Genomic DNA, 288,358 nt, shown 5'->3' on the forward strand with positions numbered 1-288,358 from the left:
ACATCATGGTGCAGACGGAGTGAAATATAGATTATGAAAATAAAGAAGATAACGTTGCAGTGCCTTAGTGATTTTTTAAAACATAAACTTACACAGATCGATGAGCTGTACGCATAAATAATTGGGTGTTAGAAGGACTCTGCAACAATAAATTCACAAAGAGCATGTTTCCATTGGCAGTATTTATTGCAATAAACCATACGAATGTTGTCCAAAAAAAAATCACGAGTTTTAAACTCCTTTTTTAACAGTTACTGTTATTTTACAGATTGTCCCTGTTTTGTTAAATTACAGGTAAAAACTAGTAAAATCACATAATCAAGGATATTAATTTACACGTTACCCATGTGACATGGTTAAAACCTTTAATAATGTCCACATCATGTATCGTTGCAGACAGCAATTCTTTCTTTAGCAACGTTTGACAGAAAAATTGCACTATTTCTTACTGTATTTCAATCTGCAAAAAATGTAATCATTTTACAGATATTTGCCATTATTTGAAATTGAAAAAAATGATTTAAAATAAATAAATAAATAAATAAATAAATAAATAAATAAATAAATAAATAAATAAATATATATATATATATATATATATATATATATATATATATATATATATATATATATATATATATGACATATTGAAGGATTGTAAATATTTTTAAATGTTTTTCTTTTACAGATTTTACCTGATTTATTAAATTATAGATAATAACTTGTGAAATCACAAAAATAAAGTTGTGAATTACATGTTGACTGCCAAAGCTGTAAATAATGTCCACATCAAAAATCCACAATTTACAAATAGCAATTAATTATTTCACTATATGTTTCTATAAAATGACACAATTTATTGTATTTAAATCAGCTAAAATATAATTATTTTACAGATATTTGCCTTATTGTTCCTGTTTTTACTTTTTTTTACATTACAGTATTCTGCCATTTAAAAAAACATTTTTTTAACCATTGCTTTTATTTATTTTTTTAGATGTTTTTTACATATTTTTTTTTACCCAACCAAAGGTATAATAATTTACCATCTTATTGTGAAGTTTGTCTCTCGTGCAGCAGAGGGAAAAGAGCCAAGTGTCTGTCTCTCCTGGTTTTGTCTAACTGTTCCACTAACAAGATGCTCCAGAGTCTCCACACAATTATTTGCACCACCTTCAGGAGACAAATAACACCTCCTCTGCACTCCAAGGCCTCAGGGTAAAGCTGGTCTCCTTAGCACAAACCAGAGTGGATGGAAACAAATCTTCACATGAACTAGCACACAATCAATATATGAAATATGCAAAAGATGAGCATGTCAAGTGTCCACAGTAAAATGAAGCAAAACCAGTAAAATATAGGATTGTCTTTATCTGAATCTTATTCACTCCTCCTCATCCCACCATGTTGGTCCCATTTTCCTCGGCGACCTTTATTTCAAGGTGAACACATATTACTACACATGGAGAAACACACGCCATGCTTTTGTTGCCCAGAAATACACTTACTTACACTCCATACATATTAAACTAAAACCGAATGTTCGACAGTTGGACGGTTTCAGCATAGTAATATCTTACCCAAAAAAAAGAAGTATGAAGAAGAATGTCATAAAATAATAACAACAAGACTGACCCACCTGAATCATTAATGTTGGTTAGACAGAGAAAAGACAAAGCAGCTAGAAGGGCAAGTATTTTATTTCTTACCTCCTACGTGCTATACTCAAGGTTAAGCACCAGGTAATCATTAATACACTAAGTTTCTGGAGCAGGTAAGACATTAAGCACGCTTTCTCACCTTTCTTTTCAGTATAACGTGTTAAACCAACACATGCATATTCAAGCACATGCACACGCATTCAGAGAAACCAAACACATGCCTTAACACCCACATCTGTGACTTTCTGTAAAAGAGACTTAGGAGAAAATGTCTGACATTAATTTTTTGATCATACTTTTGTTGAGGTCGTACCAGGATAATTTTGATTTAAGATTTTTCTAGGATCTGGATTTGGAACTTCTGTAGTCCTCTGGCCATACAAAGGTAAGCAGTCCATACAGTAAAGTACTTCTACTGAAAACACTAATTGCAGCGTCTATTCAAATTGTATGTTTTGCTATAAAGCAAGACTTCTACAATAATCTTGGACAGATTGTGTCTCAGCATGCACACAAGGTTCACTGTATTTTGTTGGTGACATGGATAATGTGGTAACTCCTTTCAACACAGCCCATGATTAACAAGGTAATTGTGTTCTATGAATTATGGTACTAATAAAACACTGACTGATTCATACTGGCACTCAGTGCACTGGGAACCTGTGGAGTACATTACTGTGAAACAAAACTGATGTTTAGGGAAAACGGTGTTAACAACCTTGCTATTGTGTAATTAAAAAGGAAAAGGGGAGAAACAGCCGCATATTCCATCACAGACCACATAACTTATTCTTGCCGAATGGCATAAAACACACGTTGCAGTTTCACTCATTAACAGATGCTATTGTTGTGTGCGAGATAGATACAAAAGAGAGAGAATCAGCTCTGTTTACAGTACAAAAATTTATTGTCATGTCTTTTACTTCACTGTTTGATCTGTAAAATGGACAAGGCGAGAAATGGGACATTCCTCTGGGCTTGTTTATCCAGCACTGTAGCAGGTCATACTAGGTAAAAAAAAAAAAAAACCCAAACTGGAATAGAAAAAAAAGCATACCTTTCTCAATACCTTGCAGGCATTTTGTCAGTATTTGAGCAGAACCAACTATGTCAGAAAATGAAATAATGTAAGAATAAAGCATATTGATGTAGGTGGATGAAAGTTCATTTTGAAATGTTTAATGAGGAACCAGTAAGGTATGTGGCTATAATATAAGCATGTTTCCACAACAAATTTCAGTTTATTATACAGTACAGTGACCAAAAGATTAACAAAACTATGGAATTTACATTCTATTAGTGCCTGATTCATACAATAAAGTCACACCGTTTGTCTGAGGCTGCATTACCAACTTCAAATGCTACCAGTAATGTTTATAACAAGGGACCATACTACTATATTTTTGTTGGTAAATGTATCATATTATTATTATTTACTTCAACATTCCTAAGCTGAAAGGATTTAGACAAATCAGTAGCACAGAAACAGCTTTAACCAGGACACCAATTTCCTCCATATGTCACCTGACTGTCGATTGTCCTCGTTGATCTAAGTGCCGTGTTCACCACAGTAGAACACTTTCTTTAACTGCCTTGAATGCTGGGTTGTCTGAAATTGTTTTCTCTTAATTTGCTTCCATTCTTTTTGTGCGATCAAGTGTTTTCTGTTGTCTTTGGTAATGCCTGCTATGTATCATCATCTCTTAATGCAAGTTTAGCTTTTAGGCCCACTGCCTTTTTCAGTTCACTTGCTCCCCTGCAGCATAGAGCACTTTTCCTTTGCCATACTAATGATATACACACATCTATCTTGATGTCTGACATTCACAGCTGGATTTGTCAGTTTTACCACAAGTTGGAGATTTTCATTTGATCTTCTTTAAGGTAAACTGGTCCTCCAAGATTCACTAAAAAGCTGACCCATTGTCTCCTGCTAATCCTTCAGCTAAAACTTTAGATGACTCAAGGGTGACATTTAGTGGGCGGGTAATAACAACTGTTGTCTTGTTTTTGTCAGCTTAGGAATGTTTCAAAAGGGATGCCCTTTTGGTTCAGCATTATTGCCTGCAGCACAACTTGTGATCAGGAATAACCTTTGCAGCCAGGGCCCATAATTGACTGGATCGGTGTTTGCTTTGAAATTTGTTTAAAAATCATTTTAAAATTAAAAAAACAACAAAAAAAGCTTTCATTAGGTCATACTTTAGTTATACTTTTATATGCTTAAGTGCATTTTGTGACTGACATTTCTTTTACTCTTGTATTGTAATTATAAGACTTTCTATGCCAAAAATAACATCTGTTAACTGTAATTAAAATTACTTCTAATTTTAATGCCTTATTAAAAGCTTGTTTAAAGAGAAGAAAAGCAAAAGTTGATAGTAATATAGGTCTAGAAGTGATTTCAATAGATTTAAGCGCTACCCCTAATCTTGTGTTTTAATCATTTTAACTACTAGCTTGAAATGACCAAACTGCATGAATAAATACTGGAACAGTATGAGCTGTGCTACTCTAATCACTGTCCATAGTTAACATCTGAGCCTCAGGTCCCAACAGCTCACACTCTGTCTGCAGGCTGTAGCTTGTCAAACAAGTACACACCTCAGCCAGTTTTTTCAGCATTCAAGTATCTTAGGTACTCATTCAGCCATAAGCAGCAAACTGAGGATACACTGCACAGGATAGTCAGCGTGATAGCACACACACACTGTGAGTAATCTCATACGTTTTAAGTGCTTTTTGTGGACATTTGTGTACAACCAATGCAAGCTACTTTATAGCTGAAATGTAGTCGTGCTCAGTATGGCCTGGCATACTCACTGCAGGTCAGAGGAATTTGGGGGGAATACTAAAGGGGCGGCTCCGTCTCACGTATGTTGTCTGTTACATTGAACTTACAGCAGTTTAGAGGAGAAAAAAGGAGAGAGCCGAGAGTTTCGTGTGAGCACAAGGCAATGTTTTTGACAAAGAGAAAGAGAAGGAAAAAGAGGGCGCTGTAGGTTTACTCATCAGTCAACTGAGGAACTAGTAAGTCTGGCATTTACTCTCTCATTTGCATGTACGTCTTTAGAGGACTGGTTTTAACTTGAGTTTGTCGGATAAACAAAAAAACACATGGAGGTTGTGTGAGCCAGTATTATGCAGTGCACGCCAGTGAGTAAAACAGAAGAGAAAAATTTGAAAAGGATCTCAAAACAGGGTCTGGTTTGAATTAAAAAGTTCTTCCTGTGTTTCTCCTTCTTACAGCTGTGAGGGTTTCAGAAAACTTTGACATGCAAAGGGCCAGAATGAGGGCAGTTTTTCTGCACAAGAACACAGCTGCATAATACACTATGTGAAAAGTTGCAGCCACACAACAACTCCTCGTGTCTGAAACAAACACCAGCAAGAAGGTTGCCAGCACACACTTCAGAGGTGCTGGGCTGTTTTTTATATGTTATTATAGAAACCTGTTGGGCCAGCTGGTGGACGAGTGTTTACATTTCTCTGTATTGGAGCCATTAAACCTGCATCTTGCAAAGGGTTTAGGAAAGCATATAATAATCACTTATGAATTAACATGGGTGGCAGCATTTAAATATCATCTTCTCCTCTCTCAGTCTCTTACAGTTCCTCTCTCATTAACTCAATCATCCACTCAAAAAGAAGAAGGCAATTGAAGGAAATCAACGTTACAATGGTTTAGATTCTGTGAAATGGAAAATTACATTAAATTGGACTCAAGCTGGATTGTATAAATTTGATTGTGAAATCACAATGGGTTTGTCACAGGGCTTCAGGCTGGCATGACTTATACCGGACCATGCTGCAGAAGCATGCCAAAGGGAATAACTGAATCAAACCCATTTCCTATGTCTACATACTCTATTTGTGTGTATGATAGTTTCCTCGTGATGGTTACACAGTGCCTAATAAATGTATTTAACCTCCTTGGAAGGTTTCCCCTTTTATTGCTTTTCAAGATTAAATTATTGTCAATTTGATTTGGCATTTTGACAAGAATCTACAAAATGATTCTTTCATGTCAAAGTGAAACAGATTTCTATAAAGTAATGTAAATTAATTTAAAATTTAGTAGATGCACGTTTGATCTACAATTACTGCAATTTTACCTCATTCTCATTCTCAACACTACTCAAGCTCTGTAAGGTTAAACAAGGATCATGAGTGAACGGCTTTTTCAAGTGCAGCCACAAATTCTCAATTCGATTGAGGTCTGTGGTCTGACTCGGTCATTCCAGAACATTCATCTTGTTGCCTTTAAAGTTTTTCCGTGCGGCTTTGGCTGCATGCTTCAAGGTCATTGTCTTGCTGGAAAACAAATAGTTTCCAAAGCTGCAGTTCTCTTGCTGACAAGACTTGACTGGCAACTGGTTATCACTTGGGCAATCACTTGTTTTATATTTCAAATTTTTAATTATTTGACATTACTATTTTCACTTTGACACGAAAGAGTCTTTTTTTGTAAACTCAAATTAAATTCACCATGATTCAGTGTTGAAAAGCAATTAAATCTGAACGTTCCCAAGAGGGGTAAATGCTTTTCATTGGCACTGTAAGTTCCAATACTTGCAAGTAAAAATGCAACATATTCTTGATGTATTCCTTTGTACAAATCTTTCCCTCAGGTGTTCTCACAGTCAGGATGGCCACCTCTGACGTCGATGGGACCAACCAAACTAATCGCTCCTTCTACTGTGAATTTAATGAAGATTTTAAGTTCATTCTCCTTCCTGTCAGCTACGCCCTGGTCTTTGTGATTGGCCTGGCGCTGAATGCCACAGCACTATACGTGATTGTGTTCCGCACAAAACGCTGGAAGCCGTCCACGATCTATATGTTCAACCTGACGATGTGTGACACACTCTACATCTTCACTCTGCCCTTCCTCATCTACTACTACGCCGATGAGAATGACTGGCCATTCAGTGAACCCTTCTGCAAGGTCATACGCTTCCTGTTTTACGCCAACTTATATGGTACAGTTTTGGCCTTCTACAGAACCACACAACACTGTACAGCAGCTGAGTTTGGTACACATATGACAGGGAGATACAATGCAGAGCAGTGTGTTATGATACATTAGAGGGGGATACAATAAAATGAAATACGTTATATGTGAAGACAATATGCAGTATGGCACAAATTACAATGAACAGTTACGTAATACATACAGTACTCTGTAGCATGACATGGTACAATAATATGTAGTGCAATAAGAAAATATTATAATATGCCATGGTATAAAATAATAAGATGTGAAGTGACAGTGCAGTCAAGATGATGTCACATCATCCACATTTTCACCACAGTATCAAAAACAATCATGAATCTGCTTTAAATGATTTAGGTATAAATAATGCTGATTATAGTATGAAAAAGTGCATTGAATATTTATCATTCTGATAGGTTCCATTCTGTTCCTGTGCTGTATCAGTCTCCATCGGTTCGTTGGCATCTGTTATCCAGTTCGCTCCCTCAAATGGTTCAGTGCTCGTCGTGCCAGGCTGGTGTCTGTGGCAGTGTGGGCCTGTGTTTTATTCTGCCAGGCACCTGTGCTCTACTTTTCAAGAACTAGGTGATTTGAATTCATATGGATCTCCTTCCTTTTCTCTTTATCACTCTTCATTTCTACATCTGTTTATTGAAAGTGCCTCTAATTGTGTTTAACTGTGGACAGTTGATTTTTGTGACACGCCAGTTTTGCCTTATCTTATGGTGCTTTGATGGGATGGGGTGCCAACTAACACATTTACATTTTATGCTGCTTCTTTGCTCCCTCCTGTCTCATTTACTAAAGATAATGACACCTTTTAAAAATCCCAGGCAACTACAATCTGTTCTCTCCTTTACCAGAGACGTGGACACTGAGCGGCTCTGCTACGACACCACCAGCCCGGAGCTTTTCGATGACTTCCTGGTGTACAGCTCAGTGGTGTCAGTGCTCATGTTCGTGCTGCCCTTCATGGTGGTGATGGTGTGCTACGGCCTCATGGTGAAAAAGCTCCTCGAGCCTTCCTGGAGCTCTGAAGGGAGAGCAGCAGGCGATAGGAGAGGCCCAGCAACGTCCAAGCAGAAGTCTGTGAAGATGATCATCATTGTGTTGGCAGCCTTCATGCTCTGTTTCCTCCCTTTCCACCTCACCAGGAGCCTTTACTACTCCTTTAGGTACCTGAGGCAAGTCGATCCGGCACAGGTGAGGACAAACACTTGACAAACACACTGATGTTAAATGTGCTGTGATGACTTTAAAAGCTCAGTGGATGACATGTTTTGTATGTTCAACAGATTAGCTGTAGCTTGTTGGAGGCCTCCAGTGTGGCCTACAAGGTGACGCGACCTTTGGCCAGCGCTAACAGCTGTGTGGATCCCATCCTTTACTTCCTGGCTGGGCAGGATGCCCGCAGTAATCTTACCAGGAAGTGCAAACTGTCTTCACCGAAACCAAGAAGTGTGAGCCACTGCTTGACAACACAACTCTGATCTGTTAGCTGAAACTATCTCAGTGGAAAAGCAAGCTTTGGGGATACATAATGCCTCAAGAGTGAACTCTTCAATCCTAAATATTCGCCAGCTGTCTGTTGAGCAAACACAGGACTTCTGTTTGAAGAAGCACATGTGCTTTCCTGAAAGAATTATACTTTACATATTGTTCCTCGTGTTTTTATCAAATGTGTTGGAATAGACAGATGCTGCATCATTATATGGCGTATTTACAAATTTCACTGAGACCCAATTAAAAGGAAATATTTTGGAACTTTCTTAATATCATGTAAGGCCTTCCAAAGTGCACTCGTGATGATGAAGGTTATAAATAAACTTCTAAATCATGCTGACTTGAGGCCTTTAAATCATTAATGGACATGTAAGATTGTGTTTTTATGTTTGAAAAGAAAACCTGTATTGTATTGACAACACTAAACTACTTCGTGCTTCACAGCTGTGTGTTATTTTCTATTTTTTGCTATAATTTTACTGGACAACTCCTACAAGTGATGTTTGTGTATCTGGAACAAATGGCTTTTCCTCAGCTCACCGTCCTCTGAGCTACATATTGGAAAAACATGTCTGTGTTCCCTTCAGGGTTCAACCACACTGTGGTTTTTAAAGACTCCTGGAATAGTGTGGGTGTCACTTTGAGCAACAAAATGTGAAGGAAGTTAAAATGATGCTATAATAAACTAATTTTGACAGTATGGTTGTGGTGATACTTTCCTTTGCGTCACGTGAAGCATTCTTAGATGCCTCAATAAAAACAGGAACTTGCGACAGTTCGGCCTCATAGAAGTTGTATTTTAAAAAAGAGACATTTGTTCGGAGTTTGTGATGAATTAACTGTAATTTGTGGAATTTGTAACCTTAGTTGGAGTGTAGCTGAGTTGAAATGCTGTGTAACCAGTGGTCCTTTTATCTAGTAACCACCACTAGGGGGTGATAGTGTCCAACAAACATGACAGACTTTCGCTTTAAGAGTCAAAACCCAGGTTTTCTGACTTTTTGTAGCTCATCAGAGGCTCTCTCACATACACCAATTATGTCAGCAACAGGCAGCATTTAAAATACACCGCTTCTTTATTTCAAGAGTAAAAACATCATACAGAAAAAAATGTAATATATAAATGCAAGCTACAAAGCTGATGAGATGAATGTTTGTGTCCTTCCTTCCAACTGACAACACTTCAGCTTGAAAACATTTAATAATAACTCTAATAATACTAAGAGTAGAACTAAAAACAGATCAAATGAAAACATGTAACTGTAACTTCAGCCAATAAAAATCCTGTCTTCCAGACATGTTGTCATATTCCTCACAACAACATAAGAAAATATGAAAATGAGTAGTTAAAAAAACCCTCTATGATTATAGTACACGCTTGAAAACCAATGAGGATGTAAACTAAAGCCAACTAAGCTGCTTGACTTTGAGGCATTGCGACCACTAATTCTCTGCAGCCACTGGTTGGTTTATTTAATTAAGCTATAAAGAAATTAATGTGTTTATTTATATGGAAGTGGTTTCTTACAGTTATGGCGATTGCATAACTGGAGTCTGGCTTTGTGTACTGAGTGTGTGTGATTGTGTCGGTTTTAAAGGTTTAAATGGAAAACTAACAGTTGCAAATGAAGGAAAACACTGAAATGCTGCACCTAAATGGTGGAAAACGACAAGCTTGATGTTAACTTTAATCAGTAATTGAGCTTTTATGCACAATGCTGTGGCATAGTTTACTGGTACTTGATTGATGGACTCGCTAGTGCAGTTGTTTCTTTCCCATAACAGAGGATCTAATGTGTCACCTCATGCTTAATGTTTGTTAAAGTTACAAAAGCCAAGTGTAGTGTATTTTTCTACACTCATCCATATTTACATATGTACATTCATTTACATATTTTCTTCTACAAAAAGTGAGATCTACCTACACATCTACGTTTTCACCTTAGGACCCAAATGACAGTTGCACCCTGTAATGATCCACTGGACGGCAGTGGCATTCAAAAACACTGTGATAAAGTATAAGGAGCCCATCTAAAGTGAAATTTGGCCCCTGATCACCTACTTGAATCTAGCCTATGAACTTAATAGTTAGAAAAGCTGTTAATTCTGACTTTGGGTGGGTTGCTGAGTGAATGTTTAATCATGTTTAATAAGTGAATGTAGTGCGTTAAGACTACATTCAACATCGTCATGGTCTGAAAAACACAGCTCACTTGCAGTTTCCGTGCTAAATTATATTGAATTCAATACTTATTGCAGTAATCAAGTGTCATATGATCCAAAATCATATAGGTCATATAGACAAGCCAACAAGGTGATGAAAACATTCATGTTCGTGTGCGCGTTCATGTGGCACTTGGTTGCAGACAACTTGGCGAGATGTTTCCCTCTTTTTGAAGCTTATAAATGAGTATTCTGTGCGTGTGTGTGTGTGTGTGTGTGTGTGTGGGGTGGGGTTGTCAGCAAAGTACACACAGAGAAGACTAGGGTTGTGATTTGATGTTTAACCATTAGTGAGTGTATACAGATTAGTCATTCTACATGTGCTTTATGAGTTGTACTCCTGTGTTGTATTCTTTGCAAATGGAAGCACAAATAATAGGGCTGAGAGTGCATTTGTTTTTCATCCAAACTTCCCTCCTCCTTATAATTTCAGGTATTAATACAAAGCTTTACCGTCCACTCATGTCTCCGACAGGCTTGTCAAAACTGTTCGCACTGAGACAATAAAGCAGCAGTAATTTAGGCTGCGCTTCTCTTCTCAAAGTACAAGATTTTTTTCTTAATTTTATAATAAATATAAGTTATTTTCCTCTAATTGCATAACTAGAAACAACTTCTTCCAGCAGGAGGTGGTTCCGGTTTCTTGGAGTATAAAAAAAATTCCTTCCATGCCAGCGATAAAGTTGTCACCAGATGATGAGGTCATCTTCAGCGAGGTAGCATTATCGTACAGCGATTCTGAGTCTCTTCACCTGGAGAGAACAAGTCAAAAGGTGAATGAGGAGGCAAATAAGTGAAAACCACTGATATCATTAACTAAAAAGCAATGACATTTAACTAATTTCAGAACACACTGGTGTCATTATTCCTCCCTTTGGCTGATTTTGAAGCGTTATTTTCCACTTTAGAGATTTACTTGAAGTGTAGGACTTGATGAAACAAATGATTTCTGACAGTGGGGAAGCCCAGATGATTACCGTAATAAAGCTGACTGAGCTCTGACTAACCACAGAGAGGACTGGCACATGTTCATAACCGGTCAGCTGGAAACAGAAGAGGATCATTTCCCAAATCGTTTTAGAGACACTCCTCAGCTAAACTGATCATCCTGCGTATAGTTTCCTCTTCCGGTGAAATATAATTCAGTCTTGGCTGGAGCTATCTCCAAACCACTTTACAGCACTTTAAGCGTTTAAAAATTTGGCATCGTGCAGTGAGGAAGAAATAGAAAGACACAAGGAGGGACAGAGGTAGCTACAAAAAAACTGAAAAGTTGAAGTATGGAAGGATTATTAGCAGTTAAATAGTAGAAGAGAGAGTGTTTAATTGTACGTTTTGAAGATTTTACCTCCTGATGCCAGATGATGAAGAGCAGAAGTGTTTCCCACCAAAAAGGGAGTTTCTTTGCTCCTGGGATGATGTCTTGGTTTCCATGGTGACAGGCTTCTGCTCTGGGATCTGAGCAACTTGAAATCTGTGAATCGAGTTAAAGATATAAACATTATTACATTAACATAATCACTGCATCAGGAGTCCCAATGTCACACAGATGTGCTTACAGAGTCTGTGAGGCCTAAACACTCATTTGATTGTGTTTAATTAGGTTTTTTTGCTAATTTTTTGAGGGGATCATTGAGAATCAGGCCATTTTACTATTGTGCGGTCCATCACAAACCTTCCACAGAAAAAATCAGATCTGATAATGGTGTTTTTCTTACCAACAAATCAGTAGCTTTTTTACTGTGAGTGTATCAGCAGTGGAAAAAGTAATCAAATCCATTACTTAAGAAAAAAGGCAACATTAGAGTGTAGAAATATTCCATAAAATAAAAGTCTGCCATTCAAAAAAAAAGCAAAAGTATAGAAGTACAATCAGAAGATTGCATTTCAAGTGTGAGTGCATGTAAAGTGAAAGTTCTTATATTCATATACAGCTGATATAACTGACTAAACTTAAATGTGGAGGGAGGAATAGAAAAGTTTCACTTTACTGTAATCTACAACAATGCCGCATATTTTTTTGAAAGTGACCACTTGTTTTTGATGTGAAACCTTAATCCGCAAAGTAAATAACACCTGAATTTCATATAAATGTTTGGGGAAAAAAGTAGAATATTTAAGGAGGTTAGAAGCAGAGTGGTATAACGCACAAAAAATCCAGACTGAGTTTTATAAAATTTCTGTAATAGTTTATCGTCTAGATTTGAGTGGCAAAGTGGTCTAACCCACAACCCAAATATAGTGTTACAGTGGCACTTCAGATGTTAGACCATTCTTGAAAACGCAAAACTCTGAACCCATTTTTCTCAAAAACTACAGAAAGTGCTGCTTCCAAACTATTCATTTGCCTCGAAAATGCAGAACATGCACAAATACTGTCAGAAAATGAAAGTCCTCATATAAAGTAGAAGTATCTTAATACTGTAATATGCAATACATGACCAAAAGTACCTTATTTAAATCACAAATAGACAACTTTTACTGTCCAACTCTTCACTGATATAAACAGCATAAAGTAGACTCACCTCCCCACAGACAGCACAGTGAGCTCGCCCTCCTTCTTCTCCCTCACTTCGCTTCCTTCCACTTTATCCTGTACAGTTTTTGGCACGACAGCTTGTGTACGGTGTGTGTCGACACACACTCCCCCCAGCAGGGGGTTCTTCTGCTGGTCTGTAGAAGGGTCCAGGGAGGGCAGGATGAGGGACGGTGGGGGCTTCAGTGGATCTTTGAGAGTATCCAGGGGAGGAATGAGAACAGGAGGCCACTTTCTCTGGGCGCAGCGGGTGCAGCGGTAGCCGTGTTTGGGGGCCAAACCGGAGAGACCGGAGATGGTGTGGAGGTGGGACTGATGGGAGCAGAGCCTGGGCAGGGAGCGGAACGGAGACAAGGGAGACAGCATCGGGAACCTGAGAGGAAAAGAGCAGGACATGATTAACATTAATAGTCGTTTACATACAGTTTTAGTTTAGTAAACCTTTGTGATGCAAACAGTGCAAAATTTTAACGTAACCCTCTGAACCCCAAACAGTTTCTGGGAGTGGGGTCATTTTTCACTGCAATATAAAGTCCTGAATCAAAACAGCGGCAAGAAGTAGAAAAACTCAGGAATATGTTTTGTACTGTATTATAAATCACTAAAAAGAACAAAACTGAAAATTTAGTTCTTGATTATTACATTACAAAATGAAAAAGACCTGCAATCAACATGTACAACATTTTTTCCAAGTTGTCACAGGTGTTACCAATAGTGGAAAAACAACGATGAACGATTGAGTCTAAGTTCCTAAAATTTTTGCCATATGACTCTCAGTCACAGCTGACTCACTAATGACTTCCTGGTTGCAGTGAGGTGAGGAAAGCAGATTTATTTATTTTTTTATGCAATCTGGTTCTCACAAACTGTTTATTTTTGGTGAAACTGATGAGATTAGATTTGGATCATTTTCCCGATGGACTAGCACGTCACAGAAGTAGTAAACAGGTTCATCAGAAAGTTGAAAATCCCACAATTCTCTCCATTTTTAAAAAATTACACACCTTAACAAAATGCAGACAAAGCTCCAAATACGCCCAATCGCAGCTTTTACTTATGTTAAATTAATTCTGACAACTGAAATGTTCAATTTTTTCTGTTAATTTTCTGACAATGAATGTTTTTTTTAGTTTGACTTTTTCTATTGTTTTGTGCAGAGAAAGGCAGAGCTAAAAAGATGAAAGTAGCTCATGTTATAATAGCTAATCGGTGACCTGCAGTGGCCCCAGAAACCCCCCTGCAAAACCTCCCAGCACACACACATGAAGGATCTGAAAGCTTTCCAGAACTGCGTGTGCATGTCATGTGTGTGCATGTGCGTGTCCGAATGTTCTCGAACATAAAGCTCCCATGTTACAGCCCCATTGAGCAGCAGCAGCACACTGCCACAGGCCTCAGGGACCTCTCCCTATTGTACATGTGGTGCACATACTGAAACAAACTGGATCCAGTTCCCATCATATAACACTGTGATAACCTGAACCTTTGTGATTGTGCAGGAGAAGCTAGGTCAAAGCAAACAATAGAGCACAGTCTGGAGAAAACAGAGTTTAAAGGTGGCAAATTATCACAGTTCAGGTGTAAGTAGAACACATATCCAACCATAAGTCAAAGTGCGGTGGTGCAGACTGTGGCGAGCAGTAGCATGTTGTTCGGCTTGTTAGATTAAATTCTGACTACTTGAGCAATTTCAGTGTCGTAACTTACAGCCCAAGTTCCAACCACAGCCGCTCTTGGTCATGTAAATTGTGTGACTTGGAGCTATGTGACAGCCAGCGAGCTCAGCAACAGACTGGCTGTTAAAGCCTCATGACTAGACAGCTGTCCTGACTGTGTGAGGCGCTCACTGCAAACCTGTGGGAGTGAGTCACTGCCAAGAATCAGCCTCCGCCAGAGCTCCACCGAGGAAATGGAGCCCACAATACATTGTTTTTACATTTTACTATCCTTTTGTTTCTGTTAAAAACATACAAAAACAATAAATCGCAGATGGCATTGTTGTTAAAATGTGTCAGAGTTGGACAACCAGTGGAGGCGCAATATGGAATTTATAATCCTACAAACACAGCCTGTTTTTTATTATATGGTTAAGGTATGCATCCTCGTTGCAAGGTATATTTTTGCTCTTTCTGCAGGGAGGAGGAAAAGTTTCACACAAACACACACATATACACTCTCAAGCACACTTTTTTTTTATTAGAGCCTCTTGGCAAGAGAGTCAGAGCCTGCCTCCAAATTGTTTCTCCGTAACTTTCCTTGCCTCCTTGTTAAATGTGTCCTTGAGCAGCGTGACTCTGCAGAAGCATACAGCGATTTGTGGGTGTGTGTGTGTCTGCGTGGGCTCATACTTGATTGACGAGCCTTTGCTCAGGGCCAACTGTTTGGTCTCGTACTCCAGCAGCAGCTCCTCCAGGGCAGCAGCATTTTCTGAAACAATACCCAAACATTTAGATGAGACCGAGCTATACGGTCAATGATTTTGTTTTCGTCACAGAGAAAACTATAAATTAGAATAATCAAACTCTTTGGAAAGTTCCTGAATGAGGGAGGTGTAGTTGATTCCCAGCAGGAAACTTACAGCAATAACAAAAATGTGATATATGAACACCAATTACAAACATTTATCAGCTTTTGGAAATGCTGAAACTCTCATTTGCTGATTATAACAGTAAATGTTCAGTCTAGGAGATTAGATTAGCTGCTATTTGTTAAATCAGCTTTTCACAAACAATTAAACAAACATGTATTTAAAAAGTCAAAGGTTATCAAGAGCTGATTAGCTGGCTTAATCCTCTGAGCTCCAAAACCCAGCAGCCACGTTGCGAAAACAGAAAGAATCATCGTGTTTTCAGCTTTCCAATCATCTCTGAATTAATTGTGATTGATGTGTAACTCTGTCAGGGAAAGCTTAAAATTGTGATGTTTCATTAAAATCACTATATTCTACACATCTCATTTAAAAACACGCCAAAAATGTATCGTTTGTATTAACCAGGTTCTGTAAAAAACACAAACGTCTGTGGTCTTCAGCACAACCACAAGAACACTGCTGAATCAGCTGTGAATAACAGTCATGAGACAAAAAATGAGGTACTTTTTGGCTGAACTGGTTGACCTGTGTTGTGGAAACACATTAAAACTCTAAGTAGTAAAAAATTTAATAGCATGCAGAGCCCCCATTTGTTTTTTCCAGTCCTAGTAACACTTCTGGGTACTTGGAAAAATATGGTACACATAGTTTTGTAAATTTTTCGTAAAATAAATATTCAAATTCAAGATTAGTTGTTCTACTTAAATATCATAAAACGTTTATATTATAATTTTGTGACACCGGACAAGAGGCATTATAAGTTCTCTCTCCTAGTCATGGTTGTTCTGTTTCTGTACAGCTACGGGACCTAAGATTGTCGTGAAACATGAGTCCACAGCGAATAAAAGGCAGCAGAAAATGCTCAGAAGCTGCTTGGGATTCAGAGGGTTAATAAAAACACGTCCACGTCTCTGGCGTTGACAGATGTGACTATAGACACAGCCCTCCCCAAGTTTAACCCATCAATCTGGGATGGAAAAAAAAGAGCTGCTGAGTCGGCCACACCAGAGACGTGTCTTTAGTTGTGTGCGACTTGCTGTGATGACACTGTGGTCTCGTGTTCCCCTCTAAAGCCACCAGAGATGAAATGACTCTGACCACTAGCTCACGTGTGACGTCGCTGCTCGTATTTGCTGAGCACCTACCTTTTTTCTCAGTAATGAGGCGAACCAGAACGCTGATGGTATCTTCGTTCAGGTCATCAGAAATGTAGGGACAACTGTTACCTGAATCGAGGAAACAAAAAACAAACAAACAAAAAAAAACGCCCATCATTAACAGAGAATGATTGTCTTAGTGGAATTGTATAGCATTTATTTACACATTTTATCATTTTAATATGCATTAAAAAAAGACACACATAAGGAGAAATAGTGTTTTCCATGTCGTGTGATGTATCGAAATGGCAGAAAATGTCATTAAGTCCTTCTTCAATCACTGATTAAACTCATTAAAACTCATCACGGTGTACTAAAGTTACATATTTAGAAGTTTGTTTCTTGAAAATGAGTTTAAGCCTTCAAAGTACTTAACTCTACACCATGTTTCCTCTTGAATCTATGAAGTCTCAGCCTCCACCTGCACCATTGCTCATCTATGACTCTGCTCAAACACTATAAATCTACTTTATACTACACAATGGCAAGTTGGAATATTGGAGCAGTTCAGCTGTAGATGTTTGAGCTGATTCTAAAAAAGAGTAATGATACAGAAATCCCAATCCTGCAAGTAGACAGGTTCGGTTCATTAAGTTAATTGGCTGTCTGAATTCAATGTCAATTTATTTATATAGCACCAGTATTACTAATATTATAGTCTTAACTGTTAAACAGGACACACTGTCTAACTTTCAGCAGCAGCGCAGTTCACACGGTGCATGCCGCTGCTGGGATATATCGTGCCCCTGTACATGATGGCACTGATAAGGCTGGATGTGGATGACTGAGCAACAAAGAATAGAGATGCCTCCATAGCAACCATCCCATAAAAGCACAGCACAGTGAGGCAGCTGAGAGGAGAGCGATGAGGGCACGGGAGGTCCAGAATAGCTCGCTCAGCAACTACGTTCTGTTCTGTACTGCTGAAACACACAGAGCTCGGTGTGTGTGTGTGTGTGTGTGTGTGTGTGTGTGTGTGTGTGTGTGTGTGTGTGTGTGTGTGTGTGTGTGTGTGTGTGTGTGGTGTGATGTAGCAGAGCCCCAGTACCAGGTGACTCTGTATCTGTATACTACAGAGCAAAATGACACTATATAGATTGCAAGTGTGGCTCCAGTATGTGTGTGCATTTCTGTCTTTCTTGCATAAGCAGCATTAGGCTGTTGTTAGGCCATAACAATAGCTCTGTCTCCACAGTGGCTGTTGCTATGTGAGGATAACAGCATCAGTTTCACAGAGTGGCACTCATTCTCTTTCTATTTATTCCTGCAACAAAGTCACATGCATGCATTCAGTTTGTCACTGTCAGCCACAACGAGGCACCAGACAGGCTCCTTTTCAGATGAGTTTCAGTTTGTTCAGTTTGACATGTGAGCTTTAGAATCTAAAAATCAGCTCCGATCCCCAAATTGACAGCGAAAGCAGCAGCCTTGTGACTGAATCTGAAAACTGCAGCAGTGCCTGAGCATTCTGCACAATCGCACAGTTGAAAATTTGACTCCCTCGCAAAACGTTTCTTGTGATATCAACCCCACATTTGCCCTTTCTGTCTGCCTCCTTCAACTTTCCTGTCACTGCGTTCTCCATCAGGTCTGCAGCCTCTGCGTAGTCAGAGGTAACACTGCAGAGTCTGATTTTAGCCCAGCCGAGCTAAGCTTGGCCTCGCTATAATTCATCCCCACGGGCGTTCCCCCTGAGTGGAGATGATGAGAAAAGTGCTGGAGTAAGAAGTTCCTCTAACCTTAGCCCAGTCAGGACTACAGCGGGCAGACAGCGCACTGCAACAAGGATTGTTACATAATACAAACGGGTAAGGGGAGAGAGATAAAGCTTTCCTATGCAGCAATAAAAATCTGTCCTCTAATCATTGCTTTATTTCTCTTGCTGCTTTTTGCTTCCTTACTTTCCCAACTTCTGCCTTCTATACCAACTGTATCTGGCACTGTTTGTGCTCTCCTCTCTTGTCCTTTATCTGTCTCACTTATGCAAAAGCACTTGCTTAGTTTATCTCTGCACCACTGCATCATCTGTCCTTAAAGCTGTGCAGAAACTGACAGTGAGAGGAGGTGTGAATGAAGGGGGAGATAACATGTTCCTAAATCCAACTAACCTGCTGTTCTTACATAAAGATTGGATCTGTTCCTTCAGCTTATTAAAAGTGACCGAAAGACTTTATAAATGCCCTATTTATACAATATTTTTTACAGTGACCTAATAATACTAATAATATTATGTTTTTAATGCTATAAGCTTTCTCCTCTGTATTTTAATGTTTAATGTGCTAATTACTGAAACCATTTCAAAATCATAAATTCAACATCCAAATCAAGTTCAAATAAATTCAAATCAATATTAACTTTGCCTCTCAGAAACTTGCCCTTAGGCCTGACATCAAAGTTTTCATGTAAAGTTAAGGAGGTGTCGTATACAGCACTTGCTGGATCTTAAACAGCACAGTCAAGTGCAATGAAAAGAGGACAGAGAGCGATCCGGAGTGAACCAAAGGGAGAAAGACGAAAGAAAGACAAGACATAAACAATGAGGCGAGGGCCCGAGTGAATTATTGATCCGACTGGGAAAGGAGAGATGGATGGATCGTGTCATGTTCACATGAGAAGGGAGGAGGGTGTCAGAGAGTCAGGAAACTGGATGAATGGAGGATAGAAGGAGTGATAAAAGAGCTGCAGGTGGGTGGGGGTTCAGGGAGTTTCCCTCGAGGCGCAAGAGCGGCTTGAGTTTCACAACAAAGCGATCAGAGAGCGAGGCACTAAAACAAAATGCTGAGATCATTGACAAAGACTGTTGCTTTGACCTCTGCCTTTTCTCAGGGATGCATGAAACCCTTCATCCTTAACCTTATACAAGCTGTTTTATACTATATTTGCTACTCTTAGATCACTCTGGCCTCCACTAAATCCACAATACAGGCTCAGCTATGTGTGCTGTTGGACTTTTAGGCACAATAAATAAGCTCCTTCTTGCCTTATGCATGAGGAGACATAAAAGCTGCAAACTGCTTTCATATTTGTGGCTGAATTGTTGGGAAAGGAAGCTAAACATCTGGCGGGAAGGAAGAAAATGATCAGTCCTCTCCTTGTAATCAACTGCAATGAACTACCAATTTACTACAGAGACTCTCAATCAGTTCATTGAACCAATAAACCTCTAACTGTGAGGATGTTTAACTGCATGACGAAGCAGAGCGACACAGCAGCAAGTTCAGTCAGGTACATAAAGATAAACTGAAGCCCTACTTTACAGAGTTTGTAGATAACAGATAGGTTTATTGGGCCATTTGCAGCACCGTTCAAATAAGTTGATGCTTTTTAATGTCCTGAGCAGCATTATCTAAACTATTTGTGAGGGCACATGAAGGCTAATTTGATGCTTGCAGCTACGTCATTCAACTTTTCTTTTAAGTTTAATGACTGACACACCAAGTTTTCCAAAGCAACAGCTGCTGGTGCACCAGTTTTTTGACGTGCCACAAAGTCTGAGCTGAAGTCGCAGCTGTGCTCTGACGCCCACTGATGCCTCGCAGTACGTAAGGCTTTGCAGCACAGCTTTCCTTTGAGCTTTGCACCATCAGGTGAGTGAAGGAAAAGCCAGCTTAGCCTTTAAATCTGTTTATGCTTGGCGCTAAATGACAGCAACTGCGAGTCATGTGTGCCGTCTAACAGCAAAGCAAAGTGAAGTGAAACTGATATGCACTGACCTGCTGGATAAATTGTGCAACAGTGGAGTGCAGTACATTGTTCAAACTGCAAGTACAAGCATTTGAACTCTCTGGGCTACAGCTGACTGTGTGCTCAGTGTCAGAAAGTACATATTCTTTGACATTCTTTGGCTGTTTCACCCACGTCCACTTTTTATATGAGGCAATTTTGTGACAATTGCACATTTGCACCGTTAATTAAATTACATAAACCCTCTTTGACTTAAATGTTTGTGTAACTGTAAATCTTTATAGCGTCCAACAACAAAAAAAACCCCACACTTCACTATGCGTCCTGTCCCACAGCTGAATGAAAGCTGCTATTTGACTGGAGGGTTCTACCTGTTATACAAGTCTGAGAACTAAACAGGTAAAGAGCATCAAGTACAATAGAAGCATAATAAAGGAAAAAATGGGTGTATTTCCCACACTGCATGCACAGCAGTGTAGTTAAATACAGAAAGACATGAAGAAAGATGTAACGAACAAGATCAGTCACATGTTAAGATGAGCTGTCACCTCATCAGAGCAAATTTTAGTGTTGACATATTTTTTTCATGCTAAGAGTGAAAAAAACAGTTTAAAAAATCTGTATAAGGAGTTCTTCAGCCAGAGTAATAAAACTGGCTTTACACCCCCTGAATTATTCTATTATTGTGTTGTGTCTTCTATTTTATTGTATTTTATTGTGTTTAAATTCAGATTTGTCTTTCTACAGTACTTTGGTTTAACTCCTGTTGTTGTAAATGTGCTTTACAAATAAATCCGACTTGACTTTACTTGACTACACTGTAAAAAAAATTGTAAACTACATAGAACAGGTGTGGTAACCCAACATTTGTTTTCCTGCTTGATCTTGACTGCTTGCCTTGTTTCTCAATCGTTTTCCCTGCAAATTGTCTTTAATACCCCACTGACTGACATCTACCCCTCTTTTGATTAATATCTGCCACCCCCACTATGCGCTCGTTTCCTCTTGCACTCTCCCCTTCTCTTATAATACCTCTCTCTGTGTTTATCTAAGTCAGTTTCTCTTTGACGTCAGCGGGCGAGTGAGTTGATGGGAATGCTTACTTTTCCCCTTTTCAAATAGGAAAATTACAAAAATAACAGTGCATGCTTAGTAAAACACAGCATGCGTGACATGTAATGACCTCCAGCAGGTCAAAGTTCAGAACAGCTCAGATAAAAAGCCTCCCATAGTGGCTTTCGTGCAGCTACATCACAGAGATACAGGGACCGTGACCACACACAAAGAGCCTTCTGGGCTTGGTCTGGCTTTGCACTGACTCCTGACAACACTTGACCACATCGTGTGCATGCGCGTGTGCTAATTTTGCATTTTTATGAGCAAACGTGACAACAAACTGAACATAAATGCTGTTTCCAATAGTCGCTCCTCTGCTCTCTTTTCTACATTTTTTTTCCTTTTTCCTCGCCCCTCTCTTACCTTCTTTCTGTGGTGTGGCCGTCTCTTCGTCTCCTCCCTCCTTCTCAGCAGTGCAGCGGTATCCCTTCTTCTTCAGGATGTTGCAGATGAGGATGCCCAGCAGGCCCATCACGCAGAAGATGGGCACCAGGGCGAACACAGCGTACTCTGCCGTCTTCTCCTCAGCGCTGCGCACCACAGTGCTGTTGGCCGGTCCTCCTGCTCCGTTGGACGGACCTTTGCCAACAGTACGGACTGTCCTCACAAGTAGATCTCCTGAGAGAAAGAAAAGAAAGACAAAACAAATTAAAGAGAGGCAGGAGGCTGCAGAGGCATGACCTTATCTTGGCAAGTGCAAATTATGAGACTGTAAGCTGCAGAAGCATGCTTACTTTTCACACAGGGACTTTGGGTGGAAACTTGCCCTGTGGCAGGGGAATGAAACCTGCACACGGACGAGAAAGAATAGAAAAGTGCATAATTAGAGAGACGGAGAAGAAGAAATGTGAGGGGGTGCTTTACAACGAAAGAATGAATCAGTTTTATCCTGCTGGCATGTGATGACCAGTGCTGACTGCCCATTGTGGTGAATGACATACTGTACTGGTGTGTGTGTCTGTGTGTGGGGGTGTTTTCTTGTTTTCTAGAGACAGAGATAATAACAGGACTTAATTTAGAACAAATAAAAGTTTACGAGCTACGATGTTGAACTCTTTGGCTGTCAGGCTTACGGTTGGATTGAAGGGTGAGTGGATCCAGGTAGGGACATTTCTTACCCGGTCAGGCAGTCACCACAGATGGCATCCGAGGCTGCGGTACCGGAAGTTGCAATCTTTCGGCCGAGGGTCTTGCAGGAGGTGTGTGGACGGCAAAGTTCAGAGTCCAGAGTGTCTGAGAAGCTTCCAGTTGGGCACAACTGACATTGCACTTCCTCTGCTGGACTCTGGATCTGCCCACAAGCCTGGCAAAGAAGAAAACATGTTTAAATTCATGCAAAAGAGGCTGAAAAAGCAGCAGAGGATACTAAACTGTCCTGTTTCTCATTCTCTTTATACTTTTACATAATCAGCTTTATACTAAAGCCTGAATAGCATTAGTAACTGTACATGAGCTAATACAATTTCATAAACACAACCTGGAACAAAAGAGAGACATGACGCCAAAGCATTGTCGTACAGGTTTGCTATTATTTATAGATTCATGGGAGCAGTAGCATTTTCTTTTCTGTTGACTGTGGTGGCCAAACATATAAAGTATAAGATAAGAGAGGAGTTGAAATGGTTATTTAAAAATACACTCTCGGTTTCTGACCCGAGCGTTTATTGGGAATGACCTTTTGTTACTGCAAATAAAAGAAATCATAGTGTTCTTTCAGTGCTCGGTTCAACCTTTGGTTGCAGCTAATTATGTCACACGTCATTTGTACTCTGTCCTGTACTTCTTCAAGCTCTGCAGAGCACAGCACAGAGAAATACTACATAGTGAAATTTCAGCATGTGGGGTGAAAATTAGTTCGTGTGAAAGAGGACAAAAATCAGTCAGAGACGTTGTTGTTAATCATTTTATTTGAGATAGTTGTCTCACCTTGGAAGGTTCCTGGCCTGCAGGGCATTGCAGACACACACATCCGTCCCCCCACCGACACTTCACTGCTGCAGTCCCACCACAGCCAAACACCTGAAACACACCCAGGAGTCAGTGGAGGTGCACAAACACATGAATGCACGCTGTTTTTGTTGCATAAATACACACATAAACACTCATATGCACATATTTACCGCGAGAAGGACAAGAGCTGAGCAGCAAAGGTGGTTCCTCATCTTCTTCAATGTATTCTTCTATGTACATATGATCTGCATGAGGGACAGAAAAGGGAAATGGGTTTATCACATTTGAACACATGATGAAGTTTACATTTAGAAATGGATGCAGCCGGCTAACAAATATCAGCCTCGTCACCTCCGTCAGTCTACAAACTCTTTCTAGTCAGAGAGGAAAGGAACACATCACGACATATTACAACACAACACAATTAATGTTATAACAGACACACACATGCACGCATATTCAGACTAAACCACACGCTCTCATGTGGCAAAAAAACACCTGAGTCATTTTTGCGATTTATCTGAAGCACAGTGACTCTGGCAGCAGGGAGGTAAGCAGCAGTTGTAAATGCCGTAAATAACATTTACCATGAATCAGCACCTTTTTTACAAACAGCAGTGAATGAATGAGGGATTTTCTGAGGCTATTTCTGGGTCGCCTGTACTCATATACACGTTTCAAGCAATGATTCATTCTGCAACATGTTCATTTGCCCACACATGCTGACTTTCTCAAAGCTCGACATTAGCTGCCACTGACATGAGTCTTCCTTCGCGTTTAGGTGAGTTAGAAAAACAATGTATTTTTATGGAATAATGACATCAAATTAAAGAGGCACATCATGATGGGGGAGTGTTATTTTGAAGATTTGTAAGAACTCAACCAGAGCAATCTTTAAGTCTACACAAATGGGTCATGTGTTTAAATCCATAGGCCACAGGCTGCTGCAGTGTTACAGCAAAACAATGGTGTCATCTCTAAAGATAGATATCTACAGCTGGAAAATATTTGACAAGAGCTTATTTAAAATAGCATCAACCCCTACAGTGCACTTAAATACATATTTATATGCAGTCAAACGTGCGGTTGGGAAGGAGGTCACGGACAAAGATGAAATCTAACCTGAGGTCACTTAACTCTTAAAGCTCTTGTCTATTGTCACCGTCTTAGTTTTTCAGCTAAATTTATAACATCGTGGCACGTTTTCTCAACTGATTTGAGTTCTTACTGTGTAACGTATCATACTGAAATTGTCACACCAAATAAAATATACTGCCACCTTAAAAAGACAGCAAAGGAGTCAGCATTGTGGTCAAACTCTGGTCCTTTTTATTCTCTAGACCTTCAGATTTGTTGGACTCGTTTCAGTTAGTTCATGATAACAGGACTTACGTGTGATACATCAATTGCACCTCAAAATAAATTAGACCATTTTCAAGATTGGCCATGCATGCACTTTTAAAAATGTTAAACTGCTATAAGAGCACAGAGATTAAAAAAATAAATTAAAAAATCGCTGCATTCACTAATTCTAATGAGAAAGTTTGCAGCACAAAATGTCCTGAATGTTTTGCTCCCATTTGTGGCCACAATGACAGGACTGTGAACTCACACAGCGCCAGTATTATCAGGGGAGACCTCAGTCTGGCTGGGTCCTATTAGTGGTGGAGATGAATGACAGATTCACACAGCATAAAAATCCTTCACACTGCATTTTACACCATTTCCGTCCAACTGAATATGAAAACATCAGATGCTCATGTGACGAGGGAGACGGCGAAATGTGCTAAAGACTGAGAGCACAGCATTCCTAATGGCTTTTCCTTTTGTCTCTGTGCTTTTCTAACTGACAGACTTGCTGTCCCTAAATAAGCTCGTAAAAAACGACTAAGTAAAAACGTGAGAGGTATTTGGAAAATTTCAAACAACCAAAGGATAAAAAAATGAATATATTTGCAGAAGGAAGGCAAGAAAGGGACATAAGAGAAGATGAGAAATTAGTCAATGTGGTCTGACAGCAGAAAGTAAAGGAGAAAGAGACAAAATAGACAAAAATATTTTGGCTAAGATAGTTTTTTTTAAAAAAAAGAGAAAATGGGAAAGACAGAGCAGCATACTTACCCCAGACTTGCAGCTGACTGACACAGTTGCCGTGGCAACTAGGCGAGGATGCTGTGCGTACTGCTACAAATGCTGAGTCAGGACTAAACTGAAATATACTCTAACTTTGTTTTAACTGTCAAAAACACTTGCACAAACACTTGATTAAACCCTGCACTTGATTAAACTTTGAAAAGAACTCAGAAAAGATGAAATGGAAAATACAAAAATCTATAAATATCTATCTGAGAGACGGAGTTAACATGAAGACGAGACGCAAATAAGTTACCAAAGTGACTAAAAAATTCAGAAACACACAAGTCTGTGTAGCTGAATGGAGAATTCAGAGTACCTGCCAGTGTCTTATACTGTCACTGTGACCACAGACACTCCCCTGACGTTCTTAGGACATGCCCCTTCTATCAAAGCTAAAACACTGAGTGTGTATGTGTGTGTGTGTGTGTGTGTGTGTGTGTGTGTGGTGTGTGTGTGTGCGTTATGCATGTGTGTGGGTGAGGCTGCTTCAGTGCAGCTCTTCACCTTTGACCACACAGCAAAACACAATATTTAAAACATTAGTTAGCGAGTAAATCAACACTTCTCCACTTTAACCCATTCATTCCCTGACTATGTGTGGTCAACACACACACACACACACACACACACACACACACACACACACACACACACACACACACACACACACACACACACACACCTGCACAGCACATCTGTAGAGTTGAATGTGTGCAGCAAGTGCGCCGTGATGGGATCCTTTTGTTCGACATTATCTGTGTACATTTACCCTTGTTCATGCAGGTAACACACACACACACACACACACACACACACACACACACACACACACACACGGAAACATCTGGAATGCTGTAGCATCCAGCCAACACCAAGCTGTTCCTTGTACAAACAAGAAAATAAAAAATGTAATGAGTTTATGATTTTGGTCCGGCAGGGCCATCACGCCAATGACAGGCTTCTGAGGGATAATTTTAGGGGGGAAGAGAAAGATAAAGCAAGGAAAGTAAAACCACCAGCTTGAAAAAACAACACAGGGCCGATCCAGTCATAGCGGAAGAAAAGGGAGGAAGAGAGAACGAGGGAGGGAAAGATGGAAAGAGGAGAAAGTGGCAGGGAGTGACATTGCTAAAACTCCAACCTGATAGCATGATGTATATATAGAAGCATTTGTTAAAATGCCATACAGACCAGAGCAAGAGGCTAATTACAAGTCACACACGCGCACATACATCTACACTTTCAGGCCTGCACCCCCACGGCTGAAAATGGGCAAAAAATGATCAATAAAAGACAATGATAGAGAGAGCAAAACAAAAATGGGACCTACAATTAGTACCTCTTTTTTAGAAAGTGTCAAGTAACAAATTGGATCGGCCAGGAGGGGTTGAGGAATGCTGGCTTTCAGCAAAGAACCTAACTTGACCTCTAAATGTGCAGCCACTGTAACGTCTGAACTGCAGCAGAGCAGGGTGAAACTGATTTATTGTGTGATAAATGCATATATTCCAGCTAACTCTTTATATGGCAGCACTGTGTTTTTTTAAAGTTTGGAGTAAGAATACAAAAAAAGTAAGAAGAAGGAGCCCTCGTGGAGAGATCACGTTTTCTCAATTCGAAAAAGATGCAGCTAAAAATGATCTTTCCATTATGCCATATATTTAGTCAACAGAACTAATACTTCAGTCAATGCAAAGATGTTGAAATTGAGGAAAGATCACAGTGGAAATGCAGTCCATCATTTCACCTGCTGACTCTCTACAGGTGAAGGCCAGAGTACAGCAGCAGCAACACATGCAGTGAAAATCCACTTAACATGCAAAACGATGAATCTGAAAGCGTGTCCAAAAACAATGTTTAAATTGCACCCGCTGCCTAACCACTGTCCTTACAAGTCCAAACCATTCACAGGCAGGGAATCTGAGCCAGCAATGTCTGCATGTGATGCATTTACATTTAAATCCAGTTTGTCTGAGGTTTTCCCCACAAACCCACTACAGAGGCGACCGCCACACGTGGGGCTTCCACTGGACCTACAGGCACATGACCGCCTCAGTGTCCACGCATGGCTCATCAACCATCACAATGTGCCACTCAGACTTGGGCCACTGGAGAATTGGAGAGTTCCCTGTTGTATTTTAAAGGCCTAAGTTCAACAGGCTGGGAAATACGCCTTTTGGCTTTCTTGGTGAGATGTAAATTAGAAAATAGGCAATTTCTCTGCAGCTCTCTAAAGTTACAGGTGGCAGACAGGTATGGAAGCACATGGCCTACAAGAACCTCTGAGGATCACCAGTGGTTCATTATAAGACAAGTAAAGATGAGAAAATACTTTTTTATTCCGATAACGGGGCAGTTTGCAGTGTTAAAGTGGCAAAGGGGATAGCGCAAACAAATATATACATAAGTACTGATTCTTCCATATGTGGATTGTGTAAGTAAAATCAACCATGAGCTCTTGGGTTATCATCTATTTGTTCATTTTATGAACATGTATCTTTGTTGTTGGGGAACTATTTCATGTTAGTAGAGTAACATTCATGTAGAATACCTTAATTATGGAAGAGTTACCCAAGTGGTCATAAAGGTTAAGGACTGAGGTCAACTTCCAAAGTTATGAGTACACTCTTAAAAGGTTTATGTCTTTGGAAAGTTGGACTCGGCATTTCTTACATGTACGCAAAACTGCACCATAAGGTTTAAACTTACAACCTATTTACAATGACCTAGCAGCTAATGTTCACAATAACAGTGGTCACATTTGTACTTCTTCTTTTTGGGGGGGAGTGAGAATCCTCCAGATGTTGAAAATGACAATATCACACATATCATTGGTATAGCACAGACTCTTCCATATTTGTTAAGTCTGCACTCTTTTTCCCTATAGGTTACACTTCTCTGAGGTCAGCAGTTTGTAGTACATAAGTGCACTGCATCCAGCACTGGTAGCACAATGACACTTGTTATATAAGGTAGAAGTAAAAGAGAAACTCATTAAACTTAGTAGTCAGATTGATTTCTCCCTTTAAAACCATTCACTTCTCTGACTGAAACACTAATCCCGGTCTAGTTTGCTAGAGACATATTAAGCTGTTGTGTTAAATGATGGGATGCTATTAATAAGGAGGGGAATGGAGCACATTCCTACAGCTCCTTAAACAGAATCTTCCAGCCTGAGGGATGAGATGACCCCAAGGGATCACAATTCTGGTTGTGAGACAAGAAACAGAAAAAAACGCAGAAATGTGTTTCTGGCATACATTTTAACTGACAAAGAAATCACCTTTAAGTTGCTGACCACCACAGTGTGACATTCAGTAGTCGACGTAAACTCGACTGAACTGCCCTAAAACGTTGCTTAACTTGACTTTACATAATTCTGGTCACAGCTGCTGCACTTCATTGTCATCCTTGAACCCTTGTACTTTTCCTCCACGTGCCCTTCCTGTCGTCTCTGGCCGGTCTGAGCGGTCAATCCTGTAATTGCATTTTATTGTTCGCATGTTTCCCTTTTCATAGTTTGTTTCACGGCTGTGTCAGCCATGTGCTCTGGTTTGGAGGCCGCTGTCCGATGGATGTGTGGGATGAAGGAGCAGATGAAGGGGGGGGAAATGTCCGAGAGACAAAGGGATGGAGGCAGAGGAAACAGGAGCTGGACATTAACAGCTCTCAGAATATCCCAGCGAACACAACAAAGGCACCAACATCCACAGTGCTTTCGTCATTTTATGTGAACAGACGAAAACAGCATAACAAGATTAAAATAAAAAAAAAAAAAAACACCTCAAAGGAAAGGGAGAGGAGCGTGACAACTTTTCCTAAAGTTTGTAAAATAGTAATTACCCAAAACCCTCCTTGCTGTTGTTTGACACATGCAAATAACAAGTCGTGCCGACGTCAGATGACCAGTCACATTTTGTGTTTTGTTCAGGGGGAGCTAAAAATAGCAATAATAAAGAAGTAATGGCGAAGGCATGACAAAAACATGGACATTATTCTATTCTGTGGTGGTTTTGGAGGCGAGGACCGGCCAAATGTGTTTGAGAGCTTTTTCGGGCTCCTTGATGTCATGCGGCTGCTGAGCTGAGAAATCCTACTGGATGAAGCTGTGAAGGAAGGAAGGAACCACAGAAGAGGAAACACAAGAATGAGTGGAACTCATCGCTTTTCAGTTTGAGGTGACTGAGCTGCAGGGCAGATCACGGCTAAAGCGGGGTGAAGCCACCACGTTGCTGGCTTCTGAATAATAAGATGCGTTTGTCAAGGAGGATTCTGGTTAGACACAAGGCGCTGTTTTATTTTTTAGTGTTGAGTCTAGACACGCAAAAACATATTTCAGTCATCCTGGTAGAGGTAATAAATTCAATTTGTGAGACTTAAATCAAACAAACACTGAGGCGTGTCCTGCTTCACTGATTGACATGAAGTAGAGTTTTTATTTGCACTCTTGCAATTTGAACCGTTTTCTGCCTAGAATGAGCAAAGTGGTTTCATTCAGACTATTTAGTTTAGTTTTTCAAGATAACTTTGATTAAAAAAGTCACTGAAAGAGGCTAAACAGCATTATCAAATGTATATATCAGCACCGAAATATGCAATTAATTAATTTATTTATTTTTAATAAGTGTGATATAACAAGACAGCCTTGTTTCACAGCAAATCGTTCATTTATCAATCATTTTGTCCTTTTTATAAGCCCTTGTTGCATGTCAGGATGTAAAATAATAGTATGTTGGTGGACTAAATAACAAATAAATAATCATTTCTTTTAATATCACTGGGTTTGTAGCAATTGCCGCTTCTCGTTACAGTCCCACATGTTGTTTCTTCTGGTTTTCAGGTGCAATCTTACTTTGCTTAGCCTAGATGTGAGCTATGTAATAAAACTAGACTGCATATACCAGTAAGATTTACGTCATACAGATAGAATCCCCATTTAGAAAGCATGTTGTAAATCAGGAGGTCTTCCTTTAATTGCGACATGGAAATGTGGTCCCTGCAGTTAGACCAGTATTTAATAACTAACTCACCACAACCGAGATTAACAATGTCTGTGCAGATTCTTAGTTATAATGGTCTTCCTCTGAAGTTCACATTTAGGACAGAGAAGACAGATGGTTTGAGAGAGAAGTGAAGGAATCCATCGATGTTGAATTGGAACAGCCATGTTTAAACAGAAGAGGGGGTCTTTGGCACCACTTATAATACTGTCTTGAGATCCTTTCCAGGATGCTTCATCACCATTAACATCATGAATCCTCACCGACATGGCAGGTTTACAACATTTGCACTTTGAGGCATGAGAGGCCCGGGTTGTTAATTTGCCGTTGGCCATTTTGGAGTAACAATATATATCTGGGATTCCACTTCAGCCAGAATGGAAGAAGCCTCTTGGATGAGTGGTAAAAGGTCTTCTAGAACCAAAAGAAAAAGCCCAATTGCCTTCGACTGAAGCTCTTAGGAACAGAGATTAACAACTTTTCCCACAATGGAAAGACCTGGAATCTGACGCTATAGCAGCAGCTGTATTTGCAAACCTAATATTGAATCAGTGATGCAGACGCTGACTGCTGCAGTATGTAACCGTATTGCAAAAGGTCTTCTGCAGCGTAAATACTTGGACTACGTCATCAAGGCACGTTCCCCTCATGTTTCCTTGACCTCAATCAGATAGTTTTACTTGCCTAACCTAAATCAATATGCATTTAGGAGAGCAGTCAGCCACATGGGTCAGTGAGCTGCGTTGAGAGGTTAGGATGGTTCACAGCTACAGAGTTCCCCGCCTCATACTGCTGCACTGAGCGGACTAGCATCACACTGTGTAACGGCAACCTCTGTTTGCCTGAAGTGGCATTTAGATTTTGCTTTATCGCAGGCAAAATGACAAAATTCGTGATGAAACAGTCGTCTGGGTCAGGCCTAGCAATGGATAAGGTCTGGTTACAGTTTTTTGTTTCCTTCTTGTTCTAAAATCTGCACAAAAGTGAACTTGAATTATAATATTTTTCTCATTTATTACTGAGTTTAAGTATCTACACGTCTGTCCTTTGCCCTGTAGGTGCAGTTATGCATCATTAGAGAAGATCAGGCAAGAATTACTTGCTCCTCCACATGTTTTGAAATCCTCCTTTGTCTAAGGCTCATGAAACCCTTTTTAAGACCATTAAATTACCTCAGAAACGCACAGGTGACTGAGCTTGAAAGAAGGTTGCTTTTTGAGAGTTCCTGAACAACCTCACAGCAGACATTTTGGAGATATATTATACCATAATGCTGATTTATCCTGGCTTTAGCTGTGATTCAGGGTAATGATCACGCACAAAAAAAACTTGGATTTCCCTCTAGGTTATGATGTAGAAAGGCTTGACAAAAAAAACGCCAACCTGCAGTTCCCATACAGATAATAGCTACCTATTGAGCCTGCTAGGTCATGTAGCTCGTCCCGGCCTTGGGGGAGCACCTCGTTGTGATGCACATGAGTATTATCTTACGGCCCGAGTAGCGAAATACAATAAAAAAGAACTGAGGTGGCAAAAAAAAGGTTTAAGGTAATTATACTCCATTGTTCATCAGACATTCCGTGGACTGAGAGATAATGTGCACGTGTAAGACAACGATGTGATCGGGACAACCATACCCTCTGTTTGACTCCATGGAGGTGCCCATTATTGGCAAATGAAAAGCTGATTTACGCCAACACTTTCTACGTTAGCGCTCAGACAATGTCTCATTACAGGGATCGTGTCTGACAACCGTCTCCCTCGCTTCTGTCCGTCCTCCTCCTCCGTCCTCGGGGTTGCTGCGATATCACCCGTCATGTTTTCCAGTGGAACTGTACACCGGCAGAAACTTACTGGGTTTCTCTTGCGCACTGTCTGTCAGACATCACTAAGTTGGAACAAGAGAGGTTGAACTGAGCAGAGAGAGTAGAGGAGGGTTTACAGCTCTGCGATACTGACAGAAAATACACTGCAGCAACCAGAGAGCACGGTGACGCTATACTGTCCCAGTTTCATATAGATAGAAAGCCTGAGCAAAAATGCAACAAAAAATGTATCAGATTGCAAGTATTTGGACAGATGCTGTGATCTTCAGAACAATTTTTGTGAGAAAGGTATTTTTTTTGCATTTCCTTTCCATCAAAAAAGAATGATAATATGACTTAAATACTTCATTTACAGTCACTGTGGTGGAGAACACAGACCCTAAGACATTAAATTAAATTGTGGATCCAAACTAAAAATCAAGAAACACTAGAAGCATTTAATTTTTATGCAATTTTTTTCCAATAAAGCACATTTAATATTTTGGGGTTTGAACTATTGATCAGACAGAACAACATATAAAAGATGCCAGCTTGGGACTACGGAAACTGATTTCTTTCAGCTGATTTGTTGATAAAATATTGCAGAGATTAATCACTAATGAAAATAGTTTATTAGTTTCAGCTCTAATTTCATGCTGTAATTTGCCACCAAATAGCACAAGTAAAAATGAAGAACCTCCAGTGGTTTAAAGAACCAGAAAAGCATATGTAACCTTTGACCTCGGATATTAACTAGTCCATTTTGCAGTTTTGTTAATATGTGGATTTATTGTTCAGCCCTATTAGCTACCATGAACCATGCATGCATACAAACAAGACTCTGGTGATACAGCAGAAATGCTTCCTTGCTTTTTGGTCATTGCAAACAGATGCTACAGTTTATGGGAAGTCATAAATTCCCTAATGCTTCAAGCACAATAGCGGTTTTGTTTAGTTGCATGAATTGCATTATGAAGGCCTGATTTTATCTGAATCTCAGTGGTTCTTTTTTTAGGTGTCATTTATTCCTGTTCTACATGGTTTTTAATTTACTCTGAATTTGTTTTGCATTTAATTAGATTTTACTATCTGCCTCATTGCAAACAAGCCTAAACTTGTTTTATGAAAAAGGTGGGTTTTTTGCAACAAGGACACTTTGCTATTACTTAACCCACCAGAAGCCAACCACAAACCAATTCTAACTGCAAAACAACCCTGAAAGAATCCAAGGGCTTCTTTTTTTCTTTTGTTTTCAGAGGATAATCTGAGTTGCGAAAATGTGTATCACAGCAGTTGTTTTTCAGAGTCTGCTATTTTCCTTTACGTCACCACCATCATTAACAGAGGATGTAAATCAACTCCTCATGTTCCAACACCTTAAATAATGATTCACAACTCATGTGCTCATACCATGTCTATATTAAAGTCAGGACGCATACATACTATAATAAAAGTCACTAATTTTCACACACACAAACACATGTACGCAGTGTGAAAACAACACGTCCAACATGTTATCTCCATTTGTCCAACAAATGCGAAGGATTCAGTTAATTACTGTTTTACTCACTGGAAAAAATCTGTCTCAGAGGTTGTGCTCGGGTAAGGAAAACAGGATTTTCACCCTGGCATCTGTATTTAATCATACTACTCCATCTACTCTTTGAGTCTACTGAGAAAAGATGTTTTGGAACCACAAGAAAATTGCTGCCTATCAAAGAGCTACATCTGAAGAGATAAGTCAGACATTTATTTCATTACTTGCTCAGAGTTAGACGAAAAGATCAATACAATTCTTACATCTTTACAGCAAAAATGAAACTGAGACAAATAGCAAATTAGCTTACCTCAGCATTAAGACTGAAAGAAAGACATGAGGAAACAGCACACTGTATATAAAGATAGATGGATCCTCAGAGGCATCACCTATGAATTTGTTGAACATCAGTTTTGTAGCTCAGTGTGGTGGCTTCGACAGTCACAATGTTGACGGTGCTTGACGTCGGCTAATCCAAAAATAAACAAAGAAGTGGACCATCAGCAGAGTTGAGAGGGGCCATGCAAACATCTCTGGGCCTTGGACTGTTCTGTGACAGTATCCAGCAGTCACTCAAAGCAGCTACACTCCTAATTGTGCATAACTTTAAGCCTTAATATGGTTTTAGCTGCTGAGGTATATATAAATTGATATACTGAATATATATACTATACTAAATTATATATGTGCTAAATTTGCTATAGAGGCCAAGTTGTTTTTTGTAAAACAATGTAAACATGTTTATTTCTGCTGTGAAGTTGTGCCTTTTAACATGGGGTTCTCTGGGGATTGACCCACTTTTGCAGCCAGCCTCAAGTGGCCATTCATGGAAGTGCAGCTTACAGTGTTTGCTTCATTTTCAGCCGTTGCCACTTAGAAGAAAGAGATAGTCTGGCTCTTTTTTTGCTGGAAACTAAATCTACTATTTGACAGTGGTGTCAATATTGTTACCAAACTCTTGTCAAGAAGGCAAATAAGTGAAAAAGTCAAACTACGTCGTTCATGGCAGGTCAGTGAGTCCAGAGACGGGTTTTCCCTCTTTGGAGAGGTGAAGTGGAGGAGATTTTAACCAGACCTCTGGGAATGTTAAATATGGTAAAGTGCTCTATATGTGTGTACATAAAGCATGCAGTGCTGTATATTTCTATAAATAAAAGGTGAATGAAGAAATCTGACTTATCAGCAGATATGCATCACAACAACATTTTGCAGCCCTGCAGTTTGCCCCCAACATGCAACCCAACCACACACACCCATATTTATTTATGGATCTAAATATGCTGCGTTTGGACTTGTATTCAATATCCCTATAAAAGTGCTGCTACAGAGGAGAGGTTCAATTTCCTGCTTTGTTGGCTACATTGTCATTACTCAGCGGTTGTTTTGAAACAGTGCATGTCTGTGGCACTTCTCACATGAGGGATTGTATGGATCCCCTCCAAAACATGGCACGCACGCACACACACACACACACACACACACACACACACACACACACACACACACGCACACACGCACACACACACACACAAACACTCGCTCAGTCACTCACTTGCGCCTTGTCACAAAGAGATCGACCTGGACGTGCTTCTGTGTGATTTGCTCTGGCAGCTAAAAGCCAGAAATCGGTTACTGGCGAGTGCAGATAGCAAGATTGTGGTCGCTTTCAGATTTGTCTTTCCCCTACCAGAACCGACATGCGGGGGAGCGAACGTCTGCAGTTGTTTTTTCCTCTTTTCTCGAAGGCTTATTTTTAAGACTGTGTCATTAAACAGCATACAGTAGGGAGTGACAGGGAAGATATAAGAGGCAGGGGGGAAAGGTCATCGGGGCAAGAGGGGGGAAGAAAAGCTTGGGATAAAAAAATGACTCTGCAACAGACGTGAACTTTGTAAACTACAAAGGAGCTGCAACATCCGGGAAGTGACTCTTTTCCACAGCGTGACTTTTGGAAGAGTGACTGACGGAAACCCTCTGCAGCATGACTTGCAGTTTGCTCACTAACTGTGAAATTGGATGAAGGAGCAGCACAGTGGTTCCCCCCCTGAGTAAAGCCTCATCATCTGAAGGGAAATGCAAATTTAGGCTACTTCTGCCAACTAATTCATGTTTCCCCGACTTCTAATTAAACCTGGGTGTGTATGTACATGCAGGAGTGTCAGGAGGTGAGCGTGTTTGTATGCTCATGCCAGCGTCCCTTCAGGTTTTTGTGTCTAGGTCCCCCTGTAATTATCCAACCCTCCACCGATCTGTGTGTGCGGACGCTGAGCCAGCTTGGATAGGGATCTGCGGCTGGCGCGGTGGGAATTTCTTTGGCACAGAGTCTCCTGGCTGACATTGGGCAGGCAGGCAGCTGTGGCACGGGGACGGAAGACGGTCGGGCGGCGTTCCCAACCGCTCTGGTTGGACGGCTGGACGTGCAGATGACAGGATCGATGGGTTAATTAAAGCTTAGCTAGGTCTTTGACTTCCATGTGCACTCGCTCAGAGGTGAAGCGGTGCATCGGTTATCGTCTCCAAGCTGCAACACACACACTTTTTTCTGTCTGTTTCCTGGCATCATTGCTAATGCCTCTCTCTCTCGCTCAATCTCAATCTTCTTCGGATTTCTCCATCTCTTCTTCCCTTTTCTCTACTTTCTCTCATCCTCTCTTTATCCCATCTTCCCCAGACCTTAAATACATACAGTGTACTCTAAATGTTGGGTGGGGTGGGACATAAAATGGGGGCTAAATTTGGCTCGGGATAAATCCATGCATACGCTCGTGTTGCAGGTGTGTGTATAATTACCGGTGCTAGTCTTCTTGCAGTTTACTGCTGCATAGCACACAATATGGTGGACGACACAAAATGTTACTTTCTGACCCAGAAGTTATCCATCTCCAGCTGACAATATGGCAATAATCTTGCCATCACAATTATGTGTTGCTATCAAAAGGAGGAAAACACGCGAGAGACACACAGATGTGTTTAAAGGAGGCAAAAACATGTCAAACATGTTTAAATTCCATTTGGGAAATTCTTCAGCTGCCACAAACAACCACTGGAAAGTAAAATATTCAGAAAAAAAATCATCTATTTATTTCCTAGACAGGCTTCTAACACATCTTTGTGCACTCACAAATCTGTGGAACCATGCAGGCTGACCTATGTAGTTATTTTCAAGTAAGACCAATATACTTTTGTGACTATAATGATACCACTGTGCTGTTTAAGCGTTGTTGAATAGAAGCTATAATCGAGAAAAAACACGTTTACTGGCAGAAACGTGGTCCAATGCATGGCAGACATAAACAGCTCTCTTAAAGCAGATTTTTTTTTTGTTTAGTTGCATTTTTCAGTCAATGTGAAAGACTGAGCTCTCTCTTCTCAGCCTCTAACTACAGTACATGTTAGATTAACATACTATATGTTTGCTATTTACTATTAAAACTACACAGTCATCAAACGATGGTTTAACTGAACCAAGAGAAGCTCTGAGCTGGATTTCTGCATCTGCCCACCCTCACACGTGGTCTTTCATAAAAAGTGAAAGTAGCTGTCAGGAAATAGGAAGCCCGTCTTCTCGTCACGTAAGCAGTGTCAAATACTTGTTCACTTGAGCCGTGACAAGATAATACTGATGAATCCACTGTAAAATCCCTCCTTAAAATGCCTGCATTGAGATAATAATGGGACGAGCTCGTGAGGCTGTACGTGGCCCTGGTGGAGGAGTGTGTTTGTGTATAATGGTGTGTGTGAGTGTGAGAGTGGTCGAAAGCCTCTTATTGATACAAGCGTGTAGGAATTTGGACTCAGACAATGGAAGGCGTCTGGCAAAGATGACAGTCTCGTCTTGATGCTGGTGTGTAAGTGGGGCTGTCGGCCTCAAGGCTCACTGTGGTGGGCTCGTTACGTAGCAGCACATCCTGCCAAAACCACCGTAGTACGCTGCAGCAGGACGTGATAACACTTTGGTAAGAGGGGGCAGAGCTCCTAAACACTGTGTCTAATCTCTAATTAAAACTGAGGGACAGCGAACATGCCATACAGACAGTTTGCACGGGTTCTTTCATCTCTTATGCACCAGTCTACAGGAAACTGTGGTTGTGCATGAGCTTTGGCAGCCAGAATGAAACTTAAAATGAGCAATTTCTACAGCAAACAGTGTACAGAGAGAAGCATGAGAGATCTGTTCATATCAATGCTACACATTGACAGTTTTACAACTTTCTCTTTGCTTCTCTTTGTGCAACACGTCTTTGCAGTATTTTTTATTGTGTCTAATTAAAGCATAACTAGATTAAAAACTACAAAAAATAAAATTAAAAGCAAAGCCAGGGCTTTATTCCTAAAAGAGAGGAGGATCGTACTACCATGAGGTCATCACGCAGCCCCTGACTGTGCGTCAAACAAGCACTCATTCTGTTACTAGACAAGGGAACATGAGTCTGTCAAATTAGCCAAATTACACATAGTTAGTTTACATATAAGCAGAATAATACTTTAAGCGACTAAACCCAAAAGCCTGTAAACAATCCGATAATATTGCTGTAAAATATTGCTGTATGCGAGCATCCCACCAACACCAGCAGACATTTAGATACTATATGTACCATGTAAATCTAAGTTTGTTAAAAATACAGACAGGCACAACGTTTGCTGACACACAGACCGTCGTTCACTGAAAATATCTGCTGTCTTGAGCTTGAAACAAACAGCAGCGACTGTGTTTTTACGCACAGACGTACCCAGGTATAAGTAAGTCCCATACAGCCACACAGGACAAAGCCATAAAAACACGTTACCGCCGTGCGTAAAAGTGGTCACGACTGCAGCTCAGGCTTTGCGGCGAGAGAAGCCCCACACCAGTCTGACACAAGTTAACCACCGGCTTCAGCAGCCATTCAGACTCCTACTCGTGGGATGGAAAAAAAAAAAAGTTGTCGGACTCACCGGTTTGGTGAATAAACGGAGTTGAAATCAGTATTGAGAGACGAGCATCATCGGCTGCAGAGGACGGAGTCGGCAGGTGGAATTAAAAACGCTTGAGAATGGATGAAAACCACAAAGCCGGTATAGGAGGTTCCCCCTCTGTCTCTGGCTGCTCTCTGTATGTGAAAGAGGACATAAACAGTGAGCTGGCTCAGTGAGCTCACAGTGCGTCACCGCTGCAAGCTGAAACTCCCGGCAGACTGAGTGTGTGTGTGCGTGTGTGTGTGTGCGTAAACCGCCTCTGCTGGTTGTGGTACTTCCCAGGCAGGTGTTTGTACTGTAGATCCTCTAAAGTGCAGACACTTAGAGCTTAACATTAAATAAACAGCCTAATTTAGATGAACAAAATAAGACACATAATAGTTCATGGCTTGTACGTTTTAACCCGTTCAAGCTGCTCACATGTTGAAATCTTCTTATTTAACAACGTAAACTGGAAATTCATCCTGTCTGGTGACTAGATCATTCCACCTTATATGTAGATTTACTTTTCACATTCAGCTTTTATATGGTCCTTCAAAGGGCTCTCTGGCCTTCACCATTTGAAGAACTTCTTTACTAATTAAAGGGATTGTTCTTCACTTTACTTTATGTGTATCTTTAAAGCGCTGAAAATCCTGCATTTTTATTGGAGTTAGTGAATATGGTGACAGGTAAAAGCACAGATTTACTTTTAGAGCTAACAAACCAACTGTTTTCATTATCATCAGAAATCAGTAGGAAACTCCCATCACAGCCTCCCAAATCTCAGGTTGGTCTTTTGAATTATGTCGTTTTATCTGATCAACAGTCCAGAACCTAAAATATTATATATGCTGTAATGGAAGAGACAGAAAAGCTGCACCGTATCCATCAAAGTCAAATGCATCTGGACTCCACAAGTTGGATCCACAAGTTAATTTCAGCTTTTTTGGGGTCTATGTTTCCCGTAATATAGTGACTGATTTTATGTATGTGTTACTTTGCGCTCCTCCAAAGTTGCCTTTTTAAAAAAACCCTAATCGTTTGCAATTTAATGAAGTAAAAGGGAATGTTATGAAAAGTTCAACAAATGTGTTTATGTGCTTGTTTTTCAATTTATACATATTAATTTGATCAAAATTCACAAAATCAGCCACTTAAGAATGATTTGAAAGATGTTCTTTACTGAACTGGGGGGTTCCACAAATAACTACACTGAAAATCATTCTTTGAAGAACATATTTTAGTTCTTCAGAGCCCCATTTATGTTGTCTAAAGGAACCATTTTGAGATGGTCCTTTAAAGAACCTCTTGCCAAAAGGTTCTTTTGTGAAACTAATACATGTAACTGCGAAGAACCACTTTTCAAATTTGATGACTTTCTAGAGCCCAAAACAAGGATGACCTTTGACAGCAGGCAGCTGTAAAAACTGATGGTGTGAAGATAATTGAGATGATTAAAATTATTTCAGCTTTTCCATAAACAGGGCAGCTTCGGTGTTTATAATCAGGGGCTTTCAGAAAATCTTTTGATTCCTGAGAAAAAGATCATGCGTTTGACATTTAAGAGATTAAAAAGCCGTGGCCTCTTTATAGTCTCTGAAATCAGTGAATGAAGGAAATTTCCACGTTCTTCCGCTGTCACTCCACCAGCGTCAGTCACTGACTCACAATATCAGTCAGTCATTCTGGTGAGACACAGTTAAATCTCTGTGCTGCTTCTTCCAGTTACCACACAGATCTTCACTGTTCAGTGCATTTGAATACTGTGTGTGGGTGGTGCTACTTGTATGCGTCTTAATGGGGGAAGGGCCCACATTAGTGTTTGTGTGTGTCCTCAATGGGCTGCATTCAGTTCAACTTCAGGACTATCGTATCACAATACACTGCATTGTAGGTCAGTGGGTTAAAGTTAAATGAAGAGCGGAGAGACGTGGCTAAAAAACCACAAGGTAACTTTGTGTTGTGGTCAAAGTCACGAGTCGAGGAGGGCATAGTTTAGAAAAGTTGTGTGGTTTTTATATGACTGTTGTCCTGTGAATGTGTCATGCCCTGTTTTAGACATATTTATCTGAGTCATTCATTGTTTCATATCTTGCAATGGACAGCCAATGAAAAGCAACCAACTGACTAGAAACTATTGCCAGAGATGGTGTCTCCTAAAATTAAAAGGTCAAAAATGAAGCTTGGCATTAGCTTTTTTTTGGAGCAACCAGTGGATTAAAGCTGGAAACATTGAACGTCTAACTTCAAACTAAAAATAATTCTAAGACACACTCCCTCAGCAACCTTCAGAATCTTTAACTTTTACAATTTCTGCATGTTATAAAAAATAAATGTCTCCGTGCTTTGAAGTACAATAGGAAAGGAGCCAGTATTTACAATTTTAATCTATATATTGACTTTGCATTTCACCAGTAGATTTATTCTGGCTGAGAATGACATGAACACTTTACAAAAGACTCTAAGACATTTTGTTAGAGTTGTTAATGATACATTTGTACTATTTCTATGATTTTGTCTAGGTTTTTACATTTTTATTCAAAACACCATGTCAAAAATGATTCCTACCCTTCCTCAATAGTCAACTCAAGCCTTTATTTTCCACTGCAGCTATCTAACAGTCAGTGATTAGAAGAAATATAATAACCGGCTCTCTGCATATCTCCAGTGGGATCTGGTCCAATAATGTATTCGTTGCTCTTTTGCTTTCTTGCCATCAATCTGGACTTCAGTTCCCTCCACAGATTCTTGATGGGATTTGGGTTTAAACTCCAAAATGCTGCTGTTGTTTTCTTTTAACCATTTCTTGACCTCCATGGCTGTATGTGTCAGTTCATTGTCTTGTTGGAAGGTCCAATGCTGGCAAAGTCTTAAGTTTTTCTGCAGACTGTCTGATAGTTTTCTCCAACATCTTAATGTAGTCCTCTTTTCTCATGTTGCCGTTTACTTTGACAAGTTGTTTGTTGGCTGAAAGCATTCTCAAAGCATTACATCCCACCACCATTCTTTATGGCTCTGGAACTTGGTAGAAATTACCAAGACCATTCGAAATGATACAGAAGTTTACATTTTATAAAAAAAAATAGGAATATGAGTTATATTAGACATGGCATTTTATTTGGAATGTTTAAACTTTGTTACTAACATAATTTTTTGACACAGTGTTTTCCTATCTTTGTCATTTGTTATTGTGATTTCCAGCCAGAAGTGCTGGTCAAATAAAATATCACTATGCAACCAAATTGTGCATTAATATAAATAATTTTTACCTAAACGGCATAAAATGTATTTCTTATTTCCTCTAAACTATTGATGCTTGATTCCTATAATGACATTACACAGTAGATCACAGGCTGTGAGAAAGTTTACCAAAATGTTGTAAATGTTAATAAAACTAGCACAGACTGGCACCAGTGAACTGATTTAATTACAAAGAGGAACCCACAGTGACAAAACAAGAACAGCTACATACAAGAAGTAACTCTGATAGGCCGTAACCATGACGACTGCAAGATGTCAACCAGAGATAAAAAAAGTTATGAGTGGATGGCCACGTAGAAACTCTTTTCTGTGGTTTTATTTTTTATTTTTTATTTTTTTTTGTCCTTCCTGTGAACGTTTGTAACGAGGCAAACATCAGCACGTGTTGGAGTGAACATGGCTGCCAGTGAAAACACGAAGCCATCTCTTCTTCTGTTCCAAAGATCTAAGACATTTATAATTTAAACGTGACTGACAGTGCATGCCAGAGGGGAGAGAGGGAGGGGAAATACAAACAGAAACAAACCTTACACAAATATATAAAAATATGCCATTAGATTCATATCAACAATTGAGGACTGTGGGTGCACTATTTACAGAAAAAGGCAATATGTACCAATATTTACAACAATAAAGACTCAGTTCACATATGGGCATGAGGAGGTTACAGAACGGTGGTTTCATATGATGGTGGAAATTATTAGAGCATGCTTCATTCTCTCAATTGTGGGTGAATTAGCACTGAAATAAAAATTACTTCATATTTAAGTGTTTGTGTGTGTATATGAAGAGTCAGTTCAGTTTCATTTCACTGGTTTCAAAACCAAATTGCAGCTGCTAAAAAAGGAATGATTTACACGACCACTGATGAAATGTAAAAGAATGTCCTTAAGGCAAAAGAAAATCGAATTAGATTCCAACCACAAGCAGAATCATCAAACCTAACTGTCGAACTCTGTTCAGCGCAGGAGACCATGTAATGATATTTTACCCCAGACACCCCAGAGCTCTAAAATATGCTATATAAAGGACTATTTTGCTGCCACACTCCCAGTTTTAGAAACACTGCTCCAAAAGCTGAGGCAGCTCACAGATGTTTTTCACTGTTCACAAACTCCATTCTGCAAGGAGCTCAGTCGCTCTACAGCCAGCATAGATACACAGCATGTACATGGGGAACTTGGCAACTTTTCACACAGAGAATCCACATTTCAGCTTTGTTGTGAATCACACAGAACATGGAAAACATTCATCTGCTACTTTAATGTTACAGGAAACTGGGGGAATAATTTTGGGACATAACCTTAGTCACTTTCCTGCCGACACTTAGATAAATTAACCACATACAATGATACCTATATCTTGCTGGTGTGGTGCACATGATGCAGATTAGCTTAGCTTAGCATCATGACTGGAAATGGGGTACCAGCTAGCCTGGCTCTGACATTACATTAGGTGTTAGTTTGCTTTCGGGGTCCATTTATTTTAACCTAGCTTTTTTTCCCTGTTTCTAGACTTGCATCTAAGTGAGCAGCTGCTGGCTACACGTCAACATTAAACATATGCACACAAGAACGACTTCAATCTTCTCACTTAAACTTCCCAGAAAGTCCTAAAACATTCGTCAAAACTCTTCACTGCTGTATTCATCATGGGCTACCCAAAGCTGAGTGGAATTTTGCCTCAACTTGTCGCAGAAAACGGGAAAAGAAGCTCCCTTTTAAAACATTTCATCTCAGCATTGAAGGAGGATGCACAGACACTGACCTTCAACATTTACACTTAGAGGATCACTAGCTAGTTAGCAGCTATCACAACAGCCAGCTAATCCTCTTAACTGTTAGTCCCTGTCACAGCAGGAGAGGGAACCTTAAGTGGATGCATTTGGAAGGGGGGGAAGCTGAGGTGAAGCACCCAGATGGCTGGTAAAGTGCAATGAGGTTTTCTATGCTTGGAGGGATCAAAGACAATCACTGCTTAACCCTAAAGCCTGAAGCTCACTCGGATGTTTGTGCGTGCAAGGAAGAGTCCTTCACTTGCAGACATCTGCTGTAGTACCACGGAGATCTGACTTTTCACTGTGTGTGGGAGATGGCTTAACTTTTAGCCTTCTAAAGGCACGTGCAATCTGTCAGCGTTGGTCCTTGTGACCTGCTATCACTCACTTGTCCCGCAAACTATTTGCATCTTACTCCCCAACAGCTACTTCTGAAATCTGTGAGTTTCAATTCATCTTAATGTCGTATTTCTTATACTAAAAATACCTAAACACACACAGAAGGGCTAAACAAATCTTTTTTTTTTAAACAAATCTTAGCATTTGGCACCTAAAAAGGCAACAGAGGACTGCGTTCTGTCAGTCCAAGAGCTGCTCTCAGTGAAGTGAATTTTGGGATTGATCTGACAGCGGGATCTGTTTGCAGTCTGGGACGTCTTGCAGTGAAAAAAACACTTATTCCAAATCCTCCCCTTTCTGGTCGTGCTCCTCTACTTTTAAAGAGTCACACAACTCCAAAACAAGAGCCCTGCAGTGTGCATCGTACCGAACCAAGAGTGAACTGTATCCTTATGTCCGTAGTGTGCATGTCTGTCTGCTCGAGCCAATCTTTGCCCTTCAATCTATTCTGGTGATCAAGCCAAGGCCTCCTTGTTCTTCAGTTAAAAAAAAGAAAAAGTGAAAGCTACATCTTCTATAAATTAAGTGCTGTAAAAGAAGGCGCTAAAATCAAAAACCATAAATACTGTACATTACTATCCTGTTCTGCTACCACGGCCTAGCGTCATCTTTAAAGAGTCTCTGTCCCTCGTGACAGAACACTCAACATTTCATTGCAAAAGGAATCTCTTCAGACCCCTTAATGTCTTCAACACATACAAGGCTTTGGCATAGTTGTGTTAAGGAGGAATGTCTCCAATGCATTTTTTTCCTACCAGTAGAGGGATGCTGCTTCATCTACATTTATGTCGTCTTTAACTGGCAGCAAAAATTAAATAAGAAAATTTGATAACTTTATAAAACACAAGTGTGTTTTTCACAAAGTCTTCTGACTCAGTGAGTGAAGGCTGTGCATTAATGGATGGGACTATGTGTATGTGTTTATAGTCGTCTTACTTTTGCCACATATTGCACTTAAATGATGCTCTTACCCACACTCCCTCTACGGGAGAAAAGATGATGTTAGCAGTCTTACATTTATGATCAATGATCATGGAGTTGATATTATCACATCCCTACTGGAGTCAGAAAGATCAGATCTCAGATGTGGTGGTCCACACCTCACCAATCAGGTTTAAGGCGCAAAAAACTCTGTCCTTGAAAAGCTCAGACTAATCTTGAACTCTACTTGGAAAACAAATCTATGCAAATTCACACTTCAGAATACTCATCAAAATACAGTTCATAGTTTGTTACCATTCATAGATATTCACATATTTTTCCATGAAATTTACCTCTGATCATCAGGATTTCTGTCTGACGTTCTAGGTTAAGATGAAGCGATGATGGAGTCAAGAGTTCATGTCCAAAAAAACTGAGAATTTCAAAGGAGAGGTGCATGCTATGCATCATTCATGTCAAAGTTTACTCAAATGTCCTCTTTCAGTGTCCTCTGCAACAACACTTTGCAGAATCCAAGTCCACTTCTGTGTGTTCTCAGTCTGAACATGTGTCCATCTGTGAAAGTGTAACTGTTCCCTTCTCTGTCGTCTTCTGTCTCTATCAGTTTAAACTCCAGTCTAAAGACACTTTTTTAGACAATACTTGCAGATGCCAAAAAACCAAAATACACACGCACAGACATGCACACCATCAGAAACATTAACACAAGAAAACTTGGTTTGATGTGATCATATTCATTAGTAAGTCCAGGAGGGAGTTGACAGCCATAATATGCACATAGAGACTGGTGGACCAGGCAGAAGACCAAAACAACAACACCAAAAAGTGAGGAGTCTGATGGGGTAAAACGACAGGAGCTAGTGCACCGACTGCAGCTAGAGGGAGGTTGGATCGGATATATCAGACTCTCTTCGATTGTCTCAGACCCTCCACAGCAAAAGATGGTTGGTACTGTCGTCCCGTCCAACTGTTTCACTGCTATTGGTGAGTCTGAAATCCTCATAGCCATCACCGCCAGAAATGACTAAATGGTTTGTTTTAGGAGGAATGTGGGCAGAGGCTCGGCGGCGTGCAGAGTCACGTCTTTGGAGGCCGTCTACTGCGCTGCTGCTCTGGGACTGATTGCCTGAAAAACAGATAAAGGGTTAAAGGTCAAAAGGAATCACAAGCAAAACTTGAATTTCTAAAAGTATGGCCCAGTTCAGCTTTGACATATTTCTGTAGTAAACATGGAAAGGAGTGTATACACATAAAGTGTCAATCTCAATAAATATGTAAGCATACGTGCATGACAACAATTATTTGCTGAAACAAAAATGTCTGAGAAAAGCTGCAACAACCTGTGGAGTCCGCTGTTGGAGGAGGCAAGTTCATATCAAACCCTTCTGGTAGTTCGATGGATGTCAGGAACCGAACGTGGCCTGTGTGTCCATGAGCCGAGCCCATTGGCACCAGGGGAGATTTCAGTGTCCCAGCAACAGTTCCTGAGCTCACCGCTGGGATCACCAATGTAAGAACCACACCTGTAGATGAGCATCAGCTTACAATTAGCTTTCTGTTTCAATTTAACAATCAAATAAAAATCACACAATGGTACTATGCTAAATTTCTTTTAATACTTTTGCATGTAGCATATTTCCAGTCCTATTAATTCATGCTTCTATCTGATTTAATAATACAGCGTAGAGTAAAAGCAGATCAGTTGAATCATCAGGTTCATGAATTTTAGATTTCTTAGGCTTAAACGTGTTCTTACCTGCACTGGTGCCGATCCACAGTAGATCCTTACAGGCCAGCAGGGCTGTGATTCTCAGACAGGCAGCCTTGTGCTGTCTGATGATCGCATCTGCACCTGAACAGAAAAATCACAGTAGAATGTAGGATTAAAAAGAGAAAAACAGACAGGATGGTCAGACAGTAGGAAGACGGATAAAAATGTGAAGTTTATAAATGAAGCAACATGTAAAAGAAAAACAAGTGGACAATTAAGTTACATAAAGACAGGTTCAGGGGAAAATGCATATGAGCTGTGGCTGACGTCTGGAATCAGAATAATTCCAACTGTTTTACTGTGCATGTGCTTTATCTAGGATTTTTTTTGAGCATCTGTGTGTTTGTGTAAGTGTCTTGCATGACTTCTGATATTCTCCATATGTGTTTACCTGCAAGCATCTTGTGCACAGCAGGCGCCACGTCCACCTCTGTCAGGCTCTCCCAGGTCTGAGCATGGTACAGTTTGACCTGTGCACTGCCCTGTAACGCCAACCACACACCCTGACCATACGCCACCATGCACGTCACACACCGACTGCTGTCAGTGCCCACCTGGAACCAGTGCTGAGAGGCAGGAAGGCAGAGAGTCAGTGGTAAACATTGTTCTGCTCCAGTACCTGCTGCTTGCCAGTCTGTCAACCTTGTCTATTATTCTGCTGCAGCTCTCAAGCCTGTGATTCACACCTTCACAGTCATTCCTGCCCTCCTCCACCCCTCTAAATCTTCTCTTCCACCTACCTCTTGTACCAGTGAGGTTGTGTTGATAATAAGGACTCTGTTCTGTGAGCCACACCAGAGCTTCCCTCCCACAGGAACCATTTTGGTGACAGGACTGGTGGGTGTACCCAGAACTAACGTCTGAGAGGACTGAGGGTCCCAGAAACTACCTGCAGATTGAGAAAATTAGCAGGGATTTAAAAAAGAAAAGGAGAACAAAAACAACTAATTTTCTACCAATGTGTGATATCGTTTGCATTAAAATTCAATGTGTGATCCTCACAGCATGCTGAATTGGATAGGGGTAAAAGATGTAGGGTGTAGCGTGTTCCTTTGTTACATTAACAAACGTACTGAAACATAAACTAATCTGTGAAATAATGAATATGAAATAACATTTGTAAGTACAAGGACTAAAGTTGTTTGTGTGCCGCCTCTTGGCCAGGTCGTTATTGAACATGAGAATCAGTTCTCAACTAATTAACCTGAAAAAAAACATACCATAATTTCCGGACTATTGAGCGTACCTGAATATAAGCCGCACCCACTAAATTTAAAAAGAAAAAAAATTTGTACATATACATGCTGCACTTGTCTATAAGCCGCAGGTGTCCACGTTGTAACATGAGATACTTACACGGAACTTTTAATTAAAGAAATGCTTTTTTCCGAACAGTGCCTGTAACATGGCAGTTCGTGTGCACAAACGAGCCACGCGGAAATGAGACTTGGAAATCCGCTGGAATACTCCAAGTGGCATCTGCTCCTAAACTGCAGGGGGCAGTGTGTGGCAAACACGCGTCTACCTAGTCTACTCTAGTACTAAACTAGAGTAGAAGAAGTTTGCCATTGTTTTACCGAATAGCTGAATTTCAGCAGTTAGTTTTAATTTCACGCCATGAATTGTTCATAACCTGGTTGTCACGGTGATCTCTGAATCATATAAATGCCTGTATTTTGGAACTTCTGCTGCTAGGAGCTCATTTCGTTGGTCTGATGTGACGAGGCTAAACATATTGGCGGCATGAAGCTCGCCCGTAAAGATCTATAAATTAGCCGCATCATTGTTTAAATCACAGGGTTCAAAGCGTGTGAAAAAAGTAGCTGCTTATAGTCTGGAAATTACGGTAAATAAATAAAAGCATTGCATGGCATAAACAACTTTGTTTTTTTTTTCAATCCTTCTTTACTCCCATCATCTACCACAGTTCAGCTTACCTGCTTCTCTCTGATAGACAATCACCTCTCCGTTTGCCAAGGACACAAACACTTTGTTGTCCAAATATCTGAAACAGGAAAAAAGATAGACATGAAAATGAAAAATGAAACCACAGTAAAAGCAGAATTTATATGTAAACAAACAAGATTTGGCTAATTGATACTAATACTAATTTCACACCTGCATTAAATGTTTTTCATTGTCCTCACTACTTTCCTCTCATCCTGGTAGCATTTTAAACTATGTAATAACAACCCAAAAGACACAACAGCAGCTGAGAAATGCAGACTCACAGTATACAAAGGATGGAAGCTGAGTGTTGCATCTTCATGCTGTTTTTACGGTTGCGGATGTTGTCCGAGGATTGGTACACGTGGATGCTAACAGAAACAGAGGCATAATAGAATATTAGATAATGAAAACAAGCACACCAACAAGCAAGGGAGCAGTTTACTGTGTAGGAATGGAAGAAATGTTTCATTTCAAATTTCTAACACTTTTCATTGATCATACTACATTCAAAACCAAATAACTAGTGAGTGCATGTGTTGGTATATTACACACCATCCATCCTCTGTGCCCAGCCACACTGAGCTCTGGTAGGCCTCTGGGTCAATACTGAGCAGATCCTCAAGACTTGCTCGGGTGAAAGATCCTCGAGAGGATCGGCGCATGGCACGACCATCCATGGGGCTCTCTGTGTGAGCACGACTTCCTCCACCGACCCCTAACATCCCTTGAGCTCCATAGGAGCTTGGTACCGGGAACTCCTGCTCCTCCTCGCTGCTGGTGGTCTCTGTAGCCATGTCCTTTGAGCTTGGACCTTCGTCATCTTTGGAGAAAAGCGGAAGAGAGTTTAATGGACTGGTAAAGATAGTGACAGTACAAAAGTGTGTGTGTGAAGTTTCTACTCACTGCCATAGCTGGATGATATGGTGGAGTGACTGGCCTGACTCTGCAGAGTGGACGAGGGACTGGGTGAATCTTCATCATCTGTATCATCGCTGTCAAATGGAACAAGCTCCGCTCCTGGTCCTAGAAACAATCAGTCAACTCATCAGCCAACATTAAAACATGTATAATTAAAAATTACACCACATACATACACATATAACACAAGTTAGGCCTGGGATGTTAACACAGCAATGAAAAACACACACTTCCAAAAAAATAAAAATAAATACGGATAAAAATGACAAACAGGGTTGAGGAGATGCCCAGAGCAGAGTGGAGTAGTGCACCTTGGAGGCTGGCAAAGAAGCTTCATTGACAAGGTATTATAGTCTGTTTATGATCCAGGGTTTATGATTCATTGTAGCTTGCAACTTTTACACTGAAGTGAAACTACCAAACATTCATGTACTGTTGAAGTGTCCACTATCATCTACACATAATACAAGTTGATTGAAGTTATAAAGGCTTTGTCACACTGCTACAATGCTACATTTGCATAGCAGCAACTGACCTGTAGGTTGCTCTGTCAGCTCTAGAGTTGAATGAGAGATGGATATATGAAGCTGCTGCTGGTTGTGACTCTGTGGTCCAGAGGTAGGAGCGATGGCAGGCTCTGATCCACGCTCCCTGAGAAGTCCAGAATGATTGGTTAATGGCACTTAACACAAATGGAGTCAGGAACACAGTCAGGGGCAAGTGGGGCTCTAATGCACATACACAGAAACTGAGGTTTGACACTTGAATTCCAAAAGTTGAACTCTAAAGTTAATTTCCCACTCCTATTACAGGAGATGACCTCAAATAAAAATGACAAGAATAAACTTACACACCGTCTGCTACTTTCCCAGGGATGGAACTAGTCATGCATATCATAACTGACTTAACGTTAGGTCTGGATGCCTACAAGCAAACTGAACCATTCTGTGAATAAGTTTTGGTTTACTGTAGCAGGAGAGCACAGGTTTAAGTAAAAACAACTGAATTCTGTTTAGGTGAGCCACATTCAGCATCCTGGTATTGTCAGTGTTGGTTAATTTGTATGGATTACAAGGTCAATTGATGCCAGATAATTAGGTCAGCCTTTTCTTCTGTTCATGGACTGCCTTGGATATCTTTTCCTTCAGATGAAGCTCTTAACTGGCAAAGAAACCATTTTTATCATCATGTAAAATTACTGCTGTACAGTGACTTCAAAATGTTTGAAAATCATCAGTACATAAACATCATAATCAGTCTTTTAACCGATATTCTAGAGCCATTTTCCAATCTGTATGTATTTTGTGAGACTATATGTGACAATTACTGGTTAGAAACTATTTTGAAGGCTCACATTTAAGTGGAGAATGACAAACAAGTGTAACAAATATAACTTTAAACAGGTTATAACAGCAGTTTGAAATCAGGGCTTCACAAGGCCTTTCTTCATGTGTGCACACTGACCTTCCTTTGAGTCCCGGCACTGCAGCAATACATATGATCCTCGCAGAGCAGACAGCAATACAGGCCTCCACTGTGGGCTCATCTTTGATGTTCAGCAAACAAACCTGGTGAGGAAACACCACAACAGTCAAACTGTCTGCAAACTACAAATTGTTTAATTTTCTTCCCTGGAGAAAATGGATTTATCATATATACAATGCTCTCACCTGTCCCACATATCCATCACTATTACACACCCACACTTCACAGCCGCTGTCGGGACAGCTGTGGCTGGGGGAGGCACAGGAAAACTGGAAACAAACAACAATACATGAGTGAAGAGGACTTTTGTAAAGTTTGTAAAAGCAACTTATCTACAGGTGTGAACTTGTTTGGCTTTTAATATTAGGCATGATTTTCATTTTCAGCAGGAAAAAAAAACAGAAAGCAATGTTCTGGGTGTTGCTAAAAAAGATGGCTTCCCAGTTACATATCTACACATTACACCTAGGGTATTTCTTGCTGCTCTCACCTGCATTCCACTGCGGGTCTTCATGATAGGAATGGCCTTCAGGAACTCTGGATCCCACTGGTCCTTATTCATGGCTAAACACATATGGAATGAGCTTAAGCTTAATCAATTCAAAGAAACATTTTCTTTTCCTAAGAAAACTATAATAAAAAATGTTTAGCTGTGCAAAAATATTTAATTAATCAGGCCATTCAAATGCTTTAACTCCCGTCCACTTCTGCTATCGTACTAGTAAGTTAGCATGAAAAAAATACTTTTTATCTCATTATAAAGCTTCTTCACTGACCTAACTTCTTCTTGGCATCCTCGAAGGCCTGTTCAAAGCTGGAGCGAGCATCAGGAGTAGTAAACTCGAAGACAAAGCTGCTCTCAGCGGAAGCTGTGGTAAACTCCAGCTTCGTGGGCAGGAAGGTCATACTGAAGGCCAAAGACTGCTTCTCTGACAGCTCCCTGTGCACTGACGCCATCAGATCCTTTATTACCTCGTCTAGGGACTGAGAGATAAAAAAGTGATGAAAAAGTAGAAGAACCCTTAAAACTACAAACATAATCATTGGTAGCTTTGATTAAATACACCTAGAGAGAATTAATTATGAAATGCTGCAGACAAATTTTTGAAGGCTGTGTCTTTATGATCACAAATAAATAATTTTGAGAGATGACAACAAAGAATGATGATCAAAAGCCAAAAAAAAAAGAAACTAGCTACATATTTTCTGTAAGACAAGGAGAGGCAAAGGCATAGAAGGAACATGGGTTGAAACTAAAATGTAACTGTGAAACATATCTGTGAAACTGTATTTTTTCCGCAGTACCTGGTGTGGAAAGCTGAGGGTCTCAGATAGTTTGCTGATCTGACCCAGTGTGCTGAGATCCTCATCTAACCGACTAATCATCTTCTGGATGCTCTCCTTATTTGTTGCCTGAGTAGTGTCTGCAGAAGAGAAGAATTCACAGTCAGGGAACCACAACGCCAACTCCCACATGTCAACTAATAGGTTAAAAAACTTGAAACTGAGCATTTAAATATTTGTTATACTGATGAATGAGCAAACAGTGAAGCTGTGCTAATCAACAAAAATTAATTAGCTAAAGTAGTTCTTCTCGTGGTGATTTTGATTATTTATTTTGTACATGGAAATTTGATAGAGGAGGACAAGAAATGAATGCATAATACTTGTAGTTCATTGTCGGTACCTAATTAGTGAGCATGTGTCTGCAAAACCTACTCTTTTCTAGGAATAAAATGTTGTGTTATGCTACTTGGAAGCACACACATTTATTCAGCACATGCAGGGCTATGTGTAGCAATAATTTAACTTAATAATCTTACTTTTCACCACCTCCACGTCTTCTAGAGGAAGTTTCCACAAGAATTTGTATTTACTGGAGGTATCGATCACACTTGCAGCTGAGTATCTGAGATTGACAGGGAGGGGCAGAGAGAGAAACACACAAAGAAAATGAATGATGCTGGACAGGAAAGGTAAATATGAACACTAGCATTGTCTGTATATCTGTTGCTCAACAGCAGGGGGCAGTAGTGTAGTTTACAAACTGTGATATGATATGTGTTACTTACAGGCTCATGGAGCTGCGTCTTAATGAACCAGATTTCCTCTTGAGAGTGGTGCAGATGATCAGATCGCTGAAGAGGAAGAGAGAACGGTCTTTCTTCCCACCCACTGTCTTCTACAGAGAGAGAGAGGAGAGTTCAGAAAATCTGGACTTGGATTAACAGTAGTCTAAACAGAAAAGCTCTAACACAATCTTTGCAAAAGTAAATGTTATCACTCGCTAAATGCAAAAGAAGACAGTATATAACAAACATAGTTTGCTTTTATCATATGTATAACTGATATTCCAAGATAAGACACCAGTTCAGGAAGCTTCACTACTACAAGCATTCACCAGTTTAGAAAACATTTCTTACCGCTTCCATGACTATTTCCTGCCTCAAGAACTTCCTCTGTGGATTAAGAATCTGACACAAACATGCAGAGAGAGGTGATCATTACACACTATGGAATTAACTAAACAGCAGTCATCACACTAAGTTTGAATATTTAAAAAAACAATCAAGAGAAAACAATTCTACAATTGGCTGACTGTTTACACTACTTCTGTCACAATCTTATAAGACAAGTAAACAGTAAAAGTAGACAAACATTAGCCATCTTTATAAATATACTTCACATGAATGAGTATCTTACATGTTCGACTCCCTCTATGTGCGCCTCAATCTCCTGGATGACCCTGGCTTCCCTCTCTGCCTCTTCAGCAGAGCGACGTCCCTTATTGATCTTCTCCGCCAATCGTTTGATGTCCCTCTGGGCGTCCAGTAAGAATTGATGGTCCGGGTGATCCTCTGGAGTGTGCTTCAGCAAGTCCTTGAACAAAGAACATAATCACTAATACATACATCTCTTTTTGCATGGATTCCCTCTCACAAAACACAGAGGAATTCTACTTGTAGTGTTTACAAAGAAAGTAGTTCTGTTTATAAAGAGTCACCTTAACCAGCAGTTCATATCGAGGAATCCTCTGCACCGGCTTAATCATCAGATCACCCAGTGCCTGTTTCTCCTTGTTCTCACGCATGTTTTGCTGTTGAATTGAAGGAAGGAGGAAGATAAAGAAATGGCATGGATTTAAGAACACATGACAAAATAACTAACAGGATGATTGAATCGAAAATCAGTGCTGCACTTTACATCTCCACCACAAGATGGTGAAGTGGAGCCACAGCGAATATCCAGCCTGGTATAACAGCTTATGTGGTTGTAAACAGAGAACAAGATGAGGACATCACAGGATTTTGTGGTGCCTGGTTCCACTATTGCATCTGAACTCTTCTCTGTGCAGCCAACTAGGCCCCCCCCCCCCCCCCCCCCCAATCCATTCCCGTATGGTGGCACACCACAGTATCAAAGTGTACAACAGTGGTCTACCTAATTTAACTGGACAAAATGCTGACATATCCACAGGTCTAATCATCCAGTTGAACCGCACTGCAGAGATGGCTTGTAGAACATGTCACAGACAACAATTTTTACTTTCAGTGAGGGAGTAATCCAAAGAAAAAAGAAAGGGAATAAATCTGTATTTACTAAAACATAAAATTCAGTAGTTGCTAGCACTATGAAGACATTTTAAATCACCCAACTGAATTATAATAATTTGATATAGTTGGATTTCAGCCCCTAAAAGCTGTTTTAGGAACTAAAACTGTCTATTGTGACATCCATTTATTTCATTACAAATAAGATATTGTATGAGGAGTTGCGCACACAAACCATAACCCCCTGTGAATCAATCCAACACTCACCTCCAGAAACTTGTGAAACGCTGGCTTGGCCTCCTTGGCAATCCTCACAGCATCTTTGGCGTTGAGAAAGTTGTCAATGTACGCTGAATACATATTAGCCAGAGTCTCTTTGGAGAACTGAAGAAAAGAAGAGAATGTTTAAATCACTACGTGTACACTGTTAGGTTAGAGTTAATCTGACAACATACATTTTCATCAAGAAAAATTTTAGAATCCAGATAGAAATTGGTGCTTTATATACTACCAATGGTCCAGGGTATAAAACCACAGCCCTGTCAAGAAAACAATCATTGTGTAGTAGTTTATTGAACAGTTAGCTTAATGACAACCATAAATTGGAAAAAAAAAATATTCTTTTAGTTCTTTATGAATAGTATTTGAAGATTTGCTGCTTTGCTCTAATTGCTATCATTTTTAAGTGAATGTACTTGCAGTAGGGATTTTTAAAAATATTTTTTCTTCTTTTCATGGAATAAAAATTTTTTTCAGTCAAACAAAAAATAATAAGACTATGCTGAAGGAACAAAACTAACTGAAATTAAGATTCAATAAAGGAAAATCACAGTTGGAGTCCTATTGATGTTTTCCAAACAGCAAAAACTGAATAAATTAACATTTGTTCAAATCTACACAACACAAATCCTAATACAAATGAGATCAAAGTATTGCTTCATTGCCACTTTGCTTCAAAAAAAAAGAGTTCCAAAAGAAACATTGGTGTTCCTGGCTTTCAGTTAGTTTTGGCTGGCATTAGAAAGGAATAGTCCTTCTGTTGAAGTTGTTTTTTCTCTGTCTCAAACACACATATGAATAGAAAATCACTCACAAACACACACAGTCAGATGAATCACGCTGACCTGCTTTCTTTTCACAATAGAAGGTAGAAGACTAAGAGAGCTAAAAAAAAAAACCATAGTAAGAGAGAGAGACATAAGGCACAATGTGGTGCCTTATTTCACGTCACAAAGTAACCAGCTTTCTGTCCTTTCATGACATGCAGTGACCCTTTTCTACTCCCCCCTGGCTTCCTGTTTCTCTGTTCTTATCATCCATCTACAGGAGTTCTCTCCTCTCTCTGTTCCTGCACTTCTCAGTCTTTGAGGGACAGCAAGAGGACTAATCTCTGAGCAGAATGTGAGGATTAGTCACAGCAGAGGACAGTAGCAGTGGCCGAAGACAACTTAATGTTCTTTTCCAGTAGATTTCTCTCCAAATATATTACTGACTGACCTCCTCTTAACTTTAATTAGGAAGGTGTCAACCCTTCCAACCTTCAAGATTATACAGTAGCTGCCAGAGAGCAATCCCTGTAAGAAAGTCCTGAAGACTTGTTTTACGTTTCACTTTTGAACCCAATGAAGTTTGTACTCTTAAAAATGTCAAGAAAGGCTGTCTTTTTAGGACCAATTCATGCACTGAAATATTCACTGATTACATGCTTTTGTGGTTATGTTTTACATTTTAATTTTGTGGTTGGGTCTTTTACCCTAATTCTGAACCATAATAAAATGTTACAGTGCATGGCTTTGTTGTTCATTATGTACTTTTCTATTATTTTGCTTAAGTTTTGGTTTATATAAGTATTTATTTGCTGTGTTCTTCAGTGTTGGCTGATATGATGTGTGCCGGCATTTTATGGATTCACAGAATGAACTTTGAACGTTCCACGACTTTCACTGTCATGATAAATGTTGCTGGATGTGGACAAAAGAAAAAGGTAGAGACCTTCATTGTGAAAAAGTCTCACAATGAAATGTGAGATTTTTTCTGAAAAAATCCAGGCCTAAAAACAGATTATATATGTATATATGGAAGGATATCTTTTAGTCTTGAAGCTATTTGTTATCACATATGCAACCTACTTCTCTTCTAATCATATTAAAGAGAAATTTGCTGTGTTTGAAACAAATAGGCCACTAGCACAAGCACAGAGACGGCTAACAAAGTATACAGACATGGTACAGCAAATTTGATCTAGACAAAAACTCTGCCCCGTGTGAGGCTCGAACTCACGACCTTCAGATTATGAGACTGACGCGCTGCCTACTGCGCCAACGAGGCCTGCAGCACATGCGCCGAGCTACGGTTTAAGAGCTGCAGTGGAAGAGGCTGGAGAGAAGTGTGGGGGAGGGACGCTCAGTGTGAGGGGTATGCAGGATCTGCAACAGTTTCAGCTGAACAGGAACAAAAGCCTCTACGCTCGCATTTCTTTAAGCAACTAAATCCAAATGTGCTCTTCTGTTGTTAAAGCATTCTCTACATTTAAAGGAAAATGTACCTAAAGCAACACAGTTTGTGGTTTCCTGCATTCCCAGCATTGTCTTTGTTGTAGCTTGTGAAACTTTCATTTGAGATAGTAAGTGCTGACTGTGATCGTTTACCTGTTCAGTAAAAAACAAAGCCTGTGTCCATACTACACTGTGACCTACTGAAGAATCTGACTTCCTTCCATAATTAATTTCTGTCAGCGTGTTTGCTCAATGTCTGTTCGCCTGGCTGCAAGTCGTTTACTCTTTCATTCCCAAAGAGGAAAACCTGACATGAAGCTTTACACTGAAGCTTTGGAGCACTGTGTTTTTAAAAGTCTAGGTTGAGAGCCACTCTTGGGTCGTGGGAAATTCTCAATGGGTCACCAAGCGGTCACTGGAAAAACAAAATATTAAACTAGCGTTGCCAACTATAGACGATCTCTTGAGTAAAACAGCTTCCATTCATTTTAAAGATTGTTTATTCATTCAAGCTCAACTTTACAGTAAAATAAATGCTCTATGTTGTGTTGTAGATGTGCTTCACTGCTGCACCAAAGAAGATTGTACATTTGTCTTGGAATCAAATGGTAAAGTAACCTCAAAGAACACTGAATACACATATTTTTCCAATTAAATTGCAGCTATGCCTAGACAAAACAAATTTAAATCCATAGTTTAACAAAAATTAAAATGTGTTCGCTATTAAACCTTATTAGAACACAAAGAGCATTACACATTTTGAACAGTGTTAATGGATCAAGTTTCATGTTTGCTGCTGTATAAAAAAGAGGGTGCAACTTTCAGTGATCAAAAAAAATTGTGTTCAATTCAGTTGTGTTTCAGTTTAAGACTGAGTACAAAGTAAGGTTATTGCATTGAGTAATACAGTGTTACAACAATTTTAACACTTCCTAGGTTCTGTCTCACATACTGCAGCCTTATTGTTTCCAAGGCTGTTGAGAGGAGTAAATAGATTACTGCATGATGGCGGAGGTTAACTGTCTCTCACTGTCAGCCTACATTCTGCGTACAGAAGCTAACTGTGCAGAAAACATTCCTGCAGTACAAAGAACAAATCAGCATTACTTTTGAATCGGAATCTCTTATGCTGAATTATTAAAGAATTAAAAGAAAGATGAAATCTATGTGGGACATAATACAGTTAGATTTTTCTATTCTAACTTCTTGTGACCGATAAGCAAAAACCTGGTGATAAAGCCTCTGCGGATACGTTAGTTGGGCTCTAATCAGTGAGATAACTGCTCAGTCTAAGTGTGACTTAGTAGACACCACCTGAATAGCTCATCTACTCACTGAGCATTCATAAAACAGTCTTGCAGTGGAAGAGTGGAGACACACGCACACACTGAGAAATCCTCCTGTCCTTCTGTGTTACTGTCATCCCTAACATCTTTGTTTCATATTTGTTGAAGCATGTGAGCACTTAAAAGGCCAATCCATGCTTGACAAGGCTACATGTGACGTATTTGCCAAAGTCTGCAAGTGTCTGTACGCACAACAAACACCCCAACAGTGCATATGCTAGGAAACAAATGGTGTTCAAAACTGATTTTTTGGAGAAACTGTGTGAAGAGATTCCCTCCGAGCTACACTGCTATAATTCATTATTAAAGGAGTTGTAATTTAAGCAGTCAATGGTGGACTTTGGAGATGGTTTGATTTGTAGCTACATGTTTTCAAGCAATGGTGTCCAAATGCAGCAGGAAGTTACAAGTGCCCAGAAATCCTGTGCTATGTCCTCCCACTAACACACCTCAGAAATGATCTCACTGACACTGTGCAACAACCCAATCTTTAACTAACTGCTATATCCTATAAAAAGCACAGTCCCAGCCAGCCTTTCTGAAACATTCATGAGCCCAGCGTTTTTTCTGTATTCGATATGGCAGGCAATGCAGCAGTCTGCTTTCAAAGTTTGTGCATAAGGATGTGGTAACCACAAACTGGCCTTAATTTATTGTCAACTCTACTTACTGATTGGATCAGAAGGTGTCCAACGGTCTGCCTGTCGTGCCATTGGCTGACGCAACCAGAGACTTGGTCCAGGAAGTGCTCGTGGTGCTCCAGGATCTCTGGGATCTGGTAGAACATCTCGTCCACCAGCAGAGGGTCCACAATGGAGCCGCCATCCGGCTGTTTGAGAGGACGCATGTAGCCCTGAGGAGACAGAACCACCAGTTAATGACTGAGCATTTCAGGTCATTTAAATATGTATGAAGAATCAAACTACTGTACCAAGTTAGGTACATTCTAGAGAGGGTTATAGGCAAATTATGGGCAGAGTCCTGTGTGCTTAATTTCAAGTTATAGTGTAATTTGTTGCTTGACGAACTAACTTGTTACCACACAATTAAATAAATACTTTAACCCTTTAACTTAAATATGAACTAATGGTTGGTGCCACCACTTGGCCAAATGCAGAGCATGTTTTCCTAGTTTTCAAACCTACTAAGGATTACGTTCAATGTACTACCTAATTACTTGTTTTAACTACTTTCTCTTTTACGAGATTTTAGTAAGACAAAATAATGATGACATAACTATGACCCACACAATACTTTGAACGCCAAATTATGAAATTCAGTAAAATTACATAAAATTTCATTTAAAAAATGGTTTGATTTCAAAGTAAGGTCCTTTGTAATGAACCTATAACCCTTCTATGCTATTCTTTGGGCATAGTAAACATGTCTTCGAAAAACTTTTACCATCTCTTGTAATCTAATAATTGTAACAACAATCGTAACAAAGTTTTGGCAGTTTGCATTATAATGAGGCAAGACAATACTGTTTCCAGTGTTTAAGCTCTAAGCGTTTCTGAATATTCTTGTTTAGACTATAAAATGATAACAGAAATTCTGAAATTATATGTTAACTAGTTGTCCTTTGGGTTATAATCTCTGAACTAAAACGCTCACGTATATTACCAAGTCATTTTAATGCATTATCAACATTGTTGGGGCTGCAAACACTTTTTGGCAAGTGGAAAACTACATTATATGTGTTGGTCTCCTCCTTTAAAGGAACTTCTACCGAGACTGATTAATCTAGCAGAGAGCATGTAAAATGGTGCAGACATGGGAACAGTTGCTCTCAAGGACGGCCATCTTTTATCTACTTTACATCACAACACCGAGATTAAATTTGCTCCAAAGATAATAGGAATGGTATTTTATACTCCTAACTCCATCCTTTAGGAAGTTTCTCTTATCTTGTTTTCTCGTACAAAAGTCTCCTCATACACTCATGAAGTTCTTTTTACCTTTAAATTAACTTTCAACATACAAACGTACAAAGTAACGGGTGCTAACGTTGCTAGCGAGCTAACGTTGCTAGCGAGCTAGCGCGCTAATCGCTATTAGCATCAACATCGATCCACACAGCATCTTATTTGACCTGTTCAAAGTCATACTCACAAAAGTATTTCCCTTCCCCAAGCTTTAAAATATAATTTACCCATTGCTACGCTCGGCAGCCACCATGGTAATTGGCATAACTTTGCAACGGTTTTCACCTCTCGGGTCTAGTTAGCATCTTTAGTTTCTCTGGGCAGCCGGGGTCACCTGACATCCCGCCCCAACACCTGTCTGATTGGACCCACAGCTCAGAAACAACCAATAGAAAGAAATAAACGGCAAGACGGACAGTCTGAAGCTTTTAGAGTTAGGTAGTCAACGGAAAACGCTGCTGCAACGTTTATTATGACTTAAACTATTTGAATTGTAATCAACATTATTAACAATCAACAGTAATTTCCTTATCAGTTACTGTTTATCACCTTTCAAATTTACAAACTTTATTTAAAAACTGTAAATTTATTAGTAACTGTGTATTACTGACACAATTTACTTATTGATCTTTCCCAATAAAAGGACAGTTCCTTTGTTACATTTTCAGCAAGTTTAAGGACTAAACAATCACTTACAAAGTCTTATTGACTCAAAATCCACATGCTAGATTCTTGGTGATCTTTGACAAAAAATTCCCCATCTTCATGAAGACCACGCTTAATTGTTTTTCAAAGTGTAATCAACTGTCTAGTCTAACTCACCAGATGTACAATTTGGGGATAAGAACGCCATTGGCTACATTTTGGCCTCTGGCTTATTTCTCCACTTTCACAATTTATGTGTTACTGTACTGTTACATTGGGAAACAACAACCTCAATACCTTAAGTCTTGCCAGTAAAGTGGCCCTACTACTTATTTTATTGATTTGGCCATTTTTATGACAGTGCTCACCTTCCTGCATGCAAATATTCTACCACAACAAATCTTTTTATCACTATTCTGAGAGGGGACTTCTGGTACATTCTGTGTTCAGCAAATAGATTGAATTTAAGAAATACAAACATGCAGAGTTCTTCTCCCTATAGCTTAATGATAATGAGGTGCAGTCAGACCATTCTACAAATTGCTGTGTCAGTGCTATAGAATGGTCTGATTATGTGAAACTAACAATAATCGAACTCAGAAAACATTAGTATATAAAGAAGTGGAAAGAACAAAACAAGGACGCAAAGTGCCAGAGGAGTCACTTCTGACATAAAAAATACATTTTTTTAAAAACATCTGGTAAAGGGATCATTCAAGGAAGTTTTTTTTTACATTCAATAAGAGCAACGTAACACATAGGTGGAAGGAAAGGTAAATAAAAGTATGCTTAATTGTCATGAAGGCAGTCATCTCAAGATGGAAGAATTAGTTGTGATAAGAGTTGTTCATGTATTCATAGATGGTAACTATGACTTCTGAGTCTGAAATGCAGTTAAAAGCTTACTAATAACAAAAGAAAAATCCGCAACCAGCAGCTTTAAGATCACAAACCCCATAAATGTTGTTTCCATGTGTCTTGTTTTTATCATGTTATGCCCGTGCATTGTGTGTATTATGTTTTTATAAGAAGGAGGTAGAAGCAGGAGGCTGGTGTGTTTTCTGGGAAAAGAGGAAGGGGGGATGTTTCCCTTTTCCCACCACTGCCCCTCATGCTACAAAAATGTTATTCTTGGAAAATGCCTTTAAATACTCGTATGCGCCTCTGTGAGCATCCAAACACACAATTAAATGTTTCTATCTTTGACAGTTTTACCTTAATTCCTGACAGTGACCCTACAACATGCCAGGGTTTTTGCATAAACACAATCATGCATGCACATTCTTGTTTCCAGTCATTTGTGTTTGTTATGCACGCACACCTATGATAAACCAGCAGTGACGGTCAGCTCTACAGGTGTTAGTCATAGCAGCAAGCTTTTTTTCCACCAAGTAAGAGATACTGTAGATTTCAAGATCCCTGACATCTCCAATTTGGAATTAGACTGACACCAGCATACATTTTCCCCAATAATAGCAGTCTGGACAATATGACGTGAACACAGCATTAGTCATGCTGTCATAGACGAACACCAACAAAAAGACTAAGCTGGATTTTGTCACCATATCGTTTAATCTCTCTCCAGTTTCTATCTTTTTCAGATTTCATAGCTAGATTCTCAACAGTGTCCTAACAAGGCTGACTCAGACACACACTAACTCACAGAGACACACACTGTGATTCATTAAACTTGAGAGAAATTTGGAGATCCAATTTACTCTGAAATGGACTCAGACAGATGTGACCCCGAGGCTCCAGAAGCTGTAGAGTCCAGTTAGCTGTGCGTGGCTCACTGCCCGACTTCATGGCACATTTGATGACTAATTCAATCTGCTGGTTAAAACGTCTGTATTGAAGAACGTTGGGACAAAGAGGGAGTTTTTTTTCATGCGGCACTGACTCAGCTGATGCTTCCTTCAACTATTTTTTCTCAATAACTGCCGGAAATAACTGAGTTGTAATGAGGCCTTTCCACTTCTTATTTTAATGGACCCACATTCACTACAGTTGTGAATTGTGCACCTAAATGGGAAGATTGGTATGTGACCAATCTTCCCTGGAAATAAGCGTGTATCAACGTTTATTGCTGATTATTTGTGGAAGTACTTTGCAGTACAGTTGTTGTTTTCCAGAGCAAGCATCTGGTGAGAGTGGTGAGAAAGACACTGGATAATGTGTCATTGTAGGTCACCAAGAACCACATAATGCCCTAACTGCTGCATTTCCTGATGTATCTTTGAGTAAAATGTCATGTAGACACAGACTAGCCTCACATCTGACATTGACTTATGTTTGATGATTTATCACAGGTTAAGTTGTCATGTATCTCTGGTACATATATTACACTTTGTTTCCTCCTTAATTCATTACTTTCGCTCATCTATATTCTGGAAATCCACTTGTGACAGGTTGTCAGTATTTAAACTGCTTTCTGTCTGTTTGATTTCTAGATTTGCTCTAATTGTATCCTTATGCAGTGCATTTTCCAGTTCCACTGTATATATGTTCATTTATTTCTCTCTTTGTGCCCAAGTCCATTTATGATCTACTTTAGTAGTCGTCTAAGTAATCCCACCTTAAAATATTGTGACCGCAAGAACAGAAACAAAGCATATCTAGAACATGAAATAGGAAAAGCACAGTAACTAATACAGCAATCTACTGGTCAGAGAACAGTGATGGACAAGTTACTCCAGATGTATGACTAGTTCCATTTTTATTCCCCTTAAAGGTAACAATATTACTTTACTTACTTCATATCAAAAGTAATTGGTTAGGTTAGGCTGGGCAATAAAAAGGTGGCCATATGTACTGGCAACAGACAATTCACCAATTCAGTCAGAAAATTGTGAGAAAATGCTTGATAGTTTCATTTAAATGCATCAGATTTAAACTGCCATGAAAACACAAAACCATTTCAGATGCACAAACAAATCCCAAGACTCAAAAACATCATATATAATGGTAATGGAGCCTGCTACTTTCCATCACTACCTTGTGTGCAGGTATCCCAAGGTGAGATCATCTGCGTTCACAGTCTTCCTCTGTTGGAGGCTTTGATAATCAATGGTTTCTTTGGCAAGATGGGCTTCAAAGTCTAGAAACAGCCACACTCTTGTGTTCCCCACCACCTCCACCTCAGGGACGCACTTCCAGTGGTTTGCTTAAAGGGCTGACGGACTTTATATTGACGTTATTCTAATACCTGGTTCTGGTCAGCCACTATAAAGCTTAATCTCAGCACACAAGCTTTCAGGCTTTATTTGATTTCTTTATTTTATGTGTATCATGGTGAGATCATTCCTTTAGCCTTATTTATTTTTAACTATATGTGTGAATATATTTGCTTGTGTGTGTTTTTCACACTTGTATTAGCATTAAAATAACTCCCATTGTATCTTGATAAATATGGCTATAATGGGTAAATTGAAATTAAGATTTTTTTCCCCTTCTGGTCATTATTATAAAAATAAGTAATTAAAAAAAAGATAAGTGATAATTTTTCAGCCATATCGCACACCATAAGTTATCTTACTTATGTTACTACATTACACTCTCAACCTGATCAAACAGCCAAAACATAGTTCCAGTAAAATATATTGCAAGTAAAAAGGCAGTGTGCTGGAGTTCTCACTTCTGCAACATCAATTCTGAGAAAACTTCACACTCAGAAAGCTTCTGTTGTTGTTAGCTGTGCAGATCCAATCAGTTCTGGTGGAAACAAAGTCCATCTCTCTGAGTGTGCCCTTCCAATCAAACTCCATCACCACACATTTTCTCTCAAGGTAGTCATCCAATGTCTTTCTCTGTGGCAGCTTGACATTGATCTTTGTGGTTAGTTTCTCTATAAGTGCTGAAACGAGGGTGAGTCAGCTGTGGAAACAGGTGACATCTCCTCTATGATATACTCAGTGAAGAGCACATCATGTCCACTTAAGGTCTTTCTGCCAACGTTTCCTGCTGTCACCCTGATACTTTGCTGCCGTAACAGATTCTTTAATAAAGTCAATATTGCATTTTCATATTTGAAAGCCTTTTGTTGCTGACACAAGGTTTACAACAGATGACAATGATCGTTACATGTTTGACTGTGACAAACTCATTAAAAATACAATACTTCCAGCTCTGTCTCCTCCTTATCCTTAATCCTTAATTTAGCTTTTTGGCCTATAGCTGATACGACCAGGTAATGCACTTGAATTATTAACTGCAGTACAACTACTGTTTTGGAAATAGTAATACATGACACTACTCATTATTGGGGTAAGTAATAATATTGCAGCTACTCCCCGGCATTGGGACGGACTAAAAATTACGTGTGGGATTTGAACAGACAGATGATTTTACATCTTTTTAACATGCATTGGATTTTAGTCTGTCTTGAATTCTTTTTGGATGGACTTTGATACACTTTACCTTGTCTATAATAGGTGGCTCACCAATCTAACAAAAACCCATTAAATGTATGAGTTTATTTGAATACACTGTTAAAAAAAGTTCAGATTAATGCAGCCTAAATAATGCGTCACACAAATTTGTACTGTCAGACCCTGACTGAGTTAAATGATGAAAACTGAATATATAATTCACATGAATCTTCCCTTAAACTCACAAAAACAGAAACTCCTAAGAGTCATGTGTCAACTTTGGACAGCACTGCCACAGAGCAGATTTCAGCTGCACCACATCTGACACTCTCCTTCAAGGATCCGCACTTTCACAGCAGTCACCGTGGTAACACTTTTCCCCTGTCGTCATGGGAACGCAGCCCAGGATCATTCGCTTGGCGGCCACGCGTCCACGCAGAAACATATGTATAGGCAGAAGCAAAGCCAGCGTGCATGTGGGATGTGCACGCGCAGATATAAACACAAGCAGATTGTGTAAAGATGCACACAGTGTTCGCCCACACACAGTGACAGGTTATACAACAGAGAGAGTACAGGTAGCTGAAGTGACAGTGTGTGTGTGTGTGTGTGTGTGTGTGTGTGTGTGTGTGTGTGTGTGTGTGTGTGTGTGTGTGTGTGTGTGTGTGTGTGTGTGTGTGACAGAAGGAGAGAGGAGGGGGACGTGGATCAGATTTGGGGTAAAGGTTAGTCAGCTATTAGAGCAACGATATGTGTGTGTGTGTGTGTGTGTGTGTGTGTGTGTGTGTGTGTGTGTGGGCAGATAACGCTGATGACAGATGTGATGGGGTTAGCAGATTTGCCTGACAGGATGAATGACAGTAAGTGGATTACATAACACCTTTGTTACCTACATTTGCTATTCGTGTCCTCAGCAATCCGTGATTCCACAATGGTCTTCAGTCTGTGCGTGTGTGTGTTTGCTTTTGTGTGTTAGTGTGCAGCGCTCGCAGCTCAATAAAAAAAGGTGTCAGTGAACACATCTCATTATAAAACAATCTATATGAGTTAGTTGGGATATGAGTGCATGCAGTTATGTATTCGGTCGTGTGTGCTCTACCTGAATGAGAGTGCGTAGTGACTCCACGTATGACTGCTCCGTGTCCACGAGGGTCATCATCACATGTTTCCTCATGTCCTGTGAAGAAGAAAGAAAAGATCAATCATTTGGATTCATCTTTCTCATACAAGCTCACATTTAATGACGTCTCTTGTGATGGATTTCAAACAGCCTTCTACTGTGAATACAACATAAGGAGGCAGCACACTTTTTAAATACATACCAAACATTATTAGATGCTTGACACATTGCGTGCACTATTAGATGCATATATTTCCATATCTCCAGCAACATGTCCACCTGCCCAGGGACTATAGATGGAAAATAGCTAATATAATTAATATAAAAAAACAAACTAATAAGCTATAATTCAAAAAGGACAAGCAAAAAGACTTTCTATGTAAATCTAACTTAAAAATGCTAATGAGTCTCAATATGAACCCACAGTTTGAAATACACTGTGACCTTGAAAAGACCTTTTGAAGCCTTTAAGGTTTAATTAAAAGTCTAATTTAAGCCTTACAGCTCTAAAACCTCCAGGCAGGGTTCAAAAGGTGAGTTATTTTTTTAAAATTGCCAAAACTACGCTGAGAAAAACAACCAAACCTTATCTTAAACTTGTAATATGTCATCAAAATCACTTTCATTTACATGTCTCATTTTAAAATAATTGCCAAACATACACCAGATCCTTTAAAAACAAAAAAATCTGTGATCCTTGACACAACTGTAAAGACAGCTGAGACTCTTGGTCACACCAAGAGTTACATGACAAAAATACTATAGTATGAAGAACATGTTTGTATACGTTAGTGGCAGGTTTTTGTTTTTTTTTTCAATTTTTGTAAAATAAATAGTCAAAGAAATGTAGCTTCTTCAGATTTATGACATTACAACTTTATTATATTGCACAGAAGACATGTTTTGAGTATTCCTTTACTAGTCATAGTTGTGCTGTTTCCATAGAGGTGCAGAACTTTATATTGCAGTGAAAAATTATTCCACAGTGAGTAAAAATAAGACAGCAGCGACACCGATTTTGTTACATATCTTCAGATCCATCTTTCTCTCTCCCTATATTACCGCTCTATATTTACCACTATACAAAAAAACTACTCAACAGAGTGAAAATGGAAGGAAAACAAGAGCAAGAATATGCACTTACTGCTGGAAAAACAACAATTCACCTCATAGAAGTGTGAATCTACATATGCTTGTTACTGTATGTCAGACATAAATGAGTACACATTTGTTTGTAAAATAAGAAAGAAATCAAGTAATTACAAATGTCAAGTACATAGTGGAGAAATGCACAATGAATTTCGAGGTTAAAAATCAGTTAGAGGAATATTTTATATCTCCTGAAATTCTGGTTCTCATTTTAATCCCTGTGTTAGTCCCTGCTATGAAAGTAGTCTGCTCTGACGACCCATGAACTACTGGAGCTACATCTGCTCTGCCGAATGTGCAAACACACTCCTCACAAGTGCAACAACACTGGTACAAAAAGAGCCAGCAAATATTAGTTTGTCCTAGTATTAATATGAGGATGGAGGAGGTAAATATCTTTTAATGTTGTTGACATTTACGCAGCAGACTTCCAGCAGTGAGTGCAGTAAAAGATTATCAAAGAGTGGACTGGAGTGTAAGAAAACAAGACAAATATTGCTGGAACTTGAATTTATATGGCACGTTCTCATAGCCAAAGTGAAAAAACAACTAAAACAGTACACTCAGCAGGTCTTTTGTACTTCCTTGTAATTCCTTTCTGTCATTTTAAACATTGCATTTCTACCTCTGCATGTTTTCTTATCAACATCAGTCCCACAACACTTAAATACAATGATCACCACAATCTCTGCTGTTGTCCTGTTGTATGCAAGACTTACTTCACAAACCATCCCCACAACATCATCTAATTTCCCTAATCTTCATGGTTCTAGATTAGAAAAGGTAAAACTGAGTATTCTCTGTCTTTTAGTTTAAATTCCAGGAACAATTTGACATAAATATTACATATGAAAGATAGGAGAGTTCTATTCTAATATTAAACAGCTGCACATTCAGAGGTAACACACACATACAGAGACATACACACACACTAGAGGTCACTGAGGCCAGGAAGTCCACACAAGCAAAGTGTGACTCAGCAGTTTGGTCCTAACAATGACTCATGATCTATGGATATGAGTGAATGAGCTGCTCCAACAAACCCAAAACACTCAGGCCAAGAAGGAGACAGGCAGAATTTAAGTGAAGGAGACGGACAACAGGTTTGCAAGAATTTCCGTAAAACAAATAGACATATTTACTTCCTAGTATAATTTATTCATATCCTGTTGTCGCTTCAACTGTGAAATGAACATCTTGTCGACTTTCAGCACAGTTTTCTGTCAGCTTTCTCCCAAAATTGTGAAACAATTTGCGCTACGGAGGTGAAATCCATCACTCTTTCTCCTGGTTGTAAAGTAATTAAGCCTGTTAAATGTGACAAACTATGTGTGTATGTGACAGGGAAAAACAAAGAGGTGGGAGAATAACGAGGGGAGTAAACGGTTCATGGAACGAGTCAGACATATTATCCCAGGGGAGATTCCCAAAATATTTGTGCACCAAACATGACATAAATATCAGACGGAGCCACAGGCAAAACCCTATAGTGCATAAATAACCACAAAATCTTTCTCCCCCTCTTTCAAACTTACACACACACACATACACACACACACAGGGGACATAAAAATACACAAAGGAGGGTTTTTTTCCCCTCTTCCCCTGCTCTGCTCTGCCAGCACCACTGTGCCCTATAAATAACCGAAACAATAACTTCCCAGAAAGACCATGTTTAGTGTTTGGCATCCAGAGGTCCCAGGGGCGCTGCGGGGAACCACTGCAGGGTGAAAGGTGGTGTGTGGAAGGGGGAATGTGAATCGCTGTGTGTGTTTAAGACTCAGTGATTGAGAGAGAAAAACTTGGCCTCTACAACGCGTGTGCAGAGAAGTTTATTAATGTTCTGTTTTCCTTTGTTGCAGTGAAAGTTGTGCCACCAGTGAGTCGTCTCTGCTGTCCAATAACTTCTCTTCATGATGGATTCCCAGATCTACTCACCCCTGACATAGAAAAACAAACACGAGGTTGCAGAGGGAATAACAACAGGACTAAACACGGCTAAATAGGGAGGCACACAATAACATGGTAATCATCCATTTATATTCCCTAATTACCCTCTAAGTACGAACCTATTCAGAATACTTTGTGGTTCAGTCTATGCTACAGTACGCAAAAGCACTGCTGCTGTCTTTCAAACTACATTTGCAACAAGTCAGTATTTGATTTTCATTTTTTTCATAATTGATATTGATTTAAAAAAACTCATTTTGCATTGCCTACTGAGCTTTAATTTAAAAAAAATATTTTTTTAATATCTTTCTTGGTATTATATGGATCTTGACATATATCATTCATCTTATGGTTGCTTTTATCAATTACTGTCTCTCCTTTTGTTGCAGTTTGTGGTTTTTGCTGTATATTCCGAATTTGGTGCTGGATTTTTAAAAAGAACATCGCCAAGTAATGAGCCGTGTCTGTTACAACAAAAGAGTCCGAGGTGGTTTCTATAGACTGATAGGTTTTACGGTGCAAGAGAAAAGCAGAAAATTCTGACAACTGAGAAGCTGTAACCAGCAAACATTTTATCATTTTTGCTTGACAAGCGACTCAAATTTGTTTCAGTCTTTAAAAATGGCTGTCGCTTAATTTTCCATCCCCAAGTTAAATGGGTGACTAATTGTTTTAGCACTAGAAATTCATTTGGTGCTCAATCTACAACATGGAACACTTCTTATCTTACTAACTTTATCTAACTGGGGGGGGGGGGGGGGGGGGGGGGGGGGGGGGGGACCATTTTCAACTGCGGATTAATACGTATAGCATGTTGTATAAGTGACACCATACATCAGTATGTAGGATTAACTCAAAACAGGAGAGTGCCGCTGTTCTCGGAGACGCATTAAGTGTACAAAAAGCACTTCTCTGTTTCAACAGAGCTTCATATTTCAGCGAAAACTAAGCCCACTGTGAGGAAAAATGTCAGTTTTGCAAGTTATTCCACGAGACAACTGAGAAACATTAAATTGTTTACTAGAGCTACAGCAAAGATAGACTGTACAGTACATCTAGTCAGAGCTGGATTCCCCCAGCAGCTCCAGCTGCAGCAATAGATGCTGTTTCTGTCAGGATTTCCTGACAAGATTGCACACACACAGATACACAATACGCTGCACACAAGAACACAGCTGCCTCTGCATGAATGTCTCACACAAATTAAACCTCATTTACAATGATCAAATTAACAAATGCAGATCCCCTCGGTCTTTCTCCTGACTCCTTATTTGGAATAAAATCCTGCTGCTTTCGATCAAGCGCTGGTTAAGAAATGTGTGGTTTCTCATGTGCCGCCATAGTTACGAGAGTGTTATGGGAGCTGCAGATAATATTTGTGACCAAATGACCTCACAACAAGAAGAAGACAAGAAATGACACGTGTGTGACAGTGAGATAAAAGAGAAAGGGAAGTTCCCTGAAGGCAGGATTGTTTCTCTGTGCGGTGCTAGTCGTCTTTATTAGATAACACATTGGCACATCAGAACATGGCCAAATAATGCTAGGAATGCCAGTTTCATTTTGCTAGCTGGGTTGCCATGGTAACCCCAGCTGAGAGGCTGAATGGTCACAGGACAGGCGAGTCGCTCAGCAAAGCCGACAGCAGTCCAGAGCCGAGGTCAGGACTCTCAGACTGGACTGTGTCAACCTTCAAATCAGAAAGTTCAGCTGAATCCAGTGTAACAGAACAATACATCAGACTGTGGCACCGTTTTCACATGGCATGAATCACTGCAAGCTCTGACTCTGAGGTTTCATGTCCAGCATGGAAGCTGAAGGTACACTGAAGTGCCATAAAGGGATAAAATAGCATTCTTAGATTGAATCATTGCCAAATTCATAAAAGACCATTTTGATTTATTACAAATGCGGTCTGATTTTGGAAACAACTGCATCACCAATACATAGCCAAAAAGGGGAATGAATAAACCGCATTATCTAAACCACCTCATTTGGAGGTAACGTTGCCGTTGTAAAAGTGAAAGTACCCAGCATGCACGTAATGACCCCTAATTTCACCTACAGTAAGTACAGTGAGTCAAAGTTAGACCAGGACATTGGTCTGTAGGCTATAATGGATGTTTGTAATTTACAGTTTAAACAATAGGTTAAACTGCTCACCTTTGTGTGTTGCTAATAAATATGTTTGACCAATCAGAAGATTTTTAAAAGCTTGTATAATCATCTAACTTCAGACATCTCACGCCAAGTACAATTTAGCTCAATAACGGTAAAAGCCAACGACTAATAAACTGGAATTAATCTCGAAAGAGCTAGATGTAGGAAGCAAAGCTGGCAAAGAGGTAACAGTAGTTTAACAAGCAGAGCACATCTCCACTACATAAAGCCATTCAGCTAAAATAGCTACATGAAATGCAGACACCATTAATATCAGAAATGTCATGTGTCAAGTGTGAATTAGAGCTTCTCTAACTTATAAGGAACACTGTGATGCACCAGAAGCACCTGCTAATGTGAACTATGCCTTAAAAAAAAGATCACAGAAGTCTTCCAACTACAAATTGCCGATTTGTGTGAAGTTGGAAGTCATTATGATGCAGTCTCAGAGAGTTGTATTATTCATGAGACCACATTTGATTTCAAATTGTCTATACATGGAAAAAGGTCTGTACTCTTCGCCTAGCTAAAATGATTATAAAAGCACAAAGCAGGAAGCCAAATGAAAAAGCTTCATGTAGTCTGAAGCTGCCAAAAAACCGTCACTGCTTGCCTGAAGTTTACCAAACAGAAAGAATGATATTTCCTGTTACTAGGCCTGGAGGAATTCCAAAATGGATGGACACTGGACATGTATTCAGTTCTATTTAACCTCTGATTATGCTCCCTTGGAAAGAGGCACACAGACCTCAGACACATAGTTGTTGTTATTGTACCATTTTCTAATTTGATCGGAGAATCCATTCATGCACAGCAGCTCAACATCTACATATTAAATACATGTGTACGGCTGATCTCACAGTCTAGTCGCTGCATGGACATACATTTTTTCTGGAATTCTTTTTAATATTCAACAGCTGAGTTAACTGTCAGACATCATTTTGAACAGTTCTGACTAGTCAAAATCTTTCTCCAAGATACATTAAAAAAAAAAAAAAAATCGCTATGACTACTTTGCTTCCCACTGGATTCTGGTCCAGTAAAGCATTTGAACAGTGTTAGCACACATAACGGTTGCTGTGGCGGATAAATTGTGAGAAAATGCTGTGAAATGTGAAGAACTGATCAGCCAGAAGTTTGTGGAGAATGAGAGCTTCTTTGATTTAAGACTTGTGATGAAGATTAAGTGGTAGGGTGCTCTTACATGGCAGTAAACAGCTTGCCATATGCAGTTACAGTTTCAGTGACAGTGTTTTTGAAAAGTGAGCTGCCTCTGCTTATGACTTGCCGTAGCTTCGACATAACTGCAGTCATTTCACCAAGTCAAAGCGCTAATTCAAGATATCTGTAATTACATGTGGACTAGTCAGATTCTAGTACAAGGTGTCAACAACACCATTCTGCCCGATTCACATTTAATTTAAGATGTCTTACATAGGTATATTGAATTAAGGGGAAATGAAAAAAAAATCTTGATTCAAAATTATGACCAGTCAGAATTTAACTGCAGATTTCTGACACTGGAATTACAACTAGTCATGATTTCACATTTCCACATTAGACGTTGTGGATTCCTGTAGCTTAACTGTAGTTATCTGTGAAAAGAAACCCCATACACATGAATGGTAAAGGTGATAGGAAGCATGACAACATGGACATTCAGAGGGACAGTTGTAGACGTGAGGTTGCCAAGTTCTTGCTCAAAGGGAATCTGAAGAAAAGTGGCGCATTTGCATTATATAAATACAACTGAACTGAACTGAATTGAGGAATGACATTGTGAGTGTCTGAGATGTTCTTTTTGACTGTGAAGAACTGAATTCTACATATCTGTGATACGTATTCAATCTGGCTATTAAATGTTAAAATCGTTTGGAAGAAAAAACGGGCCGCTCTTGTACACTTAGGCAGTTGACAAGATTTTCATTTGAACCCTCATATGTAAAATACCGCTGTAATGTGAGATTAGGTGTCTGCAAACACATAAATATTGTAGCTGTGTACTGTCACACACCCGAAGATGAACTGTGGCCGCCACATGAAGTAAAATTTGGGCTTCAGCCGCCCACACACAGCTCACAGCTTCTGGTTGTTTGTCACCGGTGATAACATGAATATCAACCAGAAAAAGAAAACAGCCAGAGCCCAGCCCTGACACCTGAACCTGTCTGAAAATTCATCAAGCACAGAGGCAATAAATACTGGTGATGTAAGCGCGTCCTTGCTGGCAAGAGGAACACAATGAAGCTTCAAGGCTTCGGTTCTGCTCAGCAGCTTCTGATTCATGATCAGGAGGTTGAGCAAACAAAAACTCCACCTCAGTGTGATCTGTGTGTCTCTGTGATGCAAGAGACCATCAGTGATGTTATCTCACAAACTGGCATATGATGCTGCTCTCTTGTACCGTATTTAACATTATGTTCAGATGCAGACCCGATACGTCTGTCCATAATGAAATAGGCTTTGGTAATTGTCCTCATTTGCGGAAAAGACATTTACATCTGTTTGGTTTGTGTAACAGATTATCTGTACCGAACTGAAATGTTACACAAACATCTACGCAGTTAATAATCAACAGCTTTCATAATTTATGACTCTTGAGCTGCCATGGTGCACAAACACACAAACTCCTACTCCTGTTATGGAATCAATCTCGCTTATACAAATTTTGTCTCGCTTCATTTTGGATCACAAGCTGTTGCTTAAATATCATATTTTAATGCTTTATAAAAAAGGAATACTTGTGTCAAATGCAATATCTCCTAAATTAAACATCCTGCACACACCTAATGAGTCACCTAATTTCCACGACGGAAATATTTACATCACACCTTCAAATTATTTGTAAAGAGATAACTGTGATCTTTTAAACCACCCCGGATCTCTGGAATGATGCGGCTTTAAAGAGCATCTCTGTGTAATGTGATCAACCCACAAGCTACGATCTGCTCGGGAAGACAAGTCTGTACATCACAGTCTGTTCATGTGAGATGGAATCCACAGTAATATGTAAAATGCCTGGTTTTCTTCTCTCTGTCGTGCATCCACAGTGTCAGACATTACGTTCATTGTGTAGCTGTGATGTGGGTACAGCATGTTCTCGTGTGTCCCTCTGTGAGCTCCGGTGTCTTAGTAATGATGTGGACACAGGGGGTCCATAAAGTCATTCCTCATAACTGCAGCCAAACGTTGCAGGAAATGACAACGTATGAGTTGTTTTACTTTTCATACAGAGATGTTGTAACTATGTACTGTTTTAGTGCTGCCATGATTGTCTCGTTCTGTCCACTGTTGAATTGTTCTGCTCCTGTCATAAAAATAACACTAAATAGTCCAGACTAGACAAAAGTGGAACAAAATACACTTATTTTCCTTTTTCTTTTTTACTCTGTTGTAATGGACTTCTGTGTTATTTATTTCACAGCGGTTTTGTACTGCTGCTTACTTTCTTTTTCTATAAAACTGCACAAACCCGCTCCTGTAATTTCACTCTTCCTAGTCTGAAAATGCTACAACTGGCATTTGAGTGCCGCTAAATCGGGAAAACTGAATGCCACACAAAGTGTTCAATTGCTAAATTTTATGTGTCAAGCTTTGGAAGGAGAATGACATCCCTTTTTTCCTCCCAATACTTCTCTTTAATAGATAATTTAGAATCTACAAGTGGTATTTAGCCAACAAAGGACTGAAGTACTCAATTATTCTTCCGGAGTACTACAGCTGAGATCAATTTGTGCTATCAAAATTTTGTAATGTCACTATCTTTCTCTCTGTGGTCTCTTTCATCCACGAAAAACCTCCATGCATGAATATGGGACACAGCTGGAAAGCCTGGAGCTGCATACAAGTTCTCACAAATAAATATACACCGGTAACAAGGTTATGTGTTGGCCCGGTCTACTTTAGTTTGGCAGCAAAGTGACTCCACAACAGGTAATATGTGGTTGCTAAGGTTATAAGAGCTGGGAGGAACACAAAAGTCACATAAGGCCACCAAACTCGAATGATAGCAGATGCTTAGTGCTGGACTGTATTATAACCATCTGGAGTTGAGCCCAAAAAGAAAGTGAGAAAGCGTATTTGAAATTTTGAACTATTCCTTTAAATTATCTCACAAGTATTTATTTCATTCTTCTCATAACTTCAGCTTTCACTGCAGACTTTTAAAGACGTAAAGAACATATATGCCTTGAAATTAATACAAACTGAAGAGGAATTGTGTTTTTTTTTGTGCACGTTCGACCAGATTTCTGCATATATTAATCGACATCAGCGCAGCACACAAGCTTCGTTATTACAAAAACATTGGTTTTAGTTTCCCAAAAGGAGCTCTGAGCTGAAGTTATTTCATTAAAAGCATCAATGATTGAAATGCAGCTCCTTCTTCATCTTATTGCTCTCGTCACCTCTCCCACCTCTGCCTCCTTCCTCGCCCTCCCCTCCCGGCTGCTGTCTCCCCTGGCAACAGCCGGGGCGAAATCAGCAACAGGCAGACCAAAGAGAAAACATCCTCATCACCCATCACTTCCTCTATTCATCCACACATCTCTGTAAAACACTGGGACTGATTTTCACACCTTTGAGGAGGCAGCTTCTTCAGTCTTCTGCCGTTTAGTGCAGCTTACATAATTCTGGCATGCAGATTTAAACAGCAGGGAGTTAAGAGTGTGCCCCTGTGAGCTCGCTCACTGTCATTTGCAGGCTGATCTGACCTACTCTGCACTGATCAATAGTTTTCTCTATCTTCCAGACACACGTACAAACTATTGATCCATGTCCAGTGTCCTCCGTCTCCATCATCACCTCCGTCGCTCCGCCCCAAACTCTTCTCTTCCTCTGTATAACTCTTCACTTTGGTCTCTCCTCGCATCCAGACAGTCATTTCATAAAACAGTCAGTGTTACAGTGTGTATTCGGTGTTCCACTGCTTCAACAATGTCTTTATCAACACCACAAATCAGCCCAGCAAGAGAATATGTGTATTTTGTGCTTATATTGTATTGCATATGATTAGATCTTAAACAGCAAGGCAGTCCGATAGTCAACTTTTTCAGCCAAAACATTCAATGATTTGAGATTCTCTAATGGGAATATTTGATTGCTTTCTGAACTGGATGGGTTACTAAAATCTATTTTTTGGTTTTGGATCATTGAGTCATTTGAATATGTCACTTTTGGCTGCTGTTTTGCCCTTGATCATTTTCTGAATTTAAAAAAAAATTAAAATAAAATAAATCAACATTAAAACAGCCATTACTTTCCACCCGAAGAAACTGATATGTAGTGGTGGAATGTAAAAAAGTAAATCTGTTCTCTAGTCCTACACTCAAATTTAAGGTACATGTACTTTACTGGAGACTCTTCTTTTCATCACACTTTGTACTTTTACTCTACTACATTTCAGAGTAAAATATTTACCTTTCTACTGACCTACATTTATCTGACAGCTTTAGTTAATAGTTAGTTTATAATTCATGATTTCTGCAAACAAACTATACAAATAGCTTTAAAATGTTGCTTTATTCATCATGATTTATAACTGAACTATTATTTCAGTTTAGATGAGCACAGCTGAAGTAATTGGCTGAATAATCAGGTAGTTAACTGCCAGAAAATGAATTGGCCACCATTGTGCATTTATTCTAGTAATTTTTCGTGTTTAAACTATAAATTGTCTCAGCTTCAGATGCGAAGATTTGCTGCTTTTCCTTGCAATCATTTTATTAATTCCACAGATTTTTTAAATTCATATTTGTTTGCTCATTTAGTACATTTGTAGTCATTGTGCTATTTGAATTGTTTCACACTTTGGTTCAAGTCTTGTTGATTTTAATAAATGAACTTGACTTTGACCATCTTTAATAATCTTGGGTTTTGGAGCACTGATTGGACAAAACAAGTGTCATGACTGTGTAAATTGTGACAGCATTTGTCACAGTATTCTGGACTTTTATAAATAAAAAATCAATTGACTACGGCAGAAAATAATCTGCAAATGAATTCACAATGAAAATAATCATTAGTTTTACAAAATAGCTCAATTTGAGCTTTCTATCAACCAACTACAGCAGTGAAATCCTGCTTCTGTATTAATGCATGGATCATTCCGTCACATCGGACAGTTTTCTGCATTAAGTACTTTTAAGTTAATTTTAAGTACATTTTTTAGATTATACTCAAGTATTTTTAATGAGTATTTTACAATATATTAGTACTTTTATCTTGACAAAGGATCTATAAATACTTTTTCCTTCAAATGTCAGATCTGTCAGATTATTGACTGTTAGCTTAAATTTTCATTATTTTTATGAGCTTAATATACTGAGAGAACTGTTTCCTAAATATTTCTATTGTGCAAAAGAGAAGTTCGACTGTGGCTCTACATAGAATTATTAGACACACCCACACAAATATAAAAGCGCTTCGGTCACTGGTGTGGACTAATAGACTGTGTTAAGCTCCGCAGAACTACACAGAAATATATGACTTGTACGCGAAAAGAAGAGAGACGTACTCACTCAAAAACTAACTACGAACTGTATGTAAAGATCATCTAATGACTGAACGATGAGCGAGTGGAGTCATGAAGTAGTGCAGATGGACAAACGGTGACACTACAGAGTGGTGTGAGTGTTTCTGACAGTAGGTGTTGGAGCTAATCGTGTGATTCACTCAGCTCTAATTCCATTATAGACAGTCATGAGAGAGAGACAGATGAGGATCTTAAGATTATCCAATGGAGACAAACACATTAGAACAAGGAGGGTGGTATACCAATACAGAGAAACAAGCAAAAAGAAAGGTCTAAAGAAAGCTGGATTTAGAGGGGAGAAGGAAATAAAGACAAGAAAAAGTGGATCAAAGAGGCTGGATGGAGTGAAATTCAAATTGAGTTGGACAGGCAGGTGATAGCATCCTAGATATGCAGCAAAGGTGCAACACAAACACACACACATGTTAACTGACTACAAAAGACAAACGCTGGTCTACCTCTCCGCTGGGGCTTCCAGCACAAACTCCATTCCCATTCAAATTCCCACTGGAGTTCCCATTGCTGTTTCTGAATTGATCCACTGCATCTTTGTCCACCACTTCTTCTCCTCCACCATCTTTCTCTCCTCCTCCTCCTTCGTCTCCAGTATTCTCTCCATTCTCATTCATTTCCTCCAGAGCGATGCTGAATTGGGCTAGGGTTCGAACCATCTGCAGCATACGGAACAGTCCGTGTGCCCAAACGCACACTCAGGATGGCACATAGACACGCGGACGAAGCAGCCCGACAAAGATCTCTATCTGTTTGTTTACTCACGCAAACTCGGTCTTCATGTCTGCAGAATAAGATGACAGAAAAGCACCTGAGGCTCGAAACAAATCGCCACCTTTTCCTCTCTCTCACAACATTAAATAAGCATGTTCCTGGCCGTTGTTGTTTTTTTTCTTTCCTCCCTTCTGCAGGCAGCAAATACTTTTAAATAATTCAGTCCTTGTAGAGAGCAGCCTTTCTGCAAACTGCGTGCTCCTCCAGAAAATCAGCCTTGTGTCTTCAAAGTGTGCAGGTAGGAATCAGCTACGCAGCTCGTCACAGCGAGTGTGTCTTGCAGCACACACACACCCCGAGTGAGAGGCTGAGGAGACGCACTCCAGCATGTATGCACGGGAGTCTGATCTGTTCCTACTGCATGGATGATGTAAGCAAGATGTGTGAGCGCACGGCGAGGTGTGTGGGCCACGGGGGAGACAGAAAGTGTGAGTGTGTGTGTGTGTGTGTGTGTGTGTGTGTGTGTGTGTGTGTGTGTGGGCGTGTGTGAGTGTGTCACCGCCCTCCCCCTGGGTGTGTATAATGAGAGACAGCAGGCAGGGCAGACGCTCGGCTCCGCTTCACATCAGCCAGACCCGACCAGTCCCCCCATAAATAATCGATCGAAGCACCTGAGGCATGAGAAGGGACGGAGTTTTAACCCATCCATCTCTTCCTATCAAACCATTCATCAAATGACCCCATTGCCACGGGAACATCTTCCTCATGGTACTGATTATCTGACTGTGTAAACTTCCGTTCCTCCCATTGGAGATAAACACTTGATTCAGAAATGCAGATTTGAATGTGAAATTTGGGAGACTGAGAAAAGCACTGAGCAGCAGCAGCAGCAGCCTACAGATAACCATGACAACAGTGAGTAAGATGTAATTATAAAGAACAATACTTGCGTTTTTAAATTTCCCACAAATCATATAAACTGCTCAGCGTTTGTTTATATGCAAGCTATGACTCAGGACATAGATTTAGTCCCTTCTATTGCCACTAGTTTCTATTCTATGGAAAACTGCTAAATAATCTGCACTCACATAGCACTTTTCTACTACTGTGGTACTCAGAGCACATTACTGTGTGTTTCTCATGTACACATCAGTGGCAACAGAGCTGCCATGACAAATGCTTGCCTGTTATCAGAAGCAGTATCAGGTTCAGTGTCTTGCCCAATGACACGTGGACATGTGATAGGATCAGGGATTGAACCGCCAACCTTGCAATTAGTGGATGACTCGCTCTATTATGGTCACTGCACTTTTTCTAAAGTATGTATATTCTGTTATACATTGAATATTGAGACTTCATGATTATGAAAAGTACAGTCAGATCCACCTACTGAGTTCATCAACTTAAATTCGATGTATGCTCCTGCAATAAAATGGCCAAAGCCATTGTATTTACACTTATGCACTGGAGCATCTGTACAACTCTCTGCAATTACACCACCAACACACTAGCAATGAGGTTTCTATGCTCCTCTATTGAGTTTCTTTATGTAGTTCAAACAATAGTGGGTGAAACAGAGCGGATCATGTTGGAGCTGGAGCTAATAAATGCTGAACAACAGCTACATTCACCGCTGCAGCGAGGAGAAGAGAGAAGACTGATTGAGTCAATAGATGAATTGGCAGAACTTTAACAGTGAGAAAATGGAATAACTCTACATGGGCATAAAACTGGCTCCTGCATTTGCATTATGAGCATGCCAGATGCAGTCTATAACATGTTACATTTTGTTGCGTGTAAACACAGCACATTACTACCAAGGGGACTGATCACAGTTGTTGTGATGTATAATTACATTTCTGTGGTGGAGCAAAGTGCACATACAGTGTAGATTCAACATAAATTGAGTCTAATTGTTCTAGTGTTTGTTTCCACATGCTGTAAGAGATTGAAGTTTGTTTCAGGTATAAACTTCAGAGTATCCTGAATTCAGAAATAGTCAACAGAGGCTTTAGTAAAAAGGGTAAATAGAAACATATTTTTATGCTAATTGATCCTGAATGACCTTACATGTTTTACACGTTGTTTTTAACCAGTAGGCCACCCAGACACTTCAATACAAGAGTCCTGTTCAGCCCTCACATCGAAGTGGAATAGATTTAACCTGTTGGATGAAATATCAGAATAAAATTCTAGTTTCATCAAGTGTAAAACAGTTCTAAGGATGGAGAAAGCCCAGTTCTTTTTGACTATTATTTGGCTCCTAACCTAATGTGAGAATTCATGGCCTTCATGACATCATTTATTTTTGATGACAGTTCCAATATCACCATGTTTTTCTGCTTATGCTGTTACAGTAAAGACCAATTTGCACAGTCCTTGAACACACCAAGGGGACAGCTGCAGAAAGTCGATGGTCTAAAAACATGCAGCACCATCAGTACAGTCCATCGGCAATTCATAAAGCAGGTGCATCCACATTCACACACAGCATGCAAGCAAATGCATTTGCACACACACACACAGCACACAAACGCACAGTATAATAAAAAGATGATCAAGCAATGCAATCAGAGAAGAAGGAGAGTGAACTGTAATTCTGAGAAAAGAAACAAGGCATTGTGTGCATGTATGTGTGTGCACATCAGTTAAATGGCAAATATGACCTGAAGTTTTCACCAGAGCAGAAATCTAAAATGCAGTTTTAATGGAAAAGTGACAGAAGTGGAAAGTACAGCTGAATTGGTTCTAAGTACATACAGCACAACATGCAAAATTAATATAAACAACAAATGTGAACCAGCTAAATACATGCACTTTTACAATGCAAACTTATAGTCCAACTAAGATGATGAAAAACACTGAGATTATCATGTAATCGTTGAATTTCATAAAAGACTCTGAGGTGACTTTTGTCTTCTCTTTAAGCTGGCAATAAACCCAAAGAGACTTTGGGCTTTTTCCGTCCAGCAGAGATCAGACGGTGACAACAGAGAAAGGTCACAAAAGGACATTTAAAGGTCAGGCTCGTGGCAGGAAATTGGCCTTTAATCCTCATTGCCATAGAAACAATAAGATGGTTTTGAAGGTCTGGTGACAGAGATCAGAGATGACAATCTCTAAGGCATGTTTGGAGTTGGGACTGGCAGAGAAATATTTAATACATAAGACTTTTTTACCTCAGGGTTTCTGTTTCTTTTCCAACAAACTATCTACTGTAATGCCAAACAAAGTGCACTTTAACAGCATCTCATTGGAAAATATATCAAACTAATATCTGTCCCCTGAGGTCTGATTCTTTGAATGAGTTTTTTCTTCTTTCTTTGTATCTGCTTCTCTGTTTCTGCCTTCATTCATTTATATTCAATTCACACATTCACGCAGACACCTACCGCTCTTCTTTTTCATGTCTTCATCTTTTTCTTTTAGTAGTTAACATTCAGAGTGCTTGAGATGAAGTTCCCATTCAAAACACAATTATAGAAGTGATAGCACCTCTTTACTTCTGTGAAGTCTAGAGAATTAAGTCACTATGTCTGCAATAAAGAATAATGTCTACAGGCTCAGTTACAGAAGTAATCATTTATATGAATAGGGTTAGCTAAGGATGATACTGTTTTTGATATTCAGGACACAGAGGACTGAACACAGATTAAAAATGTGAACATTAGGGGGAAAAACAACATTAGAAAAGAGTCTTTTATTAATACAGACAGAACCAGTTTCTTAAAAATAAGCTGTAGTTTTGTCTGTGCTCACAAAGAAGTCATTGTTACCTTTGTGAAAACAACAAAGCTTTCAATTTCTAACGGCAACTGCTGTTGTGGACGACTTTGGAAAGGACACACTTTTTTTTTTTTTTTTTTGTTAGTTAGACAATGAAACAGATGAGTGCATTGAGTCACTGAAGCCAGTGGAACAGAGGCGAGCTCAAGACTACCATGACTCCAACTTTCTATTCAATATTCTTTTATTGTCAAGAAATCCCATCAAAAGATCAAAACAAATAATACATATCTATGTTACTTCATACTTTCTGACTACTCTTTGCTATTTATTCGAATGGATGTTTAACCCTCTGAACTCTAAAACTTCCTTCAGCCCTTGAACTCATCATCTGTGACATGCAGTTTTGAACTTGAAATTGTTGCATTTCATCAAAATCATAGAAGATTTTGCCAAAGCTTAACTGTTTGCTCTAACAAGAATCTGTAAAAAAAAACTAACAAACAAACAAACAAAAACCCCACAAACAAACAAACAAAGATATAGCATGTGTGACTCAGCTAAAAAATTCTGGGATTTTTCTGCTCCACTGGGTTGAACTGCAGGCTGTGTTTACATAGAGCAGGTACGAGCCAAATATGGAAATTAATTACAAACGTAAGGAGTAGAACATCTAGTATGCAGAGCCAACATTTTCTATCCAATATAAGTAATACCTGGATGATTTTTACAATTAAAATGTTCTATAATTCAAGTTTTTTTCTAATTTTTGTAATATAAATAATAAAAGAAATTCTTTTTTATATTTTTTAATGATTAATGGTATTATTACTGTGGACTTTTTCCCCCTTTTTTCTCTATTTTTAGCCCTAGTTGTGCTAGATGTGTAATGTGTAAAAATGTGACATGAGCAAAGAAAAATCTAATCTAATATCATACATTTTCTGAAGCAGCTGCAGCACTGCCGGTTTATATCAAACATTGATCAAACAGGACTAAATTATGTATTTGGTGGAGGAACTATTAAAGTGAGTCCTTACAGCTGCAAGATGGTGCATCAGTATGTAGAGTTACCTTAAAACACGAGAGTGCCCATGTGCCAAAAGACATGTCACATAATGATGCACAATGATGTGTTTTTAATCATTTATTTTGGACCACAATGAAGGTCTACAGCTGAGAGAAATTAGATACATTATTGAGGCCACAAACCATGCAAGGATCAATTTGCTGTTCTTTTAGAAAAGTTAAAATATCACATCCTTTAGAAACACACAATTTACAACCACCAACCGAACCAGTTGCATCAGCATCCGTAGCATCTTGTTGCCATAACAACTCCGGGATGCTCACATCCTCAGCATTTCCTGTTTAGCCTGGGACTAATGCTGTTGCTAGGTAATGAAGTGGGGGAAAATGCCGTGTACGTACGTGTCTGTGTGTGTTTTTTTGGGCATGTGTGAGCGGCAGTCTGGGGATGGAGCGTTCTCCCTGGAAGAGTTACCAGCTCATAGCGAGATGACCCAGATTAACCGGCATTGTGCATTCACACCATTGTATGTGTACACACAGGCTATAACAGCTGAACACCGCCGCAGCCTTTTTCACAAGAAATGATTAGCATGTCATGATTATTTTCCAGTTGCACGCTGGCAGACAAGAGCTCACTCTCGGAAACCTACCAGCACGGAAACATTTGAGCTGATTTCAGATTACAAATCCAGCAGGAAAAAATAATTTCTGTGGCCTGCTAATCAGCTATTATCTAAAAACCCGCTAATTACAATGGCTCTACATCCGTGTCCACACATAGAGTACACACATTTACCAGCACCTATAAATAAACACACCAGAGACACACATGTGGCTGATCATGAGTGGGATGCATTTGCAGCCGTGGTTCAACCTCGTATTTCCTCCCCACCCTGCAAAGAAATGTGTGTGGGGTTTAATTTCTTGCTCAACTGCCTTGCCTGCCTGGCAGAGTCACTGAGAGCTACTAAGTGCTGCAAAATAACATCTGTACTCTGAGTCAATATCACTCCACAATATTAAAAAAACAAACTGAGTCAGTGTGGAGTCGGTCCACTGACAAACATGTAGCAGGACTGATGACACCTGTCAGCGCACCCACTGGTCCGCAGGTGTGTGTGTGCGTGTGTGTGTGTGTGTGCGTGTGTGTGTGTGTGTGTCCGAGACAGAGCGAGGCAGTAACCTTAGGAGAGGTGGACGCATGACTGCCCAAACAGATCAAAACAGATTTCTCCTCACACACCTGTGCAGGCGTACAGCTTGTGCCATCTGAGCCTCTTTATGTGTGTGTCAATGCCGGGTAACAGGATAATGGCAGGTGATTCCAGGAACAGCATCATTCCCACCACTGTCTACGACGTGGGAGGTCGGGGAAAAGCTCTCCGTCTGTCCAGATTCACCTCATTTCATTCATTTCTCACCATCTTCCACGTCTCTGTGCACCTCCAGGTACATCTTGCCCTTGCCTCACCCACTCTCCATCTGTCGTTGCGATTCAAGGGAAAATATGCTGGAATTCTATTTACGTAAACATTTCATGCCAGGATATATTCACAAACCTCCTCCTGCTGACACTGTTAACAGTCGGCACCTCGAGAAGAAACCTCATCTGTGCTTGTGGACGCAAATTCAGTCAGAGCAACGAGAGCAAAAGAGGAGAGTTAGACTTTAGTGCATGTTGACTGAGGAATTATGAATGGCAAAATGAAAAGAATCTAAGATTTAAAGGCACATATGAGCAAATCTTTTTTAGTGCTTACTGTAGTGTGAAAATATGCATAAACAATACCCACAAGGGGGCAGTAGTCAGAATGAAAAAATCATTACAGAGTGTATCTGCTTCTTTTCATCCTGCTGCTGGGTCATGGTAAAAATCACTGTTTAAAATGCCACAGAGGCGTTAACAAATTTCTCTGAGAAACCCTCTCAGATTAAATATAAACCCCTAATACACTTAGATGAGTTGTGACTGTATTCACTCTGTGACATTATATTAACATAATAAAATATGCAATCCCTTTTTTTCACGAAATTCAGACATTAAGCCTTTAATAAGCAAAGTAAACAACACCTGCTATCAAAACCGAGCTGTGACTGCTGCTGAAACTGTAGCGAACAAGTGCAGCAGAGAAAGGGGGAGAATTCACAGGTAACCAGATCTACTTGCTCTCCAAATACGCCCTTATGGGATGGTGTGGATTTGTGTGTGTGTGAGAGAGAGGCAGAAAGAGAGAGAGATCAGCTGAAAAGAGCCTTTGTCCCTGAGAGGTGAGGCTGAGGCAGGACAGGACTGGAGATCCAGCTAATATACACAATGTGCACAAACACACACACATAATGAAGGCAGAATATTCTCTCTGATGGACACACGCACATGAAGACACCTAAGATGATCATCTGATATCTTGTGATGAAGCTGTAAACAAAGTGGATCCTTAACAATACAGAGAAGCAGTTAAAACCTAAAGCCACAGAATGGCCTGTTTGCTGCTAAAGTCATTATTAAAGTCATATTGGAGCTTGTATAGTTACATATATATATATATATATATATATATATATATATATATATATATATATATATATATATATATATATATATATATATATATATATATATATATATATGAGCTTACATTTTTTTGCAACAGACTGAAGTGTAATTTTTAAAAAAAAATAATTTACTGGTATTTAACAGATTTTACCTGTTTGGATAAATTATACATAATAACTTAATATAAAAAAAAACATCAGGTTGCATGTTAACCAAAAAAGAGGGCCAAAACTGTAAGTAATGTTCACATCAAAATCTGTATTTTTATAAATGGTGATCCATTCTTTTGCAACGTTTGACAGTAAAATTATACTACTATAACTGCAAATTAATTTAAATGAGCAAAAATATTGTTATTTCACAGTTATTTACTGGTTATTTCAAAGAAAAATTATGTATACTATCGACTGAAAAATGGTTACTAATTTTAAACTTTTATTTTACAGATAAATGAGAGATAATATCTTGTAAAATCACAGAAAAAAGGTATTAAATTACATGTTAATTGTAAAATTTCAAAATACAAACAAAAAAAGCAGATCAAAGCTGCAAATAATGTTATTGGTTATGGTTCTTACACAATGTGTGACCATCAAATTACACTTTTTTTGTATTTAAATCAGCTAAAAATACCATTGTTTTATAGATACTTTTTTCCCCCCCACAATTCTTACAGTAATGCACTTTTTCTGCCAACCTACCAGGCAGATATCACCATTCCTTTACTAAACATTTAGCAGCAGCAGCTACTTTAAGCAGCAGAGATAGCATAAACCTACAGAAAATAGAGGATTTCTCCCAACTTTGACCACCTTGTAGCACACAATAATGAAAAAATTTAGTGAAAATGTAATAAAGTCTGAAAATGCAATAAAACTTCCATTTAACCTAATTGAAAATGTAATAAACCCTGAAAATTTAATAAAACTTGATTGAAAACGTAATAAGCCCCATTAAAGCAGTAACCTGACCAATAAAGTAATGAAACATCCCGACTGATATGGTAAAAACATTTTCATTGATTATGAAAAACCTTTCAAGTGGGTAATTTTTTATCTTAAAACTGATCATGTGAACTTTTGACGTCTAATGTAAGATTATGTTCACTTTCAGTCCAGAAAAGCTTCTGAGCAGCACTGGAGACTCCAAGTAGCCGTTCCTTAAACCTTCTTATTCACGCTCTACAAAACAGATTTCCGACAAAACAACTTTCAGTAATGCTTCATTTAAAGGGGGTCTACATAAGCATCCATTACATATATACATAAGCACTTAAACACACACAACTAGTCTTAAATGTTTGTTTAACCTGCTGATAAAAGGTTATTACAATGCAATCAATGGGAAATTGACATCATTTTGAACATTTCATTCCATTATTTTTGTTTTTATTACATTTTCAATCAGATTAAGTGCAGATTTTATAACATTTCAGTAAATTCTTACACTATTGTGTGCTACATAACTTTAAATGTAGGTTAAAACCTGTGTATTCTGCACCCCCTTTAACTGAATTATCCACGATGCACTTAAATCTTTATTTCTTTGTCTGAAATGCTTTAAGTAGCATTTGCATGTTTTCTCAGTGCTCAGGTATAAAACAGTAAATGCATTTGTACTCACAGAACTAGAATCAAAGTCATGCATTCACTCCATTACTTAATATAAAAAGGATGAACAAAGGCCTTTTGATTTACTTCCTGTTCAAGTATGATTCCTAAATAAGTACTCATGAACTCATATTGACAGGGTTAAGTGTAGAGCTGGGCAGATATATTTTAAATCCAACCACTTCCACTGTCACTAATTCAGGTGCAAATGTATGTTTTGGGGCAGATTTTCTAAAATTACATCCAGAAACTCTGAAGCATTTTCGAAGCAAACACAGATTTCGCAAAGAGGACAGAACTGACTTCCACGAAACTGCCTCATGAAGCCGTCGCGTGGATTTATGTGAGTTTACCGTCCTCGTCCTCTGCACACCAACTTTATCAGACACACCCGACTTCAAGCAGACAGCGTTACAGTGACACACCAGGAGGAGCCTTTGATCCACTCCACATCATCTCTGTCCTCGATTTCCGGTCCTACCGCGGCCTGTAATCTGACATCCCATCCGCTTCCTGTCCAGCAACCTATCCCACAATGCACTGGGCTCCAGAGATAGCCATCAGCCGCAGAAACTAGCCTTAACCCCAACACCACTCCGGAAATACCTTCTCTGTGTCTCTGTCTCTCCCACCCAGTTTGTCCTTTTTGTGACGCCCTTTGCCATCTCTTGCTCTGTTAATCTCTCAAATTCCTCTTGCACCGCAAAGAAAAAAATTAAATCTGAGAAATAAAGTCTCCATCCTGCGTCCTCATTGAGTTATTTTTAGAGATACAACTAATGCAGAGAACTTCAAGAGACTGTCAACTAGATTCCCCAGGAAGCTGCGGCTCATAAAAGATGCACCCAGTCGCTAATGTTGGCTCTTCAGCAGCGCTCTCTCCCAAATGGAGGGATATGTAGTAGAGGAAAGGGGGAGGAACAGGGGGGAAAAGACAAACAGGGTGAGGCAAAAATTGATACAAAATTAAAAAAAAAAAAAAAATCAGTAAAAACTGCAGCGAGCAGATCAGCACCTCAGCGCTGCTTCGGTTTTAAAACTGCAGCTTAGCAGAGACTAAACACTATACTGTGATTAAGCCACTTCATGCTTCTCCCCCTTTCTAGTCCCTCTTCCTCCCCCTTATCCCTCTTTCTCTCCATTTCTCCATCTTTATCCTTCTTTCCTCAACATTCCTGACCCCTCACGGCTTAAAATCCCTGCATTTACTGTGTGTGTGTGTGTGTGTGTGTGTGTGTGTGTGTGTGTGTGTGTGTGTGTGTGTGTGTGGGTAAAGCTACAATAAATGAAATGTCTTATTACATTTGTGGGGATTCAAACCTTGTGTCAGGCTTTCTACAGGGTTTATTTTACCTTTCCAGGAAAACAGGCTCGGATAAAACAGCTACGATCATAAAAATAAAATATTTAAACACCACAAACACTGGGGACTGGGGAGGATTTTCTGTTGATCTGTGCACCGCAGGCAGCAAAGAAGAAAAAAAAACCCTCAAACAATGAATGGTCAGAGAAAAACATGCACACAAACAGAGGAGTGACATAACAATGCTTCAGAACAAAGGCAGATCTCATGAGAGGGTGTCAGTATCAAAACACTGAGGAAAAAAGAAGAGAGAAATCGTTTTAGCTTTGTTAAATGCAGAAAAGACCATTTAAACATGAAGTGTAAATACTTTTGAACAACATATAATCCAGAGGGAGGAAGCAACTTTGTAGGGAAAACATTACAGAGACTAATGTGTTTTTGACTTTTGCCACTCATCAGTAAAGACACACATCTATTAGTAGTGAAGCTTCAGGCAGCACATCATTTCCTGGAGATGCTGACTGAATATGACAGATGATGTTAATTGGTTCCAGTTTTACTCAGTTGTGTTTTCATTGTAGGCATACAAAGCTACATGGGGTAAAACCTTGGGAGCTGTTTGGCTGATAGAGCAGCTTTTTAGGCGTATGACACTGCATTCACAAAACCAATCAAAATGAGTCATGATTTTATTGAGAATGGTAATTTTGAAAATTTGAAAATTCTAGTTATCTCATGACTTGAGAATCACTGAGGCACCTCAATGTGTCATTTATTCATTATATATATATATATTATCCTAAATAATTTTTGACAGTTTTTTTTACAGATAAATCACAGATATTATTAGGTAAAACCACAGAAAAAAAACATATTAAATGACGTGTTCAAAACTGTAAATAATATCCACAGAAAGACTGTGTAATTTTTAGGGATGTCCGATATTGGCTTTTTTTGTCAATACCCGATATCCCAATATCGTCCAACTCTCAGTTCCTGATTCAGATATCAACTGACACCGATATCGATATATATGGGCTTGGAAATAATTTTAAACCATAGACATATTGTTAATCGGGCACAGCAAGCTTGTTATAGCAGCCACACTTCTGTTTACACGCTTCACGATGCAGTTTGATGATGTGATCATTTGCGCGATAAAGATATTGACGGATATACATAACATACATAACATACATATACATAACACAATTCCACTGTTTTTCTTTTTCTGGCACCCATGCTGCCGGATTTTGCTGTTGTTTTTTTCCCACGCAGTTGTTTATTTTACGCTGTATATCATTTACAATGCTGTGACACATTTTATCTTTATCAAAAAAATTGCAGCTTCTGCGACTTTACTAATTGATGATTAGAAAACCCTTGTGCAGTTATTTTAGCACATGAATAAAAGTGTGAGTTTTCATGGAAAACATGAAATTGCCTGGATGACCCCAAATTTCTGAACAGTAGCTGATGAGAGTGTGGCAGATTATTTGGATCTCTTGTATCTGCTGTACATCTAGGTGAATCTGGCACCGCTAAAGGATAGAAGCCATATTTTCACTAAAGAAATGTGGGAAGTTCTCTATGTTCTGTCACTCTCCAATGAAGCTCCCAGCACTATCAGTGGTTCCTGTTTTTGATCTGAATGAGACGTCATGCAGCAAATCTTCACTCTCACACAGTCAAACACACCTTTAAGCTGCACAGCATCGTCACTCCATGAGTGGAAACAGAGCCGCACATTTCCTCGATAGTCCGTGAACTCAGCTATTTCATAAACCAGCTCCTCTTGAGCAGCAGAAGAGGAAATGCTCCGTGATGAATGGTTTGAATTCAGTAATAGGAAGTGTAAAGGCCTCTACACACGAGAAAGATGCTGGTTGCCGCCTCCATTCAGTTTTGCTGCTCGGCCCGGAGGCAGCAGCAACAGAGATGGAGGCAGTCACCGCACATGTCTACACACCACAGAAGCACAGGTTGTCACTGTTCAGTTGCTGCTGGAGTTTGACCATGTGAAACTTTTGTTAATAGCTGCTACTTCGCACAATCAGCGGCCGCACTTGTCACTTTTCCCTCTAAAAGGGTCTGAAGGATCAGTGACAGCTGACAGTGTAACAAGAAGGCTGCACAGGAACTCTTTAGAAACTCTTTCAATTTGGACAGGAAGGCAGGTGAGCTTATTGGAGAATAAACGATGGAGCGAGAGAAAAGCAGCGAGTTAAAGCTCTGTTATTGGCCGGTCAGTTGCTATGTGACGCTGGTTGCCACAGAAACATGTGAATGCAAGCATGAATGAAGAAGAAAAACCAGGCGGCGCTGAGCAGCTCACGACTAGCACCTACACACCGACAGCAACACTGCAGTGTTACGCTACAGAGGTGCTGCGGTTGCGTCACAAATTACTTAGCAACATATGGCACCACTATTGAGGCTGTGAACCACTAACACATGCAACCGGCAGCCATAAATAGACGCCTGAAAAATGTCTCTGTTCAGAATGTAGGTCAACACGGTTATGGAGCAGGAAAATGTACCAAATAAGGTCAGTAGGTTGCCAAACCAAGTTATTGTCCTAGAATTGAGTCTAGAAAAAAAACAGCAGAGTTGAACCTCCTCTCAACCCTGAAACCTGCTGGCATATTTGAAAAGCATGTTGTTTTTTTAATGCTAAAATGACACCATATAAGAAGCTGTAAAAACAGAAAGAATCATTGGATTTTCAATATTCTAATGGTCCTTAACCTTCTCGTGTGTGATGTGCTGCTCCATCAGAAAAATTAACCAAATCTGACCTTAAAATCATGGTATTTCATCAAAATCCCACTATTCTACATGTTTCATTCATTTCATTTTCCAAAAATAAACAATTTTCAGTAACTAAATTCTGTAAAAACAAAAAAGTCTGTGCTGATCAAGGAGTCACCTTTTTTCTAATATTGATAACACCTGTGGGAAAATGTACGTGTTGATTCCAAGTTTCTTCAATTTTTGAAAAACAATCAGAGGAATTTTACTTTTATGATATATAGCATGTCTGCTGTACAGAAGACATTTTTGAGTCCTCTCTGCTTCTAGCCACGGTGATATGACGCGTTATTTCCATAAAGGTCCAGGACGAGACAACAAAAACAGCGTCCACCTCGTACCTCTGTAAGGCTGGTTTAAGGCACAGCAATGCTTTGAGCTAAAGGATAGTATAGTATGCTAAGCATGTTTAGCAGGTGAAATGTTTTGCATGCTTCAAGTTTAGCCTGCTGAAATATTTGCCAGCTAGCACCAAATTCATCCAAGGCTAATAAGAGTAGTTGGCCATGTACCCAAGTATTGCATAAATTTAAACATGCCGTCATAAAATTGGTGCCAAATGAAGAGTCAAGTGATCAGCAGAGTTATTACAACTCATACAGTGGGGCTCATAAATGTGTATATGGAATTTTGAGGCAATCCAGTTAGCAGGTGTGAAGGTATTTCACCCAAAAGAACAAATATCAAGCTAATGGTGAAACTAAAGAAGAAATCAGGGCATATTTAACATTACTGTGACACAACATCTGGCTGTACTAATTCTTGAAGATCTGGAGACAAATCTATGGGCTGATGGATTGAGAGTGGCATAAACAGAGCTAATTATAGGGTTAAAACAGCTGCTTTTTAACTTCTGTCAACCAGCCAGGAAGTCAATGATAGAATATCGGTGATGTTAACGGCATATCTTGTCATTTAATGCTGCCATTTCACATGATTATTCCACATATCACGTGTCGGCTGACCAAAAACACTGGTTAGGCAGTGAATGAACTGATCTGAGTCACTTCTCTCCTCACTGATTCTTTCATTGCAACAGTTACGGTGTGTGTTAAACAAGCACAGGAGTTTACGTCAGTCTCTGAAGCTGAAAGAATGATGTCAAACGTTAGAGCTGCTTCGTGCTCGTCATCCATGTGAACTGAGGAGGACCTGATTGAGGACCACCTCCCTCCATGAGTTATCCTCCCAGAGGGACAGAACTAAAAAAGGGAAACATTTTCTTTATCTCAGCGACAGACACACATACAGAGAAACACACACACACACACACACACACACACACACACACACTCACACACACTCCAGTACCGGATACTCCCAGGAAAGCAGATCCGTTTATAACTGCACACATGAAACACTCACATTCCTCCACAGTACATAACACACACACACACACACACACACACACACACACACACACACACACACACACACACACACACACACACACACACACACACACACACACACACACACACACACACAGAGAAAACCGCAGGGGGTGCTCTCTGTCATCTTTAGTGTACTCATTAACCACCGCTGTGTCAAAATATTCACTAACAACGTCACACTAAACTTTCTGACTCCTCATAAACGCCTCAAAGCTCCAAGAGGCTTCGAACGATTTCAGGAAATTTCGAATGAAGACACACGAGGAGAAAAAGTGGCTGTTCTTGTAATGTGGTACACAGATCCAACACAACGGATCAATAATACAAACAGAAACAAGCCTTATGGAAGCGGTTTACAGGAAAACAAGACACTGATTCAACACAACTATCATGGGTTTCCCGCAAAGTCTCATATTGCCAAATATTGATATCAGCTGCGAAAATGCACAGCGAGGTTTACAACTTGTGGTTTGAGCCAAACCGCAGAAAACACTTTATGAAATGTCACATCCACATAAGGCTGCCTGCAGAGCTCAGACTGCAGGAAACTGATGCAAAGTGAAGTAACATCCTTTCTGCTAGCACTTGTTTACACTCCAGATTAAAACCGAGTTACTTCCTAATGGTCTTCCACTTCTGAGAGCCGTGTGTTTGAACTGGGCTAATATCAACGCTCTGTTTGAACAGGGGCCGCTGAGCAGTCTGATTAATGTGCACTCCTGAGTGAAGCCAGAGGAGGAAAGAAGAAAATGTTTAAATGGTAGCAAAAGCGCTTTCCAAAAACTGGGTGTGTGCCGTCTTCTGAGAGAAAGAGCGAGCGCTTCGGACTCGGGAGGAGGACAAAGTAGGAAAAAGTGCAAAGGGGGGGGATTGGATGACGAGCTGAAATGGATGAATGGGTGAAAATGACAGCATAAATATGGAGAAAGAGATGCCAGTGAACTTCGGGAGAGCAGGAGAAAGTGAAGGAAAAAGGGAGAGAAGAAAAGAAGACCCCCTGTTTCAACCCAACCCGAATCCCTCTCACTCTCTCCTTATATGGCAGTGTTGTTTGTGTGTGTGTGTGTGTGTGTGTGTGTGTGTGTGTGTGTGTGTGTGTGTGTGTGTGTGTGTGTGTGTGTGTGTGTGATACGGGTTCAGTCCCAGTGTTGCTCTCAGCGATTAGATCTGCAAGCACACGCTGACTAAATTCTAACTAAAGGCTCCTTTCCCAAACATTCGCACTCTGCTGCCCACTTTAAGCACTTTGAAATGTCTTTTGCATCCAATCTGCACTTGATAAATCTCGACTTTACATTGAAATTAAACTCATTAATATAGTTAAACTTAACTTTAAAAGACAACAGGTTTAGACTTCAGCCACTTGAGCAAAAAATGACAACTTATATTTGGTCTTGAAGCAAGAAAATTCAAGAAAAAAAAGGCAAGAAGGAAGAAAAAAAAGACAAGAGGTTACATCACAACAGCCTGTTGAAAAGGTACGGCCCCTGTGTGGAGACTAAAATAACCACTGGGATTTCTGCCTCAGAATGGAAGGAATCAGAAGAAGCTAGAAGCCTCTCATTCTTTCTGTTTCCTGTCTTTATAATGTCATGTCATCCGTCTGCTTCCCAGAATGCTTCAACCGAAGCCCAAATGACTGGAATACAGGAATCCAGGTAGCATGTCTGCATAAACACACACACACAAAACAACACATCCATCCACACTCACTGTACAAGGAGGAACATACTGCACGTCTAAACAATACAGACATAAACCTTCAGTGAAATGTGTCACCTTCAGGTCCAAAAACATTGTACGTTCCACTACTCGGACCAACAAAGAGAGAGCAAGACATTTTTTTATAAAATCTTGTATGCAACACATGCTTTGATCTTTCTTTTAGCACAACTAAAAATACAGAACTGTATTGCCCTGGCTGCACAGCTCCCATCACTGGAGGTCACATCTAAAAGAAAATCCAGCCATAGGTGCAACAAGAGACGCTCATTTAGGGCATTTATTGATTTGGCTCCAAGGTGAGCAGTAAAGCAGTGAAGGCTGAACCCTCACAGGTGCAGTTAATAGGAGGGTTTTCTGCTCTTTCAGCTCCGTCAATATATAGTCCGAGTCAGTTTTGGCCATTGAATTAAACTTTATAGGAATTGTCGAACAAGATACTGGGCTGCTTCCCTCCATCTTAAACTAACCTAAGACAGAGCAGGTGCTACAGGAAGCATTGTTTTAACCGTTAACTGGATGTAAAGATGGACAAACACTCCATGACATTACCCATAAGTTTCCTGCGGAGCCTTTAGCTGCGTATAATTTTAAGCCTTAACATAATTTAACCCTCTGAATCCCAGAATGGCACCATTTATCAGAGCAGGAAACTATACAAAAGCAGAGAATGGATTTATTTTGACCTTTCCGACGGCCCTCGAACAACTCATCTGTGACAGGTCATTTAGTCAGGAAACCAAATCTGAGCGTAAAATCATGATATTTCATACAAATCCTTTCAACCTACATGAGTCATGTAAAGACTGGCAAAAAAAATGTAACAGTTTGCTTAAACCAGGTTCTGTTAAAAGTAGAAAATTCTGTGTTCATTGGTGCAGCCATGAAGATACTAGCGACTCAGCTGCGAGCAATAGTCAAGCGGTACATTTTCAGGGACTTTTTTGGCTGAACCGTAGGCTGTGTTGTATAAAAATAAATTAGAAATGTAGGTAGTAAAATATTTATATTATGTAGAGTCACCAACGTCAAATTGTGGCCAATGTTGATTCAATTTCTGTACAATAAATATGGAAAGAAATTCAACTTTAGGTTTTTTGCTTCATTGTGATTTATTCTAACTTTGTTACACTGCACAGAACATATTTTGGAGTTTTCTCTACTTGTGTTCCCATGGAGGTGCAGGACTTCAGATGAGTGAGTTATATAAAATTCTAAACCAAGCGTGTTTATTTCTGCTGTTATGTTGGGCATCATACCATCGGGGTCTTTGGGAATTGACTCACGTCTGGAGACAGCCTTAAGTGGCCATTCAAGGAACTGTGGGTTTTGGCTCTTCCGCATTGGCTTCATTTTTTTTTTTATCCTTCAAGACTGTTGTTTGGTTCTAACATGGAAATAAATATTCCAAGGTGGTGCAAAAGTTTGAAGAAGCCAAGTGTGATCAAAAACATTGACAAAAACAGGGCTTATTTTGAGATACAGCAGAAAACTGAAAGAAAAAGAAAGATGTAGAACCACAGATGGCTGAGCAGATGCAAACAAGACAAACTTGTGTACGTGACAGTCTCAGTCAAGGCTGCATTTTAGCCACATCATATAAAATCTACTTTAATAACAGTAAAACGATCTCAGTGAGGTTTATAATTGGGTCTTTTTATCGTAGACATGTGGGGAATTCGAACTGCAAAGACAGCTGACCAAAACCTCTGACGTGTCTGGAATCCCCTCAGCCAGATTGTTGGCAGCAATTAGTCGAGGATTACAGCCTACAGTATCTGAAGCAACACACCAGATGACGAGTGACGTGACAAAGACTCAGCTCTTTTCTAAAATGACAGTATGAATATATTCACCTAATACTGGAGGCACAATTGAGAAGGCAGGAAAGACAGAAAGGAGGAGAAAACAAAGAACAAAGGTCAGTGTGACCGTTTCATGTGACGAAGTGTGTACAACCTAACAGTGAAATCTCAAGAGAAGAAAAGGGATTTAAACAAGCAACAATATCCAACAACAGTAATTTTGTTTTTCTAATTGACTCCTCCTGCTCCCTTCTTCTCTTTTGCCGTCTTATCTCATCATTTTTCTTCCCCTCCTCATCGTGTCTTTTCTATCTCACATGGAGCGGGACAGAAAGACAGGAGGGAGGGAAGAGAAGTTTGTTTTTCCAGAGAGGACAACATTCCCAGGCCTGTACCATTCCTCTTCCTATTAATAGAGCACTCAAACACAGACACACACACACACACTCAGACACACATCCAACCCAAACACCAGCTCCTCCACTACTATAGTTACTACGGAAAACACAATCCAAGTCCACTAACTTTACATTGTAGCCTGCAGATGCAAACAAATACAGTCACATTCATCTCATGGACTGAGCTGCGAGGCTTCACATCACACAGAAAGCCAGAGACTAATCAAGGCAACAGACTGGCATGAGCTTGAAACGATTTAAACTTCGTCGTCCCTGCTCTTGTCATGCACTTCCTATTAACACTGCCATCCATCAACAGTTATAACTTGGACCTTAAGCCTCGTATCTGATTTATTCTGTGCATTTGGCTCGTCCATATCGACCCTTTAACACCGACAGACAGCTCACATTAGTTCCTAACTCACCAGCACACGATGGAGGAGTCAATGTGACTCCCAGAAAGTCTGTCTATCAGTCGGCCATCCAGGACACGCCCTACTGTTAACGCAGTATTTACTTCTAGTTTTTAACTACAAGGTCTGCAGGCTACCTTAAATACGGGGCTGTCATGTAACTAGCTGTTAACTCTCTAACATGCAGTGTTTAGCTGCCACAGAGGTGAAGGATGGGAGGGTAAAAGGTCTGGAATCAACCCTGGAGGCTGCTCCACTCAGATGAGCAGAGTTTCACAGAGCTCAGTTAAGGCTGACAGATTTATGATGTACTGTGAGTCTCCACATGACAGGCGTAATGTGTTTAGAAAGGCTGGATTTCACAGGCTGACAGAGAAAGTCAAACTAATAGAGATTTTTAAAAAAAAGTAAATTAATCATGTGGCTTCAGACTGACAGCCCTAAACGACAGCAAGAGGTAATGCAAAATTTACTTAAGCAATTAGGCAACCTTTCATATGATTCTTAGAAGATAAATTCATGTTCTAGTTGAGTCACTGTGGATTTTTGTACTACAACACCCCAAAGGGAGATGCAAAAGTTTTTTGGAAGCATTTTTTTCTGGACGCATTTGTATTTTAGTCCGATGCACAACAAAGGTTTAACTGTATGTTCAATTACTGCTGTCCATTACAGAAGCCTCATACTGGAAAATTATTTCAGGAACATAAAAACCATTAGACACAGCAGCTGTCATCTGAGCATCAAACACACAGCAATCATAACTCAACCCATGTGTTCAGACAGCAACTCTCTGAACCTCAAGCAGCTTCTGGGTGTTTTTTACTCACCTTGATCTCCTGTTGTTTTACTGCAATATTAAGTTGTGCATCATGTCAAGAAGGAAAGAGAACTCAAAAATGTTTGCTGTATGGCATGACAGTAGTAACAAATTAGAAAATAGTTGGATATTTTTAATTTATATTGTACAAAATTTTGGAAACAAGACAACATTTTTCCCACAGTGCCCACAGGTGTTATTAATACTGGGATAATGGTGGCTCTCCATGCTATAAATATTTTACTTTTCGAGTTTTAATTTGTTTCCATATTTGCCTCACAGAGCCTGCAGTTCAACCCAGTTCAGCCAGAAAGAACCTAAGTTTCTAGCACAAAAGTCTTGTTCACAGCTGAGTCTTTAATGGCTTCACAGTTTTCACAGAATCTGGTTTGTTTTTGACATTTTCTTTAAATGGCATGCAGCGTCAAAATGTAGGAGTGATTTTAATGAAATATCACCATTTTATTTTTAGGTTTTGGTTGTTTTCTTCAACCGAATGGCTTGTCATAAATGACTGATTCAACAGAAGTCCGAAAACGTTCTAAATTTATACTCACATTTTAAATTTCTTTCCATTCTACATGTCTCCTATTGGCTCTGTGTAAACGCAGCCGGCAGTTCAGCCAAGCTCTGCTGAAAATTCTCACATTTTTTTGTCGTGTGACTTTTGCTTGCAACCGAGACACTAACAGTTTACCAATTGGGCAAAGGAGCGGTGAATTTTTTTGTTTTTCTCAGCCTCTTGGTAATGCAAATAATTCATTTTTGGCAAATTATAAAATAAGACATGTAGAATCAACAGATTCTAATTAAAAAAGGTTAGAGTTGGCTAATTTTCCCGACATGGTTCAACATTGTAACAGTTTCTGCTTTTTAAAAATGGTTTCATTTGGGTGTTTTTTTTTTATAGATAACATGCTTTCCAAACTCTCCAGCCGGTTTTAAGGTTCAGAGGGTTCAAATATTTGAAGAAGTTTCAGAGAAACTGCTGGTGAATGTTCATACACTACATGTGCCTGAATATGTGGTTTGGTGAAATCTTCTTTTAATCGAGTTGTGTTTATATTTAGGTCTGCCACACCAAGTACATGCACCACAGACACACACAATACAACACAACACGACACAACACACAGAGTCCAGGGAGTCTTTTATGGCTGAAGGGCTGTTCACTCTGTCAATAAGATCCAGATGTGAGCTCAGTGGGAGAGGAGGTAAAAATAGAGCGAGAAAGGTGAGACAGACAGAAAGAGAAAGACAAGGACAGGGTCAGTAAGAAAGCAGGAGAAATGGACAGAAACAATGATCTCAGTGGGTGAAGGTGGGAGGCAAATGCAGGCGAGTCGACGGACTGATGGGGGAACAGAAAGCTGTGGAAGAATTTTACTCTCTCCTTCTTCTTCTCTCAAACCGAAACACTAACCCCCCTGATGTCACCGCATTCCTACGGCAACATACACACACACCCGTCCCACACACATGGTTGCCACGGGCGACAAAGAATACACATAGGGCAACCATCATCTTTCCCGAGCTAAAAAAATGTTTAAAAAGTCCACAGCTCCTTGACTGTCTATTCTAAAGAGAGCGTTTGCTGCTTTAAAAAAAACTCTCCCGCTGTCTTTTTTGTCTTTTTTTACTCTGACAAACACATTAAAGCTGCAGGACGGTCGTGTGTGTGTGTGTGTGTGTGTGTGTGTGTGTGTGTGTGTGTGTGTGTGTGTGTGCGTGTGTGTGTGTGTGATGGTCAAAAAATGCCTCCCCCAAACCCACTTCCTGCCCTGCCCTCTCAATGAAGACAATTATGGTTCCTGCAAAAAGGACAACACAGAAGAAATAGCTCCTTAAAAGGCAGGATCCATGTTGTTTTCACCTCTGCACACATTTTTCAAATTAAAATCCAATACCGCATGTTTTTCAAATATAAAGAATATGTTTTTCAAGCCTGCATGGAGGACTGCAGAGCTGAAGCCATTTATAATCTTCATGGTGTTTTGCTTTATTAGAGAGCAGACATTGACACGCTGCTGTATAGATCACAGGTTGGATTTAAAAGGATAATAACACAGTTTTCAACTGAGGTACAATTATGTCTGTTCACATTAGTCTAAATGGCATCTTGCCTTTAATTATATTATTAGACAACTTAACTACAAAAGAACTGATTGATATGTGAGGATGTCAGATGATTGACTGATACAATGAGGCTTGTTTAAGGCTGTTAGCTGAGAAACCTCTGAGCCATGATTTTTCCAGAAAGCCATGAAAAATTGCCATAAAGGTTGTTTAGTTGAGGACAACACAGCTATACAGACTGGTGTAAGTCAGTCGGCAAATAGAGACTCTTAATATGGTGAGGTACCTTAACTTAAGTGCTCTGATAAACCTTTAACATAGCTTCTGTGTTAACAGCAGTATAGCGACAGTGCTTGTTACTAGATAGATTATGATAAAACAACAGTCCCAATCACATGACAACTTACGCTGGAAACATGCCCCTCCCATTTGAATACAGCCAAATTTCCAATAAAGCAGTTCTAATTTGCATATTGTTTTGTTTCTGTTGTCAGACAATGGAACAAGAATGATATAGCAACTGATAAAACTACAAAACTACTTGAGCTGGAGACAAAGCAAGACATTTGAGGACACGATCTTGGGCTTAAGAAAACATAAGCCAATCATCACCATTTTCTGGGTTTTTATTGACCACACAAAGAAACAATCAATCGTGAAGACACTGTACAGATCAATCAACAGTGAAAGTAATAATTTGTCACCTGCAGTCCGACTTGCACGTAAACTCCTCAACTAGAACACCCTTCTCTCAGTGTGCTTTACATCTGCCTTCACAGAGGCATAACCCCAGCTCCTCAGACTGACTACGAACTAAAAACAAATGGAAATTCATTCAGATTATCAGGTTAAATAGAGACTTCTTTAAAATGTAAAGACAATCTCAAACTAGAAAATCACAAAGAGAGCAAAGTCCTCCTCCAAGGCCAATGTCCGATGTAGCATTTTTAAAGGAAGTGATCCATAGTCGCTGCAGAATTTAATGAGTTCTTTCTTTGGCCATGTGCCAACTCTCCACTAAGTTTTATGAAATTCAGCCGAGTAATTTTTGTATACGGTTCCTGACATGCAAACTAATTTAGATTTATGTTTTAAAAAAAAAAAAAAAAAAAAAACATTCTCTATGGAGAATTAACATGGGTTGGAGAAATGGAAAGTGCAGTTAAGTGAGGTAATAGAGAAACATCTTTTTATTTTTTTTAAGTCTGATGGATACAAGAACCTTCAACTCCCTTCAGTTCCAGAGAAATAGTTTTGCAACTTAAGGTCAGATTGTGCGCTATTTTTAGGATCTTGGCATCTTCTTATCATGAACATTTTGTCTGCTCAGCCTTCATTCACAACCTTGTAGCTTCTCAGTCAATGTTGTAGCTGCACTACAATAATGAATGAGACAAAAACAATATGACAGACAAAAAAAAATAGTGCAACAAAATCACAACGACCGCAACAATGAGTGTGTTTAAGGTGTCAGGATTTGTTTCCACTCCAGCTGTGCTCATTAAACTATGGGTTTGGACCCCAAATTTTACTACAGGCATGTTTTTTACGTCCCTACATGGCCAAAACTCTGCTATTTTTATTACCCTGGAGATCAGTCACTGAGATTTAGTTGTAGCCTGACATTTTTTTGGGAAGCTAAGCTTTCCAGTGATGTTTAATGTGAATGGCATCTCTGTGGAACATTGTGTGAACCTTAGATAATTTCTCTCCTCCCTCCACAATAACATTTCAGAACCACACAACCAAAATGCCAACTGGTGAATAAAATGTTTGAAGGGGGGAAAACATTGAGGCCTCATTGAAAATAAGAAGCCTATTGAGGCACGAAGAAGGACTACATTGTTTCAGGAAAAACGGACCCGATTACCCACAACCCCCTGGCTGTCACTGGGTGATGGGAGCTTTGTGTGAACCCTTCAAACATACCTTTGGGGACACACAGACACATTCCTCCAATCTGCAGATAAATGGCAGTCATCATCATTAAACATCATCACTGCCATGGCAATTACTGATTTTATTTTATACTGTATTTGGCTAAATTTCCACTCGGCCGGATGAATGTGAGCGTAAGCCAAAGCACAGCAGGTCAGCACGCACACACACACACACACACACACACACACACACACACACACACACACACACACACACACACACACACACACACACACACACACTCGACCACTAGACTAAAACTTAATAATTCAATGAGGTTGCTAGCAAGGTTTGGCAAGACCAATACCTGGAAAAAAAGTTTGGACAAACACTCCAACCCAGATCAGTTACAAAAGCAGCGACTGCGGCTGGTATCGCTGGAAATGTTTTGATACTGTTGGTTCTGCTTCAAATATTTTAAATTAGCAACCGTACTGGTGCCAAAATTAAGTCCTGACTCATACCAGAGATGATTCCTCTCCCTCATTGTCAGCGGTGACTTTGATGGTTAAACAGGGAGGATTGATTCATTTTGGCTCTGATGCCAGACGTGGTTTTTGTGCATCCAAATTGTCTTTAAATACGCTTGCAATCAGCAAAGGTGATTGCTTCTTATAGCTGCAGCTCCCTGGAACAATGTCTGACCTCTCATCACAGGCTGCACATAAGTCTATGAGTAATGAGCAGTCAAACCACAGTAGCATTCAACTCCTAGAATGTTTTTAACAGCTTTCATGGCCATGACGATTGGAGAAAGGGTAGAGAAAACACATACTGAATTTGTGGAACAGCATTTATTTGATTTCTACCATTCTCTTACGTGATAAATATGAAGTTCATCCAGCACCTGGACAACTTAACTCAGCAAAACGACAAGTGGAGACAACTAGCCTGCTGTCCAAAGATGACAGAATTTGGGTACCAGCACTTCCAAAGGTAAGCAATTAGCACATTACATCAATTTTGTTTAATCAGCACTAAAAATTAAAAAAACAAGAGCCCAACTGATAGATCAGTTCATCGACAATGTCAGCTGATATCTGCTGTCACAGATAAAGGAGCATACATTGTCCAACACCGCTGCTTTGAAAACGTACTTTATATAAACCAGAATACAGAAAGAAAAGCTTGGGGGTAATTTAGCAATCTTGCATAACATAGTTTTTCCAGCAGAGCAGCTTCCACTAAATTATTTACAACTCACCAGCTCTCTCTGCAGCACATGTAGCAGAGCATGTATCACACCTGAGCTGATGGTCACGCAGAGTCAGGTGGCGTCTTTGCCTGACAATTTCACACCAATATCAAAACTCCAAAAATTCCTTGGCAGGTTTTGTTACCTTTGAACACAGTCTGGCTGAATGTTTCCAATCTTTATGGTCAGTAGCTGAACCTCATTATTAACAGACAGAAAGGAACGTAGCATTGATCTATTGGAGAGTATTTCCCAAATGTCAGACTATTCCTTATCTCAGAACCCCCTCTGCTTTATTCTGCACAATCTCCCTTAAACACACAGTGCTAAACTCACAAGACAGACAGATATGGACAAACCATTAAGCCTTTATCACAGTGGTTTTGTGTTTACCACATGCAAACAATACACAGCAACAGCAGAGAAATGTGGGCGACTGACATTGTGACTCATTATGAATTTTAATGGCCACTTATCACTCAAAACAAATTTTCTCAGTCCCTTAAAAACATTTTAGTTTACCTATTCTCTCTCATACACACACATAGATCCCTCCTCAAACCTTTTTTTCCCCATTTAGTTGTACAGGAACCAAATGGTACCTATATCAGTGTTTTCCTATTGGGGGTCATGGCCCCCAAGGAGGTCACAAACTAATTATTTTACTTCACAAACTATCTATATTTTGCTAAAAACTTTGCTTTTATCTCCTTGGACCTCTATAATGATTAATGATTATTAATAAAGTTACGTCTGCAACTCAATTTGCAACTGTGGCTGGAGGTAATCAGCAAACATAGCTCCGCTTGAGGGCCAAAAGTTAAACGAAATACGGAAAGAACTGACCGTTGTGAGACTGACGGATAATTCTATAATTGTATGAGATTGTTGTGGTGAACATTTAGCATTAACTACGAATGTTGTAAATCAACTGTGAGACAGAGGGCAGAGAGAGAGAGACAGACGAGGACAAAAAAAGACTAACTGAGGAGGAGCTACAAGCCTTTGCCTAAAATATTATTTGGCATCAGAGTTGTTGAAGCACGCACACACAGAGGCACACACAGAGAGACACACACGCACACACGCACACACGCACACACGCACACACGCACACACACACACACGCACACACGCACACACACACACACACACTACCCCCATGCTTCTGTTTCCGTCTCTAATTCACACTCTAACACACACGTCCATGCTTTTTTCTCGCCTGAGGCAAGGTCAACATATTTTCAGGCTGACTCACAGCTTTGTGAAAACTCATCTGGGGACTAAGTGTTTTACTTAAGTGCAAAGGTTGGCAGCGGCCAGAAAAATCAAGCGTCTCAGCGATCACCTATGAGGGGGCAGAGAAACAAGTCACCGTTTAGGAGTTTTTGGAATTTGAAAACGGATTAATTAGACTAGAAAACTCCAAAAATAGTCTGGATGTTCAGCGGTAACTGATAAATATATGGTCTTAACAAGAGGAAATGAGGGACTTGTAAACATAGTTATTATATAAATCACAAATACATACACTGCTAGAAACAATAATTAGGGCTGTCCCATGAGCACATGCCTATGAGAGTGAAGAATTATCAAGCTTATTGCCATTTACACTGATTATAAAAATTGAAAAATTCACATGCAAACATATTCAACGTAAAACAACACATATTTACAATAATTCGTTTTAGAATGTCATGTTGACAAAGACCTGAAATACACAACAAAGTAATATATGCATGAAGAGCAGAAGTGACAGACTCACTGGTATTCCAGGTAAATAAGTGAAGGTGTAGTGGAGTCCAGTGACCACAGCTGTGCAAACGCTGAGCCTAGTCCGGTTAAATGCAGTGATCAAAGCCAGTGCATCACACTACCCACAAAACACCCATTTTGCCTGCATGAAAACACCAATTTAGATTTCCCTGGTAATACGCTGCTGTTCGTAAGGTGCTGCTCTTATCTTATGCTGTTCAGGCACAGCAGCAACACCTGACTCAACAGTTTCTACCAAAGTAAACTTATTTACTGCTTCCTGAAATGTAAAATGTTGTACTTTCTGTGGAGCAGAGAAAATTTCCTACCAGACACAAGAAGTTTACTAGAACAAAGGCACAAACTTTAACAAGGCTGGTATGGGTGTATCTTTTTTGTGGATTAACCCTCGGAGGCCAAAGAAGTTTTCCTGTCACATTGTTACTCACTGTGGGCTCATTTTTCACTGCAATATAAAGTCCTGCACCTCTATGGAAACAGCACAACCATGGCTCGAAGAAGACGTGGTTCAAAAGTGCCTTCTGTGCACTATGACAGTATTGTAGTGCACCAAATCATAAAAAAAAGAAAAATGATTGTTGATTTTCTTTGATTATTCATTTTACAAAAAATGAAAAAACCTGGAATGAACATCATTCCAATGAGATCAGAGAAGTGATTTTGATAAAATATTTCAATTTTAGCCTTTGGTTTGGTTGAGTTTTTTTGACATTACAGGGCCATTAGAAGTTGAAAATGAATCTCTCTTTTTATACAGTTTCTGACTGATAAATTATGTAAGTTGGGTGATTTAAAAAAATAAATAAATAACAGCTTTTCAAATCCACCAGTGGGTTTTGGTGTTCAGAGTTTTAAAATTGTTAGAAATAAAAGCTAAAAACTTCACTCATCCCATTTGAAATTAATACTACACAAGAGTCAAATCAAGGAAAATAAAAAAGTCACTATATGAATATTCTGCTTTTGACTGGAGCAGCCTTGTATACAGTATACAGTATGGCTACAGTGACGTCATCCACTGCATGTGGGTGACGTTGTGCACAATGATAAAAAAATCCACAAAAGGCTTAGGAGAGCAACGTCACTGATGAGGTAATATGATGGCAGCAGCACAGACCTAAACTTACGAGACTCATGTAACACCGGATTACGTACACATAGTGTACTGTGTGCAGATACACATGAAACAGCCTTTATGTATAAAATACCATTTTTTAGATAATTTTTAAATTAATAACCAAAAATAACACAAACTACTGTTACATTTTTACATTTTTTGTCACTGAATACTACACTTCTACCACCCTAGCTTACATCAAGTCAAGATAAACTGTGGCTCACTGAAGATTTTGGATCCAACAAGTCTTATACTGAATCATATACTAACACACACACAGAGGACCAACACCACCTGCCTGTGAGACATCTTCGGCCTTAGCTGCTTCAGTCCCTCTTTTCCAGTCATCTTCCTCCTCTCCCTGAGCCTTAATCCGAGATCCCAGCAGCCACTCAGGAACAGCGCTGCGACACTTCCAGCGTCTCCCATTCCCGTTTTCACGAGAGTTTCTGAACTGGCAGCTAGAGCACGATCCAAACCGACGGACTGATGCCATAAGACGGGTAACGAACAGCGGCGAGAGGAAGACGAGGGCAGAAACAGAGACGAGAGGAAGAGTTTTTCTACTGTCATGTTTCTCTGGGTGACGAAAGAGAAGTGAGAGAACAGGAAAGGACGGCCGAGTCAACCCACAGTTAGACTGAGGCCTAGACCCTGTCTATGAGTGTGTGCGCCTGTGTCCGACCACGCTGTGAACTATGCTATGCTACATATTGCATGACTGACACAGTTGTACCATTGTGCGAGTCACTGAGGAAGATGCAACAGGTCTTTAAGAATCAGGCTGAGTTCATGCAGAGATATGTGCATCCACAAGCTAGTGAATGAAAACACGCATAATGACGCAGCCATAGTCTGACCACCGACTGTATGACTGAGTTGTGGCATTTGGCCAGTGTTATTTGATGAATTATTCTTTTGTGGTGATCAAAAACTGCTTTGTGCAATACAGCATTTTTTTTTCATTTCACACAACTGTGCTTACTGTATGCAGAGTTCAGCGAATGCCCTGAATAATGAGCAGTATGCCCATGAGAGTACATCTCACAGTATCCTTGTAATTATCTGTCAAAGTGAGCTTTGATAAGAAAATCATGTTTAATCCTCCAAAGCCCAAACCCACAGGCAGGTTTAAAAGGCATGACATTTATTTAATCCATCAAAATTTGACCATTTATCAGAGCAAGATCATGTAAAAACAGAAAGAATTGCAATATTTTCAGCTTTCTGATGGTTCTTAAACTACTCATCTGTGATATGCCATTCTATTGGAAAAATAAACCAAATTTAAGCTTAAAATCATGATGTTTTATCAAAATCGCTTTATTCTTCATTTTTCATTGAAAAATTTGCCTAAAATTAACTCTTTTCTGTAAAAAATAAAAGAATTCAGCACTTGTCAGTATAACTGAAGAGCCATTAGTGACCCAGCGGTGACCAACAGTCACATGACAAATGTTCAAGAACTTCGATTGAAATGCAGTCAGTGTTTACACAGAGCAGATAGGAATAAAGTATGGAAAAAAGTGTTCTAGTCAAGGTTGTGATGTTTCCATAGACGTGCAGGACTTTTTATTGCAGTGAAAATTAACCTATGGGGAGAAAACTGTGACAGCAGCAAACAACACACCAGAAACTGCTTAGAATCCAGAGAGTTAACAGATATCAACAGTTACTTTCTACATAAGAGACTCTCTGGGAACCTTGAACTGTCCACTCCTCTACCTGTAATGTAACTTGGCTACATTAGATGCTACACCATGTTAGCGCAGGTAAGCAACCATCACATTTAGCTGACTCCACCTCCCAAAGAAGCATCTCTCACTTGGCCATCCCACTGAGTCTAGGCAGCATGTCTCAGAAGTGCAATTATGGGATATTAACAGCTAGTCCTGCATAACAGACCTCAGCTGTTCACTCTATAATGAGCGACAAACCGAGGATTTCCTACTCAATTATCAGAATTTTGCCCCATCAGTAACAAATGTGGCGTCGCAGCTTGAAGAAAAACAGCAGCAAAGACGCTTAAAGTTTATGTGGCGTGCCAGTGAAGAATAACAGTAAAAGAGTTAGTTTCTCTACCTTGAATAAAACAAAGTCGTACCCATCAGACTATTATAGTAAAATGTTAACAGGTAAACTAAAGGATTGCAACCTGCAAGTTGTTATCCGCTGATTTCTGTGCATCTTGAATGGATTTTTGTGGCATGCAAGGAAGTTTTTTTGCATTTCGACAGTAGCTTTTTTCTTTTCTTTTTTGTAGAAATCAATTAGCAGCAGCTGCAGTGTTGACCTTAGGTGATTCTACCGAGGCACATGGCAGGCAGCGGTAAAGCTCCGCGTTGGGTGAATCATCAGCAAACTGAAAACTGGATTTCTCACGTGAGACATGATTGTGGCCACATGGACTGCAGATGTATGACTCAGACAGAAAACTACAGGGAAGAGAACCATATCTGGGAAATACATTTCCACAGATATGCTATAATGCATGTCTAGACCACACTCACAAACAGCCTGAAACAAATGAATCTATTTTCAAAGTGCTGTGGGAACCAGGTGAAACTGGAGTCTGTTATTTATGTCACAGATACACAAATACACACTTGAGAGTGTAGAAATCTGCCTGTACACACAAAAAAAGCTGAAATAGCAACTCTGGTAGAAAGTGCTGTTTCAGAGGAGGCTTTCCTTACATAAGCAAACTGCTCTGTAATTACACTGGGTGGATCCACACCAACTGGGAGAGGGAGAGAGTTAGAAAGAAAAAGCCAGGAGGAGAGCGACTGGGAACAAAGAGGACAAGCAGACAGAAGAAAGACCCAAAGAGCCACTGTTGACAGGTTTGAACTGTCATGAGTTTCCACTGGCAGGCTGCAGTGAATTAAAAAAAATGCACAGGGTATCCTTAAAAGGGAAAGTTAAAGATTTTCAAAGCATATTTCAACTACCTCTAACCGAGGGCAAGGACATCCAGAACTGTTTTCCCACAGACGTTTTCATTTCCTCACTGTGAGAAACCAGATGGACTCTCATGCTGGGATTTGTTTGCAGACACTTTGAGTTTATGTTTTTTTTTCTATTGCTCACAAGCATCTTAAGAAAAGAATTAAAACCTCTATGAGCACTTACAGCGCAGGATAAATATGACCTGCATTTAGTTCAAAATGATGTCAGTGGGGTTTGTTTAATCCCATTTCAAACAAGACTAGATGTTAAAGAGTAATGGTGCCAGAAAAAGTTCAAAAACCTGTTTAAAACTGTGAAAATACCCGCAAATATCTGTAAAACAATTCAGCAGATTTAGATGTAGTAAAGATGTAGTAATGTCATTTTACAGTCAGACGCCATGAAAATACAAATCATTATTTATAAAAATGCAGATATTTGAAGTTGATGTTACCAGGAAAATTAATACTTTTTTCTTTGATTTCATTGGATTCACTAATTTAACCAAATTGGGGAAATTTGTCACATAACAAATGAAAAAATATTTACCATTGTACAGTCATGAACATGCAGAATTTTTCTTTCAAATGACAACATATCGGTAAAATAATGATAGTTTTGCTAAAAGTAAAAACACAGATTTTTAAATGTGGATATTCAATATAGTTCGGCTGGTAAATTGTTCAAAAACTACAGTTTAAAACTGTTTTTAAAGAGTTATAGTGCAGCTACAGGCATATGTAGGAGCGGTATCACTGTTTTTACATGATAATAAAGTCCATAAGAGTGCTTCCCAAAGAACTACTCCTGTAAAAGAAAAATGTGCAATTCTAAAGCAAATACTAAAAATGAACAAACATATCTATCATTAGTTTTAGTCTAGATTTAGTGACTAGAAGTAGGGTTCTCTTTACTTCCAAAATTCTCTGAACTCAACTACATCCTGCAGGAAGAGAAACCATACCAACCATTAAGGAGCTATCTACATAAAATACTTGTTGATGTACTCAGTGACTAAGATCCGCCCTGAATAAATGCCATCACATTTCCAACACAGTCACATCCCCCTTGTGTCAATCTCCCTCTACAGCGATCCATCCTTTTCAGTGCAAGCTTTTAGGTTCAGTTTTAACCTCCACCCACACAAGTCAAATGTCTCCCATCAGAGGCTGCCTATGTGTCATTGACGCCACAGTCATCCTGAGCGAGGCCTTTTGATCGTCTGATTCATCCCACCTCTCGCTTCTCATCTGCCGAGTCTTTGGGACACTCAGCAAGAACAGACCAGATCCTCATCTTTTCATCTCTTCATTACCCTTTAGCTCTCTCAGCATCCCTCACTTTGCAGACTTCACTAAACCTCTGTTGACCTTCACATGTTAAAAACCAGCCTTGCACCCACACGATATCCTCTCTGTGTTTATGTAATGTGTCCTTTTACTTCACTTTTAAGTCTGCTTTCAAAAGAAAGTTGCTTATTGGATAAGCTCCTTCCTCTCCATTGATCACAGTATAAAAGGTTATTTCACAGTAGTGTTTCTGATTGCATCATAGAGCAATGCAGTTCCTGTGCAGGAACTTGTTTAGATCATCACAAATTAAAGGGCATTTTTTTCCAATAATATTCAGAAGAAAAGGCTCATATAAATCAATCAGAATAGAGTGGTGCACACTGAAAGAGATATTAAGAAATACTGCACTGATGAGATGAAACTTTGTTACTTGCAGTAGAAACTCTTTTTGTACACATTATGCATTTATAATATTTAACTTTTTTGCACATTTTTATGCATTTATAGACAACAGAAAACAACCAATTAATCCACAGCCACATGTGGCCACCAGCAGTGACTGCACTCATCTTTGTGAGCAGAAACTTGTGCGTATTTTACCCTTTTGGCTATGCTAAATATCAGCGTGATTACAATGTCTCACTGCTATTGACAGCCAATGGAAAAACCCTGCAGCAATATCACTCAGTTTAAATTATCAAGATCAGTACCGCAGCAGCTTTTGATTATTAAAGTCATCTGTGATTCAGTTAAATTGGCCTTTAAAGCAGCCACGATTTGTGATAATATGGTGTCTATTTTCCCTATGGTGTGTTTCTAACAACATCTGCAACGAACCTTTGGAGTCAAAAATGAAAATTGGCCACATTGTGGTTGTATTAGTTGTGAAATCTATCACTTACCAACTGAAATCTATTAGTCAATCAACACCTTGACATCTTTACCTTTTCCTTTACACCACGACTACATCTGGGAAGAAGGAGCAAGGCTTGAGACTAAAAGATCAGACAGAGGGAAAGTATTTGAATCGGTGTGGGTGGCCTGATAAAACAAAGTCAGTCATAAATCTAAAGTTATAAACACTGTGCTTTTAGACCTAATCCATGAAGAGCAGAGCACAAGCCCAGTTTTCTGCCTCTTTGCTCCTCTTGGACTATATCCTTTCCTCCCTCTTTCTTCCATTAGTACTGGCCTCATCAATGGGAACAGAATGGACAACGGGGTTTTAAAAAATGGCTGCATGTGACACAAAGTGGCCCTTATCGGAAATTTGCCAAATTATAAGCACCAAAAATTAGCATTCAGTGGTTGTACCAAATTCCTCAGAGAAAACTCTTTATATTGCTGCAAAGTACTGCAACCTAAATGATGCCATATTAGCATAAAGGCCACTAATGCAAGGCACACATGGACCTTCAGCTCTTTTGGGAAGTTCAAGTCTGTTATGCAACATCAGGAGAAGGGAAGATGGCTCACATTCCTGCTGCCTGCTAAAGTGCAAGATACTTGAGCGCTAAGGGAAACACGCATACGAATTCAAGAGGAATCATCCATCACACAGAGTAAAAAACAATGTCTACCTTATTTGACTTTCAACAAGCGACAGACTGTTGTTTTCAGGTAGTACTATTTGCCAGAGTCTTTCTGTTCCGCTGCTGTGGAGGAAGAGCTGTTCTGTCCCTGACAAGTGTTTATTTTACATAACAGAGCAAACTTTGGGTACCTGTTTCACACATTTAATGGACTACTTGACAAAACAGTTCAAAAAAGATAATTACAGCCAGTTCTCCTTTCTTTTTGAGGTGTTATGTTCCGGATTGGGAGCTAAAAATGAAAAGCCTGTCCCCACACAAGCTATATTTAATAAATGTTCCTCAGAATTGTTTTAAAATGTCTTGCATCAGAGTTTTAACATATAAATGAATATTAACAAGCATTGTTTCCTCATTTTGTTACAATTTGAGGAAGAAAACATTTGGGAACACATCAAATTCACTTATAATATCCACTGTTAAAGTTGCAGGACTTTGTTCCAGTGAACCATAAAAGGTAATGAAAAGTAAAGACAATACTGACCTATATATTTTAAACATTTCTGTACATTTGACCCACCTCTGGTCCAACTATAGACCAGCCTTTGCCTTTACCATCTGCTTCCATTACTGCTCATTCCCTCCCTCCCCCTGCTCCATCCCTGTTTCATTCTTCAGCTCTCTCTCAGTTCTATTTTGATCCGGCAACTTTTTTTTAGCCTCCAAGTTTCCTTCCAACCCGTTCCTTTCTTTCTTTCTTTCCTTCTCTCTACCTGACATTTGGCTCGGCTGCCTGCCTTACACCAAGACAAGCGTTATGACCTCACCTCACTGCAATGTTCCAGAGACACATAGGGGAGACAGCAAAGAGAAAAATAAGATAATATGAGGAGGAATGTTGCAGAATTAGTATAAAACAGACAAATGGGGAGGGGATCAGAGTATGTAGTGAAAATGCAACATAGTGATTCAGGATTTCAGACATGCAAATAACAGACTATGATAGGCAAATCATCTGGATGAGGAAAAGTGATGAGAAGGAGAACAGAAAAGAGAAACTGAGAAAAAAAAATGAAACTAAGGTGAAATTAACGGGAGATTTTCATTGTAAAAAATTGCTCTGTTGGTGAAATGAGCCATACTCCATGCCTCCAGAAAAGAGGAAAAAAAGCTCCTTCTCCTCCTCTCTACCACTGTCTTTCTTCCTTTTTTTAATCCCTTCTTTACTTTCAGAACTTGTCTGTGATCCATTTAGCTTGGCACAGTCCTTATTACATTCAGTCCAAATCACACAGGCAGTCACAAAGCAGCAGAGCTGCAGGGCACTGCTCTAAACGCAGTGTGCTGGCAAAAGTCTGGCTTCCAAATGTTACAACAAAGCACCGATCTATGCCAGGCAAACAACATGCACAGACTCTCACACACACACACACACACACAAAGAAAGAGGAAACCAGTTTACAAAAACACACACACACACACACACAAGCAGGTCACAAATGTGCAACAAAACGACATGCACGGACACACGCCAGCCGGTAGCGCTGGATGTCATCAAACCCTCCAGTTACCACAACAACTTCCTATTTCACTAAACCCATTTCCTACTTGGTGAGGTCACTCGGCAGCTACTGCTCGTTGCTACGGCAACAGATGGACAATGAGGAGGGAATACGACAGTCAACAACTAATGAGGAGCAGAGTAATAGATGTAAATAAATCAGAGAGCAGCAGGCAGCTTTGTGAGAGAAGTCAAAGTCAAGAAGCAAAAGCCGAAACCAGTTGTTTGTTTTCAGCAAATACAAACAATAAGGTTTGGATTACTGAAACATACACTGTGACAAATCACAAGTAACCACAGGGACCATTTGGTTTCCCTACAGAACACAGCGAGTGCATGGCTGCTGATTAGTCTCTGCAACAGCAAAGCGGTCATGATGTAATGAAACCAAAGCCCTGGATGTTGTGTCTGCAGCCTTCTGTCATGAGTTTAGATGGATGTTAATCCCTGCGTTGTTTTACTTTCTCCGTGCCTCAGAGTCACATCCATGACTGTATAATAACTTCAGGCACAGACATCCAGGACAAACAGTGTGTGTGTGGACTAGAGAGTGTTATAAGAGTAGCAGTGTATGGCAACGAGAGACACGGTTCACTGAAAGAAGGATTGTGTATATAATGCATAGAAGCACACAGTAGCTGTTGTTAACAAATTTTACACAATAAAGTCGGGCTTCTGATATCCTATAGGTGTAGATACAGTCAAATAAGAGAACTACTGGACCAACTCAAATTAATTGCTTTAACTGATGACACACAATTGAGCTAAGTTATTCTAAATTAACTTAAGTAACTTTAATGTCACTGGTTTTAGTGAGGATTTAGTTCAATTATTTGATTCCTCTTAAAATCAATAGCTTTTTTGCTGCAATTCCAACTTAACTATTTGTTAAACCCAAGTGTAAAACGCAAAACATGATTTACTCGATTGTCCTACTTGAAGAAAACAGTGGTTGAGCCATAGCACAAAAAATGATACTGCATGCACAATGCTAAAAGAGGAAAACTTATTTTTGCACTTTCACCAAAATTAGAATACCATCTTAAAGCGCAATGTTCTGTACAGTTATCCTGGCATTGTCACGGCCCTCTCAGACAACCTTTGTATTACAGTGATAGCACAAGATAGAAAATAACCTCCCTGTGTTTGAACACTAGTGAGTAAATTTTACATCAGCTCACACACACACACACACACACACACATACTGTCTGTGTCTGCATGACTGTTTATTGTATATCAACTCTATGAATCTGTAATTTTGCCAGAGAAACAATCGATACAGGATGAAACAAATAAATGAAAACACACATACACACACGCACACACACACACACACAGATACACAGAGTGGGCCTTGGTCCACTCCTTAATGCCCTTTGTCTGCGGTTTGTTTAATCAAACCAATAACATCCTCTGATGTTTGTTTAACACTGCTCAGCCTTTAATGGCTGCTGTATTGCAGCTCTGTTCACAAATGCACTCTGAAACTAACCATATGAGTCCTGAATCACAGCACCGCAGGAGAGCACAGATCCATGCATTCAATGGATGCTGTTGCAAAACCATAAGCAAATTGCACAGGACTACATGATGCACTGCCATTACAACTATTGTTCAATACTGCACAAAAAATCCAGCTTCACCCACAACTGACATATTTAAGAAAACAAGTCTCACAAGCCTCCTCTTTCTTCACAACATATGAATTCAAATTGTGTGTATTACTGGGTGTGGTGTTTGTACTGTAATAGCTTTTTTTCTGTAGTAGCAGACAAAGACACGAGTTTTGTAAAACAATCTGAAGCTGAGCTCAAAGACGTCATGCAACAGGAGAGAGAAACTAAATGTGAACTCACCACTCTGGGCTTGGTCCTCTGTGGAGCAGGTATGGATGCAGTGTCCTCTGCGCCCTTCTTCTGAGGTCCAGCTTCTGTAACTCCACTGGTGCTGGTCTCGCCGGGCCCTTCTGCACCTTGAGCTCCATCCCTGGCCACTGGAAGAGGCCCTGGGCCCTCAGTGTCTCTCTCAGAGGAGCTCAGTTCAAGAATATACTTCTGTGTCACATCCTCCAGAGATGGAGCCTCGTCTCCTGAAGGCCTAGGAGGTTCTGCAGTCGATCGGCAGTCTGCTTCCTTCAGGGGCTGGAGATGTGAAGGAGGGGATATGGGGATGAAGGTTGTGGGTTCACTGGCATGGCGAACATGCTTGGGGATGGTTTTGGCCTTGGATTGCAGACGTGGAGGAGGAAGAGGAGAAGTGAGCTTGGTTTGATTGCTACTGTCCTCCTGTCCCTCTAAACCCAGCTCTGGTGGCTCAAATGGGTCCTCATGGGGGAAAAACGCTAACCTGTTTGGACGCTTTCTGGTGGGCCGACGAATCATTCTCGGAGACAGAACCTCGGCTAGCCTGAGGTCAAAGTTAAATTTCTGCACCTCCTCCTCTTCACCTTGGTCTATCACATCATCATCCTCATCGTCGTGGATATCAGAGGGACTGGTGCAATCTGACTGGGAGCGAGACATCTTGACTTTATTGCTGCGGTTTGGATGGTGATGCAGCTGTGGCGGCAGTGTGTGTGCAGGCTTAGTCTCCGGCTCCCACAGTTCCTCTCTCTGCTCACTCAGGATTGGCTCGCTGCTGGAAGGTGGAATCTGTCCGGGCTGATCGAGCTCACTGATTGGTTGGGTGCTGCCCGTCTGACCTTTGAGCTGAGAGTCATTCTGGGACAGCAAAGGGGCATCGCTACGGCGACTGGGGTCACTGAATGACTTCTTCTTGGGGGCTTTTCCATTGCCGTGGTCATCTGTCATCAGTCTGTCCATTGCACCTGGCTCAGCTACGATGTTCCTGATCACCCCACTGTAGTCACGAATGGCATCATCCCGGAGGCCACCATCACTGCAGACTGACAAGTCACTGGCTATGCTGCCCTTGTCTTCTGACAACGTGGCCCCAGTGGAGGCCTCAGGAGCACCTCCCCCTCCTCCTTTGACAGATAGCGATCCTAACAGGTTGCTGTCTACAGAAGAAAAATTGTTCCCCTCTTCTGTCACAGAGCAGCGTCTCTGAGGCATGGGGTCACTGAGAGAGCGGTAGACTGTGGACTCCCCATTTCCTACAGCTGCTATTGTTGACTCGACATGACTGCCATTACTGGAATCAGAGCCTGTGTTATTGTTACCAGAAGGAGAGAACTTGCGCCTTCGACGGAGAGCACTTGGGGTTGCAGGGGCTTCGAACCCTCCTCCTCCCCCTCCTGCAGTAGCTGCTGACCCCTGTGACACGGCACTGTTGGTGTGGATCCCCTCACTGGCACTGTTATTGTTGTTGATACCAGTGGTGGTGCTCAGCTCCATGATAAGGCTGTCACTCTCCATACGGGCAGGAAGAGGCGAGGAGCGAGATACACTGACTTCATTCAGACGATTTGTACAACTCAAGCTGTTCTCTGTCATCTTTTCTCCCTCCTGCTTGAACCCTTCCACCTCATGGAGAGCCGACTGCTTCCATACAGTGACAGGCTGCCCGAGAACATCCCTGACTATTCTTGACCCTAAGTTAACCCCTGCTGAGCCCAGGAATAACCTCTCGGAGAGGTCACTGGGGCCTGTCTCTGGCTCTGTCACAATCCCTTCATCTGTTAAACTCGACTCGTGGCCTGAAAGTTCATCCACAGAGCGGTCGTAGAACATGCTTTCCTCCGAGTCCCCCTTCAGTAAGGCTCTCTCCAGCTCTCTGCTTTGTCTCTTTGACTTCTCCCAGTACTCTGTGCCCCTGCTGCTAAGCTTCGCCGACTGCACACTTTGTCCATCCCTCTCACTCCTCTCCCTCTCCCTGTTCTCTCTCTCCCTCGTATGTTTATCCGTGTCTTTTGTGTTCTCGAACTCAGCCGCTTGATCTGCCAATGCCTCATCCTTAGCGCTCCCTTCTGCTTTCTCCTTCTCCTCATTTGTTTCCTTTACCAGTAAACACTCAGTCCCTAAATCATCATCAGTTCTCCTCACATCTACATCATCATCATCTTCCCTCGTGCTCATCTGGCAGATATCCCGAATGACCTGCCTGGCTTCCTGCACATACCTCTCCTGCAGTGGAGTTGGCATCACTTCGTCATCATCATCAAACCCATAATCCCTCATTCTCTGTCCTCTTCCGACCCTAAAATCCCCGCCATCACTTTCTACTTCCCTGTCTGATAACACCACCCTCCCTCCACTTCTTTCTTCATCCACGTCAAGCTGCTGCTCAGAGGAGCTTCTCTTTGTGGTGCCACCTGTCAAGTAGCACCTCACGGTTGTTGTAGGTTTATCTGAATAAGTGAAGGATTTTGCACGCCGTAGGGTGGCAGTCAGGTCTTTCAGTGAAGGGCGACGGCCAGAAGATAGCAGGGTCCCGCCATGAACCCCTGAGCCCATCCTGTACACCGATGACCCCTCCACAACCCCAGACCTGTCCCCTCCACTTGTTTTCCGCACCTTGAGCTCAGACAGGTCAGATTTCAGAAAGCTTAAGAGTGTCATGGTTTCTGAGGTAATATCAGGGTTGGACATGGATATTGGGCTTTTATCCTTATCATTTACTCTGCCTCCTCCTGTTGTTTTCCTTCCTACTATGGTCTCACCACCTCTAACCCCTGCAGATACCCCACTTTTGCTGGAAAGCACAGACGGTAAGGGGGTTACTGTTGGCACAATCTTGGGGCGCACACGTACTGGGGTACGGGAGAAGTTATCCCCATGACCAAAGCTTGGGGAGCGGTACATGGTGAAATTTCCATGATAGGTTTTACTCAGCACGGACGAGGACGCGGCTCTACTAGTGCTGCCTCCTGGTCCACCCGTATTTAAAAACACATTTGCTGTACGGTTGGCAGAGGTAGACTGGTCTTCCTCTTTCAGCGTCTCAGTGCTCGAGTACCGGCTGCTGCAACGAGAATCACCAGGACTGGAAACAAACGGGGGTATGTTGACCTTTGACACTCGTGACACACCAGGAAGTGTCGTAGAGGTCACGGGTGAGGAGATGCGCTCCCATTGCTGCACCCTGGCTCTGTTACTGTGACTGCTGGATTCTCTTGCCGAGTGGCTCCGAGATACAGTCCCTCCATATTCTCCTCCTGTGTTTTGCTGGCGGTACCTCTCTAAGTGCTCCATTGTCAAGGCCGTGTCACTGTCACTGTCTTCTGATTCGCCATCATGATCATTGTAATCATCACGGCCTGTTGCTACAGCAACCCCGCTGACCTTCTTCTTCTTTCTCAGCGAGCGGCGGCGCACTGCTTCTCGGCAGTGGAGGCCTAAAGAACCAGGACTGTCCTCCTCACTGCCTGAAGACCTGCCAATGCCCTTAGCACCCCACCAGCCATTTTTACTGCGGGATAAATAGCTGCCTCCTCTCTCTGTGGCACCCCTCTCTCCTCCTCCGCTGGAGATGGAAGGACAAGGGCCGGAGGGAACACTCCAACTGCCTCCTTTTCTTCTCCTAATGTGCTCCTCCTCTTCGTCTCCAGAGCTAAACCTCCAGCGAGAGCTGAGGGGAGAAACAACTCTTGCTGGGGCTCTGACCTCAGCAGAGGGAGCTACAGTAGAGGAGGAGGTAATGGCTTTATCTGGAGCTGGAGCAGAGGAGGGGGAGGAGGAGGTGGGGGCTGGTGCTCTAGAGGAGCTATGTGAGGAATGTAAACTATCCCTGGGCAGCCCGACCCCCTGCCTATCCCTTCTCTCCCTCACTGTCGGCTGCTGAAGAGAGGAGGAGCAGGAGGAGGTGTCTAAGCTCAACGATCCACTCCAAGACAAAGTAGCAGGGGGTTGAAGGTCAGGGTTGGGGTCAGATGTCAATCCTGTCGTCCTGGGGGTCTTACGGGCTGCCTCTGCTTCAGTGCTGGGACTATGAGATCTGTATGGAGATGAGTTAATCCGACGGTAGTGGCTACCTCCAATGTGGCTACAACTGCTACTGCTGCTTTGAGAAGTATTTCTGCCAGACGCTTTGTTATTTTGACTGGGTGTCTCTATTCCTGCCTCCTCATCATTTGAGTACTGATGGTGGCCAGCTTTGAAATTAAAGTCCATACCATAGCAAAAAGTGTCTTTAGTTTCTCTGCTTTGTGCTCCAATTAAGGTACTGGCTTCATTAGCAGAGCTGCAAGGTGACAGTTTGCCACTTTTGTCAGAGAGAACAGCACTCTCACTGAGGCCGAGCTCATGTAAATGGCCTCTGCCAGCTGCTTTTAAATGCTCAGAAGCGTCAGTAGCTTTGCTTTGTCTCTCATCAAAAAGCTGCCTAATTTTGGTAACACTGGGCCACTTGTCAGAGTGCAGGGGAATAAAGTCACTGTGATGTGTGGACAGATAACTTCTGTGAGATTTACAGGGTGGAGGAAACCCTCTACTACTGACTTCTTCTTCTTCATCTGTGGTCAAAGTCTTTCTGAGATCAGAGGGACGTGCATAGATCTGTGAATAATCTCTCTTACCAGAGCTGCTGCTGCTGTCGGTGGACAAACTTGTGAGAATCCTCCTCTCACTTTTCCTCTCTGAGTCGGAGCCTGACACAGAGTCGGTGCCAGAGTGAAACTTGTGCACTTTATTCTCTGAAACAGTCTCTGCGGTTGTAGTATCACTATCCTGGAAATATCCGCCACTTTTGTCCTCGTGAAAAACTTTACAAGACGGAGACCCGTCTCTCCTGGAGCTCCGTGCCCGGGGAAGAGTGCTGCTGCCCCGTGTCACCGCCGCACAGTCTCCCGGTGAGGCTCCGTGCGTCCTGGCGGAGCCACTGCTGCTGAACTTCTCAGTAAGCTGGCGGATGGATGGAGAAATGGAGGAGAGGAGAGCGGAGGAGCCTCTCTTTAGGTCTGCGGTTGGGAGGCCGGCGGCGGTGGCAGAGATTTTGGAAACTTTTCTTGACACACTGACATTACGCGTCGCCAAAGGCTGTTCTGCTTTGCTGGGCTCCGGGGGAAGGGCGACGCCAACCGCCTCCAAATCCTCTGATTTGTGTTGCTGGTCTTCACTCCAGGACCCCAACTTTTTGAAAGAGACGCTGCGATACACAGACGCATTCTTCCTCTCTCTTTCTGCCATTGTTCATGTCTTTCTTTGTTACGGTTCACGCACACATTTTAACTCCACGGATATTAAACATCCAGGCAGCCTTTTGAGTTGTGATCCATTTTTCCACACCGCAGCCAAAACCGCGAGAAACCCCCAACAAACAATCCAGTCTTTAAAAAAAAAAAAACTTAATTCATGGCAAAGCTTCAAACTTCTCTGTTGTTAGGTGGGTGTTACGTTGAGAAAGTAGGTGAGCGTTGGCTTCTTAATAAAACTTACATGTTGTCGATCAACGAAACCGCATCCGTGCAAGGAAGGAAAAGTTTTTTTGGCCCAAAACTTTCCCCACACTCCTCACAAACACAACTTCTCCATTGTTATCCCCCTACTGTTTGTAAACTTCAGCCCATCGCCAGGTTTGCACGCCTGCACGGGGCCCAGCGCATCACTCAACTGTTAATTCCCCCAATCTGTTTGTGGATTCCTTATTTTGGCATGATATGGTTTTCCGTGACTTATGTTGTTTTTTTGCATGTTAATGCCTGAGATAGGGCAGAGAGGGTGGGCGGGACTAGGGGTATAGGGGCTGTCATAGCCCCCTCGGGGATTGAGAGGAAAAGCTTTTTCTTTTTTGATAGCAGAAGGCAGATACTGAGGACTAAATAGATGTAATTATAGCTCTTTCCCTTGCGAAAAAACACAACAGCACTGTCAGGAGTTTTACGCACAAAATCCACTTTTAAAAACTACACATTGGACCTGCAGTTTCCCCCCCCCTAAAAGCAGCATCTAACCTTTCTGAATTCCAAGATGCCTTATCAAGACTGCAATATTTCTATTTCAAAAAAGCTCCCAAAGCAAACCAGAGACACTATTTTGGCAGCTGCACATTCAGCACTATCTGCAGCACAGTGTGTTATGATGGCGTTGGTGAATTAGTGTGTCAGCATTCGGGGGAGGTGGGGGGCAAAGATAAAAGTTTTCACTCATGCACAATAACCCCTCTGTGGTGCTTCCCATGTGGCTGTCTGGTTAACAGGTCCTTTTGTTTCCAAAGGGGGAATTCTGCGTTTCATTCCTTCAGAGGAGAAGTGGATGCTGGCTGCAGCGCCCTCCACAGGCTGACCTGCAAAATGCCAGGTCACATGTGGAACATCAACCAATGCAGTGAAAATCACCGTCTGAAAGAGTGGGTTTGTGTGCTGTATTTTCATGAACTTGTCTGTGCCACTACAGATGAATCTAGTGTGAGATTTTATCCAGTTTACCTCACTGTTTCAAGTACATATTCGGAATTCAGATGAAGGTATTGGGATGGTATGAATTTTGCCCAATCTGTGTTAACCAACAGCACAAGTTAGAAACATGTAAGAAAGGTTGTGAGCAACACTCCAGAAAATAAAATGTAAGAAAGTAAAAAAAGGAAGCGACACAATCTCCCCCATCAATATTCATCCCAAAGTTCTGTTGTTTGCATGACTTTTTTAATGTACGTTTTCAGTTAGTTTTACAAGAGTCAAAACACTTTCACATGAAACTAAGAGAAGCTGCGTGGTTTTAAAAAATGACATGATTCAATATATGTAAATACAAAAATAAAATGTTAATCTAGATATTAATCTGTGTTATAGTACTTTACAAAAATAAGAATTCATCTAAATAATACTGACTGACACAAATATGCTGGCACAGTACACAGACATCTGGCTCTTGCTTAACTGACTACACACACATTTCACACAGCTGTGGAAAAAATAAATCACAAGCGTTTTACCAATCAGACACATGAACAACAAGACACTGCAGTTTTGTTTCTTTCTGCTGAGGCCAGGAGCACAACATACAGTGTATTATTACATTACTGGATATTCACTTTTTACCAGTGTACATACATCAAGAAGCTCTGAGCATTTTTAAGCACAAGACCTCATACTGTGGTCTTCCTTGCAATTAAAATACATGCAAATTACATGTTCACATTAAACTGATATTTACAACAACCTCATAGATGCAAAACTCTGACTAGTGTGTTTAGGTAGTTGAGCTCTGTTAAACTGGCCTTTAAGTGATCCAAAATCTGTTGGGAATATATCAGAAATAGTTTTAGTTTACTAATTTCAGTTAAATTTTGATGACACTGTCAAATCGGAGGTTCACGTGGCATCCTGAGCTTAAGGCTAAATTGGAAGTTGTGGATTTATTGACGCTGGATTACTTTAGTTGGCACAACTGGCATCTTTCCATCAAGCAAGAGTTCATCATCAGGCACAGATTCACAGTTTCTACACTAAAAAGACAGAAATTTCAAGAAAATTTGAAAAAAAAGCAACATTGACCATCAACATATAAGGAAAAAGAAAAAAATAATTCCACAGTTTGCCGTTTACAGCTTGTCTGAAAAAAATCTATTACAACAGACAACACATTACTATACATCTAAATGCCCATTTCAAATGCAATCTGCATTCATGTTCATTTCATGAACATTATAAATTACTAAATCATAAAATCAGTAACTCAGTTACTTGGTAGAATTCAAGAAGAAATGGCAGGACAAAGTATTAAGTTACAAATTTCCTCCATCGTATTGACTGTGCAGATTTAGACTGCATTGTATTGAAAAAGGACAAAACAGAATTTATGTACTTTGGGTAGAACATATTTCTATTCCCAAGTATTTCTTCTTTTTCTGCTCATTGCTATAACACCAGACTTCCATTAAATTGTTAGAACATTCGCACTAAATGGAGAACGAGACAGACTTAATAGAGACCCTGCTCTAAAGTAATCAGTTGCATTGTTATTCCCTTTCAGCAATCTAATGTAGGATTTTTTTCAAAGTATATTCATGTTGGTACCAACATTTAAATGGATTAGCTTTGATTGCTAGAGAACTTTAACAACATGTGGAGAAAAGAGTGGTTCTAGCATGCTGTGCACAGGATATTTAACAGTTTTTAACTACTGATTTTTCTTTGACTATAGATCCAAGCAGTACTCAACAATAATAATAACTATACTATTTTTACAGAGGCAGCATAGAAGTGCATAGTGATTAAAGCAGTGGGGTGCACACACCACCCAGTGGTACAAACATGCCACAACAACACTTTCAGCTTGGATAATGCAATGTTGAGTAAAAAAACAGAAACAAAACAGAAACCTTCATTTGAAAATACAACTCTCCACTTGTATAAAAATACTCGTACATTTTTCCTTTTCAATCTGGCTCTCTGCTTCTGCAACTGCCATGTCTTTGCAACTGTGTTTGTGAGGCATGTATCCCCTCCATTACCAGTTCATTTCCACACACAAGTACTTCATGCAGTTCTAGCATGCAATCATAAAAACTGCAACAACATATAAAATGCTTTGAGCATTTTTTGTGGCTTAGTGCCTGTGGATTTTATCCTAAAAATTATATTACTTGTTCTTTCCTTCTCTTTTTCAACTTTTACTGTACATCTCCACTTCATGTCACACATCTATAATCATGTCTATAATAAAATAATACAGAGTAATTCTGTTTTACTGTACACTTCAGTGTGAAACAAAACTAGGAAAAGCTCATTTACCAAAAAGGTGGTTCACACAGGTTCAATAAAAAAACAATATCTTTTTTTTTTTTTTTTAACAGTCCAGTGCACAGAGGAGACTGACAGTGAACATTTCACAGGTACAGGATTTTAAAAACCATGTCTGCTGACAGTATGATAAGAGTTTACAGTATACCTCAGCTACAGTAATAGTGAAATAAAGTCAACAGAGAATCAGGAATCTCAACAAGAGGTGTCCAAATGCCTGAATTCAAGATGATGCAAGCAGGCGGCCTTTAAAGTTTACCACTTATATTACAAGATTTCAACCTTTAGGTTACATTTCAGAGGGATTTGAAATACACCATTTTTAGAGCCTATTCAGAAGGAACACAGTAAGTGATTGGTAGAAGTCTAAATAACAACAGTGTCAGCAACAGAAGTATAATGAGGGCACCTGTTAAAAATCTCAAAAACCAACACATCATCCAAAGTTACACCACTGGTGCAGTAACAAGGCTTTAAGAGAGATTGTACCAGTAACTGATTTACTGGTGTCTCACACACTGGTACCTTTTTCTCTGAGGCTGGTGACTTTGAGCACAAACTTCTTGGTGCTCCTGCGGTAGCGTGGCTGAGTGAAGTAAAACAAAATAGGGTCCAGAAAGCTGTTCATGCTGGCGAACGGCCTGGTGCTCTTATAGATGATTGAAAACAAGTTTTTAGTCTCACACCGGGCACTGGTGCGCACCACCAGGTACATGGTCTTGGTGAGGTGAAACGGTAGGAAGCTGATGCAGAACACCACCGCCACAACAATGATCATCCTCACCGCCTTGTCCCGTTTCTCCCCTGTCGCCATGGAGACACCCTGGTAGGACACTGGCCGGCAGAGGATGTGGGCCATCCGGCAGTAACACACCATCACGCCAATAAAAGGCAACAAGAAGCCGAGGAACGTCAGAGCCATGCCGTAAGGATAGTAGTCTACGGAGCGCTCTGGCGTACTTAAATCATAGCACACTGTGCGGTTGCGCTGGATTCCTGTTGCAGCAAAGTGGAAAGTTGGAGCACACAGGGCGGCGACCACCAGCCACACAGCTCCACAGATACACCACGCCATCCTGCGACCGCCCTGCTTGTGCCACACCGCGAAAGGATGGCAAATGCCCACATAGCGCTGCACACTGATGCAGGTGAGAAACAAGATGCTGCCGTGCAGATTGCTAAAAAAAAAAGAAGAAAGAAAAATACTGTTAAATATTTTCATGTTGTGTTCTTTTGTTCTGTCCTGTATTGTATTGATTACATTTGTGTATTATGGTCTCAACTCATCACTAATTTAGTTGCACATTTAGACTGTATGTTAAATGAAATAATGGTCGAGGGCTGCCAGGAAGAAGACTAATATTACTATACATGAATTTAAATCTGTATATTTGAAGGTACCTCACAGTGGAAGAAGCAAAAAACTTTAAAGATTTTAACATCTGAAAGCTTCAGCATCAATATATATGACAAAATTGCACTCCAAAGATTGTTAGTATGCTTCAAAGTTGGTGTCAGATCATCTGACAGAATCTAAAACTGCTTATCCCACCTTTCTCATCACAGAATAAGGCGGACTGCATTCATCATTTTTGGAACTTTCTCTACACACAATCTCAGTATTAAGATCTGAACTTCTCTCCTAATGTCTATTTTTTTAAATTCTGAATGCATGCAACTGTTTCTGCTGCTTCTATTAAGTGCAACTCAACAAAAAGCCTTCCAAAAAACTCCAAGAAAAATTATTTGTGCCAAACCCATCTCACCTCTCTGTTCTTTTCATCTTACCTTTAAACTTAAAGTGTGAACACTTTTAGTTTTACATATCAAACTGTATGCCAGACATTGCTTATTTGAAGCATACTGGGATCATAAAGACTAAATATCCTCATTCATATTTGGAGTACTAAACATACAGCTGTATACATATATAAATAATCAATAGTCAGAGAAGAACCCACCTGTAGAACTGAAACCGGACCAGTTTACAGGCAAACTCCCCAAAGGGCCAGTAGTCATGACTGCCATAGTTGTAGATGAGCAAAGGAAGAGACATCACATACAGAAAGTCAGCTATGGCCAAGTTGAGCATGTAGATGTTGTTTTTGGACAGATTGGGCCTCGTCCCCCATATCTTCAGTATGACAGCAGCGTTGAGAGGAAGGCCGAGCAGAAAGACAATGGTATACACAGCAGGGAGTAAAATCCGCTTAAAGTCTTCCTTATAGGTGCAGCGAAGGGAAACGACACCGCTACTGTTGCTGATGTTACTGGGGATGAAGCTGTCTGCTGCGTATGGGTCTGTCGGGTGTATGCTGGTAGAGAACAAGTCCAAAGGGAAGGTTTTCGAGATGAGGGTTTCAGTAGGGAGGGAGCTGAAAGAATGTTGCATCTTCACATTCTGGGGACAGATTGAAAAGTTTATTAGAACAATAATTTAAACAAAATAAAAACAAGATGAAGATGTGCACTAATGAATGTGACTTTGCTTGTTGTCGCTGTAATTTCAGCTGCAAATTTACAGGAGATATTCCTATGCAAAACTTAAAAATCTAAATTCATATGGCTGCTAAAAGGTACAGAAGTATTACATCAGCATTACTTAAAAGTTATACTGTTTTTTTGTTTACTTTACTGCACATATAAAGCTAACAAGGGGAAGCTAATTTTCAGACCCTGTGTATGGATAGGTGGTTCAACAGAAAAACAGGTCTAGCATGTTTGCATGTATTTATATATGCATGTTTCTGAGTGTTTGTCCTGAAAAAAATTCTTCTTTAGATCTTCAATATGATGATTCAAGTGATACAAACTCTCCACCAGAGGGCACAATAGATCAGTATTTGTTTGATATTTTTTAACTTCAGAGAGACACTGTCACCTTGAGCCCTGCCAACAATGGATTTTTTGTTCAGGATATTCTTTATAAGCCAACATTTAATCGGTTGGATAATTGGGTTCAGTTAATTGCTATTTGATACTGGTGCAGCCTGAATACTTTGTGAGCTCTGAGTTTCATATTACCATTGCAGTCTACAGGCTACATTGAAGTAATTGCAGAGTAGCTGAGATGTACTAATGTAAAGTCTTAAAAAAGTATATATGTAAAAGTATAAATACCACCATAGAATAATATTTCAATATACGTCCAGTAATCATTATTTTGATGAAGTTAAAGTACATAAGCACCACCAGAAACGGCTTTGTTTAAAGGAATAACGAGGCAAAGTATCATTGGTGAGGTCCCCAATGATAATATATATCACTGCATTTCAGAACATCATAGGTCTATCAAGAAAATCCTACTAAATGTAATGGGGTAAAAATTAAAAATTTAGCATGTCTGACATGAAATGGAATAGAATAGCAATACCATCCAACTATACTTAGAACCTATTAACTTACAAGGTAGTAACTATGCATATTCTAGGAGCAGTTGTTAGGTTGCTACTAGGATGACTCCACCAATATAATGGCAATAAAATGGAAACCAGACCATTAGATGATTATAATTTTATCTCTCCATTATTTTTTAACAAGTGCAAGCTGAATGGTTGCTCAGGTTTTGAAATGAAAACCACTGCACACTGTCTGACCTCCCACTCCCATTTTAACACTGTCTGGAACAGGCTCATACACACAGAGATTAATCAACAGTTTAAATTATTGCGCTACCCCACAACATCAGTCATATCCATTTCCTTCATGGCAGCATGTGGTTGAGTAAGTGATTCGTATAAGCTGCTTCCTCCATAGGCTTGACAGACTATGACTCATGGCGTTTCACAACTAACACCCCTTCAGTAGAAAAGCCTGTGTGTATGAGTGAGTGCATGTGCGGTGTCTTGCAAAATTGATTAAAAAAACTTGTTTTTGAAAACTGTATTTGAGAGGGTTTTAAGTCAGCTCCTGTGTGTGGGTGCGAGAACAACAGTGACGCACGAGTTCATAATTCCTGGTAGAGTAGTTGAAGGAGGGGAGGAGGTGAGGGGAGCAGTGTGCCAGCAGAACATAAAACATTTCTCTACACTGAACCGATAATCATTCACAAGAATAACAAAAGTGCACTGCAGTCTGCTTTCTTTGCTGATGACTCATGTACAGTGCTATTCATATTTTTGATTTGTTGTCCATCTCAAGAAAGACCTTGAGACCACTTTCTCGGCTAACTTAAAGCACACTGATGTCAGTACACAGATGTAAATCTGGAAGCTTTTTGAAAACACTGCACTTTAGAAAATGCAGTCAATTTCATGTTGGTCAGAGAAGAAATGTCTTGTTTGTGTCTGACAGAGCCTTTTATGGCCAGCTTTTGTTCTCAGGCTTGCCTTTAGTGTGCTCGCTATGCCAAACCTCCAGGGACAAAGTGTAATGAACCACTTTTTTTATGTGAATTTGAATAAAACAGATTCACTTTCGTTTATATTGAAATGACAGCCAGGTTTTTTCATAATATTGGCATGAACATAAAGTTGAAACGCAGAGGGCGAGCAGTAACATGACACTAAACGTATTACTTACTACTTCACTAGAGTACTAAAGAGGTCACTGCCAGGTCTGCTTTGTTTTGTAGACCTGTAAGGTTTCCAACAATACAGAGATAAAAAAAAAAATAACGCACACATGCTGGATCCTGCAGGCCTTTGCAAGAAAATGACTGGTCTAAAAGCCAAGCCCAAATAAAATCTGGGAGCTTCCCACACTGAATCTGTGGTGAATTACATATTATCAGCAACAGTGGATACCGTTAATGAAAAATTAATGAACAGTTGAGTATCAGTTTATTTTTAAATCAATTAGGGAGAGGTGGGAAACAGAAATATTAAACTTCTTCTTGGTCTGTTTAACTATGTGGTAAATTATATTTTAAATAATTGCATATTGAAGAAATTTCTTTACACAGCTGTAAATAATTAGAGCAATTAGACAAGCACTTGTTCCCTTGTTTTAAATATAACTAATCAAGTCAAAATGTGTTATGAAAGGTGCAAAAAGGAAAACGATACAATTTGTAGCTGAGTCCTGACTTACAGTCAACCTGTAATGGATTCAAAAATATTTACTGGAGGAAAACGGATACACACCACAAACTCACGTTACACTTTCAGTGACAGCAGTATGTTATTTTTGCTTTCATAATGAATGAGTTTGCTTCTGCAAACTGCACTGAACAGTAAACAGAGCATAGCAGAAAAAAGAGTGTTCCTGAAACCTGAAGCAGGTATGTACACTACTGTTCAAAGTTTGGGGTCACTTAGAAATGTGTTTCTTTTTCTTTTTCTGGAAAGATATATTGCCTTTCATTTAGTAATGCGATCACCAACAACTCTGCTTTTTCATGCTGTCTTCACCTGTCTCCAACAGTCTGCAGAAATTCTCTTGCCCTCAAAGTGCCAACTGGAGGCTTCCGAAGTCAAAAAGCTTATTGGAGAATGCGGGCATCGATCCCGCTACCTCTCGCATGCTAAGCGAGCGCTCTACCATTTGAGCTAATTCCCCTGCAAGACACATGCTATAAATAACAGCAAAAGACATTGCGTTGAGAGGCACACACCCGCAGTCCAGCCCAAAGGAGTAATGTTACCAGCCAATGACAGGGGTACTCTCCGTCACTGCAGTCTGTTTACATCTCATCACATGACAAGAGAAACACACCGCTGCATGCTCTCTGCTCTGAGGTCAGCCAAAAGGGAGAGCTGAGTGCGATGCAAGATTATTTATAAACCATGACTGCAAGAATGTGACTGCAACTCTGGATAAATATGGGAGATTAACAGCTGAACTTAACAGGGTTGTAAATTAAATACCACATGATTAATGAATGATTTTTTTTTTGAACAGGTGGATTTGGGACCATCAGGACTAATGAACCTGTTAACATCCACCAGGTCATCAGCAACCCATTTCAGCTTGGATAGGGGTTAGGCTTAGATTTTTCAGAGTATTGATGTAGTTTAGATAGTGCTTTAGACACATGCATATTTATAGAAACAGTTTTTAAAGTCATATCTTAAAGGCTATGCCGAAAAGGCAAAAATGTCATGAAAAGGGGTATACTAAGAGGTGCAGCAATGAAAATAATTACTTGAGTGTGGCTAATATGCTCTTTAATTCAGATGCAGACAGACAGCAAATGGACAGAAACGTACATACTTACAAACCATAAAGCTGCATTCAAAGATGTTCTAAACCAACAGTATATTAAAGTACTATGTATAATGTAAAGGGATTATTAGTAGCAACAAAACAACCAGAACGCAGCAATTCCACTCAATGTCTGCAGCAGTAGCAGCAGGAAGCGGTTTGCACAGAAAAACTCAGATACACTCACTATATAACAGCTGCCAAGCACCAAATGACAGGCAGACAGAGATAGTGTCTGGGTGGTTAATATGGTTGAGCATTTAGCAGCCATAGAGCCAGATATTTCCTTTGGGAGTTGGCAATGTTTGTTATTAAATGGAGATAATCCTGCATGTCACTCTCGTGTAGCCCCCTTTTTCCCTGCCTACATGTTGCAAAAAAAAAAAAATCAAAATAATGCTGATTTCAATTATCTAAACACATGTTGTTCCTGGGGTGATCTGATTGACCACATATTTAATCAAATGTTCAAAAAACAGATGAATAAATAATTTAAAATGACTGGCATTCAAGGTGATGTGTTGAGCTTTAGCCTCTGCCATGGATGAAATCAAGATTGGCAAATCACTGTGCTATGAAAATGTTTAAAAAAATATCTGAAAATGTTCACATCTGATAAATTTGAATCATAGAAATGTGACATGACTGACAAAATTGTCAATCTATACAAACCAACACACCCACAAAACGCTGTAATCTGCTTTCTATAGCTGTGGCAATTACTCTGCGTCTGTCTGGTCAGCCTCACAGATGTTGCCCTCCAGGGAATCTATTCTAAAAAGGGTAGATGACTGGCAGATAAGGGCACATAAAGAATGACACTGTACTCAGAGACACTCTATCTGGGTAATTTACACAGAGCAGGAGATGTAATGAACAGAGGAGGGAGATCTAGAGTTCAGCAGAGCGAGTGGGGAACAATTCAGCTCTAATTACTTTCCCATCTTTGATCTCCACCGTTCGTCCCTGGCCACCCTAATCAATGATTCATGCCTGCCGCTCCTCCATCACTGGCCCCCATGCCACCTCCTAATTTGCAAACACACACCGCCAGCTGAGCAGTTAGGAGGATACACAAATCTACAATGGACGTTCACACGAAAACATGCTAAAGTCCAGTATTTCAGCAGGTGAACATTAGACAGACAAATACAGGGAAGTGGGCCTAAACATTCAAAACACATGCACATTTGCACACCAGCACATTAACGTAAACATCCTGTCTCCATTGATAAATCACAAACATTATTTCATGTGACCAACAAAGACAGCTGCAGCTACACCTATAACACATGCACAATTGCACGCTGAAACTGTCACTGGTCTTTGTCTGAAAGTGGAAGAAAAAAAACATTGCGCTAATCATCTACGCTAATATTGTCCAGCTAATCAACCCTGCAGCCAGGCAGTGTGGCCATTACACAGGAGGCATATTAAACTAATCTATTGCACCATAAATAGACAGAAGTGGGATGGGGAAGGCTGGTGTTTCAACATACTGCTTGCCATATGGTCAAGAAGATGATAAACCAGTTGCTGGTTGCATGAGACACATCTGCAATGTGTGCAATCAGTCTATAGTCCTAATAAACAACTTCAAACTCTCCTTAGAGAACAATCTCTCACACAGCAAACAAGCAGCACACACAGTAGGGCAAATCTTTCTTTTCTTGGTCTTTTCGGCCAAATTAAGTGTGCAGATTGTTTAATTTATGCAGAAGAACTGCAAAAGCTTTAAGTACAAATATGGGAATTGCTGCATGGCTGACCGTAAGCTGTGAGCATTACTCAGTTAATTTAATTTGCCCAGACTTGTAGACAAAAACATGCTCTTGCATGTTGCTGTTAGGATTTCATGCGGCATGTAAAGACTGATCGACGGCAGGTCACGATGTTCTCCGTAGAACTTCCCCGTGTGTCGAGCTGTTGCCACATACAGGAGGTCTGATGAAAGAAGAGAACAGAAAGGGGAATGGGCTATCGGTCACTGAAACCAAAATGTGGATACACCACATGGTTCCTTTTATCACGATCAGACTGGATTGCTTCTGTTTCACTTCATTCAATCAGCCAGATATCGTGTATGGTGGCCAATTTCCGTTTGGAGTGGGGGCAGCTGGGTTATTTTGCTGTGCCTAATCGTCAATTAACCTTTCCGCTCAATATCATTTTCAGTCGACAGTGAGCATTTGTGGTCGCATTTATTCCACGCAGGCAATGCAGTGAACCTCACAATGCAGCAGAAGTATGAAGAGTTTTTGCTTGGTTTTAAGTAACATTTTAGGATATTGTATGAACTTGATTTCAGAGCTATGAATCACCACAAATCTCAGATTTGTTCATCCATTCACTTACTGTTATGCCCACAGCTTCTCTTGGATTGAGGAAACAAAAACTAAGGGAAAAAGAAACTTAATCTATTGAGATACTGACTCACTGGCAGACAAAAAGAATGGAAAAGTTGCTCACTCAACAGTTTAGTTCAGCAAAGATCAACTTTCCAGCCTAAGATGCCATCTTAGCTACATTCATGGACAACAGTGACAGAATAATGGCTGATGAGATGGATGCAACAGTAACTTGTTTCAATTTGACTTAAAACCAGCTTTTATAATGACATATTTCTTTGATCAATATGGAAAACATCAACTTAAGTGCTGCTGGATGCACACATGAAAATAACATCAGCATTATTCTTTTACTAAGCAGTTGACACAAAACTGCTCGTTTTCCTTCAGGGATGACTTCCCTATTCTTACTCCCACAAACAAAGCTCTTTGTTTGTTTCTCTATCCGGTAACAATGACCACAAGAAAACACAACATTAAATCTAATTAGCACAACAGTCACCAGTCACTTGTTTTTGCTCTAGATTGGCAATTGTTAATTGTTATAAAAACATGTTTTTCCAAACATGTGCAGCTGCAAGTTGCTGTAAGATCTTGATATCCACCTTTAGTCAGGCAGAGAGCTTATCAAAAGCTTAGCAGAGTGGTGAGTAGCAGTTAAGTCTGTGCGCTGTGGTTGCTGTTGTCACGGGTTTGTGGTGCAGCAAGGATGAAAATGCAGCTCTGGTGAAAGCAGAGCTGGTAAAACACAAAAACAGAACAAAAACTAAAGAAATGTCTTTTCTGTCTTCATTGGCTGACTCCCCATTGCATCTCTGGCAACCTTGGAGAATTATACAGTAGGTTTTTCTAAATTTATCATAGGTTGCTATGGTTTCCAATTAAGATAAATTATTGGAATTACGTCTCTAAAACCACTCAGATCAAAGAAAGTCAGATTTATCTCAGGACATTCCCCCTAAATAACCAATTTGGAGTTTTTTTAGGATGGCTGCCAGTGGGGATTTGATTATTTACTCAGTGAGTTAATGCTGTGCACTTAACTTTGTCTTGTAAACGACTTTGGCCTTGCTCCTCCGTCTCTACTCAGCCATCACCTAACTCTGTTTCTCGAAACCAGCGTTACATTAGTCTGTTCCCAGTCAGTCAGACAAAACACCCACAGAAGCCTGACCTCGGCCTGGCTGAAAGGAATCTTTCCTAAAAACACGGCAACAATGCTGAAGTCCCATGGCCACTGTACCAGGTCTTCACGCACGACAGCACGGCTAAACGCTTCTTGGATATGATGCAACAACTTGTTTTCACAGGATTTAAGCACAGTGTTATTGGTGCTTTAAGAATTATAGGGGAAACAGCAACACATATTAGGCTGTGGGATGTGAGCTTACTGGGAAAATGTCATATCTCTGTTTTTCCAACGTCAATGGCAGAACGCATGTGTGCAATGCCTAAATGGTCAATTAACAGATTAATTGATCATTAGGAAATTAACAGGTTGTTTAATCATTTTACGAAGTCACTTTTCAAGCCATTTCACTGAAAATTCCCAATCTTTTATTAGGTAATATGCTATTTTTTTTTGTCTTGTGTGACACTAAACTGCCTATTTAGAGGTGAAATTGTCGGCCAAACAAATCAAGATATCTGAAGGTGTCACAATCGCTTTAGAAAATCATTAGCATGTATTTTGTGATGAAAGCTCCTGTGAAATCATTACAGTCTACCTTGTCTGTGTGCAAGTTGTTACATGTAAGCAAGTTTCAATGCTGTTGATTTTATCTGCCCTTTATTTTTAATGTGACTATGCTGCTGCCCTCTTGGCCAGGTATCCCTAGTAAAGGAGATCTCTAATCTCAATGGGACTAACATGATTAAATGAATATTTAAAAATAAATAAATACAAATGTCCATATTCTTTATTAGGTTTATTTACTTCTGTTATTGCTCATACCAGACAGCTATAAAACTTATGATGGAAAACAGCAGATTTATCAACGGCTGCGTAAGCTTTATCTCCCGTTTCTTTAAAATATCAGTGTGAGCCCATGGCTCTGAAACACTGTACTGGTTATTCTCCGATAGTTGATGTGGCCAGTTGTCATACAACTCAGATGATATCAGATACTCTACATCCGGCTTGCAAAGACTTGTAACAGTAAGCGTGAAAAAGAGCAAACCAAACACAAAGCATGTCTGGCCTGTTTTTAATATTTCTAACTGTAATTCTGTGGTAAAGCACGTATCCTATATAAATGTAAATATTTGTCTGTGAAGATCTGTGAATACCCCTTTCTCAAGCTAAAAAATAACTACACCAACTTCACTGGGGAAAATGGCATTTTCCCAGGATGATTTCACAGCCCCATTCTTGTGGTTTGCAATTTTGCATGACAAAAAACCCCCAAAACATTTCATTTGATTGGATGATTTGCTAATTCTCACACAATTTTCTGCACGCTTTATAGAGCTGCTGTCGCAAATATTCACACCTGGTTTGTGCTCATAATGCACATCATGCAGCATGCATTCTAATAGCACCTTGCCTTGGGGCACATTGGATCCGGTTCTGTAACTTCCCACACTTACCGAGAACACAGCTGTGCTTAGGTGTGGAATTTGGTTGAAAGCATTGGGGATAAAACAGGAAAGGAATACAACAAATTTGATGTTATCACAGCAGGCATGCTCATAAGTACTATGACAGAACAATCGCTTGTTTTCATCTGCACACAAGAGACGAATCTTCCTCTGCAAGAACACAAAGACAACTACAAGGCTTGGAGGGTTGTTTTAGTTGCTTCATTTAGCACCAGAGGCCATTTACTGTTTCATCTGTGTATTTATGCAAGTTTATATCCTTCAGTGTCTCAGTGCAATTCAGTTCAACGTATTGTATTAGTATGAATAGTAAACAATTGTTGCCAAAGCAAAACAGTGAAAAATCATATTTTTACACATTTTCAGATCATATTACATCTAATTACAGCACATCCTAATGTCACAAACAGATGAAATAGAAAGAAATGCAATCAAATTAGTGAATCATCAAAGCTCAAAGTTTGTAAACAACGAAACACAACATGAAAAGCTTTTATATAGTTTGGCCATATATATAATTTATAGGGTTGCAATTCATTATTACTGTCATTGCTAATTCATTTGTTGATTACTTTTCTCGATAAATCGATTGGTTGTTGAGGTCTGGGAACTTTAAAAGCTTCACATAGCAAACAGCAGAGGAGAAAGTGTATCATATTCTCTTTTTGTGCAACTGTGGAGAGTTTGCAATGATTTTTTAAAAACATTTCTGCAGTGACACTTTTACACACTTAAGAAAGAATAAGAAAGCTGAGGAGCACAAGGTAAGATAAGATGTGGCAACACAGGCACGGCATTAAATACCCAAGTTGTGATTAATTTGGCTGCAGTTCCTTGGAAAGACGTTTCACCTTCATTTACGACTTAGTGAGAAGAGATAGTAAAACTAGAACAACTTACCCTGAATGACAGCCAAACAAGTGCGGCGGCATCAACAACAACTTGGGGACAAATTTTCCATGGCAGAGGACTCCTAACTGCTCCTTCTTTCTCCTCTGAAGTAACAAAGAACGGCTCAACGTGGAGGGAAAATAAACAGTCCGTGAAAAAAAAACGAGTCACAAACAGTCAACTTGAGCTCAGTGGAAGCGTTTCTACTTGGAGTTTGTGAGCTTTGAACCCGCCGCTCGTCTGTCCCTGATCTACCTGCCGCAGCTCCGGTAGCTGCACTTCACGCGCTGCTGCTCCGCTTAACTATGCGCGCTGCTACATGAACGCGCAACGAGTCTGACGCGACGATAAAGGGAACGGCCTATAAAGTAGGTTAGGTTACGTGTTTTTAGCTGGTAACTTTAGTTTTACCCTTAAATATCAACATTCGCCCACAGTTACGGCAGAGTCCTGGGAGCTATATTCATGACGGGCTAGCCGGCAGGTGCACTTTAGTACGAGCTCAAAAACATAGTTCCGGTCAGCAGTTTGATCACCATTCCAAATCAAGGCGCTCGGACCGTTCGCATGCTGGAAACCATAGCAACAGTAAGTATCCTTCATTTTACCTGCTGCTAGTTTATTAGTTAAAACTGTAGAAAAAACCTGACAAAAGTCAATTTTTTAAAGTCAGTAAGTACTTTAACAGCATTTCCTTGCCTTTTTTGCTAAACGACCATTGTAGAGTGTCTATATAAAGTATTTACATCCCCCTTTTTTGGGATTTCCAGCATTGAATTTTAATTTTCCCATATTCTTTTACAAGAGTTTACAAAATAAGGATTATTTCATATCAAAGTGAAAACAGATTACTACAAAGTAATGCTAGTCAATTAAAAATCCAAAATGTACAATCAGTGACTGTACACAAGTATTCACACCCTTTAAAGTGACTCAGCTTTTTCAGCACATGCAGCTAATTGGTGCTAGAATAATTCAGATAATTAGTGAAATTAAGATCATCTGAGTGCAAAGAATGTGTCTCAGGTGGTTGTAGTATGAAGACTTCTGTAACTGGAAGGTCTGGTAAAAGGTGAATGAGTTCTCCTAATTATAAGCCACATATGATGAAAGGACACTCCAGGCAACTCTTTTAAGTAGGTTATTGAAAAGCACAAATTAAATGATGGACACAAGGAAATACCATCCTATAAAATCCCTCACAAGAATGCCACTGAATACTGTTCATCTTAATAAATTCTAAGTACTAATCTACACACCATATACTCGCCATATCCATATCTCATCTAGTGCTATTAAATCCATCATTAAAACATGGCAGGGATATTGCAAATGTCTAAATCTTCCAAAAGCAGGCCGCTCTCAAACACTGAGTGACTGTTCAAGTAAGAGACTAATGAAGGAGGCCACCAAGAAATCTATGACTCCTCTGAAGGAGTTGGAAGCTTTAGCAGCTGCAATTGGACAGACTGTGCATACAGCTGTTGCCTGTTCTTCGCCAGCCAAATCTTTATGGGAGAGGGGAGAAGGAAATGCCATTGTGAAAAAAAAACTCTATTAAATCTAGACTATGGTTCACCAGAAAAAAATTAGGAGACTCTGAAGTCAACTGGAGGAAGATTCTTTAGTCAGATGAGACCAAAATTGAGCTTTTTGACCATCAGACTAGATGTTATGTTGGTGAACACAAAACACTGGACATCAACACAAATGCACCATCCCTATTATGAAGCATGGCGGTGGTAGCACCATGATGTGGGGATCCTAGGACTTGAAAAGGGTTGTTCTCTTATTATTGTTGTGCAATCTGACAGTTCTCCAAAGAAGAATAGGGTAAAATTGCAGTGTCTAGATGTGCAAGGTTGATTGACACCTATTCACACAAACTCAAAAACACTGCATATGAACAGAGCCATAGCTTTAATTTGAGTAATTTTAAGTCAAAGTACCCCCTCATGCAATTGGCCGTAGAAGCATTTTGCCTAGATGCCGTGACTACAAAATTTAGTGTTTGCTTATGTGTATTTTATTTATCAGTTAGCTGATCAGGTAAACCTTCTGCAAAACTGACCTTACTAAGACACTCCAGTTTGTTTTCTTTCTTTAATTTGCTACTTGTGTATAGGTTTTGACTGAAGAAAAATCGAAGTTTTTGTGGCATAAACATCTGAAATACATCTTGGCCTAGCATCTTTGAGTGAGATAAATGCCTGTTTGCAGCTCAATAATATCATACGCTGGCATTTTTTGTGGTGGATGTGATCCTGCATTTCATTTCACTGAGTGTTTATGAGAATTTTATTGTAGCTACTCTTTTGGGAATTGTTAACATTGCTGTTTCCTGCTCCGCATCCGGTTTCCAACAGAACTAAAGCAATATGATGACCGCTATAGAGTTTGTCTAATTTTGGACGCATATTTGGGAAAACGTCACAAAGTACAAATTTCTGTCAGTGACGTTCATAAACAATGACAGGTTTTAACTAGTGTAAATGGTAATAATTGCGAGGCAGCTCACTGTGCCTCCCCTCTGTTCTTTATTGTCATAACTGAATTGACTTAAATGCTAGTTAGTTTATCTTTGAAATTCTCACACAAAATAGCACAGAATTTCTAGAAGATCTCCAAAATTAGAAGTATAAGTGCCACCGCGTAATGTTTAACAAATACGAAAGAATGAATAAATAAATCATGACTTCCGCCATAAGGGCCAGGACTTCAAAGAGGAAACAAAAAAGAGAGTTTATCACAGTTCAGTGCTATTAATGAAACCATGTTCTTGGATCAAATATCAAAGCTGTTCACAGATTCAATGCTCTATGGACACAAACTGTTGTTTACATTCTTGGCTCGCTGCAAATCTGCTATCGAAAAAAGGTGGAAAACATGTGAACATATTCTATTCTTGCTGAGGCAGAAGTAATTGTTGTTTTACAGGATCCTGATCTGGAGATTAAGGAACAGTTGATCTAATGCCTGCAGATTTAAAGCATCACTCAAAACACTGTGTTATGTGTTCCTGCTTTTGTCTTCAGTGTTAGTACTGCTGAGTCACGACCACACGAGTTCCTTCTGCTTGGAGGTCATGTCTACTTTCTCAGCTTGTAATGTGAAAATGAGTTTGTGTCGCCTCCTTCATTGTGTAATCAGTTATTATCGACAACCTTATCAGTGCATTGATGGGAGATGAACTCGTGTCATTCTTGATTCACTCCTCTATTTTTCATTTATGGCTTGTTGAGTGTTAATGAATGATTCGAACAGACCTCAGACGGCATTCTTCATTAGCAGTGAGATTATGTCATTTTATTGTATTGCTATAAAGCGATTTGTTGACTCTATAAACTCTGCACATTAAATCGTCAACGTTTAGCTGATTATTAAGCTAAGAGTGTGTGAAGAGACTTTGAGAAAGCCAGACACGTCAAATTTTTATTGACAAATCCTAAAAATCTGCAAGCTGACAAGACCTTTTGTCACTGTGTGTGTAAAAGAAAGCCATACAAATAATAAATTGCACTGTTTATGAGTTTGAATTTAAGCAATCTGTATTCTTCACAGGAATTTGGCATTACTGGAAAAGACGAAAACAACATGACTGATTATCACTTAGTTGCTTGTGTCGGCCCAGTAAACAATACCAGAATAGAAACTTGGCTGCTATTATCTTCGACCACACACAATGACGCAAAACTGGTTGTGCATCTGCAAAGCACGACTCTGAATTTTATAATTTGATATAATTAATAAGGCATAAAATCACCTTAACAGAATAAAGGGAAGTGATTGTTTAAGAGTTAAAATATGGAATGGTTTTAAGCCTCTATAAGACTAGCGGCAAAACCAGTGGCTGTAACAACAATAAAAGGGATAAATGTATCAATCAATCTCATTTCTATCTGTCTCTCCGCCACTGATTAAAATGAATACACGAAAGAGCGTCAAGTCACTTAGATGATTAAATTTTAAATGGACAGTGAGACTCTGACAGCTGACCAACATCCAGCAGACCTCGTTTTCTGAAAGAGCTCATTCATCATGTTGAAACTAAGACGTGTGCAGACAGAGAAGTAGAGCTTATTTCCCTTAAGAGACAAGTTGCTCAAAGCTTAATCAGCGGATTTCGAAATGATCCTGGAGTATTGTTAAAGTCCTTCTGATCCAGGCAGTCCTCTGAAGCCTCCACCCTTTTTCGCATCTTTCTTGCAGCTCAAAAAGGCCTGAACCTGACCTTGTTTTAGTGTTGAATTACTCTTATCATTTTTCATCAGTTGTACTGGGGTGCATTGTCCTAAAGTCTGTGGAAGTAACGTCCCTGCTTTCTCCCTTCTTTGGTCATGTCACACTGTTCAGGCTTGATGACACCATTAACAGATCTTTTATTTGAAATTTTATGTGGAATTGCTCACAGTCGGAGCGACCCTTGTAGCTGCAGTGACGGGTTCACAAGAATTTATCAGCCCACAGCTAACCCAGATAGTCATCATGTGTGGTTTCCCACAAAAGACTTTTCCTGGCAAATATTCAGATGACCCTACGGTTCATGTATACCACTTGAGTTAAATCTTTTTTTAAAGGCTTTATTGCCAGTTTCCTTGTGAGTGGCTATCTGCTTTCACATGCTAAAACGATTCTAATTAATGCCTCAGGATGTGAGGGAGAGACGGAATGTTTTTACAGTCTACTGCTGGTTTTTCAAGGTTGTCATTCCTGTCACTACAGATTTAAAACAACTGTCTGATGATAAAATTAATTCTTTATGGTTTAGCATGCTGTGCCGGTAATTTATCATTAAGAAATTAAAGGAATATAACATACTATATGTGTAAATCTGCCCAGAGCAGGTTGTCCCCCAAAACTGGATAACTGTGCAAGAGGGAGACCAGTGAGAGAGGCCACCAAGACACAGATGACTCGTCTGAAGGACTTACAAGCTAGTGTTCATCACCATGCTTTCCAGTGGGGATGTGCTTGGTGCCGGCCAAATGTAGCGTCTACTCTGAAAGAATCTTCTTCCAGCTGACTTCAGAGTCTCACACATGCCTTCTGGTAAACTCTGGTCTTTGAATTTTAACTTTAATATTACCTTTTTTTTTTTTCCAGCAGTGGCTCCCTCTTTTCCATTCTCCTATAAACCGTTGACTGATGAAGAACAAGCACCAGTTGCTGTTTCTCCCATCTCAGTCACTGAATCTTTGAACTCCTTCAGAGGACTCATAGCTGTCTTGGTGGCCTCACTCACTAGTCTTTAGTCCAGACTTTTTTCAACTTTCTAGGTCTATAGGTGAGTCAATAAAAAGTGACTGGATACTTATGCAATCACTTATTTTACATTTTATATTTCTAATTCATTGGCTTTGCTTGCGTTTGTAATTTTTGTCAAAGAAGCCTAATTAAATTGCCAAAAATCAATATTGAAAAGCAATAAAAGGGGAAAATTTCCACGAGGTGAATAAATTTTATAGGTACTATATGTACTTTTATGCACTATTTTATGAATGTATGTTTACGAGCCACCTGCTGCAGATGCCCTGATTTACCTTATGTCTGCTTTTATATTTTGTTAATGTGAGCTGAGTGCACAGACGACACTGAATATTCCTGCACTGACATGTACATGCTGCAACTGATTCTCACTGAAGACGAACCACAAGACAGTGTATTAAGGGAAAGGAGGATGGAAAAAGACAAACAAAGGATTTGTACATCTCAGACTGTCTGAACCTTAAGAGTGGTTTTAATCTGGAACAAAAATAATTTGACATGAAAGGTTTTCACTTTTGTGAATCACCAGGATGTGGTGCTTCTTCCTGAATAGTTTATTGTCAGACAAAAGTGAAAACCTGAGCAGGTGGCACAAGGGGTTGCCAATATTTAAATGAAGCATCAGACAGATTAAAATCGGTAGCTTTTTACTGAACATACCACTGCGCATTTCCGCTACATTCAGCGTGATTCACAAATAAATCTGTGAAAAAAAAAAAACACAACACACTTTCATTTCAAACACCAGTTAAAAGCAAACAGACTGAAAAAAAGAACAACATGGTGAGACACAGCTGGAGATACACAGAGCAGAGAACACAGAAGCACAAATGTTCCCCTTTTCAAAGTTTCTACTCGAAGACGGTTTGATCTGAGTGTGCCGAGAGGCCATGAGCTGCTCTGTGATCCGTCCGGCGAGATCCCAGCAGATGATGAAGGAAGCAACATCCGTTCTCTAAATTTACATTCTGACACTTTGGCTTTGTTCTGGGTTTTTAGTTTGTGCACTGGGGTGCCTAAATACTGTAAAATAAAGGGAAATAACTAATAAACATGGAATCATTTTCTGTGATTAAAATACATTTTCAAGCTCTGTTTTTGTGTATTTATTTGGCTTTTTAATGTTTTATAAATGATATTTACATTTGTAAAAACTATGAAATTACCCATAAAAAACAGATGATAGACAGGTTAAAACTGTATTTCACAGGGTACCAATATACACTAATGAAACATTCATTCATCCTTTTTTGGTGTTGCAAAAATATCTGTAAATATGCAAGGTATCTCTCATTTACCAAACAAATCAATGTAAAAATACAGAACCCACACTTCTTTTTCTGTCGTCATTGATTGTATCTAATTTTAGAAATATATTTACAGTACTGAACTTGAATTTATCTGTTTCAAGTATTAAATAAAAAGGAGATATCGGTGAAATTTGTCTAAACTTGCAAACGTTTTTCTCTTTTTATGTAAAAAATTTAATTTACATTTTTAAAAATGGAAATGTTATGGTTATTCAGTTCCAGGTTTTTATGGTTACTTTACAATAAACTTCAAATTCTGCATATTTTGTACTTTTACTGACACTGTGCATTTCAAAACCACAGAAAAAGTTGTACAATGAAAAGGAAAAAAACACTATACAATTGCATTTTTTTCAGTGCATTGGTAAAATGAGAAGCCTAATTTTTTATAATTTTTTTTGCTTGAAAGCCATTTCGAAATTGTTTTTTACACTGTTGAAACATTTCTTGTATGAAAAAGGTGCAGTATTAAAGTTTGTTGACTGATAAAGTCACTTGTTCAAGGTCTAATCATGAGAGGACTATGGAGAAAGAGGGAGGATGACAGTGATTTAAAGCACCAAACCAACACTATACTCATAGTTCAAGTCATCTAACCAGCTAGAAACTACAATTCAAAACATCCACCAAGGATCTTTTAGTGTGAATTGTGGCTGCTCTCCACTTACGTAAATCATGATCACCATACAGACCTATCAAGATATGAGGCTGTGTGTGTTTGGTGGGGCATTGTGCATTAAAGAGGTGTGTCAGCATTTACTCTGTACAAGTGGTACAGTTGATATTGCTCAAGCCAGTCGGATGTCTGCTGCTTGGTCCAAAGAGAAGTGAAAGAGTCAAGGGCTGTTTGCCTATCGGTCTTTATTAGCCACAAAGGAAGTGGTGCGTCAGCTTTCTTCTGTCTGTTCATAGTACTCCTGTGTGCACAGACCCACCTGTCCTTGAAAAGGAACATAGGGAAACAGACTGCAATGCCCCTGTCACCTGAAAGCTCACTTTAAAACAGAATGTATGATGCACTATTAAAACTGTTTTAAACAAGAACCCTCCGTCAGCATCTTTGTAATTTGGAGATTAAATTTGTGTTTGCGTAACACTGTGACCACACAAGTTGCACAACAGAAATGAGAACCAAGCAGCACATATTTAGATGTGCACTATACAAATTTTGTTTCAGGCCAGGATTTCGCTTTAATATAACAAATTTAGTTATTCCGATATTTTTTACTGTCCAGGCTACAAAGAGTCACACTCCTTTCGTCTACGACAGGGGTGTCGAACTCAAATAGACAGTGGGCCAGTCGCGCGCCAACATTGATATTTATTGAAAAAATCTTCCTCCAAATATAATAATGAACCTATACAATATACAGTCAGAGCGCTGGCTCTGGGGCCAGAGTTTGACATCTATGGTCTAGCTGTATTAATGATTGAGGATCTGACTTGCACTGTTGTGCTGTCACTTTGGTTTTAAAAGCACTTGAAAGAAAATGTCACTCACATTTTCACACTGATCCGTGCAGAGCTGTACACCGCATGCAGAGACATATTTTTCCTCTGTACAACTCAAATCCCAGAGAGCAACTGTTCAGTGTTTATCAGATTTACCCAAAAAGGAAACATAATTAAATTCTGAAAAAAGACCACACAAGACAATCTTCCTTTTATAGGAAAATTTTAATAGTTATTCAATGTTCTACATTTTACAGTAAATATACAATTACAAACTTGGCTTAGTTATAGTACTAAGATCACTAACTGATCTTTAAAAAAAAAAACCCTCAACAACAACGAAAATAAAACAGAAAAAAAAAATTTAAAAACAGATTTACACTTCATATCACAAGCCTGACGCAGGTCCTTCACTCCGGACCAAATAGCTAACATACAATTCACTTCTCTCAACGCTGAACAGACGTTGGGCTTCAGTTTCAAACACAACCTTACGGTAACAGATATACCATAGCATGTGCAAACTGGGTACCAAACTAAAACTTCCAAAGATGGGGTTGTTCCTAATACTCGACCCGGGAGGGATGTGAGTATGTAATTTTTTTTTTGGAAGACAAGGAATTTCCACTTTTTGCATCACATTTAGTGTCAAATTAAACTAAGAGATCTCTGACAAATTGAAATTAAAAAAGCTGCAGCAGAACATCAAAGACATTTAAGAGCCTACTATACGCTGTGATAGTAGTGTTTTAATTTATACTCGGGAAAAACTAAGACTTTGCAACTGCAAGGCAAAAAAAGAAGACGGGGGAGAGGGGAAAATGGAAGGAGAGGAAGAGAGGTGTTATGAATGCTCTTGGTCACGTTTTCACTGTCAAAGTGAAAAGGCTCAAAATTGAAATACACTGGGGGGGAAAAAACTAACAAAAAATCCTCATGAAGGTTTGGAAATGTTACGGACGACAAGATGATGGAAGAATAGTAGAAGACTCATGATTAAGATAGCTTTGCACACCACCACCCCTCCCTCTCTCTCTCTCCCCCCGAACACAACGAAGTGTTCGACCGTCCATTTTCACGTAAGTGCAAATTGAAACAAATGAGAGGCAAGGAATGGAGTGAATTGAGGAAGCAGTTTCACCCTGAAAAACAAGCCCACTCTGTAGGACTTGTTTTTACCTTCAGCTATCTCTAATGCTCTGTGGGTCTGCCTCTCTGTTGAGCCTCTATTAAAACAGAATTACAGTTTAAGAGCATTGGTCCCCAGCCCAGAGAACTCCTCCTCTAAAAACAACAAATAAGACCTTATGTGGAGTCTTGTTTTTGTTGCTGAAAATGACATTTCTGAGAATGTCTGAATAAAATGACTTCAATTTGGAAAAGACTATGACTCCCAAATATCTCAGTGCTCAAAATGCGACGTTCAATTGCAATTATGGTTGAGTGACATGGAAAAATAACTAACTTATCATGTTGGCTCAAAGCCTTGAACCACAGCGATGCCACTTCCAGACTTTGTCACTGGTGACATCTAGTGTTTAAAAAAAGGTTTGGTGGAATATAAAATACAGCAGATTACTGTAACAACACCAATTTAATGACTATCATATAGTTCAATATGACTGCTGCGTAGACGGGGTGGTGAGGGATGCAAAGGTTGGACTGAAAACACAAAAACGGCAAAAAAACAAAAACATTCCGTGTGAGAGTTAAAATAACCGATAAGAGTGGAAAAGGGAGGAAACAGTACAATATGATTGGACATCCTTTTGCATCCCTGAATGTGACAAATCTAAATGTCGGAAGGGATGCAAAACGGCTTCCAAAGGGCACAAAGTGAAAATAGGATAAACACAGAGGATACAGTAAGATAAAAGTCTGACAGGCAATATGCATCAACAACGTGAGAAACAGGACAGCAATAGGAAAACACAGATTCACAGGAAGCTAGACATAACAAGGACTCAGAATTCACCAGTTAATTAGGAGAAGAAACTAATATTTACTGAACGACAATTGGTGAAATATGGCACAGAACAAAGGGCATGGAGGCTGAGGGTTTTCAAGACATCATTCAATACATCTTTGCACCTACAGAACGGAAACGGACAAGGAAGATGGCTGTCAGAGGCGTCACGGCAGCCTTTTTCAGTCAAGGAAAAAAAATGGCATCCATTTCGGTTCTGTCGTTCATCCTCTACCTCCCTCAACGTCTGCAAATTCAGGCGACAATCATAAAAACGTGGGAAGTAGGTGACAATAAATTCCACAAGTCCTAACTGTATGTATTTACAGACCTTGTGTTAACTCCTCCCCCCTTAGTGACAGATATGTAGAGGACAGAGATGCAGAAGAAGAGGTAAGAAAAAAAAATCTTAAAAGCACAAACAGTAGCTGCCACACTGATGCAACCATGCTTAGCTAGAAATACATTACTGTACCACTTGCTGTATAAATATACTGCATGTTTTTTTTTTAAACTTAGAAATCCAATGCTATAGTGAAATACACCTGAATATTATGCATACCCAATATGCTCAATTGACCAGAGGGAGAGAAGAGAGAAATAAAATTTAATTGAAAAATACTGACAAAAGTAGTGGTTGGTTAAATAAATCCTAATGCAGAGTAACATTACTGCTGTCGCAAGAAAATCCAGTTTGCGTATTTTTTTCAGTTTTACTGGCTTAAATGTACATATACAAGATCCTTACGTGGTGGGAACCCTTTCTGACTCCTAAGCCAATAACAACCATTTGATATTGTCTAAAACACAAGAGTCATTTAAAAATAGGGTTAAAATATAGGCGGTTTTCATCCGACAGCGGCATTATGCAATATTTTCTTGAGAATTAACCTACTAGTGTACAAACATCTGGACTAAGTATACCTCAAACACTCGACCTTATTGTTTTATTTTAATTATGATATAAATTGCTTTTTCCTCCGTCTTGCACTACAAAGCCTAGGTACCTGTTACTTAGCATTAAATTATAGTAGTATAGTCAAGTTTCTTTTTTTTTTTTTGATCTTACGTTGTGCAATACTTCCTCACAATGTTATTCAATACCCAAAATTTTGATATGTTCTACTTTTCTTAGCAGTAACTGTAATAATTATTGAATGGAGGCTGCATACAGAGCCTTGAATCCATATTTAGAGATTACAACAATAAGCTATTGTTTTTAAAAAAATCAATTCAAAACGCTGATAAAATAATTACTGTATTTTAACAGTTGGAGGCATTCCCTCTTATTTTATTGCAATATCAAACCACTTCATCCACATACCCGCGCAGTAAATGCTTGTGTTATACCAATCTGTACTCTACAGATCTTGAAGTTGTGAATTCAGTCTTGTTTTTTTTGTTTTTTGTTTTTTGTAAATCCTGAAAAATGCCACAGGCCTCACCTAAATATTAAATCCCACCACCACTCTCTAGCTACCACCTCATACCCCCAATTTCTTTAGCCGAGGACCAATAAACAAAGACTCAGAATGAGCTTGATTAATATGGATCACCATACTGTGAATTTAAATGCATCTGCATATGGAAACATAATGCAACAATGAAAACATGCTCACATCATCAGAAGGTTGTAATGTGCATGACATCTAAAGAAATGGACTAGTCTGAATCCTAGCCATTCATTAGCACATTTATGTATTTAACTGGTCCGTTATTAACTGAAAACTCAATATTCTTGGTTTCTCATTGATGGGGTGTTTGGTTATCAGTCCTCTCCTGGAAAAAGGACAGAGGAGGAGACGATAATCACAGCGAGAAAAATCAACGTACAATACATACAGTGCAAAAATAGCTGTCCGTTTGTGCAGTCTCTTGCAGGTGAGCTGTCACAAACTCAAATGTCTTGTACCTTGAAGTGAAATGACAGACTGTGAATATGTCATCTCCTCCTCCTTACTTGCTGTCTGCTCTCCTCTCCTGCTGCCAACACAATCCCTTTAAACTCCTTCTCTGCTGGCTGTGTCTGCCATGCACACCCCCAGAAATCCATGTCATGTGTGTGTGTGTGTGTTTGCTCGTTTGTTTGTGTATGTGTGTGTTCATCAGTTAACTACATAACTGGAGGTACTGTACAGTAAGTGCCACTAAGTGATAGTGTGTTTTCCAACACCACAGGAGCCCCTGTGTGCATTGTGTGTGTGTGTGTGTGTGTGTTTGTAGATGAGTGAGAAAGTGTGCGTGACCACCCATGCTGTCGACACGGTTAGTATAAAGATTTTTACATTTTTCTAAATGCACTGACCTACGCTAACCACATGAAAAAGCTGACATGACCCAAACAACCCCGAAATGTTCTCTAGCTAGGTTAAGTTTTGATAGTGTTACAACATACTAGCCTGCATAGTATGTAGCATGAAGTAGGTGATGTTTTTTTAGTGTACTAGGTACAATGCTAATGCGGACAACGTGGGACGCGCAGTACGACGTGTGATGGCGAGTTAGTGCTCATAGCACTGACAAAGCACTCGCATGGAGACGTAACAATAGGGATGACGGACTGACTACTGCCGGACAGACAGCTAAGCGCTGGAAGACGACTGAGATTGAACTGAAAATGAAACAAACTGGTTAAGAAAGGATGAAGAGGAAGGAAGAACAAAGCTCTACTGGTTAAGTTAAAGTAATTCAGCTGAATGTGGTTAAAAGAAACATTCAAAAAATTTACAACAACCCGAAAAACAAAAATCCTAATTATGTTAAAACCCTGTGCTGATATCTAGTCGTTAGAAAATTTGGCAGCATAAGTCAATAAGTCTTTGTAGTGACTGATGGAGATGATAATGAAGAATAAGTGCCCAATATTTTCCAGCCAACTGAGCAGCAGCAGGCAGGACCACACACACCAGCACAACACAGAAACAGGAGCGACCGACACCCGTGATTGGTCAAGAGTCCTTCTGGAGTTCCAATGACAGACACAGCAAAAGAAAATGAAGAAATAAAATAAAATAACCATACAAAATAAGGTAATGACTGGTTGGCAAATGAACAGAGAAAAAAAAACAAAAAAATAAAAGCAGCTTTTGTAAAAACGTTAGAGAATGTCGCATAATAACATTAACAATAATAGTAAAGTGGCTGTTGCACTTTAGTTTTGTTCTTGCAGACAGGTGCCGAGTTCCCATGGTTACCAATGGGAGCCCGTGTAAGATTTGAGCAGTTGCATACGATGGTGGACTCCAGATCTGGTGGGAAAGAAGAGCAGAGGCACACATTGGAGATTGATTTAAGGCTGCCTCAGGCCTCTGAGGAAAAGAGCGAAAAAGAAATGCGAGGCAGCACAGTTTGTTCAAGTCAAGAGAGGCAACAGGGGAACAAAAAGAGGAATGAAAAGGAGGAGAGGGAGGGGGTGGAGGAAACAGATGGAAGAGAGAGAGTTGTAGTAGGCAGGAACATGTCAAAGTGGAAGAAGCAAAGCGCGAGAGGGCAGACACTCACATGATGGGTGGGCTCTACCAGTGAGGCGGTACGTAGCTGTACCCAGGTGTCCCTTGGGGCCTGTAGGTTGGCACAGTAACTGGGTGCGCTCCGATCGGGGTGTGCTGGGGCGTTGTCAGCAGAGTCCCTGCACAAAGTTAATAACCCAGTGAATGGAAAATCTATTGTTTGGGTCCAACACCTCAACAAATGGCTAAAACCGCCCATCACAAGTCCCACAGTTTAAAACCCCTTCTTATCATAGCAACAAGTACTTCAGGCATGAATAAGCAGCAAAAAAATCCTACATTACCGTCAAAAGAGCACATTCAATACGTCAGTTGTAGTCCAATATGCCATTTCTGAAAACTGAAATGAATATTTGGAGTTCATGTCATCCTACCTGCACTCATGGCCATGGTTGTCCCAGCTACCATCCCCATGGCAGCCATGCCGTTGTTGCGAGGAGTAGGTACAGGGACGGGGGCTGGGTAAAGGGCTGTGGAGGGGATGCTGTTAGGCTGCACCACGGTGGTGTGGTGGATCACATGTGGCTGAGCCGCATACACTGGTTGGGTGTAGTAGGCTCCCTGGCAAAAAAAAAAAAAAAGAAAAAAAAAAAAGCAGAAAACACTCAGCAGATCAACAAGACTTTGGAGATGGACATCTTATCTGTTTGGCATTTTAAATCTCTCCTCCTTCTACTTCACTTTTCACCTAACTACAAAAGAACAGAACGATTGTGCTGTTGTTTTCTTATGAGGTGTAACTGAACTTCAAACCCATCAACTGCTTTATAACATGTTACAATGTGCTGAAATTTACCTTTAACTCGTGATTTTGGTTTTAATTTACACGTTGGGGACTCCTAGGTCCAACAATTACTGACAAACTTGATCTTCTGGGATTAATCATATAAAGAAATAACACCAAGCAACTAGCAGCGATTGCACTTAACAGAAGACTGAGTGTGCCTTGTTTTTATAGTGCGATGGATTCCTGAGCATACAAGTCTCTTTTCATTCCTCCTCTCTTCAGGCTAAACACTGTGACAAATTCTTTATCAAAGCAGCAGCCCTGCAGTCATTACAAATCTAATGTCATTTGAAAGAGAAATTCTGCAGAACAGAAGCTATCTCACACAAAGCGAAACAAATAGATGTTCGCTTTCCCCTTGTTCACTAACATTTGTTCAAAGCTGAAACCCAAGACAAAGACAGTTGCTCAGATGACAGACCATTTGGTGTCAACGGTGAAATGGTTTCATCTATAATTGTTTTTAACGCACAGTAAAATGACATAAACCAACCGGCAACACAAATGTATTTACTAACGTGACTAAATGGTGCTGGCAGAAAACAGGTGCAACAACAGAACTGATCAACATTTTGCGGCAGCAGACGAGTAACAAATGTCTCTCCAAAGTAATGCTGTCACCTTTAATATCCTTACCTGTGCGTATATGTTCTGCTGAGGGTAGGCACTGCGGATGGGGTACATAGCTGTTGGGTATGGGGTGGGGGTTGGGGTGTAAGGAGGGGGTGCTCCATTTGACTGAGTGGGGGGCACTTTGTATGGGGTTCCTGCTGCGGTATATCCTAAAAACAGAAGAAAAAACACAGGGAAAAAGAAAGAGAATGTAGAATTACACATTACAGCAATTACTTTTATGAATTGGTAAAGGATTTGCTGTTTTCTTAAACTTTTTTTTCCAGGCTCTTTGCTGGCAGTATAACAAGTTGTACATATAACACAGGCTTTTTTTTTTTTAACATTTTGAGTCAATATGGGGTATTTTATTGGCAAATAATTGCTTGTTTATATATGTCGAGCAAACGTAATACAGCATTAGCATATATTTTGAGATATACGCCCTATGTTCATGCTTCTTTTAGCTTACCACTCAATAGTCAACTTGCTAAGGGCTGTAGGAAGTTATTACAGGCCAACAAGAACCGTCCCCTATCTAGATGAATGAATGAGAGCTACAACTCCAATGTCGGCGGTCACCTGGACATAAAAGCTGCATGTGAATAGTCAAATCTGATTAAAAACTGCTAAAAATTTCGGTGACTTTGCCATAAAATAAAGCTTAAAAAGAATTTTCCTCCACAGGTTACACTTTTCGCATCAGAGTAACAACATGATCAGCTGAAAATTTACCAGTTCAGTTGTTACAATGACTGGCTTTTTGGTTGGAGAGACATTAGTCATACAACCACCATTCTTTACATTACAGAATTCTCCCACAGATATTTGTTCAGGATGCTTTAAGCGGAGAGTCTCTCTCTTATAATTTACCTTGTTTTACTCCTCAGTTTCTGCATGGAATATTTAGCCACTTAGCTGCTAAATGTTTAACTAATACCAAATCGACAACTGCCATTTGATAACGGACAAGCACAGATTATAGAGGTTTTCTTTCCCTCACATAAAACAATTACCTGCTGTGTCTTAAAACAATGCTGATGAGAGGAGAGGGAACTAAAACGTTAAAAGTGCAGATGGTAAAGCCAAAACAATGAGCATTAAGACACTGAAACACTCTGGGGAGCTGAGGGGAACTGCAGAGTCAGGTGATAATTATCTTTGACTTTGTCACTACAAACAGCTTCTCTCGTGCACCAGTAGACATGTGATCAGCAGTTACTATAAGAGACCTATTCTAGCTGATTTAAGTTTCGACAATCCATCATGGCGCTACAGTTTGAAAAGATTGCTCTGGACCGATCATCAGTTAGATGTCATAAATTGACAAAAACCATCATCTAACTAGTTTTATGAATAATTCTACGCTCATGTAAATGAGCCCCAAACATCATAAGGACTGTGTGCAGTCAACACCACCCAAATGAGTCTAGTCATAGTAATTTAGCACTGGTCCCCATATCTTATTATTTGCATTTCCTACATAATCCACCAGATGGGGACTGGTGCTGTTTTTTGATGGGATGTGAATCTCAAAACAGTATATAGCCAAGGGTCTGTGTATCTTAAAATGCCTTGTTTAGTCAGCTCAAGCATGAGCTCTGAAGGTAGCATCTTTGCACTGTATACTATACAGAACATATACGCTGTGTAGTCTATGTTTCGCCGTACATGTAGTTTTTCAAGGATTACATTTAGTAAAGCACTAACCATCAACCACAATAGGACTTAAACATACCACACTACATGATATCCACCTTTAACTGACACTACGTCACTGTCTGAAAAGCATGAGGTCAGGGACAGTAAAGGCATCTGGTTCAGACCACTGCATGCGTGCTCTGCTCTCTGGGGTGCAGTACCTCTGAACAGCCACCTGGAGGAGCCTGAAGGTCAAACATGCTACTAGCTAGTTGCTGCTGTGTCGCTTATGAAAGCGCTTTTCTCACACAAGGACAAGGGAACAAAGAGATGCTGGAGCTGCTCTGTGTCTAAAAGTCTGTGTGTGTCTGTGTGTGCGTTCATACTCTCACACTCATTCTTTCCTCTAACATGCATGCAGGGCATTAAAGGACAATGGTGTGTGACAATTGCACAAAAGCCCTGCTGATACTAAACAAGTTTGTCTTTTCAATGGTCTTGAGAAATAATGACCAAGACAGGTTTTTAATCAGACCATAGCTGGCTTGTCTGGTGTTTTTTTTTCTTGTCTGGGACACAAAATCCAAAACATTTTAATTTCTTCCTACTGTTCTTCCACTGTTACGTGCGCAGGAAGAAATTTGCAGTCAAACAGCAACAGCTTCAATAATGAGGTTCAGGTTTCAGTTGGAACAAAGCGGGGCGAGCCAACGCATACCTGATATTTTGTTAGACTTCCAAAAGATAAAACCAAATGCTGGGAGGAGACGAGTGGAGGAGGCTTCAAAAGCAGCACAGATGAAACCTACAACCCCCTCCTGCCTTGGTAAGGTGCTCAAAATTCAAAAGAATAGGAAGCAATTAAAGTAGCTATTTGTCCACCTGCTAAGGAAATGCAATTAATACTTTTCAAAACCACATGAATGTTTTCTAAAAGATTCTTCATTCATTTTGAAGCATTCACCAGTTCTCTAAAGGCTTTGAAGGATTTTATGCAAGTTTTTATTACTGATATAAAACATAACAGCCTTCCTCTCTGTAACATCTTAGAACCGTCTTTGAAGTCAACAATGCATGTGTTCAAAGTATCAATTAAGAAAAACATCTTGTTGACAGTACAAAAATAATAACACTACTTTAACATTGACCATTCTCTTTCTTTCTTCTCCCTCATATTGCTGAAGCACATTTAATTATATGCTTTATTCAGTGTTTGCTGGTCTGATCAAAAGATGTTTATTATATTAAACTGTTGTTTAAATTGTTCATTATTGAGTCAGCCTGTCTTGGCTTTCTTCCTCTTTTGCACACATTTAGATTTTCATTGTGTTGCTGTATAATTCATTTATTGCATCGGCAATGATCACAAGATTCAGCATTTGATATTCGCAGTGTGCTGGACAATAACTAGTAAAGTCATGCTTTCAAATAACATCATAAAAATCCATTTGAGAGCGGCTTTAGGAATATTTATAGAGTAAAAATTACATGAATAATGGTCAAAGATCATCTGTAGGTCAGACGGACATCATGAAGTGTTGATTCCAAGCTAATGATTCTGTATATGCTCAAATAGCAACATTCATGGACAATTTAGAAAGTATTTACCCAATCTGAACTACATACGTCTATACAGACAGCATATCTGGAAAGCACTGAGACAACTGTACTCCCATCTGCTGTGGGGACCAGACCCTGAACCCCAGCAGAGTACATATCTGCTGCTATATAGCCACTGGCAGCTGTTACTGGCTTGCTTCCCACTCGCTCACCATTATTGCCCTTTAGGCTGATACCACCACTTAATCCATATTGCTTTGAAAGCACTAGAGCCTGTGTGGAGCTCTAAACAACGTTCTGACTGCATGAGCAATTGTAGCATTACTACAATTTTATCAGCAATGTTTGATTTACAACAAAACTGTAACCACACAGGACTCAGACAATTATTAAATATGTAGGGAAACAATATTTGCTTTAGGTTAAGTGTGCATAATAAACACATAGATTCAATGTATCACCACGCAGCGATACGGAGCAGTAGCAGTAATGGATCCTCTTGACATGAAATTAAAATTTCATCAGTGTGTAATTTATTCAACACATTAAGTGTGAGACCAGTCCCAACCTAAACACTGACTTTCATTTCACACCAACACATTACTCAACTGCTTTTCAAAGTGCAAACTGAATGATTATTCATCAGGAAGATTAACACATTTCTGAAAATTATTCAAGATGAATTGGTGGCACAGTTATAGGCTGTTAAGAGCTTGTTTGGGTTTTTCAAAAACACTCAGCTTGCAGTTTTTAAGTATCATTTCAGCATAATGGCAGCATTCACAACCACCGAACGAGGAACAGTCATCAGCTTTGGCCTCAAATCCATAACGGAGAATTTCTTCCCAAAGAAAGATCCAAAGGTCTGAAATTCAAGATCTAAAACTTTTCCTCAGAGTTTATAAAGCATGTTGAGAAATTCCTCACTGGCATGTTTTCCTTTTGAATTTCCATCTGTACCACTACAGGTTTGACCAGATGTTGTTTGCATTAATGTTGTCTATAGTTACTAGGCTCATGTATTGTGTTGCTTGCTGCTCAGTGGGAGTCGCACAATAATACACTCCCCGTTGACTTTATGTATTAATCATTCTTTATGTTCAGTCTATAAATTTTTTTATCATTGCATTTTATCTACTCAACTAAAAGCAGCCAGAATAAATCCACATATCTTGTAGCTACATGTGATAATGATTTGTCTGTGGAATCATCTGCATATACATGCGTGATATCTTCAGCAAGACTTCAAAGGATCCCATGCACACTCTTTTCTTAGAAAATGAGAAAACATCCCCCTAATTAACTCTGAAAATGAGTGTAGAGTGACAGCAATTTCTCCCAAGATATTACCTGGTTAAATACAAAGAAAGACATCAAATGATCATGTTTGTGTGTGTGTGTGTGTGTGTGTGTGTGTGTGTGTGTGTGTGTGTGTGTGTGTGTGTGTGTGTGTGTGTGTGTGTGTGTGTGTGTGTGTGTGTGTGTGTGTGTTTTAGAGCTTACCTGGTGGATACCCAGGACTGCCTGTTTGATAAAGGTTGGGTGTATAGGTTGGAGCTGTGGCAGGATACCCTCCTGGATAGCCTGCAAGACGTCACAGACGAGACAGAAAATATTAGAAACGATAGCTTAATGAGCAGAGAGGGCCACAGACACACACAACAAAGATTACCCCCCCTCCCGTGTCCCAAACCCACCCACTCAAACTCAAACACACATACACACAGGTAGGACAGTATTTGGTCTGAAGCAGGATGTGCACAGATGGCGCTCATTAAAAAAATGTCTGCACCAATAACACAGTCGGCTGAATGCGTCTTACATACACCAATTTGGCAGATGAGACACACCTGCCAATATGGTGTGGGAGGAGATAAATTCAGAAACATTAGCGATGCATGCAGACACGTGCCCGCACACACACTGCACAGACTCTTGTGCGTCACAAATTACGCGTTGCGCAAACAAAGCCAATTTGACCTGAGAAAAACCTTAGGCTGATAAAAGCCGCGGGTTCGACAGAGCGAGACAAAGGATGAGGAAAGGACGGAAAAAGCAGCAGAGTGAAGAATGTACGAGAGCGAAGTGCTGCTCACTTCTCACTGTTTGCTATTATTGGCAGACAGTCTCACAGATGATCTGTTCCGTAGCCTTGAGCCTTTGCTATATCTAGCTTTGGCTGCTGTAGGTTGTGCTACAGTCAGATGTAACAGGTCTAATAAGTATCTGCGTCTACACTGACGTACTCATCTGAGACGAGAAAAGATGTGCCTAACCTCTGTCAACACTTTGTCTTTATTATTTCCTGCCTTCCTTTGTTTAACATTCTCCATCTTATCTACACAACCTGGGTACCACAACCTGAATTTTGTAGTCTCAACTCTAAGGTACTAAGTGTTTCTTATTGAACAAGTAAGATGTTTGTTACCTACGTAAACATTCTCCTGTATTGCAGAACCCTTATATTGTTCGAGATAATAGAGGTAACAGAAAGGTTTCTCTCCTTTCTGAAACAGACTCTATTGATTCTTGAAAATTATGGACATGGCCTTGAGTCCCCTCTGGTGCCTATAATTTCCATAAGGTTTATTACTAACACAGTTCTCATGTTGTAATCTAAAATGGCACCATAGTATGTATTAAACACCTACTTTGCAAGTAAAATGATGGCAAGTTTGTTTGCTGAAAAAACTATTTTCTCTCCGACTTTAGCACAGTAGTAGAGACTTCTTAACAAATTTCATTTTGATGGAACTTTGGTGCATCAAAGGGGTTGCTAGCATAATGGTCTCTTAAGCACTTCCCTACTGTCACTCATAAGGGACACAGTCATCCTTAAGACGATGTTTACACTGGTGTAGAAGATGATGAATGTGAGTGTGCATATCGTTCTTACCTGTAAAGGCCATATTCTTGGGATTTCCATATGGGGTTCCAGGCTGAACAGGGCTGTAGACTGGATTCATAGCTGAAGATAACCTGTTCTTACTAAGAGAGAGAGAAAAGAAATAGAGAGTGTGGAAGAGGGTAGAGAGGGTTAGGAGAAGACAGAAGAAAAATGGAGGAGAAAAGAGACATAAGCCATGTAAATTGGAAAGAAAATTGTTACGATTATCAAGCACGCGCGCACACACTCATCGCACACATTAATCCCAAACTCAGATTCTTAAGGCGACATCCAGCTGAAGGATTTTGCCAGCATGCCACAAAAATCAAGCCCCGTGAATCCTCACCCTCAAGTAGGCTCAACATAAGCATGTACTTAAAAACACAGACTGTTGGAATAAAAAAAAAAAAGGCACAAGTACTGACAGGAAAGCACAAGTACGCATGGATCCATTGAAAAATAATAGTTTTGTTTCCTGTGTGGCATTAAATACTGTTAGCCAAATTTGCACATCTGCCTTGATTTCCACTACTGCACCATCAAAGGCACGGCGAGCTCCATCAGCTGGGTTTCTACAACAGGACTGAGCACAGGATAATAAACTATGGTGCTGGAAATGGTTGGGGTGAAGGTGCCATTTTCACTTCATGTCCCATAAGGTGTCTTTCTCCAAGCGCACCTCCTTCATTTCAACTTACCTTGTCATTGAGAAAGTGGGCCTGTGAAACTGTGTATGTGTTTGTGCGAGTGTGTGTGCATGCGTGCCCCGTACCTCTTGTGCGTGTCTGGTTGATACATGAAACTGAATTTGTCTGTGGGATGCCCGCTCGCCATTCTTGCTGTATGCAAATGAGGAAGGAGTGGAAGTGGATATGCAAATCTGAAATTAAAACAGCGAGAGGTCATGATTACAATGAACACAGGAAAAATAAAAAAAATAAAATAAAAATAAAAACACAGCAACAAAAGCAAGCACCAGTGCAACAGCAAATGGTTAGTGATAGCAGCAGGGGAGACAGTGATTTAGACTGTGTCTCAGTGAGTCCTTGTGATAACTACTGTGTCTTTAGTAGCCAATAAGTACATTTAATAACTGTACTGAATATAACAGTGTATGGATGAAAACCATTTAAATCTTATGAGAAATAAACAGCGCTTGTGTCTGCTTTGCGCTTACACCATTGATTTTATGTGTCCAATGCAAGCTGCTTTATCAATTTCTGTGTATGTGTAGCCTGTATGATTTGTCTAACCTACATCCAAGTGCGAGTGAAGCATGAGTATGAATTCGTATATATATATATATATATATATATGTATGTGACGTGCTGTAAAGAACAACCAATACAAGCAGCAAAGCAAACATCAATACAGCCAATGAAAAAGCACAACACACCCAGTGAGCGGGCAAGTGACAGAGCAAAACAACGGGACAGAGAACAAAATACTGCACAAAAAGGCTGAGATTTGCGCCAAGCCATGAGTAAGCATGATCCGTCACACACATGAGCCAGAACCACGAGTGTCGCACGAACACAAAGCGGAACGGTTGAGGAATAAAAAAAAAAAAGAGAGAGAGCAAAGGTGCGTGTGAGCTGTGTGATGTTTTTCACATGTATCTTGTGTTGATTTTTACTTGAGTTTCTCAGAGAAATGGGACCTGGTGTATGGTGGCAACCCTGAGGCCAGTTCTGTATCATGTTAAATTAAGCTCTGCTGTATAATATGTACAAGACAGTGTCAAATATTTTGCAGCAAGTCCTCCAAACACAGCACGTCACCCACCCATTCACCATATGCAGATTGCTGAAATACATTTTACCAATTCTGCCATCTGCAGAAGCATAAATTTGTGAGCTGGCTTGTTAAAAAAAAGAGCCAAATTTACAACTTTAATCTGAACCAATCCATCCTTAGCTTGTGCTTCACGGCCAGTTAACAAGTAACAAACACAAACCCTTTACACGATTATAGCTTCAGTGTCATGATTCCTGGGCATGCACTGTACCGTGGTGATGCCAAACGGCACCAAGTGACACTTCAAATTAGGCAAAGGAAGCATTTCAAAGCTCAGTCCAGGAGCGCTGATGCCAAAACGCCTAAAGACACTGACAAATGAATGCAAGCACAAACACGTGGGTGCGGTTGTTTTTTGAACCGTTTTGTGTGTGAATTCCTTAAAACTCCCGTCCCAAAACATGAACAAAACCTGTATGTGTGTTTGTGGGTGTGTAAAACAACGAGAGTGGTGATATGTCAGCGCTGGTTCGTTACTCAAATTTATGTCTCATAGCAAAAGAACGTCTCAGGGGAACTGATTAACTGATTGCTGAACACATCTCAAAGTACATTCCTCATTAATCTACTGCATTTTCTGTGCTTTAATTCCTTCCTCTAGCACTGCTCAGCCTCCCACCTTCACTGCTCTTCTTTGTTTAATTTATCATTAGCTTTCTCCACCTCATTTAATCAGTGTCTAAATGCAAACTAACATTTTGATTATAACAAATTTTAATGCAGAACTCTAATTATTGCAGCTGCCAAAGTAAAAAACATGATCCACAATTTTCCCAAAATGTCCTCCTCACTCACACCAAATTTAGAAGTTGATTTGCACAAAACCTCAAACACTACAAGAGACTACAGCAACACTAACATGAAGCTTTACTTAAGGACAGCTGTGGTTTGAGCTGGACGATAAATTTAGCACACTAAAAACGGTGTACAACAACAATGCTAAGTTGAGATTGAGCCAGTTAGTCAATACAATATTACTTACCATGTTCAATCCCAATTTTGTGTCCTGTTGGCATGTTAAACTTTTGTTTATTAGCACTACACATAAAGTAAAGATGATGCTGAAAGGTAACTGGAGATGAGTTTTCCAAGTGCTTGGCCACAAACATAAAATGTTGGCCATAAATGGTCTTAAGTGTGAAGTCATGGGTCGATAATATTCCAATTATTCTTGTTTTCAGGACAATTGATATGATTCAAATCTACAAATGTCTTCCTAAAAGGAAAAAGCCATTAGGGTTTATCCCCAGAGTGCCATGAATGTCTGTATAAAAACACCTTTTACCCCCACTTAGGTGAGGAAATGATATGAGCGATAACCACCCAAGCAAGTGTTAAAATTTTCGTTTTGTTTTTGGCAGGCTGCTTATCAAACAAAATCATCAAATCAAAGTTACAATCAGCGCTTTAATCAAAACACTATCTTAATCTGGTGAACTAAGTTGTAAATGCTTTGAGTGGCGGAACAAAGCCTATTAACACATGGACAGGTGGCCAAACTAACCCTGGGGTCTTATCCTCCAAACACAAACACACACATACCCAATTACAGCTGTGCATGAACAGAGTGGCAAGAGAGACGGGTGTGTTTTTAGCGCGCTTGTGCAGAAAAAGGTGATGAAAAGTGAATGGGGTGCGAACAAGAGGGGCACCAATGTCACCGTCTAATGAGGGTGTGTGTGAGAGAGAAACAGAGAACAGCAGAAATGCATGTGATGAGTAGGAGTGTTCAACCTTAACTTCCTTTGTTTTCAGGGGGCGGTGAAAAAGGTGGTCTTTACTCCTAAAAAGCCCTTTTCTAACCACAGGACCTTATGTTCAACAGACTGCTATCCATGATCGCAGAAGAGGATTTTCACCATTCAGAGACAGTGAGAGAGGTTGTAAATTTATCATTAGAACAGAGTGTAAAAGGAGCAGAGGCGAGTCTACAGATCTCCTCCGTGTTCTGGAAACATTTACAGTGCTTAAGGCATGCTTCATGGAGAAAAGAACAAAAAATGAAACCATGTTGCTGGCAGCCTGAAAATGTCAAAAACACATCCACACTGCAAACACACAAACACTAACAGCAACTGCTGCTGGGCAGAGGGTTTGGACTTTAGATGTTAATGATTGTTGTTTTTTGCTCCATGGTTATTTCTTCTGAAGGAACAACTAGACATTTCAGAAAATACACTCATACTAGAGTCAGACAGTATCAGTTCCATCGTTGAACATAATGATTTCCTTTTTTAATTAATTCAATTTTATACTGAATTAATTGAATTTGTAAAAAAAATAAACAAAACAGTTTCCTTTGTTGTGCACAAAATGTAAAAAAAATAGTGGATACTTTTACAACCATCCCAATTTCTCAGAATCCCTCCAAATGCCCTTTCCCCCCCAAATAAGAAGCAGAAGCAAATTCTAACAGCCGAGAAACTGGAACTGGGTAATGCTTGGCAGTTTTGCAAGAAAACATTCCCAAGAGATACACCCAGTATATGTTGATTACATTTCCTGTCAATGAAGTAATCAATAAATTCACAGTTCATTACAGCTCTAGATTTATCAATTTGTCAATAAATGGTTACAGTAAAGAAAAATGTTAGTCAAGTGACAGGGTTCAATATCATGGCATCAGAAAATGCATTTTTTGAAATTAATGACTTAAACCGATTAAACTATTATAATAATAATAACAAACTATTTGATCAAGAGATGAAAAAATATTAATTTTTGCTGGGATATTTTTCAAAATAACTGGCATCCAAGAAACAAGCTTCCCAAGAGCTGGTATAGTACATGTGCATGAACAAGCATTAAATTTGCCAAACTGAAGCCCGGTCATTAAAGTAACACTACTGGCAGACAGCAGAAAGCATTTACTGTGAAAGAGCTGCAAAGCTGCAAGTGCATGATGTAAATGCTGCGTTGCCAGTAGCCACCGAGGACTACCTGGTCACAGCAGTTGCTTGAATCTACTCATCTTAAATCAGCTACATTACACTTGATGCTTTTGCTATGCAGAAACTGTGCTGCTGTCTGTAGCCCTTCGTGTAGAAATTGATTTATCTGCCTTTTCACTCTTCTCTCCTTGATGCAAACACACCTGACTGTGAAGACAGCAGGGCTTGCTGCAGCGTAACATCTCTCCATCAATCAAAGGACTGCTGCTTACAAGAGACTACAGACTGTGTGGACGCTGACGAAACTGCACGTGACATGAAGCATTTTCACTTACCTGCTGACAGCTATTACACTTTTTTTGGTAGGTTGTGACAGCCAAACCAATGGCCACATTACCAGAGGTTTGGCTCAGGTTGGAACTATGCTTTTTTTCTACCTGTCTGTGACATTGGAATGATGAAAAGCATTATCAGAAAATTGAATTTGCTATGAAAACTGACACTGCTACACAACAACTCAAAGAAGCTGTACTACTGTATGATGTGTGCATTCTGATTTGACTTCTGTAGGTGGCTTACAACTGCAACACTGTCTAAATACTAAATTTAGGTAACTTGCAACATTTTTCTCACTTGTTAGGAAGCATGTTTTATTTTTAATTTTTGTTATTTTTTTATCTCAAGTGTTATACAATTATATGCATATGAAAGATAACATGAGCTACAGTTAATTTAAACACAATGAATATAGAGTAGCGCTGCAACTAATAATTATTTTCATTACCCTTTAATTTATTTATTAATATAGTTTCTCTATAAATGATCATGCCTTGTGTATGTCAGTTCAATAGACAAGCATTACTAGTTTTCGGGTACCAGAAAAAAGAAAAGCAATTAATTTATGGCTGAACAGCTAAAACTAGAGACTAGCCAGCATTTCTGCTTAAAAAAAAAGGATTGAATTACCAATTTTCCATCAATCAACAAAACAATTAAATGCTCAAGCGCTAGATACACTGAAGAATCACCAATAGAGAAGACAGCCATAGTAATGACATTAAAGTGCACTGGGAATGCTTTCTCTCTACGTCTCGCAAACAAACATACAGAGGAAGGATTCATTTACTCCTGACATTATTAAGGAGAACTTCCTGGTCCCTGGCTTAACCTGTGTTATTTTCCAGGACTTTGTTGAGCTTAAACTCTATTAGAGGGACTTCATTTAGGCTAAACTCACAAGCTACAGCCTCAAGGCCTATGTAGAAAAACATAGTTTACAGGCGTTCATTCTGACAGAGCTGGTATTTGTGTGTGCCTGTCTTTTAACATCTTTTTTGGGGGTCTTTAATCACTTAAGATTTTCAGGGTTTGTGCCTGATTATTTAATTGTGTATGTCAAAATAAATATGTGCGCATTTCAAAACAATGAAAATAATAATGTTGGTTCCACTCCATAAAGGGAGACTCTTGCAGCCTAGGGGGGACCAGAAGAGGCAATAATGAAGGAGGAGGAGGGAAGGATTGTGGAAGAATAAACCTCTCTCTCTGTCTCTCACACACACACACACACACACACACACACACACACACACACACACACACACACACACACACACACACAAAGAGCTACCATTCCTGGATAACATGTACAATACAACACAACCCCCACGCTGACTCTATCCTCCCACATAATACCTCACCAAGCATCTACTCTTTAAGCAACAAATCAAAACCGGTGGGCGTTTTCACACTTGAGCACGGGAGAGAATACATCCGAACAGCTTTTTTTTTTTTTTTTTTTTTTTTTAAATCCTCCAGAAGGAAAGCATTTCACTTGGGTCATAAGAGAAGGAAAGAGAGAAAGACAAATCTAAAGACAATAACTTGCTGAGTGTTATGTGGTGTGTCAGATTTTTTTTTAATGACAAATTTAGTATTAAATTGGGAGTTTTTTTCATACAGTATTTGGACACCTTCGTCTGGGCATATCACTTTAGTTCTGGTTAATTGTGGTCTAAAGGTGAAATGATGACGAATGCCAAAAATTCACTGGTTCCTTCTTCTCAAATATTAAGATTTTTCTTGGTTTAATAAGATAATTAATTGAACATCTATGGCTTTACGACTGTGGGTCTGACAAAGTAAGATTTACCACTGAAATCCGGGACAATGCTTTAGCTATTCTTGCTTTATCAGGACAGTTTTTAGACAAAAGGAATGATAAATTCATTGAGAAAACAACACAACCAAAGAAAGTTGATCATGGAATTAGATGCTGAATGTGAAAAGGCCCTGAAAGTATTCCTTACACCATGGAATATTCATGACTAAATACACAGTAATCAAAGTTAAAATAAATATGCGAATATTTAAATCTGTGTGTGGTTTGATAAAATTGTCTCTGCATTTTGATTAAAAATTTCCTAAAACCTGGACTACAAAAATCACCTTTTTCCAATAGAGATACACTCCCTTCAAACTCTTACAGAGCACAAAGAAAGACACAAAAACACAGAAATCTCTAATGTGAAATACCCTCAACTGTGTTTGGCATAAAGTCTTGAGTTCATGGTGGATCTCCTGTCCCTCGTAGCTTTAAAACTGATTAAGGAAACAGGTTTTCAGGGCCTTTAGTATGGCAGAAATCCGAACTACTGCATGATATCTAACAAAACACAGGCTTAAAGGTGAGGTCACACTAATAGCACCTGCTATCACAATGAGAACTAATATCCATAATCAAGTCCAAGACCAAATCCATCGTATTGCAGTATTGAAAGGCAGTGTGATGGAATCCCTGATGAAATCTCCTCTGCCTTCCACACAATCAGACCTGCCCTGCAGCAACGAGCTCCAAACAGCTCCGGGCTATTTTAGATCTAGGACAGCACTATGCACTTTGGGACAGCATCTCCCCTTTTCTCTGTGGCGGCTTCCTCCTCTTCTATTCTCTTTTCCAAAATCATCTCATCAGTCACACGCCTCATGGGTCTGCATTCCTGGATTATGTGACAATATTGTGCCATCCCACTGAAAATGGAAATGATTTTCATGCGCAAAGTGGCTATACTGCTAAATAAATACGATTCAACGTTATCCATTGATGGAGATTTTTACCGACGATGTGGTCCTCGGTTACTGTTACACATTTAGACGACCTCTGTCTACTTTAATTGTGAAAATATCAAAGGTGTTTTGAGAAGGCAAGAAAATGCTACCTTTGTGGGTTCTAAGGAGAATATCTGACTATATAAAAAGCAATCTGTCAATTAATACAATTTTCAACACACAAAAGCATACTTAATAACAAAAAAAAAAGGTTGTAAATTTTGTGCTGTGATACATCTCCGAATTAAACTGTATAATTTCATTATGGTGCAACAAAGTTAACAGCATCGCCGTCACAGGGGTTAAAAGAAATAAAGAGGGTGGTGACAAAAAATCTTTATTTAAAGGTGTTCGTTAGAAGCTTCTGCCTAACTTTCGTAAAAGGGAGCATCTAGTCATATGACTTTCAATGAGTTCTCACAGCAACCAGGGAACTACAGCATCGATAGTAGGGCTGAACAACACTTGAAACGAGTCTGAAAGTTGACAGCCATGCTAATCACGTAGTGAGGCTGTAACACTCATTACGCAGCAGACAACAAAAGTGTTGGATGGATGACAAATGGAGAGGAAAGTCTGCCAGGAGATATCTACAGATACTACAGATAATGTAATCATTCATTCTCCCCGAAAACAATCATGCAAGAAGCCTTGTGGAGGCCTGGCTTATAGCCAGTTAAAGCCCACCATGTAAATGTTTAAGGGGAACTGAAGGACTGGCAGGTTTTCTCTAAAGCAGCTTGTGTTGATAGTTAAATTCTGCCTTTGTACTCAACTACTTTAAAACATAAACAAGATTATCAATGGGATATTTTACAGATTAACATACTGTAGTGCATATCTCGTAGCAGAAATGGCAAAGGCCCAGCGACATGCATGAGTCTCTTCTTTCCCATAGTTTAGTGCAGCTGCAAATTAAGTAACTTATGCTGATTGCCTCCGTGAAAGGTGACCTATAAAAGCTACATAATTGCAAAAGACAGTCATGCTTGTATGTTGTAGAAGTGGATCCTCCACTGTAATCAGTACAGATAATAACATACAAGGATATTGGTCGATCCTCAGGGCAATACACTTCTGAAGGTTTACCACCAAATAGTTATTCTATTGTTAAGGTTTTCTGTTGTAATAAATTCAATGCACTTTGAGCTTTTCCAATGATAAAGGAAAACAGAAATTTTAATGTTTCACATGACTTTACTGCAGAATATTGAAATATTCAAAGCCAAATGAATAAAATCAACTGGAATTATCACCTCACAACTGTATGCTTTAACCAACCAGTCAATTTGCAGTTTAAGTGTGTCTGTCCTGACTTGATGACCTTTTGGATGTAAAATGCCATCACTTCATCATTGTATGCAGTCGTGTGGAACTTTGTCATAACTGTTTGTAAGAATTCTTCAGACATAGCCAAAAGCGTGTTTAAATGAGGTCACAGTGACCACTAAATTCTAATCGGTTCATCCTTGAGTCCGAATGAATGCTTGTATCATTCAAAGGATACTGCTTTCACAAGAATGGGATGGCAACCTGAATAGATAAGTCCTTGAGCTACTGCCAGTGCAAAAGCAAAGAAAAGTGGAAATAAATTAAATAAATGGAAGCATTTTGAGTAGGAATATATAATGTTGAGTTGACATTAGGTTTCTAAGAATTTGACTTGAATAAAACAAAAATGGGCCTTTACAAATAAAAATTGAATTTAATTAAACCCTTAGCTGCCATGTACAAACCAAAATACCTCATTCTTTTGGTTTAGTGTACACAGGTATAGCAGACCTGATCATCTTTTTTCCCCAAGACATGCATATTTCCTTTTCTCGTTGAAAGGTGACTGTGCTGAATATTTCATTCAGCTACTACACACAGAAGTATTTATAGGTCAACCTGGACAGTGGCGGTACAATGCGTTACCCACTTTGATCAAAACTTTTGGGAGCATATTGTGAGCTGCTTATTTGTTGGCTGACTCATAAGTATCATTGGATCTGAACCTAACAAAAACAGGAACTAATTTTTTAAAAGTCCACCGGTGGTCATCATCTTTCTCAGCTTGGCTACCTGGTGGCAACTGTTGTGCACTACAATAAATCCCGTTTACACAGCATCTGTGCCAGTTTAATAGATTACGGGGGGCATGCTTTGACAGCACTGACAATTACACCTTAAGGAATTGTAAATACTGTGGTATGTCTTAACGCGGCAACATCACCGAGCCTAACTGCAAGCATGAAGCTCAAGGATGCTCCATATTACTCACGACTTCAAACCTATTAATCAAAGTTTACTTAACCTGTTCTCACACATGCACTGCAGCCCTGAACTCTTCTAGACAGAGGAGCTGTATGTGAGAATGCAAACGTCCGAATCAGTCAAACCCGACATAAAGCAGACCTTTTCCTGGCAGCTCCTGAGCACAAAGTCGAGTGTGAGTGATGATGTGCGTCATCTACTGCCTCCTGCATGCTCTACCCAGACACCACCCCTCGCCCACACAGAACTGAGTATTTTTTAGTAGTGAGAATGCATCTGACACGTGCAAACTGGTGTAGCCTGCTACATATGTAAAGGGGCAACTCTGGACAATGACCTAATTCTCCTTACATTCATGTTTGAAAACTGCTGTACAAATATCAAGTCAATCCAGTTATCTAGTCAGGAAGTAATGAAAAAAAAATCTCAAACAGTTTAGAGTTGAACTAATTTTGGGCCGCATTTGTAACAATTGGAAAGCACTTTGGTTCAACTTCTGTTGTTTCAAATGTGCTGTATGAATAAAGGTGACTTGATTTAAATAAATACATTTTCTAATTTTGATAACTAATAACCTATTCCAACATTACTCTGGATTTTTTTTTAACACAATAGCCAATGTAAGTTAATTTTGGACCTTGCTTACCAGGTTATACTGTAATAGGCCATGGTGAAAAATGTGAGACTCCATTCCAAATGTGACAGTGTTTGTGCCACCGGACAATTATATTCTAAACTAGAAAAGCACGCAGAGAGCACAGTACTCCGCCAGGGCAGCTCAGTTGACGCATCATTTCCGACGGATGAAATCTTTAATAAAAAATGACCTTGCGCTGAGCACAGGCGTGTGTTATGTAGGTGCATATTATGTATGGATACCAAATAGCGTGTAAATTACTCTTATAAAGGTCTATTGATCAGTTCATCACTTCTGGCAAGCCTTTGTTTCGCTACTGTTAAAATAACCGTTCCCTCGATGCTTTTATTTTGAAGACGTATTTTTAATGTTGCGGGATTTTATTTTGTCACCATTCCAGCGGCACAGGAAGTGTTTATCTAAGAAGCGGTTTCTTGACATGACAAAGACGCTGCCGAAAAGTCCGAAAATCCACATAAAGATGAAAGAAAACAGTTCCATGCTGTTGCTGTCTAGCAAAGGATGTGTCTAAACTTAGAAGCACCTAGCTGGAATGGGGATAAGCTCTTATGGTGAAGAAAGGAGTGAAGGACAGAAAGGTGAATTTGTGCTCAACGTAAGGCTGACGGCTGAACTTAACGTGTCTGGCTGGGGTTTGCTATATTGTGTGACCTAAATATGTAGCGGGTGGCAGGAATTGATGGGACTCAGAAACACCACACAGTTTAATCATTTGTTCCTCGTATGATTTACAACTGATAAATCACAGTCATTTTGTAGTAGGATCGCAATCATGTCATTGTCAGTGGGTAACTGACACAGTGTTCACGTCATGGTTACGGCGATGTCGTGCCGGCGGCTATATCTGGCAATGGGAAATCCTTAACAAATCCGTGGATCCAGATTATAAGCCACATCACTGCCAAAATCTAATCACTTGGTCTTTGTGTCATTTCTGACCTTCCCTGAAAATTTCATCCAAAGCCATTAGTCCCGTTTTTGAGTAATGTTTCACGCAGACAGACAGATTCAGAGACAAACTTACGCTGATCGTCACATAACTCCACCATTCCTTGGCGGAGTAATAATTTGACCCTCATAGTTACGGGGGGAGGTGGGGGCACACACGCACAGCCAGAGTGCAGATGTAATTGCACACACATGCACACAGTACACAAAACAGCTTTATGAGCTAGGACTTGGCAGTTAAACCCAAGATAAACAATCAATACCTCCAGGCAATATTAACAGCAGACAGGCATTATTGCCTGCGGTGGAGGTGGGACTCAACAAATACAGGAGAAAAAAAAGACCATTATATTGTAGTTAAAATAGCAACCAGCAATATTTTACCGTCTCTTTGGCCGAAATTGCTGTTATTAACGAGAAGGGGCTCTTTAATGTTCTAACCTCACCGGTCCCCTGAACTACTCACAGTCCACCACACAGGTAGCCACATTCACTTAGTGTAGTATTGCACTCTTTTTTTATTTCATGAGCAATCAGCAAACAATGATTGACGCTCTTTCTCTAAAACTGTATCCTTTCAGGTAGGACACAGACACATAAAACTTTTAATGAGCTGTTCTTTACACCACACTGTACTATAGTCTCAACGAAAATTGATTTTTAGAAATTGTGCATTGCTGGATGTGTAAGTGGCCAAACCAACTTCATGAGCCAATAACAACAAATCTGCTGTTTGCAGTTTGTTTTAGAGGTCTACTCTCCAGTGGTGTCCAAAAACGAGCGCATGCAGCTTAAACAATTACTACATTTTTGCTGTGGTTTGACAATGTGTAGGAAAAGCTCAGGTCTTATGGGTAACATTAACTTTGGCTCTGCTCTATTTAAGAGCTCCAGTAAACTATGACAGTGAGCCAGCATGAACAATACCAGGACCCTTATACAAGACCAACTTTTAAAAAAAATATCTCACAATAAATAATTTTATCGTTTACACTTGTATTTTTCCTGTCCTCCACAAAAACCCCTATTCAGACAGTATCCCTGGCATAATCTAGCTTCTGGGTAACAAGCAGATAGAGCAGGGTTCTGGGTGGAATGAATCAAAACACAAATGTAATGTGCGGTAACTTTGCTGCAATCCCAACTTACATGCACTGACAGGTGTCAAGGGGCAACTTGTTACGTTAACTTCAGGCCAGGACAACGCTTAGTTTTTGTCACTTCACTCTACACAATTTATCTACTTTTCCCTGCTAGTAACAGCTTCTCCATTACTGTTCTACACTGAATTGTGGCACAACAGTGCCCATTAACACCACACTGAAAACACTATTATAGGACACCTGTTGTATTTTATGAATAAATGTCAGATGCTATCCCTTAGGTAAAATGATATAGACTCTGTTAAAAGTAAAGCGGCCTAATACAACACTTCAGCCTGTATTTAGTTTCGCCTCACTGATACAGAGTGGACAAAACACCTGGAATTATCACGCAATACAATTCAACAGCAATACAAATTACAGGTCCCATAAGGACCATTAATTTGAACCAACACTTCTCTAAAAATGCTTTCAACAAACACTCAACACCATGACCTTCATAATCGTAGGATTTATTGCACAGCTGCTGTTTTGGGCTGCATTCGTTGTAGCTAGATATACCAAATAAACTGGCAGCTCTATGTATATGTTCATTTTAAGCACTGCAACTGCACTACAGCATGAAAAAAATGCTATTTATCATGACTGTAGGCATCACTAATGAAATGACAGCCTGCGGCACAGATCCATGTGTATGTCCAAGTGTGCACAAGGACACCGTTAAGATCCCCAAAATGACTGACAGCTGAATGCATTACAACTTTGGCTCCAGGGATCAGTTCAACCTTCTAACCTGATCCTTTATTCCTTGTGACATCGCTCACCTGCTGCTGCATACATGCATGGGTGAACACGCACACACAAACACACACATTTAGATCAAAGATCAATCGCCAGGCAGTGATGTATAAAAGGCAATGCTTGCTGAGAATTTCTTTGACTGCATGTTGAAAGCTTGATTTTACCGAACAATGAGCTCATCTTCACACCCAAAGCAAACCGATGTGGTAGACTGACGCTACAAACTGCAGGTCACCGTGGTAGTGGAGACTAAACAAGAGCATAATCCCACTTGAATCTGAAAAGCATGTCTTATCATTTCTCTAGAATTCGAAAAGAAATCTATTTATGTCTACATGCTTGTGCAAGTTCCACCTGCAAAATTTTGGCAGTACACCAGCCGTTATCAGCTACCTGGGCAGACTCTGTGCCAATTTCATCAAACACATACAATGTGTTAACTCACACTACATGATTTAGCCAGCTTTACTGGAGAGCCACAACCTGTAAGCTCTCTATTCACACGGTATGGGTCAATGGTATCAAATGTGAACTCACACTGAACATAAGCATGAAGTCCCAATCATTCTGTCTAGTAATTCAAGAAAGAGAGGCAGAGTTTACTGTGTCGAATTCTACATCTGAACTTACACTGCTGGCATCAATGGTTAATTTTAGTTCAAGAAAATAAACAGCTCAGTCTTTTCTTATTGAAAGTATGTCACAATATGTGCCTTAAATATCACAGTAAGAATTGTGGCCAATGGGACACACTTGAATTTTTTACATTTTTTTTTCCAATGACAAAAAAATGGTCATTTATGCATTTATTTTGCCTGTTGGACTGAACACGTACTGAATCATGACTCCAAAACTGAGGTACACCACCAAAGTGTGAATTTTGTGTACCATTTCACTCCTAGTGAACATGAGTATTTACTGATCTAATTAAAATGAAGAGAGGCGCAGCATGACAAACATTAACAGCGTCACTTAATAACGGGGAGCAGAAAATGTCTCCCACAACAATACACTGGCCCTTCAGTCTTGACTGCACTCCACAATAGACAAATATAACACTATATTAGTATAAAACAGAACTTTAATGATCATGTAAGCAGTAAGGTGTTCCTCCAGTTTTGACTATAGGTGATGGTGGTCCCAAAGCAATGTAGGGTTTGCAGGTTGTTTTAAACTCTCTATACAATACAAATCATTTCTATTTAATGCCTTTAGCGGTGCTGCACTCCCAACAAAATGAAACTGAGCAAAAGAACAATTATTACTGAAAAAAAACACACTGCTGGATGCCTAATACCTAAAAGTTACGTTGTTATTGATATTTCTTGCGGATTTCATGAAGCTTTGACTTTTGCTAGTGGATTTCAAAAACAGCTAAAATCCTTTGTGAATTAACTTATGGCTGATGACCAGAAAAATTAATCTGCAATGACTCTGATAATCCTGTAATAACCAAGTTCTTTATCAAGCAAAAAAAAAAAATGATATTTACCAGTCCTCTCTATCTTAGTGTGTGGATTTGCCTCCTTGTTTAATATTATCTGATATTAACCATCTATAGGCTTTAGACTATTGCTTAAACAAAACAAGAGATTTGAGCACTTCAACTTGGGCTGTGGAAAACAGTGACAGGCAATTAGTAAAATACTCTGATGAGTTACTGACTAAATGATCGATTGAATAAAATGGATAAATCAAACGGAAATGAATGCAGGGATCCATAACAATAACTGTTAAATATAGTCACCTTTTGTTAATTAAATTTTAATCTGTCAAATCTTGCAAATGATCACATCTGCTAGACTCAATATAAAGATGCCGGAGATCAAATTCAGTAGCCGTGGCCTGGACAAGACATACCAGAGAAAGGTGAATCTGGAAGCTGCTGCCTGTGAGCGTTTCATTTACTGATCTGTGATGAGCAAATCATTAAGCAGTCCAAACCACACGGGAATGAAGTGCTGAAAAGACAACAGTCTGTTATAGAACCACTGACTGCTGTAACATTAAGTGACTCCAGCTTTCAATAGCCTGACGGTTTTATGGCAGCACTGTACAGCCCACCATTCAAACACGAGTCTGCGCTCAACACATGCCAAAACCCACATGCCAAAACCCACATGCCACCCACCCCCTTCTCCTGCATGGCAGACAGAGGTCACCTTAGACTGATGATTAAATTAAACTGGCAAATACATCAAGCGTTCATAGATGTTTAGCTAATTTCAGCCGTACTGATTTAAAAACAACCAAAAAAAACAACCAAAACAAAAAACCCTCTAGTTCTCATTCCCTAAAATATTTATCTAGATTTACATAAAATGGCACCAATATACTCTAATTTCTAAGTGGCATTTTCAAGGAGGACCATTCTCCTTGTATTTAATATACTCTAATCTGGTGAATGCAATTCTCCCTGACGCCTCTTGATTTTACTAAAGTCTAAAATAGATTACACACAGCCCTTAATGAAGACTGCTTTGTTTGTTTACTGGGTATTTTTTTTTCCCATCCACACAAAATGAAATATTTTTAATAAGTGCTATAATCACAAACAGTAAATAAAGAAGTGACTGATATTTACATAACGTAAACTAAAAGACACATCACTGAATGTCTAATGGACATAGAACAGCGGGCTTCTTCGAGTCTCTGCAGAATGATGTTTGAACTGTACATAGTTTACTTACATTGTGTTGCTCTGGTGAGGGCCAAGAACAGTAGTATCTCAGAAATCCCTTTACACTGATAAGGCCTCTTGAATTAAATGGGATTAGTAGTCAGTGACTAAAGCAAGTAATCCCTTCCAAAAAAGAGATGATGGCAAAGAGGATTCATTTCACTGATAAGACTAGTCAGAGAAGAGAAGAAGAAAAATACAACTTTTGCATTTAGTGTAATCTCTTTGGCACTATTTGAGGCTACATCTAGTTCTACGAGCGTCTGAAACTAGATTTCCTGTTATGATGCTGCCATTCCACTAATGTAGAAATTATACATCAATAGGTCAGCAGATAATTAATCACAAAGAATTTGGACAAAATATTTGTTTACCAATCAAAAATGCCCAACATTCACTATTTTCAGCTTCTGAAACGTGAAGATTTGTCAGATTTTAGTTTCATTCATTATTCATCACTGTAAACTGAACACCCTTCCATGAGGGACAAACAAAACATGTTTTTTGAAAATGTTACCTTTAGTTTTGTGAACTGGAGTCCAGCATTTTCATTAAACGATTACAGTTTGTTGACTAAAAGACTCTTAGATTAATCTGTACATTATTTTTGATAAATCGGTAATGGACAGTCGTTGGGTACAGATCTCGTCACATTTATCGCAGCAGTGTAAACCTCTGTGCACAGTAAATGAGGACAACGTGTAAGTGAACCTTTTCAGAAACTGCATCTTTGTTTTGAACCGAGAATTTAGTAGTTAACCTCCTAAATCCAGTTTGCAAACATTTACATGTGCACAAAAAACGATTATCCTAACGATACCTTAGCCCTTTTATCAAATACAGCACAGACAGAACAAAACTCTGTTCAGAAACAAGTTCCACTCCAAGATACGCTTGTTTTTCTCAGAACTGTGGTTGTAGCCCTCAGGACACAGCCTAGTCTTCAGGCATTTGTATTTACCACAACATCAGTGGTTAATATGTAGTTATATCACTCAAAGTATGGCATGCACTGGCAGTGCACTGCATACCAGAGATAGCAAGCAACGCCAAAACAGCGATGGTTGGACAAAAATGGTCACACTCAAAAAAGCTTAAGACACCATTTTGAAAATCCACCGATTTCTAGATAACAACTCCGAGATGCCATCTTGCCAATTATCATCAGATTAGCTAGCGTTAGCATGGCGATTCAGCCATTCCGTAACACTCCATGCAGGAATCTGTGCGGGTCACATAAATACTAACGTTAGCTTAGCTTGCATGCTAGCCTGAAAAGACAACCGCTAACCCGCCGTAGCATCCCTGCATCCCTCGGCACACGCTGCCCAAATCGCTAATTAGCGAGCTAGCTGGGGCAAGATTAGCAAATGACAATGAAAACCGCTCACGCTAGGTCAGACCGGATCGCACCGGCGAAACACTTGCTAATTTTACCACTCGGCCGCGGAAAACAAAAAGTTAAAAACCTCACCGAAGCGTTGAGCAGTTTCAGTTTGATTCCGCTATTTGAGCTAGCCGCTTAGCTTAGCCCGCTAGTTCCCCACTGTAGCCACCACCGAGGACAATTGAAGGGATACGGAGGAGAAAAAAAAAGACAGAAAAAAAACGAACAACTTGCAAGTCGACACATGGACATTCCTGCCCTCCATAATGAACAGCGTACGAGACTTACCAAAGCCACTGGGTCGAACAAAAAAAGACTCTCCGTGTGTGTACGTGCTCTCTCCCGTGTGTCTGCTCTGCCTCGGGTCGGTGCGGACTGGCTCTGCTACAGCAGCGTTTTGTCGGGCCAGTGGCGCTGGGAAGACAGCTTTCACCCGAAGAGACGGCCACCGTGTGGGGGATGGGGATGCACTGCCGGGAGGGAGAGAGGGAGGGAGGGATGCAGGGATGCAAGGAGAGAGGAGGGGGTCCGACCCAGCGATATACATGAAGTGAGACTCTAATAATAGCCTGGTAATATGTATATACGTGTACTTCAGGCTCATAACCAATAGAAATACAGTGAAGGAGTGAAGGAATGGCCATTGTATTGTTCATTTTCTCCGATTTTGCAGGTCATTGATCAATAATGGAGCATTAACGGTCAGTAACTCGACTATTATAGACTCCTGATGTAGATGAAAGAGCAGAATGTACTTCATGGGATGTGCAATCACATGATGAATTCTTTGTTCTTTTAGCGTGTTTGTACTTTATCCATGACTGAGTCCATGTTTTTGTCTTTTTGAGCAAAGATATTTCAGCTTCTATTCTTCTTTGTTCTTCTTTGTTATTATATTGCTGTTGTTTTGGGGGGTAGCACAAGCTGCAGTGTTAGTGTATGTCTACCAGAGCTGTTGTGTATCTTTGCAAGCAACACTTTCAGGCAGGAAAGTGTGTTATTTGGTCAGCAGCAGGAGCAGCACTCTGGTGGTGAATAGGTACTGCAGCACAGTTGGAAGAAGTTCACGTCCACCACTTCAGATTCTTCCCGCATGCATAACCACATTTTTGTTTTCTCCACAAGGAGGCAGCACCATCCAGTGGTGAAATATGTCACTGCACAACACATGCACCAACACATGCACCGACATAACACGCAAGGCCTGCAGCCATGCATGCACAGTGCTCTTAAAGAGCACTTTATTAGAGACACTAGTGCAGTCGGGCGCAGTTCAACAAAGCAGTTCTGCTATCTGCATCTACATGCCTCTCATGCATGCTTTTCTCCATTTTCTTTCTGTCCCTTTTGATTTTTTTTGCCCCTTCTTGTAAATCAGTCACCAAAGTCATGCATGAGGACACATATGTAGGCAGGGAGACCTCACAGTCGGTGTACATGTGGGCAATGTGCAAAGCTCACCATAAAGGTTTTTGCATTAACAGGAATATTGCACTCAGAAATGAAGCTGAGACAAACTGATAATATGAAACATTGTACTGTTCCTAATTTAAAAATTGGTAAATGATTGTCCTAGGATAAAAAATGATGTTTTCATTAATATACTTTGACCAGTTAAGGAGTCTAGATATGTTGAAACATGTTTTTGTGCCAATTTCTCAAATAAATTTCACAAGTATATTCCCATTATCTATGTCAGTCTATATCTCTCATGCACACACAATAATGTACAAAGAAACTAGCTGTGCTTCTGCTGTCATTACACTTTTTTTTAAAAAAAGAAACGTAAACGTTTAAATTTTTCCCTCAGTTTTTCACCACTTCAAGCTACATAAGGGGATCAAAATATTAGGTGCAAATTTAATTTCATTCAGTCCAGTTAGTTTCTATATAATTTAATTTAGTTTTGTTTTATTTTAGTATTTTTTAAAGGCATCTAATGGCATGAATGCTGAATATAGTTAAGTTAATTCCAAAACAATCCAGTTTATCAGTCTACTACTCAGGAAGGCATGAACTCATCGACCTCTCACCGTGTTTTACCAGGAACCGACCAATCAGACAGAACTACACTTCCCAGCTGCCATTGCGCTTCCTTCTACCGCAAACAAAGAGTGGCGCATACGCACATAGCTCGAAGTGGGGTTTTTTTTGCGTTGTTCTTATCAATAAAAAAAACACTTTCAGCGAACACGATGTTAGTAACGACAGGTGTAACCGCAAAAAACACGAAGCTGTCCGAGTCCTCGCGTGATTTCACGTTTGCGGAAGTTGGAACGGCATGAGAGGCAGACAGAGCTGTCCGAGGTGCTGACACTGTGAGTAGTGCTTGTACTGCTTCAGACCACCTACCTATGTATTTAACATGTCTTCTGCTAATATAGCTTTACTTCAAACATCGATATATTGCCTAAGATAGAGTGTACTGTATTTATTTTGTACTGAATACTCTGCTAGGACACTGAATGTATTAGGCACACTGATATTCAGCTTTTGTGGTAGAGAGGTACAGGATTGTGTTATAGAAATGTTAAAGTGGAATTCTGAAATGCAATATAATTTCTTATCACTATTCACCTACCTCTGTATGTATATCTCACAAGTAGTGACAAAATATTAGATTTAATATTAGACTTACTACATTCCATTGCAAGTTCTTAATTATTTTTGTAAATATGTTAGATTTGGGCAACATGGATGAACATCAAGAGTCGTCCTCCTGTTTGACCAACGCCCACAGCCCCAGCAGCAGCAGCCCTCCCTGTAGTAAACCTGGTAGCGCCCCACAATGCAACGGGGTCCCAGAGCGACGGACGCTGCTGCGGGTGTCTGAGTCCCATGGACTGCAGCTGCTGGGTGTGCTCAGATCTCTCAGGGAGCGAGGCATGCTGTTCGACTTCACCATTAAGGTCCAGGATCACACGTTTCCCTGTCATCGCTGTGTTCTTGCAGCATGTAGTGATTTCTTCAGGTATCTATCTATCTATCTATCTATCTATCTATCTATCTATCTATCTATCTATCTATCTATCTATCTATCTATCTATCTATCTATCTATCTATCTATCTATCTATCTATCTATCTATCTATCTATCTATCTATCTATCTGGCTGTCTATCTATCTATCTGGCTGTGTAATTAATCTGTGAACATCATGTGCAACTGTTCTGCATTTAGTGCCATGTTCGAGGTGGATATGCGAGAGCGTGATGATGGTTCGGTGATACTCAGTAACCAGTGTCCAGTGGCGGTGGCTTCTTTCTTGGATTTTGCCTACTCTGGAGAGGTGCTCATCACTGACAGCAACGTCGACATGTTGTTTCAGCTCGCCTCTTTTCTACAGGTAGAAATGCAGTCATTACAGTCCACTTCTTTTTTTGAAAGTCCCTTTCCAGGCATCAGTTAAACCCTTCATTTAATTTAAAGTAATCAAAATTTTAATTGATATTAATTAACACATTTTTTATATAAAAAAATACAAATATTTATTTATTTTAGAAAATATATATCCATTCATGCCTTTAAATGACTTACATGAAAGATTCTGCAGTAACACTGTCAAAGTACTTTATGCTACACAATGCAAGATGTGCTACTGGAGTATTTCAGAAATACATGTTTGAAATGCAAACCAATTCTGAAGAGGGTAATGATATAGAAAGCCCCACCCTGCAAGCTGACAAGATTGGTTCCTTAGGTTTGTTACATGAAGAATCCTGAATGAGACTGTCATCAATTCAGTGCAGTTTTGATGTGGAAATGCTCAGCCATAGCTCGGACTGCATATTTCTATTACGATGTGCCTTCTAGCACACAAAAAGAAAAATATGAATGAATATGTGAATAAGGTAAAAAAATAAAACAAAATAAAACAATAAAAAAAACACTGATTTTCAGCTTAACACATGTTAAATCTGATACTGAGTTTGCCAGGTTTCTTCCATAAGCAGTGTGTCCATTTCATATTTTGTTGCAGTATGGCTGGAATATGTTAATAATATAATGAATGATGACTGAATTCCATTTCGCTGCATCACTTGCAGGGTTGTGACTTTTCATTTTGCCTCACTGTCACACTGCCATGGTTTACTGGAACACTTCCATCCTGGGGAAATCATTATTGCTATTACCGTACAAGTCATCTGCGGTATACCCACACCGATGTCTTCAATCATTTTGACATTATGGCCGTGTACAGACTGTGAACTTGGGACAACTTATAAGTTATTATTCTTATGGATACATGAACTGTGGTGACCTGATGTAGTTCTCAACTTATCTCCATCGACCTGAGGAGAGATCTGATCAAAACACTGGTGTGGGTGTACAAAGCTTCATTCATCTGACAAGCATTTTAACATGAATATTTTTCCCCTGCTTGTTGTCTCTGTCGTCAGGTGTCAGTCCTGTCCAGGGCCTGCAGTGATTTCTTAATACGGACCATGGATCTCTGTAACTGCCTGTGTCTCTTGTCCCTGGCGGAGGCGTACGGCTCAACCTCCCTCCTTCATAGTGCCAATGAGTTTGTGGTTCAGAACTTTTCTGACCTTTCCAAAAGCCAGGACTTCTTGGACATGCAGGTGATACTTCATCTTGTACCTGAATAGTGCATTCACATACAGGGTATCTTCTACAGATCCTATGATGTTATTAAGATCTGTGTTGTCCCTTTAGTCAGTTCTCATCCTGACTGTGTATTATGTTTGTAGACTCTGTATTCTGTCTCCCTGTACAACTAGTTAAATTTAGTTCATTTTCACTGTTATAACTGTTTTCAAACCCAATAAACCGGGACTAAACTGTCACTGATTCAGTATAAATATATGATTTATGTGTCTTGTAAGACAATTTTAAGAGAATATAGTTGCTATATTTGTTAAGATCAGCTCAGCTGTCTCGACCTCTTTCAGCATGAACAACTGTTTACCTGGGAAAAAAAACATTACATAACGATTCATATATATATATATATATATATATATATATATATATATATATATATATATATATATATATATATATATATATATATATATATATATATATATATATACACACTTATTATTGAAAGAAAAAACATTCTTTTTCAAAAAAGATAACATTAATTAACATTGTTAATGTGGTAAATGACTATTCTAGCTGGAAACGGCTGATTTTTAATGGAATATCTCCATAGGGGTACAGAGGAACATTTCCAGCAACCATCACTCCTGTGTTCTAATGCTACAATGTGTTAGCTAATGGTGCTGAAAGGCTAATTGATGATTAGAAAACCCTTGTGTAATTATATTGGCACATGATTAAAAGTATGAATTTTCATGGAAAACATGAAATTGCATGGTTGACCTCAGATTTTTGAATGGTAGTGTATGTACAGACATGAATCACCCCTATCTGTATCTAACAGTTCGACACAATGATTTTCAGCCTATTAAGTTCAACAAACTTTACATGTAAAGTTATTAACGGTCCATGATTTGATGTCCAAAGAAGTATGAGAGCTTTAATGGACTTACATTTCTGTTAAGCTAATTATTCCTTTGTGCACTTTACAGCATTAAACATTGTATCCATAACAAAATGGTCATTAAATCTGGCCCTGGAGCTCTAACAAAAGGCTTCTGTCATGTCATTTTTGACCTGACAGGCACTCCGCTCACTTCCAGACTGACCTGCTGTTGGCACTCACTTAGTTTTTACCATTTCCTTTGCTTCCTTCAGGTGAATATCTTGGAGGCCTGCCTCAGGTCAGACACTCTAAACGTGCCCAGTGAGGAGGCAGTGGTGATGTCTCTTCTTAGATGGATTCGCCACAGTCTCCCTGGAAGACAGAAGCAGTTACCAGGACTGTTGTCTCTAACCCGACTGCACCATCTCCCTGCACCTGCTCTAAAGGTATAAACCCACTGAATGCATTGGATTTAGGATGTTGTGCGGTTTGTGATTGTCTAATCTTTCCAGTCTTACTTCTTGTCTTCTCTCTTAGACTCTACGTGATTCAGACTCTCTCCTCCGTGATGATGAGTCCTGCCTCGCCCTGCTGTCAGAAGCCCAGAGCAGACAGACTCAATACGATGGCCTGCTCACTGACGCCAGACCCGCCACCACACAGAGCTACATCTACATCCACAAGACGGAGGAGAATGGTGAGATCCGACACACATTCTGCTACTGTCTGGAAACAGACCAGTGGAAAGAGCTGGGACCAGGACACGGAGAAGAAACGACCACGATGCCAGACCCACCAGGCTCTTACCTTACCAGCTATGCTGAAAAGGTACATTCTGGGGTGGAATTGCAGCTTCCTATATTTTGTAACAATTTAAAGTTAAGTAATAAAAATTATAACCTCGGTGTCGTTGTGAGCATTTTAACTAAACACTGAGTTTTTAAACTAAAATTGTGCCTTATTTATTTAAAAAAAAAAGTGAAGCGATAAAGAAAACTCTGAAAACGTGAACACATTTTTATGTACGGTAGATCTTTTTCTTTGTTTAATCATGATCATGATTTCACTCAAACTCATGGAGAACAGATATAAAAGGAGGTGCAACAGTTTAATAGTGCAGGCTATTCTTTGTCAATACCTCAAGTTATGTCAAGGGACAAATAAATGGGACCTGGGCTTATTTACAGAGTTTTTTATTTATGTTGTCTCAGTTGTTGCTGAAGATATTTATTGGTCCAAACGAAGTTTATTCTACATGTATGTTTCAGTCGCATCCTTAGTTTTAAACACTGATCATCTTTTCTACTGTCCGCTACCTCTAAGATGTTTGTCACAGGTGGTTGTCGGGGTAACTGTTGCCGGGCGATACGTCTCCATGTGGCCGAACCGTTCCATGATGCCACTGATGAGGTTTGGTGCTTCTGTCCTGTGACTTTAACCTGCACACCTGCACCAGCCATGCTGAAGCCCAGAACCATGCACACGGCTGTGACCTGCCTCAACCGAGTGTATGTTATTGGGGGACGGAGCAAAGGATCCAGAGGGGGGGCTCCCAGTCTGCTGGAGGCAAGAGGGTTTTCTATATTTACAGTAGTTTAAACTGATTTAAATTGGCTGAAATATCCTTTCATCATTAGGTCACTGAATTAGGAATAAGAGACAGTGTAGCTTTTTAATAAGTACTACAAACCCAGTTGTTTTCTCCTCTGTACACTAGGTGGAGTATTACAACCCCCTGAACCAGACCTGGAGCTCTGTCAGCCCGCTGCCCACTGCCATTTTCTACCCTGAGGCCAGTGCTTGTGGCAGTTTTATCTACACGCTGGGATCTGAGGTGGAAATCACAGACTCCTTTAACCCCTCGCTTGACCGCTTCTTCCGCTATGATGCCCAACAGGACCAGTGGAGCCGCCTAGTGGCAGAGTTTGGCCAGTTCTTCCATGCTACACTAGTCAAGGCTGTATCAATCAACAATACGCTACACCTCTGTGACCTGTCCACTTATAAGGTGAGCTATCATGTGCAGTAACAAATGAGCTGCAGTCTGAAAGCATTTAAATGACAATGTAGTGTAGATTTGCATATACAGGACTGTTTAAATCACAGGGATTAAAGTGTGCCCTTGTTTTCCTTCCAGGTCTATAGTTTTTGCCCAGAGACCTGTGTGTGGAAGGGCGAAGGCTCATTTGAATGTGCTGGGTTTAATGCTGGAGCAGTGGGCATGAGAGACAGAATCTACATCCTGGGTGGCGATTATTCACCTGATGAGATTACTGATGAAGTTCAGGTAGGAGAGAAAATCCATTCTGCCCTAATTTTGCTTTTGCTCATTAAGCAGGTGTTCTAAATCACACTTTGATGAACTAAATCTGAAGTGAAATGGCAAGTTTTCTAATGATAAAATGTTTGGGGTGATTGCCCAGTTTGGGATCAGTCAGATGAATCCTTGATCATACTGCACAATGGTTGAGAATATAGACATCAAAAGTACCTAAACCTGTTGAATGACCCTGCATATACCAATTTGCAGTTTGAGTGTGAAGTTTATACAGTATGTTATTAATTAGACTGAGTTAAGACAGATATAGTGGAGACTGGAAGCAGAGGGAACCCATCACAGGAGTTGCGTCACCTATTTACACCCTATTATGAGCCCAGGAGAGTGCCCTGAGAAGGGAGCGCTAGGATTTGATATACTCAGGCTTGAAAAGACAGAGAGGGCATGGAAATGTATTTAGGGTACGAGTGGTTGTGTTAACCAGGAATGAGTATTCTTGACAGGTGATGAGAGATGTAAGTGAGGGGTAGCTTTGTCTGTAAGCCAAAACTGCAGTAGTTAGCTGATATTATTTATTAGCTAACATGTGTGTGTCCATTTATTCTTCTTGTCTTTCAAGGGAGCAAACGCCATAGAGGTGTGCGTCCTCACTAACCCTCCATGCTCTCAGAGTTTTGATCAGGATTTTCTGTGTGTGTGTTTTTTTGTTGCTACCTGTGCAGGTGTATTACAGTGGAAAGAGTCAATGGGAGGAAGTGGCACCCATGCCCAGAGCGCTCACCGAGTTCCACTGCCAGCTCATTAGCTTCAACAGATACAGAGACCCATGGGCTGACACACAGCAGTGATACACAGACACACACACACGCATGCAGCACACATGTGAGTGGCCGTGTAGCGCACCGTGCATGAATCAACTCTCGGCTTTCAAACATGAGCGCATGACGGATGACTAACACGTCAAGAAAGAGAGAGACAATCAGTTCAACTAACACCACATCTCCTCTCACAGACCATCATAACATCAGAGCACCTGAGGCGAATAATTTATTTTTTTATCTAAGGTAAAATTCTTCCGTAAAATTGTATGCGTGGAGCACCTGCTGTTATAGGACCGTTGTTGTGTCACTCTAAATATGGCCCCTCCCATGGAGGAACCATATTAAACAGAATACTATTTTAGAAATCCTATTTTAGTACCTTTTCTGTCTAATTAATTTGCTTAATATAGAGAATCCACTCAAAAAAATGTGTGCTATAACTTTTTCAGCTCTCCTACAGATAAAAAAAATAAAATAAAACTGCATTATGTCTGTGTAGTTTCTCATTCATCCAGGTCATGGTTATCCAAAGTTGTTTAAATCAATCCAACTGGACTTTAAGAAGGTTCCTTCGAAGAAGCCTCTTGGATGAGAGGTGAAACGTCTTCAAGGAACCTTCTTAAAGTCCAGTTGGATTGATTTAAACAACTTTGGAAAACTGCATTATGTAACACTTTTGACCTTTACATTTCAGAAATTTGGGGATTTTGCAGCCTTCTGGCAGGCCTACACAAAGATTCTAAAACACAAACAATATATAAAGTGATCGTTTAGTCTTTCTACTAAAAATTACTTTTATTTCATAGTTTATTTAAAAAAAAACCAAAAAACATTAATCTGTCGTATTTTCAGAACTCTGTCACAATTGTTTGTTTTTTTGACAAATCATTTCTTCCAAGCTGAAGGAGAGCTTTTAATTTGCAGTGCAGGCACTATTTAAAACTGAGCTACAAAAAATACTCAAGCCAGTGCTCACATTAAACAGCTTGCCTGTATTCTCTTACTATAGTGTCATGTTTCCATGCATGCCCTGCCTCTCCTGTCATGGTGTACACAGTCCTACATTTGGTTAATGAAAATGCACAGCTTTCTCTGTAGTTGTTGACTCTGTGACATTCTGTAACTACAACAACAACATCAAGTGCAAGAAACCACAAGGAAATAGTCTGGGCTTTGCAGTGTAAATCATGAATGCATGACACGTTTGTGTGATGAGACAGAAACCAAATCCAATGATTTAAAGACTGTTTAATGGCAAGAAGTGAACATAAACATGATGCTTCCTTATTTGTGCTGATGTCTTCTTTTATGAGTAAATACAATATGTGTGTTTGACACATTCTTCACTTTGTAAAAACAGAACTAGAGACACAACAGCATGGTTCAGTATATCACAGTGACATGGATGACTGTATGTATGACTGTTTCTAGTCACATTGCCGTGTTTCCTCACTTTTAGGGTATCCATAGTGAAAGACTAAAGCCTCAACCTCTTTTTATTTACATTTGTTCTCCTTCTTCACTTTACCTCTTTGGGTTATGCCAGAAATTCATGACTGCATTCAAAAAACAGCTCAGCACTCAAATACGGATCCAAGACCAATCTGCCACGGCCTCAGAATGGTATCTGACTTCATATGAATACTGGATCAGACCTGTGACCGTGGACTAAATGAATGAAATGCTGTAAACACTGTGTCTGGGCAGAATTCAATCAGCAACAAAGTCTTACAGCAGCCATGCTGGCTTCCCTCTCCGTCCCCTCTGCCTCTCCTCCATCTCCTCTCTTGTTGCTCCATATTTTAGTGTTCCTGGTAAGTTTTCACCAGCAGCCACATCAGCAGCACAGTGATTAAGACAATCATGAAGTTGAGGAACAGCTCCTGCGCTGAGCGATCCATGGCAGTATGTGGGACTGAGAGGATAGGTGAGACTGCTGAGGCGCAAAGGGATCAAAAGTTGCAGATGTGATGCTTGTGAAGAGGCGTGGTTCCTTTTGGACACTGATCCAAGACCTGAGAGCGAAGAGAAGTGGCGATAAAGAAGGAATATTATACTTGTTAGAGTGTAGACTGAAATACAGACATGAGCAAAGCAGGTATTTAAAAACGTGTGTGTCAGTGGCACATGTTTGATGTTGGTGTTTGCTGTCTCTGTTATTATAAGTTAGAGGGATTAGTGACCTCTCAGTTGGGTTGCTATGTGTTTTCACAGTCACCGTCACTCGACAGAGAAAGGGGCCACGATATCCCTTCACAACACGAGAGGTGATGCACACAACCAAAGCATAAACGTTAATAAACACAAGATCAGGTTCCAAACTGGTGAGCTAACTTAATCATGCATGTAAAGGTCATGTTTTTGCACTCGATTAAGTCTGAAAGAGTGTCTGAAACGCTGACCTGTGGTCTTGGTAGCCTACATAAATGATCAAAAATTACAAAAAATGAGCTGTTACCTTGCTTCTTTTGGTTATGATCTCACTATGAGCAGGACGGGAAGTGAAAGCAGATGCTCTTCTCTGCTCCTTTTCCTATCTTCACCTCTAGTTGAGCAGCTTGTCTTCTTCTTCTTTCTGGAAACTTCTCTGTTGAGCAAGTTCTCCTCTGCAGCATCTGCTGCTCGCTGTTGTCCAGCTTTCTGCCTTTGTCTGGAACAGGGCCTGTTGCTAAAGTAGTCCTCCTCGGGGGAATGCCCAGGATTCACATACACACAGGCTGATGTCACACACCAACTAAACGACCAATAGAGTGCGTTATTTTCCACAATCTGGAGTGTTTCCCATCCGTAACCATACAGAGTCTCTCTCCTACTCAAACACACAAGAGGAGGGACTCAGGGTTATTTTTAAAATGTTATTGCAGATACTTTGTGGATCATAGTTGTTCCAGACACAATATTTGTATCATCTGATGGATATAGGGAACTGTAACTGTATCGCACAGTACCTGGGGAGAAACTATGCTGAGAGGTAATGAAGAATAATAAAGAAACACCTTCAAAATGTAATATATAGTGTACGTTGGATTAAAAACAGCTGACACCTGAATTTCTCATCTGTCTGTCCGGTTATATCTGCACTGAGGAAAGTGTAATGGCATATGCACTGCAGTTCCTTCTGCCACTGCGCTACACTGACTTCCAGTTTCAAATATATTCAGATTACAGTGGAATTAAACAGTCTAATGGATGAACAAACACAGACAGGCTGATGGGCACAAAGTTAAATCCCCTTAACCTAAAATAAAGCACTACATGTCATTTAGCAATACAGATCAAACAATCGAGACAAATTTACCTCACAGTCACAAGAGTGGTGACAAGCATTGGTCAAAACATTACTTTAAATAGATGTCAATTATGAAGTGGACTTTTATTTCCCTCTTTTGCGGTTGTGTACACCCATTGTTTTTTGCCATTCCTCCCTTCTGTGTCATGCAGGCGCCAAGTAAAGGATTTTGACAGTGAACCTCTCAGCTCATCTCACACTTGACAGCTGCTAAGAACGGTGTTATCTCTGAACTGGTGCTAAACCCCCTTGACACGCACACCTTCTCCTGCACACACAGAGGGGGCACAGCAGGTCAAAGCGCGAGCACAGCCCCCCTTGAACCTTTCCATCGCAGGATTCCAAGGTCATTCCCAGAGGATTTAGCAGATCAAAACGGCTGCGATTTTATCACCCTGCTGCTCTGCCAGTGTCGGACCCCTAGCTATTTGACCCTGGGATTCCCATTGTCATGGAGATCCAGCACCGCGGTGATTGAATAAAGCAGGGCGAGGTGTGCAGGCATCTTTTTTGCGGGGTGGACCGAGGCCCACTCTGACAGCTGTGTGTGCGCTTAAGCTAGGAAAGTGCTGGCAGGGTTGCCCTCTAAATCAGTGGAGAGACAGAGGGGTGTCAACAAGGCCTCAGAGACACCATACCACACATTCTGGGATGCTGTGTGTGTGTATGTGTACGTGCCTGTTGTCCATGCAATAACACTGTTGTTTATCATAGAGTGCAAGCTAGTGTGGTGACAGTTTCCAGCAGTGAGTATTATGGCAGAATAAACTAGAAAATGTCTGGTGAAATTCTGAGTGTGCCACTGCAGTTTCTGCCAGTTGATATGTCCTGCTGTAACTATAAGGCACAATTTATATGAGTACATTTAATTTTGAAAACTGCATATTTTACATTCCCTGGTAAGTTGTTTCTAACATTTCAGAACTATTATTTTGTTAGTGTAGTGTACCTAAATGCGTGCTTTTAGCTGTTTTATGCTAACTAGGGCCTTTTACTTTGAAAAGCCTACATTCATGAACTTCTTTCCCTTAGCGGTAATAGAGTCTTGTTCCTTTCTAAAGAAAAAAAATAGCATGTAGCTTCTATAGATCCTTAAACCACTGTTACATGGCAGAGACTCTTATTTAGAAGATATCAACTGATATGGAGCCGCTAAACACTCTATGGATGTTGGATGTTGATCTGGGACATGGTAGAACATGTATCAAGGCTTTGTTAATATCATTAGTAAGTGTTAATTTGTCTTAGAGCTGTTGTTAGTTATATCCTGCTGATAGAGCACACAATAGCGTCATACATTGTTGATGAAGGCAGCCAGATTTTTAGCCAGATTTTTCAAACGCTTTCAACTCCATCCAACCCACCATACTTAAAGACAAGCTTACAGAGATGGGAGTGGATCCTTCCTGTGTTTCTTGGATCATAGATTACCTGACAGGAAGGCCACATTTTGTCAGGCTGGGGAACTGTGTTTCTTGGACATTAATGAGCAGTACTGGGGCTCCACAAGGAACAATCCTGGCTCCATTCCTGTGTACATTGTACACATCAAACTTCAAATACAGCACTGCCACATTCAGTAATACTCTGATGACACTGCTAGCGTGGCATGTATCAGAAATGGACATGAAGCTGAAAACAGGGATCTGATAAGTGCCTTCAGTGACTGGAGTCATGACAACTGCCTGCTACTCAACACCTCAAAGACAAAGGAAATGATCATAGATTTCTGCAGATCCAAACCCCCTTTTCAGCCAGTGAACACTTGTAGCGTGGACATCGAGGTGGTGACATCGTATAAATATTTAGGTGTCCACCTTGATAATAAGTTGGACTGGTCTAAAAACATAGACTTCATCTACAAAAAGGGCCAGAACCGGCTTTTTTTGCCACAGAAGACTTCGATCATTAGACATCTGCAGTAAGATGCTGCAGATGTTTTATCAGTCTGTGGTAGCAAGTATTCTGTTTTATGCTGCAGTCTGCTGGGGAGGCAGTATGAAAAACAAGGATGCAAGGCGTCTGAATAAACTGATTAAAAAAGCTGGCTCTGTGGTTGGAATCAGATTGAACTCATTGGAGGATGAGGTGGAAGGACGGGCACTTAGAAAGATGGAGGCCATTCTGACAAACATGGATCATCCACTTCATATCTGCCTCAATGAACGACGAAACATCGGCGGTGGACAGCTCCTATCCCTGCGCTGCAGGACGGAAAGATTCAGAAAATCTTTCTTACCATCAGCAATCTGACTATTTAATTCTAAAGTAAACAGATGAGACCAGACAATTGAATTTCCCTTCGGGGCTTAATAAAGGTATTGTATTGTATTGTATTGTATTGTATTGTATTGTATATTTGATAATAGAAAGAAGGACTCCAATCAGCCAATCACCTGTGAGTCACTGGTTACCATGGTGATTCCAAATTTTCTAGTGGAGGAAGGGGAATGGGTAAGAAGACAGAGTGAAAAGATGAGACAGAGTCAGAGGGCAGACAACAGGATTTACCCTCTTGAACAAATGATCACAGCTCAAAAACTATAGGTCATATTGAAAAACGTCTTCAAATATGTGAAGCATAATCTTATTTGCACACTCAGTACAAACTGCAGATGTGGTGGCAGATCAGGCAGATTCTCCATTTGTCATTTTCACCCCAAATTTTGGAGCTCTCATATAATGGGAGTGACTTATAGTTTCGGTTGGTGCACTCCGTGCTCTGAGGTGATTTGTGAAAAAAAAAAGTTGGATGATAATTAGAGTCATACTGGGTGGAAAAAAAACAAAAATGCAGACATCTTTATGTTTAAATTGTTCATGTCGAAGCGAAGTTGTGAGAAGAAAACAAGCTTAACTGCACCTGTGTTCATAAAACTTTTCAGGGCAAAATTTTGAGTGAGTGACATCCTCTCTAACTAAAAGACAATTCTGGATTTTCAAAAAAATTCATATAACTTAAAGTGTGACTGAGTAAAAACTGTAAAAGATATCAAAACACAGACAAATCACATTGAAATTATATTTTGTTTGTTTGACTTGTTCAAAATTGAAATGTCAAAGTTAGAAAACATGTGTTCCATCTTTATGCTAAGCTAAGCTACACTGATATCACCTGCTTGCTGTGGCCTCATATTTAGCGTACAGAGTGGTAGCAGAACTAAACATATATTTAATAAGCAAATACCTTCATACGTAGGAACGTCTTTGTCATTCAACTGTCAATAACACCTTTTAGAAATGATTTAATATTTTCCATTCATGAAATTTTATCAGACAGGAATAGAAAAAAACACCCTTATTTCCAACCTAGGGTTATCTTTGCTTTATGCTAGGTGGTTTATCCTAATTGTAGTTACACAAGATAAATGGCCTAATTTCACTTTTTTATTGTTATACATACACTACCAGTCAAAAGTTTGGACACACCTTCTCATTCAATGCTTTTTGTTTATTTGTATTATTTTCTACATTGTGGATTAATACTGAAGGCTAACACTTTTTGTTTACAACATAATTCCATATGTATTATTTTATCATTTTGATGTCCTCAGTATTAATTTACAATGTAGAAAATAATGAAATAAAAACCATTCAGTGAGAAGGTGTGTCCAAACGTTTGACTGGTAGTGTATTTGTAGAAATTTTGTAGCTTAGCTGCTACAAAAATTTTTCCCTTTCTGTCTTGTGAGAATCCTCAGCAAAACATATGAGCAATAAGACAATTAGCTTAACTTAGCATAAAGACTGGAAAAGCTAAGTTAAAGCAGAGATATATTGAAATTCAGGTGATCTGAATTTTATTCCAAGATTTCTAAGTACATTGTTATATCTGATTTAATTTGACAAATAGTGGTTTAGTTTCCAGGTTATGCCTATGGGCTTAGTGTCATATTTATGAGACAGAAATGAGAATGGTATCAATCTTATTTAAGTTTCAGTAAAACTATAAAACAACAGAAGTCATTAAAAAAGAAGAAACAAAAACAGATTTAACTTTTAGTGGTTGAAAAGTGATAGTTTTAAAATATAAATCTACTAAGCTTCTATTTTATAACCCAATTTTGTGTAAAAGTGGCACAGACAACATATTCTTCCATCTGAAAGACAATAAAACTGTTTTTTAAAATGTCAGACACCAGATTTGATGCTGAAAATATTCTTCAGGAGATCAGCTGTCCTGCAGTTTAGTCTGAAAAGCAGTCTACAAATAGCTGACGCTAAAAATGATCTTCCAACCAATTTTTCTCATTTAAAGTGTCCAAATCTTGGCCACTGCAACAACAATGATTAAAGGAAAGAGAAGAATTTATCTGCCATTCTGAGAGAGAGATGATACACACACCAGATGGATCAGCGAACACAATAATCAGCCTCGTAGATATTTTGGCCAGAGGAATTACACTGTTTGAACATCGGCTCTCTATTTCTGTCTTTTTAAAAATCATTTTCTATTAGTCACTGAATGAACGGATATCTTACTTTCTTCAGGGCTACAGGATTACATGCCTTCTTTTGTTGATTTTTGTGTAATACAAGACAAATCTTTGGCTGTATGCATGTAAACATCCAATGTATCCTCAGTGCATGTTCTTTATATTTTGTTTTCGATTGAAAATTGTCACATAGTAAGTTTCAGTCTTTGGAGAACATACTGGCGTCAAACCTTTTTTTTTTTTTTTGAGATTTCAGAAATGTGCACGTATATGTATTATTTATTTCACTCTTTCATTCCATCATTCCTCATTGAAGTAAACAGCTAGTCACATACTTCACACATCACTGTATATAGCTACTCTTAGGCACATATAGGGACATGACAGTTAGGGCCCTGAGAGCAGGTGGGGGCAGGAATGATGGGCTCTGTGGTGGGGCGGATGGCAGGGCTCTACGGCCTTGTCTCTTCCCCATCACCCTCTTGCTTGTCTCCCCTGCTCTCTAATTTGTTTTTAATGCACCACACACACTCACACCTTGGGGGTAGGTCTGGGACGGCTCGGGGAACTTGGGCCAGGGTAGGCTGCAGAGTAGCCATCCTCTGTGGTCCTCTGGCCCGCCCCCTGGACGCCTCGCCCAGCCTCCCCACTTTTAATGCACCACATGACACTCAGGGTTACACTATCACGGTGCAGGGATAATGTCTCCAGTCTGGGATCGGGAGACATATTAATAGGGAGCAATGGGGGGGATTTCACTAATATGGCCTCGCTGGTGGGACCCGGCCCACTTATGGTTATGGGGTGGCGGGGGTGGACCATCATCCATGTTGCTGTGGCTGGGGGGTCCCCGGGACCTGGGGGCTGTGGTCGGGGGGGGTTCTCCTGCGTGCCCGACGGGTCCGGGCAGGTGCGATGGCTCTTGGTGGGCTGCGGGGGCTGGATTGGCCGTCCTGGTGGGCGCTGTGGCTGTACTGCGGGCTGGTGGCATGTGGTGGCTCTGTCCTGGTGGGTTGTCAGGGCGCATTGCGGGGGGTGGGGGCCCTGGGTGTACTGCGCTCACCTGGGGCCTGGTGCGGGGGGTATGCGGGGTGCCTCCCTGTTGGCGTCGCCAGGCCCCACCACACTGTCCATTTTTACTCTCTGGACTCGCATCGGGTCCCGGCTCCGATTTCCTCTGACCGGCTCCCGGTGGTGGCCTGCCTTGTGATGGGCTGGTTGCCGCCCCTTCGGTGGGCTGCTCGGCCCCTGTGTCTGGCTTCCTGGCTGCGTGGGGCCGTTGGCCCCCTCAGGGGAGGGGGTGGGGGTGGGCGGGTCGGGTAGTGGGGTGGGGGGTTTGGTGGGGGCTGGGGCTGGGGTGGGCGGGGTTGGAGTTTGGGTGGCGGGTGGGTCCTCGTGCCCCGGGCCGCCTGGGTCGGTCTTGGTGCGCTGGGGGTGTCGGTAGCTGCTCCCTCTTGTTCTCCGGGTTCGCGTCGTTCATGGTGGTCCCGGAGGCTCTCTGGGGGTGCCGCCCTGTGGCTCCTACGGCCCGGGGGGAGGGGTGCCCTGTTGGCTTGGCCCTGCCTTGCCTTGATTGCTGTTCTGGGCTTCCGGGTCCTTCACACTTGCATGTTTGATCAGGTCTCGCCAGCTACTGCCGAGTCCCATTTCAGCGAATGATGGGACCCGCCAGAATGTGCTGAGAATCTCTCCAGAGTCTCTACCCTAAACTCATTCTCTCTTGCACTAGTATCCTCTTCTGGCCTATTCTATTCTATTCTATTCTATTCTATTCTATTCTATTCTATTCTATTCTATTCTATTCTATTCTATTCTATTCTATACTATCAAGACATCCACAATTGTGGTGCTCAGTACCATTTGTTTAATTATTTATTTATTGAATCTCTTTTTCTTTTGTGTTGGTTTTCTTTTCTTTTTTTTTTTTTATTGATGGACAGTTAGTAGTTGGGAATAACACACCACCTTACTATCTTTAATTGCAATAGCACCGCCTGTTAATTTCTATCCCTGTTCGTCCTGTCCAGTCTTTGTTTCCCCCACACACCACTGAGGTGTAGCACTGCCCTCCCTGGCTCATAATAGGGAATTCTAATAAAGAATGTCTGCTTAGCTTTCAGGGAGGGCCGGTGATGGTCACACACTTGCACTAAATATTAAAATATTTGGCTGCAAGACTAAAATATGCATCAATCTCATACAATGTTGACACCTCTTTTGTGGAGTTAAACAATGAAAACAAATGCAGACAAAAAAAAGAAAAGAAGTAAACAGCTAGTTTTGGCTGAAGTACTTCTACTCTTTTACCTTCCTGTTTCATCATTTAAGTTTTTTACGACCCTCATCTTTCACCTAAAATACAGATACACAACACTGCTTATAGAGTGAGTCCCTAGAGAGCAGTAGAGATCAGAATCACTATTATAAAAGGCAGCATCTGGTTTCTTGATCCATCAATCTTCATCCAAATCATGCAACTCAAGCTAATTAGAATACAAAGATGCCAGCAACAGGAACCAGGCCAATGGCTACTGGCCCTGCATTTCAAAAGGTGATGGCATGCCTGAGGGTACACAAGTGGTTCCACTAGTTCTCACCGTTACACTGCTTTTTCAGAGCTTGGCTAGTGCTTGAGGTGAAGCTGCCCTTGAGTACTGGCAAGAGGAATATCATTCTTTTCATACTGTTAAAGCTACATTTCTACTTGGTATATTGTTGACACTCATTCATTTCTCATTTAAAAGCTAATGACTAATGTACTGTTGAAATTAAACCCATAAGATGAGGTCTAGGATAAAGTTTTTCACCATGGAAGGGGTCAGGTGACAAGCAAAATTTGGGTTTTATTCATGTGAAATGATCTTCATTACAAGATTAATGGTTCATTAGTCACTAAATAAACTTTCTGGTGATTCAGTTTTCTCGTGTTTCCTTTCCATAGTAAAAATGAACTTCAAACCTCATCTTTTAAGCCGACGTAGATGTACAAATTGTACATTGCACTTAAAATGCTCAGAAATAATCTCCATCACCAAGTAAGACACTGATCCATGTGCTGAGGAACATTGTGTAATATCAGCGTAGTAGACACCTAAAAGACCGACGATCAATCTTAGGATTACAATAACATAAAGTAAAAGGAAATAGGAGAAGAACTAAATCAGTCTCAATCAGCCCCTGTTCTCCATCTTTTGAAAAATGTTATAAAGTCTTGCAGGATTTTCATCCAAATACACTAAGAAGTTTTAATTCTTACTGATGCTGCACCTGATTAATTCCCCCAAAAATCTGATGTGACTGGCCTCGTGGTGGGTCATGCGACGTTGATAAATGAGTGAAGATTTTATCTGACGGCTTTGAAAGACAAAAAGATATGTTGCTAGGGCAGTCGTGTGCTCTGCTGCCTGACCAGCTGTTGTTTTGTAGACTAAACTGAGCGCTCTGTTAAGACGACAAAGGGTCCCCACTGGCCGGCAGCTCAGCCTGGCGCTGTAATTACGGAGATGGCAGAAGACAGGTGAGGGCTTCATTACACAACAACCCATGGCGCGCACACACATGCACAAATGTTTCATGCTCACACAGAAAGACACACATGCTGGAACATACACTCATATCCAGAGGGGCTGTGGAGTCATTAATCTGACTGTAGAAGAATTTGTATGCAGGATCTGAGCTAATTGGCTCCACTGAGGGAGGAAAGCCACAGAAAGCAGTGACCAGGGCAGGCACTGCATCAAAGGCAAAATGATGGACAGAATGCATCAATTACAGCTCAGTGCTTGTGCCTGAATGTGAATGTCCCCTGATGTTTAGGGTATTCAGAAAAACTAGCACATTGTGATGACATTATTTCAGTCTCAGGTAGGACAAGATTATCTTCAGTTGCCAAAGTTTAAGTTGAGTCTGATGATGGATGAGTGAAATGGATGAAAATGGAATGACACACATTCCTACCAGGATAGTCACCCCAAATACTTACATTTTATCCCTTAGTATCAAGTTAGCGGGGCCTATAGAATGATCCATGGAGCATTTTTGTCTGTCTTTTGTTGGGAGATTAGGGTGGCATGCTGGATGGATTTGCCATTGCAGTTTATATAATGCCTGTATAATGGAGCCACAGGACAAAACGCTGGATGTCAGTAAGGCTCGGATATAAGAACAGAAGAGAAAAGACACACTCAGACTAGACAATAAAACAAAAGTAAGCATATTATTATCTTGCTACTATGGATACCAGCATAGAAGAACAGTAATGCACAGGTGGAACATTATACACACAGTAGGAGATAAACAGCAGGATTACCTGGAGAGTGTCAAGATCAGAAAATACTACCACACCACTGGAGACGCACCAGTGAGTGATGAAGATGGATTTGCTTTCATGGTGCTCATAGACATTACAGGAGGAAGCCATGACCACAAGGAAAGGGCAGAGAGTGAAACAAAGTTGCACTGACATTTTTTATGTCACAACATTTCACATATTGAACTCAGGTGCACATGAAAAATAATTATTTCTGCATTGCACTGAACTAATTATTGCAACAGAGCTTATGATTGACATTATTTACATTGCAAGACAAGTCAAAATATCTGCGGTGAAAAGGATGAACAGTTATCCATTTGCTTCAAAGACAGCAAGGGTGTTACGTCTTTTTTTTAATATCCTTCGGCCTTCGGTGTAATTCTACATTTTAAATACCTATTTATTAGGTTCAGAAAGTCATTTGTTATGTTAATAGTGTACATGTGATTGCATATATTTCGATGTAATGGTGAAATCCTGTGTTTTTATTCATGTGTGCAAAGGCAGAGCTTGATGGTGTACTGTCTAGTTGGCAAGACATTTATAAGTATTGTGGATTGTCAGTGGAAATCCCAAGTTCAACGCTACATTATGTTGTTTTATTATGTGCTATCAGAAAAAAAATTAAATGCCTAATCTACATAAAAATTCTACATATTGGTTTTATTCAGTATAACATTCAGTACAATGTTGAAGCTGCTGTTAGTGATGGCTGATCGAGGCTTTGTTGAAGCTTCGACACTTCATTCAAAACATGGTTCATTACTCGAGGCCTCAATGACACACAGTGCTCGAGTAGGACATCTAGTGGTCAATAATATGAAGTGCAATCAAGACGTGGTCGTTGGTTCATGGATTGTTTTGGATTTGATTCGCCATGCACACATTCCTCTTTGACTACACTAGATGATTGTATGGGTTGTAGTGGACACAAAAATAATATTACTAGTAATAATAATGACAATATCTATTGAAGAGCACGTTTCTTATTTCCCATGTTTGTCTGTATCCCTATATACTCTTTGCTTATATTCTGTGTTATGAAACATTTAAACGGTGCTGCTACATTCATGAGATGCTCTACAAATACAGACTGATGTCATTTTCACATGGGGCTGGTGCAAATAAAGATTTTATGGATTATTATGGATTTTGGCAAAGTATGTCTTGGGGTTTATTGGTAAAGAGGTCAGTAAAGAGGGTGTGCTTATGTAACTGGTTATGAGGTTTTATTGAGAAATAATTTATCAACAGTTTTGGGACCACTGTTCCCTCTAAGCTGCGCGCAATACTTTTTTTTTTTTTTTTTTGGGCATTTATCATCTATTTTTTTTTGCCATTTTCGAGTTTTTTTTTAACTTGAGTCTCGACTCGGTCGTTTTTCTCAGGAGGTTGGACTTTAGCCTTTGTGCTGGAGGGTTGAACCCTCAGTTCCAAGACTTTCAAAGCCTCCAGACCTCCCGAGTCCTCAGGACCTGAGCTTTCACACAGTCTGAGGGCTGAAATTTTCTAAGTCCCACAGTAGTTCTCTGTTAGATTGAACTTCCAGACAGTCCAAGGACTGATATCTTCTAAGTTCCTGAGTACTTCTCTGTTAGTTTGAACCTTCACACAGTCTGAGGGCTGAAATTTTCTAAGTCCCACAGTAGTTCTCTGTTAGACTGAACTTCCAGACAGTCCAAGGACTGATATCTTCGAAGGTCCTGAGTACTTCTCTGTTAGTTTGAACCTTCACACAGTCTGAGGACTGAAATCTTAAAAGTTCTTGAGTAGTTCTCTGTTAGTTTGAACCTTCAGACAGTCTGTTAATGTTTCGATTAAATCTTTAAGGTTTTTCTTTTTAAATGTTTTACCACCTTTTAATGTTTAATTTTCTTTTTAAATCCTTCATTGTATTTTCAGTGTAATTCCTATTTGAACTTTTATTGTCTTTAAGATATAATTTTCTAATTAAACATTTAATTTTTTAATTAAATGTTTTGTCTTTTTTGGCCTTTTATTGGATAGGTGTAGTGAGAGACAGACAGGAAACGGGGTAAAAGACTTGCAGCAAAGGGCCACTAGCGAGACTCGAACCCGGGACGCTGCGTCGGAGACCATCCTCTGTACATGGGTCACTTGCTTAACCCGTTGAGCTATATGGGCACCCATCTTTTGTCTTTTTAAGGGTTTAATAATCTGATTAAGTGTTTTGCATTTTTAAAGATGTTTAACATTCTTCTTGTTTAATTGTATTTTTTAAATGTTTAATGATGGAAAATACTTTATCTGTAATTTCTAATATTTGTATTTTAAAAATTTTGTTTAATTTCATAATGACATGTATTGTATCATGTTGAATTATCTCAATCAATATTTTGTCTGTTTAATAGAGTTAAACATTAAATTACATTAAATTCTATTAAACAGACAAAATATTGATTGAGATAATTCAACATGATACAATACATGTCATTATGAAATTAAACAAAATTTTTAAAATACAAATATTAGAAATTACAGATAAAGTATTTTCCATCATTAAACATTTAAAAAATACAATTAAACAAGAAGAATGTTAAACATCTTTAAAAATGCAAAACACTTAATCAGATTATTAAACCCTTAAAAAGACAAAACATTTAATAAAAAATTAAATGTTTGATTAGAAAATTACATCTTAAAGACAATAAAACTTCAAATAGGAATTAAACAGAAAATACAATGAAGCATTTAAAAAGAAAACTAAACATTAAAAGGTGGTATATGTACATATAATTTAATTGTATTTAATGTTTAACTCTATTAAACAGACAAAATATTGAATTAGATAATTCAACAACATACATGTCATTATGAAATTAAACAAAATTTTTAAAATACAAATATTAAAAATTACAAATAAAATATTTTCCATAATTAAACATTTAAAAAATAAAATTAAACAAGAATATTAAACATTTTTAAAAAATGCAAAACATTTAATTAGATTATTAAACCTTTAAAAAGACAAAACATTTAATTAAAAAATTAAATGTTTAATTGGAAAATTACATCTTAAATTTCTTAAATCTTTTTAACAATAAACCTTTTTAAAAGTTTTATTGTATTAATTTTTTTGTTTGATTTAATTGCTTTTTGTTATGTAGTTTATTTCTTTAATCTTCTTTTTCTGTCAAGATTTTAACCCCAACCTTAAAAATTAAATAAACCCTTATATCACAATGAAAATACTTCTGTTGTCACAATCATGAGTTAGTCAATTATTCAGTTTATCAATTCAACTTTATTTGTTTAGCACCTTTTACACAGATGACAAAACTAAACAAGCAAAGAGAAAAAACTATGATTAAAACTCAAAAGCATTAAAAAAAAAAAAAAAAAGATTTAACATGGTAATAAAATATGTTGTGTCCAGGGGATGGTGGGAGTTTATTGAAGTCTTCTTGGGCTCACATGGGAAATCATTTAAAATATAAACTTGATATTCAGTCTAAGGAAACTGCAGAGTGACAGAAGAACCAACAATATCTCCTGTTTTCTCATTTAATGAGTCGACTCTTCTTGTGCTTTCAGACCAAAGTACTACAGACTCTTCACAACCTGCTCAAACTCTTGGTACAAGACTTCACCACACGGGTCAAGAAGGTTTCCATCTCATTTCTACTCTGAAGCTCACCTTCTCCTGCTCAAACTGCTGACAAATGTTTCTGCTGCTCTAAAGTCTGGTCTCCAGAACTTCCTAAAAACTCCAAGTCTCTTCTGCTGCAGGTTGCTTTGTAGAACTGTTGCAGAAAACCTCACTAAACCACATGGAGGGGCCTCAAGATAGTCGTCCAAATGAAACGGTACAAAAACCAAACTAGCACAACCCAAACGCTAAAGTCTCCTGCAGCCTACCAGAGAACCTCTGAGAACAGAGAATCAGGACAGGAGCTCTTACCTTCTGGACAATCAACATCGGTTCTCAAACAAGAATACAGAATGTGTCTGACCAAACACCTCTACAGACTCACTACAGCCAAGATAAAGACACAACTCAGCTGGACCAAATCCACTAATCACTGCACACATTAACACCATGTGCTAACTGTGGCTAAAGAACCACATTTACCAAGACAACTATCCAGTACAAAACCCTAAAACACACCAAGAAACACATTAAAGACGATTTTACTGCTGGAAGCTGCAAGCCAAAGCCTAAAGAACAAACTAAAGCAACAGAACCAAACCCAGTTCAGTGGTGAAGAGAAGCAGAGGAAATGTTTGTCTGCAGCTAAATAAAGCAGGAAGACACTGAGCTGCTCAGGTGTTCCTGATAACACCAAGCAGCCACCTGGACAGCCAATAGGAACACAGCTTACTGGAAGTCCAGAGGGCTGGCTTAGTGAAGGAAATTTAGTTTAAAGTTGAAGCAGAAAGTTAATAAATAAAGTTGAAAGCCACCTTCTGATACCTGAAATCTCTGAGTTTTCACACTAAGAACGCCTGAACATGTCAGACTGGTTCCATAGTAGAACCCTCATTGTAAAAATGTCATAGTATGGTGTATTGCTCAAAAAACATTAGGACCCGGCTGTCAGGGGACAAACATGTAAGAAACATGAGAACAGAGAGAACCCAACCAGTAGGTCACAGTTTATCATCCCCCAGTCATCTCCTGAAGTCCATATGGTGAGAGACATCAGTATCTGGTTGTTCATTTACCAGAGGATGCTTATAATCATGCTGATGTGGTCTGTACTCTACAGTATTTTAGTGACTCAATAAATGCCTAAGTTGTTTTTTTTTTTTAAATGCTTTTTAGTTTTTTAATAAACATTTAACAGCCTATATGTGATCAATAAATGGCCTTTGCCTATCTTAAGAAAAACTCACTCAGAACTCTGATATGTTAACAGTACTAAATAAATCAATAAATACATGCATACACACAAAAATAAGTTAATACATTAACTGTGTTAAGATAAGATTTAAATTTTTAAAAAAAAAAAAGTTGTTTATGTTTTTGCAGAATCCAGTATTGCTCACTGGTTGGTCATTACATTTTGTTAGTTTGATTTCACTGTTTAAAATGATGCCACCTCTTTTCAGACAGAACCTGTGATAATAAAACAATACAAAATTTTTATTTCTGTGTTAATAAAGCACTTAAAGCTTTAAGTATGGCTAAATGCTTTTTTCAAAATTAAATATATCACTCCTTAGGTGGTAGTGGCCCCAAGTTCAGTAAAGTTGGAAAGATATTCACAGATTCACACTTCCAGCATCAATAACTCATTAGATATAGGTTGTCAAAACATAAACGGTGCCTCTTTCCCATTGTTGCAAGGCAGACAATGTGCTACAAGCCCAGTTTTATCAAAAGTAGCTGTCTTTCAAGCTACAGGAATAACATTGGTGTCTATGGAGTGAACAGGGTCCGTCTGCAATTTGCAAAACCGCTGCAACAGTAAAGAGAGACAAATATTCAATAACTTCACTCTTATACATTGTAGTGTCACTAAAATCACTGCAGCCTTCAACTGGCTCCTGTTGACAAAGTGTTTTAACAGAAATGTAAATGCTGTAATTTGATTCTTTTAATGAACCATGTAACTTGAATGGATGTGATGCTGGTGTGACCACAGTGCACACGTCTGATGTTGCTCACAGTGGTCCAAGGAACGCTCAGGGAGTTTGTGTGTTTGCTCAGACTCATGAAAAAATACAGGGAACATTGTTTGGGACTCAAGCAGTTCCTTCTTTTACTCACTATCTCCCCAGCCTTAGGAAAAAAAAAAACCTGTTCACACGGCACAGATGAGGCTGAGGTACACAAGAAATGTTTGGCTCCATTGTACAAGTTTGGGTAAACGGTTTTGTGGGTTGCCCAGTAAGCCAGTGGGTCTGCCGTTCTTTCTACAATTGCATTCGCTGTGGCGCTTTGCATTTACAAGGCTCTACTTGCGTCTTCGTCTAATAGGCTCCACAGTTGAACTGAAAAATATTGAAGATCATCATCATCATCACCACCAGAAATGTCAGTCATTCCCTATTCAGAAGAGAAAAAGAATACCAGTGGAAGGTGCTGCTGGTGGTGGAGGACGAGGCTGCGGTGGTGCTTGTGACGTAGATGACTGCTGCTTGGTATTCTTTATGTTAATTGTTGTGCATTCTGTTATTAAACGTTCTTTCACACTGGCTGCCACTCTGATTGGTGAATCCAAAAGTTTTGAAATGCAGAGCCACAAGTGTAGCAACAGTCAGTGAACTGTTCTTTTCTTTGGTTTGTAGTCTGTCAGTTAAGCACCTGACAAGGTTCTGTGCCAGGTGTTGTGTCATGGGGGTGGTGAGTTGGGAATATATATATATATATATATATATATATATATATAAATAATCTATCTATCTATCTATCTATCTATCTATCTATCTATCTATCTATCTATCTATCTATCTATCTATCTATCTATCTATTCTCTACGAAATACGAAATCTGACATACTACTAACTCTCAAAGCAAAAACAACAGCAAAAAAAAACAATCTATTCTGCTAAAAACAATTCAAATGAACAACACTAAATAGGGATCTCCTATCCCGGAACACTCGATCCCGCTGAGTGATTCACATAACAAACCGAACCAATCAGGTGATTCGAAGCAGTTGAGTGCTTCAAACGTCACTGAAGTGATTCAAACGTCACGAGTCACGTGACCAAACCACGCCTCGGCACAGTGGCTCGATACGTTTGCTTCATGAGCTACAGCGCATGTGTCGAAGCCTCGGGTATCAGAGGACCATCACTAGCTGCTGTCTTGGAACGAGACGCTTCAGGAACCATAGATTTTCAAAGCTAGTTGCACCCGGACACAATAAAACAACGCACTATGGATTCTAGTGTGGAAAACAACGTGAAGACCGTCAGAAGGAGCAAAGAGGAGAAGAAAGTTCTCAGAAAACAGCTAAAAGCCAGTCACACTTTATTGAAACATGAAGGAATCAGTACAGCAGCACAGCCCACCAAGGTAACGGAAAAAACTACTTTTAAAAACCGGAAGTGGAGCAACTGACAGGCTCGAGATAGAGCTAACTGTTAGATATATTCCTCTATATCTACATTTTCCAGCGATTAGAGGCAATAAAGTACACTTCAAATTTAATTATTCATTTAAGAACAAAGGCATGATAGTAGGTTGCTAACACACCTGACTAACTGTCACGTATCGCTTTGATATTAGCTTGTGTTTACATATTTAAATCCTCTAAAGGAAACAAACAAAACAAACAAACAACAGCAGTTTAGGTATCGAAGAGAACTTGTCATGGTCCATGATACAACTAGAATCAGCTTTTTACCCTGTAATGATTGCATTAGGAGCTATTTGCAGCAGGAACTGAATCAGTTTTTCATAGGGACGATACAATTAAAATATGCAGCTTTCATTCTTATAAACAGCAGTACTCTACAGACATGGAAATACAATAAAATGCTCCTAATAAATGCATTCATTTTGATGCAAAAAGGGAAAAAACTGCTACAATTATTCAAGTGAAGTCATAATTTTATACCGCATTTTTAAAACATCGGTGGTGAAAGACTGATGGTACAAATTTACCTACCAAGTTTAAATATTAAGGTTAAGGTTACCCTACAATATTATATATTATACAAATGTACCTGACTATACTAAATGATACAAGTTCTGACCTGCAATATTAGACAAAATACAGAGGAACCTTCATTAAATATTGAGGTTGAGAATCCACGCAATTAACAATATAAGAGAGACAGACCATCAAAACACTTAAAAATGTAGTCTTTCCCACAGAGAAACCGCAAAGAAAGTCAAGGTGTCAGTGAGTAGTTTTCTTCTACATTTAAAGGCTCAGAAACAGGTTTTCAACTGTTATATCTGCCAAAGGTGGCTACTTTGATGAGTCAGAAGTTTAGAATACATTTCGGTTTCTAAACTGATTTTTTATTTTTTTTAATAGATCTTTTATTTGTTCTATGTTTTCGTTTCAGAGTATAATGAAACATTACCATGCATAATTTCCAATAAAAAAATGGAAAAATTGGGGTGTTCTAAAACTTTTGACCGGTAGTGTATTTCAAGAAAATGAGAGAAAAGACAAATAAATGAAGCTCTCAAAGCTAAATAGAGATGTGAAAGGGGTGCCACTGTTCTTGTTTTTTTGTGTCTACTTTCCATTTTATACAAATGTAATGTGTCTGATTGTTGATGGGGATGCCACACTGTCATACGACATCATAAATGAGAGAGAAATCACACAATGCATACTTAACTTAGATGTGTTGTATTGTAGCACACACTCAGCAAGATAATGTATTTTTTCTCCAAGCAATAGGAGTGATTTTAAACATGCTGTAATCACATACAAAGTGGCTTTAATTGGACTAGAAGATGTTACACAAAACAAAAGCTATTTTTTCACAAGGCTGTCTTTCTTTGTTCTGTCGCCTTAGGATTTAATACAATCTGATGATGTGACTGGTTCAGACCTTCAACCTGTTTTGGATGTAGCTTTGGATCTGCTTTCTATAAGATCTCCCTCTATTGTGTCTCTTCAGAGTTTGGTGGTGGCCAATGGCGGTCTGGGCAACGGTGTTAGTCGAGAGGGACTTTCTGCAGCTCTGAAGGAGATGGGAGAGGTGGAGACTCTGGTCATGCCTCCTCACAAACCTTACGCTTTCGTCACGTACAGGCAAAGTATTTCATCACAGCAGCAACTTGTATTATACCTACAGGAAAGTTAGATTTTAAAGTCATACCATTGTTATTTTTAATCTTTTTCCAGATCTGAGGAGAGTGCTCGAAATGCTCACGTCCACCTGAATGGACAGATGCTTCAATGTGGAGAGAACAGTGTCACACTCTACCTCAGTTATGTGGAATCAGGTATTATAACACACACAAAATTGCAAATCACTGTTAAAACTTTCCATAAAAAAATTAAATGTTCAGACCTGAGGTTAGTTTGAAAATCATAGACATTAGAAAGATATTTTTGCAGCCCGAACTTTGAGCCTTACAGTGTGTATGTTTGTATGCAGTAACACATGAAGAGGAGACATCTGTCCCTTTGCCAGAGGGATTAGCCTTGGTGGAGGATTTCGTGTCTCCAGAGGAAGAAGCTGTGCTGCTCAGTGCTATAGATTGGTCGTCCACTAATGATGACATCACTGGTGAGGGTTTGCATGTTTCAGTGGGTTGGCTCGTGATGCAGATCTTCTTGCATTATCCAATAAGAAAACATTTGTGTTTAACACCGAATTGAACTGATTCAGCAGAACAGAGAAAAAAAAGAAAATTGCAAAATGTTTCATTAAATTAACATATAAAAGTGTGCATCATACACTGATATATGATCGCAGGTGGTCTTGATGTATTCTGAATAATCCTCTTTCAATTTGTGTTCATTTTAAGGAGGAGTACCAGCATTTCTTTTCTGTGCTAGCCTGCTTTGCTAACTTCATCCTAATGCCTTTTAGCTCAAAAAGCTCTCAAGCACAGAAGAGTGAAACATTATGGTTTTGAATTTCGCTATGACAACAACAACGTGGATAAGGACAAGCCGCTACCTGCAGGTAAGCTTCTTGTTTTTCTTTTCCATTATTTTTAGTCCAAGCAAGTTTTTTTGGATTATATTTTGTTAGGTTTGGTTATTAGTCCAGTCACCTATTACATTTTACTTGACAATTATAGTCTTGAAACTGGGATGCTGTGAATTTTGCTGCTGTGCTGCCCTCAACAGTGTCCACTTTCTGTAGAAGTTTCCAAAAATCAGAAATCTTTGTATCTTACATTGTCACACAGAGAGCTGTCATTTATTATTATAGGTTTTCAGCAGGGCGCGGTGTGTGTGTGTGTGTGTGTGTGTGTGTGTGTGTGTGTGTGTGTGTGTGTGTGTGTGTGTGTGTGTGTGTGTGTGTGTGTGTGTGTGTGTGTGTGTGTGTGTGTGTGTGTGTGTGTGTGTGTGTGTGTGTGTGTGTGTGTGTGTGTGTGTGTGTGTGTGTGTGTGTGTGTGTGTGTGTGTGTACCTAGGTCTTCCTGACGAGTGTTTACCTGTGCTGGAGCGGTGTGTAAGCAACGGACACATCAGCATGATGCCAGACCAGCTGACTGTAAACCAGTATGAGTCTGGACAGGGTGAGCTCTTCCTGTCTCTAATGGCTGACCTAGTTGCATAGAGGCACAAACACATGAATAATTCACAAAAATATCAATATGAACATGTCAGGGTGGTTCAGCTACCAACGCAGGGGGAATAGCTGTTTCTGAACATCATCCGTTAGTGCCAAATCACTCAGACATGAATGTTAAACAGGTGTGCTGTCTGCTAGAGTGCTCCAGGTATCACTGACAAAACTCACACAATCACAGATAAAAACATGCAGTAGATGTAAAATAAATATGTTTATTTTAGAGTCTATATGAATGCTTAAGTGTCAAGTCAATGCATTGGTACTAAAAACAGACTCATTTGTTCTCCAGAACACTGTGGTTTTACTGTTGATTTAAAAACTGAATTAAGTGGCGCACAGATAGAGTTTACTGGTCTGTACCACAAGGTGGCAGCAGAATTGTTCCAATCTGCAGCTATGATAAACAATAATAGTCTGTGTTTCCTGACAGTTTTTTTAAAAAAATACAGTACTAGCAAACAATCTAGGGCTGAAATTGAGATTTTTGTAAAGACTCTGTCTACCACACGCACTAAAATGCGTTGTTAAAAATCTGAATGAGTTTCGCATGTCCTTTTTATATATTAGAGAGGCTTTATAGACTTTGGTGTAATGGTTTTTATTCTGCATGTGTGTTTGTACTATCTTCAGGCATTCCTCCTCATGTGGACACTCATTCAGCCTTTGAGGACACCATCCTGTCACTGAGCCTGGGGGCAAAGGTAAGAAGCAACATCATCACACACCTCCGTGATGTGATTTACCCGACAATAAAACTCATCCATCAGCTTGTGCAGCCAGTATCGACCAGCGGTACTCAGGGTGTAGATATCAGGAAGTAAAATAAGAAATACACATTTATAGAGTCTGAAATAAACAGTTTTTTTTTTTTAGCTTAAAACAAGGATGCAACAGTTAAAAGGTGAACATTTATGTAAATACAGTGTTCTCAGACATTTGTCTTTCTGTTTGTCATCCTTTCTGTGTCCTGGGACCAATTATTCTCAATCAGAATGACCTGGATTTGGAAATCCCACGGTTTGTTATCCAGGATCATCACACCAAGATCAAAAACACTAGACTATGTGATCAAATCTGATTAAAGAATCTTTTTTTTTTGTCTTTTAAACAGCCCATTTTACAGATTTAATGTAATTCGACAGCTGAAATTCAGTCAGATTACTTTTCAACAACTGGCTCCTGGTTTGATCAATACAATTAACCATCACCTCACTGAACATTGGGATTCCTCAATCTCAGGGTGTTGTCACTATTTCTTTGTGATTTGACTGAGAACATTTTCCCCTCATACTACATCTAATTCTTTTCTCACCCTCTGACACACTGTCATCTTCTTGATCGTTGCGGCGTTCTGTCACTACAGCATGCAGTTAACGACTTGGTTGTAAGAAATTTTGTAAACGAAGAATGAAAACAAGAGATACAGATTTTCCTCTAACCTTTTGGTCTCTTTATGTCCTTGACTCTTCCAGATGTTACCAGGTGTTTTGACCTGAAACTAGGATGTGGGTTTAGCCTCTGTAAGCTCATCGCTGTAGATAAACACCCGTCTGTCCCGGCTAAGTTAAAAAACAGCGGCTCTATTAGCAATCAGCTGTCATCTGTTGCGGCATCTGTCACACACACACATACAAACACAGACTGGCAGACAGACAGTGTGTGTGTGTGCCGTGCATTCATTATCTTCGCTTTTCAGTGGAGATTCTGAGCTACAAAACAAGTATGGGCATATTATATCAAGTGATCAGAGCTAAAGGAGGAGACAGTATTTAGAAGAATATCTGAAACGATCAGTTGCTTCCGAAGAAAGTTGAGTACAATTTAGTGACAGACGGCTTGATCGGGGCAGTTAAATGACTCGACAAGCTATTGGGCGTTTCCAGCCTCCACTCCTTCTCATTAGGAAATGTGGTTGTAGAACATTTATTAGGTTTGTTATCCGGATGATTGTAGAATGACAAGCAAGCGTAACTGTCAGCATTAGATAACACAAGACTTCACATTGGGATTTTGTTTCTTGGTAGTATTATACCTGACAGTGTTGGGGTGAAGCGTTTGCTGTTAGCATTCTGTTAATATGTGACTCAATTGTAGCTGCTAAAAACCAACAGCAACATGATATCAGCATTTTACATCGTACAGCTCTCTGAATTATCAGCATAGCTACTGAAAAGGCTATATCAGTGGACTGCTACTTGTTAAAGATGGTCCCCATTTGGACTCTGAGATTTCAGTTACTTATCAATTATTACAATGCAGTTACATATTTCAACCCCCAAAGCGGGGTTCTCAGAATGTGTGGATGTACTGACCACAGAGAATAGTGACTAATTCGATAATATAATATAAATACAGAAATATGACAAAGCTTTTTTCCTTGTAATTTCTTCATCTGTGGCTGTAAAGAGTTTATCCAGCTGTGATTGGATTCAGTTTCGATTCCTGCGAAGAAAGATTTAGTGCATCATAAAAGCGTTGCTTTCTGCCAGTCAGTCGCTTTGATTTGATTTCTTTCAAAAAGCAACACAACTGATTTACTGATTAAACACATGAACGCTTTATGCAGTGTGACCTCCTGTGATTATGTTGCAGTAAACATAGCTGCACTTTCCAGGTTTATTGAGCCTGTTTGTGTTGAGATGTAGTGAGAAAATAAGTAAATGGCTGTCTATAAGGTTGTGTAGCTTTGTGAGGATTAGCTTGAAATTTAGGACATTTTGACCATTCCTCATTTTCTGACACAACTTCAAAGAGTCGCTTGAGGATTTTGAACCACGAGTAGAATTAGGTTAGAGTTAGGCATTTATTTGTCATGGCTAAAGTCAGGGTGAGGGGCTCTGTAATATCATTGTATGTCCTCACAAGCGTAGCCTTACAACTGTGAGAGTGTGTGTGTGTGTGTGTGTGTGTGTGTGTGAGAAAATGATGAATAGTCTTGTAGTGACGTGTAGCTGCCAGCATCGCCATCGATTCAGTCACATTCCACCGGTTTCATTGATCGGCTAATGCTCCTCAGAAGGGAACCGCACAGTCCTGTCGCTGCCTGTTGTGTGTTTGTTTGTGCGTTCGAGAAAGTGTGGGAGCTCGGTTGCGGTCCGAGGGAAAGATCTGATCACTTGCCGGAGTCGCCTGCTCTTTCACAATCCAACGCATCACCCATATCTGTCTCTCACTCACTCCCGCTCGCACTCACACACATACACCTCCTCCTCACAAAATCCAATTTGCCTGCTGTCAGAAGTTGGAGAGATGCAGTTTGAAACTGTGTGGATGTAATTTCCCAGCAGAGCTTGTGCTGTTATGTGCTGTAGGGAAACATTAGGATCAAGCACCAGTGCCGGGGTGGAGATGCCTCAGCTGGTTGTTAGAGAGAGAGCAGGAAGACAGTGGCTTTTTTCTCTTCCTCAGGGTGACGTCAGTCAGAATTTTGCTTTCATTTGTGATGTTGATTGTAGTTTGACGCCGGCATTTTTTCAATGACTAATTTGTGCTGTAAATCTGGATGAACAGCACCTGAATGATAATGATTAACTGACTAATCAATTTGGTGCAGACCTATCGGATTGTTTAAGGTCAAAGTAAGAAAAATTGATCGGTTTTGGATGGAGAAGAAAATGATCAAAACTACATTAAGCCACACAATATCCTATTGGAGAACTGAAGTAAACAAGACTGAGAAATCAATGAGGCATTAAAAGGTGCTTAACAGTTTCTGCATACTTGAAATTATGAAAACCGTTTGATCGATGCTGCAAGTATTGAGGTTTGTTACTCATTACCAGCAGTTACAGAATAACAAGTAGAAACACATTGATCCAATCAACCATATTGGTGAAATCAAGTTTTTCTGGAGGGTATGACATGGTCAGAGTGGGCTAAAGTCAAACTGCAATAATGCAATAATTTATTTAGATTTTAAATTTTAGCTGCTTATTATCAGCAAATGTCTTGAGCTAACCACCATGTTGGGTGAGAAATCAGTGCGTCAGTAATAATAATATACACAATCCATCTACTGCGACACACAAGTTCTCATTGGTTTACAGTTTTTTTTTGCCTATAAATAGAAGATTGCATGTCCATACTTGTGTGTTTTTGCAGACGGTGATGGACTTCTGTCACCCTGATGGTCGTGTCATTGCCGTGGTGTTGCCGGGACGGAGCCTCCTGCTGATGAAGGGAGAGAGCAGATACCTTTGGACACATGGGTAAGCTCAACTGTGTCAGATTGATCAGTCTCTGCCTCTGGGAGCAAGTTTATCTTGACACGAGCTTTAGGTCGATTCACAGACGACTGACAGTTCTTTTCTTTTTCTCTTCTACTGAAATGTCTTTGGACTCCATACTATATTTTGTCGAAAACTTTTTCCCTTTTTTCCACATTGTTTTGCTTTCACTAGGTTCTGATTGGTGAAGTTGGTCACATCCACATCTTCTAGTATTGGTTATTTTCAGTTTATGTATGACAGTCTACTATAACTACAACAACTGCTTCCTTTCTTCTTTCAGAATTACTCCTCGAAAGTTTGACATGGTGCCTGCCTGTGACCCACCATCCCCTGCTGGTTCAAGGCCTGACCTCGGGACCCAAAGCGGTCTCACTCTGAGCAAGAGGGGCACCCGCACTTCGTTCACTTTCCGCAAGATCAGACATGAACCCTGCCGCTGTGGTGAGAAAATTGTGCACACAACTGAGCACACTATGTGTCTGCTAACAGTAGGCTGCATTACCATTGATGTGAGATGAGCTATATTTGTACAATCTAGAGACAAAAAAAACCCTTCTGCCCTGAATGTCTTCCAAGTGTGTCACAACCTGCAGAGCGCTTATAGTATCCGACCTGACGGACACATCAATAAAAAGCACATCACAGAAGATTGAGTGCATTTTTATTAGCAGGCCTGCATTGTTTGTGAAGAAACCTTGTGAGCAAACACTAACTGAGTTTGTAAATCCATAAGCATCATAAAAAATGCACGTCAAACCATTTTATTCTATTATCTGTTGAACGCACGCACCATGTAACAGAATATGTGGTGATACAAAATACTTTCCTTTTCTCTAAAGTTGCAACATGTAAGCTACCATTTAAATTATGAAATTGCTTGCTTTTCTGTTACTTTTGACACATTTTACTAATAGAAACAAATGTCATACTGGCTGCTCACATATGAGCATGTGATAACCCCAAAGGACTCAAAAAATCATCTTCAATTTGCAAGCAATTAGAGCTACAATTTCTCAGAGGCCACAGTATTATCTTCAATTTGCTGATTTTGTCTGACTAACAGTCTAACACCTTAATGTTTTCTGAAAAAAAAAACAGGAGATCAACACATTTGAGTATCTTGAGGCAGAAATTGGCTTTTTTTTGTGTGAAGAAGCAGTTGCAGGATCATCATAAAAGTTGAAGAGTAGGTTGATCTCATGTAGCAAAGCTGCTGAGTGAGAACGTACATACATCTCACCCTTCAACACCTTTCCCTCCCCAGCCTTCCCGTCTGCCTGTGACAGTCAGGGAGCTCCCTCAACACCTTCGCTCTCTCTGCCGCCATCTCCCCCGACGCTTCCCTGTTGCCGTGCCGACGCAGCCCGCCTGGAGGAGGAGTACGTGCACCGGGTCTACGACGCCATCGCCTCCCACTTCAGCAACACTCGCCACTCCCCCTGGCCTCACGTTTGCCACTTCCTGACCTCGCTCCCACCCCGCAGTGTGCTGGCCGACGTGGGCTGTGGGAACGGAAAATACCTGGGAGTCAACCCAGACGTGATTGCAGTTGAGTGTCATCATATACTATAATAATGCCTGTAATTTTGTGATGCTTCAGCGATCCCTGCAGGGGAGTTCCTTTATCATTGCGTTTTTATTGCTGCTGCTTGTTAGATTGTCTTCACTTTGAAATGCCACACGTTTTCATAACAGTCATTTATGTGCAGAAACATGTCCTAACGGCTGTTTCAGCAAATCAGTAGCAGCCGAAGAGCTCCTGCACTAGAACTCCTCTTCCTCCTCTGCTGCTACTGCAAATGTAAAAAGTAGAACAGATTCAGAAGGAGAGTATAAGCAGGTGAAGTCCTTTTTCAGACCAGCCGTCTATAAATATGATTGAGACGAGCTTGACTTGATCAATAACTTTAACAGTCGTACATAACAATGTCACATTAAAAAGGTCAAGGTCTGGTACCACGAAGCAGGATTTGGGGGTTACTTCAGGTTAATAGGGTGCGTCACCTCTTTTAGGGTTTATATGTGTATAAAAACACCTCCTTCTGACCAATCAATTCTCCTCCTGTGGATTTTGTTGTCCAGTAAAGAAAAGAGGGTCTCTTTGGAGGTCAAGAGTTTTTAGCATCTAAACCCTCCTCTCTCCCTGCTGAGCATAGATATGGGAGATATAGATTCTCAGTGGGGGAGCTCTAGTCTTGCGCTTTCTCTTTTTTCCTCCTGACCGCAAACAGTTTCAAAGCAATTTTATTTTTCTATAGGTCTTTGAATAGCGATAGAATCCCAAAACAGAGACTGATAAAGCACTGAAGCCTTGTGCTTGTTGACCTTATGAGATTTGCAGCCTAAACCTACTTAACGGCTTGATTGCTGCTCTTGCGGCTGTTTAACACCACAGGGGCTGCAGGTGGAAGAATAAAAATAAAATTGTCTTAAGTCCCGTGAGAATAGGCTGCATCTGAGCAACACATTTAATAATTAATTCAATGTAATACACAGTTGTAATCCTAGACAGGTCTATGCATGTCCTCATGATGGGGCAGTGATGTAGATAAGACTATTGAACCTTTGCATTCACACTGTCTGCTACCTTTCTTTCCTGGCTTTGGTGCAGCAGCTGTATTGCTTTTAGCCTGTGTTAGATTTTGAGATTTCCCATATTGATTTAGAATTATAGTTTGTTCTTCTTGTGAGAAATACGCAGCTCTGTACTCAATACTGGCCTTTTTATGTGAATACACTCAAAGCTAGAGTGAATAAGTTTGTATCCAGCTTAGTGTGAGCACCTAGTGAGACTGTGGTTGTTAGGATATGTGAAGCCAGATAACAAAAATATATCCTGGTTATGTTAAACTTGGCTCCATTAGGCTTTTTTTGGATCCAAAACGTACAAATACAAATAGTGAGTAAGACTCTGAAGTATTAGTTGAAGTAGCGCTGACAGCATGTAGCTATTCCTAATCTGACAAATTCACATTTTTATATTTCTCCTCATGTGCTGCAGGGATTAAACAAGCAAGATAGATGCAAGTCGGGTATTTTTTTTTCTGTAAGCTCACTCCCACCCAGTTTCTTCTATTAGAAAACACAGTTTTTATCCCTCAGAAGTAAATTACAGAAACTGTGTTCCAAAATTTAGAATGGTTACTTTAAAGAAAAGATAGATAGATAGATAGATAGATAGATAGATAGATAGATAGATAGATAGATAGATAGATAGATAGATAGATAGATAGATAGATAGATAGATAGAAACAATGTGCAAAAGAATGTGCAATTAACATGCAAGTTGTGTTGGTTGTAGAAATAAGGTGCCAAAAATGCTGCTATTTCCCAAAAAAAGTACAAAAACATTTGGTATTTACAATAAAATACAGCATGAGACAAGTACAAAAAGGTAGAATGTGAAAATAGAAGTAATAATAATATGCATTTAGCCAAAATTTGTATGCATTGTCAGAGTTTCATTCAACATTGGAACCCTCCTGAAATCAACTAGCACTAAAAAGTGCAGCAGCAAACACACTGTAGAGGTCATAGTCTCGGTGCTCAGCATAAAGCTCATAAATGTAAAATGAAGAGGAGCTGCGTCAAGTCTCTGCTCCAGCGTGAGGTAAGCTTTGCATCATTACACTTTCTGTGGGCAAGAAGCTGCAGTTTACTTATCTGCCTCCTAGTGTGCTGCAGGCTGGTCATGTGGGAAATGCTTTGATTCTGTGGGAAGTATTGCTGTTCACTTGAAGATAAGATTTAGATATCAGCTGGTTAAAAGCCAGTTTGTTTTTTAGGTTGACTCAGGTGTAAACATCGTGTTGTGTTTGAGGCGAACTAAATGAATCGCATCTGGGGACGAGATCCGTGTTCTCGCTCTGATTTCTGCTAGATGTCATTGTTTGCATTAGCTCAGTTTCCATGGTAATATCCTAAATTTTCTGTTTACGTATGCACACTGAGATATTCGTGTTTGGGATTTGGAGGTGTGTGTAAGCAGCTTATCCTGACTCAGACAGCGGCTGTGAAAAATCATTACAGAGAGAACACTGAACACTGATCATGCATGTCACACACCGGCTTTCTGACTTTTGTTCTTTTTTTGTCTAATTTTCTCTTAACCCTGCTTCTTTTCTTCTGCATTGGCTTTGTCTGTCTTCCTGCCCTCAATCTTTTTCTCTGTCTCCTGTTCCACTTTTCAGTGCTGTTTAACACTGCTATAATATCCCCAGTTTTAATTGAAATGAAAAAGGCTGACCATTTGTGTGTTTGCATGTCTGTAATGGATCGAGTCTGTGTGTCTGCTTGTATATGTGTGTGTTTTTTCTTGCCATCTATTATCACCTCTGTCTCTTTTGGGGGAAAAAAGTCACACAAAGCCTGCTTGAATTGTTTCCTGAGACTAAATGTGTTGAAAGTTATTATTAGTGCCGTCCAGTAGCTCCTCCCACTGTTTTTTTCTTCCTTTTACGTCTCTTTCCAGCTTCCCACTCGCCACACTTCTTTATATTTTTTGTTTTTTTCATCTCATTCTCTGTAGTTAATCTATCTCTCTACCATTTTTTGGTCATTTGTTGATTATATTTCGCAGTTTTGTTTTGTGCTTCCTCCTCCTTTTAACAAGTTTAAAGAACAATCCGTGGCTTTTTCATCTTGTTTTCTGTGTGATTATCAACATTTTTGCCCTCTATCATACTGTTAATGAATGATTTTACATGCCTTTGTGTCTGTTTTGTCTCATTTCAGGTGGGATGTGATCGTAGCAGTGCTCTCATCCAGATCTGTGCAGAAAGAGGTTTCCACGCATTTGTGTCTGATGCTCTTAGTGTCCCTCTGCGAACAGCATCCTGTGACGCCTGCATCTCTATAGCTGTCGTACACCACTTTTCCACACAGGTATGTTCACACAAAGAATAACAGATGATATGTCCATTTTTCTAGAAAGCATTATATCAGTTTTTCAGTCAGATTGACCCAAACCGAAACACTTTCCACTGGCTGCTAAATTGTTTGGGAAATCACAAATTTAGGTTTCCTCTTCCCTAAAAAGTATTTGAAGGAACTCCTTTCCAACCAGTTAGGGATTCAGATTTACAGATAGATCCCTGGTTGATGCTTTAAAGTTTAGGAATGGAAACTTTTTTCTTACATTTAATTTAAAAATTAGCAATTAGTTGATATGTAAAATTCTGAACCACAAGCTGTTTCTGGGTGTTTCTTTGCCCCTGTTCAATTTTTACTCACTGGAGGCTCACATTTCACTGCAATATAAGGCCATAACTCATAAAAAAAAAAAAATTAAAGTTGGATTTCTTTGATTGTGCATTTTACAAGGTTTGAAAAAAGCTGGAATCAACATTTACCTCATGCACTGTTTAAACACAGCCTGCAGCTCAGCCTACTTCAGCTGGAAACTTCCCGAATTTTTATAATGGGACTTTTGGTCACAGCTGAGTTACTAATGATTTTTTTTCTCTTTTTTTTTAACAGAAAATGGTTCATCCAAGAAGTTTATTTCTAGCCAATCTTTAAATGAGAACTGTAGAATGAAACAGTTTTAATGAATTAGATAATGACTTTCAGAGATGACTACCGAAAGGACTGTACAGAAGTTGCAAGTTTGCTAACTCTCTCTGTTTTTACCATTTCTGTCTCTGGTAAATAGTGTAGTTTCGGTATTTTTTTTTTTAAAGACAAAATGCTTTTCAAACCCACAGGTGGATTTTGGGGTTCAGAGCATTTATCTAACTTCCCCTACTGGTCTAAAGCAGAGAGGCTGAGAGAAATTAATGCAAAAACTCAGAAGAATACTCAGATCTTACTTACTTTTGAGACTCACATCTTGCCTTTTTGGTTGTTTTAAAATTCCTTTTCCACCTCTGGAGCCTCCTTTTTGACAATGACTCAAACACAACCATCATGGATCAATATTTTGACTGATTGGTTGAAAGCATTTTGCCTCAGGTCATGCCTTTAGTCAAATCGATTTATCACTTTGTGTCTGCATTTGTGTGATTTGGCTAACCTTCACGTGTCCTGAATTTCAATAAAATTCTACATTTCTTCACGTTTTTAGTCCTGTTTGGTCCCTGAGTTTAGTAAGTTGGATTTTTTAGTTCCTGACTGATTGAAATGTTCACTTAAAAGCCTGTGTGTGCATTTCAGGAGCGTCGGCTGGCAGCAGTGAGGGAGCTGGTGAGACTTCTGAAGCCTGGAGGTCGGGCGCTCATCTACGTTTGGGCTTTTGAACAAGAGTACAACAAACAGAAGTCCAAATACCTCAAAGAGAACAACAAAGAGCATCATGGCAATCACATCCCCTCTAAAAACACATCAGAGGACAGTCAGGAACCTCATGGGAAATCAAGCATCCAGATCAGTAGCCATTTAGAAGATAGCTGCAGGCCGCACGACAGCATGACGGATGTTAGCAGAGTGACTGATGGGAAGCTTAGTGTGCACACCAACCGCACAGCCTTTAACACCCAGGACCTGTTGGTTCCCTGGCATCTGAAGGAGGGGAAGAAACGAGGGGACGAGGAATCAGGAGACAGCGGCAAGAAGGACAAAAGAAAGGAGAAGCCTAAGAAGACGTCAAATAACTGTTGTTCGGTCTCTAGCTTGAGTCCAAAAGCTGACCCCAGTCCAGGGTTTGAGCCTTCTGGATCAAGACTTGACACCAGTGATGCTGCTCACATCCCAGACTCTAAACCCAGTCCAAGTGGCAACACCACTCAGACTTCCAGTTCTACTGTAAAATCAGAGTTGGAGAGCAGCCCGGCGCCTGTCTTTCATCGCTATTATCACGTTTTCCAGCAGGGGGAGCTGGAGCAGCTGTGTGCTCAGGTGAATGGAGTCAAAGTGCAGAGCAGCTACCACGACCAGGGCAACTGGTGTGTTATATTACAGAAGGATGGTTTATAGTCATGTTGTTGCTAGTACATGTTTGGAGAATTCTGTCACAAACCATGACAGTTTAGTTTAAAAAACAAAACAACATTTAAAAGATGCTGTGCTTGTTTAAATGCGGTTTAACCCCCTGGAGGGATTGAGAGGCTATTGTTTTAAAAAAAAAAAAGAAGAAAGAAAATGATAACATTAAGAAAATGATAACATTTATCAGAGCCAGAAACTGCAAAATCAGAAACTAGAATTAGATGTGAAACTTACCGTTAGTTCTTGGCCTGATCATCTGTTATGTGCCGTTGCATCAGGAAAATTCTGTAAATCTAAGCTCAGACTTTTAACATTTCATCAAAATCGCATTTTCTGACATGTCCTTTTTAAACATTTGCCAAAAATAAATTATTTGTAGTAACCAGATTCTGTAAAAACCTAAATTGGCTATGACCACCAGTCATGTGGCAAAAAATCTGGGACTTTTCAGCTGAACTAGGCTGAACTGCAGGCTGTTTGCACAGAGCAGATAGGAGACAATTGTGGAAACGAAATAAAAATGTAAAAAGTAAAATATCTAATGTATGAAAAGTCACCAATTGTGAAATATTGGTAACACCTGGGGGAAAATGTACCTGTTGATTATTTTTTTTAATTTAACAAAAACTCTAATTAGTGTGAAAAAAAAAAAAAAAGACAGGCCCACAGTGAGTAAAAATTTTACAGGATCCAAAAATGCCCAGATGCTACTAGAGATTAAGCACCATGAAATCAATAAAAACATTTTACAAATCTTTGATTGTTGCACTTACTTCTTGTAAAATGCTTTGACATTGAGTTTTGTTATATAGCTTAGAAAAAAAAAACATTGACTCCTGCTAATGTTTGACATGTTTCCCGGTGAGAAGGATGTTGATGAGCAGCAGCTTAAAGCATACTTTGGCTACTTCTTTGTAATCCAGTGGCTTTTTAACATTCCTCACAGTGTGTGGTCTGTACAGTAGATCACCTACAAGATTTTTCATCTCACTGCTTTGCTTCTTGGCTTGTCTTTTGCTCATTGTCTGCTGTGAAACCACCGAGCTGTAACTAAGCTGTGTATAAACTGCCTGTGCTCAACCTTTTCAACTTAAAGGTGGCGTTTGAAGCTGTGGGAGATTTGTATATTTTCTCCTCGTTTTTAAAACATGTTTGACAGAGGAAGTACTTCATGGTCATTGTCTAAACCAGGGGAGTCAAGCTCATTTTAGTTCAGGGGCCACATTCAGTCCAATATGATCTCAAGTGGGCCAAACCAGTAAAGTCACAGCATAATAACCTATAAATAAAGACAGCTCCAAATTTTTCCTTTGTTTTAGTGTGAAATTTCTTGAGAAAAATAAGTTCAATTTCAGCAATATTATGCTTCTGTTTATCATTTACACAACTTCCAGATCAGAGTGTGTCTACAACGTCACAAATCATTTAGTCACAGGTAGCTGGAACTGAATAATATAATATTTTATTTTACGATCAAAACGACGAAAGTCAGACAAAAGACAAAAATCAACAAAAACAAGACAATATTACAAAAATGAGACACAAAATGACAAAAAAATTAGCTAAATGACATGAAACAAAACAAAAAGACAAGAAATTACAAAAATTCCACAAGACAAAAAATGACAAAAGCTATAAAACGACAAAAAAGACAACACAAGCAAGACAAAAAAACCCCACAGATGATACACAAAACAACGAAAAAAACAAAATGACAAAAATAAGACAAAAAACACAAGCGAGACAAAAAGGAAACACAAAACGACAAAAAACAATGACTAAAACATGAGACAAATGACAAAAGTCAGTCAAAAAACAACACAAAATATTACAAAATGAGACACAAAAGAACAATGAGCAATCTAGTATTTTACTTTATGATCAAAACAACTTGTCATGGTCCAGAAATTATTTGAAATTTATAGTTTTACAAATTTACAATTTGCAGTTAATGTCTGCTCTGTAATTTTTACACTTTACAAAGTCGTCCTGCGGGCGGTTTTTGGGCCGCAGGCCGCATGTTTGACACCCCTGGTCTAAACCATGTGTTTGCACAGAGATCAATGAATTGAAACGGAATGTTAGTTTGTTAATTAGTGTATAGTCACAGTGATTTATGACTTAATAACCACTGTTTCTTACACACATACTCACAGTGTTATTATTTATAGGATGTGTTTTGCCAGACAGCTAAAAGACAGAATGAACTGCAGGATAATAGGATATTGATGTGGGAGGAGTGGAGCGGGGTTATTTATTGTGGCCCTTTGGTGGCAGGTTGGTAATTGGTCAGCGGCTCCTGGTAAAATTACCCCTGTGGCTTCTCAATCCTCTGAGACCCGCTGAGGCAAACACATTACGACGCTGAGGCGGGGACGGTTTGGTGGCTTTTACTGACAGTGGCTTATTCATTAGAGTGAAGACGACTGCTTGTGTGTGAGAGAGAAAGCAAAAGACAGATTTGAGTGTTGTTGTTGTTGAGTCTGTCAGCAGATTCTCACTTGACATTTGGAGGGATTATTGAAATGTAAAGGTATCCCTCCCCCAGGTGTAGTACATTGATTCGGCAGTCTGTAAGACATTTTAAATCAGCTCACAGGAGTCAAGAGACATAAAGTCAAACACACTTCCCCGATTGATTGGTGATATGTGTGATTATGTAGCATTGAGAAGTAAGTAACTCCAGGGAGACACAAATGAAGAAATAAATTTATATATGACTAAAAGTATTTGTCTCTCCCTGCCTTTTTACTTTTATGTACTTTTGGTCTCCATGGAGCTTAATTTTTGTGAATTTTGCCAGGTCCAGCCGTAGGGAAACTTAATTCTACAGCTTCTAGTTATATTTTAGACAAAAGTATGCTGTCTAGTTTGTGGCAGGAGTTTGTTTCACCATTACACAACCTGCAAGCACAAAACAGGCTTGATAAAAATGTGTTTTTTGAGTTTAGCGTGTATGAATTTGACTGGCCTGCAAAAGACCCTGACCTCAGCCCCACCCAGCACCTGACACAGAATCCCAAGTGTGATCCAGGACTCACCGGCTGGCATCAATGCTCATTAATGCACATGGAGTCTTACATGGTTTTGTTTTATTATTTCACCTCTTTTGATGGGTTTTGATCTATTGTTGGTCTTGAAGACTGAACTGTTATCGGCTGCTCCTGCTGAGAATTCTCCCACTTTCTATTTGAAGTTTTATTCAGGTTTTTTGAATGTCTGCTCAATGATATAATGTTATCTTGTGTTTTACACATTATAATACTCTTTTAGGCAATTGTGTGATTACTGGCTATAAAAATGATGTGACAAATAGATGTATTATCCTCACAAAATATCCTAATGCCTTTACTCGATAACATCTGCACAAGCTACAGTCTAAACTAACATGCATTTAAATAAGGGAAGCAGTTTAGAGAAAAACCAATGAGTGTTTAACTATTATGTGCAGTTTTATATGTGTGCGTGTGTGTAAAGGGGCATGCTTAAAGTAAACCTAAGGTTCAGGGCAAATTTAACTGATTCTAATGATACAGAAATAAATACAGTTATTAACAATAGATACAGTTACTGACATTGTACATACATGAGGTAGGTCAGCGATAGTGTCATGGACCAGAGAATAATGTTATTAGAATAAAAAATATTACCTGGTATAGCATGCAGTAAATATAGTAGTTTCAGGGTTAGGGATTTAAAGATAATTGTTCTTGTCATTTTAGATGGATTTAATTGTTTGTTATTGACGGCCTCTGGAACGGAACTATTTTTGCGTCTGGTTGTTTGCTCTGGTAGGTGCACCTATCCTGTTTCCAGCAGAATTGAATTAAGGTGGAATGATTCACTTAGATTTCGTGGGGAAAATGGGGGACATAACCCCATTATATTACCCATTCATATTTTGAACACATGCATATTCCTCCTCAATAAAACACTGAAGAGAGGCAGAAGATTTTTATTTTGAGAAACTGTGAAAATGGTGCTTGATGTAATAATACATCAACCGGGGGCAAGTTTTTTTCTACAACACTGGGTCTTTTATTTGACTCTCATAACGTAAGTTATGAGCTCATGCAACTGTAGAATTTAAGAATTAGAACCATGTATTCCATGTGTGTTTTGGAATTATCAGTTGCCCCACATGTTTAGTGATTTCCTCAACTGATGCAGAAAAGTTACAGTTGGTACAAATGGCATCTGAATGCTGGAAATGAAGTTTGATCCCTACATTTTCTATTAGACCTTGCTGTTAATGTGTTCTCCCAATATTCAAATGAATATGCCCATGTTTAAAAGCCATTGTTAGGTATTTATGGACAGATAATATTTTAGGTCTAGTACTCAAGTGCTGTTGATCCTTCCAGCGGATTTAAATCTATTCTATATAAACGTATAAAATGCAAATAAATGCACCTATCCGTTACAGTATACAGTCAGTTTATTTACTGCTGTATTTCTGAACTACAAGAACCACAAATCAACGGGTGACGTAAACTGACAAACTTTTACGACACTTAACAAACCCATTAACGGCGGTGTCATGGCGGCGTACGGAGTTAGTTTTGAGAGTTCAAGCAGCATTAACGAACGGAAGGAAAACAAACGGCAGGCACGACAAGAGGTGCTAGAAAAGGTACGAAACATCAGCTTCGGATACGGCAACTCTCTACGTGAAACTGGGCTTGTTTCACCGGCGTCAGTTAAAGCTTAAATCATGCGCGTTTGGTTCGTATGAAAGCTAACAAGCTAAATAAGCTAACACCTGCCGTCAATTTAATGCGCATGGGTTTAGCGGCAGAACAATGTTTTTCTGATTAATTGTCTATGCCAGTGATGTAGACTAATTTATTTTTGTCCCTATCTCTCTCTCTGGGAAGGCTAACGGTACATGTGTGTCTTGACATTAACCTGCTAATGCCAGTGTCTGGACTGCAGACAGGACAAACACTGAGCGAGGCAGATAGCAGACCTGCAGCTGTTTTACAGATGTTTTATGCCATGGTCGCAGCTTTTCATCGATTTAAAGATTAGGGCAGCCTCGGCTTTGTAATCACGTATGTACACAGTTTTTTTTTTTTCGAGTTGTGCGTTATCTGTCTGGTGTGCAGCTTTGTTTGCGCCGTTGCCAGACACAGAGCAGACGGATGATGCTTCCTGTAGGTGAGCATTATAGCTTGTAAACACACTATCTGCTTAGCTCACATGTGCTTGGACAAGCCAAAGCAAAGAGTGTAGCTGGGTCTGATTTAGCCTGCTCAATCTGAAGTGGAATGAACCAACTGTGAGTTAAAGGTGCTCTATGATGGATAGCATTTTTGTGTATTGTGATTGTGATAAACTTGGAAATGTAAAGTTAAAGCTGCTCAGATATGAAGACATTTGCTTCTTTCTTTTGTTGGGCTTCAGCTGGTGTTTACATCAGATCTCTTTTTTCTCCCCTGCTCCCTATGCTCACATAAATTGCATTTTCATACAGTCATATTCCCAATAATACTGTTCTCATTTAATTTTGTAGTTTCTGTTTTTAGTCAATGGACCTAGTATGAAATTGTGACACAGCTCATTAAGCTTCATTGGGAATTGGTTGTAGTAAAATGTAGTTTTTGAGAGCACAGAGAGCAGTAGAGATACAAAGAAATGTTACAGACTAGGTTTTGGTTGCACTGAAGCACACAAGTAACAGGAAAACACAGTAGCCCACACAGTCTTAAAATTACCATCATCTCTAAATATCCCTCAGCATTACAGTTTCTGTAGAACTCTGACCTGTAGACATGCAGTTATAGCTAGTAGTAATGTTAGCCACATTCGCCACACGGTGGGCTAACACTAAGGGTTTTCCATTTGCTGTGGAGACACTGCCTTTAATATTAAAAGTAATCCACTGGGTCTTCAGCTCCTCAGATAATTGTGTTCACTTTTGCAGCCAGCAGCAGAACATGTGTTGCACTTTGATCCTGGCTGAGACGTTTTAGAGTTAGTAACAGCTGCTCTAGAAAGTAAATAAACCTGGTTTACTGTGAGACAACTGCTCATTCTGAATGGCTAAGTTTGAGCCAGATGACTTTTGGTTAGTTAGGTGTGAGATAACACCTGGATCAAATTTTGAGTGGCTTGCAAAGCTGGGAGACCCCCTGATGTTGGGGGGACATGAGGAATGTCAAAGTAAATTCCTTTATATGTTGTCAGTTTTTACTTTTTACCTCCAAATTTATAACAAAAACAAAACTCAAAACAACACAAAATAATTTATATCGTCTTTTGACAATATGGGATCATTAGTAACAATGTCTGTGCTGTGAATTTGGGCATATTTCCAATTCAAGTGATCACTCAAAGAAAAAATTACAAGCGATACAAAGTCGTGGCCTTATACATAAATTCACATCTGTGACAGCTGCTATTCAGTCAGCTGTTTTGCTCTATGCTGTCAATCACAAACACAGAGATCGTCTTCCTAAAGGGGTAGACAGCAGCAGCTCAGGTGCATTTAGAATTACAGACACACACATAGAAAAGACTCAGAATCAAGGCTTATATAGTCATGGTGCAATAGACCATCTTTGTAGTATTTTTAGTTTAAAAGTAAAGAGACATTCTGGGGACATGTGAGAGTTTCATTTCAATTTGCTGAAAAGAAGCACAATGTGGGACCTTTTAAGAAATCAGCAATTTCAACTCATCAGTGTCAAGCATTTAAATGTAAAACTGAAAAGCCATCATGGTCAAATATTTGAAAATCATAACTCTTGTACTTCAATCTGAAGTATCATCTATTTGTTTTTGCTTTCCTTAAGAGAACAATGTCTCAGTTTATATACAGGTTTATACACAGTAGGGCAAAATTTTCTATCACTACAGTGGCATTTTATAGATCACTGAATAAAAGTGACAGAAAATGCGAATGCTGGTATACTCTTACTTTGAAGTGTTTTATTGGTTTTCTTATTGAATCATTTTTCTGAATTCCATTCTGTTATTCAGGCCAAGCAGCAATATGAGAGAGAAGAGAGGAGGAAGGAGTTGAAGAGGCAGCGAGGGGAGGACACTTGGATGCTCCCAGAGATCAACCAGAGGCTGCAGCAGATGCACGAAGTAAGATATACTTTACGCACACACTTTATTGCTAAAAGTTATACACATGATTTAAATTGGTTCAGAGTGCATTTAGACAGTGACGTGAGTCACTGCTTAATCATTCTAGTGCTATTGATGGATAGACTGACATCATGCCAAGTCACATGTGCGATCTTTCAAATCAGTGGTGACTACAGGAGTTTAATAGTTCTACACTGATCGTGCCAGTGTAATTTAAAATCCTGCAATTATCAAGAGAAGAAACAGAAAGATTTTAATGATAATGGTGGCGATGTCGAGAACCATGACATCTTTTGATGTAGTGACTCATGCTTTTCAGAAACCCATCCCTATTTGTTTTTTTCCTGTAGAGGCATATGAACCACAAAAATTGAAAACAAGTGGTTATTTCAGCAAACCTTGTGTGATTAACAAATGATATACTGCATAGCAACAACAAACACTAATTGATAGAAAATGAAAACAATTAAATGTATTCAAATTTAATCTCCCGCAGGAGGGCTCTGTAAAGAACAAAAAGAAGAAAGAGAAGAAATCCAAAAAGAAGAAGGAGAAAAAGAAGAAGGCCAAGAAGGAGAAGAAGACAGCAGAAGCAGGAGATGGCTCCAGCGACAGTTCAGAGGTTGATTATTTAGTCATTTTTCTCTGTATGATTCCTTTAAGATAGGTTCCAGGATAGCACATGAAGAATGTGAATAAATGCTGCTACACTGTCTTACAGCTGAGTAGAAGTCAACAAATTTAAATATGACTCAAATTCTCCAAGAGGGCTGCACAGTGGCGTAGTGGTTAGCACTTTCGCTTTGCAGCAAGAAGGTCCCTGGTTCGCGTCCCGGCTTTCCCGGGATCTTTCTGCATGGAGTTTGCATGTTCTCCCTGTGCATGCGTGGGTTTTCTCCGGGTACTCCGGCTTCCTCCCACAGTCCAAAAATATGCTGAGGTTAATTGATTACTCTAAATTGCCCGTAGGTGTGAATGTGTGAGTGCTTGTTTGTATATATATATGTAGCCCTGCGACAGACTGGCGACCTGTCTAGGGTGTCCCCTGCCTTCGCCCGAGTCAGCTGGGATAGGCTCCAGCACCCCCCCGCGACCCTAGTGAGGATTAAGCGGTGTATAGATAATGGATGGATGGATTCTCCAAGACTAAATGGAGATTTAGGATGAAGTGAAAGTTATTCTTTGTATCTAAACACAATATCTCAGTGAGCTGTAAAACTAAGGTCGGCTTACTCAGTGGGCTTTTTAAGGCTTACTGTGCAGTCGCCCTGTGCTTTCCAAAGTAGATCATCTAATGACAGTGTCTCTTGTTTGTACAATCAATGCAGTGTTTCACATATTTGTTTGGACTTGTTTTGCTTGTACACATACACATTCATATAGAGCATGTGGGGGCAGAACTGAAACAGACAGCTGGTCATGTTTCTCTGTCAAACATGGTTTACAAGTATAAGGTAGTAGTTGGAATAAGTAAACATGTAGTGCTTTACAAAACTCTTTTACTGGAATCAAACATTAATATAAGAAAGAAACCTGCTGGATTTAAATGAGTAGTTGGCTGTTTGGTCATCAATCAGTGCTTTTGGAAAGCTCTACGATATATAAGTACTTTAAAGTGGACTTGAAAGAACTGTAGCTTAGTAGCGCCTCCCTTTTGTTTTGATGTGATAATCTCTCAGTATGTTTAATTTATCCATCATCATTTTCTGTCTCTTTCACTTTTCCCTTCTCTCACTGTCTCTCTGTGTCAGGACTCAGGGGAGGAGTGGGTTGAGGCTCAGCAGCAGACACAGACTACTAAAGCCTGGCAGGTTTCTAATGAATCCAAGCCTTCGGAGAGCGACATCAGCCCAGCCCAAAATGTCCAGGTAACTTCCTTGCGTCGTCCTTTAGGTACTATATAATTATGTGAATAGTATTTGGTGTCACTTATGGGCTTGTATTTGAAACAGGCTCTTATTTTTAAAATTTTTATCACAACAAATCATCTGTGGATGCAAAAAAATGTCAGGTTTGCTTCAATGTTTTTAAAAATTCTCTCAAGTGAAGACGGTAGTAAAGCACTGTTTGCATGTATGAATAAGCTTTCCATATATACGCTTATGCTGTTTGCTTAATTTATTTTTGAACCATACTCCATATCCATGTGTCCATTTTTGAGAAGTTGCAACTGTGTCTCTGTTCCATAGAGAGACGAATGGATGACTTTTGACTTTCTGGCAATGAAAACCACATCCACAACTGAGAGAAGGGCTGAGAAAGAACGACTGAAAGAGGAAGAGCGAGCCAAGGCTCAGGCCATTGAACAGGTGTGTGTTTGTGTGTGTGTTGTTCTACGGTGAGGTTAGGGAGGGCAACCACAAAATGGTCCATATGTCTGTGTAAGAGGGAGATAAAGTGCAATCGTGTTTGTGTGCACATGTTTTCTGCACTATATAAAAACACTGTGTTAGTCAGACTCCTTATTTCACCAACTGTGTGGTTACCAAGGTAACAGAGGGTGTCCCCTCTCGGACAGCAGTGCACTGTGGTGTGTTCATATTGTTATCTGCAGGGGGTGTTGTATGGATTTTTTAGCAGCTGTGCCACTGCTGTGTTATTAACAGAAATGGTTTTAGTGTGTATGTGTGTTTGTGGGTCTCTCAGGCTGGTTTGCACAAACTGGAGCTGAACCCGTACTGGAAAGATGGAGGAACTGGTCTGCCCCCAGAGGAGACGGCTGGTACTGCAGTCAACAAAGGTAACATCAGTATCAGTAAATTCTCTATTGCTAGATAGACAACATAACTAGTTGCAGTTATTCAAAAGATACTGTGGCCATTTTTCTCTAATGTGCAGCTCAGATGGTCCTTCTGCACCTACTATGTTTACTTACTGCACTTTACTCTCTTCCATCAACCTCATTTTCCTCTCTTTGACCTTGCTGATCTCGTTTCTCTCCTCATATTACTATTCCAACCCTTCGCTGAAATTAGAGTTTGAATGGTTATAAAGAAAGGCACTTAAAATGTGTGTCTTTATTAAATATTAAAAAATGGGGCCATTTAGTTGCTTTTGTGGAGCTTTAGTGGGAACTTGGGAAACAGCAGTAGACAAAGCAGTCTTGTATTCTGTAATGACTGTATAATAGAAGTATCTACGGAGAATATTGTTAGTGTTCTTCTTTGATCTTCTGTAGATAAATATACAATACAGGTATGTGAAATTCTGTTACATTAGCTTTGACGTTTCAAATTTCCCACCTCTGTCACCCTCTTTTTTTCTACCTGCTTGCCTCTCTTTTCTCCTGTCTTTGTTACTGTTTTTTAATAGATTTGGAATAGTAGTCTGTCTGTGGAAAATTCCTGGTATGACCAACAGTGACTTCTCATCCCTACAGTCATGTTTCTACCCAGAACAATTTGCTTTTTAAATAGATTTCTGTGATTCTGCTCAAAATATGATTTGTCTGTCACAGGCAAAATGCAATACAAGTCCTCAGTCCTTTCCATGGGGACATGAACTAGGAAATTAGTTAAAGACTTGTTGATGTCTGAAAAGTGTAAGAAAAAAGAGAATTTATTTTTCAGAAATCGGTCTTCACTACAATTATGGATGCAGAAAACGTGGGCATATGACAGAAGAGAGAGAGCAAGGTGGAGCTTCTAATTTAAGGATTTAGGTAGGGAAAGTGTGTGCGTGAGAGAGAGTGTGTAAGCTGTGTTAAGCTGAAAAGCAGATGCAGGTATGTGTGCATGTGCCTCTTATCTCCACACAGTAAATACAGTTCCTTCTGGAGTTGGCATGGCCTCTCTGTTGTAAGCTTTATTTTAACAGCAAGGCAAAATATGCTGAGGCAAACATCACACATACACACACTCCTTTCCCCTTCAAACTGCGTGCCAGATGGGAATGTTGCTCACCTCATCTTGTGTGATAATTATGGGGTTACAGGAGGTGCATGCTGGTGTGTATGTGTTTGTACATTTTAAACCCCGGACACACTTGGTCTTGTTCCAAAAGAATTCAAAAAGGTGATATATAGCTTGAAGTGGAGTGACAAGAGTAAAGCCAGCTCTGTTTGATGACAGCAGAATATATTGTATTTTTAACTCGTACAGTGGACTGTCTTTGTAAACCTAATAGAGGAGGCCATGGTGACAAAGATATCAAGAGACTCTTATAATTCCTCGAGCTGTCAAATGAATCAGTCATTACGCTCTTTGCTCATCAACCTGCCAGTTATGCTCACTGGCCTCATTTCTTCACACTTGTCTTGTAAAGTGTTTCCCTTTCATCATCATGGATGGTCACTGCTATTTCTGGCAGGGGATATTTTGTTAGCTTTGTTTAGAATCATATCACAAAGCTTGCCTTAAAACAACTTTTATTTTTTTTTCTCCTTCAGATTTACTCTCAATGTATGATACATACCGCCATGTTCTGAAACACAAAGAAATAAAATGCGCAGTGTTGACCTTGACCGTGGTCAGTCCATGTGTCATGTTTTATCACTCTGGGAAGTTGTATCTAGCTGTTGTTTTTGAATGCACGTGTTCCCCACTGATTTAAAAACCGAGATTTCTCTTATCTGTTCTCAACCTCCTTAATCCTGACCTTGGTTTCTCCTCTTTTCTGCTCTCATTTTTTCTGGACCTGTCTATCCTTTTTCTTATTCACTAGAATGTGATTCAGGTTGTTAAGGATTATTTTTTCTTGGACTTGATGTCTTTTCAGCTTGTCACAAAAAGCAGCTTTTACACATGTACTTTTTCAATTCCTCCACCATCTTAATGAGCAGTTTTTGCTACATGCCAATCTGGTTATGTGACCTACATTTTCAGATGACATCATGTGTCTGTATTAATTAAATCTTTTCTGAAAGAGTATTTCAACCAGCTTTATCTTCCTGGTCTCTTTTAATTTCCTCATATTCCTCTTTTGATTGCATGTTACTCATTATCTCGGTTTTAATCCATATCAAGAGGGATCTTGCTGGTGTATGCAGTAAGCTCACTTGTGAAGGGGCAACTAATTAACCTCACTTACAGTTGTATCAGTTTGAAAACCTCTGGGTGTCTAGTAGGTAAATAACATTATATTGTGAGAGTTTCTTGCAAATGATACTGTAGAAGATATGACTAACTCAGTCAAGGGTCCGAATTAGTCGCATAGCACAAACAAGTATTTTTTTTTCTTTTTTTATGTAAATGCTTTTTGTGTCTGTTCCTGCAGCCCCAGTAGTGAATGATGGTGGTCTGAGCTGGCTGAGAAAGAGCTACCAGAGGATGAAGGAACAGGCAGAGAGGGAGCGACGCAGCCTGAACGATGTGGTGGCCGAGAGATACGGAGTAAGAATTCTCAAACGCTGGCTGCCCTCACACATTCACACTCTCAGTTTAGTGTGGACATACAGTCACACCAAAAGTGCCATCTCAAAAGATAAAAATGTTGCATAGCATTGAGATTTGGACATAAAAACATTGACGTATTGATGAAATGTACTTAGATGACAAAGATTTGCGCACACACACACACACACACACACACACACACACACACACACACTCACTACTGTGGGAGGAATGAGCGTCTAGATACTTCGTTCTATTATTAATCTATCTCTTTGCTGTCTGACATCACACACAGTGCCAAGTGTCCTTTGTTAAGTCACTTTCAGCAGTGTCAGCGTTTGTGCATCCAGTTGACAGCATAGAAACTGTCACTGTCAGAACATTGTGTGTATATGTGTGTCTGTGTGTGTGTGTACTTTCTATTTCTTCTGTCAGAACTCAGCTAGCCACAGCGGTGCAGCTCATTTGTGTTTCTTCCAGTGAAGTGACTGGCTTCCGGGTTAGCAAGGCAGCCAAAAAATAGCTGTCTGTTTGGGCTAACTGAGTGGACACTTCTTAAATTAAAATAAAGGCATTTTTAGAGCAAACTACACTGAGAGCAAAAACCTTAAATATGTCATAGTATCCTGCTGTTAATTATACAATAAATCTACATACAGCCTACAGACCACTGCCATCAGTTAGTAACATCTTTTATAGCCTCTGTAAGGATCTGAACTGCATAATCTGAGAAAGTGTTGAAAGACTTTAATTTGGCTTTTATTTCTCCTTTTACAGTCAATGGAAGAATTTCAGCAGAGACTTGCTGATGCTGAGAAAGCTGTGTTCGGTCAGAGGAGAGGAGAAGGAGACGGTCCAGCAAGAGGAGGGTGGAGGAAAGGAGGGGAAGAGACCAGGGAGAGATGGAGGAGAAAAGGGGGAGATGAAAGGAAGGAAAGAGACTCATCGCCTAGAGACAGAGAGCGATACCATGGTGGAAGAGGTGACGAGAGGGAGAGGGAAAGGCATCGAGGAAGACAGGAAGAAAGAGGGCGAGATGGAGACAGGTATAGTGAGAGGGAGAGAGTTAGAGAGAAAGAAAGAGACAGATACGGGGACAGAGAAAGAGATAGGGAGAGGGATGGAGAAAGAGACAGAGATAGGGGCAGGTATAGGGATGGAGACAGAGAAACAGATGGATCCAGTGCATCATCATCAACTTCTGGGCAAAGTTGGAACCAGCGTGCCCTCTCTCTTGGGTCACTAAAAGGCCGCTTCCTCAAACCCTCAGAAGAGGATGACAGTGGTGAAGGTGGGTTCATGTCACATAATAGCATTTTGATGTTGTCTTTGATGGGCTATTTGTGTGCACTCTTTTTCCTTTAATTTTTGAAACAGAGCAACTACAGAGGCCACATATCTGCTCATCTCAAATCAGAAAACATACCCTAATATGCTGAGACTTGGTAGACTAAAAATGAACAGACTTTATATTTTCTTTCCTGTGCAGCTCCACAGCATTCTTGCCCTCCTCCAGCACGTCCATCCGCAGGATTCCTGAAACCCAGCTCCGATGATGAGGACTCTGGCCCACATGACAGCAAAGTTCCAGCCTGGAAGAAGAGCAGCAGTCCTGGCCCTGAATCTGCCAGCTTCAAAAAGCCACAACAGGATAATAGGAGGGATGCTGAGAAAACTGCAGCTGCTCCCGAAGCTGCTGTGACATCAAGGTTTTAAGCTTTTCATTTTGTTGCCTTGAAAATAAGACTCAGTATGAAAGTAAACTGTGTAAAGGCTACAGAAGTGACTAAATTTGAAAGTTTTGTTAGGGTGGACTTCAAAAATTCTTATTTCTGAATCTGATTGTTTGTTTTTCCTTTTTGGGGGGTGGGATTCAGTACTATATCAAAAATGAACTGATGAGTGAACACTCCTAGTTATATCTATACTTAACCTAATATATTTTGTTACATTTTTGGTGTCTGTTAAAGAGGAAAATAAGAGAGCGATAAATGCAGCAGGAGTTCTTGCAGTACAGGTGATGCAATGACAGCAGCCCATCCCATCCTTGTAGCAAAAATTAGCATAACAGTTTTAGCTTGCGATGCAGCTTGTGTAGATATTCGGTTACAGGTTTGATTTCTAGCCGTGTCCACACACGCAGCACCAGACAGTGGAAGAAAGTATCAATCTGTTTTATGTCTTCTTAATTTATCCACATAAGCACCTTACTAGAGACGTTCTCACAGTAATCCCTGCTATAAAACTTGTCTGTATCCTCGCATATTTACTGGATTTGACAACTCTTGAAGTCCTTATCTGCTTTGAAACATTAGTCTTGATAATCCAGAAACACTCCCTAGATACCTGCACTTTGAGGCTATAACTCATATATTCTCATGTATCATCTGTGCTATTCTCCGTCTTTAAGAGCTGTCTTTCTGTTTCAAGCACTATGTCTAGTTTACAGACACACAAACACTCTCAACTTAGCCTCTTGTGTTTTGTCTACACAGTTTCTCCCTTTATTCCAAATTGTAAATATCCTCTGCAGGGTTAATTGTCTCTGTAACAGTGCAGGGTTTTTTTTTGTGTTTTTAATGTCAACCCTCAGTCAGTGAACCAATGTTTGCTTAGTTATTACAAGGCATCAGTTATCAGCTCTGCTACACAGTGTTTCCAGGTATTCAGAGTGCTGTAATTTAGCTAACATCACAATGCCCCCCTCAAAAAAAAATCCCTTTTCCTTGTTCTTTCTTGTAATTGCATTTCTCTCTCTTATTTTACCAATGTGGTTGTGTATCTGCAACATGGATAAATACTCATTTGAAGGTACAGAATACTGCAACAATCACAAACTTACATTTTTCAGATGCATTGTATTAATTTGGTTTCTTTAAAGTCACTAATAGTTTTACATGTTCTAATAGTTTCATGGCAGTCCAACATACTGCTCTGTTATAGGCCAGATGTCAGAGTATCTCTGCTTTGTAAAGCCTTCATAGTTGTTCTGTGCTTTGCCTCATTAGGCTAAGTTGTTTGGGTAAACTGGCAACCAGAATCCCTGCAGCATGAAAAGAGTCCACAGTGTGGCAACAGAATGAAAGGATGCTATAAGAAGTGTAATCGCCTAGAACGATGCTTCTCAGCTGCAGTTCCGATCCTCCCAGGCAAGGCTGTAATGATCTCTGGGGGACACCAAGACTCACATGAATCACAACAGATAAACACTGTGCAGGAGCTCAGTAGCAAACAACTAAATGGTTAAATTAAAAACTTCACAAATTAGTTTCTCAGGGGATTTAAGGCTGTTATTAGCATGGATTAATTGAATCCGGTTGTTTTGAGCGTGAGTTATGGGAGAAGACAGAAGCACTGAACGAGGTGTTTTTGTGTCTGTGGTGTGATTCCGCTTATAGATACCTTTAATTTTACAGGTTTTCCTTTTTAAATTTTGAATTAAATTGGAAATATTTGGTTGTTTTCTGTCTTTAAAATTTCTTTTCTACTTTTTGGTTTTGGCGTGGCCTTCAACTCTCCTTTTCGTGTTTGTCCAGGGCTGAGAGTGAAAGTGAGGAAGAGGAGGAGGAAGAAGAAATTCCACTACTATCAGAAGAAGAGATGAACAAACTGGGATCCAAGCTGATCAAGGCAGAGATGATGGGCAACACGGTAAGTTCTTTGTTACAATGAGTCACTATGTCTGCAAATGGAAATTGCCATACAGGAATTAATATTTACTAATTAATTAATATTAATTTACAGGATCCTCATTATAAGATGACACCTTATACTGCAGTACTCAAGTCATGTCCTAGTCTTTAGAAGGGATCAGAAGGATTCTCTCTCACTCGTTGGGAACCACTACTTTGCAATTTCCACCATGGCAACAAAATACATCTTATGAGCCCTCAGAATCGTCTGCAGGTTAAATAAATTAATACTTTTGGGACTGACTTACTATAAAAGATATTCTAAAATCACAGCCTGGTGTAACGACGTTAAGACTACAACCACCCATAATGCCACATTCTTAAAACATAAGGACTGTTGAGTTATTAAATATAATACAACTACACTTTTTTACATATGAAATGCCAAAAGGATTATTTTCTTGTATTTGGCTGGTATAACATTTTAATATTTAATTTAATATAAAGATAAAACAAAAACATCTAATGTGAAAAACAGTATTTGTAAATGTAAAATTTGTACATGTAAAATAAATACCATTTTTTGTGTCCTAAAGCTGTTCTTATTTACTGGTATATATGTATAGGGAATAAAAGTGTAAAGCTGTAAATGTATTTTAGTCACAATTGTGAAATTCATAGTTTCATTTTTTTCAATAGTGAAGGTACATTGAACTAGATTTAGCTTTTTTTTTTATTTGCAAGCATTTCCTTTTCCTCAACACATTTGCTTTGACTCCTTTCTTTGCGTCTATTTACCAGCCCATTAAGGGATCAATTAATTAATTACATTCACTGATCTGTGCACTCAACGCCTTTTCCATCTGTTTTCATCTGTCAGTGCTAAGAGTGCTATTGGGATCTCTCATACAGAATGTCAGAACTGCCTTTTACAACACAAACACTCTTATTGCCTCAGAGCTATAATGCTAAGTGTTAGCAACCTGGCTTTCAGCATCTCCCTACATGACAAAACAATCAGAAAGATATTCCCAAACCTCTGTACGTGCTTGAGTATGCCTGTGTGTCTTAAGTGCATTTAACGGTCATGCACTTGGCTTTTACGCCCTGTACATTAAAGTATCAATATCTGCCAAGGCAGTGTGGCTTAAGCGGTTCAGTGAGTGCATTTGTGATTGAGATGTTTCTGCTGTGTTTCTGTGTCAAATGACGCTAATGGACAGAATATTACAAACCTGAGTTAAGAAAATAGTCGGTTATAAAACATTTGTGTACTTCGATCTGTCTTTTTATTAATCTGTCAACATGTACTCCAGTGCTTATGTGATGACCTATCTTTTACGGGCTTTGAAACAAGAGAAGATATGGAGATCCCAAATGTCTTGTTTAAAACCATCTGTTCACAAAAAATCCTTTGCACAGCAACATCGATTTATTATATTATCTTTTAAAATGTCCAAGCTTAAGCATGTTTGTGCTTCACGACTGTGTATTTGTGCATGTGTGTCTCAGGCGATGGTTGAGAAGCTGAAATCCCAGCTGGAGGCAGCTCATAAAGCAAAGGAGAACTACGCTGCCAGAAAGAAGCAACAAGACACGGCTAAATCAAACCAGGTCTGTAGATGCTAACTGTAACATTGCGGAGTCATTGTTTAACTGTTGATTAACACATCTCAGTAAATTTCAAACATTTCAGTATTCAACCACGCCACAACATATAGTCGAAAACCAACTCTGACATTCAAATTTTTGCTGAAATATAAACTGAAGTTGAGCATTAAAAGCTCTGTAAATGTACAATTTGGTGGGGGGATTTTTTGTTAGCCTACTTTTGTTTTAAAATATTTTTTCAGTAGGTGAGTGATAAAGGGCAGGGCATAGTTTCCCCTCAAGCAAGGAAATGGTAATTAGATGTTTTCAAAAAACAGAAGAAGAAGGAGGACTTATTGAAAATCATTTTTCTATACTTTGTTTCTCCCTTTTTCCTTCTTGCCTCTATTTCTATAGGTTTCTATACTATCTAAAATGTGTCCTGTTTCCTGACAGCTGTTTTCCCGTGCTGATAGCTACACAGTGCTGCTTCCTCAGATTTATTGCACAGAGTATATCTAGTACACTGATACTCTCCACTAAAACACACTGCACATTCTCACATCTACAGTCTGACGGATTTCCAGAAACAAGTATATGCCTAAACTCTGAAAGGAAGCATATGTAAACACATGTACACACAGTGATAGATACATACAGAGTCCATGACACACACACAAACACACACCTACCTTTGTCAGATTTATCTTCTGGCTTCTTCTTCTTTCTCTCCCATAGTCTACATGCTAGTCCGAACACTCAAGGCTATATCGTTTCTAAATTTCACACACACATACACATAGACGTACACCAACAAACAGCAGGTTACTGCAGCATCCATCTCTCTTGCCATGGAAGCAAGTAAAGTGTGTCACACAAACACACACACTTGTCTTCAGATGTAACTAAACTCTCCGCTGTTACATCTGACTGCTGTTAAAAGGAATTTGTTTGTTTAAAGTCTTTTTGCTGCTCAGTTCTCATGTCTCGCTGTCTGTATGGAAACCGCTCCCGTTCAGCACTTGAGCAGACTCCTAATGAGAAACAAATGTCTTTTAGTGTGCTGACGACACTCTCCTACTAGGGGTCAGGTAGAGTGTGCCCTCAAGTTAAAGTGTGTGTGTTTGCATTAAGAGAGCGGTAGGAGTAAGAGAACGTGTGTGCTATCATGTCTGGCTCACAATTCACCAATGGCTGCCCCCTGACATCTCAGCCCTGCTTCATCTGCTCTTACTGGGTTTACTAATACCTTTTCACGCACGCACGCACGCACGCACGCACGCACGCACGCACGCACGCACGCACGCACGCACGCACGCACGCACGCACGCACGCACGCACGCACGCACGCACGCACGCACGCACGCACAGATGAATAGCGGCGTACTTCCGACTTGAGTCGACTGCAGAGAACTTTATAAACACATGGAAAGCAGTCTGTGATTATTTAGGCAACCTGTAAATCATTATTTGCAAGTGAGGCCAGATTTCTCCCCTGAAAGCCTTCCTTGTCCAAATGAGAAGACTAGGATGAAATGCTTAAGTAAGGTTCCAGGGAAAATGTCATAATTCTTAGGTTTTAGTGCACTTATCAACTGAGAGGTACTTGAGCCCTCTGGAGATGGAGTGCTGTTGATTTGCACTCATTTGAGAGCCTTCTCGTTGGTCTTGTTATGGAAGACTTTGGGCTTGTCTTCACTTTTCAGTGTTTTGAGTCTTGCTGCCTGTCTGGCTCATATTTTGTGTTTTTGACTGCATGTGGAGCCTTGAGAGTTCTAACTGTTGACTGGAGAGAAGGAAATATTCTTTTTTATCATTTTTTTTCTGACAGTCCAGTTTCTTTTTTTATGTGACTACCATCCTCTCTGCTATTCTTGCCTTGTTCTTGTTTCTTGTCTGTCTGCCTCCTTGTCAGGTTGAAACTGAGTCTTTTATAGGCTGTGTATTCAGACTGCAGTTATGTGAGGCTATTTTTACTTCTGGATATAATAAATCTGGTTGACATCTCTCATCAAAGTGACGCAAAGTCTAAATGAACATTGCATAAAATATTGAGACTTGTTTACATTTTCAGCAAAAATCAAGCATAGATCATCATCAGTGCTTAATTACAAGAAAACTATTAGATTTTTGAACAGCACGGACCTGTGTGGACTGGTAAATTTGAAGTGAAGGAGCAGGTTTTATCAGCAATTATTTGACCTTGAGGCAGGTGTTGTGTTTTTTTCTTCATTTCTTCATTTTACTAAGATTAAACGCACCACTCTTCTGTTGTATTTTTTAATGTGCTGTCTACTATTTTTCAAACACATCCGTCTTCACAGTGGAACAGCTTTAAAAGTGTTTTTTACTTTAAAAAAAATACATCAATTGCAGTTGATGTTAGAATTTAATTCAGTAACGATTGCAGTTTCTTTCGAGTCAGGTTAATTAGTGTCTTGTTTTAAGGTGGAGCCCTAATTAGTAGAGTAAAATACAAAAAAAATAAAAATCTGATGTCTGACAACAAATAAATGCAGTAATTGCAGAGTGTTTCTTAAGTTCACCCTATTTTTGTTCCTAAAATATACAAGTTAGACTGACAACTTCGTTCAATTGGTACTCTAGTCCAAACTGTAATTACTTTACAGTTACACATATTTTTTTCTTTACACTCTGTGCTTCAGCACATTGTATTTGAAACAAAATGAAATACACTGATGTACTAAATAACAGAGCTTTAACTTGCACAGGTTTACATCAAAGTTGATGGAAGTAAAGTCTGTGCTTAGTTGTGTAGTTATTTGTGTTGTGAATATGATCAGCAAAAGCAGCGGTTCTGGCACTAGCTGAAAATAGTGGGCTGTTTCATCATCATTTGTGTGTGTTTCATGTCGTCAAACTTGTTTTTAGGTGTTAAAGGTGGAGTCTGTGATTCTTAAGAAAGTTTATATAGCTATTTAGACTACTTAGGTAGTTAACGTGTGCCAGATTAATGTCACTCTCGCTTCCACTGTCCCCTTTCTCCTCATAATGAATGTGCACGCTTGAATAGTGTTGTGTGAATCGGTCTAAACCAGAACTTTGTACGAATGCAGGATTATGTTTAGTGCACTGACAGGATGGACAATTAGTGGATTGTGAGGAGAAATTTGCTAAATTTGACTTTATTGGATTATAATTGCATACTCTGCCTTTAAATGCTACAAGTTGAATAAATAAACCTATATGCTTTAGTGCATACCAAAAATGAATTTACCAACAAAATGACTTGGCTGTAATTTGGTTTTGCAGGTCACAAGTCGCTCCAGTGAAGACCAGGAGGTCCTGCTGTTCAGAACGGATCAGTCTGGTCGGGCCTGGCCAGTCAAAGCCCCCTCTGGACCTCATGAGCCTCATGGAGGACGGCGGAAGAAGAAACCGGTAAAGAGAAAGGGATGATGGGTAGTAAGGAAGTAGAAAAACAAAGACAGGACAGCAGGGTGAAAGGTATTTTTTACAAAGTAGTTAAATTACTAAACCTGTGCTGCTGCACATTTTACTGCAAGTGTTTCAGTCTAAGACAGAGGGAAACCTGCTCACTGCTGCTACTGGACATATTGAGAAAATGGGGAACAATTAAGAAGTTTTTGTTCTGCTATTCGTTTCTTGTTATTTGGTGTTTGTCAGAGTATGTAATGAGAGCACAGACTTGACTGCCTCCAAGCTGAAATGTGTGTGAAGTAAACAAAGTTCTCCAGTTTGTTTTCACTTCGTGGTTATAAATTTAGAAAGTTTTCCAGTCTCCTTTGCCCTATGTCTCACCCTCTCACCCACTCATCTGTAACCATTCTGTCTTCTGTTCATTTTGGCTGAGAAAGAGTTCATCTTTCTAGATTGTAAGTACATTTTCCCGCTTCATTTTTCTCTCTCTACTTTCTTTTTTGTCTCACTTTGTCATCCTTGTGTTCCAGTACAGGATTTCCAGTGTGATCAGAATGGATTTTAATGCTGTCTTTGTTTCTCTACACAGTGTACCCAGTTTCTAGTCAATGTTTATGTTCACCACCTTGTTTCCTTTTTCTCATTCTTCTCTTTTTCCCTGTCCTCTCAGATTGAGACCCATGCTGACGGGCAGCGCATCCGCTACTTCCAGGATGATGACAGTGTTGGTCTGCAGGAGATGGTCAGAAGGGAGAAGATGAGCTCTGCACAGGATCAGAATGCCCTTTATTCTCGTATGGCCTCCAAGGTAAGAAGGCGTTCTGCAACCTTGTAGTCACCAGACAATGCAGGACACAAGTTTTGGAATTATTACCTGCTGAGATAGCATAACTGGTATTGTTTTCACCTCAGAAGTCTGTCTGTCATCTTTGAAATTGTGGTCCTGTAGACACCTACTGCAGCAGCACAGGCAGTTTTGAGTACTTTGACAGGTGTTTTTATGTCTGTCTGTCTGTCTGGACGTCCGTGCACAGACATCGCGTTCTCTCACAACTCAGAACAACACAACTGTGTATGATGCAGTCATGAAACTTTTCAGGTGTGTAGAGGTCAAAATGAAACCAAGTTCAATAACATCAAGGTGTGGGCATTAACATGTTAATAGACACAATGTTTGCATTCTTTTGATTGTTTCATATTATTTTAAGCCCCGTTTATCTTTTGTTGCAGCTGCGATGCACTGTGTAATACCTTAATGGGAGGTTTAAGGGTTTTTGTAGTCCTCAAGTGATGAATTCTGAGTACTCATGTGACAAAAGTAGTAATTGGTTGGAACACCGGCATTTTTATGGTTGTTGGAGTTGTGGTTTCTGTGATTCCATTACAAAATGATCTCAAGATGGTCTGAAGTCTTTTTATGTAGCCTATTTAATGATCTGTTAATTCATGCATTTTTAAATAAGTATTACTTAAATGAAGTGGGAAAGGCAATGAATGGAAATAGGTCTACATCTTGTGGTGTAACTTGAATTTAGTAGAAGAAAACTTTTGACAGAATTTGTCAGAATAAGTGAAGACGTTTCATTTGCTGCATCCACAGTTATACTGATAATAGCCTGACCTGAAAGGCAAAGAGGGTCAGGACAAAAAATTGAAGTTGGGCACGACAGTTGATCATTTATATCCTGGGCAGTAATGCATCCATCTATCAGGTGGATGATGGCAGACGTAGAAATGTGGTACACTTCTGATGTGGTGTTATATGGATGTGTGTTGATGTGAAGTGTGATGCGTGTTCCAATAGATCAAGGGGCAAGGATAGACATTTAGGATTTGTTCTGACACATTAGCATTTGGTTCTTTTTTATTATCCATTTCTCTCCACTACTACTCGTCTTGCATTATATCTCTCTCTGTGTGACTCTGTCCCTCGTCTTCTTCGTGCTTGAAATAGACGTACAGCAACAGATGGGTACTGGCAAGTTGTGCTGCGTGTGTCAGTCTATCAGCAGTTTCACAGACTGCACTTTTCCACGAGCCAAGGCACATTTTCTTTATTTCTGATTTTCGACTTGTTTAGTTCTTCTCTCTATGTAGGTTGCAGTGTGACAACAAACAGTAGGAAAATTCCTATTGATGTGTGTGTGAGATGGACAAAAAGAAGCATTAATAAACAAAGGGATGAAGGAGTTGCCATGGCGATAAAAAAGGCATGCTTCAACTCCGTCCATGTTTTTCCTCTCTCTGACTTTCTCTGCCCTCAGTTGTTCACTTTCCCTCACTCACATTTAGCACAATCTTTCTCTCTCTCTCTCATATATTCGCTACACATGCGTGTGTATAAAAATACACACACACACACGTTCGGCACCTACAAAGAGTGACACTAAAAATACATCTACAGTTACCATGGCAGGGCTTCTATAAATACCACTACTAATCACAGCTATAGATTGATGGTCTTAGCCAGAGAGAAAACTGGATTTTATCTCCACATCACACTACACTTCCCTCTTTGGCCCTCCCTCCCTCCCGCCCTCCCTCTTTTGCTCCTTCTATAATTATCTACCTAATCCTTTTATCTGTTTGTCCATGTTTTTCTCGGTTTTGTTAATCTTCCTTCTTGAACTCTTCTTCCATTCTCCTCTCTTTTTCCTCCAACTCGGATTTTACTGTGTCACTGTTAAGGTCTTACAATGCCAGTTAGTGATTTTGATAATTATGAGGTGTGTATATTTCAAAACAAAAATATCTGTCCATCGAGCTTTCAAAATTGCAAAGAGGTTGGTTTGTAAATTTGGGTTTTTGTAATGCAGATGGCAGTGCTGAAAAATGGTGATGTCAGGCGGTCCATCTGTCCGTGTGTCTGTTCGACCAACTGTTTGGACCAGAGCATAATAACTCTACAACTACTGACCAGCTGCTGACCAGAGTGCCATAAAATTTTGCCAGAATTTTCACTGGAGATAAAAAAAAACTTTTAAGGAGCAGATTCATCGGGTACTATATATATATTTTATAATTGTAATAGTCCCATATTGTGGCTCATTTCAGCAAATTAATGAAAGTCTCACATGTCCCCAGAATGTGTCTTTTAATTTTTCAGTTCAAAACCCTGCATAGATGAATAATCTTACCATGGCTGACTTGAGCCCTGTTCAAAACAGGCCATTTTAGTGTAGCTTTAAATGCATTTGATCTGTTGAAAACACGGTAACTCAATAAGTCCTTGTTTATTGGTTTCAAATCTGTCTTGATGTTTCCGCCGACTTGTCCCTCAGTGTTAGAGTTTCCACTGAGCTCTGATCTGTGGGCATATGACCAAAACTGATGACAACATTATTGACGATAGGAAAAACTCTGTTGTTGGGGTGAGTTTGTCATTATAAATTAAAATATTCCTCTGGCTCTTTAGTTCCTTGGGATGCTGAAAGTACATCAAGACTCTTGTGTTCACTTTTGCAGCCAACAGAGGACTTTTGGTGTGTTTTGCTTGTGGCTTTTGACATTGCATTGAGATTCATATCTGTCTGCCTCTGCTCCCGTCTTCTGTTTCTCAGTTTATCCAGTGTTGTATTCTTCATATTTACTTCTCTGTTGATCTGACTTTATTGTGTCATTGTCATTTGATTTGACCAGCTACAATCATCTCATTGTTACTTTTCTTCTATATTTGCAGGTCTGTCATTGCAGCTGCAGTCAGATTGGCTGTAATGGTGTTTCCTCTATGCAATATGGTGGAAGGCTTCATTTGGAATTTGACATTATAAGAGCAAACAAAGCAGAGATTGGAAATCTTAGATTAGTGAAAAAATTTGTATATTATCAGATTTATTTTTTAAGTTGGTGTACTTTTGCCAGTTTGTTGCTCTCAGAAGATACTGTGGGAGCCACAAACATTGGCATTTATTAACAGTGAATGTGTATCCAGTATCAGAAAAATGCAGTTTGGTGTGACTTTTAAATGTCCCTCAGTGAGGAGACACAATATGGAAGTCCCACTTAATATTTTCCTGAGTACTAAAAGAAAATAAAGGCGTGGGATGTTTCTGTGCTATTGTTTTTAGATGTGTTTTCAACCTATTTTTAGTGCATAAAACTGCACACAAAACATATACTGATTTAGTTAAGGTAGCAGTCTAGTATTTTCTGAAAGTTTATTTTGGCATCTGTGTTTTGTAGAACTCATTACAATTCACAAGGTATATTTAAATTGCTTAAAGTGCATCCAGTTATCATCAGCTAAAGGTCCTTTTCATAGTGAAATCAGTAGAAGTGAAGACCAACAGAATGGTTGATATATTGCTACCATATAATGCCCAGCTAGTCTACAAGCATGTGTGAGTACGTGTGACGGGTGTGAGAAAATAAAACTGTCTATCGGCCAAATGCAGTATGTGTGGCTGCACACTTATATGCAGTCCTTTGCACACACTCACTCCTACACACACACACACACACACACACACACACACACACACACACACACACACACACACACACACATTCCCTCCCACACTGTCACTAAACTAATCCAATTTTCACTCTCACTCACACACTCACTCCTACACAGCGAGTCATGGACACACACTTCAGCCATGCTTGCCTCTCGCTCTCTCACATACACACAGATTCCAACCTGTTGCCGGGTCACCATGGTGACAAGACTCAGACGTAGAAACACCAGAGTTGATATTTGGTGTCCTGCCTTATAGTGTTAACACACAGAGGCTAACTTGCATACAGGGCAGTTCAAGCATATCTTGCACACGCACACACACAATATGGTACAACAGTGTTGCAGATGGCAACATGGCGTCAGTACCTCCATGCACCATTTAATTAAACTATTAGTTTTTAGGGCAGTCTGTATCTGTGCAGTAGAGTCTTAAAGTTTTATCATGAATTTGTTTGGTTGTAAAACATTTTTTTAGCCTGAAATGTAAAGTAAAAACTACATTTAGTCTAAAACATGTCCATAATTAGCTTAAATACACCCAAGATGAATTTACTTAAGAACTGAATGTGATGAATTATACTTCAGAATGCTCCCCAATCTTTTTTTTTATATATATAGAGAGAAAATACATGAAGTCTAGACACGAATAATCACCCTCCAGTAACACTGCTCATCACTTCTGTCTTCTTCCCTCTTCTTCCTTGTATGTCTGTCTGTTTTCTCCAACTTCTCCTCTCCATCCCCTCTTTTGTCCCTGTTGTCTCCATCGCCACCACTCCACCCTACTCTCCAGATGATGGGGAAAACGGATGGTGACAACTACACGCTGGATGACATGTTTGTGTCGAGTGCAGCGCAGCGGGAGGGCGAGGGGAGGGAGGAGGAGAGGATGAGGAACAGAGCCATCGGGGAGAGTAGGAGGCTGGCTGCCTCCATGGATAAATGCCAGCACTGTTTCAGCAGCACTGAGCTCCGGAAGCATCTTATAGTGGCAATAGGCAGCAAGGTAAGTGATGGCTGATGCATTGTGGGCTGTTTTCAGACAAAGAAGGACAAGGAGATCTTTGCAGGAATAATTAATCACTTACTTGATTAATAAGTCACTAATCAAGTTATTTATCAAGCTGCAATGCAAATCTTTCAGTGGTTCATATCTCATAAAGGAGGACAGTCTACATTTCTCCTTTTATTAATAATTGTATTAATATCTGTTGGATTTTTTTTCTATCAATTTATTGTTAAATTATTTGATCCATAAAATGCCGGACAGTGTTTTTTTTTATATAGTCTTTTTTATCTGACCAGTAGCTAAAAAAAAAGTCTAAATGTGTTCTGTTTACAATCGCAGATGGAAAAAAAGAAACCAGAGAATATTTATGTATCTAGCTGAAACCAGTGAATTTTGATATTTTTTTTGTTTTTATTTAAGATTATTCAAACTTAGTGATCTTCTGAATCCCTAGTACCTGCAGGTGTCTTTGACAGGTGTGTTATCTTTTTCAAAATTTCTAAAATTACATCATTTATCAGAGCTAGGAACTATATAAACAGAAAGAATTGACAGATTTTCAACCTTCTGACAATGAAGTAATCACGTGTGATGTGGAGTTCAGTTGGAAAACCAGACCAAATCTAATCTTAAAATCATGAGATTTTATCCAAATCACTTCCTTTTAAATTCCTCATTTAAAAAAAATCTGCAAAAATAAATTATCTTTACTAACCAGATACTCTAGATACAAAAAAATGATGCCCTCCTTGGTCTTACTGAGAAGCCATTAGTGTCTCAGTTGTGACCAACAATTAAGAATTTTTAGTTGAACTGGACTGAAGTGCAGGCTGTGTTTCGACAGAGCAATAGGAGACAAGTATGGGAAAAAATTTAATGTAAATAGTTTATTATTATAAATATATGGAGCCACCATCTTTTCTAATAATGGTAATACCTGTGGACACTTGAATCTAGTTTATTTCAAGGTTTGTAAAATATGTCATCAAAGAAATGTTTGTTAATGTTTTATGGCATTATATATGTACACAGAAAACGTTTTTGAGTTCTCTCTACTTCTAGCCATGGTTGTGCTGTTTCCATAAAGGTGAAGGACTTTATATTGCACTAAAATATGAGCCCACAGTGAGTGAATCTATGAAATGAGCCAACAAACACCCAGAAACTGCTTGGGGTTACTTGATATTTAGATTGAATTTTCAATTTGTCAATCAGCAAATAATGATTAATTACTGTAGCTCTAAATTGCCCTTAGGTGTTGTTTTGTACTGTTGGCAATGCATGATATTAAAAAAAATGTATACAGTAATCAGTGCATTTCTGAATGCTGTCTGTAACGTGCATGTGTGTGTGATACTGTCTCCAGGCCTACCTCAGCCTGCCTGCAGGAGTGTCCATGACGGAGGGCCACTGCCTCATCTGTCCTCTCCAGCATCACTGCTCTGCTACGGGATTGGATGAGGATGTCTGGTCAGAAATGCAGGTTAGTCATTTAGTGCCCCAAATTCTGTCAATCCAGGCCAAAGTGACGAAGAGCTTGTATGACTGTTGTTTTTAGCAGCGGTAGATACAATCACAACCAAATGCTATTTTACATTATAATCGAGCTCACTTTTGTGCTGCTTTGCTGTCCTCAGCTGTTCCGACGTACCTTGGTGCGAATGTTCGAGTCCCAGGAGCTGGACTGTGTTTTCATGGAAACACACATGAACCCACGTAGAAGACAACACATGGTCCTCGAGTGTATCCCTCTACCCAGAGAACTGGGCGACATGGCACCAATATACTTTAAGGTCTTTTTGTGATCATTCTGATGATTGTGATTATGTTTAATTTGTCAACTCTTACAATAGGAGTATTGTGAAATGGATTCAGGTGCAATTCATCTAATCCATTAAATAGACTCTCAAGTGTAGTAAAACAGCTGTTTTGTGTGTCCGCAGAAAGCTATCATGGAGTGTGATGAGGAATGGGCCATGAACAAAAAGGTCGTTGACCTTTCCTCGAAAGACGTCCGCCAAGCTGTATGTCTTTTTCTCTTATTTTCTGACCCCAGTCTTGCCTTGTAGCATTCATTCTTTCATCTCTCCTCTTTTCTCCCTTCTGTTCTAATTGCTCATTTTAGTTAATTGTTGTTCATTTTGTATTTTAATTTTATTGCCCTAGGTTCCTCGAGGTCTGCCATACTTTGCTGTAGACTTTGGACTCCAGGGAGGGTTTGCTCATGTTATTGAAAATGAACAGAAGTTCCCTCATTACTTTGGCAAGGTCAGTGAGTATACAAGACTATTATAAAGCATGCATTTTTATGCGTATTTGTTCCCAAATACGTGATAAAATTTAGCTCTGCATGTGTAGTTGACTCTAATCCTGATTTACATATTACTTTAAATTTAAGTCAGGCATATGTTTGCCATATTGGAATGAGTGCCGACACGACATAATGCAACAAAGACTACAGAATCACGTTCATTAATAAAGCAATTGTTCTACTGTAGCAACGATAGCATATTCACAGTTTAGCTTTTGGCAAAAACATCATAATACATTTGTGACGAATTCAGTTCTGCTTTTCCTAACTTGCAGTAAACTATACTCTGTTATGCCAGTGTTGCTTCACATTCAAGTGTTATGTTTTTCTGCCACCAAACCACTGTTCTATTTACATTTGCAGCATGTAAATGCAATTAAACCCTCTTTTCTTTGCAGGAAGTGGTAGGAGGCATGATGGACTTGGAGCCTCGGCGCTGGAGAAAGTTGATTAAAGAAAATTTTGATGATCAGAGGAAAAAAGTCCTACAGTTTGCACAGTGGTGGAAACCGTACGACTGTACAAAGACTGAAGCGTAGCTGAACACACACTAAGAGAAAGGCTGTGCTGAACCGTGAAGAGTAAATACACAAACCATGCTGTGGTTCTCAGTGTAGGAAATGCATTTGGTGAATGAGGTGTAGACACTATTTCACCTTAAAATTTACAATTTGATGTAAAATCCGTATTAGTAGTTAGAATGAGAGCATTTTTACCTTAAGAAAATGAATAAAATGGCTTTGATAGATGCCAGACATGTTTGTGTTTTTTTTTTAAATGCAATATTTCTTTTCAAACAAATGTGTTGTGACTTCACTGATATTTTCTCGCTTTTTACCACATGTACAGTTCAGTGGTGGATAGCGGCGAGGAGATATGAAGTGGAGCTCTTGTCTGTATGTCATACCCTCTATCTTTCAAGCCTCGCTTCCCAATGCTGCCCTTCCCTGCTCTCCAGCCCTGGGATTTAATTTCTTATTCCGTGGCCTCATGATCCTTTGCAGCTGTCACTTAATTCTGAGAGGTTTCAGTGTCACCACAGTCACACGGGTAAGTGTATACACATGCACATGTCACAGCATCGCAACCCTTACACCTAGTCTGACGCACATACACCCCTCTTATGAGCAATCGACAATGTTGCCCCGGCATGCGACCTCATCTTTTTTTTTTTCAGCCAGACTATTGGCTCTTTGATTAGCTCACCACTTCAGAGACTCACCTTACTGCCAGATCTCATCTCAGACACCATTTGATGCATGGGTGCTGCTGGTTAGTGCTGAATTGGTTTGAATCACAAAAGAGGAGGCTTCACTTTTTATTGCAGTTTTTGTATATTTAGTCACAGGGGGGGAAAGGTGTCAGAATCAGGATTTTCTCTCTATTACATGCTCTCTAGTGTGACGGTAAATAGAGACAGCGTTTCTCTTAATGAACCCCTTCTCAGAAACCTTAGGGAGACACACAAATAGATCCAACAGGTAGATTCTATGAGTGCTTAGTATATGTAAGGATATGAAAATCTGCATCTGTGATCATTGCACATTCTAAACCCGTGATAAAAAAATCGCTTGGTGCAATTCAATTACCTTATGTTCGTTTGTAATAGACCTACAATCATCACCCTGCACTCTTTTTCAATCCACAGGAGTGAAATGTTAGCTTTTGTAATCTCTGTCACTTGCTCCTGCTCATATTTTATGTTCTTGCCCCAAAATGTTGTGTGTCGTGTTTAATTTGTACTATGACATCACCTTGGAAAGACCTGTTTTACTGTAAAGATGATCAAGTCATGGTGACCACAATGTCTCTGCAGCCAGCCAGTCAATGCCCTGTGGATTATTTGTCATTTATATGTGCATCGGAGGGACACTCATGTCATAAATCAGCACTAATTCAGTTTGTCAACCAGCCCTATTTCCCATCGCTTGAATATAAAACAAAAATATATCCCACAGTCAATACATGTATTCAAAGGTCAGATCCAAAGGTGATCATTTTCAGGAAATTGAGCTGAATCTCTAATGCAGGTTTTAGTGTAACATCACATCATGCAATTTGCTACTCTTTAACCCTGTTTGTACTTTAGAAAAAGCGTCCCTTGGGACAGTACAGTAGGTTATTTATATTGCATAAGTGACAGAGAGGCACAGGTTCATGGTTAATAGCAGCAGCGTGGCGTGGAGTGATGTATGGTTATGGCCAATTAGATTGGCTGGGGGCAGATTTATGACCAAGTCAGCCGTTTGTCTTTTCCTGTCTACCTCTCTATCACACACACACACACACACACACACACGTCCTTTCTATTGTTGTTTTGCAACCCCCCACACCCTGCTATAGTATCTACTACATTCACTCTTCCCCTTTAAGTTCTCTAATTTCTTCTTTTTCTAATTCTCTCTGCATCAGTATAGGGAGGAGACTTTTATTTGACAGGAAGATGAAACGCTAATATGACAAAATTGAAGCCAACGTGTCTCCTATAGCAATATTTGCCACAGAAACACACATAAGAGAACTGAAAGATCTAAAAGGCACCTGGAGTTGACTCACTGTTGTATGTGTCATGGAGCTGAACATTTCTTATCTTCTTGCATTCCACAGCTACACACTTTTCATCTTTTACCGTCTGAAACTCTGCTCAGTTCCCGTAGCCGTGTGGTTTTGTCTATATATGGATTTGTCCCTTTTTTTAAGATGTATTTATTTGGAGTATTTGTGTTCTCCTGTAGAATCCGGGCTTTTAGGCTCCATGTAAATATGCAGGGTCATACCTGAGGTGATACTGTAAATCTGCAGAACATGCAAGTTCTTTCCTCCCTCGTGCACTTAGTCTTTACGGATCTGTTTACCACATTACTGGAAAATGTACTGCCTGACTTTTAAAAATGTCTAAATTCTAAGTAAACTCGTGTTGCTCTGGATCGGGAATGGGCCTCGTTTATTTAAATCATACATCATTTCAGAATAATTCAAATCATCCCTCATTGACTAATAAAACATTGACATTTTAACTTTCTGACTTAAAATCAGGACATATTACTCTCTGTTTGTGTTATAGCTTACATAAAATCATACATATAATAACATGAGCCACATTATACCCCCATGGTTGTATCAGTCCTTTTTAATTCTCATAAAAGCAGTGTCAATGAGACTCAGGGTTGAGCTGCTTCAATTACTTTATTTCCACGGTGATGTTATTAAAATTGGATGTCATCCATGTGAGATGCACCTATTGAGTGGGATTACCACGAGCTGCCCTTTCTATCTGCTCTGCTTCCATGATAGCACAGTTACTGATCTATTGCCCTGTCTGCACTCAGCTGTTGATGGCTGGCAGCCAGCTACAAGGCACTTCCCTCCGCTAGTGGGCTTATCTTCTCTGGAACATTATTTATTCCATTGTAGTGTTGGCTTTATTAAATGCCCACATTATTACTGATGGACGGCAGACTGATTCCTAAGAGCGAGCAGCCAGATAAGGAAAGAGAAAGAGAGTTGGGGTGTGTGTCAGTTCTGTGTGAGAGAATTGCAATGAGTGGGTGTTTGTTGGAGATGGAGAGAGAGAAGGAGCAAAATTCTACGCAATGCATTTGGGGTCACGCTGCTCCAGAAAGTCAGATGAATTAGCAGGCACCTACAGGAAGTTACACTGGGCTATATGCTCGCACTCGCATGATGCATCAAGTCTGTTTCAGTGTCTCCCTTTGAGGCCCTTAATCAACAGACATGCTCTGCCAATTGAGGTCAAGGTCGTGGCTGTTGTTAGTGCCAGACATGAGCATCATTCTGTCCTCTGATGGGAGCCAACAAGCGTGTACCACCGCTGCAAGCTCCATTATCTGCCCGCGGAGTCATATTTGTTCGTGTATACCCATGTTGATCACATTTGGCACACTGCCATGGAGCTGGCTTATTGACCATGACTGTCGTTTGATTACAGTCAGATGCTGCTTGATTGCCATTTGCGGTTAGGTAATTGAGGAACAATAACTTGTTTGTTGTCTGCCCAAAATGTCACTGTAAATGACAGTAAGTAGCAATTACGGGAAATATTAACCTGCCAGTTTACTAGACAACTACAATTCTTTTTTTTGTTGTGGTTGTTTTTTAGAATTACATTGTTGAAACCTACCTGATGTATCCACTCAGATATGGCTACATCAATGTGTGTTTCTAGGCCAAGAATTTTCTGCCGGGCTCCTTTTGGACCCTCCTCATCTGTTACTCTTTTGGCTTCAGATGCTCCCATTAGGCACAAAGCAAAGACTGCTTCAGAGTTTTCGCTTCATTTTGTTAATCCATTCGACCCAAAGGTTTTTACAGAGGGGGATTTTGGATTTCTCCTTTTATCTCTCCTTAAATAAGAAAATACCGTAAAGCCAGAAATTTTAAATAAAAGAATCGTATTCATATTTTTAGGAATAAAGCAAACCCTTCTGTTAAAACCTTCAGAATATAAATAGGACTAAAACCGGAAGTTCTGTTGCATGTATGTGCTGCTGAAGTAGAAATTTCTGATTCGTATTACTGAAAACTTATTCTGAGAAAGCAGCCTTACATTATATTTTGTATAATTGAAATGTAAAGATGCAAATAGACAAAAGGTAGTAAAAATTAACAGGTAAATGTGTATTTTGGATGTTTTTTTTTCCATTAGCAAGAATGCATGTTGTCAAATCTCACATTTGGCCAGTGCATGAAAAATTATGCTTTTGTCGAGGCCCAATTTAAAGGCTCATTGGCATACTATATTATATTATAAATTATTGTTAAAACATTAAATGTATGAAAAGCACTCAGTGTTTCTCCACTTGACTGTGGAGGAGGCTTTAAAACAACATTAATCCTTCAATGACAGAATTAACTGAAAATTCAGTGTAACAGTTATATAAATGAACGGTGAGAAAAAGTGAAAAGATTTTTATGTAGACTTCTGTGGGAATTTCAACTTTTGACAAAATACAGTAAAATAGCTCAGGAGCAGAGGAGGGGACCATAGACACCTCAGGCTGAAGTCTGGCTGCCCCACTTAACCGCCGGTGAAACCTTTTAGAAGGCTGTACAGGTACTCACAGAAATGGAGTTACATCCAGCAGTTAAAAAACAAAACAAAAGAGCTCAAAATAATGGAAAAATATAGATATATTAGAGGATTTAAATACAGTTAAACTACATAATTGTATGATCTCATGTTGTAAAAGGACAAATTACAATTTGTAAAAAATATATAGATTTTTGGTGTGGACATCATTTACAGTTTTTAGAAATAGTGTGCAATTTAAGAACAGGGAAATCTGTAAAATAACAGTCAAAAGGTATTTTACATACATTTCCTTTCAAATAATGTGTATTTTTTTTGCTGATTGAGATACAGTTTTCTTAAAATGTAATTTTATGGTCTAACAATGTAAAAAAAATTATCCTTTACAGACAGATTCTTAATGTGGACATTATTTACTGTTGTTTTTATTTTTCTTTTTTCTCGTGAGTGTATTTTTTTTTCTGTGACTTTACTAGATATTATTTGTAATTTAACAAAACGGGGAAATCTGAAAAAAGACAGTACAAAACGTTTTTGAAGGCATTTTTTTTTTACAGTGTATCATCTCAATATGCGCAATGCACTTAGACAATGTGACAAAACAACTAAATAAGTGAAAAAATGTCAAAGGATTTTTTGGGTAGAATTAGGTGGAAATTTCAACGTATGACAAAATACCGTAATGTCTATCTATCTATCTATCTATCTATCTATCTATCTATCTATCCTCTGATTGGTTCTGGTTTCTTGTCCAACTATAACGCAGAGCGGCGCGTTGACGCGTACTTCACAGCGCGCTCGGCGGACCGCTCATATCTGCACATCACCGGCTCTTCTCTCTCTCTCTCTCTCTCTCTCTCTCTCTCTCTCTCTCTCTCTCTCTCTCTCTCTCTCTCTCTCTCTCTCTCTCTCTCTCTCTCTCTCTCTCTCTCTCTCTCTCTCTCTCTCTCTCTCTCTCTCTCTCTCTCTCTCTCTCTCTCTCTCTCTGCCCCCGTCTCGCGCACCTCCACATCAGCCGCCTCTGTCAGCTTCACACCGACAACCGGAGGACCGAAGACGGAGCACTGGGGAGCGCAGACGATGGACGAACGATGAGAGGACGGTTATCCGGCAGACAGGAGCACCGCTGTCGCAGAGGAGAGGAGGAGGGAGGGAGGGAGGCAGACACATCTGCGGTGACTTTGGGGATTTCTCTCCGGCAGCGTGGGGAAGGAGAAGACGCCGAAATTCACCGCGAATGAGAGGAGTAATTAAGATGGACTACCATGGTGGACCAGCGTCCTGTCCGTTTTGGCGACCTTTCTGTCCCAGGCTGCTTTGAGATAGTTCGTGTTTAATTTAGAAACAAAAAAAACGCCTGTAGTTAGAAAAACACAGTCGCTAGGGGGTTGTCTATTTTTCTATTTCTGTATTTATTTACAGGAGGCGTCCACTGGAGAGTGTTTGGCCACCCAGGGAGCCGGCTGGACGCGTTTTTTGGGGGGTAAAGCAGGACGGTTGCCCCCACCTCCTCCTCACCCCTTACATAAATGTTTGCGTGCCGCTAGTGCTCTCGCTCTCGGTCGACCCCCCCTTTGCCTCCGAATAGTCTCTCACGCAGGCAGACGCATCTCATATGCACACACACACACATAGACACACACACACACAGACGCTTGGACACTATTTTACGCGCACATATATGCGCACATAACCACACAGACGGACCTTACCCCCTCTCACCCGTCCAGCCCTGCGCCATCCCTCCCACCCCTCTATCTGATGACTCCCCGGCGCACAGGTGGACGTGGTACGGAGCCGACTGTAGCATCATCACCATCCTCGACACCTCCACTGCCATCACCATCCTCCTCCTCTTCCTCAACATGTCCTCGTCGTCGCGCAAGATCTCCTCCGAGTCGTTCAGCAGCTCGGTGGGCTCGGACTGCGGGCTCGAAAGCCCCGGGGGAGACGCAGGGGACAGCGGTTTGGAGCCGGCGGAGGAGAGCCGAGGCTGCCCCTTTTCCTCCTTCTCGTCCTCCCACAGAGCGGTGCTCTGGAACGGTCGCAGCCCCGCCGAGAGGTCGGCGTGCCCGGCGGGCGAGGAGCAGCAAGCGCCCGGTGGATCCCACAAGAGGGTCACCAGGAGGAGACGGGTGAACCTCGACTCGCTGGGGGAGAGCCTGAGGAGGCTGACCTCACCCACGGTAGGCTTCCATCTCAGTGCCCACACGAAATATCATTAAATATTCTCATAAAAAGTTGTAGGTTTAGTGCCATAAAGTCTTACCTTCTTGTGCACAACAGGGACTTACTCAGTGTTAGGCTAGGAAATCTATAACGTCCTGTGGTAAATAGACTATTGAAACTCATCATAAATTTATAGAGCATTCCTTGAAAATCTGTTATAAAATGTGTTTGATTGCTTGTCATTTTGTGTCGTACAGTTAGAGCTGGCATTTCATCTGACAACCAGCCCTTATAACAGCCAGAGCCATTTACTCCATTGCACAGAGATGTCACCAAAGTTCAGGTACACAACCTGAAAAAGCAATATTCAGATCACTCCACCTCATTCTCCAAAATCTCAGACAATGTCTCCTTCTCACATCATGGTTTGCTGTGTGCTGTCTATGAAAAAAGCCTCTTTTCATCCTTCACCTCTGATAGCCTGAATCATCTGGCAGATTATATAATAAATATGTTGTTGTGAGGGAGGGAGGGAGAGAGAAATGCCCATGCTCTGTCTGAGTATATGTAACGATGTGAGGAGTGTGACGAATGAGCCCGTTTCCACGTCTGTGCGTCTCGGTTCTATCTGTGTCTCACTTGTATTACAGGCTGTAATGCAATAAAGCCGCTATTAGAACCGAGTGCAATTGTGATGGATGGCGTGTGATTAGGGAATTTGCTATTGCAAAGTCCTTTGTGATGGTACATCGGTTTGGGATTTGATTGCATCTGCTGCTATGTAGTTGCTCAACAATAAAATCTAAGTAGACAGACAGATGTCCAAGATGGGGAACAGAAATGCAATTTGAGAGAGGGCTTTAACTTTCACATCCTCTTGCTTATTATTACGAATTATTAATCATACTAATGTTTCAGTTCCCCTGGGCCTTCTTGAAGAGTTTTTGAAAAGACGAAATGCTTCTGAGGTAATTGGATGAATAGCTGATAAATTATACCATCAGCTCAGTGGTAGCTACGTACTTGTGATATTAAAGTGCAAGAAAATTAGCTCTAGGTGTAAAACTGTCTTTTCTTTTTTTCGTGTCACATTCAGTTTTCCTTTTCACAATGCGACTGATTCTGTGGGGAGGATGCCTGTGCTCGAATTCCAGTATAAACTGCAGAAGGTTAAGGCTGCATCAGAAAATGATTCACTTTGGTGCCTTTGAATAGCAAGTTAAAAGGTTAAATTGACTGACAGAGCAAACTAATGTCATCCAGATCTGACGTTATGTGACAGCTTCAAACCGAAGGATGTTCAAAATGTGACAGAAGCTCAAGATCTGACCCAGTTTAATCCAAGCTTCATTCTGAGATGTCTTGCCAATGTTAACTGACGGCTAAATGCAGTCAAACATGGAAAATTAGTCTTATGTGCCAGCAATTGAAAAAATAAAAATCCAAAACACAAAATAAAGTAGCCTATAAACAGTGGCATCCACAGAAAGCTATTTTCGACGGCTCACTGCAGCCAACATTTTTCTTATCAACTTTTTGTGATTTTAGTTATCAACTATTTAAGAAAAGCAGACCAACATGAGCATCACCGTGTATCCTTCCCGTTGGTCACCTGAGTGCAGTATTTGCATATGTTTTCCCAAATACTTGGGGTCTCACTTGCTCGACTAAATGTTCGTCTTTCTTCACCGCTGGCTTTGTAATTTCATGCTGGGTACTTAAGATCATAAACCAGAGTTAGTTGTGGCAGGCAGCTGAGGTTTAATTTGAACTGACAGTGGTTAATTTTGCCACTCTAGATAACCAAAACAAGAGCTGAAGGCGTAGAGCTACAAAGTGTGGTGTTGATTTTCATCAGTTCCAGCAGTGCTAGCAAACAGTTTACATTACTGTGAGCCACTTGCTTCAATGCTGATGTAAAAAATGTCATCTTCAGTGTCATAATCATTGATCTAGTAAAGAGATGCTGGCGATTAAAGAAAGGAATATTTTGGGCACTTGCTCTGTTGATATTATTAGCCACATTATTAGGCAACAACACGGTATCCATGCCTTTCAGTCGTCTTGTCAAAAAAGCAGCAGCTATATTTGTTGTGTAGGATGTGAAATGAAAAATAAAGTCATGACATTGAAGTGATCCACAATTAGTGTGCAGGTTCTTTGATAACTATTAGACAGAAACAATTTTTTGGAGTTTTGAGCTCACATTGGTTCCAGGTCTGTTTATGTCGGTTCTTGACACAATAGAGGCACTGCTGCATTTTCCTCAGACTACAGAATAGGTTTCTCCAAAGCTCCTGTGCTCTCATTCCTGCGAGGAAGAGATGCTGCAGTGAAATCGATGTACAAGAGCAGTCAACCTTTTTTTTTGTTGCCCTGGCTCCACCTCACAAAATAATGAAATTCAACAGCACAGTTAAAAAACTGAAGTTGGTGCACAGTATATTGGAGAGGACCACTGAGAGCCAACTTCAACGCTCATGTGCAGCTCTTACTCGCCCTGATCTTTAATAGATCTGTGGAAAAAAATAGGCAAGAGGGAACACTTAAAGACAGATTTGTAAAGAACTCAGTGATGCTAATATCCGTCATTTACATGTGGGCAACATTGTGGAACTGTGTGCTTTTGTGTGTGTGCGTGCCTGTCTGCATGCAGGTATGTGTTTGTTTGCCTGTAAGTGCAATTAGATGCGACAGTTTGGCATCAATGGAGCCTTTTTTATTCTAATACGTAAGGGTCATTATGGTGTGCTTTGGTCACAGAGACAGAGAAAGGGTAAACGTCCAAGGCCTTTTTTTTCAGCGTCTGATGGGTGTTTGTGGTGTCCTGGACTGAGCAGCTGAAATGCAACGGCTGTACGGTGGATTTCTGAAAAAAAAAAAACATGATTTTAATGTTTGCCCTGTTTTTTAAAAATATGTTCATAGTAACAGAGTAGTGACTGAAATGTTATTGTTGACGTATCAACATGCAGGTGCAAAGCAGTCAACAGACACTCACTCACTCACTCACTCACTCACTCACTCACTCACTCACTCACTCACTCACCGCACAACACATTGTTTATTACCGTTTTTGTTCTCTCACACACACTGTGGGTGCGTGCAGAGGCAGTGTCTATTGTTGCCGGCAAAGGACCGTGACTGGCGGAACACAGCACGCTCTCTGTGGTTGTCTTCATCCCAACCACCATGACCCAGAAGCAGCAACACACACCGATAGACACACACACACACACATTTACATGCGCACAAACATTCATTTTCTGTCTCCCCCTCTCCCAGTTTCGCGTATACACATGGAAGATGGCCATCAGCTTACTGATCCGTGACGCTGATCAAAAGGCCCCGAGTGTTGGCCACAAATATGAAAAGTGTCAGACAAGTGTGTGCGTGCTAATTGTGGTGTCTGGTAAATCCACATCCTAAATCTGTGGCCACATCTTCCCTGTCAGGAAACAGTTTCTTCGCACAGTAGATCTGCAATGCTTTTAGCTAAATACTGAGTTTGTTTTCTTGCATTGTGTATGTACACACGCTGGCTATGTTTATGGATATTTCTGTTTTGTATGAGTTTACCTTTTGCCTCTGTTGTTTGTATGCTTTCCCTGAATGTGGCTAGTTTCTAGAACTTGTGAGGGTTCTACATTACGTCTGATGATCTCACTGTGACCAGAGAAGATTTTTCACTCATAACTCCACTGTACATTTTCCATGATCAAAAAAATCACAACAACATCAATTTTGGAATCCATGTTTTAACAAACTAAAACTTACACTATTTTGCCTTTTCCTGAAATTTAGTATAACATCCCAATGTTTGATTTCATTATTGTTATTTCTTCTTCTTCTTCTGAATATAATAATAATAATAATAATAATAATAATAATAATAATAATAATAATAATAATAATAATAATAATAGTAATAATAATAATTGTTATTATTATTATTATTATTATTATTATTATTATTATTATTATTATTATTATTATTATTATTATTATTATTTTATTGTTAAGAAGATGAAACTTTTGACCAGAAATCTGTCATGAGATTAATAGGTGAGCAGGGTATGTTGAGCCTAAAGCCAGAATTTTTAAAGTTGCAAAGATGTCTCTCTTTTAAGTTGCTAGATCACCATGATAACTTGCATGACAGCTAACCTGCCCCAGAAGAAGAAATGTTCGGTAGTTGAAGAATTAAAAATTAAATCACCAGTTCCTTCCCTGATGATATTCTCGATGAGTGATAAAAATTACCAGCTGAAGGATTATGCTTTATCTGCAAACCTTTTGAGCCATACATTACAAATGCCACTGAATGAAGCTGTGTAGTTACAGTGGTGCAAACTGTATACATAAAAGGAAGTTGCTGTTAAATGTTAGTTGTGGAGACTCGTGAGTTAACATGTGTGTAGTGCTACGTGTCGTGTGGACCTGCATGTTGAGCAAGTCGACTGGCTGATTCAGAAATGTAAATGTATTAAGTATAAAATAGTGTGTACTAAGGAAAAAAGCAACAAATGCGACTGAAGCATAATTCCACTTTACAGTAACAGTTAGCATACCGAATTGCTCAGGCCGTTCATCCAGACACGTTTGTCCAAAGTGATTTACAGTAAAAGCACTCATTTTGAAGCCAGCAACAACTAGATATCATCAAATATTCACACCTGCCACATCTGACGCACTAACTGCATTATACCTCTAACGCTGGCATGCTTTATATTCACATTAATTGCTGAACTATGCTCAGAGACAGCCTGAAAATCCTGCTAAAACAAAGCAGAGTAAACAGAATTGTTTTCTTTGTACCTGCTTTATTTCTCATCACTCATTTATTATGTCATGCTGGGATTTATCTCGCAGGGTCTCATCTGGCATATGAGTTTCTATTTTCTTTAGAAATGCTGGCAGCTTTCTAACTGTGCTGAAGCACCAGTACCCACTGCTCTGTGACCATAGACCACACCAGTACATGCTAATGGAAATTTGGAGAAAGTAGAGCCAATAAAAGGAGAAAAGGAGGAACAGGTCCACTGCGCTGTATGTGCTTGTCTTTGTGTTAACGGGAATCAGTCACACAGGCAGACAAGAAAGACAGATTTACATACAGTAGGGAACAGCATGACTGAATCTCACAGGGAAAGAAAGCAATGCAGAGCAACAGAGCTAAAGGAATGGGACAAGTAATGGTGAGATTCTGTTTCCCTCCCAAGGTAAAGAAACAGAGCAAATAAAAGAGACAGACTGATTTAGATGAAGAAGATGGGAGCTAGTGAAAGAAAGGATGGGAAGAAAGGAGAGGTGTGAGAAATAAAGCTGAAGAGAGTTTAATTTTTTAATGAAAATCTTTTCCCCACCACATTTCACCAGCCTCTAAACAGTCGTCATTGCTATGATCATATAATGTTTTTGAAAATCTTTATCTAGTTAAACACCTTTGGTTTATTACCATGATTCTGTCATTCTCAGTTGTGTATTACAACAACTTGTCCCAATAACGAGGGCATCTAGATTCAATTCTGCTAAGCAAATCCTCCTGTCCAAGCATGTTTGTGTGTGACACAGAGTGAGATTAATGTGTGATCAGGTGTCAAGCTGTGTATACAGTAGACATGCCAGTGATGTAACAATGCAGACTAATGATGATGTATGTGTACAGTATGTTTGCACATGAGTGTGTGTGTGGCTGATAACAGGTTGTGTGTTTGGTCATGTAATGTACGTCTTCTGTGGTAAATGAGTAGCTGCATGAAGGACGCAGTAAGAGGAGACTTTCATGAGAAAACTTCATGTCTGCAAGCGCATATACAAATGTATTGTAGACGTTCACACAAATTCACACGAATGTTACATTTGTGTCACATTCACACAAATGTGTAAGTGGGGAATAGAGAGGTGACAGAGAGTAAAATCATGTTTTGTTTTTTTTTTTCTTGCAATTAGCATGTGAAAGCATGGCCCTCTGGGTATATTTCCAGCTGTCACAACGGTGCAGTTGCTAGTATACAGTGCACATCTTGCTCCTGTTGTTGCTAACTAGACGTGTTGCTTAAAATGATAAAAGAATTTGGTATCAGCAGCTATTGTTTCAAGTGGTGCTGGAAAGAATTGAAGCATTGCTTTGTGCAGTTGGTTAGCTACAACATTACATCTCACCATTATTTTAAGTGATAGTCAAATAATTTAATTCAAATTTAGAACACCTGTTGATGCACATACAGATTTGTTCTGCACACACTACCTGTTCTCTCTTGCCATCTCGTGTTTTTGCTGTACATCCCCCTAACTCGCCCTCAGTTTCTCTCATTCTCTCTCTATGTGTAATTCTGTGAGGACCCTCGGTGATAAAAAGAAAAACCAAACATTCCCTCGCCTCTTTCCCACACCATTCACTATCACAACTAAGTGCCAGCACCTGTCTCTTACCCCAATCCTAAACTAGGGCCGCACGATATTTGAAAAAGAAGGCTTTGTGAAATTTTGTTTTTATGCAACATCCATTGCGAAGTAAAAAAAATACTGGAATTTCCACCAAATGACTTGTAACCCAACTTGAAAACAATTAATTCTAGAGTGATTTGGGGGATTTTGAAGTGGAGTGCATCTGCAGCAGAAAAAACATTTCTCATATGGTTCAACACTGGCAGAGGTAGGCATTTAGATCTAGCTTTGAACTGGTAATACACAATCTTATGGTGCACATTTAAATGGCAAAAATATTGTTGTTTTGCCTCATGAGGTGGTAACAACACAGACACTGCTAACAGATTACCAGTTTTTGGTCAGCATCATTATTTCTGTGGGCAGAATACTTCAGCATAACTGATGTGTTTCTTTTTGTAAACCAATCTTCCCTTTCAGTGTGTTTTGCCTCATTTTACTGTGCACACGTCGAGCCTACATGTCAACAACCCCTGTCTGAATAGAGTTTTTTAAAAATTCTGGATGATGAGTAAATAATATAAATTATGTTTCATCAGGCAGATTTCTTTTAGATTGCTTGTTAAATTTAAGACTGAGTCATGAGGAAAACAGTTGTAGCATGATGTATTTGATTTCATTTGCCTTACTTCACATTGTATTTTGGACTATTGTGCATGTGCACATTGCAGTGTCGTTGCTGAAATGATATATTGTTTAGCCGTAACCCCCACCGAATTCTAACCTTAACCCTGAAACAAAGTCTTAACTCGTCAAACAGCACCTGGATTTGGTGTGAAAAAGTCACGACTGGCCAAATTGTCCTCACTCCAGTGATGTAAAACTCAAACCAGTCTTCACAAAGATAGCAGCACAAATGAACAAACACACACAATCACTCCTGTATCTGTCTAGAGTGGATGGAGGCCTTAGAATGACCTCTCCAGCTGGCACACTGTGTTCTAGTATTGTCACTACAGCCTTGCATTTCAGCCGTATCACTGATAATCACATTGGACCCACTCTCTTAAGCTTTGGCTGCCAGTAACGCAAAACATGCCAGCTTCACATACACACACATTAAACTATGTGTATATTATGGTCATCTTGAATTATTTATTATTATTAATGTCTAATTTATTTTTTGCATACTTTTAAAAGAAGTAAAATATTTAATATAGTATACAAACAGGAGTTACTTTGATATAGGCAGATTTATTTTTACTCTCACGACTGGACAGTCACAAGTATAAGGTGAAATCAATAACAGAAATTGCAATTTTTTATGATTTGTTTATGCCAAAAATACAATAAAATGCAGAAATGGTTAGTACTCCTCTTCAGTTTCTCTTGGAACGTCTGCAGCCTAACTGATAAACCTTTTTCACATCAGACATTTTGAATTGTTACAGAAAAAGCACAGGTGTTACTAATAACATTAACAATTACTCTGTTCTGTTAAATCACCCCAGTAAGCCGCGACAGTCGGACAGTGAACTCACTTGCACATTAACAGTATCCAGAAACTGAAGCAGCTTAATGGCAGCCAGCCATCGTTAATTTTATTCACACCTGTGCTATACTGTGACTGGCCAAAATGTCTTTTGTGAAAAAGGATAATCAATATGAATCTGTCTTGGCTGCAGTTGCACGTTTGGACGAGTTAAATTTTGGGGATTGGTGGATTAGAACACAAAGTAATGGAGGTTTACAGAAAATATGCAACGCTGAAACTGATATTTTCACGTCTTCTTGCAGACACAGACTGTTCAGGAAGCTCTGCAACGAACTCTACAATTCTACAGACAACAAGAGATCAGGTAAGACAGACTTCCTTGCTTGCTGAAGGTCTCTCGCTGCTCTTTTTCTGTTTCCTGTCTTCTTTCATCAGCCTCTATACTACAATCCTCTCTCTGTCACTTGCTGTCCACCTGCTATCTTTTCTTGGTAAAGCCATCACTCATTTCTTCCCTTTTGCCTCTGTTTTTCTCACGTCTGTCACACATGTACATCGACACACCTGTTCAGTCTCTGGGATCCTTTCACCGTCTTGCTACCTGGCTGTTTTGGTCACAGAGAGAGCACACATATACTTTATGAGGACATGCTCACTCACTTCGTCTCTGCCTCTGCCTCTGTTTCTTTTTTCCCTCCGCGTCAAAACCGCAAAGCTCAGTGGAGGACATTCAGCCAGACACAACACATACTAACACTGTGTACAAAGCATGTACCGCATACAAATACAGACATGGAATTTTTTTCTTTTCCTTTAGTGATTTTATTTTCCCTGCCTGTCCACTCTGTCACACTTTGGCTTCTTTTCTTGTCACTCAATATTTTCTCTGTTTCATTGATCTCTTTGGGGATGGGGTCAGTGAATGTGGTTAAATGGCAAAAAAATTTCCCAGAAGTGATACTTTATACTGCCCCTATGTGTGTTTGAGTAATGTGTGAATTCAAACCTTTTATGGTAAGGTTACCTTGAGATTTTAGTGTTTTACAGTATCCCAATAATTTGTATCTCCCCCCAAAAATCAACCTAATATTACCTCTGTTTGAAAGCATGTATTTAAGGTGTGAAGGTTAGAAATGAAGGCTGTGAACAGATGGTTTCTAGTATAATTCCCTGACTGATAAAATAACTGCGTGGTGAAATGAAAGTGCAGCTCTTATTACCATTGTTGAAGTGACCTTGAGCAAATTTCCCTGTTGTCCAGCTGCTTCTGTTGGATCTAACAAATGTGAACCTGCACAGGTTTTGTGTCAGGTCACACAAAACACAACAGCACATACATTCTCACTTACCCTTAATGGCATCCAGCTATGAGGACAGTGACCCAGCAAAATGAGGGTGAATGGAATGTCTGATCCAGTGACTTTTGACGCAAAAGTTACACACACTTGTGTCACAACTCATTTCCTGTAAATCTTGAAGGGATGAAGTAGAAATTCATTCTGTTACTAGCTTTTAATGCCCTATTAGCTCTAATATCCTGGTTAATCATCCTGTTTGTGTGTTTGTGTCTTTGACAGGTGTCAGGACATTGGGAAAGAGAGGAAAGAGAAGAAAGAGGAGAAATGCCCCTTTCTAGAAAATTCTGGTTCAGAAGAAGATGTCCTACAAATCCTACAGTACATGGGCACCATTCTGGGTAAGTATGCAAAGTAAAGTAAGATGTGTGTACTTTGTGTTTGCCAGTGAGCAAGGAAAGACACAGATGGAGGGGCTTGACACACATGTTCTGTGTGGTGTCTTCTGTATATGTAGTTCTGAAAGAGGGACTATATTGAATATTGGCTTTTTATCTCTTGTTTCTGACTGTTTTCTATATAGAATTTTGCTTACAATCAATTGTACTGACATGCTTAGACACTGCTTCTCTCTTTTTGCCCCCCTCTGCTTGTCCTTTAGTATTAGTATTGTTTGCTTGTGTTTGTACACACACAAAGAGATCCCCAAAGATTTGACTTCCTAAACACACTGGAGACACTTTGAATGAAAAACTGAGATACAGTATCATGGCCTAGGTAGTGTGCATACAGGCACAAATATACAACTATTTACACATGCAAAACATGCACACGCTCACTGTATGGCTCACTCTGGAGGCTTCTACTGTCTCTGTGGCCTAACATGAAAAAACACACATTGTCCTGGTGAGTCACTCAGTAAAGCTACATCCTCCTTCTGTACCATCTCAGTTATCTTCCTGCCTCAATCTACAGTCTCTTGCCTCCTTTTCTGTTCTGACTCTGTGGTTCAGAGTAACCACCACTATTTACATAATGCCACACTTCCTAATAGTACAAAAGATAAATTAAAGTTTCTCTAAGAAGGCCTATTATGAAATTATGTAACACCCAAAGTCTGCATTCAATAATTACATTCTTTAATCCTCTTTTGGTATTTTATTCTGTCCTTCATGTACCAAAAGCTTCTGCTGCAACTGCGTTCTTTAAATCCAACCCAAGATTTTTTAGTAGTATGCATTATTCTTTAAAGTTTGATAATGCCAGTCACAGGTTTACCAGTTTCCTGGAGCAGTAAAACATCACAGGATGGACCCACCTCCATATTTGACTGTTGGAATGGTGTTTGTTAGCCACAGCATTAAAACCAATGACAGATCAAGTGAAAAACATTGATCATCTCATTACAAAGCAATGTTCTGCTGGGAAATCTTCGGTCCTGGCATTCATTTGGATGTTGCTTCGACCACCCAGTTAAACATTGCAGACCAACACACCTCACACAATGGCAATGGCACCACGAAACCTGCTCAGGAATGGCGAGAGGAACATGACAAAGAGTGCAAGGTTTCAAACATTTTTTGATCCCGATCTGATTGAGAATGCACTGAATATCCATGAAGACCTCACCCTACAACCCACACGACCCTTTTTCCAGCATCACAGTGCCAAATCCCTCATGACCTGCAGAGATTGTATGTCCATGCCCTGGGAGGTCAGAGCTGTTTTTGTGGTATAGCATAGACCTACACAATATTAGACATATGGTTTTAATGTTGTGGCTGATCAGTGAAGGTATTACTCTTCTAATTCCGGACTTACTGCTGCTACTTACTGCTAAACTCCATCAAATAGACTCGCCGAATGGTACGGGTCTATCCATTTTGTCCTTTGATATTCGTGGCAACTTTTATGTGCTTTTTGCTCAAGAATGGAGTGTGCTGAGGTCTCTAGGCATGAAGTCTTGCTGATTTAGTGTTCTTATCATAGTCTGTACTGATACTTTTGTTCTTGCCTTCATCATGTCCTCCTCCAAGTCCTTGGCAGTCATACAAGGTTTTTCTTAGCTGTTTTTGCTCGTACTTTCATACGCAAGAAAGCCGTGATGAACTATGTCTTAAACCTGAGTATGATACTGCCAAAAGCGTGTCTTGGAGCCTAAAGTGTCTTGGAAATCTTTTTATAAACCATTGCCCTTTTGATATAATCAAACAATTTCTTCTCTCAGCTTTTGAGACAACTGCTTTACCTCCTTTTGTATCTTTTTATATTCTTTGCTGTATTTTCTTGAATTGCATAGGTGGGGTTTTTACATATCTGTGTTACAAGCAAACATTCTAGATCATCAGAAAACACTGAACTTGTAAACTCTTACAAATTTAGCAGGGTTGAATAATTGTGATTGCAACTGTTGTGGAATCATAGCACCTGCTTTAAAAGGCAGTAGCTTCTTACCCAATTAGCACCAAGATCAATCCTCCAATCTGTAAGTAAAGTATAGTTAATAAGTACTGATTACTTTCATCCATTTATGCTATTTATTATGTTGCAAATGATGATGGCAGCAGGCTAAGCAAGTACACCAGACATCCCGCACCACAGAGACATTGTCCAAATCTTCCTGGGGAATCCTGAGGTGTTCTCTAGCCAGATGGGATATATAATCCTTGCATATTGTTAGGGATCTGCCCAGGGATCTCCTCCCAGATGGAAATAACTGAAATGTCTCCACTGTGAGATGCCCAGGAAGCCTTACCACCAGTGCAGGTTCTCCAAGCTCCCGTTTGATATCCACGGTATTTGTTGTAAAGACTGAATCATCCTGTGAAGAAGACTTTTTTTGGCCACTTTAAATGTAATTTTATACTTCCGGTTGCTGCTCAAAGCTCATGACAATAGAGGAACAACAGAATGTAAATCAGATGGTAATTAACTGATCAATTCAAAGCTTTACCTGATGAATCAGCTCACTCTCTACCCCAATAGTTTAGCAAACATATCTTAGTTTATGAGTTTATTTTTGATCTGTGCAAATGTGTCTCTGAGAAAAGCAGATTTTTTATTTTTTTTTTTTATAACAGTATTTGGCTCAGTAGTCATTGCAGTTACTATGCTTGGACACCTGCAGTGCACCACCAGCTAAAGAACAACAAAATGTCCTCTGTGAGGTTTATGTATGTCAGAGTCAACTGTATGAACGTGTCTGTACAAATGCTGACTCCATTACATGTTAGTATACAGTAAATGTCTGTTAATGCTAATTTGACTGATAATAACTGTATTTTAGAAGTGAGAACTTGACTAATTTTTTTATTGTTTACAGATTTCTGTTTCTGCAGCTGTGTGTTCTTGGGCCTTTCTATGTCCCTGTTTCCGTTTTTCAAATTAGTTTTTTTCTTCTTGCATAACTTTTGAATATTACTATTTTTCGTTTAGTTCGTGGTGTTAGTTTTTGTTTTCAATAAATGTCAGTTTATTTTTTCTGTAATCTTTTAATCCTATTTTTTTCTTATCATTCAGTCAGTAGGCGTGTGACATGATTATTTTATCTTATTAATATTCATTGTTTTAGCAAGGCTTTGATGTTTGATTACTCTGAACTCAAATTTTCTTTGGTTGATAATCCTAAAATTATTTTTGCTTTATTTAAATCTTGGCTAAGCATTTCATGGAGCAGAGGTGACATTAGGCTTGATATAAAATGCTGCTGTAACAGGAAATTATACTCACCTGTGTCAAATTGTTCAAGTGCAAATTTCTTCATTCAGAAATTATATTTAAATACGGTGAGTCAGGATGCAAATCTGCAGTTTCTTTTTCTACATCTATATTTTTTGTCAGTGTAGATATTTTGTTACGTGCATGTGGGTAGGTCAGATGTACCTTTGAATTTGCTGATAATTTGTCTGTGTCCTCAAAAAAAACAACATCCTGACATGGTTTTTCATATCTCCTCTTGTTCAGGAGTACCATTCTGTGAGCTGCGAGAGCATTTTGGAGAGGAGTTCTTTGGCCTCTGCTTTGAAGAAAATGAACGAGTACTTCGGGCTGTAGGCGGCAACCTCCAGGATTTCTTCAATGGTTTTGACGCCATTTTGGAACACATTCGCACCTCCACAGGGCGCCGTGCTTCATCTGAGAGCCCCTCCTTCCAGTGCAAGGATCCCCGCGAGGAAGAGAAAGGGAGAAGAAAATTGAACAAAGTTGGAGATCAAGGGGAAAGAAATGGAAGAGGCAAGGTGTTGCTTCTTCATTGTTTTAACCCTGCCCCTGTTGTCGGATTGGTCATGCCGGGGTTGATCAGAGCTGTTGCCAAGCGGATCTATCATTCAGAAGTTGAGGTGGAGGAGGTGCCACCTCTAACTCCCTTGTTGCCCAATGAAGATACAGAACACACAGATTGTGACTCCACTACCCCCACTCCGACTGCATCCCCCACCGCCTCGCCCTCTTCGTCCCCATCGCCTCCGTCACCTTTTCCAACCTCTGTTCCCACAGTTTGCCTCTCCTTCCAAATCCAGGAAACATGCCCTCCTTCCCTTTCTTCCCTCTCAAATGCCGGCTCTGTGAGCACTAAACAGCCTCCTCCCTCACTCTCCACCAACCCCAGTGATCTTCGCATTGGCCTGGCCACGTTTTGCCGTGCCTTTCCATTTCACCTCGTCCTGGGGCCTCGCATGGAGCTACTGCAGCTTGGGGAAGGACTGAGGAGACAGACGCGTATTGAGCCTCTCCGGAGTCTCTCATTCAGGGACTGTTTTGAGATTGTCTCACCCAAGATGGATCCCTCATTCCAAGGAATCCTGCTGAGGCTTGCATCCCCATTTACGATCCGCACCAGGCCTGACACCACACAGACTGGCACAAAGGAGAAGGTAAAGCTGTCATATATAAATAATCACATTGGTGCTGAAATTCTACTTTTTACCATATTTTAGACAATTTTTGCACTAATAGTAACTTCTAGCAAACTGAAGCCCAGTTTTAAATTATTAATTAAAAGGCTGCTAATTAATTTTTCTAGTCCTCAATATGTAAGACCAAACTCAGTGATGATTTTAGCCTATAAACATGTATTGTTTTTGTTGCCACAGTGGACGTGATGTGAAAGCTTCAGATATCACTGAAGCTTTCACATCACTTCTGTCCACCGCCATCTACAGATTATTAAAACACATTAAAGTGTTATACTCTTGGAATGCATGACATTCTATAATTAGGGTGAGCATTGCCAAAAAAGTGGGCATACTGATATGTGTTCACCCTGCTGAGCGGAATACAAACTGTGATGGTCAAGCATGGGACTTTCAGTACTGTGAAAAATGTCATCATCTCTGTGCTGTTATGTTATCATATGAAAATTTCCAGTGTTTCATTTCAATTATATCGGTGCAAGAAGACCACAGTTTGCTACAAATTGAATGTTGACTCACTGACTATCTTCCCAATCTAGCCAGAGTTCAGTGTCAGAGTTTACTCTAGTTCAATATTTGAATTATTTTCTGGACTTCTTAGTCTTGTAGGGCAGGTAGCAAAGTTTGGGTGTATAAAGTGGACAAGCAAATGGGTTGGGGCCACTGAATGCCATCCCACCACATCACCACAACACCTCCAAGCCTGTGATGTGTTTGCATGGCAGCAGTGAGGTTTGAATTTGTTCCAATTTCCCAGAAACAATTAGTCAGTTGGAGTTGTGTGCTATATCCAGTTCTTTATTGATTGGACAGTCTCCGCAGGCTGTCAGTGACAACACCAAACACCCTGATGCTAAACAAAACTGACAGAGAAAAGATTGATCAGTCCGGTCACGATGCTGTGCTGTGTATGTCTGTGTAGCTGTGTACAGGTGGGCGATGTATATTTGTCTTGAGCTTGAGTTGGAACCTCAAAAATGTGAACAGAAAAATACCGTTGTTGCAGGTCATTAGGTCAGATGTGTACTCTGTGAGATACTAAAAAAGGTATAAGATAGTTTCTGATCATTTCAGTTCCAAATCTGTACCAGTTCATCCTGAACTAAAAGAACTGTTATTGAGAAAATACACTGACTGAGGCGAATAAATGGTACAGGAAAGTCTTTTCTCGGGCATTGCAAAGTTGTTATCCAACACAAGTGATGCGTGTTGTTATTTGGGAATCGCGTTCCTCAAAATTGTTTGACATTTTTTTTTCATTCTTTGCCTCTTCTTCGCTAGCTTTCGGGATATCTTGTGTAACAGGTGGCTTATTGTAAATGAGTCAGATGTAGTAAGGATTTCTATGAGAAAAGTCCCATGTTGTCAGATGTATCTTCACAACTGTGTCAGTGTTACAGAATGGTCTGACTAAACCGATTATCGTACTGTAGGTTAAAAACTGCTCAAGGATGTTTGTGTTTCTTTAAACTATTCACAGTAATGGTCAGTCCCAAACCCAGGATGTAGGAACGGTGTCCCTGCAAAATGGTGTTGAGGGGAACTTGTTTTGGTGGAACGTTTGCACTCAGGAAGGGAAGAACTGTCAATAAAATGTCAAATTTACAGAGTTACTGATGCAATAAGTATTTGCACACTGTATCATTTGTTCCAGTTCTGGATTGGGATGTGCTGCTGCTTCATTTTAATTCTTGCCATGTCTGTGTAGTCTAGAATATGTTTAATATTCAATGGATTACAGAACGCAACACATCTTGTGTAAACTAGATACTATATTTAAGCATATGATGTAAAGGACTAATAATTTTTTCTTAAATGCATTTTTTAACCCCTTGACACCTGAATTTATTTACAATTATATAAAAAAAATTATTAGTGTTTTTGCTTTCCAGCTGATGCTAATTAAGTGGAGATTGTTAATTTGTCTGTTACACATAGAATACATATAATAATTTAGGTCCCACTCCGACCCGTCCTACGAGAAACCAGTGCTTGCAAAAGGTTCCTAGATACATATCGAATATGCACAAACCGGCATTGGGGGAATGGATGCGCTATCTCGGCGGCAGTCTGAATGAAAGTAGTATGTCACGAATTTGCGACAATCGGCATCAAAGGGTTAAAAATGCTCATGTTAGGGTGGAACTTCTTACATGAAAGCCGTTTGGTAAATCAATGTAAATCTCTATGTTAAGCGTAGGATGTAATTAAGTACTTTTGGTCTTGCTTTGATTTGATAAACCCAACCAGTAGTTTAGTGCATTCGTGTAAAAAGAACACTCAGTGACGTAGGTTAACGTATCCTCCATACATGCATTTCGAGGCACATACAGAGAACACACTACTATGTCCACATTCCACATATCTTAAGGGGTAGCAGCAGGATCTCCTCCTTCACAGTGAGAGCTTGAGTGCCACTACAGCACATCTCCTCTGTAGCTTTCATCTTCTCTCTGCTAGTGTCTCTTAGAAATTCACCCTCATTTTTTCTCCCTCTGTACTACTTGCAAAGGTCTATCTTTCTCCTCAAAAATCTTTTCTATTTCTCTTCACGTATTCCCAGCTTTTTCGTTTTATCCCTGTTATGCGCTCAGATGATAAATTTATTTTAAAATATTTGCCAAAAATGGGCACACCACAGTTATTTAAAAAAAAAAAAAAAAAGCAGTGTACATAGATTATTGCATTAGTATTAGAGTTTTGTGCAGTGATCTTGTAATCATCTACATGTTTTCCATAAGAAGGTACTTTTGCACAAGTACATCGGTTTTAGAGGCAGTATTGCTGCTTTTTTTAACACCAGTGGTCAACACCTGTCATTCTTGGAATTTAAATTGGACGCTGCCTCCAAACTCCAAATACCAACTGGACACTTTAAAGTATGTGTTTGTGGAGCAGGCTGGGCGGACATAGTTGTTCTTAATTTTTGCCCTATAAATCTTGTGTCACCTGGATATAGGAGCAGAAAAAACAGGGGGAGCAAGAGAAGGATGGGCTGACATTTTCACTAGAAAGGGCAGCAAAAGAAGGCGACAGGCCAAGGTAAAGAGGCGTCACTCCCCACTGCTGCTCTATGTGTGTGTTCCAGTGGCCTGTAGTGGATTTTCAGTTTGACTTCTTTCGTCACTTTGCCCAGGGATATGGGCCGTGCAAGAGACATTCAAAGGCCTACTGAAAAGGTCACATTGCACCTCTCTCTGTGTCTCTGCTTAGTGTGAACACTGTAGTCAACACAAAGGGGGGTGTAAACATGATGCACTCTCAAAGGTACTCCTCTAACCGGTGCATCATTATGTTTTTGTTGTTTGCCAAATATAATACACAATGTAGCATCAATTTTTGGTGACTTAGCCTATCCTGTTTTAGAAAGCTAAACATAAATTTTGAAAATGCTTGTTCATGCCACACTGCGAACATACTGGATTCACTTGGATGCTAATATTTTCTTTCTCTTACAAATAATGGGATGAATAAGAGCATCCATGAATCACCACACCTGCCTCCACAGTAGTGATGCTATTGTTACAAATATTCAAAGTTCCCAGACTCTTTGGGTCAAAGAGCCAGAATTCTGGTTAGGATGAGTCAGTGTAAGTCTAAGTGAAGAGTGTGTGCAAAGTGTTTCATGTTAGCTGGAGCCTAGACCAGCAGTTGTTTTTGGCTTTAGTTGACTTTCAGAAGTTATTTACAAAAAGGCATGTTTTGAGCATTCAGATGATATTTAACCCTGTTACATGCTATAGAAAATGTCATATGGTAGGTTAGTTAATAAGTGAGACTTTGGAAGGTGAAGGCCAGTGAATACATACTTAAAGAACTACCAGGATGTTCAAATCTGCAATGTCATACTTATTATTTAGCAAATGCTACAGTATTGAATCTGTTGAGGATTCTGGATGAGGTTTGTTTGTGTGTGCATTATGTTTGCACCTGTGTGCCTGAGTACAAAGAAAATCTTGACATTACCACCACCTTTGATCTACGGTAGATAAATCACTGCTGTGACGGTTGGTTTGTTCGGTCGAGAGAGCTTTGAAAATTACTGCCCTCCGTGTCTCTGTCTGCTATTGACAAGTTTACAAAACAGGGTGAATGAAAGTACAAAGGAAAGGGAACAAGAAGGCAGACAGACTGGGAGAAAACATCACAATTAATGAACACGGCAAAAGCATTTTTATTCTTTAAGAACAGAAATGTGATTTATGGCTTGATACAGCTTCCTCTCTGAAACCTCAGAAAAGTCACCTTTAATGTTATACCAACTGAAACTTTGGCCACAAAGACAGCTGTATGTGAGATATTGTAAAATATCACTATAATAGTGGGTAATTTTCTCCACGGTATCTTCTGTTACAGAAAGATTTATAGTGAGTTAATAACATGGATTTCTCAAGCATACTTCATTAGGTTGTGCAGTAGTTTGAGTTTTTCTTCATTTAGTTTGGAGGGAACTTGATCATAGTAGTCAGAAATCAAGAGGTATCAAGAGGTAGTGGCAGTCAGTAAGAACTGGGATGTTACAAATTTCACTGCAACACCATCAAGCGTAGGACGGCTTACAAGGAGCTGTCTGTTCATCTAGAAAGGCTCCATTCATCTGGCAGTATGTGCTCAAATGCTGGGCATTGTTTTTGATTGACTCTTTCATTTGATTATGTACCACCTCTTGTGTACCATTCAGATCGATAAGCATTGCTCTATGAGTCTGCCATGCCTACCTCTCACTCCAAGGCACGTGGCCTTGTCACTGGACAAGAATGCATTTCACTTCAGTCATATTTTCCTTAAGGAATCAGAAAAGTAAATCTGTACAATGTAAACCAATCAGCATGGTGTAGAAAGTGGTCTTGACTTGAGGTTATGGTGTAATATTTTCCTTTACTGCAGTCTGAGTGCTTTTGTTTGTTATCTAATTACTTGTGATTTGTCCTGGTGACTGAGCTCAAAAGATAACCAATCTTAATTCAAGTTGTACTAATACCTGACAGGCAATATTGTCAAAATTTTGGCCGCTATCAGTGTTGTGTACTACTGTGAGGTTTACACTGCCTGGTTTAAATGTATTGCCAAGTGGCAATATCTATTAGTTGAGTAATCAGAAAGTAACCAAATGTGATAAGTTGCATTACTTTGATGATGTAATTAAAATAGCTACATTACTTACACTTTTTTAGCAAGGCAACTAGTTGTCTTTGATGTAAAATTATCTTCCCAATAGTAATTTAAACATGATGTTGAAATGAGCTATTCATTCTCTGTACATGAAAGAGATAATAAAAGAATCATAAAACTACTTTGCCAAATTTCTGGACTCTCAATGAAATAAATGCATAAAACTGATGCAATTTCTAATTTGCTGAAAGTGGATTCACTTTACTTTAACATCCACTGAATTTGCAAAGGGTTCTTTTTTTCACCTAGACCATAATTTCAGTCTTATGTGGACTGATTGTATTTTGTTATGGGACAAGAATTTTTTCATGCGCATTTGAAACAGTCAATGCAACTGATTACTTTTAGTCAGGTTCTTTAAAACATAGTCAGTATTGTCTGTAGATTCTCAGTCAAACAGACCAAATGCTAAAGTCAAAGGAAACTGGATTTATTTTGGTTATTTTATTTTTCCAGCATCAAAAAGTTCATTTACCTTCTACTTCAAATGCACTTTGGATTGTCAGTGTTACTCTTTCCATTGCTTGCATAGGCCCTGCACACTCTGAGACTCATATCACCTTTCATATAAAAACATAAAATGAATTTATCTTCTAGGTGTAATTTTGTGGTGTGATACCAGCATTGCGAGACTTTTACTGAATGTTTCATTTAAAGGTATGAGTGCAATCCATGCAAAATTTTTCAGTTTTTTTTAATTTATTTTTTTTTGCAATGTGTTTATCAAGGCTACAAGTGTGCGTGTGTGCGCGTGTGTGCGTGTGTGTGTGAGAGAGAGAGAGAGAGGCTGACTCATTGACTCTGCTGCTCAGTGCCTGTTCATGCAAATGAGAGTCTGTTGACATGCCAGAGTCTGCTCACAGACAATCCATTAGCTGTCTGTTCCACCTCCTGCTATCCTTCTCCCAGTCTCTCTTCTCCTCTCGTACCTCTTTTCCATTTTTCAAGTCCAGTGCTTCTCATTCTCCCCTGGTTTCACCATCTCCATCCTGACCCCTTCTCTTTCCTGCCTCTGCATTTTTTCTCTCCTTCCCCCCTCCCTCCTCTCATTCTTCATGTCCTTCCGGCTCCCTGTTGCCTATGGTGATAGCAACCTGAATCTGTACATTTCGATAATCTCAATATGTAAAATGTGAACATCAGTGTGTGCTGCTGGCCATGCTATTCTAAGGCACAACAACGCTGCATAAAATGTAGAAATATGCACACAGAAGAGTAAGATGTGAGACAGGCAACTCTCAATTGCAAGTCACAAAGCTTATCTAAAATACAAATTTGCGTCAGTGAAATTGGTTAAGAAAAAACCCCACTGGATTCCTAACAAGAAAGATTAATTCCCTGCTGATCTGTTAAGGCTTGGAAAAGTATTGTGCCTGTAAATGTTGTTGCGCAATAGTAGTACCGGTTATTATTCATTTCTTTAGAGAAGCTAAATTAGATTACTAGTATTTTTTGATTAGACACATATAATACACAGATACTTATGTAAATATAGTTTTGATCGTAATGCATTTGATGTACATCTAGTCCTTAAAAAGCAGGTTTGTCTCACAAGCACAAGGAGAGGAAAAAATCCACTTTAAATCTGTTTTTAAGATACGATCAGACAAAATTTAACTGAGGAAATTCTTGTGTTAAATATTTCTTCGAAAACAAAACTAAATTGTATAAGACTAGAATAAATTCAGTCCCTAGTAGATGATGCATTACTAAAATAAAACAAGTAAACTAAAATAAGACTAGAATAGTAAAGTAAAACATAATCCTAGCAATTACACTCAGGCAATAAGGAATATTACACACGAAATTGAAATGTTGCACCCAAAAAATTCAATATTGCACATTACATTGACTATGTTGTATGTGAAAGTAAAAGATTGCGTATGAGAATGAAATGTTACACCTAATACTAAAACTGATGTTGCAAACTCTTGAAAAAGTAAAATTGCAAATGCTTTTGGTTTTTATTGTTCAGACTTAAATCTGGCTTTAAATGAATTAAATACTTGTGGTCATTACTAGTTAGGGTACTATTGTTTATTCTTTAAACAGGTTGCTAGGGACAAAAACTATGAACAAGATTTCTTTTTACTACAAAAGCGCTTCATAAAAACCATTTTCAATCCTTATATGTAGTCTTATAGTATTAGTAGTATAGTACTGCTTATATGTGAGGAATTTTCAGAGATACAGGTGCAGAACAACCTTGAAAGAATATTTTTTCCTGTTGGTAACTATGCAGTGACCTTGACAAGGGTGCAGTGTAAATGTGTAACATCCTGCTACAAAATTAACCTCAGTGGCATTTTGGACTAGGACAAAACATACTGACCTCATCTTACAGTTTTATGTGTTTTTAATGCTCTTTAATGCCTTCTGTAGCTTCTCTTTCCCCAAACTTTGATCAAGTATTTACTGCATCATCTTGCTTTCATCTTTCCTTTCTGTGTATTTTACTTTCCTTGTAGTTCTCCAGCTTTTTCCTGCAATGGTCCTATTTTTTTTTTTTTGTAATTTTCCCCCCACACTCTTCCCTTTTTAGTTAATCCTCTGTCCTCATCTCTCCTCCCCTTTCCCCTCTATCTGTGTTGTTTTCTTTCCTAACCACTGTGTTCCTTTTGCCTTCCCTCCTCACAGTTCACTCACCTCTTCTTTTTCTCCGTGCTGCGATGACAGAGATGCAGACAGAAGCAGAAGAGAGTGCTGAGTTAAACAGAGACGCACAACTAGGCCAACGCAGCTGCCTCCAGGGATGTGTGTATGTGTGTGTGTGTGTGTCCATGTGTGTGTGTGAGTGTTACAGAGCAAGACAGAAAATAGGAGTGACAGAGGAACAGAGACAGATACTGAGAGTAAGGTGGTGAGACACTGGTATAATTATACCTACTGTACATGAATAACAAAGCAACAAAAACAGTTGTTAGAGGAGAAATTGTGTAATGGTTGTGTAACCGCAAAGCCCTGAAACCGTAACCAGAAAACACAATAGCAGATCAGTAAACGGAAAACAAAAGCAGCTGTGAATGCTGTCTTCTTGCAGTCATTGCAGAAGGTTATACCAGCTCTGCTTGATGTAGTTTCTGGCGACTGTCTGCTGATGCAGGGCAGCCCACATCTGAGACATTACACTGTGCACAGGAAACTGACTATGTCTGGACGTAATGTGGTGACCTTGGCTTTACCTTGGGAGCTTTTTAATGTTTACTTGATTAGACATCGTCTTAGTCGGGGCTTGTCAAGTACACCCAGCAGTTTTCATGGGAATAGCAACTTGCAAGTGGTAGATTTTCTTTGTCGGTCATGCTGGTACCGTACCATCAACTCTGGTCAAGATAGCTAATTATTATTTATTTGTTGTGGCCAGTAGCAATATGATAATTGATGATATTAGTCCTGCAAATGCAAAAATGTGAAGAGGAAAATAAAAACATTTTTTTAGTATATGTGCTTAAGACAGTCACTCCTTCCTTACTTGTACGTGTGGTTTGGTGTCTGTGTGGTGATTATTTACGGCTGTGTTTGTGTTTGCTGCGGACTGTAGGGCAAATTGTACGTTGGGGATAGAAAAGATTATCTTATCTCACCTTACCTCTTGTGATGAGCATCTGTAGGCCACAGAAACTATTAAAGTAACTTTACAATATTGTGCTGAATGTGAAAAATGTCTTGTACTGCTCCACACTTTCTGGTGTTTTTTTTTTTTGGGCTAAAGGACAAGAAGTTTTATCATCTTTCAGTTGAGTAAGAAGTCACGCTCCAGCCACTGTGTGTGTGCGTGCGTGTGTGCGTGTGTGTGCGCGCATGCAGTCAGCGACACAGACTGCAGAGTTGAGGAGAGAAAAACAGAGATGCAAAGAATCCCAGTGAGTGGCATCTCTTGTCTGCAGCCATGCTCCACATTATCAGATGTAATTATCGGCTGAAATTCCATTATCAGAACAATAACAGTAATTTGATTTTCTTGCATATCGGGCAATAATATATTGGCCACAGATATATCATACGTCTCTAATTAAAAGTACAGATCCTGTAACTGTAGCTGTCTGAATCCACAAAATGTCCCATTTATTTTTCCATCAGATGTACACACTGAATGCGTAATAAACATTAGGCGTCTTGTTGTGTATGATTTACATCTCAAAGTAGTTTCTCCTGTGTAATTGAAAGAAATGTAAAGAATAACAATTATTTATGAGCACAGGGATCTTATTGGATCTTATGTTACTTGTTATTGTGATATCATTATCACTGATAACAGCATCATACTCTCCAAGTTTATTGCTGAGATCTCTGGAAATGCTTAACTGAAGGTGAATTGTGAAACTGTGACCTGTATCTTGTCCAATTAGAATTTACTCCAGCAAAGTTGCTGTGTTTCCAGATCTCTCCAATTACTTGGAGTACAGTGCTATTAGAAATTATGACCAAAACTACAAAAAGTACAGCAACATTTTAATTAACTGACATTTTTCTTTAATGTTGGAGATCAACATATGAGCTTTGCTTGAATTCCCTTTTGATTTGAAGATCAAGCATCTCTAATACTGTGTTCCTTCTTATACATGGAAGAGGCAGACATACAGATAAGCATTTAACGACTGGGTAGAAACAGACAAGACAGAGAATAGTATATTTACACAAGAAGCATTTGAGTGCATTATTCATTTTGTATTTGGCTTTCCTGATTTTACAGTCTCCATGGAGATGGTTGTTAGTATGTGAGGCATGTAGACCCTCCCACTCGGCCAGACACAACCTTTGGAAACACCAGCTCAGGCTGACATATGTTCACGTGGGCATATGTTTTCTGTGCACATACATTTGAGAATGTACATGTGTTTTGTTTCTGAAACTCCAATACAACACGTGTGCACATGTAAGGCATATATGCATTTATGGTAGTGTAGAATAGCCGTGCTTACTAAAATACAAAATCAAGTCAATTAGCAGTTCTTGTTAACTGACTCTTATCAAGGGATGGGTGTGTCTTGAACTCAGACTCAGTGGGTTGTAGATTGCATATGTGCATATATGTTTGCATGCATGTTTATACATATTTCTGAAAAACAGACATTCAAAGGCAGTATGTTTGTCTCCCTCTTGGATGTGTGTGTTGGGAAATACTGTGTGCGTGTGTATAGATGTAGACTGTATGTATTATGCAGACCTAGGAGAGCCTGGTGCTATAAATAAAACAGGGCTGCAGTGTGCTCACTGGCGGAATAATCTATCTGACACTATGGAGAAAGGGAGAGAGAGATGAAGGGAAAGGAAGAGACTGAGAGAAGAGCATAGAGAGAGAGAGCCAGATGGGAATTAAAGACAGGTGAAGATGGAGGGAGAAGAAAAAATAGAAACTGAAGAAAAGGAAGAAATAGGGACAAGGACTTAGGGGGAGAGAGAGGAATCAAGAAGAGTGGCTCGTCCACACGGCCTCTAGCAGAGGTAGTTAGCACCATGACACAACCAAGAGTCATGTTCAAAAGGGCAGTCATGTCTTTCCTCAACATCTCCTTGGGTAATCTGCCACCCATGCTTGTTTCATTCCCTCTCATCTGCAAGGAATCAGCTGCAGTTTTTGTTTATACTCCTCACACCTGCGTTAAGGACATTTAGAAGGTCCTGCACACATTTGTCATTGTGTATAAGTGCTCGTGAGCAAAATGTCAAGACGCCAGTGAAACCGAGTGTCACTGATATTTTGCAGATGCTGTTGACTGTAATGCTGCAGTTGTTCATGAATCTGCACGCCTTGCTAGTGTTCATCCTAAACTAAAAAAACAACTTTTGACATAAATTTCTGTATTTAACTGATTGGTGTGCACAATTTGTCTTATACCTGCTCAAATATTTAACATTCAAAGACACAATATGTGAATATGAATAGATGTGGAAAGTTATTTGGGTGTTTATTGTTTGAGGACCTTTGGATGGACGGTGTGAGTCAAACCAGTGACATTATGATGGTGACTGCCTAATTAGTAACTAGGGCACCAGTTTATAAACATTTTACAGGCTTTTTCCATACAGGTCGGCATGAATTATATCTTCATTATACTATTAGACCTTTCCTAGTCAAATGGAATTCAATGTGTCAACTAAATCACAGTCATCTACTGTATGTGTCTCTTGCATTGTGTGTGTACACATGGGTAAGTGTGTACGTGCGTATATTTATTTGTTTGGGTATATTCAAGCATTTAGTTGAATGTTTTGTTTGTGAATTCAACCAAATGTACAGTTGTTGCCTCATTATGACTGAGATGTTTATAGAGAGTTAAAATGGAGCAGGATAGTGGAAAATCCGTTTATATTGAAAACATCAGTGTCTTTTTCAGTCAGCCCTTAATTACTTGATTCAGTCTTTGCATTGATGTTCATGCAGAGAGAAATCATAGAAGAGACAATGATTAGACTGGTACAAATACAGTAACTTATGTCTGCAGTAATTATCCTGTCCAGAGAAAAGCAATGATGAGGTGGAAATGACAGTTTTGAGCACCAACTATCCCATTGACAGTAACTGTCTTAATCTGTGTCTAATGTCTAAAAACAATCTTTCTTCACTATCTCGAAGTGAGTACTGACTTTGTTAGAAAAACGTTATTTAAAACAAAATGGACATTGAATTGACATATTTTCCTCTCATTTGATTGTTCTTCCTGCCAGGTGATGGAGTTAAAGGGTCAGATGATCCATGTGCCCGAATCCTGCTCCCTGATGTTTCTGGGCTCTCCACGTGTTGATAAACTGGAGGAGCTGATGGGCAGGGGTCTCCATCTGTCAGATATCCCCATCCATGATGCCACGCGGGACGTTATCCTGGTGGGGGAGCAAGCCAAGGCCCAGGATGGCCTGAAGAAAAGAATGGACAAACTCAAGGTAAATAAGTTTGCCCATGGATTTTTCGTCTATTTATATGTGTTTGAAAACTCAGCTAATTCCATTTATTACACAAGTTTGCCATTGTGAAAACATAATCTCATCAGAGCCAATCAGGTTATTTGTTACAGTTTGGCTTTTGTTGCGGGACAATTATGTGAACATAACATATTTCACTTAATGCACCTGTTTGACCAGCATAGGTGCATTTACAGTGTTGTGACTCAGTCTGTCTGTTAAGGGCCAGTGATGATCAGGCAGCTTTGTCAAACACATAGTAAAAAAATCAATTCTGGATCAAAACTTGGAGTCTTCAAAAAGTTTTCAAGAAGGAGTCTTCAAGCAGTCTTCAGAGTCTGATGTGAATAATGTTTATTCAATACAGAGGCTGTAAGAACAAACATGAGCAAAATATTGAGATTTTAACTAACTACACAAAGCGTTCTTTTATACCTTTTCTTAAACACTCCTCTTCCATTCTGGAAGGCCACAACCCATCGTCTTAAGACCCAATCAGGATGTATATGATGTAATCTTATTAAAAATTAGACCACCTCCTGTTTATAAACTGTCTTTTTTTAAATTTCTGCTAGGTTGGCATTATTTCTGCTTAGCTCTGCATGACCTAGGTTTCAACTCACGAGTGCAGACAGAGAGGGCGTGCACTTCACTTCCTGTCTTACGCCTTATATAGGTGTGAGACAGGAAGCGGCTTCCGTTGGGCTGCTGCTTTCCACAGGATATTTTAGTGTACTCATAACTTCAGTTGACACGTTAGGTCCTCCAATGTTATCATTGTTAGCTCTTAAATTTGATTCACACATCCTATTCGTCTAGTTTTATCATTTGTTCAATCTTAAAATGTCACAACAACAGTAAACTGGTCACATAGTGCAAGCGCTATTTTACAATCGGGCACTAGCTTGTGTCATGGCACAGGTCATAGTGGTAAAGTGATTAGTTGTTGGCTCTGGAGGATTTTATTACCACCAGTCCCTACCAGCTACTACCAGAAACAACAAACACAGAATGCATTTAGGTGTCAGCAACAAGAAGTGCACAAGGTTGTAGCTCTCGGCAGTCGTTCCACTGCTGCCCCGTGTTGCATGCATGTGCCACAAGGCCAGCAGCCCTTTCTTGTAATGGTAATCAGGCAGTGAAAGATGAGGCATATCACTTATTGTCCATTACAGTCTCAACAAAATGAGTTAAGCTACCTGCAGCACCCCACTCCTCTCTCGTCCTCCTCTTCTCTCTGTCTGGAGCCGTCCACTGACTGGTTCCTATTAGGGGAGACAAGGGATGTAACAAAACCAGATATTTGTAGCTGCTACCAATGACACTGACATTTCATGATTCTCAAAGCCAAATTTGATGGCAGAAAAAAATCTAACAAATAACAATTAAAAATATTCTCCTGTTCAAAAAAACTCTCGTACATAGAGTGGTAACACACTCAGGCTTGCTATATGTTTACAGACTGGATGCTAATGGCAATAGTCTATGAGCAGCACATAGATAAATGTTGTAAGCTACTGTAATATTAGCCTAAACAAGCTAATGCCTTTGGGAATGCTGTGTCTGTAGCATTGCTACTGCAGATGCATCTGTCACAATATCTGTAACATTTCAAGATATGAACATGTCGATGAAGTTGTAAACATATAGTTAACAACTTAAAAATGTTCACCTTGAATTTTGTATACAGATCAGAATGCCTGTCTTTGAGGGGCTCAGATAAGTTTGATGTGTTTCCTTTCATTCACAATGCTTTTTGACACAGTTTGTATTCTGCCTTTGGTTGTCTATAACTTCTCAATCAACTCAAAGGCAAAATATAGCCATTCATTACTTGATGGGACTTGTAATTCCAGCATCAGCTTGATACCAAAGCGTTGGTTTTGTGACATCTCTAAGTGAGACCTGCTTTCCTGAATATTGGCACCAAATCAAAATGACATGACAGCCTGTTACCATGACACTTGAATATTTACTGTTTAGTAGATCTTTATTGTAGTTTTCTGTCACACGTGAGACAACTCACTAAAGTAAACATGCTAAATCCATGGTACTTATGAGTTAAATATCAATGTTGCGTGTGTAAATCCATACTGGCTGGAAGAATGTGGCTCCTAGGACTTGCTCTTATAATTTGCTTTTAAAGTACCCTTGAGCAAGTCACTAAGTCTTGACCCAATCCTAAGAATCTGCTCATTGCATCACTCTCTCTCACTGCAATTACTCCCCCAGGCCACAGTTATAAATAGCTATATCTTAGTCAACTTGCCTACTTAAACAGTGGCATAGCACTGCATCAGACAGACTTGGCATTAAGGAGCTCACCCACAGACACAAACGAGCATATACAGATACACAATCAAAAATACACCACACACAACTACATTTGCCTACACCAGCAGTTTTAGTTTGGTGCAGTACTCCCACATTTGAGCATCACTGTCATCAGTGCCTTCATCAAACCAAAGCAGAGAACAAACCCTCAATCTGCCTCTCTCCTCTTCCAGGCCACATTAGAGCGGACTCATCAGGCACTGGAGGAGGAAAAGAGGAGAACGGTGGATCTCCTTTATTCCATATTTCCGGGGGATGTGGCTCAGAAACTGTGGCAGGGTCAGCCAGTGCCAGCTCGCAAATTTGATGATGTCACCATGCTGTTCTCGGACATCGTGGGTTTTACCGCTGTGTGCGCCCAGTGCACACCCATGCAGGTCATCTCCATGCTGAATGAACTCTACACTCGCTTCGATTACCAGTGTGGCATTTTGGATGTTTATAAGGTCAGTAGACAAAAAGACGTGCACAGTCTTCATGTGATGTAGCAACACCTGTTGAGGTATTGGTCCAAGGTTTTCAAAACTGTAAAAAAAACATCAGGGAAATGTCACATAGAAAGAGAGAGGCTTTATTGACTGATGTGTAGTCCTCTGTAGAATGAAGTCATCATAACTGTTTTCATGAAGTGACAGTTTCCCAGAAAGTTAGTCCTCATTTCTTGGAGTCTTTTGAGTGTTACCAGCTAAACCTTTCTGGGGTGTGTCACTGTCAATGTGTACTGAATATACTTGTGTGTATGTGTGTGTGTGCTGTGTGCTGTCATGTGTGGGTGCACTTGTGTTGTGGAAAAAGTAACTGATTAATGGCCAGTCTGTGAGAGCTTAACAACGATGTGTCAATATTGCCCATCTGACAGTGTGGCTTTGGGCCTAGTTACAGTCATCACTGTAGTCTGCTGTCTTTCCCTCTTTTCTTCCATCCTCTCTGTTACCACATTAGTTTCTTTCTGTTCTTTTTTACTCTTTCCACCTTTGCTTCTCTCCATCATTACCATTCCCGTCATCTTTCCTCTCTAACTCTTTACCTCAGTTAGTGTGACAACAACATATAATTACCACTTTTCTATGAAAATGTGCTTTTCCTCTTATTTCAGTTCTCAGAAATGTCACATGTTAGATATACAGCGAAATGGAAGCGGTGGTCCAGAGAAAGGTAGAGAGACTGACTGTGTGAAGGAGGGTTTATGTGCGTAGAAGTAGAAGTTTGTGTGTCAAAGGGATAGCAGGAACAGGAGGACATGGTGAGGAGATTGAATCACCCATATGTCGCCATTGTCATGGTTACTGTCGAAATGATTTAGCCGGTGGCAGGCGTTAATGAGAGCAGTTTGTCTCCTAGTTTTCTTTTTCTGTTTCTTCTCTTGTGCTGTCCTTTTTCCAGGACTGTATCATCTGTCATGACACATATCTCACTCTTTTATCTGGAGATATGCCAACACATCCATGAAAGTGGCACTTCTCGTTTGCTTTATTCACGTGATCATTTCACATGTGCTAATTCTTCAAGGAAGGAGAAGTGCTACTGCTGCAAAGCCTACCGTAAATAAGCGATAAAATACTTGGCTTTATGGCTCAAATCATACTTCATCTCTGTGCACAGCTGCTGCGGCAGTTTTGGAAATAGATCTTTACACCATTTACCCTCATTAGTAACAGATTACTTGAGAAGAAAGCCTGTTCGTGTTATAGCCAACTGATGAGTATTGGAGAAGCTTTATTAAAATAAAAACAAAACTGCAGCCCTTAAAAAAATGCACAGTAATGCATCTTTCAAGCATTTTTTATGCTTGTCCTGCCAGCTATATTTCCACAAATACATTTGAAAGAAATTAATTCAGAAAATGTGTTTTGCGCACAAATATATTTGGGTAAGTTGATCCAAACATTTTTACCTACCAAATGATTAATCTATAAGCTCACTGAAGCAGAACAGTTATCTGGTGTTTTTTGGTACATAAGAGCTTTGTAATGTCATGTTGCCAACAATTTTATTCATCCATTTCATCGTGGAAATAAATATTTTTGCCACGTAGCACTCATACATTACCTTTAAGCTGACTCTAGTACTGAACAGTAAGGCACACATCTATGTTTAATTTTAGTCATGGTTACTTTAAAGCAAAAAAAAAAAAAAATAGCCAACTTATATTGCCTTTTATAAAATACAGTTAAATGTTTAAGTGACTATAAAGATATGAAAACATGTCAAGAATTAGTGGAAATGGTGGTATTGTTTGTTAGCAGTGAAAAAGTGCAGTAAGTTTGATTACTGAGCTCTTCAGAAATGCTCACCAACTCTTATAGTGAAGGATGTGGGCCAAGAGAGAGAAACAAACAATAGTTCTTACATTTCATGAGGAATGAAATGTGCTTTTAATTTTCTACTACTCAGGAGCTACTTAGTTTCACATAACAGCTTATACTCACAGCAGCCACCTTAATTTTACAATGATTCATTCATCTCAGTACCCGCCCCTCTTCTTCCATTTCTCACACAGATTGAGACAATAGGTGATGCCTACTGCGTGGCAGGAGGGCTTCATAAGAAAGTCGATAGTCATGCAAAACCAATCGCACACATGGCTCTGAAGATGATGGAACTTTCTGAGGAAGTACTGACACCTGATGGGAAACCTATCAAGGTGAGTTGTCATTCATTAGATAAAGTTTTGAATTAGCCAGTAGCTTTGGACTGTATTGTCTAAGTACTTGTATTTGATGTAACAAATTTTAATGAGCCAGTTAGTATTTTAGGGCTTATGGCCTATTAACACTGATTTGGATGCTCAAATGCCCTAAGAACAGCAAGATGGGTATTTATTTATATGTGATGTGCATTTCAGTGAAGATCTAACAACAAAACACTCATTGTGACACCTAACTACATATATTAAAAATCAAGAAAACGTTATAATGAATGAATAATTTTGTTTGTAATTCAAAAAGATACACTTCCAGTGTTTTTAGGAGAATAGACTCTGGTAAGAGTCAGAGAAACTGCGTAATACAGAATAACTATTTTAGTCTTTGATGCTAATGGATCAGTGGAGTGTGTCTTTATGAAACGAGGCAAGAGACATTGTGCATCTTAATATGTCTGTGTCTGAGTTATATTTCTCTCCACCAGCCAGCTGCATGAACTGACAGTGGGACTGCTCATACGTGCTTTGTGTGCCGTGTACCTTTGTGGCCATTGTTGTTTCTTAATGTCGATATATGTGAAAACAGTAGGACATGATTATATGCACCGTGTGGATGTATGTGTGCAACATTTTGTTTGATTTATGCACCATAATGTGTCAGAGTGTGGTGTGTGTGTGGTTGTCGGTTCTAGATTATCTAAGCTTTGTTAGTCTATTCTACTTTCTCCTCATCTCTCTTGTTCATATTTCTCTTTTGTGTTGTATCAGGCTATTTTTAGCCAATGGTTCATTATTGCATATTGGCAGTAGGACATTTAAAATACTGTTGTTATATTTCTAGAGGAAACGCATGTGTCCCATATATCAGCTGCAGTTAAACAAACAGTCTGAGACAATAAATAATGGTACAACTGTCTGGTTTTCATCACAATAGCAGCAGGTGGTGTTGTAAGTGTTGACCCACCTTTAGAAGGTTGTCAGGTACGGTTAACATTAAACCCATGTCAACTGTGAAACTGCATTTAACAGTATTTTATATATCTTTGACAAAGCTATATTTTTTATAGGTCAGTTGAATTATGAATGAGTATAATAGGTAGGAAGAGAAGGAAAGAGGCACAATGAAGGGAATTGAATTTAAAACTCTTGTGTTAATTCAGTAGAATAAAAAAGGAACACATGATATAATTTATTTATTTATCCTGTCTATCCTTTGTCCAGTATCAGTGAAGGTGACCCAACACTCTCAGGATGCCTCAGTAGCTTTGTAGGCTAAAGTGCTTAGAAAGATGTCTGTCAAAATTGCTGTCTACAGTATGTTGCGTTATTTTCTGGTTTGGCGCAGGTCATTAATGAAACAGAACCCATAAATGTGGCACAATGTGCAGAATGACATTTAGAACAATGTCGGCGTCTTTCATTTTGCTGGAAAAGTTAGATTACATGAAAAGTTTTTTGATGAACAAATGCACAGTTACTTCTGCTTGAGTAACATCTGCCAAAAACTGCGCTGATCTGCTGGTTTAGGTAATAAATGAACCTTTCAAAAAATAATCAAGCTCTATATTTTTGACAGAGTGAAGTGGGTTAGGTAATTTAGAAAGCACAGAGACATCGACAGACACGTTGGTTTTGGAATTGTAATTTGTCAGAGAGAAAGAGAAATATAGAATATTGCCTGGTTGAACCTGCTTTGATGTTTGAGAGAACATTGCAGAATGATTTTCTGTGCTCCAGTTTTAATCTTTTAAAAAAATATACATGGCACAGATCAGAATAAAACCTGTATGTGTGAGAGAAGCTAAGACGAAGAGCTGCTGAACAACAGACAGGACACTGTTCCGTGTATGCTGTGCTCCTAACATTGTCCATTTGTCTCAAAATAGAAAGGCCTTGCCAAGCATTTTTGGCCTGCTCTCTTGCTCTTCCACTTTCTCTCTCTGTTTTCCTCTTTATCTCTCCTCCCTCCTCTCTCTCCCCCACTCTCTCCTCCACAGCCTCTCTCTAACTCACTCCTTCAATTTTCCTCATTTCTTCCTTCTCCCAATTTTGATCTTTGTTTTTGCTTCTCTGTGTTTTGTTTCTCTTTGTTTTGCTCTCCTCCTTCTTATTTCTCCTCATGTTGGTGTAACAGAGAGTTATAGAGATATTTAACACTTCAGCATGATGAATGCTGTTCAGTGAGTGCACTCAGCTCCAGCCAGTGTTGCACTGTTATGCAAACTAGCATGAGAGCTGTGAGAGAGAACTGAGAAAAAATGTTTAGTGAGCGAGAAATGGAGGGAGTGATCCAGCAACACAGAGGAAATATATAGAGGAGTCAGATGTCAAGAGAGAAACGCATATAGAAACCAAACATTGTAAGTTCTTTTCATCTGTATTACTGCCGCAACTTCAGGCCTGTGGCGTGATCTTTATGCATGTGTGTGCTTGTGTGTGTGCGTGGGTGTGTGAGTAGGTGAGCAGGTGTGAGGGATGTAGTGCTTGTAGTGCCCAAACTTCAACGGTGTTCTGACCAAAAACACTGCAGAAACTGTGGCGTCTGCTATATATGCGCAGTTCTACACTCTTCGCATGCAGGCTTGTGTCCACGTCAGTTTGTTGTTGTGTTTATGTGAGCTCATGTCCGCCAGACACACATTACTTTCATAATATGTGCAGCAGTAGAGTTTATAAATGGTCAGCATTACGCCATTCGAAAGTGGCTGCTGTTATTGACAGCTTGTATGACAGCACTTTCATGCCTGCAGTCCACATACCATATGCATAGCATTCTGTGTACATGCTGATGTGAAGGTTTTATGGAAGTGGTTATGGCACAGCAGCAGATCAGTCAATAAATAATATACCGTACCACCATATACTACACTGTACAGGTATATTACCACATAGGATTACATATAAAATGATTATATTATTATTGTACATACATGCCAAGAATGTGACTTTTACTCTTCATAAACATCAAGAAAGTGATATTACATCTATTAATTACTTCATTCTTTATATATAAGACCGCTAAAACCCTTACAACCACAGCTAATTATTTTTATTATATATAAATTTTTCAGTTCTCTAAAATTTGCCCATTCTACTTTTTCAGAGCTCATCTTTAAAATGCTGGTCTTGTCTGACCAAATGTTAAAGCCCAGAGATATCAGATTTAAAATGATATTAAAGAAAGAATTTTGACAAATCCTTATGTTTCAGTTTTGGAAACTAGCATATGTTTGGAATTTATCCTCAAAACGTATCCTGACTAATCAATTAATTGATAATTTCAGTTCTAAAAAAAACACAACTAATTTGGAGCACCGTTGACTGAATGTGTGTTATGGTTTGCTTACAACAGCTAAAAGTAAACTGTACTCCTAGTTTATTAGGTTAAACCGCTAGATTAAACTAATGCAGTGCAATACAGCAGACATGCCATCATGAAGGTAGTAATCAGTTTCTGCTGAAGCTGTTAGAAAAGTATTGATTCATTGTTGGGATCCTTTTTGAGGTTGTTTTTCATGGTACTATTGAACTGTATTTTGTGATCCTGAGAGGTATTTCTAATGTTATATCCAGGTGTATCAACAACATAACTTTTATTTATTATTCATTTTGTATTGGACTGTTGTAGCTTGACGTACTTGATAAACTGTTGACTGAG

The 288,358-nt window shown here is 39.7% G+C and overlaps 10 protein-coding genes and 2 non-coding genes across 19 annotated transcripts in view; 5 read left to right on the plus strand and 7 right to left on the minus strand.

The window, feature by feature from the left end:
- The first annotated feature begins 1,867 nt into the window (after positions 1-1,867).
- On the plus strand, positions 1,868-8,860 carry p2ry2.1 (purinergic receptor P2Y2, tandem duplicate 1). Of its 3 annotated transcripts, none has more exons than XM_023288938.3 (5): positions 1,868-2,046; positions 6,293-6,643; positions 7,074-7,242; positions 7,521-7,860; positions 7,953-8,860. In XM_023288938.3, the coding sequence occupies exons 2-5, from the start codon at positions 6,310-6,312 to the stop codon at positions 8,145-8,147; spliced, it is 1,038 nt and encodes a 345-aa protein (XP_023144706.1). In that variant the 5' UTR covers positions 1,868-2,046; positions 6,293-6,309; the 3' UTR covers positions 8,148-8,860. The 3 variants fall into 3 exon arrangements, with proteins under 3 accessions (XP_023144706.1, XP_035812533.1, XP_054867854.1); XM_035956640.2 differs by lacking the exon at positions 1,868-2,046 and adding an exon at positions 4,231-4,373; XM_055011879.1 differs by lacking the exon at positions 1,868-2,046 and adding an exon at positions 4,476-4,691.
- Positions 8,861-9,217: 357 nt separating this feature from the next.
- Positions 9,218-39,043, minus strand: relt (RELT TNF receptor). 3 transcript variants are annotated; one of them, XM_023288934.3, is made up of 11 exons: positions 38,830-39,041; positions 23,587-23,661; positions 23,393-23,485; positions 22,585-22,769; positions 22,201-22,253; positions 21,830-22,084; positions 16,655-16,735; positions 15,268-15,346; positions 12,909-13,292; positions 11,732-11,857; positions 9,218-11,135 (listed from the first exon to the last, which is right to left on the minus strand). In XM_023288934.3, exons 2-11 carry the CDS (start codon positions 23,626-23,628, stop codon positions 11,132-11,134), a joined length of 1,302 nt encoding a protein of 433 aa, XP_023144702.2. In that variant the 5' UTR covers positions 23,629-23,661; positions 38,830-39,041; the 3' UTR covers positions 9,218-11,131. The 3 variants fall into 3 exon arrangements, with proteins under 3 accessions (XP_023144702.2, XP_035812531.2, XP_023144703.2); XM_035956638.2 differs by lacking the exon at positions 38,830-39,041 and adding an exon at positions 25,538-25,835; XM_023288935.3 differs by lacking the exon at positions 9,218-11,135 and having other exon boundaries at positions 11,728-11,857; positions 38,830-39,043.
- A 3,198-nt stretch (positions 39,044-42,241) lies between these two features.
- Positions 42,242-121,919, minus strand: LOC111580968 (rho guanine nucleotide exchange factor 17). Its single transcript, XM_023288927.3, has 24 exons — positions 116,190-121,919; positions 66,764-66,841; positions 59,398-59,580; positions 55,154-55,270; positions 54,340-54,432; positions 54,039-54,215; positions 53,759-53,809; positions 53,408-53,517; positions 53,159-53,244; positions 52,641-52,759; positions 52,112-52,319; positions 51,826-51,899; positions 51,521-51,604; positions 51,315-51,418; positions 50,386-50,501; positions 49,836-49,955; positions 49,485-49,752; positions 49,214-49,300; positions 48,920-48,987; positions 47,723-47,871; positions 47,374-47,548; positions 46,968-47,063; positions 46,552-46,734; positions 42,242-46,337 (listed from the first exon to the last, which is right to left on the minus strand). Exons 1-24 carry the CDS (start codon positions 121,416-121,418, stop codon positions 46,132-46,134), a joined length of 8,181 nt encoding a protein of 2,726 aa, XP_023144695.2. The 5' UTR covers positions 121,419-121,919; the 3' UTR covers positions 42,242-46,131.
- On the minus strand, positions 57,142-57,214 carry trnam-cau (transfer RNA methionine (anticodon CAU)). The gene has a single exon. It is a non-coding gene; the product is annotated as a tRNA-Met (tRNA).
- Positions 121,920-122,828: 909 nt separating the features above from the next.
- LOC111580978 (P2Y purinoceptor 3) lies at positions 122,829-137,438 on the minus strand. 2 transcript variants are annotated; one of them, XM_055011977.1, is made up of 4 exons: positions 136,966-137,438; positions 130,324-133,060; positions 126,934-127,373; positions 122,829-126,150 (listed from the first exon to the last, which is right to left on the minus strand). In XM_055011977.1, the coding sequence occupies exons 3-4, from the start codon at positions 127,362-127,364 to the stop codon at positions 125,484-125,486; spliced, it is 1,098 nt and encodes a 365-aa protein (XP_054867952.1). In that variant the 5' UTR covers positions 127,365-127,373; positions 130,324-133,060; positions 136,966-137,438; the 3' UTR covers positions 122,829-125,483. The 2 variants fall into 2 exon arrangements, with proteins under 2 accessions (XP_054867952.1, XP_023144707.2); XM_023288939.3 differs by lacking the exon at positions 130,324-133,060 and having other exon boundaries at positions 136,966-137,435.
- Positions 130,399-130,471, minus strand: trnaa-agc (transfer RNA alanine (anticodon AGC)). Its single transcript has one exon. It is a non-coding gene; the product is annotated as a tRNA-Ala (tRNA).
- Positions 137,439-145,189: 7,751 nt separating the features above from the next.
- Positions 145,190-176,051, minus strand: fam168a (family with sequence similarity 168 member A). Of its 3 annotated transcripts, none has more exons than XM_023288928.3 (8): positions 175,863-176,003; positions 158,718-158,825; positions 157,955-158,046; positions 156,562-156,642; positions 151,882-152,027; positions 150,833-151,019; positions 150,451-150,577; positions 145,190-150,197 (listed from the first exon to the last, which is right to left on the minus strand). In XM_023288928.3, exons 2-7 carry the CDS (start codon positions 158,777-158,779, stop codon positions 150,465-150,467), a joined length of 681 nt encoding a protein of 226 aa, XP_023144696.1. In that variant the 5' UTR covers positions 158,780-158,825; positions 175,863-176,003; the 3' UTR covers positions 145,190-150,197; positions 150,451-150,464. The 3 variants fall into 3 exon arrangements, with proteins under 3 accessions (XP_023144696.1, XP_054868116.1, XP_023144697.1); XM_055012141.1 differs by lacking the exon at positions 175,863-176,003 and adding an exon at positions 175,662-175,680; XM_023288929.3 differs by lacking the exon at positions 158,718-158,825 and having other exon boundaries at positions 175,863-176,051.
- A 1,612-nt stretch (positions 176,052-177,663) lies between these two features.
- Positions 177,664-185,410, plus strand: kbtbd3 (kelch repeat and BTB (POZ) domain containing 3). The gene is made up of 10 exons (XM_023288937.3): positions 177,664-177,892; positions 178,257-178,545; positions 178,753-178,918; positions 179,973-180,155; positions 181,297-181,470; positions 181,562-181,852; positions 182,348-182,590; positions 182,742-183,032; positions 183,162-183,311; positions 184,025-185,410. Exons 2-10 carry the CDS (start codon positions 178,268-178,270, stop codon positions 184,148-184,150), a joined length of 1,902 nt encoding a protein of 633 aa, XP_023144705.2. The 5' UTR covers positions 177,664-177,892; positions 178,257-178,267; the 3' UTR covers positions 184,151-185,410.
- LOC111580975 (sarcolipin) lies at positions 185,357-186,789 on the minus strand. The gene is made up of 2 exons (XM_023288936.3): positions 186,582-186,789; positions 185,357-186,138 (listed from the first exon to the last, which is right to left on the minus strand). The coding sequence occupies exon 2, from the start codon at positions 186,022-186,024 to the stop codon at positions 185,926-185,928; it is 99 nt and encodes a 32-aa protein (XP_023144704.1). The 5' UTR covers positions 186,025-186,138; positions 186,582-186,789; the 3' UTR covers positions 185,357-185,925.
- Positions 186,790-202,906: 16,117 nt separating this feature from the next.
- On the plus strand, positions 202,907-221,448 carry alkbh8 (alkB homolog 8, tRNA methyltransferase). Its single transcript, XM_023288930.3, has 12 exons — positions 202,907-203,148; positions 204,717-204,850; positions 204,944-205,044; positions 205,200-205,331; positions 205,638-205,733; positions 206,191-206,295; positions 206,982-207,052; positions 210,453-210,559; positions 210,861-211,021; positions 211,845-212,128; positions 215,315-215,464; positions 216,734-221,448. Exons 1-12 carry the CDS (start codon positions 203,011-203,013, stop codon positions 217,490-217,492), a joined length of 2,238 nt encoding a protein of 745 aa, XP_023144698.2. The 5' UTR covers positions 202,907-203,010; the 3' UTR covers positions 217,493-221,448.
- Positions 221,449-221,994: 546 nt separating this feature from the next.
- cwf19l2 (CWF19 like cell cycle control factor 2) lies at positions 221,995-247,087 on the plus strand. Its single transcript, XM_023288931.2, has 19 exons — positions 221,995-222,137; positions 224,489-224,599; positions 225,099-225,224; positions 226,354-226,470; positions 226,792-226,911; positions 227,249-227,342; positions 229,817-229,932; positions 230,713-231,226; positions 231,425-231,644; positions 233,472-233,586; positions 235,080-235,181; positions 238,431-238,559; positions 239,230-239,367; positions 243,812-244,024; positions 245,394-245,510; positions 245,665-245,820; positions 245,971-246,051; positions 246,194-246,295; positions 246,737-247,087. The coding sequence occupies exons 1-19, from the start codon at positions 222,045-222,047 to the stop codon at positions 246,875-246,877; spliced, it is 2,805 nt and encodes a 934-aa protein (XP_023144699.2). The 5' UTR covers positions 221,995-222,044; the 3' UTR covers positions 246,878-247,087.
- Positions 247,088-252,354: 5,267 nt separating this feature from the next.
- The window catches only part of gucy1a2 (guanylate cyclase 1, soluble, alpha 2), a 44,053-nt gene continuing 8,049 nt past the window's right edge, over positions 252,355-288,358 (plus strand). The window contains exons 1-7 of the mRNA XM_023288932.3: positions 252,355-253,574; positions 261,745-261,806; positions 263,020-263,138; positions 266,701-267,611; positions 279,492-279,704; positions 282,230-282,502; positions 284,557-284,700. Coding sequence (XP_023144700.2) covers positions 253,254-253,574; positions 261,745-261,806; positions 263,020-263,138; positions 266,701-267,611; positions 279,492-279,704; positions 282,230-282,502; positions 284,557-284,700 — 2,043 coding nt within the window. The 5' untranslated portion in view covers positions 252,355-253,253. The remainder of the gene's footprint in view (positions 253,575-261,744; positions 261,807-263,019; positions 263,139-266,700; positions 267,612-279,491; positions 279,705-282,229; positions 282,503-284,556; positions 284,701-288,358) is intronic.

Source organism: Amphiprion ocellaris, chromosome 7 (assembly GCF_022539595.1).
Source record: "Amphiprion ocellaris isolate individual 3 ecotype Okinawa chromosome 7, ASM2253959v1, whole genome shotgun sequence".
Classification (NCBI taxonomy): domain Eukaryota; kingdom Metazoa; phylum Chordata; class Actinopteri; family Pomacentridae; genus Amphiprion; species Amphiprion ocellaris.

Bases quoted from the DNA above. Each gene is read 5' to 3' on its own strand.
- p2ry2.1 (XM_023288938.3), top strand. From the start codon at position 6,310: ATGGCCACCTCTGACGTCGATGGGACCAACCAAACTAATCGCTCCTTC. The intron at 6,644-7,073 runs GTACAGTTTTGG...TCATTCTGATAG, and splicing joins GTTTTACGCCAACTTATATG to GTTCCATTCTGTTCCTGTGC. The intron at 7,861-7,952 runs GTGAGGACAAAC...TATGTTCAACAG, and splicing joins GGCAAGTCGATCCGGCACAG to ATTAGCTGTAGCTTGTTGGA.
- relt (XM_023288934.3), bottom strand. From the start codon at position 23,628: ATGAGGAACCACCTTTGCTGCTCAGCTCTTGTCCTTCTCGCG. The intron at 22,085-22,200 runs GTAAGCATGCTT...TCTTTCTCTCAG, and splicing joins CCAAAGTCCCTGTGTGAAAA to GAGATCTACTTGTGAGGACA. The intron at 11,858-12,908 runs GTGAGTCTACTT...CTCGATTCACAG, and splicing joins ACTGTGCTGTCTGTGGGGAG to ATTTCAAGTTGCTCAGATCC.
- LOC111580968 (XM_023288927.3), bottom strand. From the start codon at position 121,418: ATGGCAGAAAGAGAGAGGAAGAATGCGTCTGTGTATCGCAGCGTCTCT. The intron at 53,518-53,758 runs GTAAGAAATGTT...CTCTCTCTGTAG, and splicing joins AGGAAATAGTCATGGAAGCG to AAGACAGTGGGTGGGAAGAA. The intron at 51,900-52,111 runs GTCAGTGAAGAA...ATATGTGTTTAG, and splicing joins GGATGCCAAGAAGAAGTTAG to CCATGAATAAGGACCAGTGG.
- LOC111580978 (XM_055011977.1), bottom strand. From the start codon at position 127,364: ATGCAACATTCTTTCAGCTCCCTCCCTACTGAAACCCTCATCTCGAAA. The intron at 126,151-126,933 runs GTGGGTTCTTCT...TTTTTTTTTTAG, and splicing joins GTCCGGTTTCAGTTCTACAG to CAATCTGCACGGCAGCATCT.
- fam168a (XM_023288928.3), bottom strand. From the start codon at position 158,779: ATGGCGAGCGGGCATCCCACAGACAAATTCAGTTTCATGTATCAACCA. The intron at 158,047-158,717 runs GTACGGGGCACG...TCTCTCTCTTAG, and splicing joins CAACCAGACACGCACAAGAG to TAAGAACAGGTTATCTTCAG. The intron at 156,643-157,954 runs GTAAGAACGATA...GACGTCTTGCAG, and splicing joins CAAGAATATGGCCTTTACAG to GCTATCCAGGAGGGTATCCT.
- kbtbd3 (XM_023288937.3), top strand. From the start codon at position 178,268: ATGGATGAACATCAAGAGTCGTCCTCCTGTTTGACCAACGCCCACAGC. The intron at 178,546-178,752 runs GTATCTATCTAT...TTCTGCATTTAG, and splicing joins GCATGTAGTGATTTCTTCAG to TGCCATGTTCGAGGTGGATA. The intron at 178,919-179,972 runs GTAGAAATGCAG...CTCTGTCGTCAG, and splicing joins AGCTCGCCTCTTTTCTACAG to GTGTCAGTCCTGTCCAGGGC.
- LOC111580975 (XM_023288936.3), bottom strand. From the start codon at position 186,024: ATGGATCGCTCAGCGCAGGAGCTGTTCCTCAACTTCATGATTGTCTTA.
- alkbh8 (XM_023288930.3), top strand. From the start codon at position 203,011: ATGGATTCTAGTGTGGAAAACAACGTGAAGACCGTCAGAAGGAGCAAA. The intron at 205,045-205,199 runs GTATTATAACAC...GTTTGTATGCAG, and splicing joins CCTCAGTTATGTGGAATCAG to TAACACATGAAGAGGAGACA. The intron at 205,734-206,190 runs GTAAGCTTCTTG...GTGTGTACCTAG, and splicing joins GGACAAGCCGCTACCTGCAG to GTCTTCCTGACGAGTGTTTA.
- cwf19l2 (XM_023288931.2), top strand. From the start codon at position 222,045: ATGGCGGCGTACGGAGTTAGTTTTGAGAGTTCAAGCAGCATTAACGAA. The intron at 225,225-226,353 runs GTTGATTATTTA...TCTCTGTGTCAG, and splicing joins GCTCCAGCGACAGTTCAGAG to GACTCAGGGGAGGAGTGGGT. The intron at 246,052-246,193 runs GTATGTCTTTTT...TTATTGCCCTAG, and splicing joins CGAAAGACGTCCGCCAAGCT to GTTCCTCGAGGTCTGCCATA.